The sequence below is a fragment of the Meriones unguiculatus genome, chromosome 16 (assembly GCF_030254825.1).
Source record: "Meriones unguiculatus strain TT.TT164.6M chromosome 16, Bangor_MerUng_6.1, whole genome shotgun sequence".
Taxonomy (NCBI): Eukaryota; Metazoa; Chordata; class Mammalia; order Rodentia; family Muridae; genus Meriones; species Meriones unguiculatus.
The window spans coordinates 4538984-4815855 of NC_083363.1; the positions used below are offsets into that span (position 1 = coordinate 4538984).

The 276872-nt window shown below is 51.3% G+C and overlaps 9 protein-coding genes, 2 long non-coding RNA genes and 1 pseudogene across 18 annotated transcripts; 7 read left to right on the forward strand and 5 right to left on the reverse strand.

Moving 5' to 3' along the window:
• Positions 1-5651: 5651 nt before the first annotated feature.
• Positions 5652-17829, forward strand: LOC132648410 (uncharacterized). Its single transcript, XM_060369985.1, has 4 exons — positions 5652-5721; positions 5783-6176; positions 6350-6520; positions 17679-17829. The coding sequence occupies exons 1-4, from the start codon at positions 5652-5654 to the stop codon at positions 17827-17829; spliced, it is 786 nt and encodes a 261-aa protein (XP_060225968.1).
• Armc12 (armadillo repeat containing 12) lies at positions 6533-31343 on the forward strand. Of its 2 annotated transcripts, XM_060369171.1 has the most exons (8): positions 6533-19168; positions 19280-19330; positions 20303-21970; positions 22821-22966; positions 23171-23305; positions 30327-30500; positions 30631-30702; positions 30953-31343. In XM_060369171.1, the coding sequence occupies exons 3-8, from the start codon at positions 21808-21810 to the stop codon at positions 31298-31300; spliced, it is 1038 nt and encodes a 345-aa protein (XP_060225154.1). In that variant the 5' UTR covers positions 6533-19168; positions 19280-19330; positions 20303-21807; the 3' UTR covers positions 31301-31343. The 2 variants fall into 2 exon arrangements, with proteins under 2 accessions (XP_060225154.1, XP_021485869.1); XM_021630194.2 differs by lacking the exons at positions 6533-19168; positions 19280-19330 and having other exon boundaries at positions 20303-22051.
• Positions 31344-38844: 7501 nt separating this feature from the next.
• Positions 38845-40939, forward strand: Clpsl2 (colipase like 2). Its single transcript, XM_021629517.1, has 3 exons — positions 38845-38934; positions 39840-39962; positions 40844-40939. The coding sequence occupies exons 1-3, from the start codon at positions 38845-38847 to the stop codon at positions 40937-40939; spliced, it is 309 nt and encodes a 102-aa protein (XP_021485192.1).
• Positions 40940-46452: 5513 nt separating this feature from the next.
• On the reverse strand, positions 46453-48310 carry Clps (colipase). Its single transcript, XM_021629495.2, has 3 exons — positions 48146-48310; positions 46914-47036; positions 46453-46684 (listed from the first exon to the last, which is right to left on the reverse strand). The coding sequence occupies exons 1-3, from the start codon at positions 48227-48229 to the stop codon at positions 46553-46555; spliced, it is 339 nt and encodes a 112-aa protein (XP_021485170.1). The 5' UTR covers positions 48230-48310; the 3' UTR covers positions 46453-46552.
• Positions 48311-57533: 9223 nt separating this feature from the next.
• Positions 57534-68111, reverse strand: LOC132648317 (uncharacterized). Its single transcript, XR_009586686.1, has 2 exons — positions 66230-68111; positions 57534-62993 (listed from the first exon to the last, which is right to left on the reverse strand). It is a non-coding gene; the product is annotated as an uncharacterized LOC132648317 (long non-coding RNA).
• Positions 68112-68178: 67 nt separating this feature from the next.
• On the forward strand, positions 68179-76332 carry Lhfpl5 (LHFPL tetraspan subfamily member 5). Of its 2 annotated transcripts, XM_021633477.2 has the most exons (4): positions 68184-68983; positions 72212-72448; positions 73980-74025; positions 74938-76332. In XM_021633477.2, exons 1-3 carry the CDS (start codon positions 68572-68574, stop codon positions 73988-73990), a joined length of 660 nt encoding a protein of 219 aa, XP_021489152.1. In that variant the 5' UTR covers positions 68184-68571; the 3' UTR covers positions 73991-74025; positions 74938-76332. The 2 variants fall into 2 exon arrangements, with proteins under 2 accessions (XP_060225156.1, XP_021489152.1); XM_060369173.1 differs by lacking the exon at positions 73980-74025 and having other exon boundaries at positions 68179-68983.
• A 2392-nt stretch (positions 76333-78724) lies between these two features.
• Srpk1 (SRSF protein kinase 1) lies at positions 78725-114930 on the reverse strand. The gene is made up of 16 exons (XM_021633434.2): positions 114774-114930; positions 114349-114409; positions 102628-102746; positions 101416-101524; positions 100641-100728; positions 98877-98964; positions 92524-92630; positions 91770-91935; positions 89943-89968; positions 89330-89543; positions 88574-88975; positions 88070-88170; positions 85271-85378; positions 84141-84210; positions 81943-82035; positions 78725-81006 (listed from the first exon to the last, which is right to left on the reverse strand). Exons 1-16 carry the CDS (start codon positions 114784-114786, stop codon positions 80822-80824), a joined length of 1950 nt encoding a protein of 649 aa, XP_021489109.1. The 5' UTR covers positions 114787-114930; the 3' UTR covers positions 78725-80821.
• On the forward strand, positions 113645-157562 carry LOC132648319 (uncharacterized). The gene is made up of 4 exons (XR_009586689.1): positions 113645-114055; positions 145582-145693; positions 151162-151190; positions 157433-157562. It is a non-coding gene; the product is annotated as an uncharacterized LOC132648319 (long non-coding RNA).
• On the reverse strand, positions 116872-181338 carry Slc26a8 (solute carrier family 26 member 8). 3 transcript variants are annotated; one of them, XR_009586687.1, is made up of 20 exons: positions 179975-181338; positions 175909-176104; positions 166496-166635; positions 162950-163066; positions 160475-160656; positions 156524-156688; positions 154627-154776; positions 151708-151790; positions 145314-145461; positions 143191-143268; positions 141235-141330; positions 140411-140517; positions 140261-140330; positions 139209-139301; positions 138989-139120; positions 136098-136472; positions 133395-133449; positions 133113-133297; positions 125819-128051; positions 116872-122853 (listed from the first exon to the last, which is right to left on the reverse strand). XR_009586687.1 is itself a non-coding variant. In XM_021633496.2 (20 exons), exons 2-20 carry the CDS (start codon positions 176088-176090, stop codon positions 127584-127586), a joined length of 2940 nt encoding a protein of 979 aa, XP_021489171.1. In that variant the 5' UTR covers positions 176091-176104; positions 179975-181338; the 3' UTR covers positions 124025-127583. The 3 variants fall into 3 exon arrangements, 1 of the variants encoding a protein (XP_021489171.1); XM_021633496.2 differs by lacking the exon at positions 116872-122853 and adding an exon at positions 144337-144450 and having other exon boundaries at positions 124025-128051; XR_009586688.1 differs by lacking the exons at positions 116872-122853; positions 133395-133449 and adding an exon at positions 144337-144450 and having other exon boundaries at positions 127912-128051.
• Positions 145510-147005, reverse strand: LOC132648318 (small ribosomal subunit protein eS19-like; annotated as a pseudogene).
• Positions 181339-181478: 140 nt separating the features above from the next.
• On the forward strand, positions 181479-236974 carry Mapk14 (mitogen-activated protein kinase 14). 4 transcript variants are annotated; one of them, XM_021633437.2, is made up of 13 exons: positions 181767-181900; positions 194138-194222; positions 202612-202741; positions 204726-204784; positions 213228-213339; positions 213979-214008; positions 214306-214353; positions 215706-215820; positions 216265-216336; positions 225756-225835; positions 230468-230546; positions 234036-234209; positions 234883-236974. In XM_021633437.2, the coding sequence occupies exons 3-13, from the start codon at positions 202727-202729 to the stop codon at positions 234948-234950; spliced, it is 852 nt and encodes a 283-aa protein (XP_021489112.1). In that variant the 5' UTR covers positions 181767-181900; positions 194138-194222; positions 202612-202726; the 3' UTR covers positions 234951-236974. The 4 variants fall into 4 exon arrangements, with proteins under 4 accessions (XP_021489113.1, XP_021489111.1, XP_021489110.1 ...); XM_021633436.2 differs by lacking the exons at positions 194138-194222; positions 225756-225835 and adding an exon at positions 229361-229440 and having other exon boundaries at positions 181487-181900; XM_021633435.2 differs by lacking the exon at positions 194138-194222 and having other exon boundaries at positions 181492-181900.
• Positions 236975-252959: 15985 nt separating this feature from the next.
• Mapk13 (mitogen-activated protein kinase 13) lies at positions 252960-261387 on the forward strand. Its single transcript, XM_021633482.2, has 12 exons — positions 252960-253164; positions 253605-253734; positions 254692-254750; positions 257269-257377; positions 257519-257548; positions 257951-257998; positions 258115-258229; positions 258313-258384; positions 259311-259390; positions 259542-259620; positions 259727-259903; positions 260050-261387. The coding sequence occupies exons 1-12, from the start codon at positions 253046-253048 to the stop codon at positions 260130-260132; spliced, it is 1101 nt and encodes a 366-aa protein (XP_021489157.1). The 5' UTR covers positions 252960-253045; the 3' UTR covers positions 260133-261387.
• The last annotated feature ends 15485 nt before the right edge of the window (positions 261388-276872 follow it).

The following is a 276872-nucleotide window of genomic DNA, read 5'->3' on the forward strand; positions in this document are numbered from 1 at the left end:
GCAGGGGAGGAGAGAGAGGGATACAAGAGAGGGAGGAGAGGGAAGGAGGGGAAAAGAGGAGGAGAGGAAGGAGTGGGGAGGAAAGGAGAGGAAAGAGGAAAGGAGGGGAGGGGAAGGGAAGGGAAGGAGAGGAGAGGGGAGTGGAGGAGGGGAGGGAAGTGAAGAGAAGAGGAGAGGAGAAAAAAGAAGAGGGGAGTGAAAGATGAGAAGGAACAAGGAAAAGAAAGGAGAGCTGGGAAGGGAAGGCATTAATCCAATGCTCTCTGCCTCTGTGTCTTGGGTTCTCAGCTCTTTGGGACTGGTCTGCCCTTGACCTGCACTTCCCAAGCTGCCAGAGTCCCAGCACTCCTGGGTGAATGATCGCTCCTAAACTCCACCCCCACACACACACACATCCTGTAGCAAGCCCAGGGTAGCCCTAGATAGACCCTTACTCCCCTAACTGTCGGAGGAGGAAGCAGGCTTAGGGTGGTGCCAAATCCGTGCCTTGGTGAAGAACCTGAGGGAGACAGAGCTTGCAGGGGTCAGGAACCACGACTCCAGGAGACGATGAGACAGAATTTCAGAGACTGGACTTCCTTGGCTAATTCAGGATGGATAAGCAGCGTTGCCCCTGACGCTTGGTAGACAAACAAAACAAATGACCTTACAGTCACAAGTTAAGATTGATGGGTTTTGAGGAGGGGTACCCTGGCTGTCTCACTCACAGTTCACAAAAGGCTACAACCTTGCGCTCACTGAAATCTACCAGCCTCCTGAGTGCTAGGATTCTTGGCCAGATACCTTCAGCCAGTCTGAGCCTCAGTTTCTGTCTCTACAAAACGGAGCTGCTAATTTTTTTCCTAATGTCCTGGAGAGCGATGCACTTAACTAGCCTTTTTTTTTTTTCAATGCGAGGAAACACCAAGCTCCTTCATGCCTTGGGGACTTCCGAGGTGCAGTTTCCTTTGTGGGGAGAGCTGCTGCTCCAGATGTCCACAGGGCCACCGGTTCCCTGCCTTTCCCTGCTGGGCCAGCACACCCTGACTCTCAGCCGCCTCCCTGCTCATTTCTCCGTGCACTTATGATCCCACATTATCTGCTAATTTGTTTCATTTGCCTGCTTGTTTATGGCTCTAACCACCCAGGATGTAAGTTTCTGGAGAGCGGAGCCAGCCCAGGGCAGCACCAGGAGTTTGCTAAGCGTCAGAGCTGGACTCTGAGCACTTTCAAATGAATGAACATCCAGGCTCGCAAACGACATTATATTTAAGTGACTGATGCTCCCACAGGCCTCCCTGAGCCAAAGGGTAGTAAATGTTCCTTAATAGAGGCCTGGAGAACACGCTGGGCCTGGCCCTCACCCAGCCCTGAAGCTCCCTGGGTACAGGCTGCAGGGAGGCTGCCTAAGCTTCCGGCTGCTCCAGGATAAAGGTCAGCCTTTTGCTGGAACACAAGGTACTGCATCGTCTGAGCCTGCCTGCCTGCCTCTGGCCTCATCCCCCTGGCCTCCTCAACCTGCACTCCGTGTCCAGCCAGACCAAACAGTGCCTGGTGGCTGCCGGAGAGCACAGGACTGCCTCACGCCCTGTGTCCCTTGTACCTGGAACAGTTTGCACTCTGCTGTGCCTAGCCAGCCCTCTGCAGACCTGAAGAAGAGGAACTTCCTCCAAAGAGCCCCAGCACAACCTTCTGCTCCAGCCACACCCAGGTCCCCAAGTTCCCAAGGCCTTAGGATGATATGGTTTTATGCATTTTCCAATTTATCCAGAGATCTTGGTGGAAACAACCAAACAGCATCATCCATGGGTCTAGGGCAGTGCTTCTCAACCTGTGGGTCCCGTCCCCTTTGGGGGTCAAAGGGCACTTCCATAGAGGTCACAGATCAGACACCCTGCATATCACTTATTTACACTACGATTCACAGCAGCAGCAGAATTACAGTTATGAAGTAGCAACAAAAACACTCTTATGGTTGGGGGGCGGTCATCGCAACTTGAGGAATTTGAAGCTGCAGCAATAGGAAGGTCGAGAGCCACTGCTCTGGGTAAGGCACAGTGCCAGTTGCACACAGCAGATGCTTAATAGACACACAGTTTTCAGTCTGGGTCCTAGGGCACGCGCTGGGTGTCTGGGAAGTGCCCCTTGAACTCGTGAGCCTCACACTGGCAGAAGCCCGGCGGACGGCAATCTGTGCTCGAGGACCAGGGAGAAATGAAGCTAGTTCTTGGGAAAGGAGACGGCAGCAAACCCGACGACAGGAGTTCCATCCAAGGGCCCGCATGGTGGGCAGAGAGAACCGACTCCCTCAAGCTGCCCTCGGTACGCCAATGCGCACTCTGGCTCTTCTGCGTGCAAGCGCATACACACACACACACACACAAATACATAAAATGTAATATTTTACAGAGTAACTACAGACAGGGCTCTATAAACAGAACTCTAAGTGAGCAAGGATGGGGAAGAAAAGAGGAAGGATAATGAACTTAGGGGAAGAAAAAGCCACCAGAACACGGTGTCCCCTAGAGAGCCACTGAGGACCGGAAGCCAGAAACCAGTACAGAGCAGCCACACACACGGGCTATTTGGTGTCTGCTCCATCCGCTTTGGTAGAAGAGAGTAGCGATATGGAGCTGTGACCCTCTCCTGCTCTCCTGGGGTGACTGGGACCTTTGAAAAGCCACACATCACCGGATATAGGACATCCTGGAAATGTCTTCATCTCCCAGCTGAGAAGAGCCCCGAGACAGGAAGCAAGACACCTTGACCTCGAGTTGGGGCACTTCAGCTGCCCCAACTCAGTTTCCCAGGCGGCAGGGTGGCTGCTAGTCCTCTTCAGAGGAGAGCCAGGCTTGTGCTGCGTTAGGACAGGCACGTGGGCCAATGCCCAGATTCTCCCAAAGCCCTACTGTGGACAGTGCTGAGGAAGGCCATGCTAAGGCTAGGTAGCATCACCCAGAAGATAGAGGCAGCAGGATCGAGAGCTCACAGTTATCCTCAGCTACACAGAAAATATAAGGCTAGCCTGGGCTAGGCCATATCAGGCCATTTGCCTCTGGGTAAGTAGCAATAGGCAGGCCAAATGCCCCAAGCTGGGGGCCATGACAGGCAAGCCTGACATTCCAAATCCACTGATGGTGTCGTGGGGACCTTGCAAATGGGTACATTTTAGCCTGTCCCACGGGCCAGTGTCATCAATTGTGTAATCCCCCTGCTTGGCAGGCTGAGACACAAGGCAAGATCGTGTCTAGACACATGAACCCTGCAGCACCAGTTTGCAGCTTTGACGGGGGACCGTGAGTCCCAGCAATGGAGCTGGGGTCAATCCCTGCCCTCTCCATGTCCCTCCTCTGCCTGTGCCCTGTGGCTGGTCGAGGACATCCCTCTCACACTGAAACAGTCAAGCTTTGGGTGTCAACCTCCCTTGTCCAGCTGGGTTCAGGGTTACTGTGGAAGTATTAGAAACAAGCACAGAAAAGAGAGAGAGAAGGAAAGGGGTCAACCTCAAACCCAGAGAAGCTGCAGGGGGTGGGGGAGAGACAGAGAGAGAGAATGAACTGCGGGCTTCCTGCACCCTTCTGCAGTTTTGCCTTCTCCCTCCTAGGTGAACTCACTCCACAGCCCGTGGGGCCTGGGGGCCGACTCTGTGAGCCAGGGGGACTTAGCAGGGAGGTGGGCAGATGAGAGCTGGTGCCAGACAGCAGGATGCCACTGCTGGAGAAAGGGTATAAATAAGAAACAGCCAGTGTAGGACTGGACAGAGGCCATTTGAAACACACGGTACATTCCGGCCCCAGTGTAACAAACTGTACCAGCCTTCCGAAGAGCTGGGAACGCTGCAGAGGGGCGGGAAAGAGGAGCTGCCTCCCCCTCTTCTCCCACAGCCCTGGCACCGCAGAGAAAGCCCCTGTCCATTTGGCAGCCACAGGAAGCCCTGCCATCCCCGCTCACACTCTGTACCCTGAGTTCCTCTCCCAGCTCCAGATGGGGGGAGAGAGGGGGGAGGTAGTGGGAGGAGTGCGGGAGAAGGGTGGGGCTGGGTGGAGGGGCAATGAGTGGGTACATGGGGCGGGGGTGGGTTGCCACCACAGCCCAGGTAGCATTGGGGGAGGTGGCGAGGACTCAGAGAGGGGTTCATAGAGTCACCGCATGTGAGAACGACACCGGAGGTACAGAGGAAGTGCCTTACCCAAGGTCACAGAGCCAGTTGTTCACGGGGTGGGACAGAGCTATCCAGAATTGGGCAGTGCTGGGCACTCTTGGGTGTAGGATGTGGGCGTGGCAGGCCAGGGAACAGGCAGTGCCCAAGGACTGAGGGTGGGGAGGCCACATTCAAGTCTACCCCACCATGCTTTGCTTGGCCTTGAGTGGGCGATGCTTGGGTGCCGTCCCCTTTCCAACCTTCCCCCCTCAAAAAAAAAAAAAACAAAACAAAAAAACTCCCCCTTAAGCAGTGGAGATAATACATGTGAAATATTTAGCATGAAGACTGTGTGGTTCGAATGTGAAATAAATGAGTCACCTCCACCCCTCCCCAGTTCCCCTACACACACGCGCGCACACACACACACACACACACACACACACACACAGAACTTCCTAGGAATAGTTTTCCACCTCACCCCCTTGTTCCTTGGAGGTCTCTAAGGCTGTTACACACTTTGGGTGCTTGCCCCTGCTGGTTTAGGCTGTCACTTAACCACACACTCCGTGTGTGCTTGTCTCTTCAACTGGCTTCCAAATGCCCAGGGGTATTTTGTTGACCTACAACGGCAGTGTCAGACTTGGCCTGTGAGGGATGAGTTGGGGTGGGGTAAATGAACAAGGCTTTAAAGAAAAAGCTTGCTTCCGGCTTCAAGGGCTTTCTAATCTGGTGAGTAAACAGAGAACTTCAACAGCGGACAGGCCCCAGGCTGCTGGGCTTTGGGGAGCTGCAGATGAACTTGGGTGTGGAGAGGGGAGGGGGTACAGGTTTAGCCCGGGCTTCCTAACTGGGGCAGGAGGGATGGGGAAGACAGAGGGCAGGCACCCTGACTGACACTGCACAGAAACGTGGAAGGGCTGGGACCTTAGAAAGGTGCCTCTGTGGGCTGCAGAGAGGACCCAACACGATTGCTGCTCTTGCAGGGGAGCTGAGTCTGGTTCCCAGTGCCCGCATCACCTGGCTGCACTACCTGTAACCCCAGCTCCTGGGGATCGGATACCCTCTTCTGGACTCCGCTGTGTGTGTGTGTATTCCTCTCTCTCTCTCTCTCACACACACACACATATACACACATTAAAAATAAAATATTAAAAAAAAAGAAGTATGTCTCACTTTTCATGACATCCTTAGCGGGACCACCCCAGAGCCGTCCACGCGTAGACGCTCACGCTCGGCACACAGTCCTCTCTTTGGAGAGGAGCCAGCCCTTGTCTTTGCGGGACCGGCTGAGAGAGATGACGGCTCTCAGTCACACACCAGTGTTCGGGGCTGGACACTAGGCAGAGCCTTTGGGGTCCTCTTGCGCCACCCTGCCCTCGCTCCACCACTCCCTCCTCTCAGCATCCTGCCAGGGGCTTCCCAAGCTTTCCAAAAAGGCCGGGCTTGGTTGCGGGCTCCGGGAATCCCTGGAGTCTCCAGGCTGCCCAAGTCTGTGACGGATCTGGGGGTGGGGGGCGGGGGCGGGGGGATGAGAAAGATGGAGGCTCCTCTTGGGGATCGCCTGAATTGGTCCCCTCGAAGCGGGCTCCGGCTGTCACGTGACCGCATTCCAGGTCTCCCAAGTCTGGGTCTGGCGTGTTTCCAACTATCCTCCCGCAGTCGCCGAAGCTGAGCGTCTGCGTGGAGGGGCGGGGAGGGGCTCTCAACACCTGCCCCGGCCGCGAGCTGCGCTCCCCCTCCACCAACCCGGGGGCAGGGGGCGCAGCCGGCCGGGGAGTCAGGAGAGGGGCGCGCGCACGCGTGTGTGTGCGTGTGTGTGTGCGCGCGTGTGTGCGTGCTCGGGGCTGCTGGGGCCCACCCTCCAGGGGTGCGTCCTGAGAGTCCCCCGCGGCCACGGGAGGCTGCGCCACAGCGCAAGCCGCGAGCACAAACAGGGCGAGGAGGCTGGTGTGAGCGCCTGGGCCCGCTGCCAGCGCGCCGGGGCTGGAACACAATGTCCCGGGCGAGAGCGGGCGGGCGGGCGCGAGCGAGAACAGCCTGACTCAGCAGCTGGGTAAGTGGGTGTGCTCACCCGCTCCCCAGATCAACCGCTCCTGTAGCCTGCGGTCAGCAGCCGGCTCCGCGCGGGGAGGGAGGGCGCGGCGCCCTGAGGCCTCCACGTGGTGGGCTCCAAGGCCCCCTGGTGCCCCCAAGAAGCCATCTCCGGACCCCCACCCCCACCCCCAGGCCGGAGCGCGGCAGGCTCAGCCCACCCGGAACCGGAGCCACCTCCTCACGGCATCCCCGTGTGCGGAGGACCGAGGAGAGGCAGGCCACAGCCCGGCTGGCCCCTCCGAGCCCCGCCCACGCTGGGTCACCTCTGGAGGTCTCCGAGTGCCTTGTGACTGTTAGTTACAGGTAACGCAATTTGCTCTGGGCTTGGGGGCGGGGAGGGGGGGATATGGGGACCAAGGAAGAGCATCCTAGAAGAATTGAGACGGAGTTCTGCCCTGTCCTCGGCTGACCCAGCCTGTTCAGTGTCTCTTCCTGTCTCCCCCCTTCCTTCTTTCAAAACCACTGGGGCCCCGAAGATTTCCTCTGGGGAGGGAGGGAGAAGCAGGTGGCGTGGTCCTCTGAAGCCTGAGACGCTGCCTTTTCTGTAGTCCCCACCCTCCCACCTGAAGCCACAGCAAAGGCCCACGAAGCCGGCCACCCAGCCACAAAATTCCTCCTTCGAGCTTGCTGACTCGTGTGGTCTGATGGGGCCATTAAGAGCATGGCCGCAGGCCAGAGCAGCGTGGTTCCTGGGGAGGAGGGGCCGATTAGTGCGCTCGGCCTCCTGGGGTGTCTTCAAGGTACCCCGAGGGACACCCTGTGCCTGGAGAGTGCCAGCGCAGGCAGGGAGGGGCTCTGTCCTCTTCTGGATTCCCGGAAAGGTTGGAAGGGTTCTGGCAGGCAGCACAGGCCTGGGTTCCAGGGCCTTCCAGGCTGACGTTTAGGGGAGGCACCCCAGGCTGCTGAGGTGCCCCACCTGGGCCCAGTGTCCCCCAGCCATCTGACTGCACCATCCACAAACTCTGTCGAAGGTGAGGAGATGGGTGCCAACCGGGGCCCAGGCCGGGGCCCTCCCTTCAACACAATCCACATCTCACACATAAGCTGACAACCTGCAGGTCTGCCGCTGATGCCCGTGTTTGCGGGCGTTGGTGAAACACACTCAGAAGGCAGTGAGCTGACTTTCCCATCTCCAGCTCTGCTTCTCGAGCAGACACTTGCCTTCCCGGGACCTGCAAGTGTCCGAGTTAAGTGACCATGTTCCCACCCCAAGTACATCCCCCCTGCCCGCCGAGGCCCAGCCCCCCAAACTCCCTACAGTGGCAGGCTAGCTTTTAGGGGGCTGTGGATTAACCATGGTCTTGCAGTACTAGGCAGGCAGTTTACCACTGAGCGAAATCTCTACCCGTTAGTTCATTCTAACTGCATTTATTTATAGGTTTTTGTTTTTTCCAGACAGGGTTTCTCTGTGTAGCTTCAGCTGTCCTGGACTCGCTTTGTAGACCAGGCTGGCTTGGAACTCACAGAGATCCTCCTGCCTCTGCCTTCCCTGAGTTCTGGGATTACAGGAGTACGCCACCACTGTTCCCAGCTGTTAGTTTTAACTTGAAAAATTAAATTACTGGGTGTTTGCAGCCTGTGCTGCCTCTTGCTCCTGAGCGTCAGCCGAGGGGTGGGGGGATGAGGAATGAGGTTCCCATACCAGGGCTCTTAGAGGGCAGGCCTCAGGCAAATCCTGCAGCCTGCCCCTGTCCTGGGTGGTAAAGTGCTCCTAAGAGTGCGCCCTCTTCTGGAGGGGTGAAAACCCCTCATGGTTCCAGGCCTGGCACTGTGGCATCCTTGAATCAGGCGCTCTCAGAAGTCCACTGAACTTCCCACTCTCAAGCTCCCCTTCCAGCGTCTGGTGTGAGAAACTGCTCACGACCTCAAAACAGATCTGCACTCCCAGAGTGCAGCCATAGGCGCTGTGCAGGCGGCAAGGGCGGCCTAGCTGGTTGACCTTCGGCTGGTTGACCTTTTGGAAGGTGCCAACCTGTGTGTTACCCATGCCAAACAATTATGCCAAAAGATATCCAGGTAACATGCCACATACCGGAAGAACACGCTTACGAGCCCACTATGAGGGGAAACATCTCATTCCCAAAAGATTTCCCCCCCCCTTCTTCCTGTCATCAGTAGTTCTGAATGTTAGATATTTTCCCCACAGGGTCAGAAGGTACCTAAGTATATGATCATGAGTGGGAAAACAGGGGACAGAATCAGGTTTTGGCATTGTCTCCATTTTCTTTTGTGTGTGACTTTGTTTTTTCGAGACAGAGTTTATGTTTAGCCTTGGCTGTCCTGGACTCTATTTGCCCTGGACTCAGAAAGATCTGCCTGCCTCTGCCTCTCCAAGTGCTGAAATTTACAGGCATGTTCCACTGCCTGGCTTTTGTGTGTGGATTTTTTTTTTTAATATAAATACAAGATGTAAAACATTAACGAAAGACAAAGTCTCAGTGAACGTATTTCAACAGTTCAACTTTTATAACAATTATAAATAAGCCTGTTAAGTTTCTGCACTGGGAGGCAGAGGCAGGCGGATCTCTGTGGGTTTGAGGCCAGCCTGGTCTACAGAGCACACCCAGGGCAGCTAGAGCTGTTACAGAGAGATCCTGTCTCAAAAAACAAAACAACCACCACAAAAGTTTCTGGATGAGAAAAACATTAAATTACTGAGCTCTGCATAGTGGCGCCCGCCTTTGATACCAGCACTCAAGAGGCAGAGGCAGGTGGATCTCTGAGTTCGAGGCCAGCCTGGTCTACAGAGGGAGAGTTCTCAGACAGGGCTACACAGAGAAACCCTGCCTCAAAAAATTCAAAACAACAACATTTAAATTACTGTATTTGTAAGTTGTGTGTGTGTGTGTGTACATGTGTACATGCCAGAGGGTACATGTGACAAAGAACAACTTTCAAAGTCTGTTCTCTTTCCCCCCGTGGGTCCAGGATCAAGCTTGGCGGCAAGTGTCTCTAATGCGGGGCCATCTCGCTTTGCTACTTTTGTTTTAAAATGTTTCTGTTGGGAGGCAGAGGAAGGTGGATCTCTGTGGGTTCCAGGCCAGCCTGGCCTACAAAGTGAGTCTAGGACAGCCAGAGCTATACAGAGAAACCCTCCATAAAATCTTTGGGGGGGGGGGGAGGAGTTACTATTTGTTCATTACTTTTTCCAGTCCTTTCTCTCCGGCTCTACAAATTCCTCCTTTGGCCCAGATGGTCATGACTCTAACCCGGGGTTTCCCTGGCTCTTACACACCCTCCTGGAATCATCTTTCCCAAACACCATTTACGGTATATGTTACCACTGTCCGGTATATGTTACCACTGTCCGCCAGGCACACTGGATACACTGGGCTGTGTGTGTTCCCAGGGCTGAGGCCTGGGTTCATTCCTGTCCTTTCCAGCCCACTGAGCACAGATCTGCCATACTCTAGGAGGACATCAGGCACTCCTAAGTGACCAAAACATCCATTTGATCCCTCTCCTCCTTCTTACTCTCTTTGCTGGTTTGGTCTCTCCATTCCCACGAGCCTAGTGCCTTCCTGGTGACCACCCAGGCCCTTTGTTTTTGTTTTTTGTTTGTTGAGATAGGGTTTCTCTGTGTAGCCCTGGCTGTCCCAGACTCACTTTGTAGACCAGGCTGGCCTTGAACTCACAGAGATCCGCTTGCCTCTGCCTCCCCGAGTGCTGGGATTACAGGCATGCGCCAGCTCCCCCAGCTAGGCCCTATTTATAAAACATTTATGTATGTGTTTAGTGAGTGGACGCCATGGCCAAAGGTGGCAGTCATGGAGCAGCTTGTGGGGGTCAATTCTCTCTTTGCCTTGTGGGTCCCCAGGTCATCAGGCTCAGCAGCAAGCACCGTTGCCCACTGAACCATCTTGCTGCCCATTTTTCATTGACCTCAGACCCTTCAGAGATTGGAGGAAGGAGAAGGTGACATCCAAGTTTCCTTCAGGGAGTTTGTGCTAAAGGGCAAACCCAGCAAACACAGGGCCGAGGAGCAAAGTGAGTGCCACCGTTGCTGTGGTCCCTGCTCCTGGGAGACAGAGCCACAGAGGCACGGAGGGGCTGTGGGTGTCACTAAGTTGGTACAGTGCTCGCCAAACATGTAAAGGCCCTGGCTTCCTCCATCCCCAGCAGCAGGAGGCACACACCAGTAACCCCAGCAGTTCAGGGGATCAGATGGGGAAGGTTATCCTTGGCTAAGTAGAGAGTTTGAGATTAGCCTGGGCTAGAGAGCCTGCTTTAAAAAAAAAAAAAAAAAAAAAAAAAAGAGTGTGTGTTGGTGGACACCTTTAATCCCAGCACAGCACCCAGGAGGCAGAGGCAGGTGGATCGTCCTGAGTTTGGGGCCACCCTGGTCTGCAAACAGGACAGCCAGAGCTATTACACAGAAAAAAGTCAGGCTAGTGCGGAGTCTCTGCTTTGGCATGCTCTGCACTAACAGTTTCTCACACACAACGATCCTGTCTTCACAGCCGCCTCCTGACCTACCTGGAAATGCACCTTCCACAGCAAGGCTCTGGCAAATCTCAGCCCTATTTTGATCCCTTTGAGCGGCCTCCAACCTTTCCTAGGTTCTATTGCTTAATTATGTCCTGTGTGTGTGTTCACCCCATTTCCCCAGAGGCTGTAAACTCCTTCGTGGCAAAGACGCGTGTCCTTTCTCTATCACTTACTTAGTCTAAGAGGGAAACCGGAGATGGACACCCAGACCCACAGGCTTGGGTCCCGTCCTGGTTCTAGCACTTGGCATTTGGGCTCAGGGTCCTCTCTGAGCCGCTCAGACTCCGGTCCTAAAGCTGTAAAAGGGGCTAAGAATACGAGGGGCAAAGGTCACAAAGACCTGAAACGCTGGGACCGAGCTGGTGAGCAGCACGGAACAGTTTGTCCTCTTTCCGTGAATGGCTGGGGCCTTCCATGAATTAGAGAACTAAGGCTTCCCCGATTAGCGCCTGTTCTGGGGTATCTGACAGTGAATAATTACATAGACGGCTCAGTGGATAAAGGCGCCGCCGCCGCCACCGCCTGACAGCAAGAACTGACGGCTACAAGCTGCCTGCCCTCCGGTCTCCGTAAGCACCCGAGTCTCCCCCCGAACACACACAAGTGTAATGGAGAACATTACGTCTATTCCAGGATCATATCCTGGGTGCAAGGCCCCTCGGCTCGGGTTTGTGACGACCTGTGAACCCGTGGGCTGGGAGAGAGCAAAAACAGTGCCCAAGAACGGTGCCCACCAGAAACCGCTGTCGAATCAGAAATCGAACACAAGGTGTCTCTCATTTTCTCCGACACCAAAGCGAGTCAAAAAAAAAAAAAAAAAAAAGCCAAAAACAGAAAGGCCCCACCCCGCCGAGCCCCCAGACCAGCCGCACCCTGTCCTGGAGCCCCAGTCTGCGTGCAGTCCCCGGAGTCCGCTTGTTTCCAGCCCCACCTCCTATTGCCTTGGAAACAGTGACGTTTGGGGGCGTGGCCTCTCTCCATCCTCTCCAACGGCTTGAGCCGCGCCTTAGCGCAACCTGGGGGGCAAGGGGGGAGATGATAAGGTTCAAGTTGTAGGATCCTCCTCCGCCCCTCGGAGGGAGAGAAGTGCGCGCGCGCCGGTCTGCGCCTTCCCGAGAGAGAGCGCGCGCAGCCTTTGCTCTCGGCAGTTCCGCTCAAGATCGCCGGAGTGCGGGTCTGGGTCCCGGGGAACCTCCCCTGGCGATCTAGCGGGGTCTGGAGACGTCAGCTTGGGTGTCTGGAGGCCCGCCGTGCCCTCCGTCCTCGACGCCGTCCGGGCAGCCCGTCCGGGCGCGGCCCCGCTCGTGCCGGGGCCCCCCAGGCTCTCTGCGCGCCCGGGGCGCGGGCGGGAAAGGGTTAAGCAAGGTGCCGGCGTAGGGCGCGGCGGGTGTGGAGGAGGGGAGCGGGGAGAAAGTGAGAGCGGGGGCGGGGGGGGGGGACCCGAGCGAAAGAACATCCTGTGCAGCCGCCGGATGAGGGGGGCGGGGGCGCGGGGGAGGCCGGGCGCCGCGCTCCGCCCCGCGCTCCTCCTCCGGGGCGCCGCCCGCTCCCGCGCTGCACGCGGCGGCCGCGGGTCCCTCCCCGCGCCGTCCCCTCGGCTCCAGCCCCCGGCTGCGGCCAGCGCGGGCGGTGTGGGCTCGGCTGGGAGGCGCGGGCGCCCCGGCCCTCTCCGCGGAGCACTGATGGGGAGCACGGTCCCCCGCGCACCGCCGGGGCTCGCACCTTCCCCGGCCACTCCTGCCGGCTGCCCCGCCGGGGCCTGCGCCGAGGGTGGAATCCGACAACCCTCCCGCTCCCGGGATTAGAACCCGGATCGGTGGCACCGCAGAGGGCTTCCCACTGGGTGGGGCGAGGCTCGACCCCGCCTCCCGGCTCCCAGTGGACGGGGCTCCGGAGAGAGGCCTCTCGGAAGTGAAGGTGGCCAAGCTTGGCTGCCCGAGTTCGAGCCCCAGGTCGCACGTGGGGCAAGGCGAGACCCACCCGTTCCCATAACTTGAGCTCTGGCCGCCATACCTGCGCCTGGGGACGCCTGTGTCCCCCAAGATAACTTAAAACGTGGGGGAGCCGGGTGTGGTGGCTTTAAACCCGGCAGAGGCAGGAAGATCGCTTGAGTTGAGGGCTCAGCTCCTGGAGTGCATAAACTGTCTCAAAAAACAAAACAAAACAAAACCCAAAGTTTTTAAAAAAGGGGCTGGGGTGGGGGGCGACAGGGACTGTCCCTCACCTGATGCAATCAGGAAAGGGCGGGGCCGGCTCACAGGTGCCTGGGGCTCCGGCCAGCTTTTTGCAGTCCTGGTTAGCCCTGGACTGCTCTGGAAGGAAGGATGACCTTGACCTTCCGATCCTCCTACCTCCGCCTCCTTAGAGTGTCAGGGTTACGGCAGCGCACCGGCGCCTGCTGTATACCAGGCCCCCGCGGATCCTGGGGCCCTAAGGGCACTGAAACACCCACGGCCCACGCTTGGGTGGAGAGAATGAGGAAGTGGCCTTGGGGGCAGCAGCTCGGGAACGTGGGCCCAGGGCGTGTGCCCGTGCCTTATCGCTCGGGGAGGCCCTGAGGAGGCCTGGGAGGGAGCCACGCCTGCGCTCCAACCACGTGGAGCCCCCGAGTGACCGGTCAAGGTGCGTTAGGCCACGTAAAGCGCAGGTTCGGTCTCCACGCTGGGGGTCCGGGTCCCTTTCCACCGGTAGTGGATGCGAAACACACAAATAGCATAGAACCAAGTGGCCGAACTGGCCCTGAGTCATGGCAGCGTGACCCGTGACCAGCGTCCGTGCTGGCGTCAGCTAGACCGACCTGCACTGACCACCTGGAGAACACCAACCCCGGAAGCTGAAGAGCTACCCCGCGCTGGGGGCTGGGGCAGGCTGCAAGGTGCCCTCGCCCGCCTGTGGTCCAGCCCCGAGTTCAGTTTGCAGCTCCCGATAAAGTTGACAGGACGCACCCTGTGATGCTAGCGTCCAGATGGCGCAGGGAAGGCTGGAAATGCAGGGCACCCTCAGCTACATGACCCGAGTTCGAGGCCAGCCTAGGCTAGCCTGCCTCGAAAGCTGGCTCAGCAGTTAAGAACACCGGTCTCCTACAGAGGACCCAGGTTCGAATCCAGTCACCCACATTGCACTACTCTCAACTGTAACTCCAGTCCCAGGGGTTCCGATGCCTTCTGCTGACCTCCACCGGGACCAGGTACTCACGTACCATGCGATCAAAATTTGAAAAACAAAAAAGGGAACTGGAGAGATGGCTCAGAGCTGCTCTTCCAAGGGTCCTGAGTTCAATTCCAGCAACCCCATGCATCTATAATGAGATCTGGTGCCCTCTTCTGGCCTGCCGGTGTACATGCAGATAGAGCACTGTGTACATAAAATAATCTTGAAAAAAAAACAAAACCAAGTTGCCAGGGAGATCACCCAGGCACGGGGGAGCAGAGGCCTCGTCCTAAGTCTCCGTCAGAATAAAGGAAGCCCTTCCTGCCTGGCTGGATGGCCTGACCTGTCATCCTCATTACTCCGGAGGCTGAGGGACTCATTGTGTCGCTTGGACACAATGCAGGCACAACACAGCTGCCCCCACCCAAAGCCAACAAGGCAGCTGATAAGGCCTGGTGCCTCAGCCCAAGGCCCAGGTTTGACTCAGAGCACCACAAGGGGAAAAAAGAACAGAGAAAGCCTGGTTGCCCCTCCCCGATCCTCCCCTCCACCCCACCCCCCAAAAAAAGAGCTGATGAAGATGTCACCCTGAGGATGACCATCCACTCCCGTCCGGAGGCAGAACCAGAAGCAGTGAGCTCCGGAAGTGTCAGGCCAGAGACTAGTCTATCGAGTTTTGTTTTTTTTTCCCTCCTAGACAAGGTTTCTCTGTGTAGCCCTGGCTGTCCTAGAGCTTGCTCTGTAGACCAGGCTGGCCTCGAACTCAGAGATCTGCCTGCCTCTGCCTCCCCAGCGCCGAGATTAAAGGCGTGTGCCACCACGGCCCGAGGGTCTTTAGTCTTGAAAGAGCAGGTGTGGGCTGTGGCTCCGTGGTTAAAGCACACTGAAGTACAACTCTCCGGAAGCCGGGTAAATGCCAGGTAAACATGCTCCCCTTTCGAATCCAGCCTCTGAGGGCAGACACGGCATCACCAGAGTAAGCTCGCCGGCTAATCTAGCCTTTCTTCTCGTGCTCTGGGTTTATTGAGAGACCCTACCTTAGTGAGGTGAAAGAGTTCAGCTGACACGCCCGGGAGGAAGAGAATTGCCTCCGTCAGATCGGCCAGTGGCCACGCCTGTGGAGCGTTTTCTTGATTGCTAACTGACGTAGGAGGCGCCATTCCTAGGCAGGTGGGGTGCGGCTGTATAAAAAGGTTAGCTGACCATGAGCTAGTTTAAAAAAAAAAATCCCGTGGTTTCTGCTTTCAGTTTCTGCCTTGATTTCCCTAAATGATGGACTCTGGCCTGAAAGTATAAGCCACACACAGACCGTCTCCTCCCCGAGCTGTTTGAAGGTTTTGTTTTATTTTCTTATTTGTTTTTCAAGACAGGGTTTCTCTGTGTAGCCTTGGCTGTCCTGGACTCACTCTGTAGACCAGGCTGGCCTGGAACTCGCAGCGATCCGTCTGCCTCGCCTCCCGAGCACTGGGATCACAGGCAGAAAACTAGGACAAAGAATGATCGTAGACCTCAACCTTGAGCCTCCCCGTGCGTGCACACTTGTGCTCTGACACTTGCTGGCCCCCACACACAGGCACCCCACACACATGCACACACACACTGGGCGACAGATGTGAACTTTTCGGAACCAGCTTGGTTGGGGTCAGAAAGCGAAGGAAGGCTGGATGAGACGGGGGGGGGGGAGGAGGGACACACACACACACACACACACACACACACGCAGCCTCAGGTCAGCCAAAGTGGGTGGCTGTGTTCCCGTCCCGAGCTGGTGGGAAGTGACTGGCCATTCCACAGCAGTGGAGTCTCCAAGGGCCTCTGCTGCCTTCCTTGCGTTCCTTGTTTCGTGGAGTCCCTGTGGCTCCCCGACTCAGGCCAGGCAGGTCTCCAGGACTGGCCCTGGTGGCTAGCGACAGGAGAGAGGACGGGAAGACAGTGGGCGCAGGAGTGTCCACTGGAGAGATGGCTCAGAGGTTAAGAGCACTGGCTCCTCTTCCAGAGGTCCCGAGTTCAGTTCCCAGCAACCACATGGCGCCTCACAACCATCTGTAGTGAGATCTGGCGCCCTCTTCTGGTGTGCAGGTGTACATGCAGACAGAAGACTGTATACATAAGCAAATAAATCTTTTAAAAAAATGGCAATACGGCAGAGGTCAACAAACAGGTATGGAAGCTGCTGGCGGGCTTCCCCTCAGCTCCCCTCAGGAAAGACACCCCAAGGCCCGAGCCTGGAAGTGGGCCTCTGCCCTCCTCTAGGGGAACATAGGGGTAGTGGCCCCAGCCACCCGCCTATAAACTCCATCCCGGCTCAGAGAAAAAGGCGCTGGAGAAATACGTGACTGTGATCAAGGTACATGGCACACGCGTGTGAAGATTTCTTAGTGGAACCCCTCGTTTGAACAATGTGTGTGTGCTAATTGCATGTATGTGTGCGGTGGCGCGCACCTTGGGTCCTGAGGGGCAGAGGCAGGCGGATCTCTCTGAGTTCGAGGCCAGCCTCGTCCACAGAGTGAGTTCCAGGACAGCCAGGGCTCCACAGAGAAACCCTGTCTCAGAAGACAGACAGACAAAAGCCAGGCACAAAAGCCAGGTCTGAGCGCTGGAGACCTGGGGACACAGGACCGCCTGGGCTTGCTAGGGACCTGCAGGAGCCAAGCTGGTGAGCCCCAGCTTCTGTGAGAGCTCCTGCCTCGGGTAAGTATGATGGGGAGGGGCCCCGAGGGCGGCCCGGCCGTTAGGCGTGCACGCTGCCCGCGCAGGGGTCCCGAGTTCAGTTCCCAGCACCCACACCTGCCATCACAGTAGGTGATGAGACGCGGAGGCGGCTCCGGGCCGCGCACCCACGCGTCCACAGATGCGCACGCTCTCGCGGCAGGGTGAAGGGGCGGAGGGAAAAGCGCACCCGCGCCCAGACTCCACCCCGAGCCCGAGCAACGGACCCCACCAGCCTCTGAGCCGGCCGGAAAGCCGGCCAGCCCCTGCGTGGGAGCCCCCGCCGGCCCCCGCGAGCAGGCCCGGGTAGGCGTGTGCGCGCCGTCCGGGCCCGGGTAGGCGCTCCCGGAGCCGGAGCGCCCCCTGGTGGTGCCGCGCGCTCGCCACCGCCCGTCCGCGCCCCGCTAGGCGCTCCCGGAGCCGGAGCGCCCCCTGGTGGCGCGAGGAGCCGCGCGCGCTCGCCACCGCTCAGCGCCCCGTCGCCAGCCTCTGGTCGCTGCAAACGCTTCCCTGAGTGGGAGGAAGGGACCGGTAAGGATCTGGCACCCCTGTGGTGCCCTTGGCGGCAGAGGCGCCCCCAGACGTGGTCTTTAAAGTTGCGCCTGGCCCTGTTCACCCGGCCCCGTCCCACCATCCTGGGAGCTGCAAACCCTGCAGCTCCTTCCGCCCGGTTGGGCTGTCAAGACCCTCCTGTCCTCGTCACTTCGGAGTTGCCCAAATTTCTTTGTGTCTTCGATCAAAATTGGCTTGAGTATTCAGTACTGGGAGGCAGAGGCAGGTGGACGTCCTCCCCTCCAACCCCTCCATCCTCACAGAAACCCCAGTGGAACCTACTGCTTGGTTCAGGATCCCTCACTTGTCAGTTCAGCAGCAGCTCCCCTTCGCCCCGTGGTACCCAACCCCTCCATTCTCCTCTCCACCGTCCCCCCCAGACACCGCCCCCCTTGACCCACAGACAGAAAACGTCTCCATCTTTACTCAGACTAAGCAGACGCTCACAACGCACATGCTTCTCTGTAAATCGATGGGACCATCCTAACCCAGGGGTTCAGGACACCCCACGTTTATTTGGCCAGGCTCTGGCCTCTTACCCACTCTCTTTGTCTCTTCCCAGATCCAAGCCTTTACAACGCAGAGGTGATCCTCTCCTTCTTAGTCCACCCCTGAAGATTGGCCAGGCCGACACCTCTACCGCATTAAACCTTCTGTCCAGCTGGGGTCATAGGCTCTGGCCCTCCGAGGTCTGGCCCTTCTCAGGCTGCTGATCTGGGATTAGCCATCATTCCAACTCACAGGGCCGTTATCCTAGATAGAAGACACTTAATTCGGTCGCTCGCAGTGCCCACCACCAAGGAAAACATTCTGCCTGTCCTAGGGCTGGCTAGCTTCTTACCTTCCTGGATTCCTTCTTGCTCCCTTCTTGCCTGGCCCCTGTATGAAGCAGCCCTTGGCCCCTCACACAGACCCCTTCCTGTACCCATTAGGATCCATCTTGTACACTTCCTTAGGCCCTCCTCCAGACCCCGGCCTGACACCTTCCAGACTTAATTCACCCCCTTCTTTCACCACATTCTAGAAAAGGAGGGTCATGCCCTTGGGGTCCTGGGTCACCAGCTAGGATCTTCCCTTGCTCTGATGCATGCTTTTTAAACAGTGGCCTTTCCTACCAGAGGGCAAGCCCCTGGCCTGGGAGCTCTGGCCGCCACTGAACTTACATACAAAACACAAAGGGTTTGGGCCACCCTCTACAGGCGTCCCTTTTCACCACGTGTAACGCCCCCTAACATACAGGGCCTCCAACATGACCCGGGGTTCTCTCTCTTTCTGGTAGCACTAGCAGACAATGCTGTGCGTGCCTTCCAGCCAGGCCCACATCCCAGCATTTCACACTGACTCAGGTCACTGACTGTCTCTCCAGCCCATCTGTTTCTGCCGGAGGCCTCCGCTGCCCAGCGCGTCAACCAGAGCCTGCCCCGTCTCGTCGGCAGCTTCTTCCCTCCACCTGCTCCCAACATTCCTTCCTCCTTGCCCACTCAGTGAGGAGCCTTTCTCTGGCTCCTGGGGCCTGCTCAGTTCTCCGGAGCCTCCCGCGTGAGAAACTCTCCAGTCATTAAAAGACGTGCTCCTCCCCCTCTCCTGGAACCCTCCCTACCTCCTCCCTCCCCCGCCCCCAGGCGCTGCCTGCTAAGCCACACAGGGTCCTTAGGCCCTTCTTGGCCCCTTGCCCGTCCTGTCCCTCCGCTCTGTCCTGAAATCTCCCAGCTTCCCCTGGCCTCCTCTGTCTCTCAGCCCCCACTTGGAGCTTACAGAAATTCCCTCCAGCCGGGCCTGCGACCCTTCCTCTCTTCTGCCAAGGACTCAGATCTTCTTAAAGCCCTGCTCTGCCATCACCGACAGGTTGGCCTCGGTCAGACGGCCAGAACCCGCAAGCTCGGTTCCTCAGTGACGGCCACTTCCGTCACTGCCCAACCAAAACTGTTCCGAAGAATTTGCTCTTTCATATTCTAACTAAGGGCCCGTAGATGGGAGCCAGGGGTCCCTGGTAAACCGAACCACAGCATTCATCACAGCTCCCCATCACACACAACTTCTCTCAACCTCCAGGTGAAAAGACAGGGTAGAGGGATTGGCCCAACGCTCCACAGAGGTCCTTACGCCCCTAATATCACCCTGCTTTAGATGATACTGATCCCGCCTCCCCTTCTCTTGATTCAGACCACTGCGTAGCAGCTGCTGAATGCCTGGCCGCTTTGGAGAATGTTGGTTGTGAGTCCTTCCCGGGTCAAACTCCTCACCACCGTTCCTGGCCTCGCCCATCCTCTTACTAGATCCTTTCACTTTGCAACTTGTTCATTGCTCTAAGCCAAATCCCTCCACCACCCTCAATCTCCCCCCTCCCCCGTCTCTCCTTTGGCATCACACAGGGCCTTAACTCCCCAGGAAGACCCTCGGTGGACCCACGGCAGCCCGCAGACTGTCACAATTCCTAACCCTTAGCGCTCCTACCCAGCCCCGCTGTCCAAACGTTCACAGTACCTCCATTACTCACGGCACGCAAGATTAGCCCTGCCCAGCACTGGGTGGTCTGGGACCTGTGTCCTGGTGTTCCTTTTCCCAAACCAAGGGTGGTATCTGCTGAGGAACCCTTGCCAATTCCCGACACCAGGCTTACAGTGGCACAGCGCGATAAATGAGCAATCCAGGTCAGAGCCTTCCTAGGAGTCCTGGGCCTAGCCTCCGGCCTCACCCACCACTGGACTGGCAGGGCTGGCTAGACATCCCTAGGTGTTTATCATCGGTTTTCCTCTCGGTTTCTCCGGATCGCCAGTGGGTGGGTGGCTCGGACCATCCTTCCCCTCCTAGGCCAAGCAGACTCACTGGCCTCAGCGACATTAAAAAATTGGCAAGGATTCGATTCACTGACCGCAGAGAGAGGCATTCTTCGTCAATTCCTTGGGGGTGGGGGGAAATGCTGCTTCTGTGTTGACCAGCCGGGCAGAGTGCAGGGCAGGATCCACAACTCCAGACAGGTCTCCAAAGATGGCAGAAACGGCCCGCTGCCCCTCGCCGGTGGGTCACTGACAGAACAGGAGGGAACAGATGCCCTTCCCATCCCCTCTCCTCCTCCTCCTCTTAACCCTGCTAATCGAACCCCGCCTCGCCACCTTCTTGCCTAGATAACTTCAGCAACAGACTGAAAAGGTTTCTGACCAGACTTTTAATCCGTCACTGTTACAGGAGTACCAGCCCCTCGCTGTGAAGGCGAGGCCTGCTGCACTCAACTGCGCCCTGATGGCGAAAATCAAACTTCCCCAAGGACCTCCACACCCCAACTCAGCAGGGAGCAGGCTGATGACAACATCGCCCGCTTTCCAGCCCCCCCATTGTAGGACTACAGGGTGATGGAGGATAAAAGGGCAAAGGAAAGTAACACCTTGACTCAAACGTGACCCCCAGACCAGGGCCAAGGAAGGACTACCTGGACCACACTTGACCCCAAGGCCAAGGCCAGGGACAAGAAACAGAATCCTACCAACCCCCAAGCTTGCCACAAAAACCCTGCCAATCCCTGAGCGCACCACAGAAACCCACCGGTCCTCACCCTGGAAAGCTCTGACTGCCCCCTGCCCCCCAAGAAATCCTATATCAGCCCCGCCTTTTGCTCAGTCCCCTGCTGCTGCTCAGCCCCAGAGATGACACGTCCTGAGTTTCCCCCGCCCAGACAGATGGTACAAGTGAGGTTTGCTGTAAGGTGAGGCTTTGTGGTATCCCTTGGTTCCCTATTGCCAAGGGCACCTCACAGTTCACAGTGTAGCCCCTCCTGAAGCAGGGTGGCCCGCTTTCCCTGAGGGAAACCTGGCCTGGCACAGCAGAACTGTTACACTGTAGCCGGGAAGGCACCCTCTCCCGGAGCAGAACCGTTACACTAGCAGGGGAAACATTCCCCTGCCGCAGTGCAGCTGAGCACAGCCATAACGCTTCAGCTAGGAAAAGCCTTTCCCTTTCACACCTGGAGTGCGCCCTGGAGGTAGAGGCAGGAGGGCCAACCGAGGTTGTTCTTAAGACAGTAAGACGGAAGCCGGCCTAAGTGGTAGCTTACCTCAGAGACTAAATAAGAGGCGGAGAGAGGGCTCAGTGGTAAAGAGCACTTGCTGCTCTTCCGGAGGCCTCAGGTCTGCTCGCTGGATCTCACGCCCGGCAGCTGGCGATTGTCGGTACCTACAGCTCTAGCTCCGTGGGGACCCATGCGCACGTGCGTGACACACCTAATTCACACCTCATTTAAAGAGCCGGGAGTGGTGGCACCCCCCTTTAACTCCAGCAAGGGGGAGGCAGAGGCAGGCAGATTTCCGAGTCCCAGGCCAGTCCGGGTTACATGGTGAGACCCTGCTAATAAATAAAGAAGTGATGCCGATAGAAAGCTTTGCCGTGATGGGACCACGGGCTTGCCCGTGTAGGGCAGGTGCTGCTTCTGAGCCCCACTCCAGCCCTCCCTACCTTATACCCCCAGCCTCCGGCTTCCTCTTGGCAGCCTCCCAAAGCCGAATCTTCTCTGCTTCGGAGCACTCTGGGCCTGTTTCCCCAAGGGCCATCCTTGACCCCAGCATCCCCAAGTTCCCTTTGTTGCCTAGTTCCAATTCTAGCGCCCTGGTTCTCGGCCCTGCCAGGGTTCTGGTTCTGGAATGTTCTCCCCAGGAGCCCCGGGCCTAGCTCCCACCTAAACACAAGACAGCACTGAAGACATGGGAAAGACCTTTCCCCGGTGCCTGCAGCAACTGGACTTCCGCAAGAGCATTGTGGGCCTAGTCACAGGCGCCGGGGCCCTCTACCTGCTGTACAAGGCCGTCAGGGCGGGCATAAAATGTACACCGCCCCTCTGCTCCAATTCGCCCATCTGCATCGCCCGTGAGTGCCCAGGCCCTGGGGAGAGGGGGCTGCCCCAGGGGGCCCCCGCTCCCCAGGCCTCCTCCGGGGGAGGCCCCAAAGGCGTCTCCTTCAAGCGCCTCCCTCTCTTCATTTCTCTTCTCCGGTCTGCTTCAGTTTCCCTCCCCCGCCCGGCAGCTGAGGCGAGACCCTGCTGTAAAAGTCTGGGTGTTCCTGGGGAGCAGATTTCACGGAACAGGCCCCAGGGGTCACCCGCTTTGTCTCTTTCTGTTCTGTATATTGAAAATGGAAATCAAAAGCTTTATTTATCCCACTCTTACCCACTGGAGACACTGAGGGGAAGAAAAGTTGACAGACCTTTTGCTCTTAAGATTCCAGCTAGGGGGACTGGAGAGATGGCTCAGGGGTTAAGAGCCTTGCCTGCTTTTCTCAAGGACCTGGGTTCAATTCCCAGCACCCATATGGCAGCTCACAGCTGTCTGTAATCCCAAGGGATCTGACACCTTCACACTAATGCACATAAAATAAAGTTAAATAAATAAAAAAAATTAAAAAATTAAAAAAAAAAAAAGAGTCCAACTAGTTGGTGGGATAGTTTAAATGTTTGGGTTTTTTTTTTGCGTTTGGCTGTTTTGCCTGTGAACACTTTTGGGCACTGCCTGCATGCCATCAGGAAAAGGGTCACCTCTTTGAGGCTGTTGGTTGCCAACTGCCAGGGCATCCGCTGAGAACAAAGCGCTACCTGTTACTGCTGTCTGCCGGGAAGGCTGTACTTGCCCAGCCCCACTCCCCAGCCCCTTGCTGTCCTCAGGCTGTGAGTCGAGGTCTCCTAACCCGCGGGCTGGGGGGCGGGGGTGGGGTCGCTGTCTAGGCCTGGCCATCGAGCGAGAGCGCCACGGGCGGGACTCTGGCGAGATCCGAAGACTTCTCAATTCTCTAGAGTGCAAACATGATGAGTACGTCAAGAGCATGATCCTGCACAGCATCACCCGCTGTGTGTACTTGCTGGAGACTGAGGTGAGGAGGGGCGAGGTGGGGCCCCTCCCTTCCGGGCTTGCTCCCCTCCTCTGCAGCCCCAGGCAGCAGCTCAGCCCCAGCCACCGTCCCTCTGACTGGTGGCGGCTTGTGTGTGTGTGTGTGTGTGTCAGAGACTGGGCGGTGGGGACCAGGGGCCCCGGACACCCGCTCCTCCTGTCTCCCACCTCTCCTCACACACTCTAGGCCTCCGCTTGCACTACGGAAGACATCTGCTTGGTGGGTGACATGCTGGACGACGCGGACAACAGTGTCAAGATCCAAGCTCTGAATGCACTGAAAGCTTTCTCTGGCATCAGGAAATTCAGGCTCAAAATCCAGGTAAGCCCTGCCCCGGCCGATCGGCGGGGTGCTCCCAGGGTCCGCAGAGCTGGGCTGGGCCCTTTCCTCTGCTCGGTTGAGTGGTGCTGTCAGGGAAGTCTGTTTCAACCTGAGTGTGACCCAGACCTGAGTGAGGAGTCGGCGGTCAGCTTCCCCACAGGCTGCAGTGGTCTCCCCACGCCCGGATAAGCCCCTCAGAGCCTCAGGCACCAGCACATATGCCACAGCTGGAGGTAACGGTGTAACTCACAAGACCTGTCATTTCAACACCAGCTGTCCTTTGACTTGTGACAGGCGGGTTATGAAACTGGGGTGACCGCACCTTGAGGGGGCCCCGAAATGACACAGGGGTCACAGTTCCGAACCAGACAGACAAAAGAGAGGAGAAATAGACCAAGGGCCAGAGGAAAGATGGGGGTTTGTCCCCCGTGCAGGCCAAACCCTCACTGCTCAGGGTTTCACTGACAAGCCCCCGTGTAGGGGGGGGTCATTCCGGTGACCACCAGCTCTGCTCCCTCCTGTCTGTGGAGCTTGGAGGGGGGCTGGAGATTTCTGTCCCCTAGTCATCCTTTTCCAGTGACCTAAGGGCTCACAGCCGTGAGGGTGTGGTGACAGAAAGCATTCAGTGTTAAAAGAGCAGCTGGCTCAGTTGGTGGAGTCCGGCCTCTCAGGCAAGAGCCCCAGGGTTGCGGCACACACCTGTACCCGCAGCATTTTGGAGGTAGAGGCAGGAGAGTTGAAGGCCATCCTGGGGACTGTGGCCTGAAGCCAGCCTTGTCTCAGAAAAAAAAAAAAAAAGTAAATTGTAAAATATAAGGTCTTTGACCCCAAATTGCCTTCTAGCAAAATGCCTCTTTCTCACCAGCTAAAAATAGCTGAGGGCCAGGAGACTAAAAGTGCTGATCTGAGTTTGATTTCCAGAAACCACAGTGGGTGGAGAGAACTGACTCCCAAGTCATACACACACTATCAGACTTTTAAGCAGTACAAAGCTCAGAATTTAAATCATACGCCCACACACATGCACACTATTGGTTATTTACATATTCATGTTTTGTGGGTTTCTTTGTTTTTGTTTTTTAGTTTGTGTTTTGTTTTTTGAGACAGGGTTTCTCTGTGTAGCCCTGGCTGTCCTGGGCTCACTTGGTAGACCAGGCCGGCCTTGAACTCACAGAGATCCGCCTGCCTCTGCCTCCCCAAGTGCTGTCATTACAGGTGTGTACCACCCAGCCTGGCTCTTTTTTTGGGGTTTTCAAGACAGGGTTTCTCTGTGTAGCCCTAGATGTCCTGGAACTCACTATGTAGACCAGGCTGGCCTTGAACTCAGAGGTCTGCCTGCCTCTTCCTCACAAGTGCTGGGATTAAAGGTGTGGGCCATCACCACCTAACTTAAAACATATATGTTCTATATGTATGAGGTAGAAAAAAATCCAGGGACAAGATGGCTCAGTGGTTGGGTTTTGAGCCCAACAACCCGATTTCAATTTTCAGGGCCCCACATGGTGGAAGGAGAGGACGACCCCCCACAAGGTGTCCTCTGACCTCCACGTGTGTGCATGGGTGCAGCACCTCCCTCATACAGCAGGAAAAAAAGTTCCTAAATGTGGCCAGCCCCAAGCTGAGCAACGGCATGGCCATTATGGCACCTCCCCCACCCCACCCTCCCCTCCAGAAGGGTTGAGGCCTCACATTTGATGCTGGAGGAGCAGATACCCCTGCATTTGCGCATTTTGCGAGGCAAGGCGGCCAGATGGGTAAACTGAGGGTTGTTGTGTTTGAAGTTCTGTGTGCACAGGGATGTGGCATCTCCGATGACATCTGACAGCTTAGGGGAGAAGGTTACGCCGGCTTCTTCAGGCGGCTTCATTCCACTGTGATGAGAGTAGCATGGCAGAGTACCTCAGCTTCTGGTGGTGAATTTGTGGCCTGGCTGTACTCAGCACAGATGACCGTGAAGCATAGAGAGAATCAGGACCATGGGACAGATAGAGCCTTTAGATCCCACTCATAGTGAACCACTTTAGCTGGCTAGGTCCCACCCCGAAGGGTGCTGGATCCCACTGTGGAGAACTTTAGTTTTAAAGATTATGTGTATGTGTGTGTATCTGTGTGTATGTGCACATAAGTGCAGGGACCTTGGGGGCCTGCAGAGGGAGACACATTCCTTTGGAGCTGTAAAGCAACCTCACATAGATGCTGGGAACTAAACTTGAGTCTCCTCCCAGAACAGCAAGAGCTCTTAACCTCTGAGGCACCTCTCCACCCACTACACTTCATATTCTAACTATAAAATTACTACCCTGGCTCCAAAGATTCACAGTCACCTCCTCATGCGAAATGAATGCCTTTAGAGTGAGCACCCCGTTCTGAAAGGGAGGAGAGGGGTGGCGGGAACAGTGCTGGAGAAAGAAAGGTGTAGGGACCAAGCCTGGTGAAAGCCTAGCAGGGCAGACATTAAATCCTGTAGCTCCACATTTGGTGGTTGAAGCCATGGCGGCATGGAGTGTCAAGGGCTTGCTTGTGGAATCCCGCCCCTAAGGTCTTGCACTTGCAACCTGCCTCTCTCTCGGGCCAGCTCTGCTATCTTTACACCACAGCTTTCCTAGGTAGACATCCCACATTCTTGCCATCTCTTCTCTTGGAGTTCCATTGCCACTTAGTTTTCACCCTTGCAGCCTTATGATTGACCCTCTTGGGGGCTCCGGAAGGGAACACAACTCTGTAAGAGTCGTCTGGTTTCTTGGGCTTTTCACTGGAGTCTCCGTGGAAGCGTTCACGGCTCCGTATTCATTCACGCATTCCTGCAACACCAGCCCACAGTTTACAATGCCAAGCTTTGCTGCCACAAGAGTCAACTGCACCACAGCTACAGCGGCCTTTGAGTTGCCAAGGCTGCTGGACACTTTTCTGGGTGGCCCTTTGAGAGCAGAGCAAGTCTTGCCAGTGGATCTGTAGTGTGTGTGTGTCAGATGTTCAGAAGTCACCTTTTTCTCTCGGCTCATGCAAAGGGTTTGCCTGTTCTATCATGGTGTTAATCTCTTTAACAGTTACAGCCACGTGCCCTGTAACTTTAAATGCACTCCTTCTATGCGCACAGACGGCATGTGTTCAGGTCCTCTGGCTCTGCTCTTTGCTCCCAGTTTTCACTGAGTCTGGCTAAAGGTGGTTAACAGTAACCATGCCACAATGCCACAGGAGCTGCACCAAAGACTGTCTTAAAAATTGTTCCACCAAATCACACCCACTGCCTTTAAGATTCAACCTCACTCACTACTTTAGGACACAGGAGGAACCTAGACGGACACTTTAACAAACATGGACGAGCTGTGGCCTAATTCCTAGCTGGGTTCTTGCTCCTCACCTGAAGCCTCATGGACACAGTCTGTGCTGCTTGGTGGCTACCAGCGGTCTCTATCCTAAAACGACCCCAAGAATGACCGATCAGACTCCACTTCCAGGGCTCTAGGGAGTTTCTGGTCTGTATCTCCAAGGTTTTCCAAATTCCTCCTTCAGACAACTTCTGAAGGCCTAAGAACCACACTGCCAGGCCTTTAGCAACAACCCCACTCCTGGTACCAATTCCCATGCTAGTTAACTGTGGGGCATTACTACCACAGGCTTGACAGAAACCCCCTACAGGAGGAAATAGTTATTTTGGCTCACAGTTTCAGTTCATCACAGTGGGGAGGCATGACAGCAGCTTGGCCCAAGGCAGAAGGAGCCTATGGTCTAGAGGGTACATTTCCCAGCAGGCCGGGAAGCAGAGAAAGACGCAGGAACCAGAAGGGACGATTCTAACCTTCAAAGGCCCGCCTCTCACAACCCATTTCTACCAGCTAAGCCCCACCTCTCAACTATTCTACAGCCTCCCAAAATAGTGTCACCATCTGGGAACAACGATCCAAAACATGAGCTGGGGAGGGGGGAAGCATTTTGGCTTCAAACCATACATATGTGGCTTTTATTCTTCCGTACTTTGCTTTCACTCCCCAAACATTGAAAAGTCTAAGATTCATCTTTCCTTGGCCGCGTTGTTTGTGTCTTTTGATAGTGGGCGATATGTACTGTTTTGTGAGTACCATTGCTAGACATTTGCCTCTGCCCTGGTGTTTCTTGCACCTCCACATGCAAAGGGTACACTGTGCCCAACCTCCTTGCAGCCCCGTCTTCCAGGAGAGCCAGGGCTAGGGAGTGAGGCTCCATAGCAATAGAGAGGAAGACAGAGACAGGGAGAGGGGAGAGGAAGTCCACGTTGGGGTCGCAGTGTTCTGAAGGCTGTGATTTTTTGTTCCCTCTATACCACATCAAACGTGTGCTCTTTAAAGGAGGAAATAGGACCTGGGGTTTGGTAGAGTGCTTGCCTGGCCTGTGTGAAGCCCGGCTCCATCCCAAGCACTGCATAAACTAGGTGCCTGTGAGCCTAGCGCTCAGGAGGTAGGGACAGCAAAGAGGTCAGGGAGTTAAGGTCACCTTCAGCTAATATAAAATTGGAGCCATTCTGGTAATTAGCTCAATGGTTTCTTAAAGCATTATGGCTGGGCAGTGGTGGCACACGCCTTTAATTCCAGCACTTGGGAGGCAGAGGCAGGCGGATCTTTATGAGTTTGAGGCTAGCCTGGTCTACAGAGCAAGTTCTAATGCAGCCAGGGCTACACAGAGAAACCCTGTCTTGAAAAACAAAACAAAACAAAGCTTAAAACATACATTAAATATACATTTCAACTGGTAGTTGCACTCCTGGGCTTTTCTCCCAGAGAAATGTAAACTTATAGCTACATAGAAACTGCGCACAGTTACTCACAGTGGCCTTATTTCAAATTGGCTCAAACTAAAGTTACCAAAAGGCTTTTTAATGGGCAGATGCTTAAATCCATTCAAAGGAATCCTCCTCAGCAACCAAGAGGAGTGACACATATGACGTGGGGTAGATCTCAGTGGGATTACAGTGGACGAGAAGCTGCCAACCTCAGTAGGTGACACAAAGAGTAATCTCTAGTAATCTCCCTTATACGACATTCTCAAAAAAGTGTCCAGTTGGAAGACAGATCAGCACCCGCCAGGGTCAGGAAAGCAGGTGGCAGGGACTATAAAGGGTCCCACAAGAGTCATCACTGGCCCCGTTCTGATGTGATGACGGAACCACTGATGACGGCGGCCACGGAAAAGCTCTGTGATAAGACTCGGGCCTGGACTCTCACACTGCAAGCCGCCCTCTCTAGGCTCTACTGTGCTAGGCTTGGGTGAGGTGCGTCTGTCGAGGGGGTGACAAGGGGACTTCCTACTGGGTTTTCTCTGCAGCTTCCCGTGAACTTATAACTATATAAACAAAACAGTTTACTTATCTAACATTTTATTCTAAACTTATACAATGTTGCAAACATATGTGATTTCTTTCTTTCCTTCCTTCCTTCTTTTCCTTTCTTTCTTTCAGTTTTTCAAGATAGGGTTTCTCTGTGTAGCCCTGGCTGTCCTAGAACTAGCCCTGTAGACCGGGCCAGCCTCACACTCAGAGATCTGCTTGTCTCTGCCTCCTGAGTGCTGGATTCAAGGCATGCACCACCTTGCTATTTTTCTCCATTATTTTTAAATCTTAAGTTTACAGTTTATTTTTAATTTATTAATTGTTCATAATTACTTAAAAATAAAAGACGCAGTGCCGGAGAGAGGGCTCAGTGTCTAAGAGCAATGGCTGCTCTCCCGGAGGACTCGGGTTCAATTCCTAGCTCACATCTGTAACTCCAGCCCGAGGATCCAAGGACTTCTGGCCCCTGGGTACGAGGCACACGGTACTCAGACACACGTGCTTCAACTCCTACACACATAAGTTTAAAAAAGGAAAAAAGGAAAAGCACGTTACATGTGACAGTCTCGTGGAGAAAGGAAAGAAAGATGGAGGGGAAGGAAACTTTTGTGCCGGGCATGTGGAGGTGACATTTAAGCAGTCTTGGAGGATGCAGGCAGGTGAGCTCTGGCAGGTGGAAAGGCATTCTCAGCAGAGGGAACGGCCTGTGCAAGCCTCCTGAGGCAGGTGAGCCCCGCACCACCAAAGTGGAAGACAGGACGTGAGGGCTGAAGGTCAGGGGACAGGAGTAGAGCCAATGGGTGTTCTGAAGGAAGCTGCAGGGGTCGTGGAATGGGCAGGATGCTGAGGCAGAAACTTGGGTGAGAGACGATGAAGGCCTGAAAGACGAGGATGGAAATGCGCACGGGCGGAAGGAAGGTAATTTGGTTCTGTGCAGGAAGTTTTTGTTTGTTTGTTTGTTTGTTTGTTTCTTTTACAAATGCTAAATGTTTTTTTTACTTACTGTGTGTGGGTATGTGTGCACGTACATGCCATGGCACACTCGTGGAGGTCAGAGGGCACCCTGCAGAGGTCATTTCCTCCTCCTACCACATGGGACATGGGACCTGGGGATCAAATTCAGCGTGTCAGTCTTGACAGTACCTTCACCTGCTGGGCCGTCTCTCCAGCACTTTTACTGGATTAAGAATGTGTGTGTGTGTGTGTGTGTGTAGACAACTTTGCAGAACTGGTTCTCTCTTTCCACTGTTGTGTGCTCCCAGGGCTTGAACTCAGGTCGACAGGCGACAGGCTTGGGCCTGCAAGCACTTTATCCCACTAGCCCCTTTTTTGTTAGGTCTGAAGATACAACCAAAAAGATTGCCTGAGAGATGGGAAAGGAAAGGAGGGGAAGGAAGGGAGGGAGGGAGGGAGAGGGAAAGAGAGAAGAAGGGAGGAAAGGGACAAAAAAAAAATTGGAAAATGCTGCACATTGGGGCTTGGAGGGAATGTGACCCCACTGGCGAGGATCAAGGAAGCAGGTTTGGGGTAGGGAGGAAGGGGGATTAGCTGGATGACCTTCCCGAGGGGGTGAAGCCGAGGCATGAGGGGTGGGGGTGGCTAGCCGAGGCACCGGGTGCTTCCAGCTCAAGGGAGCAGGATTGTCTCCTGGGTCCTGGGTGGGGTCCCTGAAGGGCCACATGAGGTCACCAAATGAGAGCAGGCCCGTCTGCCCCCCAGGAACACTCCATCAAGGTGCTGGAGCTGCTCTCCACCATCTGGGACACGGAGCTGCACATAGCCGGCCTTCGACTCCTCAACAACCTCCCGCTCCCGGACTACGTCCACCCACAGCTGCGGCGCGTGATGCCCGCCCTGATGGAGATCATGCAAGCGGACTATATCCTGGCACAGGTGCCTGCCCCGCGGGGCCGCGGCTCCGCCCCCACCAGTCCTGGAGCAGCCGCGAGGGGGAAGGGCGGAGGTTCAAGCCGCCCCGCTGAGGCCCAGACCCACCGGCCCTCTCCTGCTCTTCCTTCTTCAGGTACAAGCCGTCCGCTTACTGAGTTACCTGGCACAGAAGAACGACCTTCTCTACGACATCCTCAACTGTCAGGTGAGGACAGGGGGAGGGGGGCTGACGGGAGGCCGGCGGATGGAGGTTTTAGAGAAGACTGGGTTCACCAGGTAGACTGTGTGTCTGCGCATCGCGTGTGCGCGGTGCCTGTGCGGGCCAGCAGAGGGCGCCAGATCTCCCCCGCAAACCACCGCGCAGATGCAGCCCATCCCAGCCTGGTCCCTCTGCGAGAGCAGTGAGAGCTCTTGGCCGGCTCTCTCACCCCCACCCCCACCACCCCCGCCCGCAGGTACATCCCAACTTCCTGAGCCTGTTCCAGTCCACCCAGCCGGGAAGCCTGCTGTTCGAGGTGCTGGTGTTCGCCGAGCGCCTGAGCGAGGGCCGGAACTCCACCCACTACCGCGCGGTGAAGTGGCATTACCACGAGCAGTCCCTGCACGAGGCCCTCTTCGGGGACGAGTCGAGGCTGGCGGACCGGCTGCTGTCCCTGGTCATACACCCCGAGGAGGAGGTGCAGATCCAGGCCTGCAAGGTCATCGTGAGCCTGCAGTGTCCGCAGGACGTGGGCTGCCGGCCGTCCAGCTGCCGGCCGTCTCCCTGCCGGCCCAGCCAGTCCTACTTTCAGAACGGGGAGTGACGAGAACGAGAAACCAATAAATGCATACGGGAGGGAAGCGTGAGGCTTCTGAGAGCGCGTCTGTCCCTGCCCTCCCAGGGCCTGGGCAGAGGCGCTGTTCGTCAGGGCCTCGGCCTAGGCCAGGGCACAGCACGGGCACATCTCCCCAAACACCCCACTTTCGTGTTTGGGAGACTGACCCCCCTCCTTCTGTTGCTGTTCTTCAAACCTGCTTTTCTTTTTCCAGTTTTTTTTGTTTTTTTTTTGTGTGTGTGTGGTGTGCGCGCATGTATGCACGCATGCTTTCATGGGGTGGGGGTGGGGCGTGTGCCCGCCTGTGCGCGTGGAGGCCGGAGCTCCGCGGCAGGTTCGCCTTGGTTCGCTGAGGTGGGGCTGGCTGAGGCTGTCTGTGGCGGGGATGCCATCTCTGCCCTCCGCGGCTGCTGAAAGGACAGGCGGCCGCCCTGCCCGCCCGCCTGGCATTCGGGTGGGTCCTGAGGATGCCACCTCTGTCCTGCTTGCACCGGCAAGTGCTTTGACCTCCGGGACGCCTTTAAAACCGGAACGTGGAGCCCAGCCTTTCCCGGGAGGGCACAGGTGCCTCGGTGTGTGCCCGGTGTGTGCCCGGTGTGTGTGTGCCTTTTAACGCAGCCAGAGCGGAAGGTGGCTGTGCTCCGCCATGCTGGTGCTCCAGAGCAAGCCTGGTCTTCCGCAAGGGCATTCAGTGCCGTCACCGTCACCGTCACCTGCCGAGCCATCCCTCGGTGGTGGCTTAAGACTCTTCCCGGCCCCTCCTGTTGGGAAGGGTGTGGGCTGCTAGGGGCGGGTCCTTGCGGGAGGAGCCGGTGTGGGCGCTGTGGGTGCCTCGCCTCTTTCTGACCTCCTGGTTGGGGGTGTGCCTCTTGGCACGTGTGCTCCTGCCTGGGACGTGCCTCGGTCTCCCTCACCAGAGCTAAGTCGGTGGGGATTGCCTGGCTTCCTCTGCATCTAGAACCTTCGAAACATGGGCTCAAGCCAGGGATGGTGGTGCGTGGCTTTAACCCCAGCACAGGCAGGGAGGTACATCTATCACACAGATGCATAGACACACGTGTGTGTATGTGTGTACATGCATGTACATATACATGCGTGTATGTAAACGTATAATATATGTGTACATGTGTGCATGTATATAATATACATATTTCACGCCACACATGCGCACTCATCCTGTCCCGTCCCTCTGGAGAACCTTAATGCAAGGCCCTACAATCGAGGCACTTTGACTTTTTTTATTTTGTGTATGCTTGCAAACGTGTGCGCGCACACGCCACAGCACGTCTGTGGAGGTCAGAGGACACCTTGCGGGAGGAGATTCCGTTCTCTCCTTCGACCGGGTGGAGCCCAGGATTGAACTCGCGTTGTCAGGCTAGGCAGCAAGCCCCTTTGCCTGGCGGAAGGACCCAGCCGTGGCCCCCTTCCACGCTTCCTCCTCAAGCATCCATCCCAAGGGTGCTGGGGTCCTTCCGCCGGCCAGGGCTTGAGAGGAGCGTGTGCTGTGACCATGAAGGTGACCTGGGCCGGCAAGAGGGTTCAGCAAAGGAGGCCTCACACGCGTGCTCCACGCCAGTTGGCCACAGTGGGGCAGCAGAGGAAGAGCTGAAAATGTCTGAGACCACATCACGGGACAGAGAATGACAGACTAGGTAAGAGAGAATGCTGGAGTCGGGGTGTCGGGTTCAAATCCTGGCCCTGCCATTTGCTAGCCCTGGGACCTAGGGCGAGGTGGTTGAACCCTGTTTGTCAAAGGACTAGAAAAGCAGGCTTAGGGGCCTGTTGGGATTATGACGACGTTAGTGAGGTTGTGCTGTGTGGTGGTCAGGGAGAAGACACAGATGGTCACTTCTCTGGGGTGACAGCCCCTAGGAGACACCCTGAGAACAAAACCCAACAACTGCCTGTGATCCCAGCACTCGGGAGGCAGAGGCAGGTGGACCTCTGTGAGTTCGAGGCCAGCCTGGTCTACAAAGTGAGTTCAGGACAGCCAGGGCTACACAGAGAAACCCTGTCTCGAAATCATGTATTATCTCGGGAACTTGGGGGTGTCACGGTTGGCACCTCTGGTTCCATCAAACTAAGGGTGGCCCAGCTGTGCCCAGGACTGGTAGATCCCCTTCCAAGGGGCCCACCCTCTCTGTAGGAGGCTGATGGCGAGTGCTCAGGCCACAGCATCCGGCTTCCCCAGAGAAAGCCCCCTAGACTCTGAACAAGCGTGAACACTGTAGATTCTGAAGCCCAAAGCAGAGAAAGTGTGTCCGGGACTTGTGAGAGGGCTTAGTGGGTGGAGGTGCCTGCTGCCAAGCCTGAGGATCTGAGTTCGATACTCGGCCCCCACGTGGCAGGAGAGAACCAATTCCTGCAAGCTGCCCTCTGACCTCCACGCGTGTGCCGAGGCAGGAGCGTGGCTCCTGACCCACACGGAGACATTTAATAAATGTGGTTTTTCTGGGAAGAGCATTGTGTTTTGCTTGTTTCAGAGTGTGTTTCTCCCTGAGGATTTGGGTTTTTAGCATCTTTGAGAAGAAACATTGTCCGTGCAAGGCCGGTTGCCGGCCGGCGTCACCCTGACGCTCAGGAGGGTGCAGTACATCAAGTCTGAGGTCTGGGGAGAACCCAGGCTGTTGACGTGAGGCCAGAGGACCCGGTCCGGGTCAGTCCCCGGAGCCAACGTGAAAGCCACAGGGTGGACGTGCTCAGGGTGGCTCTGTGAGCGGCCGGGCCCTGCCAACGTGGACACCCAGCCAAAAGAGAGCAGAGGAAAGCCCGGGGCACCAGATGGGAGAGCGCAAGCCAGAGGGGCAAGGGCAGCCAGGGGCAGCGGGCTGCCGAGAGGCGGGGGCCAGCCTGCAGAACAGCAGGCCGGGAGCCGGAGCAGGCCTCTGCGCGGTGGAGGAGCAAGAGGCTGGGGTGGGCAGCCGCAGGTCTGTCTGCCAGGGCCCCACCCCACCCCTGTACAACCCAGGGGAATATTTTTATCAGCTGTTTTGTAGGTGAGAAACTTCAGTAGCTTTAGAAACATTTGAAGGAAAAAAAATAAAAAAAGCTGGGTGGTGGCGCAGGCCTTTATTCCCAGCACTCGGGAGGCAGAGGCAGGCAGATCTCTGTGAGTTTGAGGTCAGCCTGGTCTACAGAATAAGTTCCAGGACAGCCAGGGTGACACAGAGAAACCCTGTCTCCAAAACCAACAACAATGAAAAAAAAATGTAAAATGGGAGGGTAGGGAACCCCACCTCATCCATCTTTAAGTATAAAGGATTATTTTGGTTTTTCAAGACAGGGTTTCTCTGTGTCGCCTTGGCTGTCCTGGAACTCACTTTGTAGACCAGGCTGGCCTCGAACTCACAGAGCTCCGCCTGCCTCCGCTCCTGAGCGCTGGGGTTAAAGGTGGGCGCCGCGGTGACTTGTGCCGATGATTTTCTATGAGGTAAAATCATGGGGTCGGCTCAGTGGTGAAGAGCAATAACCCAGGTTCAGTTCCCGGCACCCCAGGGCAGCTCACAAATGAGCACAGTTCAGAAAACCAGCAACCTCTTCTGACCTCTGATGGGCGCAAGGCGCACACGCGAGAACACATACATGCCGGCAAGGCGCACGATGGCATGAGGAACGACCACCAAACCCCAGGCACAGGTGTGTGTGCCTGGAGACACAGGCACAGCGGGACATAGTGGGCTCGCCGGCCCACCAGGCTCTCACGCAGCTCTCAGGCAAGTAAGAGACCCTGTCTCAACACAACGGTTTCAGCTTTCTAAGAAGTGCACAGTGCCCAAGGACACCGCCCGAGGTGGTCCTCCCGCCTCCACAGATCCGCACGCACGATTTGTCCCCTCTCACACTCACAAATAGAAATCGTAAAATCAAGATGAAAGAGAGACCACAGAAAGACACGTGGACACTCTGGGGGTTGCTGGGGTGCTAACAGGATCGTGGGCGGACCCCAAAGCGGCGCCGAGGGAGGTCTTCACCGCGCATGGAGAGAGCCAGGTAGCCTAGCCCCACCCAGTTCCGTTCCCAGCTGACACACTCTGACCCCTGCCCAGGCCCAGGCCAAGAGGGGTTAGGGCAGAACTGCATCCGACTGGCAAGAGGCGCGGAAGGTGGCTGGACTCTCAGATGACCGCACAGTGACCCTCCCGGCCCCACTCTGAGGAAGCAGTCAGCAGGTCTGATGCTGTTTCCTCCCCGGCAAGCTGATCTCATGAACATGACAGCCATTGTGCTCAGAGGACCGCAGGCCCCAGCTTCCGGGGGTGTGGCTCAACCTGGCTTAAGGGAGGGCAGAGGCTGCTGTAGAACCTTCCGGAAGTGGGTATTTTGTCCCTGCCTTGTCTGCAGCCAGCTCGGCCTCTCACTGCCCTCCTAGAGCTTGGGGGAGCACACCAACTTCGGGGACTCTGGGCGGATTCCATCATCCACTGCTGTGTAAATGACTTCTTCAGATTGGATCCTCAGGCTAGAATTGCGTGACCAGTCCTTTGGGGCCTCAACACCCTCCGAGCGGGGAGGGAGTCACTTAAGAATCCCCGGAATAAGCTGGAGCGCTGCAGCCCACCCCTGTGATCCCAGCACTCAGGGAGGCAGAGGCAGGCGGAGCTCTGAGAGTTCGAGGCCAGCCTGGTCTACAAAGAGAGTCCAGGACAGCCAGGGCTACACAGGGAAACCCTGACTTGAAAACAAACAAAGGAATTCCAGGGAAGTCCCACGATTGGCTGGAAAGACCAGGGGCGCGGTACAGTGGTGGAACCGTTGGTGTCCACAAGGGGGCAGTGGAAACCAGCTGCTGGGTCACTCCTAGAGTTCCAGGCCAGCCTGGGTACAGAGTGGAACTCTATCTCAGAACAAGACTAAAGAACCAAAAATCTGTCCCCTGTGGTAAATTGGACATAGAGGCCCTTGCCTGTAATCCTGGCTCCTGGAAGGCAGAGGCAAGAGGATCAGGAGTTCAAGGCCCATGAGAGCCTGCCTCAGAGACACTGAAAGATGGCTGTTGGGAAGGCTCAGCGGTTAAAGGTGCTTGCAGCCAAGACTGGTGGCCGGAGTTCAGTCCCTAGCACCTAAACGGCAGGAGAGCAAGGCTCCATTGTCCTCTTTGATCCCATGGTCTCACTGTGGGATGTGTCTTCCTCCCATTAAAACAAAAACCCCAAACAAACAAACAAACAAACAAACCCTTCATCCCAGCCTGAGCACAGAGGTTACACAGAACCCCCTTGGCCCTCCTGAGGAACGCCCCTGCCTGGCGACGTACCTGGCTACTAGGTAGGACTGTCCACCCCGTCTTCCAGGCTGACATGCAGGGGCTGAAGCCAGCGGGTCTGGGGAACTGCTTTGTCTGCTTACGGGGCTCCCTCCTGGTTGCTCCCACGGAGAGCTGACGTGGGCCAGCAGGTCCTGCGGGAGACGGGAGGGCACCACCGAGTGTCCCAGTCCTGCCCGTCACAGGGATGTGTCTAGGGGTAGCGGGGGCGGCTGGAAGTTGGCACCAGCTGTCCTCACAGACCAGTCCAACCAGCCTCAGCCTGTACCCAGAGGAGACACCTCAGCTGGGCTCGGGTGAAACAGGCTCTCCTGTATAAGGGGAATGAGTGACATCAACCTTGGGGAAGTGGGTGGGGGTTTGGGGGTGAGTGTCCGTCGCTGGCTGGGGTGGGATGCTTCATTGGCATGAAGAGGAATTCCAGGCGCTAGCTGGACATAAGGAAACTGGTCTCAGTCTGGACCCTGGCCACCAGGCTACGTGGCTACCTCAAAGGTGGCAGCGGTGGCGGTGGCTGTGGTAACGCCATGTGCACGGGGCACACGGGTCCAGAACAGGGAGGGACAGTCCTCATTCCTGCCGGTCTCAGGATGACATGTTTCAGGGTCTGGACATGTCTCAACCTCACTCTTGCTCCAGGCCAGCTTCGCTGGTGGCACTGCCCACTTACCCCCACACCCCGCCCCACGGCCTTTCACATTCTCACTTTGCACATTCTCACTTCTCACGGGCTTTGCTCTGTTCGTCCCTGCCCGGAACCCCCCTGGTTCTCCGGCTAAACCCCACGTCCCCAGTAAAGGCAAGCAAGGTGTCCCATCAGCCTCCTGAAGGAACCCTTGGCTGCCCTGGGCATTCTGGGTAGGATCTTGCCACTGTCTTCTCTTTCCTTCCGAGTGTTCTGGCCCTGGTTCCTCTCGGAGCTTGGTGGCTCTGCCTCCCACTTCCAACTCAGAACTCTTAAGATGGTCCATTGTAGACCAGGCTAGACTCAAACTAACCTTCTCTGGAATGCTGGGATTACCGGTTGCGGCACCCTCTCAGCTTGTGTGGTAATAGGGATCAAACCCCCAGCTTTGTGGATGCTGGATGACCCATCCCCATTCCCTGGTGTTTGTTTGTTGTTTATTTACTTTCTTGTTTGTTTAGTTGGTTTGGGTTTTGGATTTTTTGATACAGGATTTCTCTTTGTAGCCTTGGCTGTCCTGGAACTTGCTCTGTAGACTAAGCTGGCCCCAAAGTCAGATCTGTCTGCCTCTGCTGACCTGCCTTGTTTCATTTTTTTAAAAACATGTAGCTCAGGCTGATTCCAAACTCACTGGTAGCCAAGACAGACCTTGAAACCCTAACCTGCCTGCCTCCACCTCCCCAGTGCTGGGACTACAGCTGTGGCCCACACGCTTGGTTTCCAAGGTGTTTTTAGAAAATAAAAAGGCTGGGCGTGGTGGCTCACACCTTTGTTCCCAGCAGTCAGGAGGCAGAGGCAGGTGGGTCTCTGAGTTTGAGGCCAGCCTGGTCTACAGAGTGAGTTGCAGGACAGCCAGGGCTACACAGAGAAACCCTGTCTGGAAAAACCAAAACCAAACAAACAAAATATAAACATTTACATGTATGAATGTTTTGCCTGTCCATTTGTCTGTGGACCATGTGTGTGCCAGGTGCTGTTGGAAGTCAGAGAAGGCACTGTCACCCCCAGAACAGGAGTTACAGACTGCTGTGAGCCACTGTGTGGGTGCTGGGACCCAAACCCAGGTCCTCTCCAAGGTCTCACCTGCTGAGCCATCTCTCCAGCCATGCATACCCCTTAGGTAACTTTTTTAAAAATAATTTATTTTTATTTTCTGTGCATTGCCTGCATGTATGTCTGTGTGAGGGTGTCAGATCCCCTGGAACTGGAGTTACAGATAGTTGTGAGCTGCCATGTGGGTGCTGGGAATTGAACCCGGGTCCTCTTGAAGAGCAGCCAGTGCTCTTAACCATTGAGCCGTCTCTCCAGCCCCAACACTTTAAAGGAAGTTTTCTTTACAGTTTGTGTTTGGAAGTGGCCCGTATAAGGCCCCACATCACAAAGGCCTGGCTGGTCCAGGGCCTTCTCCTCCCTCCATCCCCTCAGGGGCTGCCAAGGCCTAAGCTGGGGCTTAGCAGTCCTCACCCCACATCGGCTGAGCAGGACAACCTGTGACCATCGGGCCCACGCTGGCTGGCTACCACCCCCACGGTGACAGGGACTTGTTCTCCAGCAGTGTTGAGGAAGCTTGCGGCCGCCCAGGCCATGGCCTTCACTCAGGCCTTGGTCACCATGCTGGCATTGTTTGCCTGGACCCTGCCACCGAGCCTCAACGAAAGCTCAAACCATAAAAAGGTGAGCAGCGTCCCTGGCTCCCCTGTGCTGACAGCTTGGGGAGCCCCCTTCACTGAGGAGCCAGGCCCTGGCTGGAGGTGCGGGAGGACCCCCATGTACTTCACCTTTCCTGGACTGGAGACCAGCATCCCTGGCCCAGGCCCCATCTGCTGAGAGCCCACCCCCTGGGCTCCCCCTTCCCTCCCTCTCACCTTTCTTCCTTCCCTCCTCCCTCTTCTCTCCTTCCTTCCTTTCTTCCTCCTCTCCCTCCTTTTTTCCTTCCTTCCCTCCTTCTTTCTTCCTTCTCTCCCTCCCTTCTTCCTTCTCTCCCTCCTTTCCTTCCTTCCTTCCCTCCCTTCCTCTTTCTTCCCTCTTTCCTCCCCTCCTTCCTTCCTTTTCTTCTTTCCTTTTTTCTTTCTTCCCTCCCTCTTTCCTTTCTTCTCTCCCTCCCTCCTTTCCTTCCTCCTTTTTTCCTTCCTTCTCCCTTCCTTCCCTCCTTCATTCCCTCCCTCCCTCCTTCCTTTCTTTCCTCCCAAGTCTGTTTGAATGAGGTCAGAGGCATCTCAACGGAGTCCATTTTCTCCTATCTTTACTCAGTCCTGGGACTGAACTCAGGTAACCCAGCTCACACAGCAAGCACCTTTGCTGGCTGAGCCATCTTGCCACCCCCTCTCCATTCCCACTAAGTAGTCAAATTGTGGCCTGGGAGCCATGAAGGGGAGGGGCAGGAAATGGAGTGCGGAGGGAACCAACTGATACACAGCTCCTGATTCTTTTGCTCAACCAAGTCCTGCTTCGGGGAGCGGGGCACAGGGGTGGGGTCAGAAGAGACTGTCTCCTGGCTTCTCTTCCTGGACCCCTGGGTGCCAAGACCTCCTTCATCCTTCCATAGACAAGAGCCGGTGACCAAGGGGTTATTTCCACAGGCGAACGGAGACAAATGTGCCCACCACATCCAGTGCACAAGTGACTGTTGTCTCATCGACCTGGAGAGAAAAGGGGCCTTCTGCTCCTCCAAGTCCCGAGTGGGCGCGCCGTGCCTGCCCCAGGTGAGACAAGCAGGGAACGTGGGCCCCCGCCTCCTGGGGTGCCCTTCCCCCGCTACCAACCTCTCCTTATTCAGCCATCTCTCTTCTAAGCCGTATCCCCACATTCTGGGCCCAGCAAAACCTCATCCCTGGCTTAGCCACATAGTAGAAGCTCAACAGAAGCTTGGTGAATGAGGATCTTTTCCTTGCCGTCCCTGATGTGAGGATGGGAGAAGACACCCTTCCCCGTCCTAATGTTCATCTCCCTGTCACCATGTCCTAGTTGCCTGGGAGGCCTGTGAGGCCAGCGGGACCTCAGCTACCCAGTGAGATCCAAGCTTGCATCCTGGCTCCCCGACCTCCGACCCTTAGGACTGCCCTGCCCTTTGGTTTCCTTATCCATGAGGCGGCTGGGGAAGGTTCGCAGGGCTCACTCAGGTGGCTGTTGTCAACTAGAAGATGCAAAGGCACAGAATGTCTTGTTCCCACTCGAGGGCCCTGGGCACAGAGTCTTCTAGGAAGGAGATATTCCCACCTGGCCAACTGCCAGGGCCCCAGTGTGGCCTGGGTTATATCAACAAGAAGCAGCCAGCCAGGGGGCTGGAGAGACGGCTCCCCACAAAGAGCACCTGCTCTCTCGGAGGGTGGGACCCGGTTCCCAGCCCCCACACGGCGGCTCCAGGTGATCTAACAGGCATGCAGGCAGAACCGCTGAAGTAAAATAAATAAATAAATAAGAGAAACCGTGGCAGCTACTATTATCGGCCCCCTGGATGGACGAGGAAACTGACTGGCACAGTCTGCGTCATAGGGTGTGGAACCTCGGGCTAGGACATCTCCCACCACTATCCCCACTCCTGCCCCATCCCCGAGAGAGGTGTGATGCCCTTTCCCTCCCACAGACCAAGAGGAGCCTGAACATCATGTGTCCCTGCCGCATGGGCTTGAGCTGCCATTCCAAGGACTCCATGTGCCCCCGCCGGTGCCAGATGATCTAGAGGAGATCACTGCTGCTGTTCAGCCCTCCCCCACCCCTGGGTGTCTCTCTTCCCGGGTGCCACCCCCTTCCTCCGCCCTAGCATTAAAGTCACTTCCTGGCTCTGGTGTCTGTCTGCCCTTTGTGGGGAAGGCAAAAGGGGAGACTGAGGCACAAAGGGCTCTCTCCCCCCACCCCAGGCTTTGTTTTTGCCTAAAGCCTTGGTGGGACTCAGGTTGGGAGGGATAGAGAGATGGAAAGATAGAGGGATGGAGGGATAGAGAGATGGAGAGGTGGAGGAGGGATGAAGAGATGGAGGAGGGATGGAAGGATAGAGGGATAGAGAGATGGAGGAGGGAAGGATAAAGGGATGGAGAGAGGGAGGAGGGAAGGATAAAGGGATGGAGAGAGGGAGGGAGGGAGAGAGAGGGATGGAGGGATACAAGGATGAGAGATGGAAGGATGGAGAGATGGAGGGATGGAGGAGGGGTAGAAGGATAGAGGGATGGAGTGAGAGATGCAGGGATAGAGAGATGGAGGGATGGGGAGTTTCATGGGAAGGAGCAGGGTGGGAAAATGAGGCTGGGGAGCACAGAGCAGATGAATCGTTTGTGGGGGGAACAGAAGGGTTGAGGTCACCGGGAGTGTGTTCAAACCTGTAGGGATGTATAGATGCAAGAATGTGGGCTAACAGGATGGCTCAGCTGGGGAAGGCACTTGCTGCCTAATGACCTGGGTTCTTTCTCCAGGTGCCACATGGTGGGAGAGAGGGACTCCTAAAAGTTGTCCTCTGACATTCACATGTGAAGCACAGCATGTGTGCATGTATATGTGGGTGTTTCACACACAAAATCGATTTTAAAAATTCAACACAAGAATGTCAGGCTAACTGGCTGTGGTTAGCACACACCTTTAATTGCAGCATTTGGGAGACAGAGGCAAGTGGATCTCTGTGAGTTCAAGGCCAGCCTGGTCTACAGAGTGGGTTCCAGGACAGCCAGGGCTGTCAGAGAAACCCTGTCTCAAAGACAAACAAACAAAACAAAAAAAGAACGTGAGGCTGGAGAGATGGCTCAGTAGTTAACAGAGCTTCCTGCTCCTCTAGCGACCAGTTCCTAGCACCCACGCTGAGTGGGGTCACAAGGGCCAGTAACTCCAAAGCCATGAGTCTGCTAGCCCAATAGGTAAATAAATATAATAAAGAGCAAAGAGTTACTAAGATGAAATATCTTCCCTTCTTCTCCAGCAGGGGAGTGTGGGAGTAGCCTGGACCATGCCACACCTTCAGCCAGATAGCTGGCTTAATAAATAAGCATTTTTTTAATTTTATGAGACAGGGCCTCACTATGTCATCCTAGCTATTAGCTATGTAGGCCAGGCTGGTCTTGAACTCACAGAGCTCCACCAGGCTCTGCCTTCTGAGTTCAGGCATTAAAGGCATGGGCCAACTCCTTGGCCACTCTCAGGTACTTTCATGACTTGTAGCTGAGCACACTGTGTTCTATCCTGGGCTCAAAGACTTTTCAAACGCCCATTTCTTTCTTCCCTCTCTCTTTCAGTCAATCAATGCATTAACTTGTGTGTGAACCCATGTGTCAGACCTGCCTTCCACCAGCCTGGCTGTGATGATGGCTCGTTTCCCTGCCTGTCGCTCTGCGGCCATCACTAGCTACAGACATACAGGCTTCTCTGCCCCGGGACATTGAAATGCCAATAGGTGACTCCCCTGTGGGCGTCAGAGCCGTGCACTAACGTCCACGTGCATAAGCCAGATGCAGCGGGAAGGCCGAGGCAGAGGGTTGCGTCACGTTGCAGGCCAGCCTAGGCTAGAAAGGCCTCCTTCTTAAAATGACGCCGTTACTCCCTTAGCTTTTCTTCCATCTGTCCACATTCACTACTCACTCCGGAGATGCTCACTCGACTCTTCCAGACACTAGGGGGCGTCCCGTCGCTGTCTGCGAGCACTCCACGCTGGAACCCGTAGACCTGCGAGGCTTCTGAGCGTAGCTGGCACCATCAGCAGCGGAAGGCTGTCTTCACCATCCGTGGGCACCTAGAAAGCGCTTGATTGTCCAGTCCTCTCCCGCCGCTGTGGCCCTGGGAACTATGGGAGATCCGGATTTTCAAGTCACCGCATGGAGGATAGCCTTGGACTCGGCCAACACCGAGCAAGCGAAAACCCACCTTTCCTGGGCCTGGTGGTGCACGCCTGTAATCCCAGCACTCAGGAGGCTGGGCTCAAACTGGTGCTGAGTTCCCGACCCCCCTGTCTCAGCTTTCTGAGTGCTGGGATCACGCAGCCAGGGGAGTTGAGCTGGGGTTTCTTCTCCTAGGGCCGGAGGCTTCCTCTGGCACTGAAATGAATGCCTGCCTCTCCGGGGCCTCCGGTGTTCCCGGGACATGGACTTCCTACAGCGAAACAAGAATTCTGTCCCCGGGACGGGACGGGGATGGGATGGGAAGGAGCTAAAACATTTATCCCCTGCTTGTAAATAAGGTCCTGACAATGAGCCAAAGCCCCGTTCCACCAAAGCTCATTGTGTACTTACAGCGCAGGAGCGAGGGGCGAGGAGCTCCCGACAGGAGCATGGGTGACCCCAATTCCCCCACCCCGGCTGCCAAGGTGCCGCCCCTCCTAATCTACTCCACCCTCTCCCTGAGACCGCTCCCCGCCCCCCTCCAGGCCTCATGCAATCAGGGCAGAATTGCATACAGTTGGCTGTGAGCCCTGGCTGGGACTATCAGAGGTGCTATCGCTATCGCAGCAGGTGCTGTCGCAGCGTGCTGTCACGTGACCTGCCCTGTCCAGCCTCCCTTGAGTGAACTTCAGCCCTGTGCAGCTGAACTCCTGGAGGTGGCGGTTTGGCTGGGAGGAGAGACGGGCACAACGCATGCACCCGTTGCTGTGCCTCCCGGCTTGTCTGTGGTTAGCCCAGGACCGTTCCTCCCGGACTTTGATCACATGGTACAGCCTCTCCGGCTGGCAGGAGAAAGCCGAAAGTGGCCTAACAGGAAAGCTGGGGCTAGGACGTCTCCTCGGGTCTGGCCTACGTCTGGCCTACGGCCGTCACAGAAACCAGGGTACGCAGCCCCTCCCCTGAGCTCACGGGGCTCGGCACACTTTGTTGAGCACACGCTGGGTACGACTCACTTTTCTCCACATTAGGGAGGCTGAGAGCCTCTGCACAGGCACCACAACTGGATCAGACCAACCCTAGCTGCAAAGGAGGCTGGGTGGCCCCGGCTGACAAGCCGTGATCCTGCTCCCAGAGCCGGGCTTGCTGCTGCTCAGGTAGCACGGGCTCCAGGATGGAGGAAGGAGGACAAAGGCCCAGCGGAAGCAGCTTTCGGTACCCGGCGGCAGCTCAGCCGCAGAGGCAACAGTCACGCTGAGCCTCGAGAGAGAGCCAGGCAGGCGTTAGCCTCTCCAGACTGACCGCAGTGGTGTCTTACACTCTTCAGGGCGTGAGGGAAGTATCTTTGGTGTCCAGGCGTGTGAAGGGAGTTGGTCTCCGCAGAAGCGGAGGTCTGTGGCTGTCTGAGCAAGCCTGGGTTCACACAGACCACAGACATGCCCGGGCTGGCAAGGAGGCTCAGCAGGGGCTCACCTCCAAGCCTGACCAGGGTTTGATCCCTAGGACCCTCTCATGGCAGGGTCCTTGAAGCTGACCTCTGACCTCTGACCTCCGAACATTCGTATGTTCTTCTTCCCCAGCAAAACAAATGAGTAAGTGCCGGGCATTTAGTCCCAACAACTCAGGAGCAGAGGCACACTGATCTCTATGAGTTCTAGGCCGGCCAGGGCTACACAGTGAGACCCTGTCTCAAAGCTAATACAGATCCCCATGTTGCGGTGACCCCCAAGCACACGATTGTTTGTAACTTTGCTACCGTTATGAATCACAACGTAAGCATCTGATAGGCAGGACATCCAGTATGCGACCCTGTGAAACTGTCCTTCGACCCCCAAAAAGGGTCTCAACAGGGGTGGAGAACCACTGGACTAGAGGTTCTTAGCAAAGACGAAGAGAAGGTGGCAAGGACAGCTCATCCTCCTGCTCCCTGCTTCAGAATCTGGTGAAGAGGGGTAATGGCTAGGAGGGGCCCCAACCCGAAGACTCAGGCCAGCACTTCCTGTCTCTGGGCTTTTGGGGTGCTGAGGCATAGGTGGCCCGTGTAATGAGCCTGTAATGACTTGGAGACCGTTGGGCCAGAAGAGCCCGTGCGTTTTGACACCCACGCCTTGCGTGACTTCTCCCCAGCATCTCAGCTCAGGGGTCAGCTAGCTTCTCCTTCAGCCTTCCTGCTTCCTCATTAGCTTGTGGTTTTTTTTTTTTTATCACATTTATTTATTTAGCTCTTTTCATTCATTTACTCATTCGTTCATGTGTGTATGTGGTTTTTTGTTTTTGTTTTTACATATGTGTTCTATCTGTAGATCACCTGCAGGTCAGAAGAGGGCAGCAGATTCCAGTACAGATGGCTGTGAGCAGCTATGTGGTTGCTGGGAATTGAACTCAGAACCTCTGGAAGAGCAGACAGTGCTCTTAACCACTGAGCCATCTCTCCAGCCCTTGTGTGTGCATTTGTGTGAATGAGTATATGTGTGTGAGTGTATAAATGAATATGTATAAGTATGAATATGTATGACTGTATGAATATGTATGAGTGTATGAATATGTGTGTGTGTGTGGCCTCATGTCACAGGTGTGGTTGTCAGAGGATTTTTCTTCTAACATGTATGTCCCTAGGAACAAACTCAACTTGGCTTCCTTACCTACTGGGTCAGCCCACTGGCCCTAACTAATATTTGATGGCTCCCCAGAGAACACAAATATATATATAATTTTTTTTGAGATATGGTTTTACTGCCCTGGCTGTCCTAGAACTCACTGTAGACCAGGCTGGCTTCAGGGTCCGCCTGCCTCTGCTTCCAGAGTGCTGGGATTAAAGGCTTCCGATACCACCCGGCTGAATTCATTATCTTTATGAAGTAGAGATGATGACTCCTTCCTCTCAGGGTCACTGGAGCGGGCTTCCTCGAAAGGGTTAGCCCACTGCAGTTGTCAGTGGTCTGACCCGTGAGCACATGAGTGGGGTCACCTCGCTGTCACACTGCAAGGGGGCCCCGAGAGGAGGGAGAGCCAGGACCGTGGAACAGGGGACTGTCTGTGACCCCCACCCTGGGCCTGTGCTGTCTGCACCTGCCTGTCTGTCCCCGGGCGCTCAGGCCTGGGGCCTGCCTATTCACCAGGCTGCCCTGGCTCGACCTCCCCCTCCCCCTGGCCTGTGGGACCCTGCCCCGGTAGACAGGCTTTGTGAGGGTTCTTCTTTTTTTTTTTTTTTTAATAATTTATTTAATTTTCATTTTATGTGCATTAGTGTGAAGGTGTCAGATCCCTTGGAATTTGTGTTACGGACAGTTGTGAGCTGCCATGTGGGTGCTGGGAATTGAACCCGGGTCCTTTGGAAGAGCAGACAGTGCTCTTAACCATGAGGGTTCTTCTTGCACAGCAAGGACAAGCAGAGGCGGGCAAGGTTGCGGGAGGGCTTTAATTGCCAACAGCTGGCTCAGGAGGGATGGGGGGGAAGGGAAGGGAGAAGTGCCCCCCTGGGCCCCGCTTCTGGCGCCGTCTCACTGCTTGGAGCGCCCGGTGTCAAGGCAGATGCCGTAGTTGGTGTTGGTGATGGCGCCAATGATGCTCCTGTCACCCTCACAGGTCAGGCCCCGCTCACAGGGACACCGGTAGTAAATCCCATACAGTGTCTGCAGAGACGGAGACAGCAGAGTCACAGAGGGCTCGGAGTCTCGGTGAGCCTGAGCTGCCCGCCCGCCTGGCACCCGAGCACCCGTCCCTCAGCAGGGGGCCTCCTCCAACAGCCTTCCCCACTTGCTGGCTCAAAGGAGCCTCTACTTACCCACCTGTGAAATGTGAACAGCCCCCTCCACACCCAGGGCCCCCCCCCGCCATCCCCAGGCCTTCCGGGGCTCGAACCTTTGGGGAGCACTCGCTGTTTTCCCAGGCCTTGTGTGTGCACCGGGCAATGCCCAGGATCGTGTCGTGTTGGCAGCATTTGCTCTTGCACTGCATGCTGTTTAAGCAGATCTCGCCGTCATCCTGTAGGGACGACCCGTCAGCCTGACCCCTTGCCCCACGCCCCCGGACCTTACCCCACCCCAGCACAGTGAGGTGTGTGTAAAGGGGGCCGCTGTGCTCCCCTCGAGGTCAGGAGGTAGATAGAGGGTGGCAGAGAAGCTGTCCTGGGCTGCAGCTCCTGGCTGCTCCCTGCTGACCCTGACTGGCCACTGGCACCTTGGTGCCCTGCTGCCCTGCGCAGGTGGCCCCCAAAGCAGGGTCTCCCGAATTCCCTTCCTTCCTTTCAGGCAGGCCTGAAATTATGTGGCCCAGGCTGGCCTCGACCTTTGACCCTCTGCCTCAGCCTCCCCAGTGGTGGAATCACAGACAGGCATTGCCATGCCCGGCTTCCCCCGCTGCTTTGAGGAGCCATCTCTACACAGCACCCCACAGTTACTGGGCACGGAGGTACCAGCCTTTAATGCTGGCACTAGACAGGCAGAGGCAGGTGCCTTTCTCTGAGTCTAAGGTAGCCTAGCCTGTTCTACAAAGCAAGCTCCAGGAAAACCATGGCTACACAATGAAATCCTGTCTCAAGCAAACAGAAGACGCTCCCCTTGCCCAACAGACATCTCCACAGATTTCTGGGCTGTCCCGGATTAGCCCTTCTCCCAAGCCTGCCCCCGGGCTGCTGGCCATGCAAGGCCTTGCTCCACTGAGGCATGGTGGGAAGGCGGCATGGGTCCCTGCTTCCCCTGCCTTTGAGCTCTGCAGCTCGGGTAGGCACCTGGTTCTCTGCTGTCCTCTGAGGTCTAACCGCACGTTCCCCGGGCGCTTAGAGCTGTGCCGGGCACATGGAAAGTTATCATTGGACTGTAGAGGCCAGGATCGTTGTCACGATGTTTCTTAGAAGGCTGTCCATTTTGAGCCACGTGACCTTCCCATCCAGCGGCCCTGACAAGCCCTGGGGTTCTTCTGGCTTTGGAGAGAGCATCCTCCCAGCCCCTCTTGGGGTGACGGCCTGGGGAAAGCCGTTATGGATTCGGACACAGCTGAGAACCCAAGGGGCGACAGCCTAGCCGAGCAGAAGCCGAGCGGAAGCCGAGCTTACAGAACCCCAAGACGCCGAGGGCTCCCCAGAGACCCCTTACCAGGTTGACGAAGAGACCCCGGGGGCCAGGAGCGGCATAGGCCGCCGCAAGGAGGGCTGCGAGCAGAAGGGCGAGGGCCTTCATGGCGGCTGGTGCAGCTGGTGAGGGTGGCAGCTGGCAGTTCAGACGGCAGAAGGCAAGGGCCTGCCGAGCCGGTGGGCCTTTAAAGGGGCCCTATCTCCGAGGGCCCCTCCTTCTGCACCCCGTAGGCCTGGCCACAAACAGGCACAGATGTGGGCTGCCTGCTGGGGGAGGGTCCCGATAAGATGGCTGGCAGATCTGGTAATGGCAATGGCGGGTGTGTGTGTGTGTGTGTGTGTGTGTGTGTGTGTGGTATTAGCATGGTGTAGTTAAGACCACAGACTCTGGGGCTAAGTTGCTCACTGGTAGAATACTTGCAAGGCTCTGGCCTTGATGCCCAGCGGCACAAATAAGGAAGAAGAAAAAAAGTAGGGTAACCAGGGTTATCAACCGGGTGAGTTAGGTGGCCTAACCGCTCTGGCGCAGCCTTCTGATCTGTCAGCCAGGAGAGATTTCAAGAGCGGGGAGGGTCAAATGAACCTGAACCTTTATGCCTTCTGCCTGTGTTCACGTGAAACTACTCAAACAACACACGGCCATATGCACGGCGGGCCGGATCCAGCTGTTACCTGAGAGCTCTTGGGGGTGGGGGGGACTCAGGCAAGGCTGGGGTGACACAGGAGGGGAACCTACAGTACGTGTGTCACCTGCTATGGCCCCCACCCAAGCTCAGGTGTGAGGTCTAGGAGTTGGGGGTCTCAGCTTCTCACCCCTCTGCTCTCCTTCTGCCCACGCCGCTCGTGGGGGATTCCCGGGCCAGCCCTGGCTGGGGCGTGCATGTTTTCTGGTGAGCCACCCTGTGCCCTGTCCCCGGGAGCTGCCTCAGCCCTGCAGGGCCCCTCAGTGACCTCGCTTAGTATCTGCAAGCTCAGCTTCGAAGCTGCACCCTGCCCGGCAGAGTGATGCCACCCCACCCTCCACCCCAGCACCCCACACCCTCTACCCCAGCATTCCTCCACCCCAGCATCCCCCCACCCTGCACCCCAGCACCCCCACCCTGCACCCCAGCACCCCCACCCTCCACCCCAGCACCCCCACCCTCCACCCCAGCACCCTCCACCCCAGCAACCCCCAACCTCCACCCCAGCACCCCCACCCTGCACCCCAGCATCCCCCCACCCTCCACCCAGCACCCCCACCCTCCACCCCAGCACCCTCCACCCCAGCAACCCCCAACCTCCACCCCAGCACCCCCCACCCTGCACCCCAACATCCCTCCACTCTAGCATTCCCCCTCCACCCCAGCACCACTCCATCCTCCACCCCAGCACCCCCACCCTCCACCCCAGCACCCCCACCCTCCACCCCAGCACCCCCACCCTGCACCCCAGCATCCCCCCACCCTCCACCCCAGCACCCTCCACCCCAACATCCCTCCACCCCAGCATCCCCCCTCCATCCTCCACCCCAGCACCCCCACCCTCCACCCCAGCACCCCTTTGTGAGACTCCCAGCCGCCCTGCCCCTCCCCAAGGTCGTGTGTGAGCAGCAGGACTCCCCTACCTCTGGCTGGGAATGAGGAGGTCTCGAGCCTGGCGGTGCAAGCTGGGAAGGGTCCAGCTGCCTCAGTGTGCTCAGGTGTGCAAACAGAGAGGCCTTCCCCGAAGGTCCGCTTGGCACTGCCGCCACCCCAGCACCCCCAGCCCAGGAGGCGGAAAGCTGCCCCTGGGGCCCCGGGCTGGGCACAGCTTTGATCTTGACCAACTTGGCTTCAGGTATCAGCCCTTGAGGGTGCCGTGACCTTGGGAGTCCTGCAAACTCCACAAGCCCCGGAGCCTGCATTCTTGGGGCCAGAGGGCACGAGAGGGGCAGAGGGGCTCGTGTTCGAAGCCGCCTCCCCCTTATCCCTGGCTCAGCCAGCTGCCTTGGGTCCCCAGACCCTGATGGAGGAGTGACAAGGAGGCCCTCAGGGCCCTTTCCTCAAGTCTGGCCCGGCAGCTGCGGAAACGCCCGTGGACTCTGAATCAGGTCAGTCCAACTTCAGCTGCTCACGGGCAACTTCCCACGTGTGAAGTTCGGACCGCTGCAGACACAGAGCGTGGCCGAGAGAGCTTCGACACTTCTGTGTTCCCCGAGGCTCACCAATCAAAGCCTTTAAAAACCACTAAAGCCCAGGAGGCAGAGGCAGGCGCATCTCCGAGTGTGAGGCCAGCCTGCTCTACAGAAAGAGCTCCAGGATAGCCAGGGCTACACAGAGAAACCCTGTCTCAGAAAACACCCCCAAAAACAAACAAAACAAAAACCTAAATCCTTCAGGTTTCCTTGATCTAGGGAGAGTTTTATTCTGAATTTTCTTCTGAATATTTCTGAAAATTTCTTCCTGAACAGAGTTCGCACAGTCATCGGGTCAGTCTCCTAGGCTGCTCGGTGTTGGTGAGGAAAAATCACAGCACAGGCAAGCAGATGTGGCGAGCATGCCTGCCATCCGAGCATTCAGGAGGGCAGACGCTCTCCTTCTCTGAGGACGGGATCTGAGGGTAGCAGGGGCTGCATGAAACTCTTAAGAACAGAAACAAACAAGAAAGGACCTGGGCCGTGTGATTTGTTGACCTGGCCAAGAAGAAACAAAACTAGCTGATCCTGCTGCCAGTCAGGACTGGCTATCCCACAAGAAAACTCCAGAGGGGACGCAGGGGCCTGCTGGAGTGCTAGCATCATTCTCAAAGAATAAGGTCAAAGCTGGGGGGTGGGGTGGGGGTGGCACATGCCTTTAGTCCCAGCACGCAGGAGGCAGAGAAGAAGGCCTGGGCCTGTGAGTTCAAGGCTAGCCTGGGCTACAGAGTGAGTTCCAGGACAGCCAGGGCTACATAGAGAGACCCTGTCTCAAAAAAAAAAAAAAAATCCTCAATATATATAACATATATTATAACACATAGTAAATAAAACACATGTATACGTCTGCTTCCAGTGTCTGGGCCCCAAGGATCAAGCTTGGGTCCTCAGGCTTTGTGGCACACGGCCATGTCACAAGCCCAGTGGTCCTAAGTGGTATTTTTATTTTATTTTTGGGAATTTTGAAAAGGTGTGTGTGTGTGTGTGTGCGCACACACACACACATGCACTTTCGTGGCTTACACAAGTACCCAGAAGCCAGCACGCTTTGGAACTGGAGCCACCACGTGGGTGCTGAGATTTGAACCTGTGTTCCTGCGCAAGAACAGCCAGTGTTCTCGGCCGCTGAGTCATTGCTCCAGCTCTCTCTAATTTCCTTCTAACTGTAAAAAGCACACTTTGTACATAGCCATGTAGCACGTTAGGTAACATCCTAAGAGCGAGCTGATACCATTTTAAGGGGGGGAGGAAAAATTTTTTTCAAGTTAGGAAACTACTTCTCGGAAACAATTCTTTTTAAAAAGATCACTTTTTCTAAGTGGGGGTCGGTGTAACAATTTTATTCAGTGACCAGTCCCGTCTAATTTCTAGCACACTAATGGTCAAGACCAGCTTCCCTCAAAGCTCTGCTTGGAGGAGAAGCTCAGCCCGGGTTTAGGGAAAGTAAAAATAGTTCCCGAGGCTTCCATATGCAAAGCGCTGACTCACAGATCCATACAGAAAAGGGAAGAGCGGGATGATGCCTGTCCTTGCCTGTCCTTTCACCTGCTTTCCAGCCTGACTTTCCTCTTTTCTTTATTTTTACTTTTGACAGGGTCTCACCTGAGGCTGAATTTGATACGTCAGCTTGGCCTCCAAGTCAGAGGTCGGCCCAGCTGTGTCTCCTGAGCGCAGGGATTGAACGCATGTGCTGCCACGCCCAGCTTCCATCCTAAAACTCAGTCTGAGCTAGTGAGAACACGCGGAAAAAATGTATTTAGCCGTGAGTTTAAGATTGAGCTGGGCATAAATAAGAGCATGCCTTTAGTCCTTGCACTCAGGAGGCAGAGGCGGAGAATCTCCGAGTTTGAGGTCAGCCTGGTCTACAGGACAAGTCTTAGGATAGCCAGGGCTACACGGAGAACTCCTGTCTCAAAAAAACAAAAAACTTGAGTCTTATATAGCAAAAGCGAACTCAAGATTCTTCCTGATTCTGTCTTAGGCTTGAGTGGGGTCCTACCTGAGGGGCCTCAGGCACACCAGGCTTTGAACCCTTCATGGGTGTCCACGCTTTGCCTTCTTCAGGATCTGCCTCTCACTGTAGTGTGAATTGTTTTGTGTTCCTGGCCCTTTAAAGGGTTCCCAGTTCCTAGTCAGCTGGCTCTTTGGGGATTCCTAGCCTTTACAGCTGCTTGACCCTATGACCTTCAGGGTGGGTTGCCTCTTGGATTTCTGGGAACAGGAGAGGAATATAAAAAGCCAGCAGAGGCTGAGAGAGACTGAGTGGGGTTAGAGAAGAGAAGGCAGTTGAGCCAGAGAAGACATTGTTAGAAGAACCTACAAAGTAGAAAGAAAGACACAGAGAGAGAAAGACAGAAAGGAAGAGAAAGAAAGAAAGAAAGAAAGAAAGAAAGAAAGAAAGAAAGAAAGAAAGAAAGGAAGGAAGAAAGGAAGAAAGGAAGAAAGGAAGAAAGGAAGAAAGAAGAAAGAAGGAAAGGACAACCTCCTCCACAGCACCAGCTATGTTTTAATGTGCCGCGTTCCAGCTGATCTGAGGCGTGTGGGCTGCCTAACCTTGCTTGACAATTTGACCTTCCGAGGAGGAGGGGGCTTCCATTGAAGAACTGCCTCCACCAGAATGCCCTGGGACCATTTCTGTGGGACGTTTTCTTAATTGATGAGTGATGTAAAAGAGCTCAACCCTTGGGCTGGAGAGATGGTTCAGCAGTTACGAGCACTGGCTACTCTTCTAAATCAGACCTGGGTTCAATCCCCAGCACCCACGCACCCACACGGCAGTTCACAACTGTCAGTGAGTCCAGTTCCAGGGGATCTGACACCCTCACACAGACATGCATGGAACACCAAATAAAAAAAAATATTTTTTAATAAAAAAAAAAAAAAAACAATGTTAAAAAAAAAAAAAAACCCAACCCAGTGTGGATGGTACCATCCCTGGGCAGGGAAGCATGGCAGTGTAAGGAAGGCATCTGAGGGCTGGGGAGATGGCTCAGAGGTTGAGAGCACTCGTGGTGAGTGCAGAGGACCCGGGTTCAGTTCCCAGCAGGTGCAGTTTCTAGTATATAAGTAGTGGCCCACAACCATCCCTACTCCAGTTCTGGGGGATCCGATGACCTCTTCTGACCTGCGCGCACACACACACACACACACACACACACACACAGACCCAAATGCAAGCAAAACACTCATGCACATGAAAAACATTGAAAGAAGATACCTGAACGCGAGCCTGGGAGCAAGCAGCACGCAGTGCTGCTCCACGGCTTCAGTGTCAAGCTCCCCTTGGTGCTGGACTACAGCCCGGGAGATGAAAGGATGCCCCTCCCCCCCATAAGCTGCCCTTGGTTGCGATGCTTATCGAAGCAGCAGAAAGAACACTGGGACATCGTAGGAGGAAGTCCAGGAAGGCAGAGGGCAAATGGCAAGAGTCACGCATAGGGAAGGAAGGTTGGATCAGCCTTCAAGAGGCACCAGCAGCCAGGGCCTGGCTTCCCATGATGTGAAGGCTTCGGGTACACACACACACACACACACACACACACACACACACAGGCACACATGTTCCCCACAGCTGTACTCCTGCTCCCACAGAGCATGAAATACCCTTGTTTCCACAGCACATCCCTGGGGCCTGAGCCATACAGCCATCTCAAAGGGGCTTATGGTCCTGGATCTGGATCGGGTCAGATGTGACAGCCAGGGGCTCATCAGAGGCAGGGAATCCTCCTGTGATTCAAGTTCAAACCCCCAGATAGACAAAACACGCCCTCCATCACTAAGCTCCACCCGGGCCTTCCTTCTTCTATCAAACAATAATTAATTTTTAAATTCTGAGCTGGGAGCGATGGTACATGCCGGTAACCCCAGCACTTAAGGTCCATCCTTGGCTATGTAGTGAGTTCAAGATTAGCCTGGGCTGCAGTGAGACCCTGTCTCAGAAAAAAAAAAAAAAAAAAAAAGCAAATACATAATAAAAAGAGAAAAAAATCATAACTGAAAACACACAAGAGTAGAGCACGGGGTCAGGTATTTAGATTCAACCCCGCAAAGCTGTGTTATCCATGTCTGGTCCACCCTGGGCTAAAGGAAAGGCACATTGTGCTGGGGGGGTGGGGGCAGAGGCAGGAAGAGCATGAGTTCAAGGCCAGCTTGTGCTATGACTTAAAAAAAAAAAAAAAAAAAAAAAAGGAGGAAAGAAAGGAAGGAAGGAGGGAAGGGGGCTGGTGAGCTGGCTCAGTGGGTAAAGGCACGTCCTGTCAACTCTGATGACCTGAGTTCAACGCCCAGGACCAACAATGGTGAAAATGGGAAAACAAACATGGCGGAGTTGTTCTCTGACCTTCACCCGCATTGCAATCTGTGCCCCCCCCACAAACATTTAAAATCACCATCATTTCACTTCGTCACAAGCGCGCACACACTTTTTCCTTCCAAGAATTAGTGTGGAAGCTGGTCATGGCAGCCTGTGTCTGTAATGGCAGCATTCTGGAGGCTGAGGCAGGAGGATTATGAGTTCTAAACCGGCCTGGGCTATGAGGCAAGACTGTTTCAAAACAAAAGGCTGGGTGCGGTGCCTCAGGCCTGCAGTGTTAGCGTTCTGGAGGCCGAGGCAGGGGGATTGCTCTAAGTTCAAGGCCGACCTGAGCTAGTAGGAAACCCTGTCTCAAGAAAAGAGGAAGGGGGGGTGCTGAGGAGACCGCTCCGTGGGGCAAGTGCTCGCTGCACTAAGGTGAGGCTCCGGGTTCGATACCCGACCTCACCTCAGAGAAGACCCCTGCGGTCGGCTCCAGGCCTCCACGTGCACACACGTCCTCACAAGCGCACACACCCGCGCCAGAAGTGAGCTTTGGGGCTGAGCCTCTCCCTAAGGCCCCTGCTCTCGGTGCCAGCCGCTCCTGACATTCCCGCAGGCCCCGGCCCCTCCCCTGGCCGCGTTCCTGCTCCATCTGTTCAGCCCTATCGAGGTATTTGCTCGCTACGGATTCCTTCGATGAGAGATGCAGTTTAAACAAGTAAGAGCCGCGCCGAGGAAGCGGCCTCTTTTCAGCTTGCCCTCCCCGCCCCTCCCCGGCCCCTTTCCTAGCCTCCAGCCAAGACCGGGACGGGCGGAGCGCAGACTCCGTGGCCCCCGGCGCTGGCCGGAGTGCTGCTGCCATTGTGTTTATAATATCACTCTGCGTGTGGGTTCTTCGCCTGCCCGCGTGTCCGCGCACCGCGTGGCTGGGCGCCCGAGGGCCTTGGAGACCACGGAGGGCGGGGACGTCAGCTCCCGTTGAGACGGACGCTAACCGACTGGCCTGAGCTGCTCTGCGGGCGCCCGGAATCGAACCCGCGCCCTCGGAAACGACGGCCGGCGCTCTTCACGGATGCGGCTGCTCACAGCTGCCCCACCCGTCCCCTGGTCCTCCGTGGCGCAGAGGCTCTGCAGGCCCCCGCCACGCTCGCCTGATGACCCCGCCGCGCGGGGGTTACGAGGCCAGCGAGCCACCCTGTGGGACGGCGAAGAGCTCGCGGAGCGCCCCCTGGCGGCTGCGGGTCCCCGCGGAGCTCACGGCCCGCTCTGCTCCGCCCACCAGCCCGGCCCCGCCCGCCAGCCCGGCTCCACCCACCAGCCCGGCCCCGCCCGCCAGCGCGGCTCCGCCCACCAGCCCGACCCCGCCCGCCAGCCCGGCTCCGCCCACCAGCCCGGCCCCACCCATCAGCCCGGCCCCGCCCGCCAGCGCGGCTCCGCCCACCAGCCCGGCCCCGCCCGCCAGCCCAGCCCCGCCCGCCAGCGCGGCTCCGCCCACCAGCCCGGCCCCGCCCGCCAGCCCGGCTCCGGAGCGACTGAGGCTGTTAACCTCAGTGGAGCCAGCCTGACCGCCTGCAGCGGAGCCCCGCATGGCGGGCAGGACTGGGGATGGGGGGTGGGAGATGGGGGGCGCGGCGGGGCAGGCACGAGAGGCGGCAGGCCACCCGGGCAGGGGAAGCGAGGTGGCGGCTGCGGAGGCAGCATTGGCGGCAGGCGGCGGGGTGGAACTTTATCTGCTGGGTCAAAGGCAGAAGTCCTTAGATTGAGGTTTTATGGTTAGGAGGAGTTTAGTAGGAGAACAGGAGGAACAGAGAGGAGGTTTAGAGCGAAGGAGAGAGAAAGCTTCAATATAAGGAACCTCCTTCCGTTTATCAGAATGGTTAAGAAGATCCCATAAATAGTGGGATTTAACGTGCCATTAATCCGCCAATTTGGACCCTTACCTAAAGAGTATGTAGGCCAGGTTCTATTACAGAGGCGTATGAGTTTGGAAGTTTTTAACTGGGATTGTAAACTCAGAGTCTTAAAGTTTTCTAGAAGACATCCCAGTGGAGAAGCTGAGGGAATAGACAGCGTAGTCTGGGCGTTCCCCATCGGGAGGCGAGAGAGACGTGGCCTTTAATGGCGTCCCAGAAAAAGGTGAGTCTCTAACAGGAGGGGTCCTTCTAATCCAATATCTCGTCAGATTTTGGCCAGGGACCGGGGCACAGAAGCCGAGAGAACACGGTTCTGCCTAGCTAGGGCTTTCTGCAAGAGCAGGTAGAGAGGAACTGCGTGTAGAAAGCTCTCCCAGGGGAAACTGAGGCCCTAATAGAGGTGGGGTGTAGCAATAGGGATCAACCGCAGTCAGTAAAGAGCGTGGTTGGGGATTCCGCCGCTTCAAAGAGCAGTGGGGAGGTGCCGGACTCTCATCCGTCACTCTCCCCTTGCCCAGAGAAACGTTTATGCTGACCAAAAGGGAAACTCACCAATCCAGCCAGTGCTGGATGCCTCCGTAGCAATCTGGCAGCCGGAAAGTGGAGATCTCGGGCGGATTTGGAGAAAAATAGGTCTCCAGAAGCCCCGGCGGGGTGCCGGCACTCCCCGCCCGGTGTGTCCACTGGAGGGGACCTATCCCGGCCAAAACGCACCAATGTTAGGAAATGTGTGCCTGTGCGCTTGTGCAGGTTACACGGCGGGTTCACAAATCACACCACGAGATCGGTTCCACGTGGGAGGTTTATTAGGGGAAGGGGGTTGCAGAGAGATGAGGCGGAAGAGAAAGAGAAAGAGGGAGAGAGAGAGCAAGAGAGAAAGGGGGGGCTCCAGAAGTTCTCTTATAGGGTGACCCAGGGCATGCGCAGGTAGTTCCAGGTGGTCAGCAGGTGGTCTGGGTGTCTGCCGGGGCCCGCCGGGCAGAGTCGCACGGTTCTTGAGTCGGGAATGAGGATTAAAATTAATAAAATAAACACACAGCACACAGGAAACTTTTTAAAGGTCCAGACTCGACAGCCACAGCAAAAGGCAGACTGCTGCAGCAAGCAGTGCCAGCAGCCAGTCTCAAGACTCTGCCTGCCTCCTCTGCCTCCAGCCTTCTGACCACTTTATTATTTGAGTACTTTTTGCCAGTAAAGCATCTCAGAACAATAGGTTAATTTGCACAAGGAGCCTGAGGAAGAGGTGTGACCCTCACAAGCTATCCCACCTATTATCACAAACAAAAGGAGATGGACTTGCAAGTTCTCCTCTGCCATTAGTAAAGGCCTGCTAAAAGCCATCTCTCTGCCGAGATTTAAATATCAAAGCAAGCCGCTGAGTCACGGCTCCCAACATGTCCCCCTTTTTTATATTTTTAAAATTGGCCATAACTTAATAGTTATGGAGCAGAAGATTGTGCCTGTCTTAGGTTGTTTCTCTCGAAAGGTATATATTTTTTATTCATATCCCCATTTTTGGGTCAATATTTGTACATGAATTTTCATACACCCCAGAGAAAACTTACCCGTCTTTGACTACCAACCTCTGCTAGGGTGGACACTGTGATATGATCTTGTGCAGATCAGCTCAGCTTTGACACACCAAAAGGCCTTCAGGCAGATTTTAGTTATCACTGATAGGAGCATGTCTCCTAACACAAGCCAAGTCCAAAGTAACACTCCAAAAGTGACTAGCAGGTGACTCCCTGTGTAAATTACCAAGTCTGAGAAACATTTAGAGGAACCATAGTAAAAGGCTGTCGAGCAAACAGAACCATTTGAAAGCTTACCATCTCAAAGCAGCAAAACAAAAGGAGAATTTACATAGGCAGTTACAGGCCCCCCCAAGAGTTCCTGAAGCAAGTCTGTTTTGCTCTGCTGAAAACCAGAGCCAGATTAAAGTTTCACAGTTAGTTCTCTTTTGATTTTGTTGAGGTTTGTCCTTATTAACAAAACAGTCAAGTCCAGTTTATTATATAAGAGGTTTCTCTGTATGACGTCTTCTCCCAGGAGCAGAATGAAGCAAGAGCGGGGTCAGGAGCTCAGGTATAATGCAGCTTTTCAGTCTAGGTCAGGGCAGAGTTTATGGTTGTCTGCCGCGGGAACAACTTCTTTCTGGGGAACAACTGCAAACCTTACCAGCCTCTCTGGGATCCACCTGGCTCCCTCTGCGTCCTGTGGAAAAACACAAACATGCCCTCTTCCCCATATTAATACAGGGTCGGGGCCCTGCCATAATCCAGTAATTGGATCTTTCCATTTTACTTGGGCAAAATTATCTTTGGTATTAGGATGCCACAATCGATCAGCCGCAGAACAGCTTTGTGTATCCACATTCAAAAAATTTAAAGAGAGCATGATTAATATTTGGAGATATGACTCCCCCCCTTTTTTATTTTTTGCAATTGGTTCTTAAGAGATCCATGGGCTCGTTTTATAATATTTTGGCCCTGGAAATTACATGGAATCCCCGTTTTATGACTTATGTTAATGGAAGTTATACCAATTGCAGCAAAACACTTTAAGCAATGACTTATAACATGTTTGATGGCTTTCCCTGTTAAGGGAGTTGCCATGATAAATCCTGAAAAAGTGTCAATTGTTACATGAACATATTTTAGTTTCCCAAATTCTGAGACATGAGTTACATCCATTTGCCACAAATGATTGGGAGTCAAACCTCTAGGATTGACAGCATAATGAGGTACATTAAAATGTTCAGGGCAAGGGGAACATGATCTTACAAATTTGTCTAGTGGCTTCTCTGGTAATATTAAATTGTTTTTTGTTGTTTTTTTTAAGCTCTTGCTATTTTGATGATGTAATGTATGAGAATTTTGAGCCAATTCTTGTTGAGTTAATCCAACCAAACGTGTGGCTAGATCTGCTAAATCATTTCCTAAAGTTAAAGGTCCAGGAAGCCCTGAATGAGCTCTAATATGCCCTATGTAACAAGGCTGCACATGGCTCCAAATACTTTGTTGAATCTCTCTAAATAGATCTTGTATTTGTTTATTAGCTGTATTAACATATGTTACAGTCTCTAGGACTTGTAAAGCTTTAGCTATATAATGGCTATCAGTATACAAGTTGAAAGAGGTAGAAGCCAAATTTTTAAAGACTGCAGCAACAGCTCGTAATTCTACAACTTGAGCTGAGGTTGGCAATGTTTGCAAAACAAAAGTTTGTCCCTCTAGTACATAAGCAGCTTTTCCATTTGAAGATCCATCAGTGAATATTGTTGAGGTAATGGCTTTTGTTTAATTATTTTAGGAAATACAAAAGTGTGCTCACTGGCAAATTGAAGTAATTTATCTTTTGGATAATGATTATCAATACGTCTTAAATAATGAGCAAAAGCTATCGCCCAACAATCTACATTTTGAAATCACCAATCTACTTGCTGTTTGGTAAAAGGGACTCCAATTAAGGAGGGCTCTCTACCAAAATATTTACGAGATTTTGTGCGAGCCATTTTAACTAAACTAGCCACTGCTTCATAATATGGTGTCAGAACTTGAACAGAAGACACAGGCAGGTGCAACCATAATAATAGTCCTTCTTGCCACATTACAGCAGTTGGAGTATGAACAGTAGCCAAAATATATTCACCCCATTCTTTTGAATAATCAATATATTGAACATGCTGCTTTTCAATAGCTAATTCTATCTTTTGCAAAGCATCACGAGCTTCTTTGGTAAGTTCCCTTTTTGACAAAGGATTAGCCTCTCCTTTGAAAATGTCAAAAAGTGGTTTTAGTTCTCCTGTTGTTAATTTTAAATAGGGTCTTAGCCAATTTACACTGTAACAAACAAAGCCCAGTTGGTTATTTTAGTTGATGTTTCAATAAATTGGCGGACCCTTACCAGAAAGAGCTGACAAATACCTTTCAGCCAGAGAGCTTTGAATTTTAGCTGTTATTAACCTAATTATTTGGATGAGTACTATTGTCTGTAATGTAGTACCCCAATCCTTGGCCTTTTCCCCCATTTTCTCCTTTCTTTCTAACAGGTCTCAAGTCTGCTTGGCAAGCACTGTTAGCATTCTCATAAGCCAATTGTTTCACTAATAACAATCCAGACTTTTCATCACTTATAAGTCTGTTTGCTGCTTGCATTAATCTTGCCACAAAATCTTGAAATAACTCATCAGGTCCCTGACAGATTTTAGACAAATCCTCCACCTGTCTACCTGCTTGTGGAAGCTTATTCCAGGCCCTCCGGGCAGCAGTATTGACCTGAGCATAAACAGCCACATCAAAATCCAATTGCTGTCCTATTTCCCTGTAGATTCCTTCTCCAGCAAGCATGTAATAAGTTATAGGAATTTGCTGAGCTTGATTAAGTTTAGCTGTAGCTTGACAATGCTCTGCAAAATCTGACTTCCATAATAAATTATCTCCTCCTGATAATTTATAATTGCTAACTGTTTCCAGTCCCCTGGGCAAAGAGCCTCAGTAGACATGGATTCCAGCAGAGACAGGGTGAAAGGTGCTGTAGGTCCATATTGGGAGCATGCAGATTTTAGTTCTCTTATCTGTTTAAAAGGTATAGGAGCATGGACTCTCACCATATTACCATGTCCATCGGGTTGCTCCAGAACTGGAAAACTATAAAACTCAGATACGTCTTCTCCATTCTGCCTGGCTTCTTGTAAAGAAGCCTGTAAAGCAGATACAGATGTTCCTACAGTGGACAAAAGGAAAGGTCCCCTTGCCTTCTGGGCCATTGAAACTGTAGCATTCCCAGGAGGAGGGCCTAAGCCTTCATCCAATGATGGGATTGGAGTATGAGATTGAGTCTCATTTTCCTTAGTAATTAATTCTCTAATTTTTCTGTTTATTTCCTCCAAACCATACTCCAGTCTTTTATAATTTCTTTTTGCCAAGGCTTATGCTTTTTAACATGCATAGCCTGAATTGGAGGGTATCTCTCAGAATAGTACTGATCTTGTTCTTCCTCCAACTCTGCAACCTCATTAGGTTGCAAGTCTTCCTCAAAGTCTCCTTCTGGCAAGAAATTATTGTCATCAGAAGGGCAATACAACTCCTCTGTAGGAGCTGATGGTATAATATAATTTTCTCTTGAAGCCTGTCATCTTTCTAACCTCCTTCTCTCTGAGCCTGAAAGTTTAGCTTTCTCAGTTTCCTGCTGCTTGTACAGACTACCTTTAATTAAGTTCCACAAAGAAAACACTAGGCTAATACCTTGTCCCATTTTTATTCTGGGATTTACTCACTGCACCCCTTCTACTTAATGCGAGCTCGCGAACCAAACACAGCGGTGTCCTTCACTGAATCCCTGTATCTCAAGTCCCACGTCCGGGCGCCAATCTGCCGGAGCCAGCCGGGCAGAGTCGCACGGTTCTTGAGTTGGGAGTGAGGATTAAAATTAATAAAATAAACACACAGCACACAGGAAACTTTTTAAAGGTCCAGACTCGACAGCCACAGCAAAAGGCAGACTGCTGCAGCAAGCAGTGCCAGCAGCCAGTCTCAAGACTCTGCCTCCTCCTCTGCCTCCAGCCTTCTGACCACTTTATTTTTTGAGTAGTTACTTTTTGCCAGCAAAACATCTCAGAACAATAGGTTAATTTGCACAAGGAGCCTGAGGAAGAGGTGTGACCCTCACAAGCTATCCCACCTGTTATCACAAACAAAAGGAGATGGACTTGCAAGTTCTCCTCTGCCATTAGTAAAGGCCTCCTAAAAGCCATCTCTCTGCCGAGATTTAAATATCAAAGCAGGCCGCTGAGTCACGGCTCCAGACAGGTGTCTTCACAAATGCCTGATAACCGGTTTGTCAGGTCCCTTGGGGCTGGCCGTAGAGGTGCCTGCTTACTGATCCCAACACTCCTCATGTCGGATGTTGACTTTTCAAACCCTGCCATCGGGGGAGGCAGCCCTGTCCATGAATCTTTGTAAAAGGCTGCCTCAGTGAACTGCTTGCTTTAACTAATCTGGCCACTATGACTTGGGCCAGGGGGTTTTCTCCTCACACCTGTAGGATTACCCAATGCCCTCGCCCTACAAAGACCCCCCTCACAATCTGCCCCTCCCACGTTGTACAAACTGCAGTTTTGTTTCCTTTCTCTGTGGCTTAGCCTCCTGGGTCATACAGGTGACTCCTGCCCTTCACGCTGCTTTCACTGGTCTGGCTTCCGAGAGCCCTGAATGTTCCAGCGTTTTACACACTTGTGGGGCTTTGTGCTCAGGATTGGTCGCGGGGTGCTGAGCGCATTCTCTACCACTTGTCGAAACCTGCTTCAACTCTCTGGCCCCTCTGTGGAGACCTACTTCAGTTCTCGGCATAGCTGTGGCTCCTCTGTTAGCACCTGCTTTCGCCCTTAGCGTATCAGACGCCATTTTGCCCCCAAGTCTCCGTTTTGATCATAAGGTGAAATTAAGTTCAAGTTCTCAAGCCTGCTGCCGGAGACCAGGATACGATTCAGTAGCTCAACACTTGCTGCCTAGAATAAAGCAACAGGCGATAAACGCACTGAGAGACCAAAAGATAAGCAGCGATTGTTAACGCTATGTAGAGTAGGCGCGGTATAGCAGTAAGTTCCCTGAGGGGAGAGCTACCTCGCTGCATTCTTTCCCGCCTTCCCGGTGCCGGGTGGGTATGTGACTCTGCTCACAATCTGCCTTCCCGCCTTCCCTGTTCTGGGTACGTGACTTAACTACGGCTTTGTTCAAACCACCCAATCAGAGCCCTGTAACTGCTTCTCGCTTCTGTAACCGCGCCTCCTGCTCCCGAGCCCTATAAAAACCCGTCACCCCAACCGAGAGGCGCGCAAGTCCTCCGATAGGCTTGGTCGCCCCGGGTACCCGTGTATCAAAATAAACCTCTTGCGGCTTGCATCCGAAGGCTGGTCTCGCTGTTCCTTGGGAAGCGGGGTCTCCCCGTCTAGATAGGCTCTTGGGAGTCTTTCACGCACATTCTGCCGGAGTTACATCCTGTGTCCCCCAAAAGCCCCCCAAAGCTCCCCTACCCCAAATCCCAGCCAATCAGCTTAAAGCGCTTTGTCTAGCTACCAAGATAAAACACAGTTCACTGAGATCAAAATCGACTGTGTTTAGCCAGTCAAAATGATATAATGCTGCTCCCCACCCCCCACCCCCATTTCCTACACCTGGCTGTCACCTGGTTACGGTTTTTTGTACAAAAACCTGCCTTAGAAACAGACCCGAGTCATAGTCTGGCTCCTGAGTCCAGATTACGGCCCTGACCGTTCAGTCTTTGTTCAGCGTTCAATAAACTTCCGTCAGTCTGAGTCGGAGTGGCCGGTGGGCGGCTCTTCCTGAACCCATACCACCCTGACCCCAAGTCGGTCTTTGCTTGCTGGCTCACTCTGTAGCCCAGGCTGGCCTCAAACTCACGGGGATCTTCTTCAGTGTCCCCAGAGCTGGGATGACTGACTGGTGTGCGGTGCCACAACTCAGCTCCCAGGTCGGTCTTTTTCTCCACCCCTGAGCGGTAGCCCAGTGCACAGCAGGACTGCAGAGACATGTGGCATTTGGACTCTTTCTCACAGTTTGAAGCAGTTTTGGCTAGTTTTGTGTCAACCTGACACAAACTGTAGTCGCAAGCGAGGAGGGAGCCTCAACTGAGAAAAATGCCTCCATAACATTGGGCTGTGGGCAGGCCTACAGGGATGTATTTTTTTTCAAGACAGGCTTTCTCTGCGTCGCCTTGGCTGTCCTGGACCTGCTTTGTAGACCAGGCTGGCCTCAAACTCCACAGCTATTTGCCTATCTCTGCCTCCCAAGTGCTGGGATTACAGGCCTGTGCCACTGCACCTGGCTTAGGGGTATTTTCTCAATTAGAGATTGGTTGGAGCAGGTCCAGCCCACTGTGGGTGGGGCCATCCCTGGGCTGGTGGTCTCGGTTCTATAGGAAAGCAGGCCGAAGAAGGGTGGGCAAGTAGCCAGCAAGCAGCACCCTCCATGGCCTCTGCCTCAGCTCCTGCCTCCAGCTCCTGCCCTGCTTGAGTTCCTGTCCTGACTTCCTTCAGTGATGGACAGTGCCGTGGAGGTGTCAGCTGAATGAACCCCTCCCCCCCAAGTTGCTTTTGGCCATGGTGTTTCATCCCAGCAAGAGTAATCCTAACTAAGACAACGTGGGAAGGTTTCTGCGTAAACACAAATGTTCATTTCTCTGGCCCAGACATGTAGGTCTCAGATGTCCGGGCCACACACACATGCCCATTTCAGTGTGTAAGAAGCTCAGTTTTCCCAAGTGGCCGAACTGATACACAACCTACCAGCAGCGTGTCAGTTTACTTTTTTTTCTAGGCTTGCTTTCACTAGTATCTCTATATTTTGGGGCCCGGAGAGAGGGCTCAGCAGGTAAGAGCATTGGCTCTTCTTACAGAGGATTCGATCCCCAGATTGGCGATCAAACTGCCAGAAACCCCAGTCCCATGGGATCCAAGGCCTCCCTTTGGCTCCAAGGGCAGGAGGCACATAAGGCAAAATTTCCATGCACACAAAACAAAAACATAATAAAAAAAATATCAAAAAATTAACACCTCCACAGCCAAGTGTGGTACATGCCTACAGTCCTAGTGCAAATGAGGCAGAGGCAGGGGGGTCAGGAAGTCATGGTCATCCTTAGTTACAAAGGGAGTTTCTGTTCCCGAGACCCTGTCTCTAAGGTGGTGAGAGATCCAGGAAGTGCCTAAACTGACTGCCAGCCTGCACACACACACACACACACACACACACGAACATACGATGCACGCATTGGTCTTGAGTTCTGGGAGTCACACAGGGGCATGAGATTGGCTGGGCTGAGAGCCAGTGAGGGCTGCATCCACTCAGCCTTGGTGGGTCTGTCATGAGTGCTTGTGAGCAGGGGGTGATGGTGAGCTAGGGTGCTGAAGAAGGCCAGCCAGCGGCCTCTGCAGGCCCAGTCCCCAGGACCACACTGAACTAGGACCGCGTCCTCTCCAGCCCATCTCCATCTCATGGCTTCCGCTGCTTCCCAACCTCTAACTAATTTTCTAAACTGACAACATCCCCCCTTGTGGACCACTGAGCCGCACCCCAGATCCTGACTCTGTTTGGTGGCTCTAACATTCGCAGTGGCATCATGCCCTGTGTGTCCCCGTAAGAATACTTGCCACTGGGCTCGGGGTGTACTCAAAGCATGTGGATCCCCTTAGTCAAAGTTTCTGAAAGGGGTTAGTGGGAGTGAGTATGGTGCAAAAACACACTGGCTGGGGGCTGGAGAGATGCTTCAGCTGTTAAGAGCGCCGGCTGCTCTTCCAGAGAACCCCGGTCCCATTCTCAGCACCTTCATGGCAGCTCATAACCATCTGTAATTCCAGTTCTGGAGTCACAGACATATATGCAGGCAAAACACTCACATACATACACACACACACACACAAAGGCAGAGTCTTTAAAAGGCATTGTATGATAGGAGGCAGAAGCAGGTGGATCTCTGAATACGAGGCAAATCTGGTCCACAGAGTGAGTTCCAGGACAGCCAGGGCTACACAGAGAATCCCTGTCTCAAAAACAAACAAACAGAAAAAAAAAAAACAAAACATGGTATGCATAGATGAAATTCTTAGGCTGATTAAAAACATATTTTATAGATTTCTTAAATATTTCTGTGAAGCCCCTCTTCCTGAGTCACTGTGCATAGGTTCCAGGTTAGAGTGTGTGGAATCCCAGCCCTTCTGAAGCCTCCTACCTTTGGGGAAATCTCGAGTTCCGTCTGGGTAGGGCCACCGTCCGCCCTCAGCAAGAGGGGTGCCCAGCCATCTGCGTCCACAGAGAGGCAACCTTGCCAGATGTCCGCCTACCTAGTAAGTGCTGTCTCCCACTTCAGTGGTCCAAATCAAACCTCCATACTTTAGTGAGGTCTCCTGTAACCAAGGCTGGCCTTGAACATGGAGCAATCCTCCTACCTCTGCTGTGGTTAAGGTATGAGTAGCCATGCCCCACTTAAAGTCCGGTTGTTTTCACTTTTTTCCTTTTCTTTCTTTCCTTTTTTCTTGTTGTTGGTTGGTTGTGTAAGAAGGAGCCAAACTGAAGCCATTTTGAATAAAACTTCCATTCTGAAGAGGGGTCAACTAAAGTCTAACACCCCAACCCACCTCCCTGGTGACTGACATCCCACTTGCCAGAAAGAGACGGGCCTGTGAACTAGCTTCCTGGTTGGCAGGCCGAGTCACAAATGCCCGGCAAATGGCCCCAATGCCAGGCAAGTGGCCCCACCACAGTTCAGTAACCAACCAATGGGACCAGGGTCAGTGGATCACAAAGACAGGCTCTCTTTTTTAATGCTTTTCCAAGACAGGGTTTCTCTGTGTAATCTTGGCTGTCCTGGACTCCCTTTATAGACCGGGCTGGCCTTGAACTCACAACACTCTCCTGCCTCAGCCTCCCTGAGTGCTGGGATCATAGGTGTGTGCCACCACGTCCAGCTTGAAAGATTTGTTCTTAAGGAAGTCTCCTATCTGTAAATCCTTATTGCTGGGAAAACTTAACTATAATTTGGCACAGATGCTTGTGGATTTCCGGCTTAAAATTCTTTGTAGCATCCTGACTCAGGGTTTAGGTTCCACTTCTGAGTCTGTTCTGCGGCCCTGCTCCATCAGTAGTTGCCCGAGTCCAGTGCGTTTTTGTCATCGTCTTACGAATGTTGGAATATGCAGCGAGCTCCTGAATCTGCTCTGGTCCTTCCCTGGTCAGTTTGTGCTGCCTGGTTCAATGAAGATCTTGATTTGCTGGGCGCTTGCTTGCTTGCATTGTTTTGGATTTTTGGACTCCAACAATTGATTGGATTTATTTTGAGACAGGGTCTCACTATGTAGCTCTGGCTGTCCTGGAACTCACTCTGGAGACCGGGCTGGCCTCATAGAGCTCTGCCTGCCCCTGCCTCCAGAGTGCTGGGATTAAAGGCGAGCACCACCACCGACTTTAAAGCCCACCATGCCATTAACGCCCAGTTTTGAAATATGTCTATGATTTCTGCGCGAATGATGCGTGCCTCTGGGTGAGCATACCTAGGGGTGAGGTCAGTCCTCGCCTTCCGGCTGTTTGAGGCAGGCATCTTGTAAGCTGCTTCATAAGCCAGTCTGGATGGCTTGCAAACTGCTGCAGTCCCGTTTCCACCTTCCATCTTGGTTTTCCCGGGGTCTGGGGATTTGCGCTTAGGCCCTAAAGCATGCATGGCAAGCTTCTCCTTGAACGCCTGATCCTCCTGTCTCCACTTTCCTGAGTGCAGAGATTACAGGTGTGAGCCACCACACCCAGCAGGGAAAAAAAAAAAAAAGTTTTTAAAGGAGATCTGCAGCAAAAATAGAAACTAGAAGAGAGAGGCGGAGAGGCGCAAGCGCTGTTGCGGCTTGGGAAGGCTGGAGGGGATGCATTTCGCTGTTCTTCATAGTTCCGGGGATTCTCGCGCTAGCTGAGCTTCACGGTCCTTGCAGTCAGGACCATCTCTAGCCTCCACCCTGGCCTTGGCAGTCTTCCGGCTGGAAAACGGAGCAGAAACCCTAGCCGAAACCTGCAGCCTCCGAGTGGAGCGGCGGGGTGGTGCTGCCGGTGGGAGGTGAGGCCGCCGGCCCCGCCCCGCAAGCCCCGCCCCTCGCCGGCTCCGCCCCTCCAGGCTCTACGCGCGCCAGCCCCGCCTCTCGCAGGCCCCGCCCCCGAGCCCTGGCGCTGGCCGCGGTGCTGAAACGCGCGCTCCGCGGAGCCGGCCGGCCGGGCGGGGCCTGCGAGGGGGAGCGGGAGGGGCGGGCAGGGCGGCGGCGCAGGCCCAGACCCCGGCTGACCTAGAGGAGGAGGCAGACCTGAGCGCCTGCTGCTGTGGGCCACACAGGCTCCCCGGAAGCGTCTCCTGCCAAGCCGAGGCTGACCTTGGCCTGCTGCACTCCCAGCCACCCCCGGGGCATGCCCCCGGCGCGCCCCGACCTCAGGTCGCTCCTCACACCAGACTGAGGACTGACCCACGGCCCAGCGCTGCTCCCTAGGGCTGTAGCCCCGCGACCAGCCAGTGCACCCCCGTCCTAGCCCTGGGCCTTCGCCATGGTGAAGTTGCTGCCGGCCCAAGAGGCCGCCAAGATCTACCACACCAACTACGTGCGCAACTCACGCGCCGTGGGGGTGATGTGGGGTACGCTCACCATCTGCTTCTCGGTGCTGGTCATGGCCCTCTTCATCCAGCCCTACTGGATAGGCGACAGTGTGAGCACGCCGCAGGCCGGCTACTTTGGCCTCTTCTCCTACTGCGTGGGCAACGTGCTGTCCTCGGAACTCATCTGCAAGGGGGGCCCTCTGGACTTCTCCTCCATCCCCTCCAGAGCCTTCAAGACCGCCATGTTCTTCGTGGCCTTGGCCATGTTCCTCATCATTGGCTCCATCATCTGCTTCAGCCTGTTCTTCATCTGTAACACAGCCACCGTCTATAAGATCTGCGCCTGGATGCAGCTGGCGGCAGGTGCGCGGGGCTGGCGGGAGGGAGGACGGGCCGAACCCGCCGCACAGCTGCGGCTCCCATTCCCGCAGGGGCTCTGGGCCTCCTACCCGATGTCCCACAGACGATGGGGAGTACAACTGGGCATGGCTCACACCTACGGTCCCAGTGCCTGGGAGATAGAGACCAGAGGATTGCTGTGAGTTCCGGGCCAGCCCCGGCTACAGTGTGAGACTCTTGTCTTGAGGAGGAAAATCTGAGAATCTAAAAAAGGATGAGGCAGGGACTACAAGATGGCTCAGCTGGTAAAGGTGCTTGCCACCAATTCTGACATCCTGAGTTCAACCTCCAGGACCCACATAATATGAAGAACAGATTCCTCTGACCTTTATATATGGCCTGTGTTCATGAGCATGGACACCAGGGTCCAAACTGCTTCGTCCCCTCATGCTGCAGAACCACTGAGCCAGAGAGGAGTGAGTTGGGGAGGGCCGCCTAGCTCTCGGTAGCAGCAATCAGATGTACCAACCCCCAGACCACCACAGCACAGGCACGCTGCTCCCAGAGGGAGGCAGAAGGCTGTTGCCATGCGGCCTAGGACGATGGTGAGGACAGTTCCTAGATCTCTGCCCCTCACTCCCTTCCTGCCTCCTTCCTGCTCTCCCGGAAGAAGAGTCCGGGATTTTGGGGTGCCGCTGTTACGCTGGTTGTGACCCCCCTCTTTGACTGTGGACTGAAGGTCCTTGTCCCGGGAGGCGGACTCTGTGTTGGGTCAGGAAGTAGGCCGCTGTTTTGTGAGGTGGTTGCGCAAAGGCTGCCTGGGGCCCTTTCACACTGTCAGGTAGGCAGCTCCTGTGGGGGCCCAAGGCAGACATCTCCTGCCTGTCTTCCTGCTCCAGGCTCAGGTGTCTGTCTTGGTTCTTGGGCCAGTTCATCTTGTTCTCCATTGACGCTCAGAAAGAGATGGCCTACCACCCGTCAGCAGCCTGCACTCTCTTAGTCCCCGACCACACACAGATATCCATCCACAGTGGTGGGACTGGAGACTGGAGTTAAACTGTCTGGTCATCTTTGGTTAAAGCTGGGTTACCTTGACGGGGGTCAGAGGGTGGCCCATGAAACAGGAGTCTGAACCTCAGGCACGCAGAGCTGGAGGGAACCCCAGCTGTAGATGAGGAATTAGACTGGCAGAGAGGGCTAGAACTGGCCAAGGCTGGCATACCAGGCCCTGGCAGAATTAAGAGCCACCCCCCACCAAGCCAGGAACAGCTGTAACCCCAGCACTCTGGGAAGCAGAGTTCAAGGCCAGGCTGGTGTACAAAGTGAGTTCAGGACAGCCAAGGACAGTCCAGGACAGAGAAAGCCTGTCTTGAAAAAAAAAAAGTTTTCCCCAAATTAGATGCATTCTAAGACCGTTTTTATTGAGACTCCCATTTTATAAGCATGATTCACAAAATACCTCATTCTCTGGTGAAGCCTGACCACAACCCAGCAGTGGGTTTTCCTGCATTTGCAAAGTCCTGGTGCAGACTCGTTGCTGGGCAACTAGCAAGTGAAGGTGGACCTGATTCCCAGTGTGACAGCCAGGCCTCACCTGGCCTGGGCACCTCTCCACCCCCATCGCCAAGCCTCAGTGGGCAGTAGGGGGAACAGTCCATGGCGGTCCTATCGGGAAGGGGTGTGAGGTGGGTACGCTTGCCAGCTGGCCTCCTAGTGCGGGGCTACGGGATGCGGAGAGGCAGCACCCTTTCCCAGGGCTGTCTGCCCCCCATCGGCATCTTTCAACAGGTGTGCCTGCTGAGCAGGCAGCGGGGGGATCACGGGGCCATCTGAGCCGGTCGCTAACTGGGTCACAGAGCTGAAATGCTGATAGCAGAGGTGGCTAGCTGCCATCCCATGAAGCATTTATGTGCAGTGAGGACAATGGCGGTGTCACGTTCTGCTCGGTGCCGGCAAGGGCAGTGCTGAAGAGGTGTGCCCCGGAGCCGGCACCTGGGGGATACTTCTGTTAGCTCAAGTTTTTCCACAAAGCCAGAGGACTGTGTAACGGGAGAGCAGAACTGATGATCCAGCTGAGACGGGGGCAGGGAGGCCTTTAAATGCCAGTGGAGCTTGGGGTGTAGGCTGAGCCTGGGCTCTGCTGTTTTCCCTGAATCTTGGTAACTTCCTGTCTTAGTGAATTTGGGTTACTATGACAAAGTCCCATCAGTGCCTTAAACAACGGGCATGGCTCTGGAGGCTGGATGACTGAGGTCAGGCGTTGGTACAGTGTGGTTCCGGCGAGGGCCATCTTCCGGCCTCAGGCTACTGACTTCTGGCTCTGCCCACACAGGATGGAAAAGGCAGGAGGTCTCTCTGGGGTCCCTTTGCTAAGGGTGCTAATCCCATGTATGAGGGCTTCGTCTCATGATCTGTTTACTTCCCCAAGCCTCCCCTTCTGATGCCATCACTCTGAGGGTTAACGTTTCAACATCCTGGTGTGGGGGATTCAGATCCTCCACCCGTCACCCATGATCTGTAGGGTATGGTACCCCGTCCCTTGTGGGTCCGGCGAGGATGCAAAGATGTGATGTCTGAAAAACATGTTGCAAGTGCTTGGCAAACGTGGGACCCACAGGCAGGGGTGCTGAGGAATGAGGGCCTGCAAGTGGGTGGCCCGAGGCACGGCCGCTCCCTCTCTGCCCTCTCAAGTCACAAGGGCCCTGCTTGCACTTGGCTGTTTTCACTGTCATGATTGCAGAGGGAAAGAGCATGGGACATTCTGGAAGCGAGTGAGACAGCAGGGATGGGGCTGGCCCCCGTGCATCTCCGTTCAAAGGCCCTGAGTTGTAAGGTGTGCTGTGGAGAGGCGAGGTTCTGCTGCTCAAAACGCCGCCTGCCTCACCGTTACGCTTATTTCAGAGACGAGGCGCAAGCGTCTCTCAGAAGGCATGCATCTTGGGTGGGATCAGGTGCTGAAGGGCTCTGGAGCCCGACTAGGCAGGGCCTTGCGAGTCTGGGGCGAGACCGGGAGGAGGACAGAGGGCCGCCTGCCGTGGGGCAGAACCACGCTGGTGGATGCCGGCTCCCAGCGCTCTGGCTTTGTGGGTCTCAGCTTTTCCACTTGGATTTTACCTGGGCAGAAAGAGCTGCCCCTTCTGTTTCCCAAGGCTAACCCAAAGACCAGGGAGCTGACGAGAGCAGTTCAGGGTGTGTGGGTGGCAGCCGGGGGCACGCCCAGCCTGACGCCCTGGTCCCCTCTTGTCTCCTTAGCCACGGGCCTGATGATTGGATGCCTGGTCTACCCGGACGGTTGGGACTCCAGCGAGGTGCGGCGCATGTGTGGTGAGCAGACCGGTAAATACACGCTGGGTCACTGCACCATCCGCTGGGCCTTCATGCTGGCGATCCTCAGCATCGGGGACGCCCTCATCCTCTCCTTCTTGGCGTTTGTGCTGGGCTACCGGCAGGACAAGCTCCTGCCCGATGACTACACGGCAGATGGGAAAGGTACCCGTCTTCTCCCACTGGGCTATCCTTGCCTGGGGCTGTGGGTGGAGGGGTGGGTGGGGTGGGTGCCTCTAGGTCCCTTGAGCTGAGACAGGACCAGACACCATGGTGGTCCCTCCCAGAGAAAGGCCGTAAGCGGAGGGTTGAAAGCTGGCAGGCTATCCGGAAGAGACCGAGAGCAGAAATGTATAACTGGGGGAGACAGAAGGAGGTTCTCCCAGTCCCCCTCTCCCCCAGGAGGCCCTGAGGCTGGGTTTGGTCATGGCAGGGGCGGGGCTGGCAGGTGGGAAGAGATGCTGAGGCAGGCTAGGCGGGGCGGCCCTGAAGGCATGATGGTGCTGAATGGACAGCTTTTCCCAGGCTCCCTTTTGAGTCTGTCCAGCTCTGTTTGCCACCAGCCAGCTACTGCTGACACCTGGGGCCCACATGGATTCCTGGCTTCCTGTGTCAGAATAGGTTTCCGTGTTTGACTCCACTAGCTGACTACTTCTTTTGAGCCTCCATTTCTTTCTTTCTTCTTTCCTTCTCTTTCTTTCTTTTCTTTTTTTTCTCTTTCTTTCCTTCCTTCCTTCTTTCTCTCTTCTTCTTCTTCTTCTCTCTCTCATCTCCTGACCTTTTGAGACAGGGTTTCTTTGTGTAGCTCTGGCTGTCCCCAAAGCACTTCATAGACCAGGCTGACCTTGAACTCACAGAGATCTGCCTGCTTCTGCCTCCCTGGTGTTGGGATCAAAGGTGTGCGCCACCACTGCCTGGCTTATTTCCCCTTTATTTTCATTTTGTATGAATGGATGTTTGTATGAATGGATGTATGTCTGTGCGTGACATGCATGCAGTGTATGGAGCCCAAAAGAGGGTTGTCTGATCCTTTGGGGCTGGAGCTGAGTTGTGAGCTGCCAGGGGGTGCTGGGAATGGAACCTGGGTCCTCTAGAGCAGCCTTAACTGCCTTAACTGCCGAGCCATCCTTTTAGGTCTCAGACTTCAAATTCTGCATCCAAGCCTAAAAGCAATCAAGTTCTCTGCTTCCAATGAGTAGGTTTCATATAAATTATATTGACAAAGGAGAGGTTTGGGGAGGGCTGGGTAACACGCAGAAAACGCAAATGTCACTCAATGAGACAGTCCTGCCTTTCCTCTCCAAGAGCCTTTCCTTTTCTGTCACCTCTTGGCCCAACAAGTAACAGCTCCAATGCCACTTTAGGCGCCACAGCTACAGGGCGCAAGTGTAAACAGAAATCACAGTCTGGGGAGGAAGGCAATCTCCCGACTTAGAATTACCACCGAAAATGCCACTGTCCTCCTAAAAGCCTACAAGGGGCTGCTCAGAAAGAGGAATCTGAGTGGGGTGGTGGTGGCTCACACCTTTAATCCTAGCCAGCCTGGTCTACAGAGAGAGAGTTCAGGGACAGCCAGGGCTTCACAGAAAAGCCCTGTTTCAAAAACAAAACAAGAGGAATCTGCTGAGCAGTTTGCGCATGGATCTCCTGCAGATAGGCTCGGATGTGGGATGTGAACACTGTTCTCTTTCTGCAGAGGAAGTGTGAAGCAACTGAGGGCTGATGAGCAATTCTTCCGGCAGGTGAGTCTGCAAGGGCTGACGGACGCTTCGTGGAGGGGGCGGCCAACAGGGCCCATCTGTTTGGGATCTTTGACCTGCAGGGGCCAGTAAGAGCAAACTTAGGTCTTGAGATGTAAAATCACCAGGATGTAAAATGGAGATGTAAAAATCTCAAGTTGGTGGAGCCTGGCAAACAGAAAATGGTTGTCGGGAAGACATCATCATGTTTTGGGCTCTTAGTTTCAAAAGAATGTTAAGTGATTTGTAAGAAACATTCTAGAGATCCTCATACAACAGGAAATGGGCCTCACAGAAAAAAAAGCAACATTCAATAAGGCTAATCTGACGGAAATAACAGAATCGCCGGGCGGTGGCAGCGCACACCTTTGATCCCGCCGCCTCTCCGGAGTCCACCGTTAACGTCAGCAGCTCGGGTGCTGTTTTCTAAAGGCACCCTGGTTGGCTGTGGACACTTGGGGCCACCACTGGAGCTTTCGCTATTTCTGAGTGGAATCACCGAATCAGAGGGCTACACTCTGCCCACCCACGTCCACATGTTCACTGTGGTGCTGGTCAAGCAGGAATTCACGGGGGGGTTAGCACACACCTTTAACCCCAGCACTTGAGAGCCAGAGGCCAATGGCTCTCTGGGTTTGAGGCCAGCGGGGGTTATACAGAGAAACCCTGTCTTAAAAAGCAAACAAACAAAAAATTATTTATGTAAATTTACATGATTATCTTGTGTGTGTGCGTGCATGTGTGTGTGAGAGGGAGACGCCTTCCACCATTTGGGTCCCGGTATTGAACTTGGGTTTTCAGGCTTGGCAGCAAGCACTTTTACCACTGAGACCTCCTGCTGGGCCCTGCATTTTTAAATTGGTTTTTAAGATGTCATTTTATAATCTAGAAGTCTTTTGTCTTTTCATTTTTCAGGCATTATTTCCCTGGCAAGGAAAGCTATGACTTGGATCCTCCAGAGATGAAATCTTTCCCTCCATTTCCTGTTCTCAGCTCGTCCAGGTCTGGGGCCCAGAGTCTCAGCATGGGCAGGATCCCTGTCTCCTGCTGTCCTCGGACAACCGTGCGTGGTTGGCAGCCACTACGGAACTGCAGAGAGCCACATAACGACATTCGGGCTGAGGGCCACGAGGGTGCATACCTGAGACCAGGTTCCGCTCCTAGCTAGCCAGCCCCTCCAACAAGCCACTTCATCTTTGGCCTCTCTGCTTGGGAGCCTGAGCCTTGCAACTCTGGCCCATAGCGAAGAAGTGGCTGGAAGCTGGGCTCAGCAGGGGCCCTTGGCGTCTCCCTTGTTTTCGTGTTGCTTCTCAGAGGAGGGTGAGGGAAGGAGACCCAGCATAGTTGAATTTCACGTCTCATGGGAACCCAAACTCACACTTCCCACAGTGCCCCATCCCGGAGCTGGCTCCAGAAATTTGCCGTTGATAGGAAAGCAAAATTTCACACAACTATGTAGCATTTTTACGAGAAACGTGGGATTTGACATATCAGGTGGGTCATCTTCTGCTGGCCTCAGATTAGGTGACAGTTCACGGCCACACTACTCCGTTAATTTCCTTCAGGGAATGAACCTGAGAAACAGGATCTGGGCTCCTCCCATTTAGGACAGGTGCCTGACGGTACCACCAGGGTGCTGAGGAGCTAGGATGAGCATCTCAGTGTCCTGCTGGTGATGGAGGGCTGGGAAGGCAGCTCAGGGGATACAGTGCCCACCTAGCATGTACGCAGCAGGTGCCACTGTCCTCAGCGCTGGGGGAAAATGACAGAGAAACTACTGTAAAGGGATTTGATCTTGTCACGTGGTCCACAGCAGCTGGTCTATAGCAACGACCTCACTAGTGAAGGTTTTCAGCTCGTGACCAGGCCCTTGTACAGCGGAAGCCTCCTGATGACAGCTGGGCACCTGGGCAGCACAGCACCCTCCCTCCCTGTGTGCACCATCCACGGTGGACTCCTGGAGGGCCAGGTTGCCAGGAGCCGCTCCACCCTCCGGTTCTTTGCACTGATGACGACTGTGGTGATCCAAAGAAGCTCCGGGGCTGTGCTGGGAACCTCTCTGGGGCAGAGACAGTGGGTTTCACCAGAACAGTCGGGTTTAAACGTGGCTAGTTTGAGAGAGAACTTAAGCCCGCCAATGCCCCAGAGAATCACATTTGCTCTATCTTAAAGGAGACAGACAGCAACCTCACCAACGATGATTCTGGTTCTGCTTGCAGCTCTTTTCAAGTGGCTTCACCTTTAAATCCCCCCACGCCTCTGACACCATTCTTTTTTGAAAATGTGCGGAATAAAAATCAGTGAAACGTACACCTGCCCTACCCTGTTGTTCTATACCTTTCGTAGTGGCCTCGGGCTGGGGAATGAACAGGCTGTGATGCCCACATTGTCCAGCCAATTAGCTCTGAGCAGACAGGCAGAGGAAGGACTGGGAAGGAGGGTGTAGGTTTGGCTCAGCATGCACAAGGCTCTGGATCGGGATCCTCAACACTAACAGACAGGGTGGTATGGACCTATAAGCCCAGCGTTTGCTAGAGGCAGGACAATTAGAAGTTCAAGGCCATCTCTGACCACATAGCAGGTATGAGGCCATTGTACACTACCCGAGACCCTGTCTCAAAAATCAAACAAAACGCCCTTAGCAAGAAAAACCAGATGTGGTGAAGTCCCACAATCACTGAGGCTGAAGATCTTGAGGCTATCCAGGGGCGAGGGGTATACACACTATGTGTCATAAAATAAAAACTCATCATTTCTGGATGAACTGTAGACTTGGAAAGAAAACTCCGGCACTCTCCACAGCGCTTCCAGTCCCTCACTGGTGTGGGCCCTCGCCCCAGAAGCCAGGGTCTTAGCAGGACACTGACCTGGTTTCTGTGGGTCATGCACCTCAGCGAAGCTGCTGGCAGGATCTTCATAGCCTGCTGTACCTGGGCGCTCAGTTCTTCGCTGGCCACCATCCTTCTCCATAGGCCACTCGGGTAGCTTGCTTCCTCAGAAGGGTCCAAAGCCAAACAAGCCAGTGCTGGAGGGTCACAGACAAAAGCTAGGCGTCTTCCTAACCCAGTCCCCAGAGACTGGTCAACTGACCCTCCTATCTACCCCACTGTACTGACAAAACCACAAAATATTGGGACGTGGGAGTTTTTAGGGCTTTTTGTGTTGTCTGCATGTGTGAATGAATGTACATATACACACCAGAAGGCTATGGTCTGCTGCTTTTTTTCAATAACTCTTCATATTTATTCATTCAAATATTAGTTTCTTTATATAGGCTCTCCCTAAATGGCTCTGACTTCCTGTAACTTGCTATGGAGACCAGGCTAGAATGGCTGTCTCTACCTCTCCAGCACGGAAACACTTACCTGTTAACATGCCCACGCTTTTGAGTGCTGGAGATCCAAACTCATTAGGGTCATCTTCCCAGGCCTGGGGCTCCTTTCAAAGTTCCATCTTGCTGCTACTTTCTGCTGAAATGGGCATTTGGTGCAACCCTCCGCCGGAGCCCTGTGACAGGCTCGCTTCTGAGCATAATCCTTTGGTTTGTTGCATCTCACAGTCCACTTTCTAGTGAACACTATCAGAACACAGAAGTCTCACTGTGCAGCCCAGGCTAGCATCAAACTTGGCAATCCTCCTGCCTCAGCTTCCTGAGGGCTGGCACTAAAGGTGCTTTGCTATGCCCACCTATGGGGTCTTTAAATACAGCACACCAAACACTGTAGTTCGTGGGCATCCAAAAAAGGACTTCTCACTAACACTAAAAAACACCACAAATTAAAATCTGGGCAACTACATGGAGCAAACAACAAAACTCCATTTACTTTACTCTAAAACAAGTCTTCACCATTCAAAAGAAAGCGGTCCAGAGCCCACACGATAGCTCCGGGTTACAGTGCTTGCCTTGCAAGCCTGAGGCACTTGGTTCAGTCATGGAAGCCATGGTACAAGGGGAGAACCAATCCCCCAAGCTGCCTCCTAGGCCCCTACGTAGACACATAAATTAAAGAAACCAGGCGCTGCGGCCCACACCTGCAATCCCAGCACTCCGAAGGCAGAGGCAGGTGGATCTTTAAAAGGAGAGTCTAAAAGGAGAGTGCAGATGGCTAAGGATACATAGAGCAACCGTCTCAAAAGCAGAGAAAAAAAAAAAAAAAGTAAAATCCAAGTAGGGACAGGAGTGGTGGTGTGTCCTTGGGAGGCAGAGGCCTGGATTACATAGTAAGTTCCAGGTCGCCTAGACAAAGAGTGAGGCCCTGTCTCAAATCTCTCCACACCGCCAAAGAGAAACCTGAGCTTAAGGAAGTAATAAAAAATGTAAATGGTCCATAAAACTGCTATGAAAGAACGCATGCACACGCATGATGGACACTGGGCACACTCCTGTTGCTTGCTGTGGTGAACGGGTCTCACTGCACTGGGGCTCCAGACTCAGCTAAAAAGGGCTGGCCAGCAAGCCCCAGGGATCACGCTCTGCTTTTGATTTGTAATGCCCATGCCTGTCTCTTTCCTTGTGGGGCTACCAATCGCTGAGCCCCTCCTGAATGTGGGACATAACTTTCTTATCACTTTCCAAAATGCATGTTAACTCCGCAACTAAGGGTCAGAAGCAAAATTACAAACCCCACAAAAGGGTGGGGGCCCATGTGACATTCAGTCAACTGCTCGGGCAACAAAGAAACGACTTCCGGAAACAAGCAGGTTATTAAATACTCTGTTTATTGATCTGCATTTGTGAGGACACAAACAATGCACTCAGTAGAAAGAATATAAAACATATCAGGGCTTTATTCTTAACCAAGAGCCAACAGCAGTCCTTGAGCGAGACCTGGCCTCCACAGCACCTGCTGTGCTCAGCCAAGCTCAGGAGCCCGTGGGCAGACAGCTCCTGCCACCGCCCCTTCATGGCTCACAAGTCCTCTGGCTCCCTAAGTGGTAGGGGAAAGCCCTTATTTGGTGGGACTTGTTTCCAGAATGACGTTCCAGGTTCTCCCCCCATTTAAAATTTCCTGTGATATCAATGATTAAAATAGGTCTGCTGTTGGCTTGTGTTTCTTGGTCATGTCACCTTAATGTCACTAGGATTCCTGTAATCCCACAACTGATTTGCTGAGAAGCAGTTTCAGGTAGGTCTGCTATTGCTTGAGATGTCAGTACAGTTGACAACCCAGACAGGAGTAAACTGCCGTAGGATTGATTTCCCTGCCGTTATGTGATGTCATCTGCTCTCTTTATTCTTGATAGGTGCATAGATAGCCTGACTTAAACTCTTTCTACAGGAACACGTCTGGTTCCAGGAGTAACCAATCAAGAGCCAATGAATGGCTGGCCAGTTCCTCAGGTGAAGCTGCTTGCTGGTGAGCCAATCATGAGGGTGACTCTCCAGTCTTCCACACAGCAGGAGGCAGTGAGCGGTCACGCTTGCTAGGGGAGCCTTGGCTTGCATCTCCGTGGCTTCTCCCAGTTCAGTTAGAAACTGAGCTGCTCCCAGAGACTGCTGCAGTCAAGACCCACTTGGTCCTTGCTAAACTAGCAAGCAGCCATCATGTGACCCCAATCCTGTCCTTCTGATGCTTGTTTCACCCAAGGAACATGTAATGTTTAGGTAATCAAGTCTATGAGAGGCCGAGCCTAAAAAAAAAAAAAAAATTCACAAAGCCTTTTTGCATTAAGAAGAAAAAGCCTCAAGTACATTTCAATCATCTCAAAATTGTACTTAAAAACTTACATTATACAAGGAAATAGCAGCATCGGATGGCTAATGTCAAAACCAACAGGAAAAAAGAACGAGGTTCGTGCCATCCTCCCCCGCCCCTTGGTTCTTCACCCAGGATTCAAGAAAGACCCCGAGCTTCTGAGAAATGGAACAGCAAAGCCACATGGAGAAACTGAGTCAAGACCAGAACTCTAAGCAAGGAAAAGCTGTGGATGGAAGCAGAGAGCTGTCCAGCAAGGACTTGGAATGTGGGAACACTCCCCAGATGGGACAGCTCTGAAACCTACGGTCCGTCTCCCGCCTGGATCACCCCAATGCTCTAGTTACAACAGTCCATTCAAGCTGAGCAAGCAAAGTGGCAGGAGGGTGTTCAAACGGGACTTAGGGCAACAGAAGACACAGAAAAGAACTATCCGCACACCACCTGAAGCTCCAGGAACCGTCACCGGTTCTGTCTGTCCACATTAAAAACCAGACTCCAGCTTCCAGGACCACAGTGGTCAGAGGCCTCGAGGTATCCAACAGTGCTCTCAACATGCTAAACTGGTACCCACATCGGTTGCTCATCGAAAAAACATAGCGTAAAAGTCGCAGGAAAAAATGTGACCATAGAAAACACAGAAAGAATCCAGGAAGATGCTGCAGCCTGGACGCAGCACGTTTAATGTCTCTGCTGCTCACAGAATTCACACCCTTCCCTCCTCAACCTTGTGCTGGCCGTGGACACGCACAGAAAATACGACTCTTAGAGTCAGAGAATAAAGAGGATGGACTCACAGGTCTTCACAGCTCTTCTCAAAAAAGGGCGCCGACACTGAATGAAAAGGGCAGGGCAGAGGGTGAGGCTGTTCATACTTTTAGTCTTTGGCAGAGCCCAACCAAGGCCAAATTCACCTAGGATGCCCAATGGCTGTGGGATTTCCACAGGATCAAGGAAGCAAACCCAAATGAACATGATGGAATAAGGGGGAAAAAAAATCAGAAACCCTTGAAGAAAGAGCTTCCCCTGAAAAGGGAGGAGGGTAAGTCAGAGGGAAGGGCGAGAGGGTCAGTGAGATGAGCTCTGCTGCAGTGGCAGGAGGGTTAGGGATTCAGCCAAGGGTGCCGGAGACACTCGGCAGCGGTGGCTCTCTTCTCAGGGACGAGCTCCAACATGGGCAGCAGAAAGGCTGTGAAGCCAGCAGCTTCCTCCTCAGGCCACTCGTACTTTTCCACCAGGACCTCCAGAAGACCCCACGGCTTCAGCTTGGTGATGTGCTTCAGGTCACCTGCGGGAAGACACGACAGGCTCACAGTCCACACGGCCTCACGTGTGCTCAGGGCTGTTACCCACAACCAGCCCAGCCCGCTTCTACAGCTCAACAGTCCAGCAAACGCTGCTTCAAAATGAGGCACTGATCTAAAATGATAAGCTAACAGCGTGACATACACACACAAAAATGCCAACAACAACAAAAAAATCAAAAAAATCTAGGAACTTTGTGTCAGTGTCACTGAACGGCTCTTTGGAATCGACCTTTTCCCCGACAACAAATGATGCCCAGATCACGCCAGCCTTTGTGCGCCAGGCAGCCTCCTGCCCCTTCAACCCTGAAGCGACAGTTTTCAGACTGTTTCTGTCAATTGCTCAATCTAAGGCCATGGGAAAGACCTCTCAAGCAGCTGGGACGAGGGGCCTCTGCCCTGCCTGTACTGATACCCTTAAAGGCTTATTAACAGCTTTCCCAGGCAGATGCTAAGAACCTCCACATGAGGACATTTGCTACCAAACTCGATGCACACTGTGATTGGACAACTCTTCCTTAGCACTCTTTAGCAGCTGGAAGGGCAAGGGCATATGGCCGAATAAACACCAGACCAGGCAGCTCTTAGATCCTTTGAGATTCACCTTTTATTTCAGTTTCATCTTCGATATGTAAGAAACACAGAATCAAAGCAATTTTAAGTAGGGGTAGGGACACACACCTCCAACCCAGCAGGAGGATTTAAGTTCCAAGTCAGCCTGGAAGGCATAGGAAGAGACCACCCCAAGCAAGCTCAACACTGGCTGTGCTGAGCTTCTGCGCAGACCACTCAGCACCTGCTCCGCCGCACTGAGTATTTAGAATGTGCTCGCTCAGCTTTCTGCAGATCTAGAGAAGGACCCAGATGGACTTAGCGTGTCATTGCAGACATCTGTACCCCTTGACTGTTAACAGATTTACCTTTTTTGGTGAAAAACTCCTTGGAGTATTTCCCTGCCACGATGAGCTTGCGAGGCACCTTCCCCAGGAGTTCTATGATCAAGGCGATGTGGTCTGCACACAGGGAGTTCAGAGAAGGAACACAGAACGGCATCACAATCGGGCTCTAAAGGGGTGGCGCACACCCCACCTTGCAGGCACCGCAGGCTTGCCCTCTGTCCTAGGAGAGGAGATGAACTGCCTGTCTAACGCAGGGCTCACTCCACAGACAGAGACCCGGCACCGCGGCAGGCAGCCCAGAGTGAGGCCCAGAGTCACCCTTGGTGCCGAAGCCTGCTTCCTCCACTTGTGCCGGGGCTTGTCTAGCTCTGAGACCAAGAAGTCCTGTGACCAGGGTCCTGGAATTCTGCCTATCAGCCCCACAGCACATGCCAGGTGGGCTGAGAAGGGAGGCTGAGACCAAGGACCAAGGTAAAGCAGTGAACGAGGCTTTCCCTAAATAGCTTTTCAAGGGCTAGTTGGAAAAGGACAACAAACCAGCGTGTCCAAGGGAGACCGGGAAGACCGCCAACGCTCTTGGCCAATGGCAAGCTTCCGGTGTTCGGTGCTTACCTACACTACAGCTTTACTTGAGGCCAAAATCTGAGCCCAGTGGGTTCTCAGGCAGAGGAAACCCCACATCAGCATTTCCAGACCAGCACAAGTGCTAAAGAGATCACACACACTGAAAAGCCAAGGTGCAGAGAACAGCAGGGCTTTAAGGCCAGCCTGACTGAGTACTGACTGGGGAGGGCCTCTCACATATACTTTAATTTTCAGTTTGGCAGCTGAAGGTCCTACTTCACATTACTCTAGGCACTGTGTGCAGCCTGTAGATCACTCTTTCATCGAGTCTAGTCAAGTAAAGATAAAATACATAAAAGAGATAGAGTAGGGCACCTGAAAGCTCCAACCATCTAGAGCCCGGGGTTCTCCACCTTCCGAATGCCGCAAACCCTTTAATAAAGTTCATCATGCTGCAGTGACCCCAACCATAAAATTATCTCCACTGTTACTTCATTTCACTAACTGTAATTCTGCTGCTGTTATGGATCATACTGTAAATATCGGATATACAGAATATTTCTCGTCACCTTACCTTCTAACAAAAGTTGTGTGGTGTGATACACACAGAGGAAACAGAGCCTGACTGTAGAGAGCAAAACAAGCAGGCTCTTGACCTGCCATTTGCTCACCAGTAGCTGCAGTCTCAGCAAGCTAATGTTAATGTTAAAGCCTGTTAATGTTCACAGGGAGCTGTGCTGCACAGCAGAGCAGAGCGCAGTCCTGGCTCTTCACAGACTGCCTCCCAAAATCTTTTTATTCACCTAGGAATCTGTGGGTATCAGGCTGGCAAAATCAGATGCACCTAACTGTCTTCCCAATGGCCTTAGATGGAGTAATTGACAGCGTGTGCTTTTCCCCACAGGGCCAAATTCAAATCTGCTTTATTTTGACTTAAAATGGAATTCTATACAACTTAAAAGAAAATAAACATAGCTTTTATTTGTAGAAAAGGAAATGCTGATATTATACACGGAAGATCTGCCTCCAAGTAATGTTGCAGATTAAATTACTGGACTTTCAATCTGAGGTGGGTAAAAAGTCATTGACTTCTGAAGGAAGACAAGCAAGGACAAACATCTCACAAATGTTAACCAACCATGGACTGCCAGAGCTCTTTAGTGTCTTTCTCTTTCCCCATCTTGTTTCTTAGGCTGGCCTCAAACTCAGTGTACAGATGAGACTGACCCTGAAGTCTAGAGCCTTCTGCCACCTCCCCAGCGCCGGCACTGCAGGCATGTGCCATCCACCCCAGTTGAAGTGGTGCTGGCGGCTGGGCTCAGGCCTCAGGCCTCATGCATGCTGGTCACGGAACTGAGCCACCATCTTTACTGTCTTTTCTTAGATGTTTTCTCCACCTGACCCCTAATACAGAATGTCTTACTCACTTTTAAACTTTGCGAGAAAGGATCTCAGTGTGTAGCCAAGGCTGGCCAAGACCCTGTGACTTCCTGTCTCTGCTTCCTTAGTGCTAGGAAGACATCACCGTCCCACTCATCAGCTCCAATTCTCCTGTTTCGGGGCCCTCACACACCCACACAGTAACAAAGGCCTCTGGTACCAACAAATGATGCTAATTACAGTGGAAAGCACAGCTGTGGGGAGGGGGGACTCACCTTCATCTCGTGTGTAATCCTCCCCTGAATGAGGCTCAAATAAATAGTCACCCGTGGCTAATTCAAAGGCCTAAGAAAAACAGACAGTGCATGAAAGCATCAGAGAAACAGAATGCGTGTCAAAGCCTATTGATACCTGATTCCAAATCTAGACAAACATTTGAAAAACACCTAAGATGAAAAAGCTGAAGGACAGCTATGGATCAATAACATGTGGGAAGAAAAAAAACAAAAACAAAAACAAAAAAACCCCATTATCAATTAGTACTGACATTGGGCTATCCCACTGGGTAAAAACAACCAAAGAACACTAAAGCAAAAACAAAAAAAGGAAAAAATGGACCACAAAAGCAGAGTGGATGGCGTCTTGACAGCAGGCTCACAGCAGCTGGCAGCGCGGTCTGCATTCCCACAGACATGGAGGACCGAGAATGTCCCGCAGCATTGACCTGCACTTCACTCATCTGTGCGACTGTGCTGACAACCCTCAAGAGCTGTCTTTCTTTCCCATCATGTATGGCTCAGGGTTTGGACTCAGGCTATCAGGGGCAGAGCCAGCCCATGGGCCTAGAATTACCAATGTTCCAGCCACCAGAAATCGTGTCTGAGATGACACATCCACTAATGACTCAGATTTCATCATGACACTCTGTGCCCCGGAAGTACGTACCTCAAAGACAGACACTGCTCTCCTCTAGCCACGCTGAGTCTCCTCTGTGGCCAGCCAAGGGCGCAGCGGCTGTTATATCACCACTCGTGACAAGAGCAACTCTCCTGTGCTAACATCTCAAGTCACCTAGAAATGCTAACTACACTCAGATTACACTCAACCCCGACATCTGCCTATTTTCCAGACAATCTCGACTAGCGATTCTTGGCAATCCTGTCTTAGCAGACATGGCCAATCTTCTCTGTAAGCCTTAATCCTCTTCGCTTACTGGAGAACTTTGTTATTGAGGGACTAATGAAGCAGTGACAAAGACAACCGAGGACCAGTTGAACTGCAGAGGACACAGCTTTCAGCACTCGCCGGCACCCCACCCCACCCCTGGCTGCTGTCACGCCCAAGTGAGCACCTGTGCCCCTCTGCTGCAGAGCTGCACTTAGCGCACGGCGCGAGTAGGACTCACCATGCACGCGGTGCTCCAGATGTCAGCCGGCGTGTTGTAGCCGGATCCCAGCAGGACCTCCAAAGACCGATACTGCCGTGTCTGGATATCCTCGGTGAAATGCTTGTGCTGAGAAATTCAATGAGTGGAGAGCCTTAACAGTCATGTATTTTAAGACGGAACAATGAAGAGTCGCTTAATAATGGAGACTAAAGTTCTCTGAAAAACTTCCAGGAAGCTTCCTTCACAATTCTCACCTGACAATTCAGCCTTACTGTCATTCCAAATAACTTGAAAATTGATGAGCCTTAATTTTGTTTAGATGGAATAATAACTTTATCAAGAAATCAAAATGAGGGGCTGGAGAGATGGCTCACAGGTCAAGAGCACTGTCTGCTCTTCCAGAGGTCCTGAGTTCAATTCCCAGCAACCAAATGTGGCTCACAACCATCTATACTGGGATCTGATATCGTCTTCTGGCCTGCAGGTGCGCATGCAGACAGAGCACTAATATATGTAAAATAAATACATTTTAAAACAAAAATCATTACAAAAAAGAACTAAAACCAGTGTGACGGCATATGCCTTTAATCCCAGCGCGGCAAAGCAGACACACAGGTGTGCTCGACAGTCTACATAGTGGGTCCCACGTCAGCCAGACTACAGAGACTGTGGTTCAAAAAGCAACGCCTGTCATCCCAGCACTCAGAAAGGGAGGGGCAGGTGGATCTCTGAGCTCCAGGCCAGCCTGGTCTACAGAGCGAGTCCAGGACAGCCAGGGCTACACAGAGAAACCCTGTCTCCAAAAACAAAACAAAGAACCCCAAACCACGCAAACAAACAATATGTAAGTACACAGTGGGGCCAGCAAGTCTGGCTGCCGCCAGCAAGCCTGAAGCTCTACGGCGGAACTCGCTCTACGGCGGAACTCTGGGACTCACACTGCACAGAGAGAACTGTCTCCTGTGAACTGTTCTCTGACCTCCACGTGAGCTGCGATACACAGGTGCACACACGCACACTTCCATAGGATCAAAGCTAAAAAAAATGAACAGACTTAGCTGGGTGGTGGCGGGGCGCGGCTGTGGTCCCAGCATTTACGAGGCAGAGGCAGGCAGAGCTCTGTGAGCTCGAGACCAGCCTGGTCTACAAAGTGAGTTCCGGGACAGCCAGAGAAACCCCGTCTTGAAAAACAAACAAAACCACCACCAACCAAAAATACTCCAAACAAACTCAAGTGATGTTAAACATGTGGACTGAGTACAGAAACAAGGGCTGCAGGCCTGCGGGAAAGCACAGGGATGAGGCAGCGTGGTCCAGGCTCTGAGGCCTGGCACAGGACTCGGGATCAGAGGGAGGAGCATCAGCAGAGCATGCAAGCACTCCCGGGGAAGACAAACAGCTACGGGCACTTCCACCTGCATTAACCTGGCTTGAACATCCTAATTCCTCTACCACGTTTCTAGGTCTAATCTGGCCTTGTCTCGATCTACCCAAAGAGCTTCTTACTGACTATGGTCTTCAACGCCAGTATTTCCTTCTTTTTTGGTTTTGAGACAGGGTTTCTCGGGGTAGACCAGAATGATCTCTAATTCAGAGATCCACCTGCCTCCGCCTCCCGAGTGCTGGAAGTGAGGTGCACAGCACCACTGCTGGGCTGTGCTGGGACTTGCGCTTTCAGGAGCGCCGGCTCTGCTCAGCACCAGGCTGTTGTAGGACTGGGGTTATCACTCTCTCCTACCACACCGGCTTGAGCCCCAGTGCTGCCTGAAATTAGAGTGATACCTGCAAAGCAATCGCTGCCAAAGGGCAGGAGGGCAGGAAACACAAAACACTTTTACTTATGCATACAAGACCTTGTCACAGGCGTCAAAATGTAGCCAAGCAGACCTGCAGTTAAAACCAAAGCTGCGCTGTCTCTAAACCGCACACGGTGCAACCGACACACAGAGGACAAGCTGGCAAGCAGGCCCAGACCTAACAGCAACACAAGAAACCCAAGCTGTTTGGAAGTCATATAAAATCCATTCTTGAACGCAGGCACTGGCAAATTGAAGAAATGACTGAAAAGTGAGAGCTGAGAAGGGCGCATCTATGTGGGACAGCTGTCATGAGCGCACACGCCAGTATGTGTGCTGAGTGTGAAAAGCAGACAGACGAAAGGAGGCACACAGAGCTAGGGAAACAGCTAAGGTCAGCCTGCATGTGACCCCCAGCACCTCTGTGGATGATGGAGGGACAGCACTCTAGGGGATCACAGGCAGGACATGCTAAAGAACAGCTAGGCTCAGGTTCAGTGAGAGACCCTGTGTTAAAGGAAGGCTGCCCAGAAGAGAAAGGAAGAAACGAAGAGGCAGGTATGGCAGTACACGTTTGTAACTCTAATAGTTGGGAAGCTGAGGCAGGAGGATGACCTTAAGTTAGAGGGCAGCTGCATATAGAGAACTCAAGGCCAGCCTGGTCTACATTAAGACCTTATCTTAAAATTTCTAATTCATGGCTGGAGGGGCGGTGCGGTGTCCGAGCACCTTTAAAGCCAGCACATCTGCGCTCAAGGCCAGATTTCTGAGTTCTGCTCTAGAGTGAGTCCAGGACAACCAAGATACAGAGAAACCCTGTCTCAAAAACATCCTAACATGTGCCAGGCGGTAGGCACACACCTTTAGTCCCAGCTTACGTGGGGGCAGAGGCAGGCAATCTAAGTCTGAAACCAGTCGGGTACAAGAAAAAGAAAACACTCGCTTAACCGGGTATACACTATGCCAGATTGCCCTTCGCCCCCTCACTTCAGAACACAGCACCACAGGAAGTGTGACTTACCACCCAGCAGGCGTTCCCCAGGTCAGCGATCTTCACCTTCAGTTTTTCTGCATTTTTTGGCTCAAGGGGATTAATAAGAAAATTTCCAGCAGTGAATTTTCCTACAGACAACAGCCATTATCAGTAAAAGAGTTTAATGAGCACATGATACCCTAACGGAAACAAAGATCCCAGAGGTGAGGCTCATTTAGACAAGCAGCCCCCACGCCACCGATAACAAAGCTTTTAAGACTCAGGTTCCTAGAGTGCAAAGCCCCTGCAGAAGGTGTTTAAAGTTAGCCACAGACTTACACTTAACTTGGACAAGTGCTACCAGGAGCCATAGCTCAGGGGTACTGTTCTTGCCCAGAGTAGACAAGGTCTGCCCACTGCACCCACCACTGTAAGGCCAAACACACCTCTCCCCACCAAAAACCCAAACCCGCTGTACAAAAGCCGAGACAAAAACCTAGGAAGGCAAGGCCCGTTGCGCTGGCGAGAGCCGAGGCAGCGTGTGTGTGGTACCTTTGTTGCCCAGGGGCCCGTTGTGCTCTTGCTCATCCCCAGAAGGCGTCCCTGCACAAATGCTCTCCTGAAGCTGACTGATGTCCTGCTCGCTGAGCTTCACCGGGGACGACTGGCACACCATGGTCTCCGACACCTCAGAGGTCACAGGCGTGCAAGAGTCTGTCTCTTGAGATGCACTGCTGTCTTCATTTGGGGAGTTTAGGGACCCAGGTTCCTGCTTCAAAGTGTGGGCATCACAGTCATTAGCATTCTGCACATCCTCCTGATGCCTCAACGTCTCAGCATTACTGTTTTCAGTGTAATCAGTGATTCCGATGACGCCATTGCAATTAACTTGTGCTACACCGTCCTCCACATCACACGTGAGTGTCTGGTCCTGGCCAGCGGAACTTGATTCTTCTGAGGAACAAGGAGAGAAAGATGCATATGTGTCTGTGCCAGTCAACAACAGTAATTCTCACAAGTTAAGACATTGTCTAGGTCTCATACTGAGTGGCATGAAAACAAGACTAAGAGCCCTCTAACGCCTACTGGAAGGACAAACATCTCCTCCTTACCCAAAGTCTATCTCAACTTCTGAGGAGAAAGCAACAAGTTACACTCTCCTATCCGCCTGCCTGCAGTATGATCAGACCTGACTCGTACAGGACACCCCCAGAGATGATCCGCATACACGAAAGCAAACATCACATAACAATAGTAAACCAATGCTCAAGTGTGCCACAAAGTCATTGCCGCAGTGCTCTGTTATACCAAGTTTCTCTTGGGTCATTTTATTAGGTGGGTTCTCTGTCAAGGGTCTTTCAACAGGACTCTCTGATTCTTCTTGCTTGTTAGGTCTTTTTTGCCCAGGGCCCGACTCTTTCTCCATCTCCTCAATTTCCTGCATTCGCTTCTCTAGTAATTCTGCCTGGCGCCTCTGCTTCTTCTTCAATTTCTTCTTCTTATTCTTTGACATTTTGTCAGCCTGGGCGGAGATTACAAACAGATAAAGCCTTCAGGTGGCTAATCCATTACCCCTGGTTGGAGACAACTGTTAACTTTAATTATTTCCTAATTAACTTCCACTCTTTCTCTAGTATTTCATTAACGTAAAATCTGCAGATTGTCTATGAAACTGAATAAAAAGGACATTAACAAGAGGTCTTTGTCTTCTGGTCTGTAGGGCTGGTTACTCAAGACACCTCTGTTACAGAAGCCTCATCAGGACAAACTTGCTGAAGACATGATGGAATTACTGGAGAAAAAAAAAAATCACAGAAGTGCAGGCCATAGTCTTTTTCTTTCGCTATGACCATGCCCACCACACCCATGCCCAGCACCCTGACCAGGGGTAAACAGAAAAGCACTGTGTGCTCATACTTACTGGCTTAGGTTGCGGAGCAGTACTGACTGAAAAGAAGAGAGACGAACAGGTAAGAGTCTTGGCACGGACAGGCAAGAAGGCAGGGTTAGAAAAGACATTGCCAGATAGAGCGGTGCTCCCTCACACAGCCTACATTCTCTAAGCAACACTGCAGGAAGCTGCATTATTTTAAAAGAAAAAAAATCAATATAGACAAAGTAGTAAAAAAAAAAAAAATTTTAAATAGGGTCTCACTATGTATGTAGACCTGGCTAGCCTTGAATTTAAAATGTACACAAGGGTAGCCTCAAACTCATAGGTTCACTTGCCTCTGTCTGCTAAAATTAAATCAACAGCACACACCATCTTGTCCAGCTTAGCCTAAGTTTCTTTTTGTTTTTAAAAACAGGGTTTCTCTGTGCGGCACCCACGATTCCCCTTGGCACGTGCCAGTTAACGTCTTTTAATAAGAAAGAAAGCAGCACAGTTCTTGTGTGTGTGCATGTGTGCCAGGCAGCCCTGGAGCCAGCTCAGTTTTCACCTTCATATGGGCTCTAGGACCCGACGATGCTCGCCAGGTCTGCATGGCCATTGGCCGGCTCTCCTGTCAAGTCTAACGTGATCTAGGTGACAGAGAGCTAGTACTCGCCACCTGGCATGTTATAGGCAGCAGCTTAGCTCACTGAGATGTCTCATCTTCCCTCCAAAAGTATTTGTGGCTGTGGCTTAAAGTGAGATATAGAAGTCATCCTCTTCATTTTACAAAACTGAACCCTATTCAACAACTTTCTCCTTCTCGTCTGTTCTTCCTTTCAAGAAAAGAGTGTCAAGAAACTTCTTCAAATACAAAGTAAACTAAAATTAAAATCTGCACCACCTATGGAAAAGCAGCCCCAACCAGCATTACCACCACTGGGCACGGCACTGAGGCGCTCTACCGTCTGCACCAACGGGAAGTCTAACTCCCACGATTCCTGTCTAAGGGCAACAGGAGCAAGTAACGCAGCCAAAGTCTCCTCATTGATGAAGACAAACCAGGAGCTCTCCCTGGCCATGCTGGTCAATGAGCATGCGCGAGAACCAAGAGGCGAATACAGGGAGCAACCAGTGTCACAGTTACAATCTAGGCACGGGGCACCAGAGACAGAAGGCTCAGGCATTAAAATTTAGCCTGGGCTACTGTATAAGTCATCATCCTGGCTGGAGAGATGACTCAGAGGTTAAGAGCACTGGCTGCTCTTCCAAATGTCCTGAGTTCAATTCCCAGCAAACACATGGTGGCTCACAACCATCTATAGTGAGATCTGGTGCCCTCTGCTGGTGCACAGGCACACATGGAGGCAGAATGCTGTATAAATAATAAATAGATAAATCTTCAAAAGAAAAGATGAGTCTTCCTAAAAAATTAAAATGTGGGTCACTGTTTTGGCATGTGAAGGCGCTTGCTCTAGTCCTAACTACCTGGATCTGGCATGTGAAGGCGCTTGCTCTAGTCCTAACTACCTGGATCTGACCCTCAAGACCCACACGGTAGAGAGAACTGACTCCCCCTAGTTGTCCTAACAGCTATATGCATAAAAGCTGGCCTGACAGATTCAACAAAAAATTTAAAAGCCCATCAAATAAACACTTTAAAACAGCAAGTCAGCCACTTACTATGTAGTATTATTTTTATCCAAAAAACAACCACTCATTCCCTCCCCATCTGGAACAGGCACTCATCCCCTCCCCATCCAGAACACTGCTAAGTCTCTTGAACATTGCCAGTCTTTCTAGAATGTCTGTCTGCCAGTGAGTGACTGTTCCACTGTCTGTCTTCCTGAGGTCCTGACTCAAGCCCCCATGTACCTGCAGACCCAGAAGGTGGGGGCGCCCCAGATCGCTGCCATTCTGTCGCTTCTGCAGCCAGCCTCCGAATGTACTGGTCATTCACTGACAACAAGATGTTCTCTGGTTTGATGTCAGTGTGGATGATCCGGCACTTGGTGTGTAAGTAATCCAGACCTTGTAGCACCTGAATGGAAATAAATACTCTTAAATACAGAATCACAGCACACTTTAAAAAGAGACGGCTCAGTGGTTGCGAGCACTGGCTGTTCTTCCAGAAGACCCAGGTTCAGTTCCCAGAACCCACACAGCATAGCTCACAACCATCTAACTCCAGTCCCATGGAATGCAGCACCCTCTTCTGCTACATGTGATACAGCCATGCAGACAACCCGCCTCCCCACAAAGCACAATGCCCAGCTTTTAAGTCTGGGGTCAGGAATCCAAATGGGCCTTCACACTCAACGTGCATTTCACTTCATTTCCTGGCCCTAATCATTAGTTTCTAAAGTTTTGTTATGAACAGGAAACACCTGACATTTTTATATAAAAAGATACCATAAGCCAGATGTAATGGAGAAAGCATTTACTCCCAGCACCCAGAAGCAGACAGGCCTCAGTTTTGGGGCCTGTCTATAGTCAGGTGCTTCTCAGAAAAGCGAGCACTCTCACAGAGGCGGGCTGGGGAGGGAGGTGTCCCACACGGCAGTGAGCACTCTCACAGAGGCGGGGTGGGGAGGGAGGTGTCCCACACGGCAGTGACCAACATACATACTTGCTGGATGATTTTTTTGACACAAGGCAGCGGAAGCCCCTGGTAGTTGGACTTGATGATCCACTTGAGCAGATGATGCCCCAAAACTTCGAACACCATGCAGATGTCTGGGGGCCACTTAAGGAAGCAAACGAGGCCCAAGAAAGCAGGGAAATGAGGGTCCACCACAAGGAGAGCATCCAGGTATTTTCCTCTGCAGCCAAAAAGCTACTTTAACATGTGAAGCCGTCAGTGACAACACACAGCAGGAAACTGTGAGGAAGGCCGGTCAGGACTGAGAGGGAGCACATGAACACTCGGTCACAGTGCCAGGCTGGAGTGTCATCAGTTCAGGCTTCCTGCAGAATACTCCCATTTTTGCAGCCCCAAAGTAAAGAACACACTCCTCTTTGGAAACAGCGACAACGTGCGAAACTTATCTGGAAAAGCTAACATGTTTTTCTTTGTCTGCAGTGGTGTGGAACACACCTAGCATTCTGGGAAACAAGTGCATCGCCCTGGGCCACCCCACCCCACTGCATTTAGAAAGAGAAGCCCACTTGCTTGAGACGACCGCAGCCCTAATGCTCAGCACGCGCTCAGCGCTCTCCTCACGTCACGCTGCACAAGCCCCGCGGCCTCACGGTCCTATGGCCACGCTGCTGCTGACCACCCCAGTTCCTCAGACTTGAAAGCCAAGCTTTCCTTTTGGTGCTGAAAGGAAGCCTAGCTGGACAGGAAGCATCTTGCTGTTGCTGACAGGACTATGTGGCCTAGACTGCCTTAAACCGGGATGGGTGGAGAAGCACCATTCTGAGGGATGTTGTAAGTTAACACACTACTTTCAGATGATAGTTAACATGAATATAGAGTTCAAGGAGGGGCAGAAGAAAAAGCTTCCTAGAAAAAGCCAAAGCCAAGTAATCCATATGCATGGAGTGAGAACAGAAACACATCATCCCCATTTCCAAGAACCAATGAACACTAAAAGCTCCTGAAAACCTGCAGGTAAGCTAACAGGCCAGTGAGAAACCACCTCCGCCAGGCATACGGAGCAGGTCCCTTTCCCAGCAGCGCAGTGCCTCACACCTTTCCACTAGAGATAGCACGATTTACGCACAGCTCAGTAACCCGAGAGAACCAGACAGACAAACCACAGGATGAACAAGCAGCCTTTACTAAGCAACCTCAGTCAACATACAGAGAAGGCTCTATCTGCACAATTCACACAGACACGGACAGAAGGCAGTGGGCACTGCGCACCAAGGGCGGAAGTCCACGAGGAAAGTCTTGCACTCTCCAGGCAGACTTGGAGTTGTGAATTTAGGGAGTCCCAGCCAGCAACAACTCCAAGAACAAGGTACCAAAGGGACAGCTAGAGCACCATAGTGGACTTGCTGCCCCCTTTCCCTTCCAAGAACTCGATGCGCTCAGCCCTTGAGTGAAGAACAGGCAGCAGCACCTGGAAGCGTTAGAGGGATGTCTTTGTGCACCGTGACAAGGCTTTCCTTGTACTGTTCGCATGCAGATCTGATCACAGGCTGAACTTTGACTTTGAAGCATGTCTCAACGTTTTGTAAAACATCACCTTGGTTTTAATGAAAAGCGGGTGGCCAGCAAGCTGAGACAGGATCAGGGAGCAGGACTTCCAGGACAGGGAGGTTCCAGAGAGAGGATGCCAGGGAATGAAGAAGCAGGTGGCAGGATGAGACTAGGAAGGACAGTTAACGGGCCACAAGGCTGGGATGTGGGCCAGGCTAGTAGTGTTGGGTTAAAATCACTCAGAATCTGCCCAGCTTAGAGCCATAAGCCGATCCTAAACATACAAGTGCCTGTTACTCAGGAGCTGGGCGGGCATACAAAGTCCTTACTGGTACAGAGAAGGATCAGCATGTAGGGCAGTAACCAGCCTCTGCTCAAGAGCTAAAACACTGTTCCCACAGAGAGACTTATTTACAAGGTTCTAGAAGAATATTCAAGAGGCCACTCCTGGGCCAACCACTGTTTGGCCCAATCATGGAAGCAAATCTTGAAGGGATAAAACTATCCGGCAGGTAACACAACTGCATGCACACTAGAATAAGTTCCAAAGATTTATAGTCAAGTCACTAACGTGGAGCACAAACTAGGAAACGAAGATGCAGGAAAACACTTATAACCCCAGAGCAGCCACCACTCGCCAAAGCCCAAGCTGCATCTGCCGCAGACTGCAGAGAAAGTGTGACCGGCAGACAGGGAGGCAGCGGAGCTGGCAATGCCGGCACACGGAAGTCCTTGTTATAGCCTCAGCCCTGCCTGTAACCCTAGCAGTCAGGAGGAGGATCAGAAATGTCAGTGTCACCTCTTGGGTTGAAGGCCAGCCTAGTACGTGTATGTGAGTACACAGAGCACTGCTCAAAAAGAGAATCAGAGAAAAAGGTGATGAGAGCAGAACTCTGGGCTGTAAGAACAAGTCTCAGTGATTTAACAGACTGCCCCCGGGGGGTAAAGGCGTCAGCTGTCAAGATTCAGAGCACGCTCTTGCCAAGAGCTGGGAAGAAAAGGCGAGACTGTCTAGAAATGAGGCTCAGATGAAGACAGAGTGCGAGGCCAGGGCTCACCTGCTTTGAGAGCTGAGCACAGCACCACACAAGCCCAGCTCAAGGTGAGGGGGATGTACAGCCTGAGGTCTGACCGAGAGGATACAACCACAAGAGGACAAGGGTCAAGCAGAGGTCAGGCGTCTCAGTGCAGTGAGATGCAGTGGATCTGTGTCTGAGTCACTGGGTGTCACTGACAGGTCACTTGAGCCCTTTTCAAGAAACAGAAGATGAATTACGACAATAAACAGAAGGAAAAACCGTTACCTCACTGTCAGATGAGAGCTCTCAAACCTGCTCCAGTAAATTGTATGTGATATAAGGGATGGTGGATAAAAGGCTGGGGATGACAGCTGCTCCTCAGAGGGCCCTTGCCTGCACGGAAGAGAGGAAAACAGTTCCAGCCCTCGGGCAGAGGAAGCACAGCAAAACCAGGCAGACAGAGCAGCTCCACCTGCGTGGAGAAATGCAGCTGACAGTGGTCTCAACTTGCCTGGCCCCACAGGCTCAGTCAGGGGGAACTAGGAGGTGTGACCTCAGTGGAGGATGAGCATCACCAGGAGAGGGCTCTGAGGCTTCTACAGTCCGCCCCAGGCAGTGAGTGTCAGCTCTTGGCTCTTCTCCAGCAGCATGGGGCTGTGACACATACTCCCCCCAACTGACTAAGCCTCTCAACTGTCAGCAAGCCCCCAGGGACTGAATGCTCTGCCGTGGCTGTGGTGCCGCTGCACCTTGGCCAACGTGGGTAGCAGATAAAGCACAGTCACCTAATGCAGGTGGCATCGCTAGAAAGGCATGTAATGGTTTGCACCACCAAGCACACGCCTCATGGGGAGCTGAAATTTTATCACACACAAATACTGGTTGGTGCTGGGCAATTATCAAATGAGGGGTTGTGCTTGGAAGGCACTAAGGCGTCGACAGGGGAAGAATGATTGTCTAGGTCACTGGTCATGGTTAATTCTATGCAAAAATTATAATTTACTCATGCGTCTTGTTTCTACTTGCAAGTTGTTTCATTTTCCTTTACTAACTTGTGGTGGGCTGACAGTGTGTGAGCCAGGTGGGTGGTGGCAGGCTTTGGGGGCTGGCCCTTGAAGTTAACTGGCTCTGCGCGCAGGCAGACAGCAGTGCCACCCAGTCACACTCTGCTGAGGACATGTTCTGAAACATGGGACTCACATTTACAAGCCCTTGTCTTTTATTCATTTAAAACAAAACAAAACAAAAAAACTAGGACAGGTCAATCTTAGGCTTTCTGGCTGAGTTAGGTACAACTATGTGTAGCAAGCCACGTGAGTCATTAACGAGGTGAGGTGCTACTTGGCACCCCACTAGGGTCACGGTGGGTGGCGGGGTGCTGGCTGGCAGGTGGTCATATGCTGGCACCTCTGATCATTACTGGAATCATTTGGGGAAGGGACAAAGGAAGTAAAGGAAGCATGACCAGGCTCGAGAGACGGCTCAAGGGCCATCCGGCTGCTCTTCCAGAGGACCAGACTAAATCCCAGCACCACATGGCAGCTCACTGCTGTCTATAATGCCATGATCTCAGAGAGAAACATAACGAACAAATAAATAAAATAAATGACTAAACAGTATGACCAAGCAAAGGGAAAGCCGGTACAGTGGTGCACACCTTCCACAAACGGAGCCAATTTCCTTGAATCTATACAGCGAGTGTCAGACCAGCAAGGGCTACACAGTGAGAAACACAGCTTGACTAGTTCTGATTTTGTGTTACAGTTGAAGCAGATGCCTTTTAATGTTCGAATAGCTTTATAGCCAGGCCCAGTGGTGCACGCCTATAATCCCAGCACTTAGGAGACAGAGGCAGGCGGATCTCTGTGAGTCTACAAAGTGAGTCCAGGACAGCCAACTCTACAAAGAGAAACCCTGTCTCAAAAAAGCCTTATAACCTACCTTTTCTAATCAGGTTAAATCCAAAAGATTTGTAGCTGTATTTTTACTTATTGTTAGTGTCTTTGAATGGTAATATCAGGAAAAAAAAATCCTGAAAGACTAAAAGTTTTAATTGTGTCAAGGGAGTTTGAACTGTATAGTAAAAATACTGCTTTGTGTCTTCCTGATGACTCAGTGACTTAGGCCTAGAAGTCCAATCCCTTGTTCCCATATGGTGAGTTATCTTTTGATCCCACCAAGCATGCCATGACATATATGACTTTGCACGTACAATAAATAGAATGTAATGTTATTAGGCTGAACTCTGTGGGCAGAGGGCGGCAGCCACCTGCTAATTTCAGATGGGTGGGTGCAATGCTGTCATGACTGCTTAAAACTGAGAAATGGGCTGGAGAGGGCTGGGGAGACGGCTCAGTAGTTAAGAGTGTCTCAGGCTGTTTCTCCAGAACCTGGATCGAGCCCACAAGGTGCCTCAGAACCCTCTGTATCTCTGGTCTCCACGGGCCTACACTATGCAGACATACAATTAGGCAAGACACTCACACACATTAAAAAGGAGGTGCACAGGCATGGGGGCCACCAACACACAGACGGCATTCCCTCCAAGCGGATGCTGAGCGAACATTCCACCTTCTCACCACAGCACAGTTCTAGGTCCACCATGAGTGCAGCTGGCTGTAGCTCACCGCATGTACCTACCCATCAAGAAAATTCTAGATTCTTCCAACTCTAAAACCTAAACTTTGATAGAGTTGTTTTAAATCACTTAAGACAGGATGTGAACAATCGCTCCACCTAAATTTTTAAGTATTTATCTTAATATATGTGTGTGTGTGTGTGTGTGTGTGTTCACCACACGTGTGCAGTACCCAAGGAGAGCAGAAGAGAGTAGCAGATCCCCTGGAGCTAGAGTTGTACATGGTGGCTTAGATCATGTGGGTGCTGGGAACTGAACCTGGATTTTCCTGAGGAGCAGGGAGGGGAGTAGTTCTTGACCTCTGACCCTTCTCGATCCTCCACTTGAGTTCTAAACATAACAGACATAACCAGTTTACAGTCCCTTTACTACTAAGGCCTGAGGAATAATACATAAAAATATAGCTTACAATTTTATATAACCATTATTTCTCACGAAAAAAATTACCTGCTGGCCAGACATGATGGGTCACCTCTGTGACCCCAACCCTCAGGAGGCAAAAGGAGGGGGATTTCCATTTGAGACTCGCTTGGACTACGCAGTGAATTCAAAGTCAGCCTGGGCTACATGGTAAGTCCTTGTCTTTTATTTATTTAAAACAAAACAAAACAAAAAAAGTACTCCCCTTCAAGTTTCTGTACCCATCTATAAAAATTGTAAGATCTTTGTTCAGTAGCTACTTAGTATTTTCAGATTTTGATTTTCTTAAAGGGTGAATGACTGAAATGATATTCTGAAGGACACAGAACACAGACACAACCTACAGCTATGTCCAGAAGCACACAATAAAGAAAACGTTTTTATTACTGTTTACCTAGAACAAAAACACAGGGGCTGGCTGCACAGAGCTGCCATCTCTCTCTGATAATAAATTATTTCATAGTAATTGAGAGTAGTTCTTGGGCCGCTACGATGGCTCGGTGTGTCTACGTGCTGATCAAGCCTAATGATCTGAGCTCCTTCCCCATAACTGAACACGTGTGCACACACACCCAATAAAAACCAAGGGCTGGGAGCCGGGTTAGTTCCCACGTGGCATCCCCCAGCTGTCTGTAACATGTCCACGTTATCTGATGCCCCTTCTGCACTGCGCTCTCAGGGTGCACATACACACTGACATGGCTTAAAAAATTGTAAAATTAAAAAGGAGAAATAACCAAGTCCTTAAAGGATACGTGTTCCATTAACGCCTGATATTTTAAAGTCATCTAGCAGCTGAACAACCATTTCTCCATTTGGATCATTCGGGTCTGAATTGCGAACCTGTGTTGGAGAGAACAATATTTAGCACAAGTGAAGCAATGCAGTTGTCAGTCAACAGGGAGGAATGGCTGCCAGAGCCTCCTCCCGCACTGCCATTACCCCAAGTCACCACAAAAAGGAAAAGAAACCTTTGAGTAAGATAAGCTTGTGTTTCCAAGTATAAAGGCAATCAATTTGTTTTTGTTCTAGTATTTGTAGTTTTTTTGTTTGTTTGTTGAGAAAGGGTTTCTGTGTGGCTTTGGCTGTCCTGAACTCCATTTGTAGAGCACAGAGGTCCACCTGCCTCTCCCTCCCTGAGTGCTGGGATCACAAGCGTGTGCCACCAAGACCTGCTTTGTTCTAGTATTTGTTCTAGGCCAGCAGTTTTCAACCTATGGGTCTCCGCTTCTTTGGCAAACCCTTATCTCCAAAAATATTTACATTACAATCCATAACAGTAGCAAAAGTTAGCTATAAAGTAGCAACAAAAATAATGTTATGGGGGCTGGAGGGATTGCTCAGTGTTTAAGAGCAGAGGATGGAGTTCAATTCCCAGCAACCACACGGTGGCTCACAACCATCTATAGTGAGATCTGGTGCCCTCTTCTGGCCTGCAGGTGCACATGCAGATACAGCACTCATACATAAAACAAATCATCTTTAAAAAAAAAATTATGGTTGGGGGCCACCACAACACAAGGAGCAGTACTCAAGGGCTGCAGCAGTAAGGAGGTTAAGAATACTGCTCTACGCTGCGTCTCTTTAGACAGTCTCACTATGCAGTCTTGGCTGGCTTCGAACTCAAAGAACTCCACATACTTCTGCCTCCCAAGTGCCGGGGCTAAAGGTGTGCACCACCACACCAGGCAGGCTACGGCTTTCCAACATAGAGCAGCTGTCGCTAACTTCCATAACTCTTGTGTTGGCCAGAGCATGAGACATTCCCGCATGCTGTGTGGCCGAACGTGCTCAAGGAAGTGTCCTTACTGAAATGGCGATGTGCGCATGCTGTGTGGCTGAACGTGCTCAAGGAAGTGTCCTTACTGAAATGGCGATGTGCGCATGCTGTGTGGCTGAACGTGCTCAAGGAGGTGTCCTTACTGAAATGGCGATGTGCGCATGCTGTGTGGCTGAACGTGCTCAAGGAAGTGTCCTTACTGAAATGGCGATGTGCGCATGCTGTGTGGCTGAACGTGCTCAAGGAGGTGTCCTTACTGAAATGGCGATGTGCGCATGCTGTGTGGCTGAACGTGCTCAAGGAAGTGTCCTTACTGAAATGGCGATGTGCGCATGCTGTGTGGCTGAACGTGCTCAAGGAGGTGTCCTCACTGAAATGGCGATGTGCGCATGCTGTGTGGCTGAACGTGCTCAAGGAGGTGTCCTTACTGAAATGGCGATGTGCGCATGCTGTGTGGCTGAACGTGCTCAAGGAGGTGTCCTCACTGAAATGGCGATGTGCGCATGCTGTGTGGCTGAACGTGCTCAAGGAGGTGTCCTCACTGAAATGGCGATGTGCGCATGCTTGTGCGGCCAATCTGATCACTACTCTGTCAACCCTGCGGCATGCGGCGACACACCAACACCTTGATCTCTCTCTGTGGCTCTAAGGGGCCCGCGTCTGCAGTAACCCCGGTCTACGTGACGCCGAGATCCAACGCCTGGTCCCAGCCCACACCCACACGTGAGCTCACACGCACCGACTTCAGCAGCCGGATCTCATCCAGAGCTGTTTCTGTGTAATGTTCGGCACTTTTAACCACTTTCATTGCCACAAACTTCTTTCCCCTAAAAAAGACAATTCAGACAAAATTATCCGACCTTGACCTTTATGGTTAAGACTTAGTGCTGGGGGGGGGGGAGATGGAGAGTCCTTGCTACCCTGTGGTCAGATGGAGCCACTTCCAGAGGATACTGTGCCCCTGGGAGTGGCATAAACCAGCCAGACTGAGCTGGCAGAGCCTGTGCCAGGTAAACTCAAGCGCTGAACATCTTTGAATTAAATGCCCACCTTCTCATCAGGCTTTACACTACACGGTCAAGAAAATGCTATGGTGTGATAATTTTGCCTTCGTCTGTCTAATTATCTGGAAAGTTAACTCTAGCGCAAAGACAATTGCGAATTTATTATATACAGTTAAATGTCCGTACAGCCTCACACCTGGCAGTTCCATGCCCTTTACTGACACCATTTCCTCAGTCCCTTGCCCCTGGGGTGGAGAGGAGACATAACTGTTAGCAACATGAAGGCAGAGGGCCTCTTCAGTGGTACAGCACTGGGAAGCCGATTACGCCTCTGTTAGAAAGTCACGCCATTACGAAACCACTATGTGTGATTAGCATATAAACAGTAATTACTAAAAAAAGAAATTTAAAAAGGTGGTCAGCCTAAAGACAGACCTGGACCACCTCCTGGAAGTGAGACAAAAACATTAAGGTTTACCCAATTCCTTCCCCAGGGCCGTTTCAACTTACTGAATATCCCATGATAACCACACTGTTGAAAAGTGTCCCCAGCCCAACTTCCGGATCACATGGTACCGCCCGTTAAATAGATCTCCAATTTTCACAAGATGATAACCTCCTGGAAGAAATGGGGAGAGACGAATGGTGATGTAATCAGAGAAAGCGCACTTCCTGCATCCTCTCTGAGAGCATTTACACTACAGTCTTTAAGAGGAATTCAGCAGGAGACCCTTCATTCAGTGTGACTCAGCATGAGGAATAATGGGGAGATTTAAGCCGAGCACGTGATCCTCTAAGCCTGCGCTCACAGACCCTCACAGTACTGGCCCCTCCAAACCCAACAGACGCACTGTCAAAACCAACCAATCTACCGCACCTGTCACCTCAAAATAGTAACAATAATCAATCCTACGGCAGTCAGAGCCATTCTCTCCACACGGGTCATCAGCCAGCCACACAAATGAGACCCAGCCCCAAGAAGAGAAAGGAAAAAGGAAACAGAGAGAGGCTGCCTCAGTGCACAGATGATGTATGTCAACACATGTTAGTGGGGGGGGGGAACTTCTCCTAGATAGCAGAGCAAATCCTCTACAACGTCTATCCTGCGGTCCCTGGGAAGTCTTTACCAAAAACAGGAAGACAGCTAATGGCCCAGTTACACTCATATTAGCAGCCATCACCAGGAAAAAAAGGATAACGGTATTAAAATAAAAAAAAAAAATTCTATCCAGAACAGCCAGGCCTGCTGTACAACACACCTATTCCCCACACCTCTGAGAAGTTCACAGGTAAATAGGTACTGTCACCTTCAAAGAGGAAAAAACGACTTGCCCTTTCTTTTAATTTATTTTTATTTATTTATTTTTGGAGGCAGGATCTCTCTACATAGCCCTGGCTGTTCTGAATCTCACTCTATAGACCAGGCTGGTCTTGAACTCACAAAGATCCACCTGCCTCTGCCTCCCAAATGCTGTGATTGAAGGTGTCACCTGCCTATCCTGGAAAAAAGCTATTTTAAAGGGGCTGAGTACAAGAGGCAGCTGTCTAGTAACTTCAAGCCCTGGTGTGACCCTAGCCAACAAGGTTAAAAACTTAGTGTAACCACTGTGAGCAAATGCCATTTCCTGCACGCTGCAAAAGGGCAGAGCGAGCAGGCAGCACCAAGGCTGCTGGTGGTGACAGCACTAGGCGAGGGGCCGCCCCGGCGACTCACAAGCACACCTTTGCAGTAGTCATTGGGGTCTTCTTGCTCATCGTCGTCAGACCCCAGTATCTCCTCCTCCTGCTCTGGGATGTCGCTCTCGGACTGGGGTGCAGAACCTCGGTGCTGAGTTTCAGGCCTAGGAAATGACATAACATGTTCAATCCTTATGAACAAGAGGACCTTAAGAAATGTCACCACCAAGCCCCACGCCCAACATCACCAGAGGCAGACAGTAGTTAGTATGCCCATGATGACTAAGAGCCGAGAAACACACCAAAGGATCACTACCCAGACTCAATCGCTGAGAAAGCCACTCTGCACTTTTTATCAGTGATGTCTGAAAATAGGAGCTAAATTGGTATCTTCTCAAATCCTCATTTTAGCTTTATACTTGACTATCAGTCTAGGGAGCCTCTGGAGAGCTGGCTTACAGGAATCACCAAAGCCCAGGGGCTGGGTGCTCTGTGACCTTATCTTACTACGCCCTCGGCCCTTTTGTGAACTGGGGACTGTTCAGCTTGGGAAATTTGCGTGTATTTCTTTGGGAGTTCACCTCTGAGCGGGGTGACTGTCTGAAGCACGCACCATCAACTACACTCTCTCTGGTTTTCGGGCTTCTGCTTCCTTGAGTTGTCTTCCTAAGAGTTCCCGTCTCTCATCTCACAGGCTCCTTCACCGTTTCCACGATGCCCCAGCCTCCGCTCGTTTCCTATTTCTAGCAACTCTTGCACTGCCTTAAACTCTAAAGTCACTCAAGATTTTTAATAGTGCCTCCACATGACACCAAAGAACGCCCACAATTAAGAACAGCGTTTCTCATAAAAAGACAAAACCAAAGCAGAAAGAGAAACCAAGGAAATAGACACATTTAATATTAGATTCTCAAAATCAATTAGATCCCCAAAGTGAAAAGATGACAAGACTGGAGAACTCATGACCAAGAGAGGTGGCATACTGGACCAGCATTATACCTCAGTGCAGAGCTCCCCACAGCAAGCTGGGAAGGGGCAGGGATATTGGAGCTTAACAAAGCTGAAGAAATTCTGCAGGAGGACTTTCTCTCATGATCACTAGACAGTAAGAGTTCCTCCTAGAACAAAGGAGGAGAACTGCAACTTTTGTTTTTACACTGCAGCACACTGAGTACTTGAGATTCATGTTGAAAGCAAGGCTATCTCAGTCTGATTAAGAACTCAGAGTATGTAATAAATACGGAAACAGCACACCAGTACAACCCCTAACTAACACTGAAATGCTCGACAGTAAACACTGAGAGCGCTATGCCTTTAAAGAAGACAAACGGTGAGCTGGAGAGAAGGCTCAGTCCACTCATTCGGAGTCCAGGTCCAGCTGCCAGCACCCGCACGGCAGCTCGCAACCACCTGCAGCTCCCTGCCAGGGATCAGATACTGTCTTCTGACCTCTGCTGTTACCGGACACACTGGGCACACTCACAGCCGCTGAGGCACATGTCCTCGTAAGATACAACATGCCAACATGCATTTAAAAAATTGTATTCAGTGTGTGTGTGTGTGTATGTGTGGTGTGACACTACTTTGCCTGCACCATCCATGTGTGCCTGGTAACGCAGGCCCAGAAAGACCCCTGCCTTCCCTGGACCTGGGAACTGTAACGGCATCCTCTGCAGATTTCCAGCCTCAGCTTCCCTTCTGCTACAGGATCACCAGTCAATTTCATGTTCAAATGTTCTGTACACACGTATGTTGAACAACGACCAACAACACAACGTTCAAGGCATTCCTTGTTCTGTCTTTCTTAATCCAGACAGGCTGTCCTGGAGCTCACAGAGCTCCGCCCGCCTTCGCCTCCCCTGTGCGGGAGTAAAGGCGTGCCCACCACTGCCCTGATAAAGCAGGCACATCTTGGACCTCCACATGTGTGCACAGGAGTTTCCACAACCACACACACATGCTGGTAATGAAGCTTAAAAACAACAGCAGAAAGCCAGGCGTGGTGGCGCACGCCTATAATCCTAGCAGTCGGGAGCAGGTGGACCTCTGTGAGTTCAAGATCAGCCTGGCCCACAAAGCGAATCCTGGCTACAGAGAAACCTCTTCTCAAAAAACCAACAAAACCAAACAAAAACAGCAGCAACAACAAAAATCATTCCACATTCTTATTACTTCAAAGCCAACAAGCACAGTGAATAAAACAGTTTGCTTTGGGCAGTGGAGGGGACAGCAGGGTAACAAGCCTGGTCAGGAAGAGCTGAACACTTTACTAATTCAGCATAATTCCCAGCTAAATACTTACCCTAATATCCACAAATAAATATAGTTTCTGTCAAAGAAACTTCTTTTTGCAACAGTTGGAGACCATTATGGAAAACCATAACCAATCAAGCCTCGAGAACTAATGATGGCCAACGGAGGTGCGTCTGCAGCACCCAAGGCTCCTAAGGCTCAGGGACTGTGCAGAAGAGGACGGCGTACTCGGTGAGGCCGGGTCTCCTAAAACCAAGTCTCATCAACACAGCTGCCTACAAGGCCTGAACAAGGACGGCACAGGGAAGGGGGGACCCTGCAGGGGCCCGGCCCTGCGTGAGAACAGCAGGCAACTAAGGAATGCTGAGAACTCTTCTCCGCTGAAGAGCCCAAACTGCCAGTCCTGAAATCCCGCACATACAAGCACCGTTGTGTACGTGTAACAAAGAAAGGCCATGAACCTGAGAGAGGAATGTGGGATTGTTCATGGAGAAAGGGGGAAATATTTCAATTTCCAAAACCAAAAATTAACATTTCAAAAAGAATGAGACATGTACATGCTTTAACGCCAAGTAAAATTAAAGGGGGGGGAGGGCTCTAACGCTAAAGAGAGATGAAAAAGCCCAACAGTATATAGGTAAAATAAAATCCAGAGCATGCTAATTTAATTTATTTTGGGTATAGTTCCCCAACTGTACACTTCCAAGCTGAATACTAAGGAGCCATGAACTCAGTGTATCTAGTGCTGGTATTTACATGTAGTGGAGGATGCTAAAGAAAACTCGGACTGAAAACACCACACACTATAGATACTGTTTAAAGGCAGTGGGTCTGACTCCCAGGCCTGCTGAAAGGGCCTAGAGACAATGGAGCCCAGTCTCTAAATTACTAAAGCGTCTTTGGAGATCTGGGAGATTTCCATCTGGGAAAAAAAAGCATGTGGTGACCTTGGGTAGCCAGCAGCAAAAACTCAAAGGCTAAAGAAAGAGGACTGAATTTAAGGCTTCAACGCTTTCATTCTGGGTGCAAATAAAGACGCTGTCAGGGTGTGGCGTGCCCATGCGCCATGCCCTCTCAGTGCAAACTCTGGGCTCAGTCTTGTCCATTCCTGCAGTGATGACGGTGTCGCTGTCCTTAAAGGCTAACACCATTCTGCTCCAGTTGTTGGCTGCCGGTGCTCAGCCAGGACCTCTGCAAAGTTTTAAATGGTTCAACAAAAGAAGTTACCACATAGTCAACTTTACTCATACAGACACAAAACAGGAAACCACACAAATGATCACAGTGAATCAGGGCAACTTCTAAGAAGAAAAAAATAATTTATTTAATTTTTATTTATGTGCATGCATGTAGAAGTGTCAGATCACCTAGAACAGGAGTTACAGACAGCTGTGAGCTGCCATGTGGGCGCAGGGAATTGAACCTGAGTCCTCCGGAAGAGCAGCCAGTGCTTTTAACCACTGAGGCATCTCTCCAGCCCCCAGGGCAACTTTTTTAAAGGCCAATGTGACCACCCTCGGGGTCACTGTTTACTAAAGAAGGCAAACACAAAACACACTACATGTGGTCATAGAACTGGTGGCTGAGAGGGAAGGTTCCCAAGTTTGAGGGAACTTCTGGAGCTTCTGTGCCTTGATCAGGTGTTTCCATAGAAGTACGCCAACAAAAACTCCTGAAATTTAGACCTCAAATACAGACACACACGTGCACCTATCTACGCTTACATTTAGAGGGGGAACCATCAGCAATGAGTGAAAGAAAAATTGTGCGCACTGGTATTCAGAGAAACTTAAATGCTGAGATGCTACTTTTCGCACATCAGCACTTTTATTGTGCGCATGCCAACACAGTGGAGACTGGAGACACCCATGGCAGGCGTGTGAGGTCGGAGAGCAGCGTTCAGGAGTTGCTCCTCTCCTGCAGGCCCACAGGCATGGCAGCAAGTGCCTTCACCCGCTGAGCTGTCTCCTCGGCCAACATTGTTTTTCCCTGTAAAGGGCTCCTGGACAGCTGGCCATGCTTAGTAAGATTTGGATTAATTAATACTGCATTGGAGCTTTACTAGCTGTTTTAATGGTCTTATTGCTGATATGAGGTAAGCTTCAACTCTCGGGGACTCAATGGAGAGTGTGGAAACGTAAATGAGAAAACTCATGAATTAATGTTTGTTTTCTAAACAGTCACATTTTCCATTAAGACTGAACTGCCAATGTAAAATGCATAGAAGCTGGCCTTTTCCAGAGGCTCACTACCTGCTGGACAGCCATGAAATCACTGTTGGTGATCTACCTGCTGCAGTCTAGGCTCACAGGAAGCATGCACCGACCCCAGCTACACTCTATATAAGAGGACCCTTAATAAATCACAAATACCCGACAGCCTTTACACTCAACTGAGGATCAGCCACAGTGGCCACTGCCCACTGTGAGAATGTCTTACAGCCTGACTTCTTTGCTGAGCAATCCTATCTCTCTGTGCTCCACTGTTTAGGTCTGTGCAGGTCAGCTTTGCCACAGGCATTCTCCAGTTCCTCTCATTCTGCTCTTTCTTCAACACCTGGCATCTTGCCGTGCCCTCTCCACTCCCAGATCTAACTCTCAAGAGGGAAGGCCTGACATTGCTGGCGGTCACATGACCAGACCAGGCCTTTCCTCTTCAGCTGCCCCACATCACTCTCTTATTGAGATGGTCTCACGAGGTGCCCTGGCTGGTCTGAGAACCTCAAATTGCTCCTGCATTCTCAAGTGTGAGGCCCATCGTTCCTCGATCCAAGTCCCTCTTGCCTCTGCCCCCAAGTAGCTTCCCAACCACACTTGAGTTGAGCACTGTATTTTAGAAAGACTGTGTGGTGACAAGGTCTGTTAGAGAGCAGCAGCTGGAAGCAGATGCAGGAGCGGCACACCGCTTCCGTGTCACAGGCCTGGTCTCGGGGCCCAGAAGACTCAGACCTGGTCCCAATTTATCAGAACTCCATGACTCTGAGTAAAGTCCACTTACGAAGTTCCTTGTTGAGCTGAGGCTGTGACTCAGTACAGTGCTGGCTTAGCATGTACAAAGTCCTGGATTCCATGCCCAACACCACATAAAACCAGGCACGAGGTTACATGTAATTTTCAGGGCTAGCCTGGAATACATGAGGCCATGTCAAAACACAAACAACAGAAAGTTCTCCAGCACAGTCAACATCTATAAAAACAGGGGCAGAAATAATACCAGTTTCACTAACTCATGAAAAACGACAATTCAAGTACAAGTATGGTTTGAACACAGCCTCTAGCAATATGGCAGGAAACAGGAGAATCCACAGATCATCGTCCACTCGCTCTGATGGTGTGTGCACTGCACTGCAGCTCGGAACAGTCAAGAGCATGCCTCACCGTGTGCACATCTTCCCACAGAGAAACCAAGACGCCCTCATGTATGTGAAGCTGCCCCTCTCATCTCCTGAGCTCTCCCATGGAGGCCCCTCTCTCCACCAGAGACCCATGCTCTTGCAGGGTGATGGCTGAGAAGAAGAAAGCTGAGTGGGGGAGGGAAGAGCACGCTCACTATTTTAATAGCATTGTGACATTTAAGCAAGGAAGTGCCGAGTTTTAACCTGAATAATTCAAAATGGAGGTTGAAGCGGACATGCAGGCCGCGGAGCGGACTGGGAGTACGCTTTGGAGTTCAGAAATGATTCCCTAAGATTTCAAAAGACAGGCAGGCTACGAGCTGGGGGGTAACTCAGTGGGCAGAAGCACAGGCTGCTTCTGCTGAGAACCTGGGTTTGGTTCCCAGCACCCTCGGTCACCCATAACCACCTGTACCTCCAATCCCAGGGGGCCTGACCCCTCTCTTCTGGCCTCCAAGGGTGCATGCACACGGTGCACAGATAGAGAGCAGGCAGGACACTCACACACATAAACTAACAAGAGGAGGAGGAGAAATTCTCACCTGGAGACTTTACAGCATAAAAATAAACGAACAGCCTTTCAAGATACACGCAGACATTAAATACAAGCAGCAACCCCTGACCCTTATGCCAGACTCGTATGTGTGTGCGTATGTACCAACGGAACACTGCCAAGTGAACTGGGACAATAGTTTGATACAAGTGCAGCACTGAGAAATGTCACAAGAAGCCCCCGGTACAGGAGCTCAGTGGCACTCCCGCTCAGCGCCGGGCAGGCTTCCAGGCCCAGTGCCCTCCGGCCCTTGCCATCTACAGACCTGAGTATCCGTACATTTCACGCAGCATTGGGAGCAGGTGGGTGGTAACGCTAAAAAAATAATAAAAATAAAAAAGTCCAGATTCCAGCTGGTCACCTTTCTGTGCCTCCCTTTGAACAGGAGATGGTCTTATTTACTTTATCATTTTAACAGGTTGGGGGCTTGAGGTAATTTGGCAAGCCTGAATCTCATGTAGAAACACCCATGTAAGCAAAATGTGCTAACATATAAACCTGTTAAGGAAGAAAATATTTCTGACAGGGGTTCTTGACATGCCTTTTTTTGTTGTTATTTTAGTTTTAAGACGGGGTTTCTCTGTGTAGCCTTGGCTGTCCTGGAATGGCTTTGTAAACCGGGCTGGCCTCGAACTCACAGAGATCCTCCCTCCTCTGCTGCACCCAGCTTGAGATGCCATTTTAAAAGCACATACTTAAATTTAATAAATTCATACAATTAAAATTACAAGTTAACAGGCTGGACAGATGGCTCAGAGGTTAAGAGCACTGTCTGTTCTTCCAAACGTCCTGAGTTCAATTCCCAGCAACCACATAGTGGCTCACAACCATCTATAATGAGATCTGGTGCCCTCTTCTGGCGTTCAGGTATACACGCAGACAGAATACTGTATAGATAATAAATCTTTTTAAAAAACACACACACTCAAATAAAAATTACAAGTTAACACTGAAATTTTCAGAAGTAAAAATAATTAGCCATATGGAAAAAGAATCACTTTGTTAAAAACACTTGAAATCCAAAATTGTCTTTAAGAAAAAAGAGAAATATAAATATTCCACATGACAAAGGATAGATCATTTACAAACACCTCTTAAGAATAAGAAAAGTGGCAGCACATGCCTTTAGCCCCAGCACTCTGGGAGGCAGAGGCCAGCCTAGTCTCCCGAGCAAGTTCCAGGAAAGCCAGGTCTACACAGAGAAACCCTACCTTGAAAAACAAAACAAAAAGAACAAGAAAAGCAGGCTGAAGAGACGGCTCAGCAGTTGAAAGCACTGCTTGCTCTTGTTAGACCAAGGGTTCAGTTCCCAGTACCCACACGGTGGTTCACAACCACCGTAACTAGTTTCAGGGGATCCAACAACCTCTGGTCTCTAAAAGCACACACATATATGTAAACAATTAAAAGAAAAAAAAAACAACTTGCTAGGTATGGTATGGAACACCTTTAATCCCAGTACTCAGGAGGCAGAGGCAGGTGGATCTGTGTTCTAGGCCAGCCTGGTCTACAGAGCAAGTTCCAGAACGGCCAGGGCTACACAGAGAAACCCTGTTGTCTAGAGAAAAAAAGAAAACAAAAGTTTGTTTGTTAACAGGCATTAAACTAGGGTAATTACTGAATCATTCAAGAGGCTACTCCGGGCATCTCAACGTGGAACCGTAGCTAAACCTGATGAAGACGGCCAGCCACAAAAACCACAGGAAGGGAGGGCGCACACTCAACGGCACAGGGAACATGCGCACTGGCTCTACCTTCTACTAGACAGGGTTAGGAACTCTATGCAGTCTTCTCTTACACATTTTCAATGTAACAATGTTACGCCTATGGAAAACAGATAAAAATAAGTATCTCCCTTCCAGCTTAGAGTATAGAATGAGCCCAAGCATTTCCCCAGTTCAGTCACACAAGCGGGTCTGCACATAAGTTACTGGACTGCAAGCACAGTGAAAACTGCAGTCCCAACTCCCCCCAGGCTAACCAACGAGATGGGTGCGAAGCGCACTTCAGTGCGGGGCTCCACACCATCTAAAAGCCAGGAGCTGCTGTGGCCCGCAAGCCCTGTTGCACACGCCGGAACCCAAAGGCACGCAGGGAGAAAGTGCATCGCGCACCCCCAAGTAACACAGGGGCCGCAGGCGGCCACTGAGCACCAGGTTGACCCTCAAGCCTCCTCCGCTCAGGCTCTACCCTTTTTTTGTTTTTTTTGAGACAGGGTTCCTCTGTGTAGCCTTGACTGTTGTGGACTTGCTCTGGACCAGGCACTCACAGCAATCCACCTGCCTCTGCAAGGCACTGCACCCCGCTAGGCTCTACCTCCTTTGTCTCTACTGTACCAAGGAACCGCCATCTAGACACGTGGCTACAGGGCACGCCCAGCCCAGGGCCAGGTTTGCAGATCTCGAAAGAGGCACTCTGCACATGGCCTATAGAGGGAAAGTGACCACCACACAACTACTTCATGTGAGAATGAACGGAAAATGCCTAGTTTCTATTAGGGCATGGTATGCACACCTTCAGCCTTGGCACAGAAGCAGGCCTGAGTTTAAGGATAACCTGGTCTATGCAGTGAGCTCCAGGACACCAGGCCTATAGAGAGACCCTATGTCTACCCCCACCCCCCAAAAAGAGAAAAGGAAGAATATAAAAAAGTAGGGCAGAGAAGGAACTGTTCTTTTGGAATAAGACAAGTTCACCTTCCCTTAATCTTTCGGCACAAAACCCCAAGGACCAGAAGGGAGTGTGCTCTGGAGGCAGAGGCATTGCCCTGGCAGCAGGCTCCAAGTGCCCGGGCAACCCCCAGCCTCCGACGATGCATTTCTTCGGTGCCTGTACTTTGGGGCACTAGCTAGGTGTGTTATTCGTGGCTGTACTACAGGGGAGCCCTTGAGAAGGCTGTAAGCCTGTATCGTGAGCTGACTGTACTGTTCAGTCGCGACCACTTTTCACTAAGGCTGAGCTGCCCAAATAGAGGTAAGACTAACTTTGTCCAAGGTCTGCCTGCAATCAGAACTCACAGAAACTATGGCAGGCCTTCCCAACAACTTCCTGGCAGCTTCAAGCTTGCCTGAAAAATAGAAGAGTTGTCAGGAATGCAGTCAGGAACAGATCAAGTCACCTGGGTCAGGTGGAGCTCTGACAGGATCTAACCAAATTTACTCGATAGTTCAACTACTTGAAAAGAGGCGGAGCAACAAAAGGAGGCAAAACAACTTCCAGGTCCTCAGTCACAGACGGGTGAGAACAGATAGGAGGAGGGCACCTGCAGGAGCGGGCACTAGACCAGCACGACACAGAGGAGGGACATCTGCTTTGGAAAACAGGTCTATGCAGCCAGGGGAGCTGGCTCCAGGCCCCAAGACCAGCCCCTGGAACCTACACGGGCACAGGGAAAGCCAACTACTGGAAGTTGCCTTCTGACCCATCCATTCACAGGCATGTGTGTGCACTCACGCACACACACAATGCACGTGCAACCGAGACAACATGAAATGTTGAAAGTCTGGTAAGAATCCACACACCTGACTCACCCTAATATTAAAGTAAAATTCCATGTCTCCCACAGGACAGATGGCCTGAGAGAAAACTTCTTAAAAAAAATATATATATATATATATATGAGTGATTATATATATATAATAATATATTGTATTATATATATATATATATATATATATATATATATATATATGAGTGATTAGCCAGCCGGGCAAGATGGCACAAGACTGGTAATCCTACCATTGTGGGGGCTGAGGCAGGAGGATCACTTCTTCAAGTTCAGACCAGCTTAGGCTACACAGTGAGACTCTGTCTCAAAACCCTTTTTGAGTGTGATGGTGCAGGCTTTGTGCAGGCTTTATCCCGGCTCTCCAGATGCAGAGGCAGGCAGACCTCTGGTGGACAAAGCAAGTTCCAGGATGGCCAGGGCTACACAGAGGAAAACCAAAAATAAAATGGGGGGAACTCTTCTAAGTGATTAATAAAATCATCTTGCCGGGCACGGTAGCACACGCCTATAACCCCTGCACTCGAGGAGGCAGAGGCAGACGGATCTCTGTGGGTTCAAGGCCAGCCTGGTCTACAAATCCAGTTCAGGACAGCCAGGGCTACACAAAGAAAACAAAAGTAAAATAAAATCATTCCCTCCTTCCGTCAGAAACCATGTCATAAAACATTCACATGGCCAGTGTGGGATTGAGAACTAGTCCCAGTCAGTCCCTAAATGGCTGAATGACACAAGAACCCGAGCGCTGTCATACTGCCCACACCTTGGTCAAGTGCTTAGTTGCAAAATAAAAAAATTTTTAAATTCCTAAGACACACAATAGAAAATGGAGCAATAGGTGAAGTCACCTGCCACTCTGGCCCTACTCAGCGAAGTCACTGCATGCCCTCCCTAACCATTAGGGAGCCTCCAAAAACAACACCCAACCCACTCGGATCTGGGCCTGCCATTCAGCACGGCGACCCGGGAAGCCCTGCCGTGCGTTACATCAGCGCAGATCCAGCTGGATGGAGCACAGCACCAAACACAACACAAATGGAAACCTCCAGAGAACAATGCATCTCAAGCCGAGCTCCAGGCAGAGAACTTTGTAAGACCACCGGGAGGACCTTTTGCAACTAAATGTTAGTACAAGATCGTTTTTAAAGCTAACCTCTAAGCTCGCTTGCCTGGCGAGGTGGCGCATGACTTTAAGCCACTGCCGAGTCAGAGCCATGCGAATCTCTCTGAGTTCCAGCCCAGCCGGGTCTACACAGCAAGTTCCAGGTCAGCCAAGGCTATACAGTGAGACCCTGTCTCAAAAAAAAAAAAAAAAAAAACAAAAAAAAAAACTAGGCTTACTTAACGAAGCCCTCCACCCCGGCGCGTTTCTATTAGGCTGTGCCCCCTTTCTTTGCACGCACACTCCCCCCCCACCACTATTACACATCAGATCGGACAACGTGGCAGTAGATCCACCGAGGCAGAATCACCCAGGCGTGACCCAGTCCATTCGGCTGAGGACCTGGCGGGCACCCCCGCCGGCAGCGCAGGACGCGGTCAGCCCGCTCGCCCGGAAGACCGCGATGCGCCTCGCCAGACTCGGCAAGTAGATTAACCCGGCCCGGGGAAGGCGCGGTGACCGCCCTCCTCTCCCCAAGTTGGCAGCGCCGAGAGCAAACAGGGAGAACTCATTCAACGACTCCCTGACGGCCTAGCGTGCAGACAGACGTGGGAGGCGAGCCACGACGCCGCGGAGCAAGGCAGAGCAGAGTTCACAGACGGCCAGGTAATCATTACCAGCTCCGGCCGCCGGCCCGCACCCGGGCTTCCTGCTTGGAGTCGGGGGGTCGGGCCGGGCAGGGTCCCGGCCTTCCCAGCAGGCCCGGGGAGCCGCTAACCAGCCGGGCCCGGCACCCCAGCGCCCTTCCACATGGCTCCCGGGGGGCGAAACGTGCAGCAGCAGCAGCCGCCCAGAAGCCATGCGGCTGGGGGGGTGGGGGTCGCCGCCCGGAGCCCGTGCGCGTCCGAGGTGGTTCCCGGGGAGACGCAGAGGGCGGGATGTTGGGGTGCGGGACTCACTTCCTCTGGGCTTTGTCCTTCTTGGCCTTGGTCCTTTTCTTTCGGGCCTGGAGCGCGAGCACTGCGGGAGAGAGGGATGGATGAGGGGCCGGTGGAGGAGGGAGGCGGGGAGCGGCGCGAGAGCGCGGGGCGGCGGGGCCTGCGGATGCCGGCTGAGCGCGGGGCCGGCCGCCCGGGATGCACGGCGGCCGCCGGGCCCGGCGCGCCCGCAGGGGCTCGGGCCGGCCATGAGGCCTCGCCGCCCCGGCCCCGGGGGCTGCGGAGCGAGGGGCGGGGACGCCGGGCGCCCGAGGACGCGGCGGCCCAGGGGCGAGCGGCGAGGGCGACGCCGCCTCAGGGGGCCGCGACAGCCGCTGGGACGGGCGCCCGGCGCCCACCCCGGGGCTGCCGTCGCTCCTCGTGGCGGAGGCCGCCCCGCCGCTCACCTTTCCGCTCCATGGCGAGACCGGTAACCGCCAGGCGCCTGCGCACTCGAGTGACGGCGACTCGGGCTCCCGCCGCGGCCCAAATCCCAGCTCTCCCTCCAGGCGCGCGCAGGCCCCGCCTCCGGGCCCGCCCGGCCACGCCCCGCACGGCGCCGCGCGCCTGCGCACTGCGCACGGAGCCTACCACCTGCCCCGGGGGGTGCGGGAGAGCCGTGCAGGTGACCGGCGAATGCGGGACGGCGTCGTGGCTCCTACGGGGTCGGCTTGTGGTGGCCCGGCCGTAGCGCACAGGGCGTTGAGGAAAACCTAACCTCCTGAGAAAGGTCAGAGCCCCGCAGTCGGCTGGGATCTGCCTCAGTTTCCCCGCCTGCAAAACGGATTGACAGAACACGTCCCAGCTCCTTCCTGAGCTGTTGTAAGGGCCAATTAAGACACTAAAGAAAATGGGAATTTATAGTGGTGCGTGGACCCGTACAGAACAAAGGCTGGAGGGAGGAAGCATGTGCCACTGTCGTCTTTTAAAAATAAAACCTGGGCCGGCAGCCCACGCCTTTAATCCCAGCACTCCAGAAGCTGGTGCATCTCTGCGAGTTCGAGGCCACGTGGGTGTAGATAGCAAGTTCTGGGTTAGCCAGGGTTATATAATGAGCCCCTGACTCAAAATAAAGCAGTAAAATCTGGGCCGGTAAGATGGCTCAGAGGGTAAAGGTTCCCATCTCCAAGCTTGACGACCCGAGCCCCACCGCGGATGGAAAGGACCAATTCCCACACCCTTTTGTCGCTGACCTGCCCACAGGAGCCATAGGGCATGCAACAACCCCTCCCCTCCCCGTAATTAAATAAAAAGAACAAAAATTAAAAAAAAAAAGCAAAAACTGAATTTTCTCAAAAAGTTGGAAGTTGAAAAGAAAGCTTTAAGGAGGGGGTGAATGAAAATTCTGTTTTCTCATTTTACCACTTTATCTTTTCAGTCCATCATAGGATTTACAGGGTGTTTCCACACTTTTCTAAGATCTTATTTGATATTGGTGTCAACCGCAGACGAAGGTGGTTATTATCCCCATTACACAAAGATTGAAACTGGAGAAGGATGTACGCGCAGAATCTCGGTGTCCAAGCCCAGGTTTTCAGGCATCAAAACCCTTAGAGTAAAGTAGGAGCAGCACGTATTTATTGCTGAGATGGGCGGGAGAGTGGCGCCTGGGGCTCTCCGGACCCCAATATTTCTTCCAGAGCATAGGCTGTGGATATTTCTATAGAGATTTACTTACAGGCACTGGATCTTTTTTTTTTTTATCATGATTTTTCAAAACCATGCTCAGGCCTCAGCTTGCCAACCTCGGTGGTCAAGTTGACCCCTGCACATTTTAAAGATAGCAGGAGGATGTTCTGAGAAAGGTGGCACACGGTGACGTTGTCCTTGTCCTCGTGCAGACATCAGAGAGTACACTTACTCAGAATATGGCTACAAAGTCACTAGGTAGGCCAGGGTTATTGTGCTGTTCCAGCAACCGGACTGCTGCAAGCCCCCTGCGTCCTCAGCTATAGAGCAAGTTCCAAGCCAGTCTGGGCTACAGAGTGAGACCATGTTTCAAGATGAACAGATGAAGGAGAGATGGTGAGGAACAGTGTTCGTGCAGAGGCCTGCAGTTGGGTTCTCAGCACCCACTTCCTGTGGCTCCCAATTAGCTGTAACTCCAGCTCCAGGGGATCTGGCACATGACTTCTGTAGGCGACTGCACTCTCATACACAAACACACTATATATGTGTGAATATATATTTAAATACATATGTATACACATACACACATATAAGTAAATCTTAAAAAAAAAAAAAAAAACAAAACCAGGCCAAGTGTGGTAGCACATGCCTTTAGGCCCAGCACTCATGAGGCAAAAGCAAGAAGGCCTCTGGGAGTTCAAGGTCAGCCTGGTCTACATAGTGACTTCCAGGACAGCCAGGACTATAAAGAGAGACCCTGACTCAAAAAAAAAAAAAAAAAAAAAAAAAAAAAAAACAAAACCAAAAAACAAAAAACCCAAACCCTTCTGCCATCAATGAATTCTGTTGTCGACTGAAGCCTTTTCATGTGGCATATGTCTACCTTCCAGCTGGACAGGGTAGGGCATCAAAACCCTGCTCTACAAGAAGTGGAACTCCCATTCGGGAGATAGCTCAGTGGGTAGAGCACTCACCTGGCATTTGGAGCCCCAGAACCCATAAATGTGTTGGGCAGGGGCAGTGGCCTGCTGGAGACAAAGGACCCCGGAGGAAGTTGGCTAGCTAGCTAAGGTGGCAAGCTCCCGTTCAGTGAGAGCCTCCATAAAGGGGAGGAGACAACCTCAGGCCTCCCCATGCCCAGGCACACGCACGCATGCACCACTCACAACTGTGCTTACACACATAGGGACACATAATACTTCTATGCAGACTGCACACACATTTACATGCAAGCAGAATAAGTAGGAGGATGGAGGGAAGGAGGGAAGGCAGACATGTAGTCAACTGGTTGGGAAAGGAAGATGAGAGCACAGATCAAGCCTGGGGGCCCTGGACGCGACCTCGTGAGCCAAGTAGGTGAATCAGTCCAACCCGGCTGTTGATGTGGGTGCTGGGAAGGGTGTAGGATTTTCATAGGTGGAGAAGGAGATAGCAAGCATTCCCAAAAGAAAAATCAATTGAGCAAAAATGTCCAGGCTGGAAACTTGTGGGTGGAGACTGGGGCCAAGAATGACAGCAGGTACGGGAGAGGTGGGGCTGGAAAGGTGGGTGTGCCTGATTGGAAATTCAGATCACCTGTGTCGGCTCCGGCTCCACAGAACCTGAACGGTGGCATTTCTGGGTTGATTGTGAAAGAGGCCAGCCCTTGTTAGCCAAAGAAAACTGCTTTCTGCTTTAAACTTGAGACTCGGAGGATAACAGGGCCAGAAAAGACCTGATGTCCTAGAGTCTGAGACTAGCCCAGGGAACCCCTTTGGGGAGCCGATCACGTCCTGAGTGAATGTGAGTTGTAGGCATACCAAGGACCACGTTGTCCCCGTGTTACAGCCTGAGACTGCTCCCCTGCAGAGACCTCCTTCGAGGCGAGCTAACCTACCTGTCCTTGTGCTGTGCGGAACCAACACTCTGAGTTTTCAATTGCGTGGTGGGTGCCCTCTGCCACTGTGGACACTGCTCACCTGATCCCGGTTTTTTCAGTGTGCCTGTCTTCATTCCTTCATCATCCCGGTCAGGTTTCCAGGACCAACTAGCCCTCCCCCCTCCCCCAGCAGTTTAGTAAAGTGATGACCAGGGGGCTGGAGAGGTGGCTCGGAGGTTAAGCGTGCTGGCTGCTCTTGCAGAGAACCAGACTTTGATTCCCACATGGCAGCTGACACCACCAGTTCTAGGAGCTGACACCTGGCCTCCTCAGGCCTGTGTGTGTGTGTGTGTGTGTGTTGCTGCCCATTGCTTCTTGCTGACCACATGCTCAACAACTCAGCTGAGAATCTCTTCCAGCGGCCACATAAAATTCACTGAACTGATTTCCCAGAATTGGTCATCTGTCTATCTTTTCCCCCTCATGTGTTTTTTTTTCCTTCTTGTTCCATAGGCGTTATTAGGGTCTCCACACTTTTTCTAAGGTCTCTATGAATCTTCATGTAAGTTTGTACCTTCGCCTCCTATCCTAGAAAAAGCTACTTCCAGTACTGCTTTTCTTTTGTTTTGTTTTGATTTGTTTTGGTTTTTCAAGACAGGGTTTCTCTGTGCAGCCCTGGCTGTCCTGGATTTCACTCTGTAGATGAGGCTGGCCTTTGAAGTCAGAGATCCACCTGCCTCAGCCTCCCGAGTGCTGGGATTAAAGGTGATCGAGTCCACCCACCTGACTTCTGCTTCTTAATTTATATTTGTAAACTGTGTAAACCATGTAACTATCAGACCTTCCCGTGCTCGTTGCTGTCAGTTCAGAAAAAGGTTGTCTTTTCTGGACTTTAACTTTCTGGAAATTATTTAATAGTAGTAATTATTGGGGCTGAGGACATGTCTCAGTGGCTACAGCAAGCAGATGCTCTGGGTTACATAAAACTGAGGTGGTACACTCCTGTAAGTTCAGCCCTGGGAAAGCAGGAACAAGATGATCAGAAGTTCAAGGTTGTCCTTTGCCACATAGCCAGTTCAAGGCTAGCCTCTGCTACTTGGGACCCTGTCTCAAAGAGTGGTGTGCTGTTCTTCTTCTTTTTTTTTTTTTTTGGCATTCATTGCCTCTTGGATACACATGCCTCCTCCCCCAGCTGTTTTTCTGCAAATCTTTTTTAAAATGGAATTATTCAGGCAGCAAAAGCCATCATATTTTTGGCTGCTCATGGGCGGTGTCAGAATTTAATTTCTGGAAAAAAAAAATCCCATTCCTCTACAAGTAACATACTTGTAAAGACTGTTCTTGTAGTCTTCCCCCAACACTTCTGAGGCAGTTTCTAAATCTGATCACTTAAGCCTGCACAACCGGAACATACTTTTTTTGTGTCCTCAAGTCTCACAGTCACTGTCCTTTCATTGTTACTGGTCTTTTGAGATACGGTTCTGCTACAAAGTCCAGGCTGTCCTCAAACTCCAGGCAATCCTCCTGCCTCTGCTTCCTGAGTACTAAGTGCCTGCCACCGCACCCAGCTACATTCTTTATCTTTTTTTGTTTGCTTGTTTCAGCTTTTGTTTTCTTTTTTGACACAGGAGTTGACTTACTAGCCTTGGTTGGCCTTTATCTTGAGGCCGACAACATGTTACACTAAATACAAACTAATTCCAAAGTGGCAAGTCCCCTGTGGTTTGCCTTCATCCTGCTGGAGGATATAAACAACAAAGAAACTGAAGCTGTAAGCAGAAAATGCTTTCTGGATAGGAAAATCCCACAGTTTACATAGATGGAGATACTTTGTGACCTTGAGGGACAGGAAAGGAGCCATTCTCCAGAACACTGAGAGAGTCTGTTACTTTTCTGGAGTCAGTAGAACAAGCTACGGCCATGGCATCAAAGCAGAAACTCAGGAAGCTAGAGGCTTGGGATGCGGATGCTGGCGGGATTGGCTTCTCCCGAGGGCTGGAAGGAGACTCCCTCAGCTCCTTTCCTTCCCTTGTAGGTGGCCATGTCCTCCTTGTGTCTCAGTCCATCGCAAAGCTGTTAAAAGGGGGGGAGGGGGCGTGGTAACGAAAGCCCCAGCAGCAGTGAAGATACTATAGACAGGCTCTTGCACACAGAGAGCCCTGGGTTTGGTCCCCACAAACCTGGTGTGCTGGCGCATGCCTGTGATCCCAGCACTTGGAGGAAGAGGTGGGAGGACCACAGTTTAAGGTCATTCTCAGCTACGTAGCATACTTGAGGTCAACTTGGACTACGTGAAATCCTGTGCGTGGGTGTGGGTGTGGAGAGACAGAGAGAGGCGACAGACAGAGACGGGGATTGCGCCCCTCCCTGTGGCCATCGGGTTACTGACACAAAGGTCTACGAGGAATTGTAATTCCCCAGGAATCTCACGCTGGGAGAGGGACAAGCCTGACGCCTGTAGAGGGGGAACTTGTCTCCCAGGAAGACGTTTTCACAGGATTCTGACAAGCGGCAGGCCACCTCGCAGGAGAGACTGGCGCCCGGACAGCCCTGGGTCAGCGATGGGCGGGGCCACACCACACTGACCGGGACTGCGTAGCTGGGCATGGCCGGGGACCTCCATTAAAGCCAAACCTCGCATCAGGACCCCAGAGAAGACCGGCAGGTCACAGGCCTCTTCCTTTCTCACCGCAGGGTGCGCGCACTAGATTCTAAATCTCCTTCCGCAGCTTTCCGCTGACTTAGCTCTTTGGTTGGCTATTGAGGATGGGTGGCCGAGCCGGGCTGGCTCGTTGGGGATGCTCTGCTCACACAACTGCAGCCACGGCGGCAGCTGGGCCCTCTGAGAAGCACAAGGGAAGCAAGCGCCCGGTGTCTTTCCCCTCTCAGGCTCCCGCTGCCGGAACCCACCTCAAGTCAGAAGGGGGCGGCGGCATATCCTCTTAGGACAGGCTCCAGGCAGCCTCCCAGGCCTAGCAGGGTGAAGGGGAGCAGAGAGCGGAGACTAGCCGGTCCAGCCTGTCCAGGAGGTGGCTACACCCATAGCAGCTCTGGAGTCTCCCTGGCAGGTGAGCCTGAGGAGCTCAGAGCACACAAGCTGCCTGGACCTTTCTGCTCTGTCTCAGAGGAGGATGAGCCTGGGCGAAGGGCTGGAGGGAAGGCGGAGATGGAGGGACGTTGGTGGGTGGGCTGGGAATAGAGGAACAGGAGAAACAGGCAGGGGGAAGCAGGTGAGAGGCAGCAGAGGGCATGGCCCAGAGACCTGAGCTGACCGCGCCCAGCTCTGAGGTTTTGTCTGTTTTCTGGTTAGGGATGACGCCTGCCGGCCTCACTCTGCGTGAAGAAGGCACGGGCAGAACGCAGCTCTGACAGGACCCGGGGTGTCAGTTCTTTGAGGTCCGAGACTGTTGTCTTTTTGACCCAGGTCCCAGAGTCACAGTTCTGTCAGCCTCAGAGTGGGCTGCAGACAATGGAGGTGGACTTTGCCCTACACTTTGTTAGCCAGCACCAAGCTGTGTTCAAGCCAGTTATCGTAAATGGGGTTTTGGCTAATTGGGGTGTTACTAATTGAGAGGCTGAGGCAAGAAGGTTGCAAGTTCAAGGCCAGCCTGCCCAACTTTGAGAGCCCCCGTCTCAGAATAAAAAGTGGGGGCTATAAAAGGGGCTGGCAGCAAGGCAGGCTCTGTGGCGAAGCACACGCCTGGGGAGCTGGAGCCTCTGTCTCCAGCACAAGTTCCAGGAGCAATGGGCCTCACTGGTGGCAGGCGTTGCCTGGTAATCTGTAGAGTGGGTGTTTGAAAGGCCATCACTGGGCTGACAAGATAGACCAGCGGGTAAAGGTGGGTGCTGCCAACTTGTGACCCGGGAACCCATATGGTGGCAGGAGAGAACCATCCCACAGATTGTTCTCTGAGTCCCACTCACAGAGTGTGGTTTGTATGCCCTCAATAAATCTATCCATCTATCCATCCATCTATCTATTCATCTGTCCATCCATCCATCCATCCATCTATCTATCTATCTATCTATCTATCTATCTATCTATCTCTATTTTTGGTTTTCTGAGACAGGGTTTCTCTGTGTGGCCTTGACTTCTCTGGACTCACTTTGTAGACCAGGCTGGCCTCAAATTCACAGAAATCTGCCCGCCTCTGCTTCCTGAGTTCTGGGATTAAAGGTGTGTGCCACTTTGACCAACATATATATATTTTATATTATATATAAGTATGTATTTTTATATACAAACCGTCCTTCTTAAAATGTTTGTCCGTGTCCCCGTGTCTACTCAGAGAGGAGCGTGTAAGAGTCAGTAGTCTTCCTCTACCAGGTAGGTCCTGGGGATTGAACTCAGATCTTCGGGCTTGGCAGCAGGCTTCTTCACCTCTGAGCCATCTCATGAGCCCCCACCCCAGGTCTTTTAGCACTCTGTCTGTATAATGCCCGCCAGCTGACAGCTCCAAGAGACCCTCGTTGAATCACGCAGTGAATCCATGACTGGAAGCCACTGGACTCGCAAACAGCGCGGACCCCGACATTGAGCCTTGTGCTCCTGAGCTGAGCTGCCTTGTCTTTCCCGCCATCCGTGGAGTGACAGCTCTGCAGCAGCCAGGTGCCTTTGCTCACTCACAGGAGGCCTTCAGTGAGCGCTGGGGAGACAGGAGGAGGTGTGCTGCCTGTGTACGCTGGGGCCACAGGCATCTAGGTACTGATTTGGGGTGCGGGACGGTCCAGTCAGGAACACGCTTGCCTTGCAAGCACAAGGCTCTGTGTTGAGTCCCATCCCCAGAAATCATGGGGTTTTGTTTGTTTTATTTTTTTTTTTTTAAGGTTGAAGAGATACCTCGGTAGGTAAGAGTGCTGACTGCTCTTCCAGGAGAGCTGGGTTTCACTCCTGGTGCCCTCACTTCTGCTCAGGGAATCCAGTGTCCGTCCCTGGCCTCCATGGGTCCCAGGCACGCATGTGGTGCAGAGTGCATAGCCTTATATGCAGCCAAAAGACCCTGCTGGTAAAATGTTCTTGTGGAATGTACACAATTTACCCTTGTTCATTCACATGCTGATTTCTCTACAACCCCCACCCACCCCCCGGCTGGTTTCAGTCCCGACATTGCTTTAGGTTTATTCTAAGCATCACCTGTCTCCTCAAGTTTGTGTAAACACGCCACCATTTGTTCTCTGTGTTGTCAATAAGACAACCAGCCACAATGCTGAGCAATGGAGAGGACAGGGTGGGACATCTTGGTCCGGACGGGAGGGGAAAGAAGTGAGTGGGAGAAGAGATCCAAGAGGAGAGGACCAGGAAAACATCAGGAGAGATGAACCAGACCTAAGATATGACTAAAAGCAAGTATAATGTGGGAAATCTGAATGGGAGGAAGCTATGCGGGCTTGGAGGTTTAGAATGGAGTAACTATTGCCCAGCATTGTGCTCTAGGTTAATTAAATAAATCCTAGTCTCTGTGTGGTGATTAGGGTACACAGCTCGTTTAGGAATAACCACTGCTTAACTAAAAGATAAATCAATATTAAATATTAATAACCAACAACAAGACCCATATACATAGGAGGAGGAGGAGAGGAAGGACAGCCAGCTCTTGGGATGAAGAGAGAGATGGATTCTGGGGCCCACCTGCCAGCCAGCCTCTGCTGCTTAATGAGTTCCAGGCCAGTGAGAACAAGAAGGGAGGAAGGCAACTATGTCCAGGGCTAGCAAAGGTATCTTCTCCCAAAGGGAGGGGCCTCACAGGATGAGGCTTTCAGAGTGGGAGGCCAACCAGGGTGTGAATCCTTATGGTGACATTTGGGCACAGTCCCGTCTGAGACTCTTCCTCTGGATAAAGGTAGAGTCACCCCGTCTCACAGACAGGCAGTGGGCAATGCGCAGACACCGCGTCTGTACAGTCTACCCCATCCTATGCAAACAGGGTCGTGTCTTTAGTCCCAACCCTCCCCTTCCCCTTCGATGACACAACTCTTCCCTCTTCGCCGCCTAGAAAGTTACATTTTGGACTCACCTTGAACCCCGGCTGTGGCAGACACTAAAACAGTTGATCAAGTGGCAGAATTAAGAGGCCTCAGGGAGAACTCAGGGGTGTTTGCTCCTTGGAAGAAGGCTGGGGATTAGCCACACACCTTCAGCTTTAGAAGGTGTTTGGTCCAGAGCTTGGCGTGTGTATAGGGTCAGTGAGTAAGGGTCGCTGTTTTGGAGTGGGAGGGGGGTGTTTTCAGACTTTCTGGTGTGTGTCCTGCCCGTCCATCCTCCCCGATTCTCTCTCCCATTCTCACCGACACTTGTCAGGGCATCTGTCAGCCTAGTTCCTGTGTGCCACCCTGTCCCTCCCCTAGATCTCCTCCAGAGACAGGGTTCATCCTGGGAAACCCCGCACAACTACAAGACAGCAGCACTGGCCCAGACATCAGTGAGGACGTGTGATGTCACAGCTGAACCAACAGCAGAAGGGCAGGTGCAGACTGAGGAGTCCTGAGAGGCTGGCGAGGGCGAGGGGATGGCGAGGGCGAGGGGATGGCACAGCTTTCGCTGCCCCCCTGACAGTTCGGGTTCACTAACCGAGTGATGGAGAAAAGGATTGTGGGAAAAAACTTCAGATCTGGGAGCTGTAGAGGGGCTGGGGGTGGGAGCATCAGGGCCAGAAGGGACCCTGGGTGGCTCTCCTCGGCCTCTGTGAGAGCTGTGCGTGGGATGGGATACTTGATTTTAATTATATGTCTGTGTGTCTGCATCTACGTGTATATATGTGCACACGTCTTGTTCTTTTTGAGGCGGGGTCTCTCATTAGCCTGGAACTCTCAGGTAGGCCAGACAGTCCAGAGGTCCCCAGGAATCCTCCCACCTCTGTCTCCCAGCACTGGGATCACAAATGTGAGCCACCGTACTCGGCCTTTTTTTTTTTTTTTTGTCAACATGGGTTCTGGGATTCAAACTCAGGTCCCTGAGATTGTGACCCAGCCACCATCTCCCCGGGCATGCATCACAGTTTGTAATCGTTGCCTGTTCTCTTCATCCTTTATCTTCAGTTCCAGGGGACAGTACCTAGCACACAGGACGGGGTCAGCGTGTGGAGAAAACGTGACAAAGGAATGAATCTCCAGCTTGTCTGAGGGAGGGGGACACGGGTTCCTGTGGTGCCAGCTTGGTCCTCATGTAAAGACAGAGTGGACCCTTTGAAACATCAGTTTCTCAGCCGGGCAGTGGTGGCACACGCCTGTAATCCCAGCACTTGGGAGGCAGAGGCAGGTGGATCTCTGTGAGTTCGAGGCCAGCCTGGTTTACAAAGTGAGTCCAGGACAGCCACGGCTACACAGAGAAACCCTGTCTCGAAAAACATAACAAAACAAAATCCCCAAACCAAACCAAACAAAAACAAGGTTCTCCACCTTCCTGGTACCATGATCCTTTAATCCAGGTCCTCCTGCTGTGTTGACCACAAGCATGAGATCATGTCCTTGCTTCATAATTACCTAACTGTAATTTTGCTACTGTTATGAATCACGTAACTATCTGATACGTGACCCTGTGAGAGGGTCATCCAGTCCCCAGCAGGGACTGGAGCCTTCCCAGGAGTGAGCTGTTACAAAGCCAACGCCTCCATCACTGTTCTCTGACATCTTTCTGGAGCTGTGGCTCTCCTGCCCACACAAGCTCCACCTCACGCGGCGTTGTGCGTGAGCAGGCCTTCGCCAGACCCTCGCCAGAAAGCAGGGCAAAGGAACTGCCCAATCTCAGGACTCTGACCTCTAAAACCACGAGCTAAAAACATCTCCAGGAAACCTGCAGCGACGTAAAACCAACAGACAACCCACCTCCTCATAATGATTATTTTGGGGCAGGTTCTCTGTATGAGATAGGATCCTCTGGAGCAGAATTGATAGAACACACATGCACGTGCTCACACGCACACAAGCATGCAAGCATGCAAGCAAAGAACACATATTAGACTGGCTTACCTGACAGGGGCCAGGTTGGCCAACAGTGGCTGTGTATCTTACTGTAACTGGTTAGTCCGTGAGATGACACCTCTCGGTGGTCAGCAGTTCCTAGAGTCTGCCCATATTGGAAGGCCAAGGACACTGGAGTCTGAGGGCAGCAGAGGACGGTGGGACAGCGCACAGGCTGGCTCAGACGGCAACATTCTCGGCCTCTGGGTTGTCCACTGGAAGCTTCTGCCCACTCCGGGGAGGTCCTGCCCTCGGAGGGGTCCTCTCTGGGAAGGCCCCGGAGGAGGCATGTTTCCTGGATTCTCTCAAGGTGACAATCAACACTGTGTCGCCAGGTGCAACAGATGGCCAGCAAGCACTTGTGCAACGAGAGAACACGTTATCCATGACTGGGGCTGTGTGTGTGTATGTGTGTGTACAAGTGCGTGTGGGCACATGCGTGGAGGGCAGAGGAAGGCACCGGCTATCTGTCCTCTACTCAGTCTCTCCCGAGTCTGGAGCGTGGCATGTTTTGGCTGGTCTGGTGGCCTAGTCTAAGGAGTGGCAGCCATCTTCCCGCTCCTGTCACCCCCACCCTCCAGGGCTGCTGGGGACCTGAACTCAGGCCTTCGTGCTAGCTCTCTCCTGAGCCACCTCCGTAGCCCCCAGGCAGCTTTCACCTGACAAGCGAGGCTAAGAACCCAAGCAGGAGGAGTCCTGTTCATTGACCGGAAGGAAAATGTAAGGTTTGGTGTATCTGTGGCCACAGGCCTTTTGTGATCCTTTTCTAGGCTTAACTTATTACCAGACAGTTTTAATGGAGAAACAAGGAAACTTTAAGTGGATCTGAATAAGACTAGGATGACTTTTCCTAGCCCACGGGGTTTGTCGGTGATAAATTCTTATCTATTTTTTCTCAATGTGTATGTGTGCTTGCTCATCTGTATGTACAGCACATGCATGTAGTGCCATTGGGGAGGGCTGGAGTTACACCCACGTGTGAGCCGCCACCCATTGTGGGTGCTGGGAACTGAAACCCAGGTCCTCTGCAAAAGCAATCAGTGCTCTAAACCGCTGAGCCGGCTCTTCCATCCATCACACATTTTAAGTTAAGTCTGGCCCACCAGAAGGTCTGGCTCCACGTTGGCTTGGAAGACCTGTAAGAAAGAACAGCTGTCGATGGAGCCAACGATGTCACCATTCACTTGTGTTGGTGCCACTGAACGACAGGGAAGACTGAGGGTGAAAGTGCCCTCTGGGCAGCGTCCGCGCTCTGGCCCTGAAGCCTGGCTCACCTCTGGCCTGGCTGCACCCAGAGGCTGAGAAAAGCTCGAATGTCAGCTCCAAGTGCTAACCAGTTTCCATTTGCTGGCTGCCTTCTGGAGGCCCTCTCATCCAACATTTCCTCAGGGTTTCGGGGTACAGAGAAAAGCAGGAGAGCTCTCAATGTTAAGTGGAGTCACATACTTTATTCCAGCCTCATTTCTTTGGAGAAAGGGAAACAGATGAGAAGGGGAAGTTAGATACAATCTATACAGTTCCCAGAGGCCTGGAGTATGTGCAGGGAAGCCTTCACTGGAAATCTGCTGAAGGTCAAATCTGGGAAGCCTGGAGACAGAGCTCAGAGACAACTGTCCCCAGATGTGACCCCAGAATCCAGAGGAGGAAGTTCAGCAGGAGGTGGGTCACAGACTGAAGGCTGGTGCCCGGTCTAGATCTCCTGTGGAGTGATGCCCTACGGGCAGGAAGGATTTGCTATCTATTTCCACTTCACCTACCACGCGTCCTCTTTGCCTTAGGAGTTCGGATGAGTACGTGGCTGTTTCTTCTCTACTGAGCGAGTGTGAGGAGGAGCCCGAGACTGGGAGCCTGAAGACCCAAAGCGATAAGCACTCAAGTAGTTCCGCCAGGGGCTGGAAGCCCTTGTCCTGGTCTTAGGCTGGGGCCTCTTCCCTCTCCCTAAATCTGGCTCTGGCTCCGTCTCCTCTATATCAAGCTCTGTCTGGGCATCTGTCTCAAACTCTGACTCCAGCTCAGGCTTGGTTTGCACCTCAGACTCTATTTCGGATTCAGGGTCTAGCTCTGACTCCAGGTCCAGGTCCAGGTTGAGAGCCATCCCACTGCTCTGCCCCGAAGTCAGCATGGGGTCCAGGTCAAAGTCCAAGTCATCCTGAAGGGGCTTACGGGTCTTGCCGTAGTTGGGATTCACATGCTGAGAACCGTCCATGGCGCTGCTACCCGCCTTATGTCTCAGATTGCCGTTCTGCAACATACATCACACACGAAGGGGTTAAAACCTGCCAACAAATTTCATTTCCAAGGAGTCAAGGAATTTCAGAACACAACAGGTTTTCAGCTCCTAGATCTACGTCAGCTCTGCCCTGGTTTCCTAGCTCTCCACTGCTCACTGGGTTCAGTCAACCCCTAATTTCTGCTCTTTCTGGCTTTTCAAGCTTGACTGGATTTCATAAGTCAGCTTCTCTTTTTGACCTCAGTTGCCAACTCCCAAAATGATCCTGACATCTAAGGGCCTGTAGGTTATGTGGTGTGTGCAGCCCAGCCTCTCACTCACTGCCTTCCTTAGCATCGTTCTAGCTGGGCGGCCTCCCGTGACTCTAGTCTTACTGATACCAGGATCTGCCTAACTACCACTCTTCTTTCTTTCTTTCTTTCTTTCTTTCTTTCTTTCTTTCTTTCTTTCTTTCTTTCTTTCTTCCTTTCTTCTTTTTCTTTTATTTATTTGTTTTTATTTTTATTTTTTTTTGAGACAAGGTTTCTCTGTATGGCTTTGGCTGTCCTTGACTCACTTTGTAGACCAGGCTGGCCTTGAACTCACAGAGATCCACCTTCCTCTGCTTCCTCGAGTGCTGGGATTACAGAAGTGGGCCACGACACCTGGCTCTACTCATTTTTCTTAAGCCGTTCCTTCTGCCTGCCTCCTTCGTTTCCATCTTGTCCACATATATTTATACATTCTTTCAAGACAGGGTTTCTCTGTGTAGCCCTGGCTGTTCTGGACTTGCTTTGTAGACCTGGCTGGCCTCAACTCACAGAGACCTGCCTGCCTCTGCCTCCCTGAGGGCTGGTATTATAGGCGTGTGCCACTGCACCTGGCTTTTGCCCACACACACGTGTTCTTCTTACAGATGCAAATCAAAGATGGCTGGCCACTGCTACCTAGCTGCCCTCTCATGCTGACACACCTTTCCCTAGCTAGACCCTAAGCTCCCTGGTGTAGGACAGAGCCTGGGTCTGGGTGTCCCCAGGGTCTGTCACACAGCAGGTGCCCCAGGACACGAACTCACACAGCACAACGGTCTGCACTGCTCACTCCTTTCCCCTTCTGAAGTAGCTTTGCTTCTTCCTTCCCAGCTTGTTATTTTGTGGTGCCTTTTGCTGCCTGCTCTGTCTCTGCTGGTTTTTTAAATGTCCCAGGCCTTGATCTTCGGGCCCTTTTCTTTTCTGCCTATACTGTCCCTATAGGTCATTTGATATAGGCCCCTAATTTTTGTGGCCACCTGTGTGGTACTGACACTTGGGCTCTAAGCATCCTCTGATGTGCAGGCCCATCCCCCTCCCACCATGGGTTCTTTGCCCTCCCACCATGGGTTCTTTGCCCGGATGCCTGTGGGTAATAAAACCCGCTCTTCCTCTAGCCTCCTCCTCCTTAAATGTTGGACTGGAGGAAGGGCACTTTCAATGCCAACTCTTTTTTTCTCTTTTTAAATTTTATTTTATTTTATGTGCATTGTTGTTTTGCCTGCATGTATGTTATAGACAGTTGTGAGCTGCCATGTGCGTGTGCTGGGATTTGAACCTGGGTCCTCTGGAAGAGCAGACAGTACTCTTAACTGCTGAGCCACCTCTGCAGTTCCTCAGGGCCAACTCTTGAGGTAAGTCCTGAAAGGAGCATCAGGTGAGCAGCATGGCGCTTGTTAAAGAACATGGGGAGCCGCAGCAGCTGCCAGCCCTGGAGCGGACAGGCCACAGGTTTCTCCGCTAACCCAGGAACAAGGCGAGACCTATCGCCCCTGCTCGCCTGGTCCTGAGGACTGATTTAAGCAACAGGACATAATATGAAAGTAAGAAGTGTAACGTGTCCCTGGCATGAACTCAGTGGTGGGCTCTCTGATCACCTCCCCCTGGAGGGTGCAGCCCTGCCAGGCCACAGAGGAAGACCATGCAGCTGGCTCTGATGAGACCTGATAGGCTAGGGTCAGAGAGAAAGGCAGGAAGAGCTCCCCTATCGGTGGACCAGGGAAAGGGCATAGGGGGAGAAGGAGGAGGGAGGGTTGGGCTGGGAGGAGACGAGGGGGGGGCCACAGCCAGGGTACAGTGTGAATATATTGTAATAAGTTACATTTTTAAAAATTAAAAAATAATTATAACCTAGGAAACAGTAGATGAGTGTTATTTTTCGTGAATTAAAAAACTATTACATGTAGTTGGGCACAGTGGATACCGGGAGAAGCAGGCGGACCTCTGTGAGTTCCAGGCCAGCCTGGTCTACAAAGCAAGTCCAGGACAGCCAGGGCTACACAGAGAAACCCTGTCTCCAAAAAAATAAAATGAATTAACTAATAAAAATAAAAAGTCCCAAACAAGAAAAAATGCAAAAACATTACATTTATTTTTGAATGTACATACTTATGGATGTGTGTGTACTTGTATGTGGGGGGCACTTGTGTGAGGGGGCACTTGTGTGGAAGCCAGCTCTCGCTCCACTGTGTGGGTCCTGGGGCTGGAACCCTGGCTGACAGGCTTGGTGGGTGGCTTTGCCTGCTGAGCCTTCTAGACATCCTTGTAATTTTTTTTTTTTTTTTATGAAGAAAACCCAAGAGAACTAAAAGTGAACCCTCTCATGACCAGTAGAACAAGTCACAAAGTTGGTCAAGCAACTTGTAAAATCTGGTGCTTTCTTCTGCCTGCCCACTGGAGCATCTACTGCAGGTAAAATCTCTTACTGTTGTTATTAGTTTGAGATTGGCAAGGAGCGTCCTGCTTTGCTGTCCTGGTTGATATCAAACTTGTGAGTTTAAGTGCTCCCCCTGCCTCAGCTCCTTGAGTAGCTGGGAACTGTCATGTGCTCCTCCTGCCTCAGCTTCAAGCGGGTGGGTTGTAAGTATGAACCCTCAAGCCCAGACAGTGAAGACGTCTTTTGAAAAGCAATTCACAACAGCAACAACTAAAATGTGGACAGACGGTTCAGCAGTCAACAGCTCTACCTCTTCCAGACAGACCTGAGTTGGTTCTCACACCCACATCAGGTAGCTTACCATCCCTGTAACTCTAGCTCCAGGGATCTTAAGTCCCCTCTCGGCCTCTGCAATCCCTCCCCCGCCCTTGCCCCTGCCACGTAGAGACACTTAGACACAGACACACACATAAACACATAAACAGAAACAAAAATCCAGGGTTTAGAGCAGTTAGGATCATGTCCTACACTTCCAGAGGGATGTGAGTTCAATTCCCAGAACCCACATGAGGTAGCTAACTAACAACTGTAACTCCTGACATAAGATATAACTCCTGATCCATGCGATCCAGAGACGGTCTCTGTGGGCACTGCGCTCAAGTGCGCATCCCCACACACGGGCCACACACACAGACACATAACTGAACATGACAACATTCAACTTAAAAGAAACAGTATTTTAAAAATAAATCACACACACACACACAGCAGGTGAAGCATAACGTATCTGGATTTGTCTTGGGAGAGACTGATGCCCCCCCGTGACTGGCATGTTAAAAGCCCACGTCCCTGGAGAGAAAGAATGGAAAGTGGAAAGATACACATCTCAACTTCCTCTGTATTTTAGGGTAATTCTCAAGGAAACCTTGACAGGGAGTTTGCCTGTTTGAGGGCAGAACAGAGCCTGAAGAATGCTGGTAATAACGAGTTAGGAAACTGTGAACTAGAGCTGTGATGTCACAGACTTCTCAACCGAATGTTCAAATGCGTTATGAGTCACACTGATCAAAACAGTGTGGTACTCACAGCAACAAGGCAACAAAACCCGAAGCTTCAAGCCTCTTCATAAAATACTCTGTGAAAACAGTTTCTCAAGCCGGGGAGAGGGGAGGCTTACTCAACAGAGGTGAGCAGTGCTAAGATTTGTGTGGCCCTCAAGACTGATTTTGAAATTCAGCACCCACTGTAGTGGGAATGAGAGGAGGGGCCTTTGAGGAAGCAATTAAGTCATCAGGATTGTTTGACCCTCAAAAACAAAACATAACAAAAACAAAGCCTCTGCTTGAGCCAGGCAGAGGTGGCACGCCTTTAAGACCAGCACTTGGGAAGCAGAGGAAGGTGGGTATCTGTGGGTTTGAGGCCAGCCTCCTCCCCTAACAGTGGATTTAGGGAGGGGCATGCATGCAGAAAGGGGAGGGAGGGTGGGATCGGGAGGGAAGAAGGGAGGGGCTTATGGGGGGATACAAAATGAATAAAGTGTAATTAATGAAAGTTAAATAAAAAAATTAAAAAAAATTTGAGTCCAGAAGACATCCAGAGCTACACAGCTTCCCTGTCTCGGGGGAAAAAAAGAAAAAGTGAGAAAACTGTTCTGGAAAAATAAGAGGTACATAACCTGTAACACATCTCAGTAAAGCCAGGCAAAGAGGGGGAGAGGAGGAGGAGGGAGACGAAGAAGACCTGTGTTCTCTAAGTCTCCAAACAGTTTAGAAACACTTAATAACATGGTAGCACTTTTCTTGTCATTAAAATGCAAACCATATTAAAAAAATCATAGGTCAAATAAGAGTTGACGGAAAACTAATTCCTGACCATTAGAGAGCACTAAGGTGCCTGTCTGCGTTTTCATTTCTTGCTGACTCTGATCTGGGAAGCCTGAAACCTATTCAGGTCTTTACTTAGGGTTTAAACTGCTGATGTGTTTGTCTTCCTCTTTTGCATCTGGTCATGATGAATGAGTCCTTCATTACTCACAATGTAAACAATCACCCAAGTCCTGGGAGGCAGGCGCATCTCCTGGCTCCTCAGACTTAGGACTCCCCCCCGGAGACGGTGGTTGGAGGCACTAGAGTCTGTCTATGGGAGGTGTTCAGATAGCTAGCACGTGGTGTGACACTATCCCCGGCGGCGCTGTGCATGGACTCCTGAGGCCTCTGCTGGGCTGGGGCTGGGTCCTGGATGGGACTCCCAGAGGTTGTGGCAGTGGGGGCCCTCGGCAGCTCAGGTCTCTGCCACTGAACAGTTGGCCCCAGAACATGCTCAGCGCCTCACATTCCGGCACATTCCTGCAGATCAAATACCCCTGTCTCCCCACTTCTCCCTCAGCCCTGAGGTTCCACCTCACCCAACCTTGTCCGATTCTGAGTAGGTTTCCTGTATCACTGTCTCAGTTGCGTCTATGCTTAACTCCGAGGGCTCAGGCAGCTTCCTTGACAAGGCAAACAGCACGGCATCATGGAGGCTGAGGAAGAGTTGGGACTTTGTGATGCCTTCATCAAAGAAATTATTCTTCTCGAATGACTTGACCACAGAGGCTACAAACCAAACCCAGACACAATGCTGTCAGTACCTGGAAGCAGAACCCATAGGGTACAAGATATACAACCACTCACAGGGCGAAGGGTAACTCACTGTGACACCCTGAAATGAGCACCAAAATGTTGGCATTGTAGAAAGCATTGCACATCTGCAGGGAGAGAAAGAGAGGCAGAGTGTGCGGTCAGAGTGTGCATGCCCCCAGCGGCCCCCAACCAGCTGGAGTCTAAGTCCTCAATAGACACTCACTTGGTAGCCAATCTGTACCTTTTCCTGCCAGGCCTATAAGCAATGGGTGAGTGGGCTTCTGAGTGCCAGGGCTGGGGACGCAAAAACCAACCAGAGCCTCCCATGGTGGGTGGGGAGTGATGGGCAAGACTGTTTAGAATCCCAAGCAGGGAGACTGTCCCCAGGAAAAGGCTGCGTACACAAGGAAGCCTTAGGGGAGGCGAGCACTGATGCTCCTGGGAACATTCTAGAGAGGCGTGACCAAGGGCTAGATCCTCCTTGTGAAAAAGACATGTTTTCATTAATGTGCATGTGTGAGTCTGTGTGTCTGCACTGTGTGCCTGGTGCCCGGAGAGGCCAGACAGCATTACCTCTCCTGGAACTGGAGGTACTGACAGCGGTGAGCTGCCATGTGGGTGCCGGGAACTGAACCTGGGTCCTCTGGAGAGGCAGCCAGGGCTCGTAACTGCTGAGCTGACTCTCCAGCCCCATGTTTTTTATCTTACGGTAAGTGGAACACAATAATCTTCTCCAATAAGGAGCTGTAGGGCAAAGGATCCTGGCTTGTCTCCGGATCAGAAAGCCATCTGTGTAGGCCAGGTATAGATAGCACAATACGGGGTGCCTCTGTAAGAACGGGGGGCAAGAGAGGGGTGCTGAGCACTGTCCTACGGAGCAGCTAGGAAGAGGCAGGAAAAGCCAGATGCCAGAAGTTCTGTTAGCAAGTCTTGAACTCTTCAACATGGGGGCTGTCCTTGGGGCTGCTGGGAGAGCTGAAGGCAAAGGTGTGAGTGTGTGTACTCAGCTTGGCCCTGCACGTAGCATTCAATAATGTGGGCTGAGTAACTGTAAAGTGACAACTACAGTATAAGACCGGGAGAAGGCAACCCAGCCCAGCACAGTGGCTGGAGATGCCAAGATCTGAAAGGAGAAGCATCAGATACATTTGAATCTAAACTGGGGGTGAGGGCAGGACATGGTGGAGCACACATTCGCCCCGGGACTTGGAAGACAGAGACAGGCAGCACTTGGAATTCAGAAGCAGGGGGATCTCTGAGTTCCAGGGAAGCCTCGTCTACAGAGCATGTTCCAAGATGGCCAGGGCCACTCTCGGAAGACAAAAATAAATCAATATTTTAAATTTATTTTTATTTTACATGCATTGGTGTTTAGCCTGCATCTATGTCTGTGTGAGGGTGTCAGCTCTTGGAGTTACAGAAAGTTGTGGGCTACCATGTGGGTGCTGGAAAAGCAATCAGTGCTCTTTAACCCCTGAGCCATCTCTCCAGCCCAATACATTTAATTAAATAAATAAAACAGATCAGGCTAGCCTATATCTCACTGTGTGGCTACCTTGAGCCACCTCCAAGCACTGAGATTCTAGATGTGCCTCAGTGGTGCTGGGGATGGAACCCGGAGCTGCATGCATGCTGGGTAACTTTTCTAGGCCGTGCATCTTAGAAACAAGGGTCAGGTGGACAGCAACAGCAAAGCCATACATAGAGAGCCCACCTCTCTGCACAGCCAGTGAGAGCTTTTCCTGCTCAGAAAAGCTTCTACAGCCTCAGCTCAAAGAGGAGCCCAACTCCCTGCCAAGAGGAGCCTACTCATTCAAGAGTATGAAGGCTTCAGAAAACAGAATCCAAGTCAGAAGAGGTTGTGCCCATCCAGGGAGCAGGGCAGGTCCACGAGAGCTGGGAGGGAGCAGCATGCGTGCTTAACCTGGGGCCGCTGGGAACAGGGGTGGACGGAGAAGTAGCTGAAAGGAAAAGGCACTACACAGCAAAGCCGGCTCTGTGACCACACAGCTCTGCTGTCTGCTGGCAGAGGAAGCAGACTTGTCAGAGACCCCAGGAATACTAGCAACAAAGAAGAGAGTGGGAGGTGTGGAGACCCTGCTCATGTCCCACAGGCAGGGCCAGACTTGAGGTATCATTTTCTGTTACTCTTCCAGGTGGAGCACTGGAAACCAGTGCCTGGACCGGAGCAGCTGACTGGTCAGCAAAATCTTAGTGAGCATTTCTTTTTCTGTAGTGCATCATCACTGAAAAGGTCCGTAGCTGTCCTGGAGTTCCACAGTGGGTAGGACACAGATACTGTCCTCACTGATATCAAGAACCTCCCACCTCCTCCCCCCCCCACCCCCCCCACCCCCCCACCCCAGTTTCTTGAGAAATGATGAATGATTCAGGCCTAGGGAACTGTTGTAATTCAACAAGCCAGAGTTGGCTTATTTCCTTTCTGGTTTTTTGTTTTGTTTTAGTTTTAGTTTTTGGTTTACCGAGACAGGGTTTCTCTGTGTAGCCTTGGCTGTCCTGAACTCACTCTGTAACTAGACTGGCCTCAAACTCAGAGATCTGCCTGCCTGTGCCTCCTAACTGCTAGGATTAGAGGCATGTGCCACTGCCACTGGCCACTTCCTCCATGTTTTGATTGACTTTAAACCACCTTCATTGTCCTCATCTCTAGTAAGGGCAACTCCCTGACTCACAGAATTAGACTGGGGTGGGGGTGAAGGCGTGGGTCGTAGGATGGGAGCCGAGCCTTGCACCCTGCCTCCTTGGTCCTTACCTGCCTTAACACAACCGAAGCCCGAGTATCCACATAGTGCACCATGGAAAAGTCCAGAATGATGGTGTGGATACTCATCTGCAGAGCCGTGTCTGAGTAAGGCAGGATGACGGATTTGCTCTGTGCTAAGCTCTCCGTGGTCTCAGGCGGCGGTAGTGAATTGTTTCTTGAGGGGTTGTTGGACACCCAGGTTTTCTCCATGTCGTCGTAGTTCTGCCCCAGATTTCTCTGTGATGTGGAAGACACTGTGTAGGGGACAGGGTCTTCAGAGGTGCTCGGGCTTGACTCTGCGTTGCCCAGGTAGGAGCAGCGGATCAGGTTAGTGGAGGAATAGCCCCGCTCCTGTTTGTTTTCATACCGCTCTGTGTAGACAATCTGGGACAACAGAGGAAAGTGGGACTTGATGAGACTCACTCAGGACTGAAGGCCTTGCAAACACACTCTGGCCCTCTAGCTCCCATCTCTTCTCCAAAGCTTTACCCCATCACACATCTTTATTTATTTATTTATCTACTTATTTGTTTGGGTTTTTGAGGTAGGGTTTCTTTGTGTAGTCCTGGCTGTCCTGGAATTTGCTCTGTAGACCAGGCTGGCCGTGAACTCCACCTGCCTCTGCCTCCTGAGTGCTGGGATCAAAGACATGTGCCACCATGCCTGGCTTATCACACATTTTTAAACGTGGTTGTCCCACTATCACTTCAAGCTCACAATCAAAGCTATATTGTAGGTTCTCACCCTCACTGGTCCACAGTATCTTCTTCCCAACTGTTTGTGTCCATTAGTCTGTGAGCCAGACTTGAAATCACCTTTAGTTTATTCATTTCCATTGTTCTTGGGTCCCAATGAGTCTCTGACATTTATTACAACTTCCCATAAAGTACTTTCTTTTTTTTATATGTATGTATGTACATATATTTGTATGTATGTACGAGTATGCACTGTTCAGTATATATAATCAAGCCACATACATCACATTTTTACAGAAGGCAAAACAGGGTGACAGATACTCTAGAACTGCAGTTATAGGCAGTTGAGCCAACTTATATGGGTGCTGGAAACCGAACCTGGGTCCTCGGGAAGAGCAGTGCGTGCTGTCAACAACCGAGCCATTTCCTCAGGCCTCTAACTTGCTCTCTACCAGGCTTTCCTCTGCACTCTCTTGCATGCATGCAGCTGTCTTCCCTCCAGCCTTAGGAACGGAGTGGCTGGTTCTTGAGAAGCCTGTCTTTATCTCTGACTGCCTTCCATCTCCTAAGAGCGGCTGGTGTAGCATATGGACGGAACCACAGGCTCGGAGTGCCCACGTCGTGCAAGGCTAGTGTGGCCTGCGCATATGGAGCGTGATGACTGATTCACGATCGCCTCCTTCTTCTTCACCCTCCACTGTGTCCTGCCTGGCTGAGGACACCAGTCCCGTGCTCCTGAAAGCCTCACACTCAGTTCTGCCTCAAGGTCCTTGCCAGGTCTAGGGTATGGAGAACCCTCTATCTTCCAAGCCAATGGCAACCTGAGTGACCCTCAGCAGCACAGACCCATTTGCCATGCCTCTGGCTTTCTGGGTTCATGCTGCTCTCTCTGTCCAAAGTCTTATAAGCTGTTAGAAGCCAGACATATGGTTCAGAAGACGGCATACTTGTACTGTTTTGTAGGTCACTATTCCTAATAAATTTCAGGTTGGGCTGGAGACGGCTCAGCAGTTAAGAGCACCTGCTGCTCTTGCAGAAGACCAGAGTTGAGTTCTCGGCATTCATTTCAGGAGGCTCACAATCATCTGTAACTCCAGTTCCAGGGATTTGATGCTCTTCTGACCTGTGTCAGTATCTGCATACACACACACACACACACACACACACACACCAAATACACACATGCATATATATACACATATATGCACATACATATATAAACACATACAAACATATACACACAGATGTGTATATACATAAATAAAAAAATAAAAAATTTCAAATTGTACTATTATTTACCATCTAGAAACAAAAAGATTTAAATTATAACATGTTTGGATTATACAGATGTCAAAAATGTTTATAATTGAAAATATAAATTATATTTATGTCACATTAATGGAGAGTTGCCTCCCCAATTTGATTGAAACCCCATGAACTGCTTCAAAACACTCTTATATAATTTGGGGGTTGAACAAGCAAGCAGAACAAGCTTAGCTCTGGACTGATAAACCTTAAAGCCATTCAGCATGGTACAGTAATTCTAGGATTTGGGATATGAAACAGGATGATTACTCTGAGCTTGAGGCCAGCCTGAACTACAGAGCAACACCCTGTCTCAAACAATAAGTTGGTAGAGTCAAGCCTTCAAGGTCAGAAAGGCATGGGGTGTGTGGCTTCAATCCTAGCCCTGAGAGGAGGAAGCAGGTGGATCTCTGTGAACTCAAGGCTGGCTTGGTTTACATATTGCGTTCCAGGCCAGCTAGAGCTACACAGTGAGACCCTACCAAAAAAAATATATACGCACACACATACAGCACAAAAATGTGTTCGTCATATATATACTATCAAATCCATGCCACAGCCTCGCCTCTCCAACCCCTCCTCTATTCCCCCATCATTCCCAACTCACACAGCTCTCTTTCCTTATCTAGAGTCTATTTAGTGCTGTATGTACTTGCGCATGTGTTCGGGTGGACTGCTTCTCCTTAAAGGGGATGCCTAGTTCACTTTCAAAGAAAGCGGGGGGAAGCCAGAAAGTGGCGGTGCACACTTTAATCCCAGCATTTAAAAGGCAGGGGCAGGCAGATCTCTGAGACCAGCCCGGTCTACACATGAGTCTTGGGAACAAACCAACACACAAACAAATAAAAACAGAGAGAAAAAGGAAGAGGGGAGAAGACTCGGGGCGGGAGAGCGGCTCACCCTGCTCTCCGGCACCAGCTCTTCACAGTCGCAGAAACACCTACATATTTTGTGTTCCGAGACACTGGTTTCACTTTCATGAAACAGAGTGAAAATTTCTTCTTCTTTAAGAGGCGTCTTTACCATATTGACCTGGGAGACAGAAGAAGGGTTTCACACAGAGGACAGATGGTGGGAGACCCAAGGGCAGGAGGGGTGCCTGGTGGCGGTGGGCGCTCACCTCTTTTAACAGCTTGTGCTTTAGGGCATACACATTGACGAAGGTGACGGAGTTGCAACACTGCAAGATCTTCACCCCAGGGATGAACACCACCTGCAGGACATGGTAAGGCTGAGCACAAGGCCTCTGCTCTTTTGGGGAGGAAGAACCACACAGCAAGGTTTTGTTGTTTTCCAAGACAGGGCCCTGGCCTGGAACTCTCTCTGTAGGCCAGGCTGACCTCAAACTCACAGAGGTCCACCCTCCTCTGCCTCCCACGTGCTGGGATTAAAGGCGTGCAGGGCTGCCACCACAGGCAGGAACACAGGTTTAATGTTCTTCAAGAAGGTCTGGCCTCTGTGTTAAGAGCTAGAAAATTCTATTCCCATCTCATTCCCAGCATTTTCTCTCTGTGTCTCTGTCTGTCTCACTCTCTTTCTGTCTCTGTCTCCAGGGTCTCACTATGTAGCTCTTGCTAGCTTGGAATTAGAGTTGGATATACGTGAGTTCAGGATCAGGCTGGCCTTGAACTCAGAGATCCACAGATACCTGCTTGTCTCTGCCTCCAGAGTACTGAGGTTAAAGGTGAACAAGCAGCACACCTGGCGCCCCAGCTCTGCTCTGCTGCATTCTTCCATTTCTTTTTATCTACCTTCTTCTCCCTGAAGTCACAGTGAGAGGGTAGAAGGCCCTCTGCTGGCTGCAGGAGCGTAAGGACACTCACCACCTGTCCCTTGGAGGCTCGTGTCCCTCGCACCCTTGATGAGGGACTGGGGCTGAGCTGGCTGCTTCTCTGCAGCCCCCTCCTCCTATGCCTGTGTGTACTGTGTGTGTTTGCATGTGTGTGGGCACAGAGGTGTGTCTGAGGCGCCTGCACGGAGGCCAGAGTTAAGTTCAAGCGTCATCTTCAACTGCTGTCCACTGCAATCCAGAGCCCTATGATCTGATGTCTGGGATGTCCTCTCTCTGCCTCCCAAGTACTGAGATTCCGGTGGGTTCTGAGGGACTGAATTCCTCGCACACGCTCTGGCTTTCTCCCCTGAACCTCTCCCCACCCCTCGCTGGCTTCTTACCTCCCGGTATTCGTTGACGCTCCTATAGATGTTGGTGTTGGGGATCTGACCCAAGACGAGGAGCTTCGTTCTGGAGGAAAATGTACTTGTCTTAGGACCCCGTGCCCTTGCCTTGCCATGGCTGTCCTCCACCTATCAGAGGTTGAGTACCTGTGCGAACGAACAGTGATGACGAAGAAAGCAAAGACGAGTGAAATAAGTAGTCCAAGGTCTAGTCCCAGGAAAATTGCAGAGAAGAATGTCACCATCCAAATGACCTTGTGGGAAAGGGTTAGAATGGGAAGGAGACTGTGAAAATGAGCAAAATGGAGATGTGCCAGGCCCATCTCAGACAACTTGGCCCTAGATGCTGCCTAGATGTTCTCTGTGGATTCCTGATCACCTCTCCCTTCATCTCTTTCTCATAATATCAGTATCCCCATGTACAAAATGGAGACAACGTTATCTGCCTTGTTGGATGGTAGGATGGGTTGGTACAAGAGTTCACTGCATGATAGTTAAATGTTTGTAATAGTTATTGTTACTCTTTACTCTGTTCTTAAGTTTTGTTTTAGTGTGTGTGCATTCATGCTGGTGTGGTGGCCACATTTGTGTGCATGATGAGTGTACGTGTGTGTGCCTGCATGTGGAGGCCAAAGGAACCATACACTTTTCGAGACCAGGATTCACATTAGCCTGGAGCTCCCCTTAGGCTAAGCTGGTGGCCAGCAAGCCACAAGAATCCCCTTCTTCTGCTTTTCCAGCCCTGGAATTCTAAGTTTGAGCCACAACACCAGCTTTTGATGTGCGCTCTGGGGTCTTAGGTGGCAAGTGCCTCCTGACCAAGCCCTTGCCTGGCTCTTTAGAGGTGCTCAGGGATGCTGCTCTGCACTCAGTGCTCTGCAGCTCAGCTCTGGCTGCTTCTGTGTCCCCTGCAGCCCCGACTCCATCTATCCCCCCATTCCTCCGCCTCCCCCCCAGGCGACTGTACTCACACAGTCATACTGGTCCTGCCTCCACAGACCGGGTAAGTGGTAAATGGTCTCAAGGTAGGGCACCACATTGCTCAGGATGATTCCTGCCAGCACGGCCTGTGGGAGAAAGAGAAACCGTCTCGTTCTCACAAAGGAACCACAGAAGCTAGCCTTGCCTCTAGAAATGTTACCTGGGCTTTTTAGTATGAACAGCACACCCAAGCTCTGACTCACGGTTCAAATCAGAACCCTTTCCATTCTCCTCTATTCTTCCAATGTGTTAGGTCAAACAGGCCAGGCCAAGCCAAGGTCAGCACTGACTGACTCAGCCAGCTGAGAAAGCACAGTGAGGACAACACAGACACAGCAGGTCAGCAGAAGAGGGAACAGCACAAAGTTAGTTATGGCTTCTTCCCACCAGTCCTATCTATCTGTCTGTTTGTCTTGGTTTTTGTTTGTTTGTTTGTTTTGTTTTGCTTTGTTTTTCGAGACAAGGTTTTCCTGTATGGCCCTGGCTGTTCTGGGCTCCCTGTGTAGACCAGGCTGGTTTCACAGTCAGATATCCACCGGCCTCTGCCTGCCAGGTGCTGGGACCACCTGGCTGAACTGTTTTTCTTTTGACCCAAGGCAAGGAATATCTACAGGAGACAAAGCCCATCATAAAGCCATGTACAGCAAAGCTGTGTCCTTTCTGAATACTAAGGTAAAATATTCATTTCATTAAAAATTAATTACAGTCCTACATAATTCCATTTTTTAGAAACTTTTTTTTTTTTTTTTTTTTTTTTATACAAGGTGTCTCTATGCAGCCCTGGCTACCCTGGAACTCACTATTTAGATGAGGCTGGCTTGCAGTCCTCCTCCCTCTCCACACTGGGTGCTAGAATTGTCAGCATGACTAGTCACCATGCCTAGTCTGTAGAATTTCCATCATCAAAGAGGCAGCCCCTGCTAGCATTCTGGTATGTTCTGTATATTTGGGGCATGAACCTATGTTATTGCTTAGAATCGCTTGGTTACAGCTGTAATAAGCGCACATAATATGGCTAAGGGTCAGGTCATGTCTCAGACAAAGAAGAGATACATTCAAGCAGAGACACATCCAGCTGAACACAAAGTCAATGCCAACCCGCAGGCCTGCTCTTCTAATGCCGTGAATAATTAAGAGGCTGGGGGCAGCAATGGAGGGACAAAGTTCAGATGCACGAGGCCCAAACAACAAATGGCACCGATACACATTGAGCGTTTTGAGCGAGTTGTGTGGGTTCCCACAACTGAATCTGCTCTTGCCATTCCTCAATGAATTCCACACCTAAAACTGAACTTAGAGCTTGATGACAGCAATTGTGTTTCTTGACCACTCTCCATGAACATGACATGAGCCTGTTCTACATGAATATGCGCGTGTTATGTAGACTCGTGTTTAATGTCCAGCCTTGTGAGGGAGACACGGCTGTGTGCTGTGTCTGTGGCTTGGTTCATGAGTGCTGAGGGTGGTTGTACCTGTGCGTGCACACAGAGGACAGAGGATGCCCTCGAGTGTCCTGCCTCACCCGCCGCCCTCCAGCACTGGGTTGCAGGTGCATGCAGCCACACTGGCTGTTACATGGTGCTGGATATTCAAACTCAGGCCCCATGCTTACATAGCAAGCACCCTTCCCCACTGCACCATCCCCTGCTTCCAAGACGTCATTATTTAAGAAAAAAGGCTGGAGCCTCCCCTGGGAACCACACAAAGGCAATTCTCTGCAGCTCGACCAAGAGCCCATCTTTCTTTTACGATTTATTTCTCTTTATGTGGATGAGTGTTTGCCTGCATGTATGTATGTGCACCGTATGCATGTGATCCCCTGGAACTGGAGTTATAGAAAGTTGTGAGCCGTCATATGGGTGCTGGGCTCTCCCGTGGACAGCAGCCAGTGCCCTTAGGCACCTAGTGGTCCCTCCCGCCCCCAGACTCCTTGTCTCCTGACTTACATTGGGCAGATTGTGGAAGAAGTTTCCTATCTTCACCATCAGGAGCAGCATCACACCTGCGCCTACCAGAGATGCAAACTGAGGAGACAGAGCTGGTTCAAGAGAAACCGTCAGGAATGCGTTGGTCCCTGTCTGAAACTGAGGCCTTCTGTTTTCTGGGAAGCATGCCCCCCCCCTTTTTTTTTTCTAAAAAAGAACTGGGTCTTCAGCATACCTTTTAGGATCTTACTGACATATTTGACACATAGTAGGTACTTCAAACGTGTCTTATGAATGCTGTCTGGGAAGTTTCAGTTTTCCCTGGAGTCCTTACTGTCACAGCTAGGAACTATGAATCTCCCTAGATATGGCTTGTTTTTCTTAGCGTTCAAAACTTTAGCCACCTCCTCACACAACGCAAAACTCCAACCTCAAGCACCTCACTGACAGCCCCAAGTTCCACCCATTCAACTTCCTGTATAAATGAATGTCCCATCTACTCCCGTGTTGCTGGGAGCTTTGACACCTTCCTGTCTTTAGGGGTGTTTCATCTTTTCTTTGTTTTGTATTTGAGATAGGATCTCATGATGTAGCCCTGGCTGTCCTAGAACTCAGTGTGTAGACCAGGCTGGCCTTGAACTCACAGAGATTTGCCTGCCTCTGCTTCCCTAGTGCTGGGATGAAAGGCGTGCGCTATCATAGCTGGTGCCTTTCATCTTTTTAAGGGCTGTTGTTATTTTATGTGGATGACTACCTTCCTGCATGCATGTATGTGCACCATGTCATGCCTGGTGCCTGAGGAGCACAGAGAGGGCACTGGATCTTCCAGAACTGGAATTACAGACAGTTGTGAGCCACCTGATAAGGCTCGGAATCAAACCCAGGTCCTCTGTAAGAGCAGCAAGTGCTCTTGACCAATGCACCACTTCCCCAGCACCACCCTGGGGCTGGAGAGGAGTGGGTGCTGGGATTACAGGCTGTGCCCCATCCCGTAACCTTTACAGACAAAATCTGAGCAAAAATCAAGGCGAGCATGAAATCCAAACTCTTCCCAGACATTCCCCTTGAGATCAGCCCAGATGAAGCCCTTCTGTGGACAGACATGTGGCAGATGGCATCTCTTTCCTTATGTGGACACACCAGGGGTAGGCTTCCTTCTCAACACACCTGCTGTCTTCCTCCAGATTTGTCTTGGATAATAGTCCTGGCCAAAGCACCCGTAAACACATAAGATCTGAAAAAGGAGCTGACCACGTTGCAAATGCCGATGGCTATTAAATCCTGTGGAGAATCAGCAGAGCTTTTGAGTCCACTTTTTGTTGAGGAATCTGATTTTGAGCTAAAGGTTCACTATTTTGTGAGGTCATGTTAGGGTCCTTACACCCTCCCAACAACACCTGACTGTAGCCTTGGGGAGCACACAGGGAGGGCCAGTCTGATTTTCTAGATCAAGTTGTGTCTCTGCCCTTACTTCTGATCATAAGGGAAATGTCTTCTGAAAGACAAAGTAGTAATGACTGATTCTTGCCTTTTTCTCACGACTCCTGGAGCTGAGTGCTAGCCTTCTCCCCACTCCACACTAATCTAAGTGTCTGGCTAGGACACCGTTTGCTTCTGTGTCCCTCCTGAGTTCTAGGGAAAGGACCACTCTCGGAGTAGTTGGATATTTTTTAATGACAGGTACAAGCAGTCTGGTGTGTATGCCATCCCATGGCACCTGTGCCCCTGCATGTGCCTGGCTTCTAAGGCCAGAGGGAAGAGGAAGAGGAACTCTGCTCCCTCATCACTGTTTTAAGACAGGGTCTCATGTAGCCCAGGCTGGCTTCACTGGCCACATAGCTAAGGCTGGCCTTGAACTCCTGATCCTGCTTGCTTTCTGAGCGCTCGGATAACAAACATGCACCACCCCACCTGGTTCACTCCTTTGCCTCTCTGTACCATATCCACTGTAGGGGAACAATACTTGTACAAATTCAAGAAGGTTCACAGTTACACATTCTCCACCTCTCAGTAACCTTATGTGGTTACGGTCCAAATTATGGTTCAAATAACTGGTTAAAGAGGAACAGAACCTTGAGGTTGGTGGAAGGCCCACAACAGAGAACAGTCATGCTGGAGAACAAGACCACGTAAGGCCCCCTCACCTGGTTGGAATTGACTCTGTAGTTATGGAATCTGGCAATCTTCTTGCCCAGAGATATGAGCAGAAAGGCACTCACTAGCGATAGAGAAATGGCTTGTGAAATGATATTGTGAAGAATGCCAAACTCTGGAGTCTCAGGGAGCACAAAGCTGCAATGGAAGAGTGGAATTACTGCTGGGTGGCAAGATCCCGCTGCGCTTCTCCCATTCTGTCCCTATGCCGGCAGACCCCATGCTCCCTCCTCCACTTTTTTCTTTTTTTAAACGCAGCAATGGAGGCAGCAGCTTGCCAGAACAGCCGAGGAACAGAGCCAAGTTACAAAGCCCGTCAAGATAACCTCCTTGCTGGCCCTCTGCTCCTAGTTCCCACCTTGCAGGACGGGTGAGTGACGGGTGTGTGGAGGGGATGTTTCTACTGAGGACCTTCTGGGGTGTGTGCTGCAGGCTGGCGCTGCACCAAGATGCTTTAGAGTTAAAGTGCTCCTCAAGCCCCTTCCCATCACACCCTCAGCACAGCGCACCACTCACTGCCCTTCATCCAGGCACCCACAAATCCCACCCATACCTTCTTTCCCAAAGATTTTTGGTTTGTTTTATTATCTCTTTGAATTGGAACCTCGGGGAGTGCAGGCTAGTCTGGAGTCCCTGGTCCCCTCTCTCTTCCCTCCCCAGGGCTGCAGTTACAGCTGTGCACCATCATACCTGGATCACTGAACTGCAAATTTTATTTATTTATTTTTATGAAAGAGGCAATATATTACCCTCACGTCCTATGTTCTCATGCTTCCTGTTGGCAGCTGCCACCTGTCTGGCGACCCCGTCCACCTCTCTCTGTCCCTGAGGTGTTAGCTTGTGGCCCCCATCTTGGTCCATTTTCAGCCCCTCCAGGGCTTGGAGGACCAGCAGGCCACACTCTGGAGCCTCTGCTGAAGCGGCTGGGCCTCACGCCGTTTCTCTGCTGTCCTCCATAGATCTTGCTATAGAGCTAACCCCTGGGGGCAGCCCGAGTGGAGAACCAGTTCTCACCAAGGGGGGCAAGCTCTTTAGTCTGGCCAGCTTGACTGTGTCCACCCATTCGGGACTTTCAGCCTCCCGGACTTTCTGAGGAAGGCTGCCAGAGCTCTGAGGAAGTCCTGCTGGTTAACATCTTTTACAGTAACTCCAGGCCTCATGCAGTCTATGGGCTGCCAGCCAGGGGACAGAGCAAACTTTACACTTTAAAAAATAAATTTTCTGCCGGGTGGTGGTGGCGGCACATGCCTTTAATCCCAACACTTGGAAGGCAGAGGCAAATGGATCTCTGTGAGTTCAAGGCCAGCCTGGTCTACAAAGTGAGTCTGGGTCACCCAGGGCTCTGTTACACAGAAAAACAAACAAACAAACAAAAACAAACCAAAAAACCAAAACGAACCAAACAAACAAAAAATAAAACAAAACAAAAAAAACCATTTTCTGGTATGTTAACAAGATAATAAAATAGTGGTATAAATAACTTTATACCAATGTATTTGGTAATTCAGAATAAATGGGCAAATACTTTGAATGACTCAAATTAGCCAAGTGTTCTCCAGGAGAGACAGAGAACCCAGTGCACACACAGTGATCACACACGGTGATGGTGACGGGAACTGTCAACGTGAAGAATCCGGAGTCCCCAGGGACATGAGCCTGGGGACATCTGGCCATGTCTGGGACTTGTCCTCATTGCACTGGTTGGGGTGCTGCTCCCTGGCTGGAACCTGGAGAGTAGAGAGAGGGCGCTGGGCACCTCATGCACCTCCCCTGCTTCCTGCTATGCAACGCTGTGGCCAGCTGCTTCAAGTTCCTGCAGCACGACCTGTCCAGCACGACAGGCTGGACCCCTGCAGCAGACGCTCGAGTAAGCCCTTCTCCCTTAAGTTGCTTTCGTCAGAGAGTGTTTTATCATAAGGAAGTGGTCAAGACAGTAACAGCTTTGTTTGACCACACCCAAGCTGGGCTTGAGCTTTTGCCTGTAATAAGCCCAGAACCTGGGAGGTGGAGTCAGGAGGGCTGGCTCAACGCCAGACTTCAAACTTAGGCTACCTAAGACCCTACTTCAAAATCAAACTAAATAAAAAGAAAAAAAATTAAAAAAAAAAAGCACACTAAAACCAGAATTATAGTTAGGAGCCTTCCCACGGTGAAACCTTTAGGCCTGCATAGCTTCACTGGTGGATTCTACCAAGTACAAAAGGAAGAAATCAGGCTAATTTTATAGAACCTTCTAGAAGCTGAAGACATTATAAGGAATGGACAACCCCAGGCCAATCTTTCTCCCGAATATAGTGGGAGAAATCTGACCGGTGTATAAAATGATGGTGTGACAGAACCACAAGGGCTTCCTTCGGACACAACTGGCTTGCCCTTCAAGCGTCACGACAGAAGGAGACAAAAAAGGAAGAGAAATCCTGATGGCTGGGGAGGGAGCGTGTATATATGTGCATACATATACATCTTACATGTAAGCTACCTTATATATAACTTCATGCTGACACAAGCCTTTAAGCCTAATTTAGCATGGCTGTGCTCCATCTTTCATTTCTCTGTCTAACTTTGTAGGTCTGGTAAAAACTGCCTTCTAAATCTTTCAGATATTGTTTGTTCTTTGCAATTCTTATTTTTTGAACCTCACTCCCATAGCCATCAACCATGTGTACCCGTGTGTGCTTATGTGTATGTGTGTGTGTGTGTGTGTAGTGTGTACGCGTGTCTGTTTGCAAGAGTATATGCTTGTGTGTATAGTTGTGTATGTGTGTGTGTTTGTGTGTATGTTTATGTATATGTATGTGTTGTGTGTATGTATGTGTATATTTGTGTATATGTGTATATATGTGTATCTGTGTATACTGTATATGATGTATATCTGTATATGTATGGTGGGTGTGTGTCCAAAATGCTTACTGTTTTTATTATGTTTTACCATTTAATCAAATAGACAAATACATATGGCTGCATATTTGAATTCATCGTCACAAACAATATAGAGACCCACAGTGAGACCAAGTGTGTCCTAACACATTTGGAAAAGCTATTTTGGGGTAGACTTTCTGCAGAGCAAATAATAGCTTATCTAATTAAAATTTCCTTTAGATCACGCTTAAAGCCCACTTTTCCTGTTATGTCCTTTTATGAAATTGGGTAAGAATTTGACTATTCCAAAGGGATATAGAATAAATATAGTTCATTATCCAAACTTCAACAATAGAAACCATTATTTTTCCCTCCTACTTGTCACTCAATTCTTAACAGAAAATCAGGATTAAAAAGAATACACACACACACACACACACACACACACACAGTAGCTGGGCACTCTAGGAGGCAAAGGCAGGTAAATCTCTGAGTTTGAGGCCAGACTGTTCTACAGAGCAAGTTTCAGGACAGCCAGAGCTGCATGAAGAAACCCTGTGTCAAACAACAAACAACAAACAAAGAGTTGAAAACCTAGTGGCCAGAATTAACACCCTGGCACCCACAGTGAAAGGAGAAAACTGATCCCCAAAAGTTGTCCTCTGACCTCTACCTCCATGGTGTGGAACATCTATGCCCAAACATCCCCAAAATAATAATGATGTAAAATTAAAAATATAACAAAGGAAGCCGGGCGCTGTGGCTCTCGCTTATAATCCCAGCACTCAAGGAGGCAGAGGCAGGCGGACCTTGATGAGTTCAAGGCCAGCCTGGTCTACAAAGTAAGTTCAGGACAGCCAGGGCTACACAGAGAGACTCTGTCTCAAAACAAACAAACAAAGAATGCAGAAGCTGGTGGCGGGGCACATCTGTAATCTCAGCACTTGGGATGCGCATGCTGGAGGAGCGGGAAATCAAGACTGCGCTGGACTGCCTGCACCACAAAAGCAAAAAAGCCACCACAGGCAATAAAACAGAAGACACCGCCAGGAACTGTGGGCATGGCTGCACTGTAGTTGGTGCCCAGTTTGACCAGTTCCTGGCAGACATGGATAAATACAAGAAGGGGCTCAAATAAAGAACATTCAAAGCAATGTTCTCTCTATGAGCCCTTGAATCTCATGGTGGAAGATAAGCGGAAGTTGGGCTGTGTGCATTGGAAGCCGTCAGGAATAGGAACCAGGCCAAGAGCTGGCTCAGCAGGCCATGCTCACTGACGCTCTCCCCCGAGCCTGATGAGCCGAGTCTAAGGAGAGAAGCACCTCCTGCAGGCTCCTCTGACATGCTCTTCCACGAACCTGTTTCCCTCTTCCCCAGAAATCTACAAAAAAATGTTTAAAAAGAAGGCAAGTTGGGGCTGGAGAGAGAGTTCCGTGGTTGAGGGCACTGGCTGCTCTTCCAGAAGACCCAGGCTCAATTCCCAGCACCCACATGGCAGCTCACAACTGTCTGTATCCAGTTCCAGGGGCTCTGGCACCTTCACACAGACAACAGTAAAAACACCATAACATAACATAATAAACAAACAAACAAACAAATAAAGTTGCCAGGTTCGGTGGTGCACACTTTTAATCTCAGCACTCAGAAGGCGGAGGCAGGTGGATCTCTGTGTCTCAGGTCAGCCTGGTCTACAGAGTGAGTTCCAGGATAGCCAGGGGTGTTACACAAAGAAACCCTTTCTCCAAAAAAAACAAACACAATGAACAAAAGGTTATCATCACAGATTTTGGAATTATCCAGAAACGAGTTCAGGTGATAGCTGTGCCACTACCTGGATGTCTCATGCCTTATTTCCTCAACAAGACAGTATCTTCTTCTACTACTGTGCAAGCAGATGAAGTCCATTCCCTGACTGTTCCTATCACCTGCCTTTACCTTGTGCTTCCTCCACATGGTCTACAGATGGTGTCTGACTGTTGAATCTCTACTGTTGAATAGGATTTCAAACGCATTTGGCCATCACTGCATTTCGCAGGGACCTGTCAGGACATGGTTATATCAGACGGCCCACCTGTCACTATCCTGGAGCTCAGCCAATGCTCCCAAGGCTTTGGGCCTCCCCTTCGTGCCATGTGGAGTCATAAGCAGTGTTCAAAAGCCTGCCTGGGGGTCAAGACACTGCGGTCTGGTTCTTCCTGATCCAAGTCAAGGATGGTAACGGTCCAAGGGCAGCAAGAGTCTGCCCTGTGCTGCCCATGCAACAGATGAAACCAAATGCAGGGCTGCCAGCTTCTTCAAAGATAACCCGCCCAATTAAGAGGAGAACGTTGCTCAGAGCCGCCAGCTCTTCAAAGAAGAGAACGTTGCTCAGTGGCAGAGCGCCTGCTTACCCTGTGTGAGACCCCAGCTTCAATCCCAGCACAACTTAAACAAGAGAAGGAAGGAGAGGAAGGGGAGAGCGGCTGCGACCCACATTCAAGCAGGTGACAGTGAAGCAGCAGTCCCTCCTGAACATGGAGCCTGTTCCCTCTCAGAGCACAAACAGTGATCTCTCCTACCACCCTTTTGCCGTTGTTTTATTTTTCTGGGGGGAGGCAGGGTGGGTAGTAGTCTCATGCAGGCCAAGGCTAGCCTTTAACTCCTGAAGTCCCAATCCACCTGCCTCCACTACACGCCTGGCTTTCTTGTTCTACTCCTGAAAGTTAACCAGACAAGTGTAGGGCTCTGTGATACCCAAAATGCCTACAGAAAAAGAATACAGTTTCTTTGGTGTCTGGCATTCACCTGACAAGTGCTCTCTCTCTCTCTCTCTCTCTCTCTCTCTCTCTCTCTCTCTCACCCTGGCTGTCCTGGACTTACTCTGTAGACCACGCTGGCCTCAAACTCACTGAGATCCGCCAGCTTCTACCTCACAAGTGCTGGGACTAAAGGCATTCGTAACACACCAGGCTCAATGTTTTGCTTTGTTTTTGTTGACAGGCTCTCTAGGATGAGAAAAGTGACCAGAGGTAAGTACGGAACAAACGAGGCACTGCGCTGGCCCGCTTCTTCACCGATGCTTGTGTTCTGCACTTGATCTTACACAAAAGGCTGAGAATGTCTTTGTGCCCTAAGAGATCTTAGCAGTAGCTGGATAGTGCTAGAAAAGACCATGAGGCAGGCTGTGTAGAGAAGCGCTGAGAGAGGGCTCCTGAAAAGGGAACAACTGGTCATGGAGGCACATGCATGTCACCCTAGCACTTGGAGGCTGACGCAAGAAGATTGTGAGTTTGAGGCCACCCTGGGCTATATAGCAAGACCCTGTCACAAAAACATAAAGAAAAAGCAATCTTGAAAACTGGAATGATGCACATGCCTTTAATCCCAGCACTTGGGAGGCAGAGGCAGGTGGACATCTGAGTTCGAGGACAGCCTGGTCTACAGCCTGAGTTCCAGAACAGCTAGGGCTACACAGAGAAACCCTGTTTCAAAAAACCAAAACCAAAGCCAAAACCAATAGCAAAGAAGAAAAGTGGAATGACTGACCTGTAAGGAATCATGTTAATCAACACCTTGCTGTTTTCCGTAGCCATGCTTATCTTGTTTGTAAGTACAGTGAAGCCGAGAATCTGTCGGTCGTTAAAGCAGAAGCATATAATTAATACGGCGCATTGCTTCCAGAACGAGGTGCTCAGAGGCCCCAGCACAACAGTCAATGAAATGTGGTCTAGGCTGACTCATGATTGTCAAGAGAGGCAATCTGTTTCGGTCCTCCAAGCTCCTTTGGCATTGGAAGCAGAGCAGTAGCAGCCCGGGTCTCTAACTCATGGACGGCCACAGGGAGACAGCTACCAGAGCTCCGGGTTCAGGGAGTCTCCATCTCAGAAGAACACGGGGTGGGCCACAGAGATGCTCATGGAACAGGGCACCTGCTTGTTCTTCCAGGGCAGTCAAGTTCAGCTCCAGCACCCGCACAGGGGCTCAGAACCATCTGTGACTGCTGCTCCAGGGGACCCAGCATCCTCTTCTGGCCTCTGAAGGCCCCTACATTTACATGTACATACCATGACATACACACATATGAGGAGAAGGCAATTAAAAGAAAAGTCAAGACTGTCTCTGACATGAACTCAGTGGCTGGCTCTTTGACCCCCGGACCCCACCCAAGGGAGTAGCAGCCTTGCTAGGCCACAGAGGAGGACATTGCAGCCAGTCCTGATGAGACCTGATAAGCTAGGGTCAGATGCAAGGAGAGGAGGTCCTCCCCATCAGTGGACTTGGAGATGGGCAGGGGAGATGAGAGACGGTGGGTGGGATTGGGAGGGAACGAGGGAGGGGGCTGCAGCTGGGATACAAAGTAATTAGTATTACTTTGTATTTACTAATTAGTAGTAAAAAATAAAAAATAAAAAAAAAGAAAAGAAAAGTCAAGGTAGAAAGCAACAGAGGAAGAAACATGATGTCAACCTCTGGCCTCTACATGTGCTCACATGGGAGCTCTAACTTCATGTGCACACACACACACACACACACACACTATTTAAAATAATAAACATTTTGGTAGAGATCATTTGTACAACCTGGTGGCTACAGTTAATAAGAGACTTGTAAATTGGGAAAGCAATTAGACCTTAAATGTTCTCACAGTGAAAGATGATCGCTGGTTGTGTGGTTCTGTGTCTGTGGCTGGTTGTGGGGTTCTGTGTCTGTAATAACAGAACTTGTGGGTAGGTTGAGAGTTGGAGGCCAGCTTGAGCTGTCCAGTAAGATCCTGTTTCAAAACTAAAGCAAAACAGAGGAGCAGAAATGGTATTCCTGTGCAGTGACAGAAATGTTTGACTGAACATAACTATGACATGCCAAACATCTCCTCTTGCAAACAAATATATAAAATCCCAATGTCAAGTATGCCTGACAAAACCTCAAAGTTTTCAAAAATGAAAACACAAACCACATGACTGACTTAGCAGCTGCAAACACTTGCTGGGCGCTAGCCTGACAACCTGAGTTTGATCCCTGGACCCACGGTGGAAGACGGGGTCAACCCCACCAAACTGTTCTCTGATCTTCACACGTGTGGGACTTACATGCTTGCATGTGTGGCATACACATACAAATAATAAATGAAACTAAAAAATATAATGAAAACAAAAGCATTTCATAGCACATGGCTGAAGCTCCAGCACTTGAAAAGCTGGGGCAAGAGGACTGTCAGGAATTTGAGGCCAGTCTGGGCTATATGGTGAGAATCTATCTTAAAATACCAGAGAGAGAGACAGAGACAGAGACAGAGACAGAGACAGAGACAGACAGACACAAACACAGAGAATTTTTTTTTTAAATAGCATACATTTAAAACTGTATTCAGGGAAGAGGGCTCAGTGGTTAAGAGGTCTTGTGGAGGCCAAAGAGATGACTCAGTGGTTGAGAACACTGTCTGTTCTTCCAGAGGACCTGATTTCAATTCCTGGCAACTACATGGTGGCACACAACCATCTCTACTGGGATCTGGTGCCCTCTTCTGGCGCGCAGGTGTACATGCAGATAGAGCACTCATACATAAAATAAGTAAATAAATCTTAAAAAAAAAGTCTTGCAGAGGACCGGGTTCAGTTCCCAGCACCCACACGGCAGCTCACAAGCATCTGTAGCTGCAGTTCCAGAAGATCCAGCCCTCTTTTCTGAATCCTCAGGCACTAGGCACGCTTGTGGTGCCTTACGCACATGCTGTAAGGCACCCAGGCACATAAAGTAAAAATAAGTAACTTAAGAAAAAAAGACTTTTGTTTTTTTATTTATTATTTCTAAAGTATTCTGCCTGCATGCCAGAAGAGGGCACCAGATCTCATTACAGATGGTTGTGAGCCACCACGTGGTTGCATGGGGATTGAACTCAGGACCTTTGGAAGAACAGCCAGTGTTCTTAATCTCTGAGCCATCTCTCCAGCCCAAAATAAGAACAACTTTTAAACACAACAAAACCAAAAGCCCTCTAACAGCTTTGCCCTCATTCACTATGCTCTTTTACAATTCCCATCTGTGTTGTGTGCCTGCCCTGGGCGTAAGAATGTCCGTGGAGCCAGGAAAGGCAGGGAACCTGGTTCTGGCAGTGGAGTTGGGTTCGGAGCCTCCAGAGGGTGGTCCCGGGAACTGAACTCAGATACTCTTCGAGCAGACACTACTCCCTCCCCGATCTCCCACTGCCGACAAGCTTTCTACACACAGCCCTGGCTGTCCTAGAACTCGCTCTATAAATCAGGCTGGCCTCAAACTCGAGGTCTGCCTGCCTCTGCCTTCCAAATGATAGGATTAAAGGTGCAGCAAATACTCTCAACCACTCCCTGCTCTTGATTCTTGTTTTATAGTGTTTTCTTTGCCTTCCTGGGTTGCTTGTTTTAGGCTTTGTTCTGTTTTTTAAACACGTATTTACGGTGACTCATGGGATCGGGCCTCCAAGACGCCTACCAGAAACAGCTCCATGGGGAACTCGATGGGGTAGCGGTTGAAGGAGATGCGGATGCACTTGTTGACCCTCAGGGCCACCACGGCGGTCAGGAACAACAGAATGCTGGTGGAGTTCGCTTTGGGGAGAGAGATGCAGTAGTTGATTATGTTCTGAAAGAAGAAAACGTTGCAGAGGCTTCCTTAGGAACATCGCAGCTGCTCAGATCCAGGACAGGACATTCTTCTTCGATGGAAGAGCAAAAAGAGGAGGTGCTTGGCCCAAGTGCAGCACAACTGGGCTCCACTGGAACACTGTGAGGGGCAGGTGCGAGGGCACAGGTGTGAGGGCTCCGTGCTGGGACCTAACCTTCGGTCTCACTCACACATGCTCTTCCACTGAGCTACTCCCCCGTCCTCTTCCTAGCTCTCCTTTGGAGACGAGCTCCCATCAAGGTGCCTCCAAAAAGGGGAGATTTCAAGTCTGAGCCATCAGACTTGGCTGAATATGCTTTTCTGTTTTGCTTTTTTTTTTTTTTTAATTTAGTAGATACTTTTTTTTTTAAGATTTATTTATTTTGTATATAGTGCTCTATCTGCATGTATGCCTGTATACCAGAAGAGGGCACCAGACCTCATCATAGATGGTCATGAGCCATGTGGTGGCTGGGAATTGAACTCAGGTCCTCGGGGAGAGCAGACAGTGCTCTTGACCATGGAGCAGTCTTTCCAGCCTGAGAAGTAGATGCTTTAAAAGGCATAATGCTGGATAAGGAGAAAATATACTTTATATGTTTCATTGTAAGAGAAAGGACCTGGGCCTGGAGAGATGGCTCAGAGGTAAAAGGCACTGGCTGTTCTTCCAGAGGACCTGAGTTCAATTCACAGCACCCATGTGATGGCTCACAACAATCTATAACAAGATTTGGTGCCCTCTTCTGGCATGCAAGCAGAATACTGTATAAATAAATAAATAATTAATTAAGATTAAAAAAAAAAAGAGGAAGGACATCAGAATCTCTTATGGGGATTGGAGGCTGAAACAGGGTCTCCTGGTGTAGTCCTGGTCAGCTTGGAACTCGCTATATATAAAGAAGGTGACCTCAGAATTACAGAGATTTGCCTGCCTCTGCCTCTGCCTCCTGTGTGTAACCGCTCTTTTTATTAATCTGTAGGCTGTTATTTTTCAGTTCACGCATGCTCTTCAGTTGAATTTGTTTTCATCTTTGCAGTCAGGGCACTTACACCCTTGTGTATTTAGCATACAAGTCTAATAGGTGGCAGCACGTGGTAGGGAGAATTATGAAATAGTAACTTTATGACCAAAGTAAACTTTTTTTTAACATTCAGTTACTTAGCGCAGGTATGTCTGAGTGTGTGCAGAAGCACAACATTAGGGAGTCTACTCTTCCCTTCTAGCAGGCGGGCTACAGGGATGTGGCTTAGCCCAACACACTCGCTCGCTGACGGCCGTCTTCACCAGCTGAGCCGCATCATTGGCCCCACTGCCAATTCTTTTTTGTTTTGTTTCTGGAGACAGGGTTTCCCTGTGTAGCCCTGGCAGTCCTGGAACTCACTCTGTAGACCAGGCTGGCCTCCAACTCAGAGATCCACCTGCCTGCCTCCCTACTCCTCCAGTGCTGGTCTTAAAGGCATGTGCCATCACTCCTGCTCCATGGCCACATTTTAATGTAGACCATCTAGTTTAGAAGGTTAAACTGAAGCGGTTATTACGGCTGAGCACATGCTCCAACTGGCTTCTGCACTTGACCAAGACCCTAAATCTACAGGAGACGCGGAGCTACGTCTGGGCCCTCTTATCCTTTAGGGACAGGCAGAAGTCTGTTCACTTGGGCCAACTTTTGGCCAACTTTGGACCAGAGAAGGGGTGTGAACTCTGGGGGATCTTGGGGTTACTCACATAGAAGAAGGAGATGGGACCAGCGTGAAAACTGATCATAATCCCAAAGATGCATGTCAACTGGGCCAGTATGATGTGCAGGGCCACAGCAGCCAGGTAGGCGCTGATCGCTGCCTCAGGAAGATACGTGGTCACAAAGCCCATGCCCAGCACACCCATTGACAGCTGTGGGAGGAGGGGAAGAAAAAAAAACACAAAGGCAGATGGGTCGTTATGTTGGCCAGCTGTATGTCACCTTGACACAGGCTAGAGTCATTGGAGAGAAGGGAACCTCAATTGAGAAATTACTCCACAAGATTGGCTGCAGGCAGGCCTGTGGGGCATTTTCTCTCTCTTTTTTTTTTTTTACTTTTTAATCTTTATTTTTATTAATTACACTTTATTCACTTTGTATCCCCCCATAATCCCCTCCCAATCCCATCCTCTCACCCCCTTCTTCACACTTGCCCCTCCCCAAGTCCACTGATAGGGGAGGTCCTCCTCTCCTTCCTTCTGATCTTAGTCTATCATATCAGGAGTGGCTGCATTGTCATCTTCTGTGCCCTGGTAAGGCTGCTCCCCCCTCAGGGAGAGGTGATCAAAGAGCAGGCTAATCAGATTATGTCAGAGGCAGTGTCTCTTCCCATTACTATGTAACCCACTTGGACACTAAACTGCCATGGGCTACATCTGTGCAGGAGTTCTAGGTTATCTCCATGCATGGTACTTGGTTGGAGTATGGGTCTCTGGGAAGACCCCTGTGTTCAAATTTCTGGTTCTGGGGCATTTTCTTAACTAGTGGTTGATGGGTGAGGTCCCAGATGGTAGGCTGGTGGTCCTGGGTTCTATAAGAAGCAGGCTGAGCAAGCCATGAGGAGCAAGCCAGTAAGTGACACCCTCCATGGCCTCTGCCTCTGCTTCTGCCCCCAGGTTCCTGCCCTGCTTGAGTTCCTGCTCTCACTTTGATAATGAACTGTTACATGGAAAGGTGAGTGAAATAAGCCCTTTCCTCCCCAAAGTTGCATTTCTCTGTGTAGCCCTGGCTGTCCTGGAACTCACCCTGTAGACCAGGCTGGTCTCAAACTCCGAGATCCACCTGCCTCTGCCTCCCCAGTTTGTCATGGGATGTCATCACAGAAGTATCACCCTAAGAGAGTCATCAAGCCAGCAGCAGCACTGCCTGCACTCCCCAGCAGCCCCATGGCCTCTGCTCAAAAGATTCCCGACCAAAAATCAGGGCCACCGTGGAGAACTCCCAGGTTCTCTTTCCCCAGTGAAATGGGTTCCCTGGGTGCTGACTCCCAACATGCACCCCCTCACACTCCTCCTCTCTCTTCCAGAACACTGGCAGCTGCTGGGCTCTTCACTCTGCCCTCTGGATGGATGTGGAGGGAGCAGCACAGAAGGCCGAAGGGGACAAAGTTCACCTTTCCGAAGGCCTTGGGCCAGAGCCCCTGTCGTCTCCGTGGGGAACGCACTTGTTCACGGAGGAACAGACAACCAGGAGGAGCACTGTGGTGTGGTACACACACCTGCAGCTCCAGCACTTAGGCGTGGAGGCGGGAGGGTCAGGGGATGGCCACCGGGAGTGTAGGAGCAGCCCACGCTGTGTGAGACCCTGTCCCACAACAAGCAAGCATGCAAACAAACCCAAGCACCACAGTGAACTTCCTGGCCTTGTGACTGCCGTGTTTTAAGAATGATTCAATAACTGCCAGGCAGTGGTGGCTCACACCCTTGATCCCAGAACCTGTTGACCACTGCACATACCCAAGGACACACAGGAAAATCATACCACTGAGTCATCTTTCCAGTCCAAGGCTCCATTTCCTGTAATTTTTTTAAAGGACACATTTAATTTTTACTTATGTGTATGTGTCTGTATGTCCACGGGCCCGGGCATATAGTGGCCTGCGGGACCAGAAGGGGTCGGATCCCCTGGAGACGCATGTGGTCGTGAGCTGCCCTGTGGAGCTTCTGTGAGAGCAGCCAGGGCTCTCACAGCTGAGCCGTGTATCAGCCTCCAGCCAGCCTCTAGCTCGATTTCCTTTTGATGTGTCTCTGCGTCTCTGTGCATGTGCAGTTGCATGCAGGTGCCTGTGGGGGCCAGCAGAGGGCACCGGATCCCATGTGAACGGTGTTACAGGCAAGAGTGAACCTGACACGGCCCAGGTCCTCCGCCAGAGCAAGATGCACTCCTAACTGGCGAATCGTATCTCCAGCCCCAGCTTTCGGTGACCTGTTTCCCTCTCTCTCACTACTGTTCACAGTGCTCCTGTGTACACAGAAGCAGGCCCATCTGGTTGTGGTTCCTGGCCGGCTGCCCCACTGGTGCTCATGCACAAGCCCCTCTCTTCCACTGGAGTTTCCAAAAAGAAATCTGCTGTTGTTTGAGGTGCTTTCCCTTTGTGGAAAGTGCTTTGTTCTGGGGCTTGGTGGACATTTTCTCCCCTTTGCCTTTAGTTTTCAGAAGTTCATAATTTCTCTCCATGTGGATTTCTACTGTTTTTCCTACTTAAGAGTTTTTTTCAGCCTGTTAAATTTGCACACTAAAGTATACAAATGTGGGGTGTATATAGTAACCATTTTATAAAAACCTCAACTATGTCCTCATTCATTCATTCATTCATTCAGATAGTCTCATTATGTGTCCCAGGGTGGCCTCAAACTCCTGGGTTCAGGTTACCCTCCTGTCTTGGTCTCCCAGATAGCTAGGACCAGAGGCATACGGCACTCGGAGAGAGATGTTCCAGTGCCAGTCCACCCCCTGTAGAGTAATCACCTCCCTAACGCTTACAATGTGACGGGCTCTTGCTGAGGTAATCCTCCCCAGAGCATGGGGAACACGCTATTCCCACTTGATACACAGACGAGCTGAGGTTCACTGTGGTGTAAGCATTTCCAAAGCAGCCAGCCCACAGGTGTCGGTGCCGTCCACAGGGGCAGCTTGGCGTCTGTGGGCTCCTAGGAGAGCTTGGCTGATGAAAGGCAGCCTCGGGGACCAGCCAGAGCATGGGCCAGTTCAGGGGGCAGAGACGGAAGCTTGGAACAATGGGCTGTGTATGTTGTGTGGTGGTCAGCTCGCAGAGGGTATCCGTGTCAGCACCAAGCACACGTGGAGGCTCTGGTGAGCCACTGTGTTACTGTCCTTCAGCTGCGGTTCTTATTCTGGTCACCGCAGAATCCAATGCCACCCCAGGCTCTCTGACAATTTTCAGGCCCACATTTAGCTTGTGAGACCAGAAGTCTTTCACCTTCTTGTCCAAGGATTAGAAAAAGTGGTATCTAGATCTGTCTACAGGTATATATCTACGTATAGATATCTAGACATATAATTTTTTTCCCTCAGTGTAGCCCTGGCTGTCCTGGAACTCATCCTGTAGGCCAGGCTGGCCTCAGACTCACAGAGATCCACCTGCCTCAGCCTCCCAAGTGCTGGGATTAAAGGTGTGTAACACACCTGGCTTGAAAAAGTGGTTTTGGAAAGGGAAAGATCAGGAATGGGCTCCAGGCCCCCAGACTACCCTCTTTCTCACAGGAAGAAAGGCTGGCGAGTCCTACTCACAGTGGTATTCTAAGTCAGTGTGGACAGTTTCTAAGGGCACGGAACCACATGAGCTCCAGGAGCGGCTCCTAACAACTGCTGTGTCGGTTCCCGCACTGCTACGGCCAAATGCCAAGCAAGACCGGAGGGCGGCGGCAGGAGCGTGCAAATGGCACTCCTTGCTTACTCACATCCCAAAAAACAGCAAGCGGGGCAGAAAGGAAATGGGACTGGCTTATAAAAACCTCCAGGCCTGCCTCTGGAAGCCCACTTCCTCCATGGGGCTCTCTGTCTTGCAAAGGTTCCACAGCCTTCAAAACAGCACCCCAGCCGGGACCATGTGGCCACTCACAGTTGTCTTCAGGGGAACATTTCACATTCAAACCACAACAGACCTGTTTCTTTAAGAATTCAGACTCAGCTCCTACCTGAATAATTCCAGTCAGGAAGGTTGTGGTTGCCACCACGCTTAAGGAGTTATTATAGTTTACGTAGAAGTTGGGATTAGAAAAGTCATCCTTGACAAAACTTCCCATGATCAGGTGACCATTGTTGAATGGTTTCTCCTTCAGGACATTGATCATCAGAGCACTCATAAGGAAAAAGGGACCTGCGAAAGAAGTTTGGGGAACAGATTTCAAGTTTAGGAATGCCAAATTATTCTTATTATTTAGCGATTACCATTGAGAAGGGAGAAAGAGCAGGGAGGAGAATTGGGGCCTCACAGAGTTCAGAGCTGGGAGTTCAGGTGTTTCATCTCTGTGGGCATGGAAGCTGGGACTCTCCGACAGACTGACTGGAAATCTCTGTCAGGCGTAGCCCCTGTGCCTGGCACTGGGGGGCAGAGACAGGTGGAGCTATACGGATTCAAAGCCAGCCTGGTCTACATGGCGAGTTCCAGGCCAGCTACATAATGATCTACATAGTGAGACCCAGTCCAAAAAAGGGAAAAAACTCAAAGCAGAGAGAGGAGGGACGGTGTCATCAGAGTAACAGGAAGTGTCATCAAAATACCAGGAAGAAAATAACATCTACTGCTTCTCCAGGCTTAGCCAAATGCAAGGCGAGACAAAACTGCCTTCAAGTGGTGTTTTATCGTGGGAACAAAGGTAAAACCCACCTTTGATGCTCTAATCCACATCTCAACAGTACCTGAACATGACTGCGAGCTGCCTTAGGAATTCAGGAATATGGGAGCAAAACTGTTTTTTTCAGGTTCAAATGGAAACCCAACATGTAGCATGTCTGAGTCGAGCATGGGAAGATGCCCTTGCTGAAGCAGAGCAATACTTGTGTCTGGCTAGAGGTTGGGGTGGTAGCCAGGCTGCGGGCAGCACTGGCAAGGACACTGGACAGGACCCGAAGACTCGGTGGTCACCTCAGTGAAGGGGGCAGTGGGGAGCCTTTCCACAAAGCTTGTGATTTGACTTCCACACAGGTGCACCTACACTGCAAAGATCTTCTGATGACATGAGCTTAACTACTCTGCTCACTTTGAAGTTCTTGGGTGGACTTCTGACCTTGGGATGCATCTACCCCGTGGACCTGAGGGTTTGCATTACTATGGCACTCTTCTTATTGCGGGTTAATAAAGCTGGCAACTTATATTTTAAATCATGGAGTTTCATTATTATGGATCCAGGGGATAGATTGATCTATTCTAGCATTATTAATGAAAATCACCATGGACTTAATTTTTTTTCAGATTTATTAATTTGTTTCATGTGTATGATGGGTGTCTTGCTTGCATGTATGTCTGTATACTAAATGTGTACCTGGTTCCTATGGAAGTCAGAAGATAGCAGCAGTTCCCTTGGAACTGGAGTTATAGATCATTTGGTTTTTTGGAGACAGGGCTTCTGTGTAGCCTTGGCTGTCCTAGAACTCACTTTTAGACCAGGCTGTCCTTGAACTCACAGAGATCCACCTGCCTCTGTCTCCCAAGTGCTGGGATTAAAGATGTGCCCCACCATGTCCAGGGCAGCCAGTATTCTTAACCACTGAGCCATCTCACCAGCCCCACGGTTTGATTTTTAGAAGTACTCAAAGCTGAAGATTATCTTAAGTCTCTAAAAACACTTCAGCCTTGGCCTTCTGAACACTGCTAGAACTGCAGGGTTATGGAGAGAGACAGAGAAAGCCTGTGCACTTTGCACTGTGGGACAGATGTGGAGTTTGGAGGCCAAAGGTGAGGACGTTACACTTCGATCTCAAACACCCTATGTTGAAGCCCTAGTGTTCATGCTGCTGGCAGGAAATGAAGTATGTCCTTGAAGACATGCCCTTGAGGATAGCTTGTCCCCTGCCCATGTGTGTGTGCATGTATGTGTATGCATGCATCATGCATACATGTGCACGTGTGTGAACTCATGTACACATGAGTTAATATGTGTGTATGCATGAATGTGTTTGTGAATGTGTCTGTGTGTGTGCACGTGTGTCTTGCAGGTGTACCTGTGTGTGTTCATGTGTATGTGTGTACGTGCATAACTATATGTGCATACATACATGGATGTGTCTGTGTGTTCGTGTCTCTGCACATGTGTGTATGCACATGTATCTCTGTGTTTAAGTGTGATATATACATATGTTTCTATGTGTGTCTGTATGCACCTATATATGCATGCGTGTGGGTGTGTACATGTTTCTTGGCTGCCACGGGTGAGCTGCTGTGCTCCACCATGTACTTGAGATTATGATGCTCAGCTCTGAGACAGGCACAGAAACAATGGAACCAAGTGATGGACTGAGACCTCACCAACCGTGAGCCAATGGAAGCTGCTCCTCGGTGAAGCTCGTGTTCCCCATGTTCCCAGGGACTTCCTTTTGGTGACTGAGAGCTGACTGGTGCTGACTACTAAGTAACAAGTAAATAGCTCCTGTGGCCCCAGCACCGAACTCACCAATGGACATTTGATGACATGATCCAAGTATTACATAAATAACTGACGAGCAGAAGGCAGAGTAAGTGACGTTGAGGGGAGGAACCAGCTGCCTCGTCAGCAAACTCAGTGTCAGGCCTGAAAAGAAGAATAATTCAATTAAGCAGAGACAGTTTGGCTTTAAGAGTTACCTTAAATAGAAACTGCTAAGAATGAGGAGATCATGTGTGTAGAGTCATATAGTAGCCAGGCTGGCTTCAAGCTCACTGTGTATCTGAGACTGACTTTGAACCTCCTGAGTGCTGGGATGACAGGTATGAGCCATTGTGCCAGCTTTGGAGTGCTGGAGACTGACCCCGGGGGCTTGTGAACACTGGCGGCACTTTACCAACTGAGCTACACGCCTCGCCCTCCACCTCAGCTCTGTGTCGACAAGCACGGGAGGAGCACAACGCGGTGGCAGGTGCTCTGGCTCCAGCATCCTAGTGCTCATTCCTGTGGGGACCCGGAAGGCCTGGGGGCTGGACAGACGGCTAAGCAGTACCAGGCACTTGCTCCTCTTCCAGAGGACCTGGCTTTGGCTTCCAGAACCAGCGTTTTGAAGCAGACGGCCACCTCTAATTCCAGTTCCAGGGGATTGGATGCCTCTGGCCTCTGAGGCGCCCGCACTAATATGTGCATACCTACACACAGACACATATACACACACACAGACACACAGACACACAGACAGAGACACACACAGACACACAGACAGAGACACACACACACACAGACACAGACACAGATACACACACACAGACACAGACACAGATACACACAGACACACACACAGACACACAGACAGACAGACACACACACAGACACAGACACACACACAGACACACACACAGAGACACACACACAGACACACACACACAGACACACACACAGACACACACACAGACACAGATACACACAGACACACACACAGACACAGACACACACACAGACACACACACACACACACACACACACAGACACACACACACACACACACACGTGAAAGAAAAAGAAAAAAGGCAGCTCTGGGAATCCTTCAGGCCAAAAACAGAGCTGGAGAGCCAAGAATTCACTTGCCTTCAGGTCGCCAGATAAAGTCTGTTTTCTCCATGCTAACCACCCCAACCTCTCTTCTCAGTGTTTCTATACAAGGCTTTAAAAACACTACTATGGCTGAGCATAGTGGAGCACACCTTTAAGCCCAGCCCTGGGGAGGCAGACGGATCTCTGTGAGTGTAAGGCCAGTCTGGTCTATACAGTGAGTTCCAGGTCTCTATGTGGACAGATCTGGTCTAAAGCAAAACCAACAACAAACATTCAAACAACAAAAACCAACCAAAATACTTACTTATTATTATGGGGGGGGGGGGGTCTGCATGTGTGCACATGCACAAGGGTGCCACACGATGTGGGGGGGCTTGGAGTTGGTTTTCTCCTTCCATCTCCCTGTGGGTTCTGAGGGCTGAGCTGAGGGCATCAGGCTGGCAAACTCAGGCAGCAAGCACTCTGCCACTCTACCAGCTGACCTACATCCTCAGACCCCACTTTTTGTTTGTTGTTCGACTTTTTGAGACAGGGTTTCTCTGTGTAGCCCTGGCTGTCCTGGACTCACTTTTTGTAGACCAGGCTGGCCTCGAACTCACAGCCATTCACCACCTTCTGCCTCCCTGAGTGTTGGGATTAAAGGCGTGCACAACCACACTCAGCTCCCACTATTCTCTTAATCAAGGTTCTATAGATTGCAAAAAGTAGAAATTATGTTTAAAGTACCTTATGCTAAATAGGAAAGTGTTTATGAGGGCATGAAGGACAGTTGAACTTAATCAGAAACTAGAATAGAACTAAAAAGGCATCAGGATCTGAGGTGATCATTTCCCTCATTCTTGTTGTCTCCCAGACTTCACAAGGTTCTGTTCCAGGACAGGACTAAGCTGTGGATGCATAGTCTTGTGTACATCTCCTAGTTCACAGGCATACCGATTCCTCAAGAATGCATATCCCTCATGAAAACCCCTGGATTTACTAGATACTGGCAAACTGTTTGCCAGATAGGCGTTCAGGGAGGATTGGGGGTTGGGGTAAGCACAGTGACTGAGCACTTCCCAGCATGCCCAGGGCCCTGAGTTCAACCTCCCTCCAGCATGTGAGAAGCATCAACTAGTTTGAGCCAAGGAGTAATGAAGCCAGCCTCTTCACTGTGGACACATTTGGTCTTTGGTTGACCCTCTAGCCAGCTTGCCTGGAGACAAGATAACGGTAGAACTGGAGTGCTGCCAGGAGGAACTGCTCATGGTAAGAACAAGCCCTGTTAGCACATCCATCTGCAGAGAGTCAGAGGGATGCCCTGGCTTTGGGCTTCTCTCAACACAGGGGCTCCCCATACTTGGTTTGTCATTTGTGGGGGTTCTGGAAACACTGAAAAGTCTTAAAAGAGAAAACTGAAACGTCTTTAAAGATATAGCTTACACAAAACAGTTATGGAACACTTAATAAATTTAATATTCTCTCTCTGCTAAAAAATACAAAAAAAAAAAAAAAAAAAAAAAAGTGGGGCTGGACCAAGATGTCTCAGGGCATAAAGTCAAGCCTGAAGACCTGAACTTGATTTCCAGGACCTGTGTCATGGTGGAAGGTGAGAACAGACTCCCTCAAGCCATCCTCTGATCTCTACAAACACAGAATAAATAAACAAACAAACATAAAAGCTAATTAATTAATAAGTTAATTAATAGTAAGAAAAAAATAGTTGTACCTGGTAGCACACACCTTTAATCCCAGCACTTGGGAGGCAGAGACAGGTAGATCTCTGATATAGAGGCCAGCTTACATTATGACACTGTCTCAAAAGTAGATCTCTGATATAGAGGCCAGCTTACATTATGACACTGTCTCAAAAGTAGATCTCTGATATAGAGGCCAGCTTACATTATGACACTGTCTCAAAAGCAAACGAAGGACTTCTTGGTTCCTATGTGGAATCAGTATTTTGTTTGTTTCTCAAATAAGCTCTCAAGAGGAGGAGCCTGGCCTAGAAGGCCCATCTTCCCGATCCCACCTTTCAAGCACCGAGGCTGCGGGTGTTCCCCACTGCTCCTGGACAGAGGGAAGCTTTCTACAACCCAGTGTGCAACCACCCGTGTGACCTTGTGGTCTTGCATCTGAACTGGGAAGTGGATGACAACTGTGGCTGTGTCACCTGCTGTCTCTGTTCCCCAGCTGAGCTCCTGTGTTTCCTAAGGAAAACTAATGCCTCCTGAGCTCCACTGTCATCATGAGTAGTGAAACCACTGGCGGGGCGTGGAAGTCAAAGATATGACCAGGAGTGGGGCTTGCAGGTTCCATGGGAACTGTTCACGGGTCTCACTGAAACCACCTGGAGGCTTAGAAACCTGGACGTGAAGAACTGGTGACAGCGAGAACGCCTCTCCTCTGTTCCCCTTCTGCTCATCTGGCAGAAGTGCTTGCTCCTGCAGGTGACTGAGGTCCAGATCAGCTTTGGGTGAGCTGCTTGGGATCTGCCCTTACCTTGGGGAACCTGAATAAGACCAACACTTAATCCAGCAAGTAAGTCTCCAAGAAGCCAGTCCTTGAATCGATACAAACACATCCACTCCAGGAAGGGAAAGACTGTAAGCATGCATCGTAGGAATTTGTGCCATGAGCATCTGGGAGGAAAAAGAACAGAGACGCAATTAGGTTCACTAGAGAGATTCCCCTGGCCAACTAAAGGCACGGGTGTCACCCTCGGCCCCTAACAGCACAAGTGACTTTTTAACAAGTTGGACCAAAATGTTCTTGCTATAGGACTGATAATCCTATACATTTCAGGGTGTTTAACATCCCTGGCTTCTACCCACTAGAGGCTGGTAGTCTATCCTCCCCCCGGGTTAGAGGACCACGGATACCTCTAGACCTTGAGAAATACCCCAGGGAACAAAACCACCAGCAAGAACCTGCAAGGTGTGTCTGGCAAGAACCGAGACTCACATGTCCAGTGTGCAGTTAGTTCTGTGTTTTTATTGGCTGTTGCGAGAGAGTCACACTTACTAACTTCTAGCAGAGAATGAACTAGTTGTTTCCCTGTCTCTTCATAAGAACAGTGTTTTGGGGGCTAGGGAGTTGGATCCGGCGTTCAGGGCACTTGTTCTTCCAGAGGATCCGAGTTCCGTTCCCAGCACCTACATGGTAGCTCACAACCATCTGTGACTCCAACCCCAGGGTATCCAATTCTTCTGGCCTCTGCTGTCACTGCACACACATGGTACACATACCTACTTGCAGTGAAAACACCCATACACATTAAAAAAACAAATGTTTTTGTAAACAGCCACACACATTAAAAAAACACAGACGTTTTTGTTGTTGGAGGGTGAACACCTTAGTTTGCGTATTTATTTACTTGTGTATGTGAGTGTGTATGCTTGTGTGTATGTGGGCAAACACGGAGGAGGTCAGATGGCCACTCTCAGGAGTCAGTCCTCTCAGGGGTTCACGAACGGCAAGCTAGGCAAGCGCTCTGTTTGGTAGCAGGTGTCTTCGCCCTGGGAGCCGTCATGCTGCAGCTAACATCCCACCCCATTCTCACACACTTATCTACCCAAACGCCACATTTCCCCGGGCTGTCCAGACAGTTACAGAAGTGGAGTTTTGCACTTGAAGAGTTAGCTGTACAGAGAAAAGACTGCAGATTTTAAAGGCCGTGTTATCTGTGGGTCTTTACTGGGCACAGTTCTGTTTCCCAGGAGGCACCTGGGCTGTGTTTGGAGGTGCTTTTGGTCCTCACGACTGGCACCCAGTGGCAGAGGCCAGGAATACAGCTCAACAGTCTACAGGTGACAGAACAGCTCTCACCAGAAGGAAGCTTGGGAGTGAGGGGCTGGCGCGTGGCTCAGCTGGCATGCTTGCCTGGCGCGCAGGAGGCCTTGGTAAATCTCCAGCACCGCGTACGTACTGCGGGTGCTGTGTGTGCGCACCTACAGTCTCAGCACTCAAGAGGGGGAGGGCAGGAGCGCGAGCTCAAGATCACGGGACACACAGTGACTTTGCTGCTAACCTGGACAACATAACCTACCTTAAAAGCTGGCTGGCGGTGGTGGCGCACGCCTGTAATCCCAGCACCGGGGAGGCAGAGGCAGGTGATCTCTGTGAGTTCGAGGCCAGCCTGGTCTGCAGAACTAGTTCCAGGACAGCCAGGGCTACACACAGAAACCCTGTCTCCAAAAACAAAACAAACAAACAAACAAAACTATCTAAAAAAAATCAGCAAGTAAGTGCTGCCAGGTATGATTGTACATTTTCATTCCACCAATCAGCGGGCAGAGGCCGGCGGACTCTGTGAGTTCAAGGCCAGACTGGTCTACAAAGGGCCACAGAGTGAGAGCCTGTGTCAAAACATCAAAACACCAAGCAAGCAACCAACAAACCAACAAAACCCAGCACCACCACCACCAAAACAGAAACAAACTTATACTAAAAAATGTTAGTGTGAAAAGCTGAGCAAAGTGACACAGGCCTGTGGGCCCGGCTACTGATGCTGAAGCAGGAGGCTCACTTGAGCCATGAAGCAGCCTGGACAGCAGAACAACACCCTATGTCAGTATTGCTGAGAGGAAGTAACCCTGAGGTCATCCAGGCCAGTGCCGCGACCCTTTAATACGGTTCCTCACAGGGTAAGTATGTTTCCCGTGGTCTTAGGTGGGCCCCGGGAAGAGGTCATTCAACCCCAAAGCAGCTATGGATTGAGAACCACTGATCCAGGGGGAGACTACAATCTACTGCTGAGTGAAACCAGCTTCACTTTAAATTGCCTTTTGCCAATCGCAGTTTGGCATGGACTGGCAGCAGACGGAAGATTGTTTTCACAGATTGTTGGGTTAGATGGCACATTTAATTATAACAACAACTATAACTCTAGCATGTGCACCTCTAAAGTATGTGCTCAGAAACAGTCACTTCATGTATTTAAACTTTTTTTAGATCTATTTTTATGTGTGTGAGGTTTTTTTTGCCTGTATGTGTGTATGTATGTGTACCATGTGCAGGCAGTGACCAAGGATTTCAGAAGATAGCTTCGGATACCCTGGAACTGGAGTTAGGAATGGTTATGAACCACCATGTGGGTGCTGGGAATTGAACCTGGGTCCTCAGCAAAAGCAGCTAGTGCTCATAACCACTGAGGCACCTGTTCAGCCCTGATCCCATGTATTCTGTCTGACCATAAGCATCTCTAAGATACACAAGGCCATGTAAGTACGAGTGATTTCTCCAAGGTCACACACACACACACACACACACACACACGACTGGAGCTGAGGCAGGAAGCCAAGTCTTCTGATACCTAGCTCAGTGTTCTGGCCTCCTGCTGACAGATGTTCCCTTCTGCTCAGAGGTCAAGTATGGAGGCCACTGGTGTGGAAGGAATGCTGAGCTGCTATTTTCATGAGAGTTGCTGGCTTTGAGGTAGGCATACAATCATAATTACAGAACAAGTCTTGATATTCCTGCCTCAAGCCCAGAGCATGGCACTGGGACAATCTGTCTCCTCACCTGATGCTGTGTCCCCTCCTCAATTATTTGCCTCGGGACCACTAACCCTGTGTAGGGTCATCGATGGTCTTTGGCATCGGGGAAAATCAAAGTGGACATGGAATGATGGGGTCTGAGCTGCACAAGAAGGGAGTCAGAGCAATAGGAAACTGGAGCTGATGGGAGAAATGGGAAGGCATTTGGAGAGAAATTCTGATTTAATGAAGGTATCTTAAGCGAGAAATGTGGGCTACGGGCATGGCTCAGTATGAGGATGTGAGTCTGAATTCCCAGGACCACTGTAAAAGCCAGGTCCACAGTGTAAGAGCCGGCAATCTTCATGACCTCAGGGACATGGGCAGTGGAGGCAGGCTCCTCAGAGGCTGACCAGCCAGCACGCCTGGCATATGCAGTGGAAAACAACAAGACAAGATCTCTAATCAAGCGGAAGGTAAGGGCCTGCACCAAGTTGTTCTCTGACTTTACACACACGCACACACCCACTCAGAAATGTATGAAGCATGTTGTCATGCATCTACATCCCCAGCACTTGGGAGAGAGAGAATCAGAAGGTTGGTTGTTCAAGGTCATCTTTGGCTACATATTATATCTAAGGATAGGCTGAGCTACACGAGACCATGTCTCAAACACACTAAGGGGTGAGGGACATAGGAGTTGGTAATAAAGCTCAGGGGCACGTGACATAAAAGAGGATATAGGTAGTTGCTAATCAAGGGGAGGAAAACCAGGAGAGAGATAAGATGCTTTTCTGCAGAAAGGAAGAGATGGAGTTAAAAGATTATTTTATTCCCCAAAAATGTTCCTCAAAACCAGAAACTAATCTAGTGTTTACTATTTCCTAGACATTAAAAAAAATCCTTTAAATCCTCCTAATTAGATCTGAGGCAGGTTCCATCGTTACTCCCATTGCTCAGGGGAGAGACAGGCGCAGGAGGGATAGGTAAGGCATCTACAGTCACACGGCTGGAAAAGAGCAGAGATCGGCTTCTAGAGCAAGCATCCTAGAACCAGAAAGACATGGTCACCACCCTGCTGGCCTAGACTTCCGATTCAGAAAAGGCTGGCCTGTGCTTTAGCAGTGGGAATATGAAGAGAAGAGGAGAGAAGCTTAGAGTCAGATCATCTATAAACCCCACTGGAGGGGCTGGAAAGACAGTGCAGGGGCGACGAGCACGTAGCGCTCTCGCAGAGGACCAGAGTCAAGTTCCCAGTTCCCTTCTCAGGTGGCTCCGGCTCCAGGGATCTTCTCCCTCACGGGCACCTCCACAAGCATGGCATACAGGCACACAGACACCGATACATAAATAAAGGTTGGCCTTGAACTCACAGAGATCCACCGGCATTGCCTCCTCAGGCCTATGCTACCACCCTCAGACCTTAGATACAAAAAAGTCAATAAAACAACATCCACAGGAATCAGAATCTGTCTGATTTAAGTGTCTACATGGAGCGATGGAGCAGGCAGAGGCCAGAGGTTGATATAATCCCAGTAAGAATTGTTTACAAGGCTAAACTTATGAAGAGACAATCATGTTGTCTTAATGTGATTCTGGAGATGGAACCCATGGCCTTGCACCTGCTCTGGTGAGAAAGCCCCTTTTGCTACCCGAGGCAGACGAAGTCACCCGACTGCAGGGAAGGGTCTAATGAAGGGAGTGAACTTCTGAAGCGGTGGTGTCAGGACCTGGCTATCAGCAGCTGCAGGCCAGATGGTGGCAGAGTGTGGGGGTGGGAGGGCAGATAAGGCCGGATATGGGGGAGGACAACTGAAATGATAAGAGTTACCATCATGAGGTACGTTACACAGGATTCCTAATCTGGGGTTAATGGACCCTGGAGGTCTAAGGCAGAATGTGAGGTGAATGAATTCAGGGGCAAGGAGTTAGGGTACCTTTTCACACTGACTTCGGGCCAAAGTCTCAGATGTCCATCAGGTGCGCTTTTTTGTTTGTTTGCTTTACAATATCTAGCTCTGTACCTTCCTGGCATTGTATGTGGTTTAGTGAGACCCCAGACTCAGGGCAGTCCTTCTGCTTCAGCCTCCATGGTGTTACAGGCATGTGCCACCATGACTGGCTCCTTCAATTAGGAACATTAATTATAAACTGAAGTAGAAGCCAGAACTGGACACTGTAACCAGAATGGTACTACTGCTATAGATAAATATTATTTACATTCATTACTTTCTTGAAACTAGACCTGTGTGCGTGTGTGTGTGTGTGTGTGTGTGCGCGCACACGTGTGTTGGGGTGGTGGGTTGAGACAGGATTTCTCTGTGTAACCCTGGCTGTGCTGGAACTCCTTTTGTAGACCAGGCTGGCCTCTAACTCAGAGATCCAACTGCCTCTGCCTCTCCAGTGATGGGATTAAAAGCATGCACCATTACCACCTGGCTCATTAGATGGTAATATAACTGTTTCTACTTATAATTTTATCTGTTTATATAGTTTGAAATTATTGGGCAGGGAGATGACTTAAGCAGTAAAGAGTTTGTGCTGCTCTTACAGAGAACCTGAGTTTAGCTCCCGGCATCTGCAGCAGTAGCTCGCAACCACCTGTGATTACGGCTCCAGTGAATCTCATACCTCTGGCCTCTGTAGGCACCCAGACTCTCACGCACGTACCCATACAATTAAAAATAAAGCTAAGCATGACAGCACATGACTTATGTCTCATAACTCAGGAGGCAGAGGCAGAAGGATCTCTGAATTCGAAGCCAGCCTGGTCTACAGAGTGATTTCCAGGACAGCCAGAGCTACACAGAGAGAGCCTGTCTTGAAAAACCGAAATAAATAAAGAAATAAATAAATACTATTCTTGCTGAAACCTTTAATAGGGAGGTATCAATTCTCTTTAACAGACCATGTGGCTAAAGTGGTGTATTCATATATTAAAGAACACAGTTGAGCCTTAACACAAGGTACTACATTTAAATTAAAAATAGATCAAAGACTTAAATTTAAGAGTGAAAACTAATAGGCCCAGTGGCTCAGGCCTGTTAATCCAAGCCACTTGGGATCTGAGGCAGGAAGATCACAAGTTCAAAGCTAGCCTATTCTACAGAGTGAGTTCAAGACCAGCCTGGGCAACTTACCAAGACCCTGTTTCAAAATAAAAAAAAAAAGAGAGAGAGAGAGTTAGATGTAGCTCAGTGCAACATCACTTACCTTGTGAGTATGAGGCCCCAGGTTCAACCTCAAGCAGACAGAGAGAGAAAATAAGAAAATAAAGAGCTAAACTATAAAATTCTCAGACTGAAGCACAAACTGAATTTTTATCAAAGTAAAGACTCAGCAGGATCTGGGACATGGCTCACCAGTTAAGAGCACTGGCTGCTCTTCCTGAGGTTCAGAGTTTGGTTCCCAGCACCCACATGAGAGCTCACAGTCGTCTGTAATTGTAGCTCTGGGGATCTGATACTTCTGAACTCCACAGGCACCTGCACTCACACATACAGACACACCTACACAAAGTTAAAAACAATAAAAATAAATAGAGGAGAATGAAAGCTAAAATATTTATAAAGCATGTTTCAGATAGGAAATGAACATCCTGAATAATCAAAGAAATCACAACTCAACAGTAGAGAAAAATGACCTGATGTTGGAAAGAGTAAAAGAAATGAAGACATCTTTTCCTAAAGATATAAGAGTAGTTAATAAAAACAAGGAAAACTTGCTCGTATCTTTAGTCACAAGAAAATACAGGACAAAAACAAAACAACACAATAAGATACTCCTTCAGACCTGCTAAGATGGCGATGATTCAAAAGATGAAAAATACCTAGGTAGTGATGGCACATGCCTTTAAGCACTTGAGAAGCAGAGGCAGGTGGATCTCTGTGAGTTGGAGGCCCGACTGATCTACATTGTGAGTTCCTGGGCAGCCAGAGCCACACAGAAAAACCCTGACTTGCAAAAACAAAAACAAAAGCAAACAAACAAAAACCCAAACAACTTAGTGATGTAAAGTGTGCCTGTAATGACTGTATTTAGGAGGCTGCGGCAGGAGGATGGTGAGTTTAAGGCTTGCGGGGACTAATAGGAAGACTCTATCTCAAAGAAAAAAACAAGAAGAAACACTGAGGGCAGGGAGCCAGCTCACCTGGCAGAGCACCTGCTGCACAAAACATGAGGACAGCAGTCAGATCCTCAGCGTGCGGGGAGCCAGAGCCAAGCAATGCAGCTTCGAGTCTGCAGCTGGGGAGGTGGAGACCCAAGGGTTTTGCAGCTTCACTCTGCCTGGCTCATTCAAGAGCATCAGATTCAGATTCAGCGAGAGACCCTGCCTCAAAACATAAGGTGGGGCGTGACAGAGGAAGAAGCCTGACATCGGCCTCCGGCCTCTACATGTCTGTGCACATGAAAGTGAACACCCACACAGACACCTCCACACTCACAGCTGCCCATAGAACTGACACACATCCTGGGAATTCTACCCTTAGGCAGGGTCCTGGGAGAACTAAAAACAGGGATTGAAACAGATCTGTGCCAGTGTTCACAGCAACATTATTCTCGGAGGCCAAAAGATGGAAACAACCCGAGTGTTCGTTAACAAATGGATGAATAGACAAAGTTTACATAAACACTTTTGATTATTACTCAGCCATAGAAAAAAGGAAGTGTGCTGACACTTGTTACAAGGAGGATGAGCTTTGAAAGTATGGCGTTAAATGAAACAAGCCAGACACAGAAAGACAAACGTTGCATGGTCCTGCTTGAATCAGGCCAGATTCATAGCTCAGTCCAGAAGAGGCAGACTCACAGAGACAGAAGCAGGGGTAGGGTGAGAGGTGGGGGCCATTGCTTAATGACTAGGGTTTCTGTTTGAGGTGATAAAAAAGTTTTGCAAACCAACTGTGGTAGTAGTTGCATAATAGCAATTACGCCATGAAAACCCACACTTAGAAATGGTCAAAACAGCCAGCTTGATAACATACATACTTTACTACAATAAAAACAACAACAACAACAACAAAACCCAGCACAGGGACACAGCTAAGTGACAAGAGTGCCTGCCTAGCATATGTCAAACTGTGGGTTCAATCCCCAGTACCGAGCTGGGAGTGGCAATGTACACCTGGACACTTAGTACTTGGGAGGTGGAGGCTGGAGGATTAGGACTTTAAGGCTAGACTGAGCATGAACATAGTTAGCACGAGGCCAGGATTGGCTATATGAGACCCCATCGCAAACAAACAAACAAAGAAACAAAAAAGGATAAAGATATAATTCTGAAAAGAGGTCCCTTCACTCTGTCGCTTTCAGGAGGTTCGTGCACAGAGCGCCTTGCTAGTCAGGGTGGGAGTTAGGGCTGGTATGTCGTCATCTCTGTTGGTGGCCGAGATGTGGACAGCAAAAGGATCTCTGCTGCCACTGCTTCGTCCACCAGAACTTCTAACCAACAGCAGCTGGTGTTTCATGACAGCTATCTGGCGTGGAGAGGAAAGGATGATTGCTTCTTAGGGTCAGTTCTCCTCCCCACCATGCGGGTCCCAGGGATGGAACTCGGGTCCTCAGGCTTTACAGCAAGCTCTTTTACCCACTGAGCCATTTCGGCTGCTGAACAACGTGTGTTTTAAGCATCATCCCCAAATACTATGGGGACACTTGAGGTCTTTATGACTATTAGTAACTATCGAGCCCTTGGCGTGAGAGCCCCTCCCACAGGCCTGGACCTAGCTCTTGTGGGGCTGAGTTAGCACCAGGAGGGCAGGCACTTATTGATTTATTTATCTATTTATTTATACAGGGTTATTATTTATTTATTTACTGAGACAGGGTCTCTCTGTCCCAGTGGAGCCCTGGCTGTCCTGGAAGTCACTGTAGACCAGGCTGGCCTTGAACTCACAGAGATCCACCTGCCTCTGCTTCTGCCTCCACAGTGCTGGGATTAAAGGCGTGTGCCACCAAGACTTGGTGAGAGAGGGTTTTAGAGAGCTAGGCACTTCTCAGTCATTTACGACACGGCAGGGCATCCTCACCATGACACCAGCACCCACACTATTTGTACACACTGGCTATTGTAACCATGAGCCTAATGAGCTTGGTCACTGAGAAGTCCCTCAGCCCTGAGTCTCTTGTTATAGTGACATGCCAGAAGGAAAGGCAACGGACCATGCCCAGGAAATTTGTTGTCAGAGGACGCTGTAAGACAAGCACAGACACACACACAGACATATAGACACAGAGATACAAACACAGACAGAGACACAAGAGACATACACAGAGAGACCTACACACAGCCAACAACAACAAGTCACACAATAAATGGCAGGGTCTGGACAGGAGGAATTCAGAGAAGGAAGGCAGAAGGATATAGGTGGGCAGCAGGAGTCGTTAGCTCTCTCTCCTGCCTGGCTAGGTGGCCACTGCGAGGCTGGGTACACGCACCGACACTGGACATGGTGCTTGAAAGTGGTGATGCTGATGTCCAAGTTTCCGGTAGAAGGGGCCTTCCTCTTGTGTTCCTGCTGGAAATTCTCCTCATTGTACACGTTTCGCTTGACATCATACGCAAAGGGGATTTGCCTGTACCTGCTGCCCAGACTCTGGATGCTCCTCTCTGTTTGCATTGTTCCTGGATAAGCTGGAAAAACAGTAGACAAAAACAGATATTGCTGGGCAGCAGTGGGCATGCCTGTAAGCCAGCACTCAGGGCAGAGGCAGGAGGATCTCTGAGTTGGTGGCCAGCCTGGTCTACACAGAGAAACCATGTCTCAACCAAAACCAAACCAAACCAAAACAAAGAAAGCAAACAAACATGCATGAGGGCTGGCAGGATGGCTCGGTGGTGAAGGGTGCCTGTGGCAAGCCTGATGACACACTGTCTCACACAGAGGACTCCTGCAGGTTGTCCTCTGACTTTACACCCAATACGCAGCAACACATGGCACTTCAACACCAAATAAATCAATGTTACAAAAAATGTTTAGGGCTGGGGGTAATAGCATATGCTTATTAACCCCAGCACCTGGTAGGCAGATTTCTGTGCATTTGAGGCCAGCCTGGTCTACGTAGCAAGTTCCAGGCCAATCAGCCAGGACTACATAGAGACCCTGTCTCAAAAGGTAAACAAGGTAAACAAATTTTTAGAAATTTGTCATAAGTGCTTTTCTTGATTAAAAAAAAAAAAAAGACATTTTTAGTGTGTGTGTGTGTGGGTGTGTGTGTGTGTGTGGGTGTGGGTGTATGTCTTTATGTGGGCGTGTTGTGAGTACAGGTGCTCTCCAAGGCTGGAAATGGGAGTCGGAGCTACCGAATAAGGTCACTGGGAAGCAAACTCTCTCAGGTCCTTTGCAGGAGCAGTACACACCTTTATCAGCTGAGCCATCTCTCCAGCACCCTTGCCTGTTTTCAGGAGGGTCTCTTGTAGTCCAGGTTGGCCTCAAACTCATGTACCCAAGGATCCACCAGCCTCCACATCCAGAGTAGTGGACGTGCATGCATGCATGGTCTACTATACATGTTTTGTTTGTTCCTCTCCCCCCTTCCCCAGAGACATGGTTTTTCCGTATAACAGTCCTGGCTCTCTGCAACGCTCTTTGTAGACCAGGCTGGCCTATGCCTCCTGAGTGCTGGGATTAAAGGTGTGGGCCACCATGCCAGGTTTGTATTTTTCTTAATATAGACACTTTCCTTTTTTTTTCTTTTTTAAAAAGATGTATTAATGTATTACTTATACAGTATTCTGCTTGCATGTGTGCCTACACACCAGAAGAGGGCAACAGATTTCATTATAGATGGTTAATAGTCACTGTGTAGTTGCTGGGAACTGAACTCAGGACCTTTGGAGGAACAGCCAGTGCTCTTAACCTCTGAGCCATCTCTCCAGCCCAGGATGGACACTTTCTATGTTGCTCAGTCTATTTTTGAGTGGTGAGTTTGCAGCTGTCTCCTTGGCGAAGAAGCCCTTTGAGCCCTGGAAACCGCAGGCGTATGACACTGTGCCCGCCCTTCAGTCTATTTTAAACATTAGTCACATATAATGATGCTACATTTGCATAGCAGTTTTACAGGACCATTTCTCTGTGTTATACAATTTTACCCTCAAGACCATTCTCGGACTTGTTGTTCAAAGGACATGTTATTCTCATTTTCCAAATGGCCAAAAGAGGCCAAGTCTGGTGGCCTGGACTGTAATCCCAGCACTGCAGACCCAGCTGGATTTAGCCAAAATAGAAGAGTTCAGAGATTGGAAGGGGGAAGGAACACCCATGCCAGGCTCTGCATGGGGAGATGCCCGTATCCTCCTGGTGACCATCGGAATGGTCTTCTCTGACAGGAGTAAGGAGCTCCTCAGTACACCACAATGATTCAATGACGGCTCAAGTTCAGGACCTGTCTCCCCATTTGTGAAACAGATTCACGTCTTACAACTATATGACCTAGAGGGACACTGAGGATCCCAGCCTGGAGAGTGGAAAAGAATTCCGTGAGAAACTGAGGTGAGACCCAGTTCAAGTGTTGGGGGAGAACAGCGATTTCAGACAATATTGGACACAGCTAGAGATGATATAAGGGAAATAATTCTGAATCATGTCAGTATTAACCTGGGGTGGGGGTTTAAAAGTGTTCCTGGAGGAGGATTGGTGAAACGGCCCTGCAGGTTAAGCCACCTGCCACCAAGCCTGACCTGCTGAGTTTGATCCCTGGGACCCACGTGATAAAAGGAGATAACTGATCCCACACGTTGTCCTCTGACCTGCACACCCCAGTGTGGCCTTCATCTGTGAGCACACAGGAAATAAACAAACTTTTAAAACACCCAAAACAATTCCTAGAGGGAGCTGGGTGTGGCAGCAGGCCTTTAATCTCTGCACTTGGGACACAGGGACAGGAGGACCAGGGGTTCAAGACTAGCCTCTGTTACATAGCAAGCTTGTGGTCAGACTGGGCTGTATGAGATTTTACTTCAAAATAAACAAACAAAACCACAAACCAAATAAAAACCATTTCCTGAATCTGAAGCTCTGGGGCAGCACAAAAGGGTGTTTAGAAGCTGGGTGAGCTTGGTGTGGTGGCACACACCTTTGATCCCAGTGCTCTAGAGACAGAGGCAGGGGATCTCTGTGAGTTTCAGGCCAGCCTGGTCTACAGAGTGAGTTCCAGGATAACCACAGCAGACCCTGTCTAGAAACAGAAAGAAAGAGGCAGTAACAGAACTGGGTGACCCTGACAGAGAAACAGCTGAGGTAATTTTTTTTGTTGCGTTTTATTTTTGTTTTGGGGACAGGATTTCATGCAATGTAGCTGGCTTTGAACTTCCCGTCCTCCTGCCCCATGTATCCAAGGTTGGATTAAGGGGGGAATGCCATGATACAGGCCTCAATTCTTTCTTTCTTCTTCCTGTGCTGGGAAGCCAGCTGGGGGCCTCACCTGTGGGGGGATGGGAGGCTGCCCTACCCTGAGCTGCACCCCCAGCCTCTAATCACATTTAATCAGTCTTTCACTGCCCAACTTACAACACTGTTAAAACACAAGCACCTTAACCAACCTCTTCCACTGCTATCTAGCCATCTAGCCATCCATCATCTTTTCATCCATCCATCCACTCACTGATTCATTTAAATATCTATTTGGAATATTTTAAATGCAAAAAAAAAATACCCTGATTTATAAATTTTTGACCCAATGAACATGAAACCATGAAAATTAGTTAAGGGGCAAGAGTATCTATTATCTGATGTCGTCATGGTTCATGTTTCCTACACTCATAAGGCAAATTCACTTCCAAAATTTAAAAAAAAAAAAAAAAAAGCACTTGAAATTCCCAACCCAAACTGCTCACTGCTTGTGCCTCGGTTTTGATGGGGAAAGTATGGGGGTACCGCTAAGTGTCAGCAAAGAGAACTGTCTTCTGGTCGCAGGCGATCCTTGAAGGTGACCACGGGTCACATAAACACGGACACCTTCCCTTAAGGCCATACAGTGTGCTGCCAAGGGGTTGTGTTGACGAGATGCTCATTACTGGCCTGACCAGAGAAGACTCCATGGGAGGACCCAGCATAATCCATAAATAGGGATTTGACCGTAAAACACACGTGGAGGAGAGGGGGTGGAGCGCTGGGTTCAGCCAGAGAGAACAAAGTGAACAAAACAGTGAGGTTTGAAAGCAAAAGGAGCCCTGTGCTGAGGTCTGATGAGGACACAAGTGGGGTGTAAGTGCGGCGAGGCCCACAGATTTGTCTCCCCAGCACAGGCAGCACGGGGGAGCCACTTTTGAAAGGATCCAGTCTGCAAATCCCACCTTGTCTCTTGTCATTGCTGCCTTTCTTGTAGGAGAGAGAAGTTCCGGGGACCACCGCCATTCATTCCTTCATTCACCAGCTCGTTTCGCAAATAATTAAAAAGAGTGCCTGGGAGCTTCCTGGCCCTGCAGGTGACCCAAGCAACCACACCCTACGAGCCGGCTCTTGGCACTGGGGCGGCAGCCAGTGCGCTCCCGACCAAGGCTCACCTGGGGTCAGACGCTGGGGTCAGACTTGGCTCCAGCCTGGCTGGCGGCGGCGCTGCGGACGCGGAGGCCGGCAGTTCCGGAGCTGCCGTTGCTGCAGAACCCGCCGGCGTTCCGGCTGTGCGGGTGACAGGCCAGGAAGGTGGGGATGGCATCCGGGGCGAGAAGGGATGCCTGGCTGCCTTCCACATACCGGGGCTGCGGGAACCCTCTCGATCTTGTAGAAATAGTCACGAGAATAAGAGGTCCCTTTTCCCCTGCTCAGTTTTGACAATCGTAGGTACGGGCTGATGCAGGTAGGTATGGGCTGAACTTTCCCCCATTCACATTTACTATCTTTCTTCCTCTAGGTGGACTTTTCTCTTAGAAGCTAGAACCAGGGCCTAATAAAGGTCAACGGACTTGCCTAAATACGAGGCTGCCAGAATGTCACCTTGTTTCCCCATACTCCCAGAGGCATAAATGAAATCTGTAAAATTTTCTGTATTTTAACTCTTTCAATGCTCCAAAATTTCCTCTAAATTTCTAAATTCTGGATAGCTCTCAAGGGTCGGAGTCAGTCTCAAACCCGAATAATGGGTTTTGGGGTGTCCTGGATGCGCTCTCATAACAGACCAAGCTGGCTTCCTAACTACTAACTACATAGCAGAGGCTGGTCTTGAACTCCTGGTCTTTCCAAGTGCTGGAATTACAGGCTGTACAAATAAATATATCCACTATAATATGATAATATATGAGAAGACTTCCCTGAAAAGGAGTGACCTACCTGCATTTTGTATGTATGTGTGTGCCCTTATGTGTATTATTACATAGTGCCCTTTCCCTTCCAGTACTGGCTACCGAACCCAGGGCCCTGCAAATACCAAGCAGGTCCCCAGCCTGGAAGTGCACATTCCTGAAATCTACTTCCGACCTTGTCCATCGGACTGCCTGTGGGTCCCTGGAAACTCCTTCTGATACTCCCAGGGTGGTCTTCTGCTTGAGAAAATTGAATAGCTGCTGGGGCCGCCGGGAGGGAAAGCCTCGGCTTGGAGGCAGGGTTCATGTTTGCCTCACGGGGCCGGTTTCCTCCGCAGCCCGGCGAGTGAGCCCTGTGTCCTTGAGCGGATGGGGAAATGCAACAGCTTTCTGGACAGGGCCTGTCTGTTCTTGCAAGTGTTTCTTGGAAATTGCCGGCTCCAGTGAGCAGGTGGCTCGGAGTTCAAAGATCTTTTGGCTTTCTTCCCGGACGCTGTCGCAGCGGCTTTCCGCCATGGCGCCAGGCATTCGCCCGTCCGACCACAAAGAGGCGCGCGCGGCGTGCGCTGCAGCCTCCTCCTCCCCCGCGCCCGGGAGACCAGCGCCCGAGAGTTCCGGCCTCGGCCCCGCAAGCTGTGCCTGTCTTCTCGCGAGAACTGCCGCGATCCACCCCCCCCCCGCCTCCGCCCGGGCCCCCGCCCCACGGGCAGGTTCCATATTGGGTAAGATCTCGGCTCGCGGAGCATTGCCTCCGGGAGCTGTTCTCGCGAGAGTTCCGCGGGAGGCTCCCGGCCGCTGCCTGCGGGACCGCGGCCACAGGAGCCCGAGCGGGCGCTGGAGCGCGAGCGGGAGTGGTGCGGCGTCGGCCCGGGGAAAGCGGCTGCAGGGGCGCGGCGGCGGGAGCAGCCTCGAGCCGCGCGGTCGTGGGAGCCGCCGCGGCCGACGGGGGCCGCGCGCCTGGGCTCGCAGCCTCCACACCTGCGCGGGCGGCGGGCGCCGCGGACAGCGGGCGGCTGCAGGCGGGGGCCCCCTCCCCAGCTCGGCCACCTCCTCGCCCCGCGGCCGCCGCTGGAAGATGTCTCAGGAGAGGCCCACGTTCTACCGGCAGGAGCTGAACAAGACCATCTGGGAGGTGCCCGAGCGCTACCAGAACCTGTCCCCGGTGGGCTCGGGCGCCTACGGCTCGGTGTGGTGAGTTGTCGCCGGGGCCTCGGGTTGGGGGACGCGGTGGAGCAAGCAGGGTTGGCCCTTGCAGGCTCGAGGACCGGGCCTGTCCCCACAGCTCAGCGATGCGCCCAGCGGCAGGAATTCTCCTCCGGGTGCGTGTGGGGGTGCGTGGCGGCGGGGGGGCGCAGTTGGAGCAGTGCGAGTCCTGCACCCCTCACTCTCTGCACACGCGGGTGGGTGGTGAAGCGAGTGCAGGAGCGGGTCAGCCGCGGCCTCGGTGCGACGGTGCTCCACCCTGCGCGCCCTCCCTGCTTGGAAGATCGTCTCTCCTGGGGGTCCGCCTGCAGCCGTGCAGCCGGTGGACCCTGGCCCCGGTGCCGCCACTCAGGTCGCAGGAGCCCTGCCCTGGGGAGCAGGCGAGCTGGGCGGAGCTCCTGCGAGGAGCAGGAGGGCAGAGCCTGACCCGGGGGCTGCGGTCACCTGAAGGAAGCTTGCAAGAAAAAGCGCTCCCTTCCCGGAATTTTCTTTCCTTTTTTTTTCTTTCTTTTCTTTTCTTTTTTTTTTTTTTTTTTTTTGTTTGTTTGTTTGTTTGTTTTAACCCCTTCCATTTTTGCAAGCCTCCATCGTTAAAAAAAAAAAAAAATCCTGGTTTCAGAAACACTCTTTTGGAATTCGCACTTGAATTAGCAGCGCCCCGAAGAGCTTAAAATACCGACTTTCTCTCGGGGTGCCCGGTGCCAGCTTGCGTGGTGTGTTTCCGATTCGTTTGAAAGCGTATTTCCTTTCTGGGGAGGGAGGGGGGCAGCTCCTGCAAGGACGCCCCAGCTTGTCGCTTGGGCACATACCGCTGCTCATTTCAGTATTGTTTGACAGAACAGTTTCTCCCCGCGGAGCCAGAGGGATTCTGGTCTGTTGGGCGCCCCTCGAGATCAAAAAGGTAAAACTAGTGGTCAGAGGTGTAAATAGTTTTTAATTGAAAAAAATTCTTGGGAGTGTGTCTCTTTTTTTAAGTCCTGTAGATTTGCAGGGAGTTTTGTCAGCTTTTAAGCGCCAAGGTCAGAGGTTCCGGGTGAGTTTCCTGGAGAGGATACCTTGCCGCTTTCGTTAACAACATGGTGTTTTGTTGTGGTTGTTGTCGTTTGAGGCAGGGTCTCGCTATGTATCTCCCACACTGGACCACTCTCCAGACCAGAGCCTGGCCTGAAACTCACAGATCTTGTCTGCCAGAGTTGAGAATAAAGGCTTTTGCTACCCGTGCAGGGCCCTGGGAACTGGTTTTAAATTCAATCCATACCATAAAATTTCCACTCCAAAAATGTTTTAGGAACTTTCAAGGATTCATATAGTATCTTTTAGACTTGGTATCATTTTAGGGCTCCTGATCTGAAAGTAAGTACTATGCATTCATGTTTTCCCAGGGAGTCTGTGAAATGGTGTTTGTTTTGTCTTGTAACAAATTCCAGGCTTCTGGATGTGTTAATCTTTAAGTATGAGTCCTGTGTTACTTAGAGTCACATCGAGAATTTCCTGTTTGGTAGAATCTTCTGGGTAATTGAGATTGTGCAATCGTGTCCAGCAACAGAGCTTATTGCTTTGCTAGTTCAAGCTGTAGTTCCTTTGCAGATGGTAACATTGACATCTCTCTCCCATGTTTACAGTCTGGCAGTTTACATTTTAAAGGCAAAGGCAATCATTTACATATCCCATGTATTTGTGATTGGTTTATAATGTCATTGTTTCTCTTACACTTAATAGCTCCTTAAGTGCCTCCATTTTTCCACTCCTAATTGTTACTGTGTCAGGCTTTGTTTCCATTTGAATGCTCAGGGAGTGGTGCAACAGAAGAGCTTCACTGTAGGGCTTCTGGGAAGATGAACTTGCACGGTTTCCTGTGGACAGTGGTGCCCGGGCAGAAGAGCCAGGTTTACAGTGAAGTGCCATTAGACCAACACCACTTCCTCCAGTGCTGTTCTTTTCTGTGAAATGGAACCGAGCACAAGCTCATAAGTACTTCTTCCAAACCCGTGATGTAACTCAGTGGCAGCCCTAGCCTTGCCTGTGGGAAATCCTGCATTTCGTCCCCAGCAATGCACATACGCACGCGCGCCCATACCTGTGCACAGCACACAGCAGTTCAGAGACCTGTGAATAACGTTTAGAAAGGTACAGCTGAAAGCCTGTTTGTTCTCCAGCCCCGTTTTCTCTTTAGTCAGTGACAGCCTTGCTCGTCTTTCCAGAGAGGCAGCGTTTCTACCATAGAGATAATTGACATTGTGTGTGGGACTGAGCGAATGTCACCTCCAACACCTCGAGTTAGATTTACAGGTGTTACCTCGCTCAGGTTCTGTGGAATTGTGCTTTCAGTTAGCAGCTTTTTAGGGACTGAAACACCTTTTGAATTTTTTGTTTGATTTTTGTTTGTTTGTTTGTTTTTTAATTTCTTTTTTAATCCACTTTGAAGCCTGTGTTCCTTTTCTTTACTTTCATCCTCTGAGCCAGTTGGATGTTGGAGAATAATGAGTGCATTTGAGTGCAAATAATTGAGGGGAATTTAGACAAGCCTTAAGAAGAGAGAAGGCAGTCTTATTGGTGACACTGCATTATGTTGGTGAGGGTTAGACTTGTAATGACACAAAATTTTTTGTATGGCTTATTGAGCTGGACCTGCGGTCTCTTCAAAAAAGGAATCTCTGAATGGGACATGAGACACTTAGATATGTTTGCTTGTTTTTTAAGTTAAAGCCTTTTTTATCTTAATTTGCAGGATGTAGTCAACAATAGCAAAAAGCAAACTGTTGTGTTACTAACCATGAATCAAGGATGACTGAGAGCCAGACTAGAAATTTGAGAATTGGTATGGTTTTATAAATGTCTTTCTTTTTAAAAGAGCAAAGGGAAGGAAACCAAGTCTCCAAGTCTTAAGAAACTTTATTCATTGCCTGTAAAGGGAAATGAAGCAAAATTGTTTAAGGCCACATTGTTGCAAAGCATTGATTTTGTGGTTTGGGACATAGTCAACTTAAGGAAATACAAATGGGAACTTGAGTGTCTTTTTTTGTAGGGACAGGGGTTTCTCCAGCCCCTTGTGGGTACACTTAGGCACCATGCATTGGGAGTGAAAATGAAGAATTCCTTATGGAACATGCGCAGCCATTCAGTTCAGTCTGTTGCTTACCACCAAGTAGTGGCTAGGTTCCTGAGACCCAGTACCTTGTCACCAGCCTTATAGAAGAGTGAGAGCCAGCACCTTGTCACCGGCTTTGTAGAAGAGTGGATGAGTTTAATGGCTGCCTTGTATGGGTTGCTTACTGTGTTGTAGGCATGGTGGTACACAGTTTATTATCGGCGTGTAAGCATGCAACAAAGCTTGTAGCTAAAGATGGTAGTGTCTTCTAAGAAACGAAGCCTGATTTAATGTACTGTGTAGGACAAGATTATAAACAAAACAAAAATGAGGTGGTTTTTGTTTTTGTTTTCGTTTTTTAGTATTAGGCATTCACCATTAATTTTATTTTAATGAGCCAGAGTAAAAACACTCCGTGATTAGGTGTGAATGGATGGCTTTCTTGACCCTTGACCTTTGAGAAGACTGTGTGCTTTACTATTAGCTGTAGTAATAGCTCCTCTCTTCCTCCTTCCCTTCCTGTCTTTCGTCCTGCTCTCCTTTCTTCAAGGCAGCCTTCTGGCCTTCAACTCTTTTTTTTTTTTTTTAATTATATATACAGTGTTCTGCCTGCATGTCCACCTGCACACCAGAAGAGACCAGACCAGACCTCATTATGGATGGTTGTGAGCCACCATGTGGTTGCTGGGAACTGAACTCAGGACCTCTGGAAGAACAGCCAGTGCTCCTAACCTCTGAGCCATCTCTCCAGCCCTGTCCTTGACCTCTTGATCCACTTGCCTGAGGCTCTCTAGTGCTATGGTCACTGGAGTGTCAGCTTTTAGCCGACCTATTTTCAGTTCACTGTCTTCATACTAAAAGTAGACTAGTTAGCTGGGTATTAGCAGTCTTAGTAAGAAACATTTAAATACAGTACATAACTCCCAGCCACAAGTCTGAGGACAGCCTAGCCTGCAGAGTGAACCTCCAGAAAAACAATAAACAAAACTGCCCACAAAACGTGATTACTGGTAAGCAGGCGTGTGTATGTGTGTGTTTAGATTTATTTATTTTTGTTTGATTGTATAGCTGTCTACCACAGTGTGCTTGGTGCCTCTGGAGGCCAGAAGGAGGCCTTGGATCTCCTGGAACTGAGTTACAGATGGTTGTGAGGCACCACGTAGGTTCTGGGAACAAAACCCAGGTCATGGAGAGCAGCCAGTGCTCATAACCATTGCGCCTCCCTCCAGCCCCAGTTACTGGCCAGGGTTGTATGGCTAGTGGAGAAAGCCTGCTTTGAGGATCCGGCCGAGCTAGCTTAGTGCTCTGTCTTACCGAATTCCATTTCCCGTGCAGCTTATCACTGGACCCCAGGCCTCGCATCTGCCACCTTCAGTTTTTAATATCAAGGAGCATTCTCCTTTTGATATCTCTTCAGCTCAACCTCAGACGTGGTCTGTGTTGGCTCTCCTTCTTCAGGCAGTGTTGGGAATTGTGCTGCAGGCTTCAGGCTGTAATGTAGAGGAGTTCTCTGGACTCACTCCCTTCAGTATTAACTGGCATTTTAATGTGATTCTTTAGTTTATTATTTTCATTTAAAGCATTGTCAGTTACTCCATTTCTAGCTCCCTGGAGGCCGATTTTACTTCTCTCCTCCTTTTGCATTGTTAGTGATTGAGCCAGGGTCTGCGCATGCTAAGCACGTGATCCACTGAGCTGCACTCTGGCCTCCAGGCTGGCATTTTAGCCTAGTTCTGTGGACGAGCTGGGCTTCTTTAAAGGAGTGACACCTGTCAGAGCTGTTTTGGTGCTGGGTCTGGGGCTCCAGCACTTCAGGATCCTCTTCTTGTCGGTGTGGCCTGCTGAAGTTGCGTGTGACAGCCCCTCTCTTTTAGCCCTGTGATTACAAGACAGAGGTCTCTGCAGTGTCACTGTGCAGCTAATCTAAACTTACCTCATTAAGTCATGTACTCCCTTAGAATTGATAAACTGAAAATGAAGTTAAAGCCCAGATGAAACCTTTTCCTGAAAAACTAGGTGGTTCAAGTAGGTGACTTCTGGATTTTATGAATACCATCCATTCGGAGTTTATCAGTGTGTATTTATGGAGGGTTAAGACCAGCCCTGTGAGTGTTGTGTAAGCACAGTATATAAAAGTGAAATAACTAAGCCTCACTGGCTAGGCCTTTGAAAATATGTCAGATTTTTATTCTTGTGAAATTTGATATAAAGCTGATTTGTTGCTATTGGAAAGGGTCCAGTTGCTGTGGTATCAGTGCACCTCGAATAATATGCCTGACCTCAAACACAGGGCTTTCTGCTCAGTCTTGTCATGGACATGTGAATTGTGTGCATGGTTTTTGAGGAAACAATTAAACTTTCTTTAAATTTGAACTTTTAAAAAAAGTTTCCGTTGTAGAAGATTGAGCTGTACTCCTATAAGCTAAGCATGTTTGTGGTGAGGACTAAGCAGTTTTCCAGTATGCAAGCCTTTAAGACTGTGTTATAGGGAAGGAAAGATGGTGCTCTGTAAAATACGCACTTTAGAGGCTGTTCCTGGGTTCTGGGCTTGCTACCCTCCCAGGCCGAGAAGACAGGAGTGGTACAGGTAAGCCTGTGACAGTCCCTAAGCTCTGTTCTCGGGGAACTGGATAGGTTCTGATGATGTGAGGGGTGGGAAAGGTGTGGATTGTAGGCCCCGCCACTGTGTGTTACGCGTTGACTTCAGTGTGTGGGGTGCTATTCAGTGAGGTCCAGGGTGTGGGGTGCTAAAAAAGTACAGACAAGTTCATCCTTCCGAAGCTCTAAGTCCTGTCAATAGTGTCCCTCCCTCCCTCCCTCACCTCCCTCCCTCCCTCCCTCCCTCCCTCCCTCCCTCCCTCCCTCCCTCCCAGTACTGAGGAACCTAGGTCCTTCCTTGCACATGCCAGGCAAGCATCTGCAGTTTACCATCCTGTGTTGAACTTTTAAGCAAGAGTGTGGTTGGTGGTGGAAGTGACAGTTGAAGGGAGACTAAGCTAACCAGGGTAGTGGGCTGAGGAGTAAGAACTGTGTGTATTAAAGGGTTAACAAGAGACCTTGTGCTGTAAGAGCATCATAGCTGGAGTCAGTGAATCTGGGGAACAGTCAGAGGGGGAGGGGGCTTGCAGCCAGGAGGGATCCCTGTAAGGTCGTATTTTCCTTTTTAAGGAGCAACTGTTATCCTGAGAAAGGAAGCTGAGGTTGGTTATACACAGGGGAGAGCTGGGATTTAGCTCTCTAGCTCTGCATTTCTATTCCTTACCTGATAGAGGTATTTCCTGTTTGTGGTTTAGGATAGCACAAGAGAGGAATCATTGCAGAGTCCTGACCTTTGCCCGAAGCACTCATCCCACAAGTCCAAGAGTGCCAGAGCCAGAAGTTTTGTTGAGCTCTGGAAATTCAGGGTACTCCGTTCCAGCTCTCTAAATAACACGGGCTTGCTTCAGCTTCTTTGTTGAAGGGTTTTATTGCCAAAAGGAAGGGAGCAATGAGACTGGCTGTTGAGTTCAGCTGAAAAAGGAAGATGACCTGGCAGGTTGAGTGTTTTCTAATGTCGTTGGCTTCAAGGCTTTTTCTTAATACTGGGTCATAGTTTAAGTCGCTTTTATCTTCCTCATGATATCCTAGTGTTTAAGATCCCGTTTATTTTGTTCTTTGGCCGTGTGTCTGTTTTCCATTCCTTTGTGTTTCCCTCGTCATGTTACCGGGCACCGATGTATTCTATTCGGCTGTTAGCTTGAATAGATGTAACAGATAGGTGTCTACAGATACCTAGTAGCCGCTCTGCTCTGTCCTGTTCTGGCTGCCTTCTTGTGAGTCCCCCCCCCCCTTTTTTTTTCTTCGAAGCTGTCCCTCTTTACTGTTTTATCATCTGGTGGCAGAATGTAAGTTCCTGCAAACACAGATTCCCATGGCAACATAACAGAAAGGTAATAGAAGAAATGTTTATTCTGTCTAGACCTGCTGTCTGACTAACCGTAGACCCTGAGCATGTTTGCTCCTGTTGCATTGAAAAATGTGGCTGCAGATTTTTTTCTTTTTCTTTTTGTTTTTCGAGACAGGGTTTCTCTGTGTAGCCTTGCCTGTCTTGGACTGGCTCTGTAGACCAGGCTGGCCTCGAACTCACAGAGATCCGTTTGCCTCTGCCTCCCAAGTGCTGGGATTACAGGCATGTGTCACTCAAATCCTCCTCCTCTTAGCCATTAGAGGTGTTGCCACTGTGCTTGTGACATAAAGGAAGTTGCATGTGTGCCCTGCTGGTCCACCCCAGAGTACGTAATGCTTGTGTTCCCAAAGCTCACAGCTCACAGCGAATAGCACACAACCATACCTAAAACAACAGTTGCCTCTTTGTTGTCAGAAATTCTTTAATTTAGTGTTGTTAGTGCGCGGCATTGTGAATAAAGACCGGAAGAGCAGGGGTACTGGGGAGATGACAGAGCATTTGCAGTGAAAGTGTGAGGACTTGACTTAGACTCCTCACACCGTGTAAAAGCTGGCACAGCACACATATGATCTCAGTGCTGGGCGGCAGAGGCAGGAGGATGCATGGATAGCCTGGTCAAGTTGGTGAGCTCCAGATTAAGTGAAAAAGCCTTCCTCAAAACAAGGGGGAAGACACCTAAGGTCTGACCTGCACACATACACAAGCAGGAAGAGAGCCAGGTTGCTTCCGAAGTCTTTGTAGCTTTTCTTTAGATAGGTCAGTATCTATTGTCATCTAAAGGCTACCTTTATATTTCTAAAGACTCTTCTGCCTCTCTCTCTATCTCTCTCTCACAAGTGACATCTTAGTAGCTTGTCACATCTAGGGCAGCTTGATGCCAGGGTATGTATTGGAAATCTGTGTCAGAGAACCCTTTCCATCTGGTGATTCAGATCTGGAAAGGATGACATCAGCTTGTGCCCACAAGAGGTCAAAAAACAAAACAAACCTCTTTTGATGTGTGAAGGCTCTGGGAGGCTGTTTTAGTAAAAGAGGGTGTGAGAGTAGTTGGTCTAGACCCTGGCCCTTTGCTCCGTGTCTGCTTGGAGCATTGTCATGTGCTCATAATTATGCCTTTACTCTTTCCTGTAACACTCAGCTTGGGGTGTCTGGCTTGTGCAAGTATTGAGTTCATCTTGTATTACTTCATTCCTGTAGCAGATCTAATTTAATGCCCAGAAATATTTTTTTTTATTCTTAGTATTCTCAGTAGCTGACTCCCCCTCCCCCCTTTACCGTCCTCCCTTAAGCCTTTTATTTAGGGCTTTTTCTAGCTTGAAAAAGCTGTTTGTTTTCTTTTCATTCTACCAGTTGCCAATGAAGATTTTAGTTCTCTTTCTCATCTGTAAAAAACAACAAAAGAACAAAAACAAGCAAAAAAACCCTCAACCCCATAATAATCATTATGTGAAATACTGATACAGACATCTTGTATTGATACATTTCTGTCATTCCCTGATAGTGTGTATATGTATAAATGTTCTTACATGCATGTATGTGTTTACATGTGTTTAGAGATCAGAGGTTGACCTCAGTTATTGTCTTATTTATTTTTTGACAGTCTCTCTCATTGAATCTGGGGCTAATGGATTGGTTAGACTAGCTAGCCAGCAATTCCCAGGGATCTTTCCTGTTTGTAGGCACATAGCATCATGCCTGTTTTTGTTGTTTTCTTTTGTTTTAATGTTGGTACTGGGCATCTAATTCAGGTCTTCATATTTGCTGGTGTAACTAACTCTCCTGACTGAGCCATCTCCCCAGCTTGTCATCTCTTGTTTGATGCTAGAGTTTGGCTTGCTTAGGTTTCTGATTCCTTGTGTCTTTTAAGTGCATTATGCTTGGACGGTGCCTTTTGGAATGAGCTATCTGAATGTTAAATGATTCTGATACAAGACACAAGGTTTAAAACATCACAGCTAAGAATGTGATCTGGGGGCTGGAGAGATGGCTCTGTGGTTAAGAGCACTGGCTGTTCTTGGAGAGGACCTGGGTTTAATTCCTATAAGCACATGGCAGCTCACAGCTGTCTCTAATTCCAGTTCCAGGGATCCACCACTCTCACACGGGCGTACGTGCAACACTGGAAAAAATCTGTTAACTTCTTTGCATCCTCAAACTCCGTTTACACCCCAAAATGGTGTAACATAGGGTCCTTCTGGGCAGGGGCTGATGCTTTGTTGTGGGTCTTACTGGGTATTGTATATTTAACAGCAGTGTTACTTCCTAATATGAAGATTTATAGCAATTTTCCATTGTGACAGCCAGTCTTTATATACACGATGGTTCTAGTGAGAACTTTCTGGGCAGCTGTGTGCATATTTAGAGTAATTGGTCTTGAGTGAAAACCAGAGGCTAATTGAACCCTTGACCTGTCAGCAGAGAGGAATGCTATCTGTTCTTCGGGGCTTCTTCCTTAACATGACTTGCTAATTCCAGGAGAGCATGACAGAACACTGACAAGGCCCCAAGCTTGATGGTTAGGAAAGCTTGCGCAGAATGTGTGTTCTTGGTCACGCGGATAATTGTATGGTGCTGTGAAGAAACAATGTCTGTGAATGAATTTTGTTTTCCTTTTGTCATGACTCCACTTAGGGTTTCTAAATGTTTCTGGAAAGAAAAACTTATTCAGAACAGTAGCATCAAGTCCAAATCTGAAGGGAGCGTTTTCCCAGCATCTCTGCTGTCTCTGCGCCTCTCTCTCCTGTATTCTTTTAGTAGTTAGCTTTTTCAGAGTTCTAAAAATATGATGCTCGGGCCAGCCAGGGCAATATAGTCAGACTCCATCTCAGATTAAACAAAAATGTCAGGAAAGCAAGAGAACCTCAGGCAGACTCAGAAACAAGAAGCAGGGGTGTTTGGTCGACAGTCGATGCGCAGACCAGCGTGGCTTCAGGTTCCTGGTAGTCCGGATTACAAGCACGCACAACTACTCCGTAATTGCAGATAATTCGATTTCAAATTTCAAGAATGTCTTGCTGAAGGTGTAATTCAGTGGTGGAATACTTAGCTAGAAGGCACAAGCGCTCTAGGTTCCCGCAGCGCGAGGAAAAGGAAAGGAAAAAGAAGTACTTAGGTGGCTGGGGCTCTGTTGGGCCGGGTGTGGTGGCGCAGATGGTCTTCGTCGCACTCAGGAGACTACAGTGGGATGACTGAGTTTGAGGCCAGCACGCTCCTCCTCGCGAAAGCCCTCTCTCAAAACTAAAAACATCTAATCTTGCAAATTCTGAGTAGATCGAAATGTAGAAATTTCTGTAGTACCCTACTTTCCCTGATAACTTTTTATTTTTGTTTTTTAATGGTTTATTTGTTTTTATTTTCTGTGCATTGGTGTTTTGTCTGCATGTATATCTGGGTGAGGGTGTCAGATCCCCTGGAACTGGAGTTGAAGACAGTTGTAAGCTTTCATGTGGGTGCTGGGAATTGAACCTGGGTCCTCTGAACAAGCAGCCGTGTTATTAAGCACTGAGCCGTCTCTCCATCCCCTCCGAGATAACTTTTTTGCACGTTTCTTGATACTTTTGCAGGATGTAGCCCTGGCTTTCTTGGGGTGGACTCCCATTATGTATTAGTACCTTGGCCTGACATACATGTGAAGTTGACGTTTACGGGCTGTTGGTGGTTCAGATGCTGCTCTTGCACCTGGGTGTGGCTCCTAATGCCCACATCAGCCCCCCCCCACCAGAGCAGCCGTGGGCTCTGGCGTCTGACACACCCACACTCATGTATGCACACACCCACACACAGACACATATGCACAAAATAAAAACAAATCTTTAAAAAAATTAATCTCATCATTAGCACTGATAAATGAAAAGTGGTGGAAATTACAGTAGGGCATGAACCAGTTATCTGAACATTTGGAAATCTGAAATATGTGTGCGTGTTCTCTTCCTGTTGCTTTGATAAAGTACCCTGACAAAAGTAAGGCAAAGGAGAACAGTTTCTCTTGGCTTACAGTTGAAGAATACAGTCCTTTGTGGTGAGGGAGTCAAGGCAGCAGGAGCTTCATGCAGCTGCTCACAGCCCACAGCCCACAGCCCACAGCCCACCACACTCAGGAAGCAGAGAGCAATGAGGTCGCGCTGCCAGTGAGCTCCCTTTCCCTATTGCTGCGCCCAGGGTCCCAGACAGGGAGAGGCTGGGCATTCCCTGCCCGGTCCGTGTAATCAAGAGAATCCCTTAGTCGTGCCCAGAGGCCCGGGTGACCAGCAGTACCCACATTGTGCACAGTAACCACAGCAACTCACACTTACATTGTTGCTTCGGATTTCCTGGCGTGAAGAACCTTTGTTGATCCCATCAGATAGCAGTCCAGGCCCAGCAGCATGTGAAATAGGCACACGGTGTGGACACAGACACACAAGTGTGGCATTGCGGTCACGTGTTTAGAATGGTTTCCTGGAGGGAAGGGCATTGAGAGTTGTTTGAGAGCTGAGTGCACTCTTCACTGGGGAGCGTGAAGCGGAATGAATGGGAAAATATCATGTAAGTGAACAGATGTGAAGAGGACCAGCCTGACCAGCTGTGGCTCTCACTGTAGTCCAGTCACTCGCGGAACGTTAAAGGTACAGATGTAGGTCCTGGCCTCAGAGGTCAAGGCGCGGCTCTGTAGCTGGACTGAGGTAATTGCTTTCCCGAATAGCCGGCCTGTGTTCCTGAGGAGCAGAACTTTATAGGCGGCAGAGCGTTACCGTGCACGTACCGTAGAAAGGAACAGTGTAAATCTGTCTGAAGCGTGGGCCGGGACTGGCTGGAGGAAGGAAAGTGCTGCTTTGCCGCAGTGGGCAGCAGTTTGCCGAGAGACACCGGTGTCTTTCTCACTCCTCAGCCTTTCTGCTTTTGAGGTCACAAGTGATCTGATTTTGGTATGTGTTTATTTTTGTTTTATGTTTATGACTAGATGCCAAGGATAAAGAATAAGCCGCAGCTTCTGCTGTGTCTCACAGCTGGAGTAGGAAAGAAGCATGCAAAGGAAGGGTGGTCTTGAGCTCAGCCTCTGAAAGGTTGGCTGGCTGTGATAGTCCCCGGGTTCCATCGAAGAGTTGATGAATACATATACACTTCTAAATTGTAGAAACTGCAGGTATCCATAGATCAAGGCTTTCAAGGACACTCGATTATATTTTAATAATCTTCTCTTTTTACTGTTCAGAGATATGGTCAACTTCCAATGTGAGAGAAAGATCTAAAAATATTGAAAGTTTACGACATGGAAAGTCCCATGCTGGAAACTGCAGGTACAGACCTATTTTATAGTTGGATGTTCATTTCAGCTCTGAGTATGTGAAACTACCTTCTGGGGCCCGAGAAGGTGGCTCAGTTGTTGAGTTCATACTGTTCTTGCAGCGGATCCAAGTTCTGTTTCCAGCAGCCGTGTGGGGAAGCTTACAGCTAGCTGCTGTGACTCCAGCTCCACAGATCCCGTGCCCCCCGCAGGCATGGCACTCAAGTACAAGCCCCCGCACACCACAGATTAAAAATAACGTCTTTTTTTAATAACCTGCTTTTTACAGTTTATTAGGCACACTCAGCACCCTTAGCGTCATTTGAGCCTCTTGACAACGTTTCAGGCTAGGCAGGCTGGTGACACCAGTTTTATTACTTGGAAAACAGGTGTGTGAAAGCTTTGGCATCACCTGCTAGTCAGTACCACGACCAAAGCTAGAACTCATCTTTCTGTTCTGTTTTGTTTTTCGAGACAGGGTTTTTTCTCTGTGTAGCCCTGGCTGTCCTAGACTTGATTTGTAGACCAGGCCGGCCTGGAACTCAGTGATCCACCTGACTCTGCCTCCCAAGTGCTGGGATTACAGGTATGTGCCACTGTACCCGGTCTAGAACTCATCTTTTGACCACTGGTTTGTTCTTTGTATTGTATGGTATACAATTAAATTTGCTAAGTGGAATTTTCTAGCTCAGAGTATCTTTAAAAAAGATATTCTTTTTTAAAAAAATGATTTATTTTATTATGTACATTGGTGTTTTGCCTGCAAACCTTTGTGAAGCTGTCAGATCTCCTTTAACTGAGTTACAGATAGTTGTGAGCTGCTGTGTGGGTGCTGAGAATTGAACCCAGGTCCTCTGGAATTGTTGTCCTGCCTTAGCAACAGAATACACTGTGTGTATGTGAGCACATGGCTTACTGGGACAGACACTGCTGCTGGGCATTGGGAGAGTATCTGACTGCTTGTCCACAGCCTGGGGAGGCTCATGTCACAATTCCAAGTGCTTGGCTGCTGATGCTTATAACCTGCTCACTGTCTGAAAGGTGTACCAGAGCCAGAGTTGGAGACCATCTGTAGTCTGCTTTAAGAATCAAGATCTCCTGTTGAGAGGCATTGCTTAGTTCCCCTCCCCTCTTCTCAGGACCGTACTTGGCAGCTCAGTTTTCTTAGAATGGCAGAAATGAGTGTGACTGCAGTGTCGTACTTTTGTCTGGGGTCACTGCTGTAGGAGTAGGCAAGTCCACAGGCTGTGGCCCACAGGCTGCATTGCAGGCCGTGTGCATCTCAGGGTAGCTGTGAATTCCATCCAACACGTTTGTAGATGACACCGCCTACCACGTGCTGGAAGGTTGGACAGCCCTGCTCCAGAGCATACTTTCTCAACTCTGACACACTTTGGCATCTTCATAGTCCCTGGCTGGCGTGTCTGCTGTCGGAGGCTCACCAAGTAGCATGCTGGACACCACCTGCTAGGTGACAGAAACATTTTGCTCTAAGACTTGGTTCAGAAAGTCCAGTGTTGACTCAGATGCCCTCTGGGGGACAAAGTGATCCTTTTTTTTTAAAACCTCTAGAGGAAGCCTGCAAAACAGTCCTGTGAAGAGGCTTAGATGGCAAGCACACAGTCATGAGGATCCTTGGAAGAGGATCCTTCAGCTTCAGTCAGATAAAAAAGTGACTTCTGGGGCTGGAGGGATGGTTCAGCAATTACGAGCACTGGCTGCCTTTGCAGAGGACCTGAGTTTGATTCCCAGTCCCCACATGGTGGCTCACACCCATCTGTAACTCTGGTTCCAAGGGGTGACATCCTCTTCTGCCTCCTGTATGCCCATGAGACATACATGTAGGGTAAACACTCACTCAAGAAAATTCAAAGACAATTAGAGACTTGCTGTTTGTCCGCATCTTCACTGAGGCTTTCTGGGAGACAGTGAGTCAGAGCCACCTTGCTGAATTGCTTCCCAGTCCTTGACCCACAACAATAGGAGATAATAAATCCTGTTTAAAGCTCCAGCTTTGGGGTGATTTGTTCCTCAGCACTAGATAATACCCCAAGTCTTATCATAAAATGTCCTGGTGTATAAGGTAGGAAGTTCTATGCTGACGGACATTAGCCTGTTCAGCCATAGTTAGGTTTGTAGCTTAGATTGGCAGTATAGATAAGGAGTCTGGGTACTATTGCTGTGAAAGCCTTTTCCATGTTAGCAGCCAGAGCATAGTAACTTTGGTATAACACCATTAGTCTGGCATTTCAGATTTGTTTGAAATGAGTTAATTATGATTACTTAAAGAAATATTTGCTATTAAAATGTTGAAACAGCAAAATGGAGAGGTGTTTCTGGTGATGCACTGTAATGAGGCTTTTGTAAAACAGCCCCTTTAAAGAGAAGGCACAGTGGGCGGGCATAACAAGCTCAAAATGCAGCGTATGCCTCTGTGGAATGTCCTGTGAAGCCCTGATGGGGCTGGAGTGACAGACGAAGAACCTTTACATTTGACTGAGCTAGAGGAGCCTCATCCTTGTGGCTGTTGGCGGAGATCTCCACTCTGTCTAGATCTGAGCACAGAGCTACCTCTAAGTCTACCTCTAGGTTAAGGACTCTCAACAGAGGGGACATTTTGTCCCCCTAGAAACCACATTTTTAAAAAAAGGGGCCCCGTCATGGTGACATGAACTTGTAATCTGAGCACTGGGGTGGCACAGACTGACAGATCTTGGGCTGGCCTCCCAGTTCAGCCCACTTGCTAAGTTCTGGGCAGTGAGAGTCCCTTTTTCAACATGCTTTCTCAACGTTGACGAGCAGGGCAGTGCGAAAACAGTATGTGGCATGCTGCTTAGATTCCTTCCCTCTGAGCTTTCGGGTTGCTTTTCAGATGATTTAAGGTTTTTCTAGGAGCTTCTGCTTTAAAAAAAATCATAATTTAGAGCGAAACACACAATTTCTGTTCTTTCCAAATACTGCTTTGATAGGGAAAGGAAAAGCATTTTAGTGGCTAGAGCTGGGACATGAACAGCCTTTGCTGGAGGGTTATTAACCCCTGAGAACAGAGTCTGAGTAATTCCTGCTTGTTTCTGAAATGTAAGGTGTACTTGAATTGGGAGTGCGTCCTCTGTGGTAAAAATCGGTGTGTTCTAAGGAAAGCATGTGATGAGCGGAGATGCCGTCAGCTGTTCCAGTATGTGTGTGCATGGCCATCTCTTGTGACTCCATAGTGAGAGTATCGCAAAAGGCAGATTTGAAAATTATTTGGTAAAGTGAAAATGATTGTGATTTAGGAATGTAGGTTCCAGATTTACATATGGGTGATTACACCATGTAAGTATCATTACAAGGAACTGTAATTGCTACCAAGTAGTAGTTTCAGATACCACTCAGTGACAGCAGCACCGTGATTGATGTTTCTGCTCTACTGAAGGCCTCTTTGAGAGAGGGAAGATTGTTCTTTAAGAAGAAATCAGACAATAGAAACGCACAGTTCAAAAATGTTAGCAGTCTGGGACACATTAGCTATTTCTTCTGTTTGAACAGTTTCCCTGTGATAGGATCCGTGCCTGCTTCTGGAACTTGTTCTCTTGCCTTCAGTACATGAAGGGATGTGGAATCTTGTCATTGCTCCATCCGTAGCCCAAACTGGCCTCTACCGTGTTCCACCTGTCTCTGCCTTCCAAGCACTAGGATTGTAGGCATGAACCACTACCCCCAACTTGAGAGAGAGAGAGAGCGCGCTCCTGTGGAGGTCACGTATGCAAAGTTGACATAAGACAGACACCCATCCTGCATGCCAGGAATGAAGCTGAGCCCTTTGTACCACGATGATGAGGGAGACAGATGCACTAATTGCCCTCAAGATGCCCAGGGCGAGTGGTAACAGCAGACGTTATGAATGTTTGATATTTGAGTTTTACAAAATTAGGGTTTTGCTGAACCTGTCATAAAAACTAGTACCCTAGATTAGATACACACATTATCTTTATTTTATATTAGGTTGATAGAATTTAATTAACTTCCTCAAGAGTATACAGTTATTAAGTGGCAGAGGTAGTATTAAGACGCAGATAGTCTACCCCCAGAGCCCAGCCCTTGTTTAACTACCTGGTGGGTGGTAAGTAATCATATTAATCATTGTGATTATTGGGGGCTGTAGGGTCCTGGCACAGCATCTGTCCTCCACCAACCAGCTAGTGGAGTCAGAGGGTAGAACACGCACCTCTGCCCTGGAGCCGGCAGCAGAACAGCCTGGGTGGATGATCACGCTGGACAGCTGTCCTGCTTTTCCAGCTGAGCTGAACATGGACGTGCAGTCAGGCCTGCTCGCCTTCCCTACCCCCACAGTCCCATCCCGAGTAGAGGACAGAGCTGCAGAGGCTGCAAGAGGCAGGACACTCAGGGTGGAAGTTAAAGCACACCATGGCCATTTCCTCCCTTTCAGACCAGTTTAGAGAACCGGGTTTAAAGAGTGGTAAGGATTTACACACACTGGAAGGTTCGTGGAGACAGAAGGAGCATACAAGGTGAGGGCTGACGGGGAGTGTCTGCCTCAGACCGGGTTAGCAACATCTCTGAGGGAGTGACTAAACCAGTACTTGAAGAATGAAGGCTTAGTCGTGGGGCGGGTTGGGAGCAGGGTAAGGGAACTGGGAGCAGGCTGTGCACATAGTTGAAGGAACTGAAAGAAGCCAGTGAGCTCAGAGGCCTGGGGGGGGGGGGGCATGGTCGTGATGGGAAGCGCATCATGCTGGGGGGCCACTGACTGGCTGAGCACTGTGACCCGCTGGACTCCTGAGCCCTACAGACCATGGCAGGAAACTTGCGTTTCATTCTGTGTGCCCAGAGAATTCCTTGAGTTTATAAAGAGTCATGGTGTGTTTATTTTGAAATACTGTGTGTGAGAGAGAGATGTTTTTAAGTGTGGAGATTGGAGGACATCAGGCATGGTGTCCTTTACCTGCACCTTTACCTGCCAAGCAAGTATGACACTCAGGTATCTGGCTGGAGCAATTGGACGGCCAATTGGTACCTGGTGTGACAGCAACAGGAGAACAGTTGAGCCTGTTTTCAGCTTGCTAAGTTCTCGATGCTAATGTTTCTTTCCCTGGGACGGCGCGGTGGGTGGCCGCTTATAGAAGAGGTTCCAAATAAGGATGGGCTTTGAGGGTTTTACATTTGCAGATGGCATCTAACTTTGTGATTTTTCTCATCCCTGTGATCAAGACAGGAGCAATTTCAAGCAGCAAAGGTTTTCTGCTCTTCATTTCACAGGGTTCATTCAGTCTGTGGTTGCCTGGGCCCACACACCTGAGCAGAACATTATGGAGGGAGTCTGGTTTGGGTGGCTCTTTACTGCTTGGCAGGCAGGAATGGCACAGAAAAGATCAAACGCCCAACCCTAACTACTCCTTCCAGCTAAGTTCCTCCTCCTCAGGAAAAGTACAAAACCTTTTATGTTTGTGCAGTGTGGGCAGTACATAGGGATGCTCGTGTGTGTGTGTGTGTGTGTGTGTGTGTGTGTGTGTGTGTCACTGAACACGGTGACACATCTGTGGTTGCAGTGTTCAGGAGTTAGAGGCAGAGGATCTTCAGCAGCCAGAGAGACAGCTCAGAGGTTAAGAGCCCTGGCTGATCTTCCAGAGGTCCTGAGTTCAATTCCCAGCAACCACATGGTGGTTCACAACCATCTATAGTGAGATCTGGTGCCCTCTGCTGGCCTGCCGGTGTACAGGCAGACAGAACACTGTATACGTAATAAATAAATAAATCTTTAAAAAAATACTATCTTCAGCTATAGAGAGAGTCTAAGGCCTAGACTAAATAAGAACTGCCTAACAACAACAAAAGGAGACAAAGTGGTGCCACTAGCTGAGAATCATGTTGAGGACACGCACCCATGGAGGACATTTCATGTTGAGCTGTAGCATGGATAGAGATCATCAGGAGGAGAACATGCAAGGTGGCCCAGGCCTCTTCCCCGAACATCTCCATTACCAGGGGCTCCGTAGATGCAGAGAAAGTCCTAGAAGGTCTGCAGAAATACCCACTGACAGGAGGAGGGAGATGTGGTAACCATGCGAAATGCTAATCCAGAGAAGTAGTCATTGGACTTGCTTATAGAGAAGAGCACATCCAGCAGGATGGATTCAAGGAGGAGTGGGAGCTGAGAACAAGCTGTGCTTCTCAGGAGCTGTACGAATCACCCGAGATCCTGCCGCAACGCAGGCCCGACTGTGGGGCCAGCAGCCGCCTTCCCAGTAAACAGCAGAGCTGTAGCTTAGGAGCTCCTGTTCCAGTGCATGGAAATACAAATTACTGGCCTCTCTTTAGTTTCTGATTTGCAGCTCTTAGGATGGTATCCAGTTTTCTTATAAATCTTCAGGTGAGGCTGACATGAATGGTTCCCATACCTTGAGAATTTGGAGAGTCTTAAGCTTTGAAGAACTTTTAAACTATGGTGGAGAGTCACCAAAGCAAGTTAATGAAGATGGGAAATTTCTAGAGCATATTCTTAAATGAGTGGCCCAGAAGAGGGATGGGTGTATGACTCAGTGGCAGGGTGCTTGGCTACCAGCCACCTCTCCCTCCTTCCCTCTCTCTCCCCCCCTTCCCCTCTCTCTTCCTCTCTTTCCTCTTCCTCTTCCTCATGCATGTAAATAAGATGAGCCAGTAATACAGGGGAGAAGATGGGTACAGAGGAAGGTTGCTGAGGAGATGCGAGACAGCTCCAAAGCACTGTTAGTTGGGATTTGATCAGAGGAGATGTCTTAGAGCAAGAGAGTCTGTGGAGAGCATTGGCCAAGGGAAACTGGGGCACAGGTCCACAAGAAGAGGTGGAGCTCCCTGTGGTAGCTTCTGTTCTCTCAAGGAAAGGAGTTTGGAAGTTTGAGAGGCAAAAATACCAAGTCATTTTACAGTAGAAAATGACCTTGTTAAGAAAAGTAGCACTATTTTAAAGCATATTTGAAATTACATTCAGAAGTGAAATTTTTCAAGCAGTCTGGTTATACATTCTATTTTTTTGTTTGTTTGTTTGTTTGTTTTCTTTCCCCGACCACGGTGAGCCACGGGTGATTAAGTGGCTGGTGTTACCCAAGGTTAGATTTTTATCTAGGATACAGGAGCAGTCATCACTGTTGAGCAGTTAGGGCACTGTGTCAGACAGAAGAGTGCTGGAGAGACTGTGATGGTGGGGTCAGCAGCTGAGCTGCAGACAAGGTGGAGCGAGCTGAAGCAAGCTGAGAGGCTGGAGGGCTGCAGGAAGAGAGGGTGCTGGAGAGAGATGATCCGAAGGTGGCTGCCTGAGGTGGAGTTTCCTGAGAGGTCAGCAAACAGGACGTTGGATGTGCCCTCTGCTTGGTTGACACGGTTGCCAAGAATGTTGTCAAAGCTGGGAGTGGAGAGATGCTTTCTGATAGGGCAGACTTGTGGTGGGTGATGGAAAATTCTAGTCAGTAGATCATAGCTGCAGAGCTGATGGGTTTTCAGGATTGTTAGCGGGGGCTTTTGGAAAACAAATGGGCGGTAGTAATTGCAGATCCGCACTACAGGGAGGTGTGTGTGCAAGAGCGCCCTCTGATGGCAGCACTGTGAGAAATGCCGGTGTAGCTTACATCCACAGGGTAGAAAAGGCTCAGACTGGAACAAATCAAAGTGATGGTTAAAGAGTGGGGATCCATGTAGGTTTGGGGATGAAAAGAGGACTCCTGGAGTAAGGACAGACTAGTGAGGGCAACTTGAGCATGGCATCTGAGCTAGCACAACGATGCTGTTCATCCCATCTGGGTCTCATTCTCTGGTCTTTGTGCTCATCATTGTAGTATTTGTTCATCACTCTTCCCCATGCCTGAGGACTTTCTGCTGTACCTTTGTGCAGGGCCCAAGACTTTGAAAGTTCTCCTGGAAGCAGGGCGGTTTGAGGCCTTTACTTTGACAGCCCTGTAGTAACAAGGTGACAGAGAGGCCTGTGAACAGGGTACATACAGAGATTATCAGTGTGTTGCTCCGTTGGAGAGGCGGCTGCCTGGGTTCATGAAGTGTTAGTGCTAGCCACAACCATTTTGCAGTTGCTGTTACCTGATGACTGCTTTCCGGCAAGAACTACGAGCTGAGGAGTTGTGCCAGGGACTTTGCCTAGGCTTTGGAGAGTTGAAAATGCTACTCTGCGCCTCCCTGGAGAGTACTTGCAAACCGTAGACTAAAAGGGCAGAAAGCAGCATGGAGGGTAAATACGAGCCTTCTCTGGGCGGTGCATGATGAATCATTAGTCTTCATCTTGGATTTTAGTTTCTGTTTTTCTTTGTGTGTCTTGCCTCACATTTCACTTGTAAGTGAAGTAGCCTTGGAAGTATTAAAACTAGTATTTGGAGCACTTTTAACAGTTTTCTTTTTGTCGTTCTCCCTTCCCACATTAGTGCTGCTTTTGATACAAAGACGGGGCATCGTGTGGCTGTTAAGAAGCTGTCGAGGCCATTTCAGTCCATTATTCATGCCAAAAGAACCTACAGGGAGCTGCGCCTGCTGAAGCACATGAAGCACGAGAACGTAAGCCGCCTCTTCTCTCGGGTGCGCCGCCGCATCTGTGTGCCCACTGCGCGCGAGCACAGCGCACTGTCAGAGTTCATGCCGCCCGAGTCAGGTCTTGTGTGAGGACAGTGATGCTGCCTCTTCGCAGCTAGAGCTTCACTTCAGGATCTGGAGAAGCATTTGACTAATTAATTAATTGATTGATTTGTGTCTTATTTATTGGTTGGTTGATTGGTTGGTTTATTGGTTTTGGGTGTGTGTTTGCCTGCTGGAGTGTATGTGTGTTGTAGGGTGCAGTGCCCTTGGAGGCCAGAAGATGTCAGACTCCCTGGAACTGGACTCACAGGTGCTTGTGAGCCACAGTGTGGGTGCTGAAGCCCACACCTGGCTGCTCTGCGGGAGTAGCCGGTGTTCTTCACTGCTGAGGCATTTCTCCAGCAGCGAGACACCTCCTGATGCTTTTCTGTTTATTATTTCTTTACTTTGTGTCTGTGTCTGTGTGCACACATGTAAGTGGATGTCAAAAGACAGCTTGTGGGGACAGGCCCACAGTCGTCGGTAGCTACAGTCCCAAGGAATCTGATATACTTTTCTGGCCTCAGCTAGCACTGTGCACATACGGTGCACAGACATAACATGCAGGCAGAACACCCGTACACATAAAAAGATTAAAAAATACCAAAACTGCCAGGTGGTGGTGGCATACACCTGTAATCCCAGCACTCAGGGAGGCAGAGGCAGCTGGATCTCTGTGAGTTCAAGGCCAGCCTGGTCTACAAATGGAGTCCAGGACAACCAGGACTACACAGAGAAACCCTGTACTGAACTGAACTCAGGTTCCCTGGAAGGATGGCTGAGCCGCCTCTCTGACCCCAGAATACAGGGTTTGGGTTTGCATATGCTGTTGCACGTGCGGACTGCCTAGTATCACTGCGGCTTTTTATGTTAAGATGCTCAGGTTCTAGCGTAGATGCTCCCTGCACTTAGGTATCAGTGTTTTGGTTTTTTGTTTTTGTTTTGTTTTCTGAGACAGGGTTTCTCTGTATAGCCCTGGCTGTCCTGGAATTGACTGACACACAGAGAGCCCCCTGCCTCCCTGATGTTGGGATTTAAAGCTTGGGATGCCGTGCCTGACTTGGTTTTTATTTTTAAGTGTTGGTTGCTTGGTTGGAGACAGGGTCCCCCTATGTAGCCCTGGCTGAGTTGAAATTAATGAGCTACTCTCCAGCCAGTTGGGTTTTGTTTTGGTTTTGTTTTTGATCCAGGCTTTCTCTGTGTAGCCTTGTCTGGACTCATTTTGTAGACCAGTCTGGCCGCGAATTCAGAGCTCCACTTGCCTCTGCCTCCCAAGTTGTGAGATTAAAGGTGTGCGCCACCAAGCCTGGCTGAATTTTTAAACAAAGCAGGCACAGGGTTGAATGTCTCAGTTTTCTTTTCTACTGACATGTTTGAAGGGAAAAAAAAAACAGGACTCACACTTAATATAGATGTCTCACCTTTTGGTCTGTCTGTTTTATGCAGGGAGAACCAAGACTTGGGGCTCCGCTGCTGTGAGCACTGGCTGCTCTAGCAGAGGACCTGAGTTTAGTTCCCGGCACCCACACTGGGTGGCTCAAAACTGTAGTTTTGTAGTTTGACACTCCAGGGGATCCAGTGTCTCCCTCTGGCCTCCACAGTTACACTCACACTACATAAGGCGGGAACTAAGAGATCAAGGGTTTTCATGCTTAAGTATTGTGATAAACCAGGTGTTGAGACACTAGTGTGAATCCCACATTTGGGGGCAGAGGCAGGACGATCAAGAGTCCAAGTTAGCCTGAGCCGTATGAGATGCTGTCTTTACACCCGCAGCCCCCGTATCGAAATGTTAGCGAGTGTAAAACAGACACGGGCTGAGAAGGAGGTCGGGAACGAAGCCCGTGTGCGGCTGGACTCGGGCGCCTCTGCCTGAGCCGTAGGAGGCCTTGCTTCCCCACCCGCTGACCCTTATGTGTTGTTGCAGGTGATTGGGCTGTTGGATGTGTTCACACCCGCAAGGTCGCTGGAGGAGTTCAACGATGTGTGAGTGACTCTTTCGCCTTCGCAACCTCAGCGAGAGGATAGGGATGAGCAGCCCACAGTACTGCTCAGAGTAGTCTCTATCCACCTCTTCTGGGCTCCTGGGGGACGGAGCCATAACCTGAAGATTATGTAGGTAGCATTTTAACATGTTTACCATTCCAGGCACAGTGATGAGTCCTTAGAAAAGTTCCACAGGGGGAGAGTATAGGGAATTTGACTATACGTTTTTTCCTAAAATGCCAGTCACATAGGCGTTTCCCTCCTTGATCCCTCATGGATGGGGAGGCGATGCTGAGGCCACATGCTGGTACTTGAAATACTGAGTTTTTGTACGGAGCCGATGGCAGGCCCTACATGTTGGAATAGACTTCTTCTGATCTGCTGCCTCCTGGAAAGCAGAGCCTGGAAGTCCCAGGAGCCAGAAGTAGAGGGTCAGGAGAGAGGAGGTGGGGAGGTGGGGAGGCGGGGAGGCGCTGATACGTAGATGTGTTGTTAGTGAGCCAGTCAGCACTGGGAGCACCTGGGCTGGAGACGAGCAGGATACAGGAAGTTCTACCTGTAAGTCCTGGGAAGTGCCGGATGTAGAGCGTGCCTCAGATGGGGCCACTCTTCTGATCGCTCAAAGGCTTGCCCCGTTGCTCACTCATGCCCTCCCAGGCTGAGTGGCACACAGGTGACAGCCAGACGGACTCCAGCAGGCGCCCTGTGTGCGCCCAGCCTCCCACGCCGTAGCTTTCCTAGTATCCGATTAACATCCTGTATTACCACCTTGACAGCATCTAGGATCGGGGCCTCTGAGCTTGCCTTGGGGGATTGATTGTCTTGACTGTTACTTGGTGTGTGAAGAGCCATATAAACTGGCTGGGACTATTCCTTGGGCAGGATATCTGGGCTGTGTAGGACAGAAAAGCAAGCTGATGAGTCATCTGATTCTTCTCTGCCTCCTTGCTGGCACAGTGGAGGCAGCTGTCTCGGGCTCCTGTTTCTGTGACTGCTGTGATGACCTGTACACTGAAACTGTGACCCGAGTACAACCTTCTCCCTTAACTAGTGCTTTTTTCAGGGTGTTTATCAAAAGGAACAGCCCTCACCCCACTCCAGAGACACACTGTGCTGTAAGAGAAGAAACGTGTAAAGCATGTTCATTGTAAAAGCCAAACAGAATTGTAGGTAGTTATTGCTCTTCCGTAGCTTTCTGTATTAGTCAGCTTTCTTTCTCTGTGACAACGTAACTGAAGAAATTACCTTATGTAAAGAGAAAAAGGGTTCTTTCGCCTTCTGGTTGTAAAGGTTCCAGGTCGTAGTCAGGTGGGCCCGTGGCTTTTAGGCCTCTGGTAGAGGGGCCAGGTAGCGGTGGTTGGGAGTGTTAGTATAAAAGAAACCACTAGGGAAAGGCAAGCGGAGCAGGAGCACCTAATTCTTTGCTTGCTGGTGCTGTTGGCAGGAAGCAAAAGGAAGGAGATCCAGGACTCCACAGTTTTCAAAGCCTCGTCCCTAATGACCTAAGCTTTGCACTTAGAGGTTTCACTGTTCCGAGAGCACCCCTTGGAAAGGAAGCCGTTGACACAGGTTGTGTGGGGTCGTCACTCACCGTCCATAGTGTCAACTTCACAGGTGACCCTTCCAGTGCAGCCAGCTTCTCTCCGCTCTTTGTTTGGGCTATGCGTCAGCACCATTTACTCTTTTCCCACAAAACAAGCAGGCAAACACATTTGGCTCCTGTATTATGTTTGTAGAAAAGGGATAAAACAGTGAGAAATGAGTGCTGAAGGTGGAACAGGAGAGGAGAGGCAGCAGCAGGTTCCCCCCAGCCGAACCTGGTGAGAACACACGCGGCAGGAGGACAGGCAGTTTGCCCCGTGTAGGAGCCTGACCCTGCAAGTGAGGGTTTTGGAGCAAGCAGGAAGAGCCTGCAGTAAGAGCAGCAGGCCGCGTCAACCAGAACAGGCGCTGCACACACAGCTGAGCGTAGGCACGGAGCCCTGCTGCGGGCTGTGCTTGGAAAGAGGATGTGGTGTGATCAAATGAGGAACAAGTGCTACTGCGGTGTTTCTGTGAGTTACTCTGAAAAACATTGGAGCTGTGTCTGAGTTTTAACCTAAGATTTCTGGTGAGAATAGACTTTGACAGAAAAAAATTTTTTTGTGGACCAGCAAGTGTTGTATTTTGGTTTAATTGAGCATCCTGCAATGAAAAATGGACTTTTTTTTCCTACACTGAAAAGGCCTTCATGAAGGCCAATGTCTATTTGAAGGTGTAAGTTGTTTTGTTTTGTCTTTCAAAGCAGGGTTTCTCTGTGTAGCCCTGGCTGTCCTGGATTCACTCTGTCGATCAGGTTGGCCCTGAGCTCAGAGGTCTGCTGGGACTAAGTGTGCACCAGCACTGTCCCGTGGCCTCCCGGCATTCTTAACCAAGCTGCCTAACCTAAGTGGGCAGGGGAGGTGTGAGGAGAAGTTGCCTCAGTTTTCAGGAGAACTGACCTGTCGCGGGTTAAGTGGAAACAAGTCAAGTCGCTTTCTGTTTTACAGCCTTTTTTTTTTTTTTTTCTTACTTTTCTCCTTTCTTTTCTTTTTTGTTTCATTCATTTATTCGAGACAGGGTTTCACTCTGTATTCCTGGCCAACCTGGAGTTCACAGAGATCTGCCTGACTCTGCATCTTTACTCTTTATTTATTAGTTTATTTTTGTGATGGTATTTCATGTATCCCAGGGTGGCTTCAAGTTTACTCTAACCAAGAATCACCTTGAACTCCAGATTCTCCTGCCTCTCCTCCCCATGTCGGGATAACAGGCATGATCCACCATACCTAGCTTATGCAGTGCTGGGCAGACAGCTGTGGGCTTCCTGATGGCAGGTAAGGGCTGTACCTCCACTAGCTTAGCCACACCCAGCCCTCTGCTTGTTCTTGAGGAGACACGGGGGTCTTGCATTCTACTGTGATCTGGAAGGTGCAGGGTACTCAGCAGCCCTCATTCTGCTGAAAGCAGCGAGCAGCTGATCGCCAGGCTGGCCTTGTACCTGAGGAAAGGGCAGTCCCTAGTGAGTTTGCACAGGCTGGGTGACTTACCTAGAGCTAAGGCGTCAAGTCAGTGAACACTTCTGGGTTTGCATTTACTGATTTTATTCAGGGTTTGGATATCTGCCTCTGCCAGACACAGTTCTCACCCTTGAGGAAGATACCAGGCATGCATAGTCTCTAGTCATTGAGCTGACATTATTGATGCGACAAAAGGAAATTTAAATGACCGCATCTTGTGCAGTGTGGTAGTTAGCAGAAGCCAAGCGTGACCTGGCTCTGTGTACTCTCTGACCTCGTGTAACTCACTTCCCACCTCTGTCTCTCTGTCCTGTTTCTTTTCCTAATACAGACAGCCTCTGCCTGCTCTCCTCTCGTAGCACTTGCTGATTGGCTTTTGTTTCCCTTCAGTCCCGTACGAGAGTCTTCGGATAAGATGAGCTCGCCCTGGCTGAGCTGGGGTACTGAGGCACTGCCTGTTCCTTACTCTGTGTGGTTCTTTGCAAATGTTGTCACCACAAAGTTCTGTTTTCCTTTTTGCCTTGTAAGCTCTGTTAAAGTGTTGTGCTTTCCTTCTTTCTTGAGTTGTTAGCATTTAGAGCAGTAGCAGACCTGCCTGCAGGTATTATTTGTGGAAGAAATGAGTGTAGAAATGTAGAGATCAGTCCACATAGCAAGTTCTGGGACTGCCAGGGCTACGTAGATCCTGTCTCAACAAAACAAACATGGCCTACTCAGGTGACTGGAACCTGCATAGTCTGTGGTGTTAGCTGGGATTATGGTAGCATCGCACAGCTCACAGAGGGCTTGAGCGTAAAGGTTGTCACCCGACACGGCACTGATCGTCAAGTGAGGAAACAGATTGAAGCCTTCGTTGTCTATGAACCTGAACAAGACTTCCTCCTCCTGGGAGCACTGGTTGTCATTTCCTCTTACATGTCCAAGGTCATGACCAGTACCTGTGTTCTATACAAGACACCAAAAGTAAAACTGTCCCAAGTTGCTTGAGGTCCCCTTGCTCCGATCAGCTCCATCGTGGCGTTTCACCTGCCGTCCCCTCATCTGGACTGAACGCCACTGCTGCGTCCTGCCAGCCCGACCCTGCACACGGGGTGGCCGCCCTCCTGCTGTCCTTGTGGACTTGTGGGGGCGGTAGTGGTTGGACGGCATGCTTGGCACTGTGCATCTCCTCCACCCTGGGCGGTGTGTCAGAATAGTGAGTCTAGGCTGGGTGCCAGTAACAGAGAGGATACCTAGTAATCTGTGCTTCATAGGAGAATGGTGTGTTATGAAGTAAGCTGGTTAGACCCCAGCTTGGCTAGTGGGTGGTTCTTCTGTCCCTCCCTATTGAGCACTCTGGTCTCTGTGTCCATGCCAGATAAGAGCCTGAGCATGCACATTTCCTGTAAGACACTCCAGTACCCTGTCTTATCAGTACTGCTCTGAGTTGTCCTAAGTCGTCCATCTTAGTGCCCTTGTGGGCCAGACACCGCTCTGGATGCTTGAGGTCCACTTATCCCTGAGGTTCCAGTGTAAGCCCGAGGAGTGACCTGGCTTCAGATAGAATGGTAAAGGATAGGCCTTCTTGAGGGCGTGGAATTTCTGCAAAATTTCAAGGAAGAAGGCAATGAAGAGGGCTCAGGGTAAAGGCATTTGCTTTATATCCTGACCTGGCCTCAATCCCCAGAGCTCTCATACAGGTAGAGAGGACAGGGTCCATGAAGCTGTCCGCTAATACATTACTAATAAATAATAGCATATTTTTTAGTTGGAAAGGAGATCAATCCATAGTTATCAAGGAGAAACACGACCCAGGCAGAGTGCAAAGGTCCTGAGGCAGAAGACTACATGCTGTGTCAGAGCTAGAGCAGGAAACGCAGTGTGCAGCTCAGAGCCAATAAGAAAGTAGCCAGTGAGGTCAGAGGTTACTGAGGCAGGGACCGGAAGGAATCTGTGACTTCCTGTGGTGAGGACCGTTGGTGGCTGCTGCTGTTTAAGCCCAGTTTAAATCTGGAGAGGTGTTCTTCCTTTTCCTAATTGTTTTTGGATAGAGCCCACAGTGGTGGGCACAGCAGGTCATAATAAGAGGTTTTTGTTTAGAGCCTTCATTGTTTCATGTTTTCAGAAGGCATGGGATGGTGGGAATCTTGAGCATTGGTACCACCGAAGCAGGACTTAGTAAAGGAGGCGCTGGAACAGAGCACAGTCTAGAAAATCACCAATCCTGAGTCCCACCTTGTGCTCATCCAGTGTGTCTCGCTGACTTGTCTCACTGGGGACATGTGAGAGACTTAATTTTAGAGGACACCACTGTCTCAAGCAAGAAGCAAGATTGGAATCGGGTCGTAAAGTTGCCTTTTTGGCCTTCAGCTTATAATCTCAATGTTGTAAAGATGAGGTATTAGATAGCTTTCCAACTGCAGTGCGCTCCAGCCTTCCTTAATTTATTTTAAGAATTTACTGTTTGGTCCAGTGATAACGTCAAGCGTGTCTTCGCAGATGTCATTACGTACCCTTGCCAGCATCCATTACTGTAGAGACGTACGGCTCTCCAGTGGTGACCCTTTGGATTGTCCATTTTGCTTTTACGGTACTGGTGCGGGATAGGAAAGGTACTGAGTTACACAGGGGCAGTGTATTCTAACCGTTCAGTGTGCCTGTGTGTTCATAATATGTGTTTGGTAGCAGATGCATGTGTCCTCTGATGCATACACGGAGGTCAGAAGACAACTTTGGGGGGTGGTTCTTCCCATTCACCTGGGTCCTAGGGATTGAGTCATCTCAGTAGCCCTACTCAGTGCTCTCATGTTTATCAGATTATATGCCAGTTGGGGGTTAAAAATCTACAGTTCCTGGAGCAGGTGTTGTGTTGCGTGCCTCTACTCCCAGCACTCTGGAGGGTGAGGTAGAATGTGCAGTTTACAGCCAGCCCAGGTCAACACTGAGGCCCTGTCTCAGAAGCTCCAGACTGGGTGTACCTCAGTTTAAGACTGTTTGCCTCAGTAGGGTGCAGTACCGCACACCTTTAATCCCCGCACTCAGAGAGTCAGAGGCGGGCAGATCTCTGTGAGTTCGAGGCCAGCCTGGTCTACAAAGCAAGTCCAGGATAGCCAAGGCTACACCCTGTCTCAAAACAAACAAACAAAAAAAGAGTGTGTGCTTCAAACGCACAAGATACCAAAAATAAATGACTGGGTTGAGGCGGGGATAGTGTTCTGTTCTTGAGTCTTTCTTCATTAAAGGAAATTATCTAGGGATAAGGTGCCCTTGGTTGTTGTGACATCTGTAAACTGTTATGTGTGCACATAAGTGAACGTTCGTGCCACAGCGTGCATATGGAGGCCAGAGGACAGCTTGCAGGGGTCAGTTCTCTGCTTCCACAGTGTGGGTCCGGAGCGTGGCCCGAAGGTCATCGCACCCGGCAGCTGCCTTTGATCATATGCTTTTGGGGCTTGGAACCTCACTCAAATCAAACTACCTTGATGAAAACACTTCAAAGAGTCTAATTTACTCTTTGTTTTTGTGGATGGGGTTTCTCCGTGTAGCCCTGGTGTCATAGAACTTCACTCTGTAGACCAGGCTGACCTCAGGCTCAGAGATCCACCTGCTTCTGCCCCGGAGTTCAGGGATCAAAAGCGTGCGCCGTCAACACCTGACTATTCTTTATTTTGTAAGAATTATTTTAATTGCTGATAGAGGATGAGTGCATGCGCGCGCACATGCGTACAGTGCCCACAGGAGCTAGAAAAAGACATTGGGTCCTCTGGAGCTGAAATTACGGGCAGTTGTGAGCCACTAACATGGGTTCTGGAAACTGAATTGAGGGCCACTGGAGAGCAGAAGCAGTTTCACTGCTGAGCCATTTTTCCAGCCTCTTCATTTACTCTTTAGATTGCATGTAGAGCTCACTTTTCTTTAAAGCAGTATAAACACACAATTTTTAGGAAGACGGCTAAAATCTCACTTTAGAGTCACAACTAGGCCAAATCTTCATGTAACAGGTCTTCCATGTAACAGGAGCAGCACCTGCCCTCCCTTACGGGCTCTGCCTGCAGCTACACTCTGCTCTTGGTGGTCGCGCACGGTGTGCTGCAGGAACCATGGCTGCGGCGAGCCTGCTGGACCTGAACACAGTCACTCCTCACCACGTAAAAACAGGGTTAATAATACCACAGCTGTGGGAAGCGCTGGACTGCCTTGTCCTGCTTCTTTAAACTCAGCAAGGTTATCCCCAACAAACTACAGCTTTTTGCTAGCCATTCCTGAAAAAATATTACACTCTGAAAATCTAAGGACATGGCTATTTTAAGACATACAGCCTAGAAGATTTAAATGAGGTAAGAAGATGAGGGGCTTGCAAGCACACTGTCTTGTATTATGGGCATACAATTAGTTATGCTGTGTATTTCCTGCAAAATAAGAAAACTGAAAGGGGCTGGGGCTGTGGGTCAAGAGCACCTGCCTGGCATTCCTGAGGCCCTGGACTTGATCTCCAGCCTGTTTTGTTGCTGTGAAGAGACACCAGGACCATGGCAACTTACTGAGGAAAGCTTTTAATTGGGAGCTTGCTTACAGTTTTAGAGGTTTCATTGATTAACATGGGGGTGCTGAGCCTAATTTGGGCTTTGGAAACCTATACAGCCCCCTCCCTTACAAGTCAACACCTCTTAGCCTAGTGGGGTTATTACTGCTGTGACGAAGCACCATAACCAAAAGCAGGTTGGGGAGGGAAGGGCTCATTTCACTCCCAGTGGAGGCAGAAGATGAAGCAGAGGCCTCGGAGGGTGCTGCTCACTGGCTTGACCCCTGTGGCCTGCTCAGCCTGCGTTCTTCTAGAACCCAGAATGACCAGCTCGGGGACGGTACCACCCGTGGTGAGCTGTGCCTCCCAATCAACCAGCAATTAAGACAATGTGCTGCAGGCGGATCTTATGGAGGCATTGTCTCAGCTGAGGCTCCCCCTCTCCTGATGACTGAAGCTGTGTCAAATTGACATAAAACTAGGGAGTAAACCCAATCCTTCCCAGACAGTTCCGGTAACTTTGGACCAAACATTCAAATATATGAACCTGTGGGGACCATTCTCATTCAGACTACCATAGTGGCACAGGCCATCACCCTTGCATTCAGGAAGCAGAAGCAGGAATCAGAAACTCAGGGTCATCTTTGCCTAAGCATGGAGTGGCCTGGGCTGCGCAAGACTGTCTTAGGAAAGGCAAGACAAAGAGAAAGGAACCAACCTACATGTGCATCTTTCTGGTCCCCCATGCTTGCCGTTTTCTCCTCACTGCAGCTTTCTTTATGGAACCTAGGAAAGGACGTAGCACGTAGGAATAGGTCTAAAGGTGGTGAGACGAGCTTGCAGGGACAAAGCTGAGGTTTGGGCTGTCGTGGCGGGGTGTAACTCTCCCCGTCCCCGTCTCTAGGTACCTGGTGACTCACCTCATGGGGGCAGACCTGAACAACATCGTGAAGTGCCAGAAGCTCACGGATGACCACGTGCAGTTCCTCATATACCAGATCCTCCGTGGGCTGAAGGTAGGTTCTGGGCGCGAGTTCTCCTTTCCTTCTAGTAAGGACTCAGAACTGTCTTATGAAAAATGTAGAGTGACGGACTCAGCTGACCCTGCCGCTCTTGTATTTCTCAGGCCACACTTTACTACAAAGCAAATGTTGTATCGTCCTTTCCCTTGACTCTTTAGTCTGAACATTCGGGGGAGGTGTAGCCACGTTGAAAAGTTAGCATCCTGATCAGTGCGGTACTAAGGTTTTAAAATGCTCCTCCAGCCTAGGCTGGCCTTTTTGTCCCCACCCCAGACTTGAGAGGCAGAGAAAGGAGGGCAGTGTGGGCTGTAACGAGTGTCAGGCCATCCAGGGTTGAGCAGTGAGATGGGGCTGAGGTTTCTCCATGGAAGCTAATTGAATTGTGGGACGGGCAGTAAGCTGCTTTAGAGCTAAACCACCTTTGATATTAGCACACAGAACTCTCACTGTGGTCATCGGCAAGAAAGAAGACAGGTTGACAACTCCAGGAGGGGGAGGGGGATTATAGTGAGTGTAACGACCCACTGTGAGCGAGAGCCAGGCTCATGGGCTGAGGGAGCCCAGCCGGCTCTAAGATGTGGCTCTGAGAAGCTGAAGATGCCTTCATTCAACTGACTTTCTTCTTTTTTGCAGTATATACACTCAGCTGACATAATTCACAGGGTACGTATGTGCCTTAGGTGGTAATTACTTGGGAAGTGTGGGCGGCCTCTTTCAGAGATCTCAGCCTTGGCCTGTAGCTATTGAACTAGTGACTAGCTGAAACCTTGCTGTCTGTAGTCGGGTAGAGGAGCACTTGCTGTGTTGCCTGCTCGAGGTTGATTTGGCTCGGAGACTGACTATAGCTTGGAGGTCTGCCCATCTCTCTGAGGCCTTCCATGGGTCTGCACCCTCAGCACGCGCAGGCAGGCACTCGAGGGCATCATCAGGTTGATCCTGTTCTCTCTGCTTCTCTCCTAGGACCTAAAGCCCAGCAACCTAGCTGTGAACGAAGACTGTGAGCTGAAGGTAAAAGAGAGAGACGGAACTGTCTGCTTCCCCTTGAGCATTCCTGAGCTGGCCAGCCAGACTTAGAGAAAATGATTTATAAGCCATGACTTTGTATCTGAAAAGGCATTTGTCCTTAGGGAATATCAGTCTGTTGGACCAGGCTAAGCATGCTGTTTAAATGACCTTGGAAGTAGATTTTGGTATCTTGTTTTCATTCCTTAAAGAAAGTTAAATTCGAGATATAGCGTGTTAATTGTAATAAAGGGGTATTGTAGCCTAAATGTCAATTATGCATTTCTGGAACACTCATTGTTAAATTGCTTTCTAAACTCAGAATGATCCAAATAAGGTCATTAAGTGAATTAGCCATCTGTAAAAGTAAGTCAGTAACATTACATTTTTAAAAATGAATTTTGAAAAAACATGCAGGTGGCTGGAGAGATGGCTCCTTTCTCAGCACCCGCATGGTGGCCACAACCTTCGGAATCTAGAGGATCTGATGCTCAGTTTTTTCCCCGTGGATGCTGTATACTCTTGGTGCACAGATAGACATGCAGGCAAAACACCCATACACATACCATTAAAAGTGAAAAAACAAAAACCAGTGGAATACATGATTTTAAACTTACGTCTTTGTAGGGTTTCAACGTCCATGTTACTACAGTTCTGACATAGTAATCTCCATAGCTTAAAAAGGGTCCAAGTGTCCCTCCTAGTAACCTCACCCCTCATCCTTCACCCTGATGCAGGCAGCCGTCGATGATTTGTGACACTGGATTAATGTTGTGTAGTATTTTCTAAAAGTGGAATCGCGTGACCCTGTGTTATATTTTTCTTCTGTGCGCTGTGCTTCGGTGTTCTCATTCTGCTGCTCAGCTGTATTCTGTTTCACAAGTGAACAGCACCTGTAACCCGTCTCCCTGTTAGAACACTTGCCACTGTTCTAGTTTGGGATCTAAACTGTCTTGGACATCCCTGTGCAGACCTGTGTGGCCGTGTTTCTGTTCTGGAGTAAATTCCTGGTGGGGGACTATGTGCTTTGCTGGCAGCTTTGTTTTTATTTTTACTTTATTTTATTTGGTTTTTCAAGACAGGGTTTCTCTTTGTAACAGAGCCCTGGCTGGCCTGGATTTTGTAGACCAGGCTGGCCTCGAACTCACAGATACCCGCCTGCTTCTTCCTCAGCCTCCACCTCCGCCTCCTCAGTGCTGGGATCAAAGGTGTGCACCACCACTCCCGGCTGCTGGCAGCTTTGTTTTTAAAGTTGTTGGAGTGCGTTGGCCTTGCATTCTAAAGGAAGACCCTGTTTTCTTTGTCATGAGGTGGCAGGACTTGCTGCCCATGTGCTTGATCTCTGCTCTCACCCGCAGATCCTGGATTTTGGGCTGGCTCGGCACACCGATGATGAGATGACAGGCTACGTGGCTACCAGGTGGTACCGGGCTCCTGAGATCATGCTCAACTGGATGCACTACAACCAGACAGGTGCTGCTCCGGTCGCCTGTCCAGGCCTGACCCACACACGGGAGGGGGGCTCTTCAGCATGGCGTTCAGATGCTGGCAATCGGGGCCTTCCTTCTTAAGGTTTCTGTGTCATTCTCCCTGTACCTCTACCAGAGGAGAGTGGACTCGAATCTTAACACCCCAGTGTTTCCTGGGAGGATCTGTGACTTTACCAGTAAAAAAGTTTTTCCCCATAGTGAGTTGCTTATTCTGCTTATTTTAACTATATTCTGATTTGTATGACCTATGGAGCCCTTCATTGTGTGACAGTTTTAATAAGCTTATTTATTTCTATAAAAAAGTGACTGTTGAACCTTTGGGTATCTTAAATGTTTATTCAAATCATTCACTCCCAATTAGAATCCAGTTTGTGGTCGTGACTGAATAGAAACCATGCCTATGCTTGTGTTCTCATTACTGTTCTAGTGGATATTTGGTCCGTGGGCTGCATCATGGCTGAGCTGTTGACCGGAAGAACGTTGTTTCCTGGTACAGACCGTATCCTTTAACACGTTTGGCCCTGGTTCTCATCTGTGTCCGGCTTTCTCGGATGTGCGTTTCCCTTACTTACCTGTGGGGAAGACTCAGTTCTTTGCTGTTCAGGCACTGCTTTTGAGGTCTGACTTCTTGTTGAAAAGCTCACCTTGCCAAGAAAAAGCGTTGGGGGTTGGGAAAACAACCCCACCCCCAAGCTTAAAACTCACCTGTCGTCTTTTGCAGCGAGTCCTTTGTTAATGAGTTTACTCTCCTTGAGCAGGCCCTTGGCAAGCATGCAGGTGTCTTGCTCTCACATTGGCTTATGTACTTACACGGGCTTCAGGCCCCAGTACGGACACGCCTGCTGACTCCTGTCCCGTGTGCTGCTTACAGCCAACGGTAGAAGTGAGAGGAGAGAGGCCCCATTGTGCTTGTGTTTCTGGGTAGAACAGCCCATTTGAGTCCCGTCCTTACCACCATTTGGGCTGCTGGCACCAAACACCTTTCCAGTCTGCTGGGTGCTGTTCCATGGCTTAGCAGTAATACCATCAAATACAGTGTGTGGGAACTTGCGGCAGCTCTGCTTGGGGAGGGTGTTTAGGCAGAATGTTAAAACAGGTGTTTAAAAATCAGTCTTCAGAGGCTGGAGAGATGGCTCAATGGTTAAGAGCACTGCCTGCTCTTCCAAAGGACCTGGGTTCAATTCCCGGCACACATGGCAGCTCACAACTGTCTATAATGCCAATTCCAAGAAATACGGAACCTTCACACTAATGCACATAAAATTAAATAAATGATCTTTTAAAAATATTTAATTAATAAGTTATTAGTTAATAATTTATTATTTATTAATGAATAAATAATTTTTAAAAATCAGTCTTCAGGAGGGGCTTTTGCAAAACCTGTGTAGCCTGCAAATGGTTTTGGTTGCGCTCATAGAAATACCACAGCAACTCATGCTTCATCATCTGCCTTCAGGATTGGCTCTTGCCGAACACACCTTGAGACTGTAAGCTCTCTGTCTTTCTCCAGTGACTGATGCCAGGGTGTCTGTCCTGACAGTTTTCTGCTAGACAGGGTCTTTCATGAAGTGAAACCTCTGCTTTGCAGGTAATGCTGTCTGCTCCTCTGCGTGTTGCTGGACCTGGGCCCAGTCTCCCTGTGCAGCTCACTGTTCCTCTCTGCTTGAGGCTCTCACCACCTGGAACGTCTCCCTTCCCTTGAGAGTTTGCTCTACTGTATTACAGTCCACACTTGAGATTAGGGAGGGTTTGTGGCGTCCTCATGCTGTCCTCTGGGCCTATCCTGAAGCTGCCCTCGGTTCTCTTCCCTTCCTTGTGGTGTCTCTCCAGCTGCATAGACACACATACCTTCATAGACAGACAGACAGACAGAAACGTCTGTAGGGAAGCTTCTCCGTCCCTTGCTTTTGTAGTCTGGGTATTCACAGTTAATGGCCTAGGCCCTGGAACTTAGATTCTAGCTTTTTAAATTTTGGACTATGTGGCTTTGATCAAGTTTTCCAACCCCCGTTTCTCTGTTTCCTTAACTATAAGATGGCATTAGTGTACAGCTGAGAGGGTGGTTGTGAGAATTTACTGAGACCAGAGTCACCAGGAAGTGCTTGCATCATCCTTACCAATAGCTGTGTCGGCCATTTGTCATGGGCACAGATAACTGAGAGATTTATTTCGGCTCATGGGTTTAAAAGTTTTAGTCCATGGTAGCGGGAGCTTGTGGCAGAGGAGCTTGTTCACGTCCTGGTGGCCAGGAAGCAGGAGAAAGAGCAATAGAGAAGGCGGGGGAGAGGAAAGCAGACACGAACAAAATACCATTCTAGGACACATTGCCAGTAACCTGCTTCCTCCCACCGGGCCCCACCTCCTGATGTTCCCAGCACAAAGAATAGTATCACAAGCTGGGGATCAGACCTTGAATAGGAGACAGTTGAGGGCCGTACTGTTAACACCCCGTCCCTAGCCGCCGAAGGCCACAGTCGGCATATAGTGCAGAGTGTGTTCAGCCCCTGTTCAAGAGTCCGGACACTCCTGAGGCCCTGAGACTCAAGGCAGACTCTTAGCTGCTAGCCCCGTTAAAACCGGAAAACAAATGATGTACTTCCAGTGGCCAGTGTCATAAACACTCCCATCCAAAAGGAAGGATGGACCAGACCAAAGCAAGGGGAAGGTCAGCATTAACATTCCATAGTCCCACATCCATCTTCGAAGGCTCGGGATGATAGCAGCTGAGCTCCGAAGGGCTTAAGCAGCCCGGCTCCTGTGACCATGCTGGGTGCAGCCGCATGGCCTCTATGGCTCACTGCCTGGAACGCCGTCAGAGTCCCCGCTCTGGGTACTCACGTCTGCGGCCTCTTGCATCATCAGCCTCACCCTTACAGCTTCATGAGTCACGCTCTCAGGCCACTCACAGCGAATCCATGGTGTGCATTGCCCAGCTTCCCTTGGAAATCTGGTGGGTGCCTCTTCCGCCCCTTAGTGCTTGAGTTCTGCATGCCTCATAAAACCACTATGTCAGTGACACCAAGGTCTGCTGCCAACTTGGGCAGTAGCTGGTCTTTATGGACCGTGGCTGCAGTGACCTGAGTAGCTGAGCACTGTGACGGAGTCCTGGGAAGACCACTTCCTAACTGGTCCTTAGTGGGGAAGGGGTCTGGGGGTGCCTCCTCTCTAGGGGTGTTTCTGGCAAGTTTATACTTTACATCCTGGGCCTAGCATGGTTAGGGGTCTCTGCAGTTTCCAGTGTCTCTGGTGTCTTTCCTATCTTCTCTGTAAATTCTTTCTGTTACTGGTCGTAGGCATTTGTTTTGTTTTTGTGTGTGTGTGTGTGTGTGTGAGAGAGAGAGACAGTCTTACTTTGTAGTCCATGCTGACCTAGAACCCACTGTGTATCTTAGGACAGCCTCAGCCTCAAAATCCTCCTCTTGCCTTGGCCTCCTGAATACCAATGACTAAGCCTCCTTGCTTGTTTTTTTTTGTTTGTTTGTTTTGTTTTTATTTGTCTTGTTTTTAAATTTCATTTTTATTTTATGTGCATTAGTGTGAAGGTGTAAGATCCCTTGGAATTGGCGTTACTGACAGTTGTGAGCTGCTATGTGGGCGCTGGGACTTGAACCCAGGTCTTTTGGAAGAGCTGACAGTGCTCTTAACCACTGAACCATCTCTCCAGCCCTCCATGCTTGTTTTTATGCTGTGCCGGGCCTGAACCCAGGGCTTTCTGCATGCCAGGCAAGCACTGTACCAGCTGAGTCACATCTGTAGCCAGTGATGTCTCTCAGTATTCTGCCAGGCTGGTGTTTTGAGTAAAACTAGGAGTTAACCACTTGAGTTTACTTTTTGTTTCTCTTTCTTTCTTTTTTTAATTTGGTTTTTTGATACAGGGTTTTGCCTTGTCTGTCCTAGACTCACTTTGTAGACTTTGTAGACCAGGCTGGCCTTGAATTCACTGAGATCTGCCTGCCTCTGCCTCCCAGGGTGCTGGGATTACAGCTGTGTGCCACCACACCTAGTTACCCGAGTTTAATTTTAACTGGGTGAACCTGAGAGAGTTAGTTTAGCGAACCTCTTCCATTTTAAGGTCCTGATGAGTCAGGAAGTTGTCTTCGCTGTCCTGTTCTCTGGTTTCTGGAACTCCTTTCAAAGTCTGGTGAGCATGCTGAGCCCGCACCAGCCAGCCTGAGAGCCCTGAGGCTCTGGCCTGTGTGGTTTGTAGCAGGCCACTGCTGAGACAGGCTGCAGCTGCTCCTCACTGGGTTTACATGTGTCTCACCTTTAGTCGTCGTGCCTTTGAACTGGTAGTCTTAGCTTGTAGCTGAGAACTGCCCAGTCTGTCTTTTTGAGGCGTTGTAGATGCGTGAAGTGTAGCTGCCAACACTTCAGATGTGTGTACTTTTCCTGTCTATGGCTCATAGTCATGGCCTTGTGTGGTTAATGCAACCTGATGACTGATTTCAGTTTTCTGGGAAAGTAATGCAAAACTCACTGCTTTTACTTCTGCTGTGATAAAGTTTCCATTAAAAAGTTAACCTTCTCAACAATTTTATTACAGCCTAACAGCATTAATTACATTCATGATGTTGGACAGTCATTGCCACTAACTATGCTTATGGCTTAGAGAAAACCCTTCCATTGGCTTGATAAGAGTGTTTATAGTAATTGTGTGAAGACTGAAGCTCTTCTCTAGAAGGCTGTACATGTCAAGAAGTGAGTTAAGCTGACAGAACTCTATCAAAAGAGGGAGACTGCAGACTGCATCTCCAAGGAACTTACTCCAGATGCCAACAGTTTGGAAATGTCTGAGTCACTTAGGTGTTGGGACCACTGGCACCAGCACTTCAACTGAAGAATAGTTGTGCAGCCTTTTCTTGGGTGGCTCCAGTATCGACAGTACGTTTTTCTACCAGAGAGCACAGTCTTGGCTTGTTATTTTCCATTCCTGTGTAGTTGAATAAATTTCCTTCGTGCATAGAAGACACGGTACTCTTTTAACCTCTGAGCCATCTCTCTAGTCCTAACATGGTACTCTCAAGATGTGAACTGTGGTCTGGAGAGACAGCTCAGCAGTTAAGAACATGGCTGCTCTTCTAAGGGACTCATTCTCAAATCCCAGCACCTGTATGATGGTTCACAGTCAGCTCCTTCTCCAGCCGGAGATCCACTCCCTTCTTTTGGTCTCTGGGCATCTTTTGGTCTCTGGGCAGCAGGCACACACTGATACACATAAAAACAGTCTGATGGCCCTGGGTCTGTTCCTAGAGGATGACGTAGAGTATGTGTGGCTGAGCAAACACTAGCTGCCCCCCGTATCACAGCTGCCTGTTGCTTTCCATTGTTGGTCTCCTGTACTTTCCTCGTGGTTTGTTTTCTGTTTGTTTTCTTTTCTTAAACCAAGGGAGGCTTGTGTGTGCTAGGCAGACACTGCACCGCTGAGCGGCAGCTCCAGAGTCGTCCTCATTTTGGAAAGCTGCCTCAGTGGCTAAGAGCTGCAGAAAGCCAGAGTTGAGTTTCTGGCATGCCAGGCGTTTCCCAGCTGCCAACACTTCAGATCCTCTGGCCTGACTGCACACACAGACACAAATACATGAATTAAAAAAAAAATGTTTGATGGAGCTGGAGAGATGGCTCAGGGGTTAAGAGCGCTGTCTGTTCTTCCAGAGGTTCTGAGTTCAGTTCCCAGCAACCACATGGTGGCTCACGACCATCTGTAGTGAGATCTGGTGCCCTCTTCTGGCATGCAGATGACCTATAGATAGAGCATTCATATATGTAAAATAAAGAATTCTTCAATCAAACAAACAAAACCGTTTGATGCCAGGGTTGGTGTCACACGCCTCCAGGCCCAGCATTTGGGAGGCAGAGGCGGGCAGGTGTTAGTTTGAAGCCAGCCTGCCCTACAGAGTGAGTCCAGGCTAGCTGACGCTCACAGTAAAACCTGTCTCAAACAAAGAAAAAGCAAGTATCCTAGTAAATGTTGAGGAAGAAAAGCATTTTATGAGATTGTTGTTTGCCCTCTGTTCTCGAGAACATATCCTCTTAGAAAACAGACTTTGTTTGTCCATACACCTTAAGAAATGTTTATGTGTATGCCAGTGAAGGGCCCAGGTGTGGCGCACTGGTGAGGTGCTGCCTGACGGGCATGAAGCCCTGTGGTGGGCCAACACTTCATAAGTGGACGGCCAAGGCAGGAGTTCAAAGTCACCCTCAGCATGGGTACATAGAATTAAATGTTATCTTGTCACCAGAATGACCTCCTCCCCCTCCCCAGCCACCCAAGATTTGTTCAGCCAGGCAAGGGGGCACAAACCTTTGATCCCAGCACTTGGGAGGCTGTGAGTTTGTGGTCCTCCTCAGTTACATTAATTAATTAGAATTTCTGTGAGTTTGAGGTCCTCCTCAGTTACATTAATTATCTGATTATCCATTATCTTTTCCCCTTAGCTGTTTATTCTGCTTTTGGTTTCTGTTACAGAGAACTAGTTTTTTGTCTGGGGCCTACATTGTCTTTTTATTAATATTTTTGTAGAAAGACTCTGGGAGTTTATGTTAAAGTTTGCAAATGTTATCCTACTTGAAACACGTTTTAAACTGACAGCAGACATACCTTCTAGTGTGGGGGAAGAAGAGCCACACCAGTTGTGAAGGCTAGCTCACAGTGGGAGTGGCAGGCTGCAGTGAGCTTCGTGGCTCTGCGGCATAGCTGGGCGGAAGCTTTTTGGTAGCTGGTACTGCTAGGATTTCCAGGGTGTGGAGCTGTGTGTGTGTGTGTGTGTGTGTGTAGAGAGAGAGAGAAAGAGAGAGAGATGTGCTTTTGCCTCCCTTCATGCAACAGCTTTCAGCTACTAGGGTTTTTCTTTGTAGCATGTTGACTGCTTTCCACACTGGGTGCCCTGCTTCTGTGTTCAGTAGTCTTCTTCACTACTCTGCGTAGAATGTGTTCTTCTGGGTTTTGAGGATAGGTCAGAAGGGGACAGTGAGTCAAGTCTCCATGCCAGCCAGCGTTTGCCAGGCTGCAGAGCTGGAGAGAGGCAGCCACCTGGCCTCAGAACCAGAGTGATCAGACTGAACCAGCAGGAGTGACAGGAGTGACTTGGGCAGAAGGCACTGTTGCAAAAACAGGATGGAGTGAGTAACAGAAACATAAGCATAAATAAGTCACTGGGGAGAAAAGTCAAGCATGAAGTAAAATTCGAGATAAATAATTGCTGTGCGTGTGCCTGTAACCCCAGTACCTGGGAGTGAGGAGAGGAGACTCAGGAGTTCCAGGTCACCTCAGCTACATAGGTGGGTAGAGGCCAGTCTCAAAAAAAAAAAAAAAAAAAACATGTCCACAAAGACTTGAACACAACCTAGAAGGGTCAGTAGGAAGAGAAAAAGTTTAATATAGGGAACGCAGAGGCTGTTCTTAACTTGCGTAAAGAGGCTTAGAATTGCCTGGGATCTTTCTGTGAGTTGAAGCTTTGAGCCCATTCAATTATGGTAGTTTGAGGCAGGCAGGAAAAAAGTTTGGCAACAGATGACAGAGGGGCTTGGACGTGAGGCTGAGTTGCTGGTTGCGATTTTCAGATTGCTTACCCCTGCAGACCAGGGGGAACGGTGAGGAAGTGCCCTGCCTGCTGAGGGGGAGTGAGCGTGCTCTTCAGGCAGCTTGCGTGAAGTGAAGGCAGTCGGGAAAACAGCCCAGACTGTTCCTTCCCCAAACGGCAAATGAACTTTACCTTTCTTCAGGACATCAGTAATTGCACCTGGGTAAGAAGCCTGTCCTTACCCTGGAGAGATGGCTCAGAGGTTAAGACCACTGGCTGCTCTTCCAGAGGTCCTGAGTTCAATTCCCAGCAACCACGTGGTGGCTCACAACCATCTCTAATGAGATTTTATGCCCTCTGCTGGCGTGCAGGTGTACATGCAGGCAGAGCACTGCATATATAATAAACAAAACCTTAAAAAAAAAAAGAAGCCTATACTTACCCACTTGATTGAGGCACACACTGTAAATCCACCTGTTGGAGGGTTGAACGAGCCTCATTTTTCTACTGTTACACACATCTTGCAGAAGCTGCTCAAATCAGCTGTTCCTAGGAGTAGAAACGTGAATGGAGCTAGGCGTATGTAACTTGATTAACTTCCGTCTGCCAGGAAGATCCTCAGCAGTCTCCAATAGCGCGCTGCCAATCCCACAGTCTGGGTCAGCGTCCACCCAACCCCACCTTCTGCCCCCATGGCAAAACCAGCCCTACACTTCACTTCAGGGCACCTCCTGTTTACGTTTTCTTTTTAAACTACTCTGATTTCAGAACTACCTTATGTGGGTGGGCTTGCCTCTGGTTTACTCCATCTTCTATAGGAGTTATTGGATCATCTTTTCTTACAGGGCCACCTCTGTTTTCTATAGGGTACAGTTATTGGGTCATCTTTTCTTACAGGGCCAGATTAGTGGCTGTTGCAGGCTTCGTGAACTGTGGGCTGTAGCCAGTGTAAGCACAAGAACACACAGCCTTGTGGCATCCAGGAAAACTCCATGCATAAAGCAGGCAGGAGGCTGCACCTTGTCGCCCTTCTAGAATTTTCTACTTTCTTCCTTCTAGAATTTTTAAGGCAGGATGCCATCTTATTGCATAAGTAGTTCCTGTGACTAGGCAACTATGGCAAAGTATGCTTTTTTTTTTTTTTTTTTTGCCTCTATATGTGCAAGCTATGTTCATTTGCTTTATCTGCTCTTTAAACGTTGTGTGTCCCTTTTATGTGCCAGGTGATAATCTAGAGATTACTGACAGGGTCCAGCATGATGGCATACACCTGTCATCCCAGCACTTGGGAGAATGAAGCAGAAGGATTGTAAGATCAAAGCCAGCCTGCACAATAAACAGAGCTACTCCCCAGCCAGGGATGCAAGCGGGGACAGGTGCGCTGCTGCCCTTGTCGACCTGTGCGTTGTTGAAGGCACAAGGCAAGCACACAGACCAAACGCTGCTCAGAGAGAGGAAGGGGTGTTCTAGAGAGCGAGGGGAGGTTGGGGCGAGGGACTTGAGTTTGACACGTGGAGAAAGGCTCTAATCCTGCAAAGCTGATGCTCTCCTCCCGACCTCATCATCAGCTTCGGTGTGGAAAGGCTATTCAGATGTCATTTTATAAGATTTTTTCTCTGACTAAAGGCAGTGGGAGTAAATGGCGTGTTTGCGCTTCTAGTGGGCACATGCTCATTTGTTCTGCGCAGACAGCGTCAGTGTCCTTTACGCTTAAAGCCTCTAGTGTTGAAGCCTGGCACACTTGTGTTCCTGTGTTAAGCTTGAACTGTGGCGTACACTACAGTGGGGCAGTGCCCTCTGCCGGCTGGCTGTCCCCTCCCATGCCCTGCCTCCTAGATGTGGGAGGAGAGTTCTCCAGAGGGCACACTCACGTGGGCAGGCTTCGGGAGGAGAGCGGGCCTCCCAGCTGACACATTCCAGGCTCGCTCGGTCAGGCCTTAGGGGAATAGTCACATAGACGGTGCAGAGCTGCACACTCCGCCGCTGGTGTTCCTGTGGGCCTCTGCCTGCCAGCGCTCTCTGCTCAGCCGGCTCCTGGTGCCATGGTGGAGGCTGAGGCGGAAGCAGAGGCCGGCCCCGTGCGCTGAGTGTCGTGGCTCGTTGTCCTCTGCCATCTAAGACCCAGCCACAGTGGCTTGACTTCCTGCTGTACGACATTGACAGGTGTGCATGTGCGTGTGTTGGTCAGCATCTTCAGCTGCTGTATGGGAGGAGCATGTCCTGTTGGAAGTGACCGCCCTGAAGAAGCCTTCCACTTAGATTCTTTGACCACATTGGCATTGGTTAGGGGTTTTAATTTTCATTATTGGGATGTTCTGTTGTTTTATTTTGTTCATTATTGTTTTGTTTTGTTTTTCACTTTTGTTTTGTCCCGACATTTTCCTTTATAGTCCACCATTAGATATTGATCAGTTGAAGCTCATTTTAAGACTCGTTGGAACCCCCGGGGCTGAGCTTCTGAAGAAAATCTCCTCAGAGTCTGTGAGTTGACGCTTTGATTGTGATTACTACCCTCCGGGGCCTCTGCCACTGCCTTCCGTCACTCTGCACTCTGACTTTGGAATGTTTGTAAGCACGTGTGCTCTGTGTGTGACTTCTGGGGTATGCGGGTGTGTGCGGTGTTTGCACACATGAGCCTGCATGTACATGCTTGCATGCATGAGTGTGTTTTATTCTGTCTTTATCTGGGTGTGGACTAAAGATCATGGGAACCCCTCTGGGGCAATTGTATGCTAATAAAACAGAGTTGAGATTCCAGTTATTCCGAGACATTAATGGGCAGTTGTGTGTCTGTTCCTGAGCCCTGACTTCTCTCTGAAGCAGCCCACCTGCTCAAGAGCTCATCTCACGTCTGCTGGGCGTCTAATCTCCGGATACTTGTGGGCTGGTCCGAATATCTCTGCAGGGTAAAATGTGTCTTGCCTGAAAGTTACCTCTTGACTGCCCTAGAGGGGCCCTTCTGTGTGAGGTGTCTCCCAGGGACCGCCTCTCCCCACTCAGACCACACAGAGCAGCTTCCTCCACTCCCAGCAGTCTACAGATGGCTCTGAGCTCCTCCAGGAACCTTGGTCAATACAGAGACTAGCATAAGGGCCACTTGGAACTCGTGCTTTCTCCGTGGAGGCTGGAAGAAGGTGACTGGTTTACTTTAGCCATGACTTCTGTTTTTGTTTTTGTTTTTTGCTGTTGGTCACTTTCTGGGGCCAGAAACTTGGAGGAAACCAGAAACTTGGAGGAAACGAAGGAAACCCCTCTTTCCTCTATTTCCCCACTGGGGAATAAATAGAAGATCCAAGCCCGGCTGTGCCCTCTCCGGTTCCCCTCCCACCACTTCCCCATAGAAAGGCCCTTTGCCCAACTGGGAAGGCAGTCGTGTAGCTGGAGGCAGGCAGCAACTCGTGAGTTTGTTGTTCATCATCTCTCCTGCAAAATCAAGACTCAGCATCTGGTGTGTGGCTGTGCGTAAAGGCCCCTGGAGCTCAGAACGGCTTCTATTCTGAGGGGTGTAAAAGTGTGCGCTGGGCCTGTTTTGTTGTGTTTCGTTTACTCATTTAAGATAAGGAAGCAAAAAAACAAAAGCTGTGACTTGCCTGAGTCATGCTTGAGTCACTGGGCAGAGGCAGCGGATCCTAGATGCCCTGGTGATGCAAGCTAATCGTTGCACACAGTTGCGCATTATTTTGAAAGTCATCGTCAGGAGTATTGACCACAACTGAAGAGCTGCTTTTGACATTCAGAAGCTGGGGTGGAGAGCCAAAGCCATGAGGGGTGTTCAGGAAGGACGGGCTTTAGGTTTTGCATTAGTGTGTTACAAAGAAGGGCTGGTAAAGCCAGGGGTGGTGGAACTCCATTAATCCCAGCACCTGGGAGGCAGAGGCAAGCGGATCTCTGTGAGTTCAAGGCCAGCCTGGTCTACAGAGCAAGTTCCAGGTCAGCCGGGGTTACACAGAGAAACTGTCTCGAAAAACAAAAAAAAAAAAAGAAAGGCTGTTAAGAGGGCGTGGGGCAGGGTGGAGTTTGGGAAGGAGTTCAGCTGGCTAGTGAATAGGGCCTGGTTATTCCTGTCAGCAGCACCTGACTTGTGTTGCTTACTGTAGGTTCTGAAACACGCATGTGAGATAGGTGATATGTACCCATCACCAACCCATCATTTCTGTTCAAGAACCAGTGCTGGATTCGTGGCCTAACACTGAGATGTCTTTATCTCAACATGAAATGAGCACATCACACATTTCATCAGTTCTAGTACAGCATTGGGCAGAATAAAGTCAGGTACCAAACTAAACGACCTCTCAGTAATGCTTGATTAAGTGTAGTGGTGAGAAAGGAACTTTGGCCCTGCGGAGTTGTCACGAGTAGTAAAGGTAGTCCAAATGCTTAAAAAGCACAGGGAAGGTTGATTAATGTTGGCGACACCACCCCACACTCAAAAGTGCAAGATGCCAGGTGTAAAGCTGCAGGCATGTAACCTAGCTGCAGAGCAACTTTGAGGGCAGGCTGGGCTAATCTGTAAAGCACTGTTTCCAAAAGAAAAAAATGTTGCTCAGTTACATCAGCAAGGCCGAGGGTCTACTCCCCAGAACCCATAGGAGTAGGAAACACATAATGCCTAAACAAAGGCCTGACCCCGAGATGGGAGGGGCATCTGCTCAGCCGTTTGACAGAAGCAGACAGAATCAGATCTGGCTTTGTGTACGAAAGCTAACTGAATCCTGCTACGGCTATTTGGCCCCGTAGCCCTGTTTGTTCTTTTCTTGGCATGCAGACTATTGTTCAGTATACCATTGCTTGAAGGGGAGGTCTTGGAGTGTGTGGTGGAAGGAGCCAGCCCATGTTTGGGCCCAGGTAGAGGAAGGGCAGCTGCATTAGCAGTAATCTGTGCGTCGATCAGTTCAGTGCACTAGGGGGCTACCGTGGAAGGAAGGGGAAGACACAGGCTTGGCTTGTTTGTTAAACATGAGGTCCCCGCTGAAGGATGGCTTGATACTTAGCAGAGTAGAAAGGAAGTTCATTAAATCCTGTTAAGATTTAAAATACTATCCTCACTTCTACTTTGGGAGGAAGAGTGTGATAAACCAGCCATGAGTTCTTACATTTCAGAAGCTGTAGCCTGTAACTGGTGATTGATGGCATGGTTAAGGGAAGTTTAGAGTAGACCTATCATGTGCAGAAGGACACTGAGATGGCTCAGCAGCCAAGGTCCTGAGTTCATTCCTAGAACCCACACAGTGGAAAGGGAGAATTGACTCCTACAACCTGGAGGTTTTGTCCAGTCAGATAAACACAGCGTTTTGAACTTTGTGTTCATTGAAGTTAATGTGCTCACTCATTACAGGTATGGGGTGATGGTGGCATGCCCTGTCTGACACTGTCAGCCAGCCAGCCTGTGGCTTCTGTTTTGCCTTTGCTCTCAACCTTCTAATGTACCCTTCTTCATCTCCCTGTGTGTTTGTGTCATGCATTTTAAGTGTACCACTGCCAGTGTCTTTGAGATTGGCATAAGAAGCACCCACACTCCCGCTCACAGCTTGTAGGCACGTGACTCCTCGAGTCTGTGCCCAGTACTCAGCCTCTTCCTCAGTACATCTATTGGATGTGTTCTTTTTCTAGAGTTTGCTCACAGTTGTCCCCATCTTCTATTTTTGCCACTGGCAAACAGGTTTTGGCCATTAGCACTTGCAAACAGTGCCTGGACGGAAGAGTCTGTGGCTGGCATCCTAGATCAAGGACCAGTCTGCTTTCAGAGAGCCCCAACTGTTTAACGTTTAACGCTGAGGAAGAGTTAGTTTTCAAGTGTGCATGGCCGCTCACCAGCTACATACTAATAGCTCCTGCCATTCTCCGAAGAATGTGGTAACACGCAGCCTTAGGCTCTGGCCTGGTGTAGTTGGGAAACGAGAGTTGTTTTGTTTGGGGATGGCTTCTTGGCTTAAAAACAAACAAAAAACGACCACTGGAGTTGATTTTTGCACTGTGTTTAACAATGCCCTTGACTAGGCATCTAAGATATTAACCAGCTTCAGCAGATAATGCGTCTGACGGGGACACCCCCTGCTTATCTCATTAACAGGATGCCAAGCCATGAGGTGAGAACCAACAGCATGTTCAGGAAGGTCTAACTGAGAGGCCACCTTCTCGTTGGAGTGTCTGTATAGCAGGCAGTTTCTAACGTCACCAAATGCTTGCATGTGCCCCAAGGGCTGCTAAAGCCAGTGGCTGACGGTACGCTAGTGGGATGAAGTGTCACACAGGCTGTGAGGCAACAGTACAACGTTGGCTTGTGAGGAGGAAGCCAGGCTCCTTCGGTGTTCGGTTTTCCGAGTCTGTACTTGAGGCACCCTGTGTGTCTTTGTGGGTGTGTGTAGTTAGGGCGCATTGCAGCTTCGTCACAGGTTCATTAGCGAGCTTTGCTTTCTTGTCCACTTTTAGTGACAAAGGGTTGCATGCAAGCACACACTATAGAGTGCCTGGTACCTTACGCTAATTGGCATGCTGTGTTTTTGTTTTTGTTTTTTTTTTAAGAAGACAAATAATTCATAATAAATATGAGCACTCAGGTGGAATTGAGGTCTTGACCAGCTCCTGACCTTTTAACCTAACTTCAGTTCATAACCAAAGGTGAATGGGTATTTCTAGTCACATGCCCTTAGTGTTTTAGGACAACAGGCCAGCAAACAGACAAATCCCTCACGGCAGCATCACTCTTGTTGTGTGTACTGAAGGATGGCTTCTCTGGGCGAGATGGGTCTTCCTACCTCTCTTCCATTCCTTCCTCCGGTCTCCAGGGTTAAGCAGGAAGGAATTACAGCTGTGGCTATTAGAGAGCCTGCTGCAGTACCAGCCCCTCTGCACAGCTTACCTGCTTAGGAAGGCAGTCCTGGAAGCACTTCTTAGAAGTCTCCGTTCTGTTTTCACGCTTTTGACGCTTTGCTGGGAAAGCTAATAAAAGAGGAGGTGATCGGTCACCACTCTCAGAAACAAAGCTGTGGGGAGACGGCAGGTCTGAAATGAACGTCTCAGGCAGGATCTTACTGGAATGGGGTGGGCCTCAGCTTAGCCGCTGCCGCTGCTAACTACCAAACACAGACATTCTAAAAGTCCTTGTTTCCACAGGCAAGAAACTACATTCAGTCTCTGGCCCAGATGCCGAAGATGAACTTCGCAAATGTATTTATTGGTGCCAATCCCCTGGGTAAGTTGATCATGCCCTCGTTTTATGACATAAATTAGGGATTTGAAGTTTTGTTCTTTTGACTAAACAGAGTCCCTTTAAGTAACTTTTGAGTCTTAATAAATGTGGCTGTTATTGTCTGTACTGTCACATTTAAAGAAAAATCATACGGTGGACGTGTATATGTGCTCACAGAATATGGTGATGGAAAGGACAAGTGGAGCGAAGAACAGAAAACAGGATTATGGGGTCTTGGGTAGAAGGAAGGAGGCCTAGAAGCACGCCATGACCCTCGCAGCTACTGGTGGTAGCTGATGCTACACAGGCACGGATGCACGCTTAGGGCCAGCAGTGGGTGCTGTTGTCCTCCACGCTCACAGCCTCTTCCCCCCTTTCCTCTCCTCTCTGCCCTTCAGGGGTATACCTAGCTGCCCTTGCAGCATTAATTGCCATTAATTGACTTTGGGGATAGCTCGTTGCCTTCCTGCCCCCGTGACCTCCAGGAGCCCCTGGCAAACGGAAGTGACAGTGGGAGCCAACTATGTGTTTTGCCATCGAGGGGGCTAATGCGTGCTCCGGATGGTTCCGGGACGTGTGCTGGGGCTCCAGGGCCTCCCGCTGAGACAGTGGGGTGGGTGGCGGCAGATGCCGAAGGGTCAGGCCGCCGTCTCCCTGCCTGGGAAGGGGCAGGCAGCTGTGCAGCTGGTGCCTGCCTCCCTCTCAGTCCCTGCATATAAATGTTACTAGGGCTGTGTGTAAAGCTCGCCGCACGGAAGTCTGTAGAACTCTCTCCGAGAGTTCCAGAAGCCACGTACCAGAATTAGTTTATTCTTTGAAGGGCTGGTGGCCATGGCTGTGGCTTCAAAAGCTGGGGGACAAAAGCTTCCTTCATAGCCACGGGGCAGAGGAGTGGCTGTGGTGATCCCTGTGGCTGGAGAGATGCATACACCCCTCCTTGAGTCCAGCCTAATAAGCTACACCTGCGCAGGTGCGCAAGCACTGAGGGGTTGGGTTGGGTTTGTGGCCCCCTTGGCATGCGCACTGGGCTTGCTGTGATGTACTCGAGCTGTGACGTTCAGGAAAGGGTCTGTGAGGTCTGTGGTCTGTGAGCTCTCCGTGATCTTGAGGCAGATGGAGTGCTGACCTAGATATTTTAGCAAACACTTCATTTAGGGTTCCTAAACGCTCCACCTCCCTTCCAACCCCCAACACCGGGTAGGAGGGAAAGAAGGTTAGTGGGGACGGGGGTGGAGTTCTCTCTGCTACTTCCAGCTGGATAGGGTCAAAAGATCCTTTCCGGGGCAATACCAGTATCAGTCGTCCGGAAATCCAGAAGCCCGGGTGACCCGCAAACAGCACACGCAGCAGCAGGACGAACCCACAGCAAGCAGCCCTCCCTCCTCCAAGCAGCCACGCCTCCTTCCTCTGGGCTGTCACGTTACCCCTCAGAGTCCTCAGAATTCAGCCAATTCCACCAGGCAAAGACCATGGCTCTGCACGAGACACTTAATAGGAGTGGACAACTAAAACCCTGAACTTGGAATTTTAACACAAACATGTTCACATACTGTAAGCCAAAACCTCCACAGTAATGGAGAATGATTCACCTCAGCGTACCCACATTCAGACGGGGCAGCGCCTACTGCTTGACTCCCTCTCATTAGGCTGCACAGGATTTGCTTCTGCCTGTGATTTCGGTTACACGTGTCCTGATAGACACCCCCATTGAAACGCTGGAAACAACTGGCGTCCAGACTGCTGGGAAGTGAAAGGAGACTGTGGCCCATGTGGTGTTCAGCCCGGCTTGCTCGCATCCAAACGTGCCTGGCAGCCCGTTGCCAAGTGCTGATGTCAGAGGGAACTGGCCGTCCCCAGCGTGCTAGCTGGGCCGCACACCAGTGATATAAATATTAACAGCCCTGTTGGAGTCACTGGCTCCGTGTCACTGCCAGTCTCAGAACACAACTGAGACTCTCACATTGCCCTCTGATCTTAGTGTGCCTAGTTTTGCGTGCTGTGGTCCTTGAGAAGTCTTTCCTGCTTCTGACCTTGTTCTTCATGGAAGTGATTTGGTCCTGAGGCTGGAACTCTTTACCCTGGGGCGGGCACCCACCCATTCGTGCTCGGTGTAGTCAGTGGATTTGTAGAACATGAGAAGGAGCTGGATCCAGCAGCCCCCCAGCGCTTCAGTGTTGCTGGCGACAGACAGGTAGCCTGTCACCTGCTGGGACTGCGGATGTGCTCCGTGCCCAGTGTATGCGGCGCTGGCTTTGGAGTCAAAAGGCCTAGAGCACGCTTGGGAAGCTATGCCAGCTCCATGCAAGCCCCCATCCCCGAGATCTAGGATGTAGGCTCGTGACTGAGCTGTGTGTGCAGTTTCCCCTGGGCCCCCGAAGCCGGTACTCCTGGCCAGAGTCAGGCTGCAGAGTGCTGGCCACGCAGATGAGCAGAGTACATCACCTCTTCAGGAAGTTGTCGTCGTCATCACCGTCATCCTCCTCCTCCTCCCCTCCCCCACAGCCCTCCACACTGAAGAGCACTGAAGAGTTTGAGTCTGTACACCAACATAGTGGTTTGCAACTGTCTGTAACTCCAGTTCCAGGGAATCTAATGCCCCCTCCTGGTCTTTTTGGCCAGCAGGCGTGTGCTGTAGTGCAGACATACGTGCAGGCCAGTACTTGTACATACAAAATCCAAAAGAAAGGACCTGTGGGGTCTGGAAAGCCTTTCTGTTTTATGTGGTAGCTGCTCAGGCTGCCGTTGCCCGCCCAGGCGGAACGTCCTCGTCAGACAGAATCACACGGGTCTGCTCCAGCACACAGGACTGTCCATACAATACTCACCTGGGGAGAAGGCGAAAGCCGGGAAGACGCCTCTCGCCTCTAGCTCTGTTAGCAGTGGAGTGGGTGACTGTAGTGCCCCGCCAGTTCAGAGCATCACGTGACATGTTCTTGCCCAGGATGTCTACTTCATTCTTACCAAGGATTTAGACTTACAGCTGCTGTGGAGGGGCACGCCAGTGTTCAGGAGGCAGAGGCAGATGGATCTCTGTGAGTTCCAGGACAGCCAAGGCTACACAGAAATTCGGTCTCAAAAAACTTGAAAAAGAAAAGAAAAAAAGATTTAGATCTAATATCTGTTTCTTGGTAAACCTGAAGAAGAGAGGAAAATGGGAGTAAGGGCACAGCGTAGCACAAGGAAGAGTAGACGCCTCTAATGATGGCGTCCTCAGCACCTGGAGTGTCCTCAGATGAAAACCAAGGCAGATGGGGAAAGGAAGGCTGGAGGAAGGGAGGAGGGCTTTTTGTTGTTTGTTTATTGTTCTAGGTTTCAACCCAGGACCTCAGTAATGCTCCCAACATGTGCCAGCTACATTCCCACACGTAAGACGCCTGCCTGCATGCAGAAGCCAGTACTGTAAGGGATGCTTTGCTTGGCTCTGAGAGGAGCTTGGAGCTTGCACAGTGCTGGGGCTAATGTCATGTGTCTTCCTCCTCTCCGGTGTGCCAGCTGTGGACCTTCTGGAGAAGATGCTCGTTCTGGACTCGGATAAGAGGATCACGGCAGCGCAGGCTCTTGCACACGCCTACTTTGCGCAGTACCACGACCCCGATGACGAGCCTGTGGCCGACCCTTACGACCAGTCCTTTGAGAGCAGGGACCTCCTTATAGATGAGTGGAAGAGTAAGTTGAGAGGAAGGGCTAGCCTGGGCTCGGGACCTTGCTTTCCATTTATTCTTGGCTGGGTTGGTTGGTTGAGCCAGGATTTTTCTTTGTGTAGCCCTGGCCGTCCTGGAACTCTGTAGATCAGGTTGGCCTCAAATTCAGAGATCCACCTGCCTCTGCCCCCTAGTGCTGGGGCTAAAGGCGTGTGCTACCAAGCCTGGATTACTTAACCCTTTTTAACAGTGCTAGCGGGTCTCTGTGCATGCCCGAGGACAGTGCACAGCCTTCACACTGATGAGCGCTTTTGGGGTTTTGAACTTACCATGGGCGTCTCTTTGGGATAAATCGGGTCCTGTACAGTTGGTAGACGTGAGGTGAGGGTTCTCTCTAGCTTACCTTTGGCCTGGCTAGAGGCTGCCAGGAATGGAGTCACACGGTCCTTTCCACAGTCCGGCCCCAGAGCCAGGGCTGCCTCGGGGCAGTGCGGAGGGCAGTGCTGTTCCAGGCCACACGCAGGGGCGCAGCAGAGCAGTTCTCTCGAGTCCTTGAACTGACGCTGCGCCGCTGCCGGTCACGAGCAAGTAGCAAGGCGATGGAAGCAGCTCGCCAAGCCGTGCAGAAAGGAGGGAGGAGCCGAGTGTGTGCCGCAGACAGCGTCCCGGGTCTCATGCCTCTCCCTTCCCTATCCTAGGCCTGACCTACGATGAAGTCATCAGCTTTGTGCCTCCGCCCCTTGACCAAGAAGAAATGGAGTCGTGAGCAGCCAGTTTCTGTTCTGTCACTCCCACTTCACTGTGAGGGGAAGGCCTTTTCATGGGAACTCTCCAAATATCATTCAAGTGCCTCTTGTTGAAAGATTCCTTCATGGTGGAAGGGGGTGCATGTGTGCGCATAGTATTTGTGTGTGTGTGTGTCTGTCTGTCTGTCCGTCTTTGTGGAAGTCATGGCAATGATGTCATGAGTTGGGACTGCTCCTTGGCAACCTCTGCCTGTGCACTCAGTCTCGGCAGGCCAGTGGGAACTGCCAGATCGTCAGGGAGGTGTTAAGTGCAAAGGAAGAAATTAATTTACCCTGTTCCTACTCACACTTCTGCCACTTTGGCTCCTCCTGTGACGGAGAGAGGCTGCTTCCGGTCTGAGGCCGTCCCTCAGCCATGCGTAAAGCCGAAGAGAACCAGCTGGCTCCTGGGCTCTAGCCTGCAGTTGGCTTGCTTCATGCCCTCAGAACTGAACCTGACAGGTGTGTTCAAAGCTGTCAGTCTGTTTGTGCCTTAAAAGGAGAGAGGGGTGTGTAGTTAGAGAATCACAGCTGCTGATGTTCTGAGCCAGGCAAGTACACGTGGCCATTGGTGAGCTGGAAGAAAGCAGGCAGCCTTCAGGAGGGCCGTGTGCGTGTGTGTGCATGCCTGTGTGTGCGGCCACCTTCCTCCACTTGAGGAGCAGCCAGCTTCTGTGCTTACCCTTCACCTCTGCAGAGGCGCCTGTGGCCGGCGCGGGTCCCTGCGGGCAGTAGCTCCCTGTGCTCGTCACGTCTCGTAGAGGGCAGCCGTGTTTGCATGCTGTGCCCTTGAAGCTTGCACAGCCCCTGTCCTGTTCTCTTCTGGAAGCTCTGGGCCAGGTTGAGGAGATTGCTGGCAGCTCTCGCCCACGCTGCCTCCGAGGATGCTGTGGGCACGCTGCTGCTCCTCGCTCAGCGCTTTGTGTTGAGCACAGCTGGTCCTCTGGGTGCTCATGGTGCAGGAGAACAAGACAGGCGGAGCACCGGGCTCTTGCCAGCTGACTGTCACCAAGTCGGGGACACAGTCTCCTAGGAATGCCCCAGCTCTGGAAATCACGTTGTTCTTCTCATTCATGGTAACCAGCCAAGAGATGCTGAAAACTGAAGCAAGAAACAAACGCTCGCAAAGCCAAGAACTCCTTTCACTATCTTTCTCAAATACAGTTGTTAGAAAAAAAACCAAGTAGTCAAGGTGCCTTTCCTCGGAAGGGCCCCCGGCAGCTGACACCGGCTGATTGCAGGCTCGGTGTTGATTTGGGGAGAAGTCAATTTTGTCTTGGAATTTTGTGTTGTAGGAATCCTTAGAGAATGTGATTCCTTCTGATGGGGAGAAAGGGCAAATTATTTTAATATTTTGTATTTTCACCTTTATAAAGATGAATCCTCAGGGGTGAAGAACTGTTTGCATAATTTTCTGAATTTCGGGCACTTTGTGCTATATGAGGACCCATATATTTAAGCCTTTTGTGCAGTAAGAAAGTGTAAAGCCAATTCCAGTGTTGGACATGACAGGTCTTGTATTTAGGTCAAGCTGTCTCTGTTCTCGGTCAGTGCAGGGAACATGCACGCTCCGGGGAGCTCCGGGGACCAGGGTAGGACCCTGGGTCATCTGGGGCCCAGGAGGAGGCAGACCAGCCAGGCCTTGCTGCCCCAGCATGCAGTTCAGCTCCACACCATCCCAGCAAGATGGATTTTAGTAGCCATGCCTGGTTACGAATGTGAGTGATTCCCAACAAAATTCTGCTCTGGTTATTTTATGGAAGATGTCTGCACACGTGACCATGCTTTAGGAGGCCGCGCTCCGATGCCTGGACTCGCAGCTGGCGCTGGCGGGCGCCCCTGGCATCCACAGCACAGTGCTGCCACCTCCCAGCTTCTCTGTCGGAGGACAAGGGAATGAGGAAACTGCTGTTTATCTGTATTCATGAACTTGGCTATAATCTGGTATGCCATAGGATGTCAAGACAATACCACTGGTTAAAATAAAGCCTATTTTTCAAATGTAGTTTGTTTCTCAAGTTTATTGTGTTCCTCTTCTTGATTGTGGGGTGTTTTTTATCTTTTGGTCATGCGTGTCCTGGCATACATTTCTGGCAGACCTTTATAAAGCTGCCTCGTTGCCCTTGTGGTAGAGTCAGGTCTTTGCCGTGGGTGAGTTAACATGCAGAGAGCAAAACCTGTACAGGCTGCACATTTTCACATCATTGAAAAGGTCAAAAGAATAAACATTTTACAGTTTGAATCGCAGTGTCCAAAAATAAAGTCTAATCGGAGAGTACCTACAGCGATTGTTACAAGTCTCCTGGCTGCCTTCTTGCCACAGTGACGGTTGACGTAGCTGGGGAAAGAGCACGGGGTCCAGCCAGCTGTCTGCTTAACCTTCAGCCCCTCGGGGTTTGCTGAGCACTTCTATAAAGTGAAGTTGCTTTCTAATGAAACATTCTAAGACTATATGATACAATCTTAAACATTGCCAGAAAGAAGTCTGGGTGTGTGCTGGATTGGAGCACGTGTGTGTCTGGCTCTGCTGTCTTCACAGCCTTAGAAAACTTCCTTCCAAACCAGTGAGCTGCATCATGGGATTAAAAGGCTTAGGGTCTCCCCGGCACCCAGGGAGAAGCACAAGTGCAACTGGGCTTTTGTCTCTGGCCGCCTGCTGGGGATACCGTCTGTCATCAAGGCCGCACAGGTGCAGGCTCCATTCCTCTGCTCTGCCCTCCCCCCCCCCCCCGCCCCCGAGTAAGCGAAGGGCTTCAGCAGGTGTGGGTAGCTCTGGGACAGCTGGCCCAGCAAGATGGCTTAGGCCACAAGGAGAGCAGCTTAGCACCAAGCCTGACAACCTGAATTGAGTCCTAGGGATTCACACACTGGGAGGGAGAGTGAGCTCAAGTTGTCCTTTGCCCACTACACTTGGACAGAACTTTTAAATGTAGTAAGAATCAGACCTGGACACAGCTCTGCTGAAGTTAGGAGCCCAGAAACTAAATGAACGCACCTAAGATGGTGACAAGAGCCAACTCTTTTGTGTGTGTAGCCCTGGCTGTCCTGGAGCTCTGTAGACCAGCCTGGCCTCGAGCTCAGAGATCGCCTGCCTCTCTCTCCCAAGTGCTGCTCTTAAAGGCATGCGCCACCATGGCCCAGCTAACAAAACTGTTCTTAATTTCCAACCTATGATCACAGAAAAAGAATGATCCCAGTGTCCCATTGTCAAATGGAACATTTAGTGTCTTTCAATGTTCCCATTTGAATTTTGCACCATTGCAGAGGAAACTCTATAGAAGCCGAAGAGTGGGTTAGGGAGGTGGCCCTGGTGGCCATGCAAGCCAGAAACACCTGGTTCAATCCGCAGACCCTCATACGGGTACTAGGTATGCGCACCTGCAGTCCAGAGCTGTGGGTCTAGAGACACAGATCTCTGGGGCTCACTGGCCAGCCAGCATAATCTACTTCAGGACAGTAAGCCTACCTCAAAAGAAGGTGGGGCCCAGACGGTGGCTCAGCGATCAAGCACACCGGCTGCTCTTGCAGAGGACCCAGGTTCAATGCCCAGCACCACCTCCATGGCAGCTCACAACTGTCCGTAGCTCCGGTTCCAGGCAGTCTGATGGCCACTTCTGGCCTCTGCAGGCACCAGGCACACATGTGCACAGACATACTTGCAGACAAAACACTCATACACATTAAGTAAAAATTAAAAAGAAGGTGCCTGGTGCCTAAAGAATGGCACCCCCGGCTTCCACGTGTGTGCACGCCTGCCCACAGACAGACAAACAGAACATGGAAACCCCTGATTGCCTCTCAACCTACGGACACACCGGAAGCACCCACCTCCGCCTCCCTTACTGTTGACTGACCCTAACTTCCCGTTTTTTAAATAAGTTCACTCGAGATTGTGGTTTTCTGGGTTGTGTCTCGACTTTGCTGAGTCCACCATCACCTGCAAGACGAGACAGCTGCGATGAATCTGCTGGGTGTTTGTGTCCTACCATAGACTAGCAAGAGGTCCATGAGCCTGCAGTCAGGGTTGCCATCCTGCTGGCTTCCCCGTCTTCGCTGTCTGCAAAGTGGGAGGACTCGGTTAACACGTAATAACAGAACAGGAGTGGGGCTTCCTTTGTAATCCAAGTGTGTTTTAATACGGACACACCCTCTGCAGTCCTTACCAGTGCACAGACCGAAGGGGGTAAATACGCCATTCCGTGTAATAGAAGGGACCGCAGACAACCTAGGAGGCCATCTGTGCAGCGGGGCCCCTCACGGACTCCTGGGTGGCCATGCAAGGTGCATGATGGGAAACAAAGCAGTGACAGCCTACAGTCCATGTCCTGTCCCTCACTGGTAGATGGTAAAGGTTGAGGCGCCCTTACCCAGAATGCCTGGGGGCAGGCATGTTTTGGGTGTTAGCACCTTTGGGTGTCCTGACTCAGAAACCTCATGATCTAAGACTCGCCGAGTGGCAAACACAGTGGGGGCATCCCGGGCTTTCAATCCGGGAGAGACACGCTCTGCCCGACTGTGGCCAAGACGACCCGAGAAGGTTAAACACTGAAAGCTCAGCTGCGTCCCTGGCTTTGGTCTGGGTTTTAATCGGTGAAGATCTGTCCGAATCCACCTGGCCTGGGGATCTGCTCCCCACAGCCCTTTCTGTGCAGCCCACTTGTCGCTCCCTGCTGCAGGAGCCTTACCCCGGAGGAGGGGAGGACGATGTGCCTTCGCCCCCACAGCCAGTGTTCTGAGGGATCGGAAGCAAGATTTTCCAACTTGGCCACTGATGACATCTCAGCCAGATAATCCTTAGTCATAGAACCGTCCCAATGCAAGCCACCATGCGGTACCCAGCCCTGACTCCACCCACAGATGCCCTCTGCACCCATGCCTCCTTTCCCAGCTTGTCACAGCCACAGCTGCCTCTAGGTGTTACCAGACAGCTGGCGATGTCATCCGGGTGTAAAGTAACCTGAAGTCTTACAGGAGTTCCTTGCCTCTGCTCTTGAGAATACAGTGGAAGTCAACCTTTTTTTTTTTTCCAAAAATTTATTTTATGTATACAAGTGTCCTATCTGCATGTGTGGCTACAGGCCAGAAGAGGGCACCAGATCACATTACAGATGGTTGTGAGCCACCAGGTGGTTGCTGGGAATTGAACTCAGGACCTCTGGAAGAACAGCCAGTGCCCTGAACCACTGAGCCACCCTTCCAGCCCCAGAAATCAACCTCTTACAGCCTGCTGTAACTTAGGTAGTATGTTTGTCCCAGAAGTCAGGTACCTTCAAGTAAAAGAAAGTCCCTAGCTGGACCTACTGGTGCACGCCTTTAATCCCAGGACTTGGAAGACAGAGGCAGGCATATCAGAGTTCAAGGCCAGCCTCTTCTATAAAGTGAGTTACGGGACAGCCAGAGCTGCAGGGGGAGACCTTGTCTTGAATGGATGGCTGATGAATGAATGATGAATGAATGAATGAATGAATGGCCCTTTTAAAGACTCCACGAGTGCCTCGAGAAAAAGAAGTCAGACATTTCAGAAGGAAGTCCTCAGGCGTGCTTCAGCCTGTAGTCCCAGGCACCCTCAGCGCTCAGGAAGAGGCGGGAGGCTCTGAAGTAGGAGACCCCGTCTCAACCATCCTCCCTCCTGGGCCTGACTCAGAAGTTAAGGGTGCTCACTGCTCATTCTGTTCCCGGCGTCCGCGTGGTGGCTCGCAGCTGCCTGTAACTCCAGCTCCACGGGATCCAGTGCCGCTGGTCTCTGGTGTCCAAGGGCGCCTGTACTCGCGTGCACACACGCACACCCTGAGAGTCACATGTGTACGCGTACTCATAAACACATCCTTTTAAAAAAGTCAGATCTTCGCTTCAGATCTCTCCCCCACTCTGATGTGGGAGAAGCCAGTTGTGCGCAGTAACTACCATCCCTAGAGCAAAGCCTCCCGGTACCCACTGCTGGCAAGGCAGCTTTGGACAGCTCCCTGACTCCCTGCTGCCGGGCACTGGGCTTTTCCCGGGAAGCGCGCGGGGCCTTTGTTCCCTTCCTCCCCGTGTGGCCTGAGCCTGTTGAGCTGGCTCTCCCGGCCCAGCTTCGGCGTTGGTGGTCCTCTGCCGCTGTGACACCCAGACCCGGTTCCTCCCGGCCATTGCTCAGGCGTGACGAGTGACAGAGCCTCCGAGGAAGGCTTGTCACCGATGACAATGCTGATGGCCGTGACAGCACTGTGCGAGCAGTGTCCCCACCTACTGGTGCAGGACGGAGTGGCTGGTCTGCTCATAAACCCACCCTGCTCTCGGCATCACCAGTCCACAGGCTTCCACCGTGCTCCGCGCTCAGTCCCCGGGTTTCTGCAAACCGTCAGAGATTCTGAAACGGGGCAGCCGGATGGCCTTCACTGGTTGTTAAGATGGATGTTTATGGGACTGGAGAGATGGCTCGGCTGTTAAGAACACTTTACTGCTCTTCCAGAGGTCCTGAGTTCAATTCCCAGCAGCCAGATGGGAATTATGGCTCACCAACATCCATAATGAGATCCGATTCCCTCTTCTAGCCTGCAGGTGTACACACACACACACAAAATACATGAATAAATCAATCTCTAAAGCAGATGTGTTTTTATTAAGCTGCACGTAGTGGTGCTTCGCCCCAGCACCTGGGAGGCAGATGAAGGTGGGTCTGAGTTCGAGGCCAGGCTGCAGCCTGGTCTCCAGAGTGAGTTCCAGGACAGTCAGGGCTACACGGGGAAATCCTATATAATATGTATATATTCTCGGTAGTTTTACTTACTTACATATGTGTGTGCCGTCTGAATGTATGCACACGTGTGTGGAGGCGGGGGGAGGGGGGAAGAGGCAAGTGTTGGGTCCCCTGGGGCTGGGGTTACAAGCCGTTGTGAACTGCCTGACGTGGGTGCTGGGAACCGAGCTTGGGTCCTCTAGAAGAACAGCTGGTGCTCTTAACTGCTGAGCCCATCTCTCCAGACCCCTTCAAAGAGAAATTTCTTCTCTAAACGTTTTTCATTTCACAGCAAAACAGTCTTTATAGTGTTGCAGTATATAACAGTGTTAAAAGGAAATAGCCCCTTTCCCTCCCCTTCTCCCTCCCTCCCCCACACACTCCCCCTTTCCCCTTCCCCTCCCTTTCTGCTCCCAATAAACATGCATTTACAGGCTAGAGAGATGACTCCGGGGTAAAGAGCACTGTCTGCTCTTCCAAAGGTCCCGAGTTCAATTCCCAGCAACCACGCGGTGGTTCACAGCTATGTATAGTGAGATCTGGCGCCCTCTCTGGTGAGTGGGCACAGATGCAGGCAGAATGCTATGTAAATAATAAATGTCTAAAAATAAAACAAACCTGCATATATATTTAAAAAAAATAAAATAAAATATAATGGTTAATAATACTTTGGCCTGGCGCAGCTTGGTGTTACACGCTCTTAATCCCAGCACTCGGGAGGTAGAAGCAGGTGGATCTCTGAGCATTCGAGGCCAGAATGCTGGTCTGCAGAGTGAGTCCAGGGCAGCCAGGGCTACACAGAGAACCGGATCTCGAAAGAAATAAAAAAAAAAAAAAAAAAAAAAAAGGTTTGGCTTGGGGGCTGGAGAGCTGGCTCAATGGTTAAGAGCACTTGTTGCTCTTCCAGAGACCCAGGTTCAATTCCCAGCACCCACATGGCAGCTCACAACCATCTGTAACTCCAGTTCCAGGGCTCTGACACCTTCCTTCACATAGATATACATGCAGAAAAAACACAAGATGAACATGAAATAAAAATAAATAAAGCATTATTAAAAAAAAAAAAGAAGAAGGCCTCTGAAAGGAAAGTTCTGGCCAGGCGTGACGGAGCACAGCGACAGAGACAGATCTCTGTGTGTTTTAGTCCAGCCCGATCTAAATAGCAAGTTCTAGGCCAGCCAGGGCTGCACAATGAGATGAGACCTTGCACCCCCCAAAAAAATAAATAAATGAAATAAGAAATTAACTAATTAATTAAAATAAAGCAAAGTCTGGGACTGGGGAGGTGAAAGTCTCCTCATGCAAGGACAAGGACGTGAGTTCAATCCCCGGCTCCCACGCGAAGAAGCCAGCTGTGGCGACCTGTGCTTGTCATTGCGGCTCTGGAGCCTGCCACCCAAAGGTCCCTCGAGCCCGCAGCCACCAGCCCAATCAAGTCCCCAGTCCCAGTGAGACCCAGCCTCAAATGGACAAGGTACGTGCCTCAGTGTGGAAGAGTGCAGCTGCTCTTCCAGAGAACACGGCTTCTGTCCCCCACGCCCACGGAGCCACCACGACAATCCCCAACTTCCATTTTAGGGCCCCAACAATGCCCTCCTGGCACCCCCACAGGCACCAGGCATTCTTGTAGTGCACAGATAAACTCACAGGCGTAAATACACCCATACACATTGAGAGAGAGAGAGAGAGAGAGAGAGAGAGAGAGAGAGAAGAATCTAAAAAGAAAAGGCCAGGCGATGGAGGCGCACACCTTTGATGCCAGCACCCAGGAGGCAGAGGCAGGCGGATCTCTGAGTTCCAGGACAGCCTGGGCTCCCCAGAAACACGCTGACTCAAAACCAAACCAAACCAAACAAACAAACAAAACACCCTCCACAAGCTGTCGAGGGACGCAGCAGGGCCAGGCACCTGCCTGCAAGGCTGAGAACCTGAGTTTGACTCCCGGGACCCCCAGGCTAGAAGAGAACCGGCTCTTGAAAGCTGTCCCTTACGAGTGTACACACGTGCTCTGGCTTGTGTGCATCCCACGCCACAGCATAAATAACTAAATGTAATTAAAAAAAAACAAACCTGTAGGTCAGTTCATAAATGCATGAGTGTCAGTAAACTTCTGAGCGGCTGCTTCCCCCCTGTGGGCTCCGGTCATTTCCAGAGGCAAAAATGTAAGTGGGGAAGGAAATGAAACCCAGAAACCACATGGGGAAATACTGATGAGTTGTGTTTGTTGTTTGTTTGTTTGTTTGTTTGTTTGGGCTTGTTGTTGTTGTTGTTGTTCTTTTTTTTTATGACAGGGTTTCTCTGTGTGGCCCTGCTGTCCTGGACTCACTTTGTAAACCAGGCTGGCCTCGAACTCACAGAAATCTGCCTGCCTGTGGCTCCCTGAGTGCTGGGATCAAAGGTGTGTGCCCCACGCCCTGCTGACAGGTGAGTTTGCTGATAGTGGACCTACAGGAGGCTGCTTGCCACCAGGAGCCACGCCTGCCGTCCTGCCCCAGGGTGACTGTCCACCAGGAGCCACGCCTGCCGTCCCGCCCCAGTGTGACTGTCCTCCAGGAGCCACGCCTGCTGTCCCGCCCCAGTGTGACTGTCCTCCAGGAGCCACGCCTGCTGTCCCGCCCCAGTGTGACTGTCCTCCAGGAGCCACGCCTGCCGTCCTGCCTCAGTGTGACTGTCCTGGAGTGTACCAACAGGAAGGTGCTGTCCCCTCTGGGGGCTCCGGACACATCATCGCAGCGGTTGGGAGGCTAACGAAGGAGGATCAGGCGTTCGGGGCCAGCCTGGCCGACACAGACAAGATGTGAAACATGCACACAGAGTGGTCAGGGCGGAAGAAACGGCTCAGTGGATGAGGGAGCTAGCTGCCAAGCCTGACAACAACTGACTGAAGCCCAGAAGAACCCACATGGTGGAAAGAGGGCGGGCTCCCAAGAGCCTGTCCTCTGAACACCCCCACACACTAAGAAAAATTCTTTGCCCCCTCTGATCTGTGCCGGGACTATGGCAGTGTCTGCAAACCATAAACTATCACCCTCGGGGTGACCCTAGCATAGACGGGAGGGTGGGAGCTGCCGACTGGGCTAAACGTCTGAGCCAGTGTGCAGTGATGGCCCAGGAGCCAGGAACTCCATAAGGCAGCTCTCACAATCCAGAGAAAAAACGGGACCAGCAAGATGGCTCAGTGAGTGGAGGCGATTGCTGCTCAGCCTGAGGAGTGGGTTCAATCCCTGGGCCCCACAGGGCAGGGCGGAAGGCAGGAACACGCTCCTTCCTGCAGGCCGCTGAAGGGCAGACGCTGCTGAGGACACGCTCTGTCACACCTGTTCCCACACCCTCAGGGTCTCCACCGGCACCAGCCAACTCTGAGTGAAGAGCTCAGACACAAAGAGCCACTTCCGCCCTCCAAAAACCTACAACGCAGGCTAAAAACCTACCTTTTTAAAGGTCATTCTTTTTTATTGACCCCCCGACCCCCAGGAGTCGGAGGACAGACAAGCTACGCGCAGGCTCTAGAGGCCACGCCAGGAAGCTGTTTGAGCCAGACTGGGGGAGCCCAGGGCGCCCCAGCCTCAGCAAAGCCAAGGAAGGACAGTGCAGACAGGCGGGAGCAGCAGGTGTGGCGACAGCCAAGGAGCGGCTCCGCGCGGAGCGAGGAGGAGGTGGAGGGCGCGCGCCGGGGACTCTGGGACAGGCAAGGCCTCCTCCGTGAGGACGAGTGACCGTGGGGGCTCGCCCTGGGCGCCTGGGAAATGTGAGGTGGGTGTCACCAGTCAGGCTGGGCTAGGCTGCTCCCCAGGGCACCTCCGTCCGGGGGCCCAGAGCTTGGGGGGAGGGGGGAAGATGCTAAGAGGGAGGGGCTACCGCCTGTCAATCAAGATGCCATACATTTTTCTCCTCATTTTCGTCGACGTGTGTGTGTGTGTGTGTGTGTGTGTGTGTGTGTGTGTCTGTGTGTGTTGCTCGTACCAGGGCACCACGCGTGAAGGTCCAAAGCGCGGATGTGTGACGTCAGGATCCACCTCAGAGCTGGCTGAGATGCCTAGTCTCCGTCCCCTTCCTGCTTGCTCTAAAGGTCGCGCCCGGCTCCGGCGACCCGAAGCTGGAATCCAGAGGGCTGCCATGTCCACGTGACATTTCACGTGAGCCCAGGAGAGCCCAAGTCCATCCCCCACGCTTGGGTGTGATAACCACTGAGCCACCACCCCCCAACGCCTGTTGGCTGTTTTTTTTCCCCCCCGCCCAGCCTGCCTCAGTTTCACCAAGTAGTCCAGGCACTCGGGAGGCAGAGTCAGGTGGGTCTCTGTGAGTTCGAGGCCAGCCTGGTCTACAGAGTGAGTCCAGGACAGCCAAGGCTACACAGAGAAACCCTGTCTTGAAGAAACCAAAATAAATAAATAAATAATGAGCAAATGCCAGGACAGATCAGAGCCACTGTAGACTTCACCTCTGGACAGATTCCAAACACACACTCGCACTACTGCCTCCATCCAATCGTCTGGGTCTTCAAAGGGCACTTCCCCGCCTTCTGCCTTGAACCCAGAAAGCCAGAGTCACCTGCGGTCCTTCACGCACCGGGAACTTGGGTTCTCTCAAGGGCTGGAGAGCTGGCTCAGCAGGTAGGAGCCCTGGCTGCTCTTTTCCAAGGCGCTGGTTCAGTTCCCGGCACCTCAACCTCCTGTAACTCCAATTACACATGCTCTCCCTCCCCCTCCTGGTCTCTTCAGGTACTGCACACACGGTGGCGTACAAAACACCCACGTGCGTGAAAAAGAATTATTCACCGAGCAGCCACGGGGAAGAGGCAGGGTGCCTGGGACCAGCAGTGACAAGGACGGCGTTTAGACACCCGCAGTCACTGCCTAATGGTGAAGGCGAATATTTCACAGGGGACAAAGCTGGTAACGTTGACGATCGAGGTTAGACCTGGCTGAGAACACGTCTTCCCAGGCCTGGGCCTGCCCAGACGAGCCGAGCGGTCCTTACCGCCTTCGGCCACCAGGGGGCGCCACAGCCAAGCAGGCGGGTCGGTAAAGATCAGCGATTTCACATCATGGCTGATTGCTTGATTTCCATCTCTTCCCCCTCTGGAATGTTTTATTTCTGCACCCGGGTCAGCCCCACCGCAAAACAGACCCTCAAAAAATCTAGTGGGATTTCTTTTGTTTAAGGGCTTGTGTGTGCGCATGGATGTTTATACACGTGTGGCGGCCAGAAGTCAGCTCATCTCCACTTTTTTTTTTTGGAGGGGGGGTTCTCTGTGTAGCCCTGGCTGTCCTGGAACTCCGTAGAGCAGGCTGGGACACAGAGATCTGCCCGCCTCTGCCTCCTGAGCTCTGGGATCACGCTCGTGCGCCTCGGGCCCAGGCTCCACTTTATTTATTTTTTTTATGTATATGTGTAGGTCCCTCTTGTGCACGTATGGATGCCCTCGAAGGCTGGAAGGGGGCTGAGATCGCCGAGAGCTGTCTGGTGTGGGTGCTGAGGGTCGAACCCGGGTCCTCTACAAGGGCGGAAAGCGCTCCTGACCAGCCAGCCCTCTAGCCTGCTGGAGATAGGTTCACATCAGCCAGGTGGCGGTGGCTTTAATCCCAGCACTTGGGAAGCAGAAGCAGGGGGTCTCCGTGAGTTCCAGGCCAGCCTGGTCTACAGAGCGAGTTCCATGACAGCAAGGGCTACGCAGAGAAACCCTGTCTCCAAAAACCCTGTCTCCTAACAAACAAAATCCCCTTTATTTATGTCTGTCTGTGTCTGTCTGTCTGTGGGGAAGATGCACTTGAGAGTCCAGAGGACAACTTTTGGGAGTTGCTTTCGTCTCCCACTGTGCGGAGCCTTATTTCTCGACAGGGTCTCTCACGGGACCACAGAACTCCACAGAACTCCAGAGCCTGGCTACACTGGCAGGCCAGCAAGCCCCAGAGAAGCTCCGGTCCCTGCCTCCTCAGTGCTGGGGTCTCAGGTGGGCGCCTCCACTCCTGGCTTCTCTCTGCCGGAGCCAGGTCCTCACGCTTGCGTGTCACGCATATTGGTTGTGAGTTGGAGCTGTTAGGAGCCCGCTCAACATTGGGGCTGGACAGAACCTCAGCCACTGGCTACCCCCCGGGGTGGGGCGGGGGTGGGGTCGAGGCAGCTGATGGGTACTTACTGTGCACCAGGCACCAAGCTCAGCACCCCTCACAGCGTCTCTGTCGCTTTTAGTCTCTAGGGAGAGAGCTGGCTTCTGCCAACCGGTAATCACCTAACCTGGTCCAAACCTTAACCTGTCCTCAGAAGGTATATGCTCTCTCCCCCAAGGAGGGACCAGTTCAGCCTGTCCAGAGCAGCGAACGTCCTAACGGATTGGCTTGGCGTGAGAACCCAGTGTGTCCATGTGAGGTGGGGGTGGGGCGGGTGGATGGTGCTCTTCATTGGCGCACGTCCTAACGGATTGGCTTGGCGTGAGAACCCAGTGTGTCCATGTGAGGTGGGGGTGGGGCGGGTGGATGGTGCTCTTCATTGGCGCCAGAGGTGGCAGGCCTCCCCCCACGCCCCTGACCCTCAGCCGGGCGACTGGACAACACTCACCTTGTGCTGTGACAGGCTGTCTACGCGGAGAGTCCTGGGCTAGCCAGGACGACATGACGAGACCCCCCATCTTAAAAATAAACAAACAAATAAAGTAAAAAATAGGACATCTGCGTCCCCTGAGGACCTCACACCTCGGAGACACTGGAGCATCCGTGTTCGCTCCCACTCTATCCACAGCAGCCAGGACCCATCCTACAGTCCAGCCACGGATGAACGGTACAGAAAACGAGCTGCATACACACGGGGGAACTTCATGCAGCCACGGAGAGGGCCGGGGTCGTGACATTTGCAGGACGACAGACAGAGCTGGGGGCTGTTGCGCTAACAAGGAGGCGGACCCAGAAATACAAACACCACGCATTCCTCTAACCGAAGGCCCACAAGTTGTATGTGAGGTGTATGTGTCTGTGGGGGCTGGAGGAGGGGCGTGGAACTTCCGGAAAGGGGCTCCCGTGAGAGCGGAAGGAGAGATCTTAGGGAAACCGAGAGCAGAACGCCCTGACAGGAGAGCAGAAGGGCAGGAGGGGGAAGGGGGGCTACAAGACGGAGGGGGAAGGTGGGGATGAAGAGAAGACTCAACAAGCACTTACTATGCGTGACGTCAGGAAACCCACCACTCTTTACCCTAACATAAAGAGCCCAAGTAAAATTAAACACCGGCTGTTTCAAAGTGGGAAGAAACAGGGAGGCCAGGAGACCGCCTGCTGCGCAGGGCCTGAGGACCTGAGCCAGGCTGGGGGAAGGAGGGGCAGGGAGGTGCCAGGTCAAGGGTGCTGGCTCCCCCGGGGAGGAGTCAGGGTCCTCTTCTGACCCCCAAGGCCACTACGCACGTGTGGCATTCACACACACACACGCACGCACGCACGCACAGATACATAAATAAATGTCTCTTAAAAGCCGCCAGGTGCAGTGACTCACACCAATAATCTTAACCCAGTGGTGAGATCACCCAGAAGCCTGTGCGGCAGCCAGCCTGGAGCACAAGAGCAACAGAGGCAAGAGAGAGCCCACCTCAGCAAGGCGGAAGGAGACGACGAGGCCCCATGACTTGTCCTCTGCTCACACGTGCACACGCTACAATAATGAATACAGAAATTAAGAGTGGGGTGGAGGGACAGCCCAGCACTTAGAGGACCTGCTCTCGCAGAGGACGGGAGCGAGGGCCTCGGCATCCACCTTAGGCCGCTCTTGGCGTCTGTCACTCCAGATCTGGGGTCAGAGGTCCCCTTCTGGCCTCTGGGGGTACTCACACTCAGCACATACCCACATACGCATAATTTTTCAAAAGGGAGCAAGAGGGATGTCCTGGCGCTTGAGAGCACCAGCTGCCCTCACAGAGGACCTGAGTTTGGTTCCTGGCCTGCAGATGGTGGCTCCTCACTGCCTGTAACTCTGGGGATCCAAAGGTCTCTTCCGGCCTCCGTGGGCACCAGGCAAAACACTCACACACATCAAATAAAAAGAAATAAATCTCTTAAAAATGTTTAATGTATATTTAATATTTTCTTTTTGTTTTTTTTTTTTTTTGGTTTGTTTTGTTTTGTTTTTGAGACAGGGTTTCTCTGTGTAGCCTTGGCTGTCCTGGACTCGCTCTGTAGACCAGGCTGGCCTCCAACTCACAGAGAGCTGCCTGCCTCTGCCACCCTAAGAGCTGGGATCACAGGCCCAGCTTTAACATCTCTTCAAATGTGGGAGGGAAAGGCGCGCTTGTCCGGACGACCTCACAAGAAAGGGACTTCTGCCCGCTTGTATGTATCACCTGTTTTACAAGGACACTCAGGCTAAAAGTGTGCGAGGACTTTGCTCTGGAGTCACACAGAGGCAGTGCCAGGGCCGGGAAGTCAGGTGACGTTCTGCCTCCACAGCACTACAGAGAGCCAGTGCCTGAGGGGGACTGAGGTCCTTGGAGCTAGGGGCAAAGAGTCCAGCTACCCAGGATAAACTTGGTGACCCCGTCTCTCCTCCCCCCTCTTCCTAGTCCTCTTCCCCTCCCTCCTTCTCTCCCCTCCCTCTTCCTCTTCCAACCATCCTCTTCTCTTCCAGGTCCTCCTCCTGTTCTTTTCCTCCTCCCCTCCCTCCTCCTCTCCCCTCCCTCTTCCTCTCTTTGTAGTCTTTTTAGTCTTCCTCCCCTCCCATCCCTCTCTCCTCTTGGTCCTCCTTCCCTCCCTCCTCCTCTCTTTTTAGTCTTCCTCCCCTCCCACCCCTCTCTCCTCTTGGTCCTCCTTCTCTCCCTCCTCCTCTTTTCTAGGCCTCCTCCCCTCCCTCCTCCTCCCCCTCCTTCCCTAGTGACTCCCCTCACTGGATTGAAGGCAGTTCCCTCCAAGGCTGCCAGGCTGCTGAGTAAACCCAAGCCCAGCAAGGCCCAAGGTGAGGGTCATCGTCAGCTGAGTCTAAGGCTTGAGTCACTTCCTGACCCTTGCTCAAGAGGAGTCCAGAGTAGCCACCTGTGCTAGGGGGCAGCGCTCCTGGGTTACCTTTCTGGGCTCAGCTCTACCCACGGCAGAGACCCGAGCCCCTTTTCTTCTCTCAACCCAGAAGGATACCAGGAGTCGGAGGCCCTGGAATCTGGCTTCTAGAAACAGGGTTGCTTAAACCACAGAAACACCAACCCAAAGGGTCCCAAACTCCTACTGTGGGCACTTCCTTTGTCTTCGCTGGGCTCTCAGGACCAGCAAAAGGGGCGGGGAGGGAGTGGGCTGAGCTGAGGGAGCAGAGGGAGCCACATCCTTACAACCATCCCAGGCGCTTTGGAGACACCACTGAGCCTTGCTGCCAAGACCCTGGGCTCCCGGCTCCACCATGCCAGCCACTCGCCCAGCTCTGCCCTTCTCCAGCCTTGTGACCTTTGGCTAATTACTTACCTCCTCCGTGCCCCTGTGTCACCTCTCTGGTGAGGATGCTCAGCCTGACTCACCAGCCTTCTCTGCCCTGGAGGGGAATACGTAAGGCATGCCAATGGCAGGTTCATGGCAAGCCTGCATGTTTATCTCTCACTTTTACGCATTCTTTCATACGTCCCTGAGATGAATAAGACAGATGCGCCCAGCCACAGCACGTGTTAAGCATGTCTGTGGGGCTGTTCCCACAAAGGAAGTGCAGCCTGCGTGGGAGAATCAGCTGCGCAAAGTTTGGGGTCCCTGGACAGCTTGATGGGGTCACCCGGCCGGCTGGTGGCTCTCCTGTAAGCCTCCCTCCTCCGACAGCAGCAGGCTGGCTCCTTCCGCAGGGAAGCCAGGGAGCTGGTGTGGACACACCCAGGCGCGCACAAGCTCCAGAACTCCAGGACTGAGACGGAGAACCAAGTCTCCCCAGGATCACACAAAAGAGGGCCATTCGTGGCCTTAGAAAAATCAAACAAAAGCCTCTACCCAGGACTGGAAATTTACTGTGGGGCCAGAGGCAGGGGAATGTCTCTGAGTCAGAGACCAGCCTGGTCTACCTGGCAAGTTCCAGGCCAGCTAAGGCGCGAAGCGAGATCTTGTCTCACAAACCATCAACGACAGACTCCCCTGGGCGTTGAAATCTTTGTGGTCACCAGGGACTGTAGAATTAGCTGCTCTTGACTCTGGGTGTAAGACACCGAACCTTTCACGGAAAGGATAATTTGATGTCTGGATTTTGTTTCAGATTTTAAAACAGGGAGAATGAACCTTAGGATCTGGGAGTCGTGATTTTTTTTTTAGAAAGAAAAGAAGTGGGAGGGGCGCCACGGGAGCTCATTTAGAACCCCGTGAATTGCCACAACCTTCACTTTGCGGTGGTGGGTTTTTGTTTCTGTTCTCTTTGCGGGGAGGGGACCTGGGGGTGGTTGAGGCAGGGTTTCTCTGTGTAGCCTTGGCTGTCCTGGAACTCACTCTGTAGAACCAGGCTGGCCTCAAATTTAGAGATCCACCTGTCTCTGCCTCCTGAGTGCTGGAATTAAAGATTCGTGCCACCATGCCCCCCCCTTTTATTTTTTAACTATGTCTATGATGGCCAAACTGGGGCCTTCTTCAGGAGCGAGCAGTACAGGCTGTTCGCTGCTGAACAATCTCTGCATCTTTAAAGGAGTTTTGAGTCAGGCTCGTGCTGTGTAACCCATGCTGGCCTCTAACTTGTTTTGTAGCCAAGGGTGACACTGTTTCCTCTTCCTCCCTTCCTCCCTTCCTTTCTTCCTTCCTTCCTTCCTTCCTTCCTTCCTTTCTTTCTTTCTTTCTTTCCTTCTTTCCTTCTTTCCTTCCTTCCTCCCTCCCTCCCTTCCTTTCTTCCTAGTTCCTCATTCTCTCTGTCTCTATTCTTTCCCCACTCCTTCTCTCCCTCTCTTCCTTCTTTCTCAGGGTCTCACCCTTGAACTTACTATGTCCTGAACTGGATTCAGCAATTCTCCTGCTTCTGCCTCCCCTGTGTATAGAGTACAGACCAGGCCTCGCATCTGTGAGGTCTTACTTCTCCAACCATCAACTCCTCCCCACCACCAGCAGCCCCCGCCGCCGTCCTCCCCCCCCAGCCCCCGCCCCGCTGGCTCTTCCTGCAGGGCTGGAAGGGTCCAGGCGGCCTCACGGGCACCCCTTCCCGCTGGCCACCCCGCACCTGCGGCAGGTGGCTGGCGGGGCCCGCGGCCTCGGCCGGGGATGGGCGGGGCCCGGAGCGCGGACGGCGGGTGGGCGGGCCGGGGCGGGGACGCACCTGGGCGAGGCGGCAGGTGCACCGCCCCCCGGGGGGGAGGAGCGGGCGAGGGGCGGGAGGGAACCTCGGCGGGACACCCCGGCCCGGAGCCCGCGGGCAGCCACCGCAGCCGCTGCCACCACGGGGTGCGGGATGAGCCTCACCCGGAAGAGGGGCTTCTACAAGCAGGACATCAACAAGACGGCCTGGGAGCTCCCCAAGACCTACCTGGCGCCCGCGCACGTCGGCAGCGGGGCCTATGGCGCGGTGTGGTGAGACCCCGGGGACCCCGGGAGGCCGGGGAGTCGCGCGGGCCCCTCCTGGCAGCCTCCCCGGGCTCAGCCGGAGGCAGTGGGGCCCCCGGTGGGTTGAGTCGCCGCCCAGTCTGGCTCTCCGAGGCTGTAACTTTTAAGAGGGACCTCGGAGTTCGCGGGAGGGACGGCTCCCTGCGGTCGCGGAGGAGGCCCCAGAGGGGAACTTGCCAAACGGCAGAGCAGGGACTCCCGGCCTGCTCTGCCCCTTTCCGGGTGTCTCCCCCCAACCCCCCCCCCGACACGCACGCACTCTGCTGGCCCCCAAATTCCATGGCTCCAGCCAGCATGGCGAATACGCACGGAGCGGGGTGGCCTAGGACCGGGCAGGAGGGGCGGGGAGGGGCAGGAGTTGGGGCTCTTGCGCCGCCCCTCCCCCTCACCTGCCCGTGACCCCGCAGCTCGGCCACTGACAAGCGGACGGGGGAGAAGGTGGCCATCAAGAAGCTGAGCCGGCCCTTCCAGTCGGAGATCTTCGCCAAGCGAGCCTACCGCGAGCTCCTGCTGCTGAAGCACATGCACCATGAGAACGTAGGCTGCGGCAGGGGCGTGGACGTGTTGGGGATCCGAGGGCAGGGGGAAAGGCCCCCAGGAAGCGGCCTGCTGGGGTGCGGGGCCAGGGGACTCTCCCTTGCCCCACCCTCTGCCCAGCTCCTCGGTGCCAGGGCCTGCCCGGTCGTTTCCCAGAAAAAACAGCCTTATCTCGACTGGGAGGAGGAAGCAGGTGCAGAGGAGCTTTGGGATTGCCTCTGGGAGAACCCCCGTTCTGCTGCGCCTGGGCACTTGATTTAATGCTGTCTCCCTTCCGGGGCCCCAAGACTAACAGCAAATACTTCCTGAGTAATCAATGTAGGCCGGGGACGGCTGACTTATATAATCTTCTCGGTAACACATGCCAGCCGTGGCACAGATGAGGAAACTGAGGCACGGAAAGGTTTTGTTTTGTTTTCCCCCGGACTTATGCAGTTCATCAGCGGCGGAGCTGAGTTGTGGAAGTCAAGGCAGCCTGGGGCCTGACCATTTGACTGCCCTGTCTGATGGAAACAGCCAGTGACCCGGCTCTGGACCAGCTGGGAGGGCTGGGATCCATTTCAGATACTGATGAGACCTTGTAGGGCCAAGGTCTCTTCAGTGGCCTGCAGCTGTGAGCTGGAGGGGCTTGGCTCTGCTCTGAACCAGCTGGGGAGGGCAGATTGACAGACGTGGCTGGGCACGTGGCTGTCTGACAGGCTCAAGGCTGGCCCAGAGGTCCAGGGTCCCGAGGTCCTGGAGGCAGGAAGGCCTTTCATCCTCCACTCCTTTTCTCTCAAGATGTGTTAGCTGGGAGTGGGACCGTTCACCCCACACCCCAAATTTGGGAGCCGTGGGCTTACCTTGATCTCAGCCTGATTCTCCGTCGTTGTTCTTGCCATTGGGGCCACCTTCTGCCTCGGAGGGGGCCCCGGGTGGTGGTCGCAGCCCAGCCTCCATGGTGACCCCTTCCCCCAGGTCATCGGGCTCCTGGACGTCTTCACCCCGGCCTCTTCCCTTCGGAACTTCCATGATTTGTGAGTCGGGCTGGGTTTGGGGCATTGGCAGATCTACACGGCAGCTTGGGACTACTTTGGGGGAGGGTAGCTTCCAGCGTATGGGGGACAGGGGTTCCCCCTAGCGGTTCTCACAGGACGCCCTCTCTGGAATAGTGCCTCAGCTTTGGGTGGAAGGGACTGCGGGGAACCTGCCCCCTCCCCCCAGCTCCTGAACGGGTCAAGACCGCTGGCTCTCACAGGGTGTGCGCTACCTCTGCATCCCAATCCCTGGGCCCAGGTGTGACCCTGAACCTGACGATACCTAAGGGGGTTTTCCTAGCAGGAAGTGAAGCTCAAGCTGCTCTGGACAATCTGACTAAGGCAGTTTGGCTGTTATGAACAAGCAGAAAGTTTAGTTACCAAGTGTCAGGTTTTCTGGCCGGGGGCCTGGGCAAGGGCGACTGGGTGATGGTGAGAATTCAGGGTGTGAGTGGCGGCCGGAAGTGGCTTCTGTCAAGCTTCTCATCCTACCTCGGTGCCACGGAGGTTGAGGGAGAGCTTTTGTGTCTCGTGCTGCGTTTAGACAGGATCTCTGTTATATCACAGGCTGGCCCTCAACTACCTATGTAGCCAGGGATGACCCTGAACTTCTGATCCTAAGATTTCAAAAGTTGGCGCTGGTCACTGACTTCAGGGTTGTGTGCTCACTGGGCAAGCATGCTGCCAGCCGAGTCACACGCGCACCCCAGCCCCCCAGTCCTGGGGGTGTTGATCCCACCCGTCAGATTTGGGGGCCCCAGGCAGCAGCTATGAGAAAGGAGCAGGGAGCCCCTGGGAGAAGCCAGTGTTGAGGACCCCAACCACGCTACGGTGATGCAGTCAGTCTCTGTTACGGAGTGGGAGTCTGATGGCCGACCCGAGGCCACTCGGACTGTGCCGGCATCTGTTTGGACATGGTGGCTGGGGGAGGTTGGCACAGGCGACCCAGTCCCTACCTAGAAGCCACGGAGGAAGAACAGACCTCGAGGAAAGATAATGAACTCCACCTTCGGAGCATGTGAAACCGAAGGAGGGAAGAGCTTGGCTGTAGACCAGGTTAGACTCGCCTCCAGGGGAGATGGCTGAGGCCCAGGGCAGGTCAAACAGGACATGATGAGATGATGTTGGTCCAGAGTCCAGGCTTGCCGGAAGTTATGGAGGGTGAGCAGATGAAAACCAGAGAGAGAGGAGGGCTGCCAGGTGCGTGAGGGAGCTGGCATCCAGGAGAAGGACACTCGGCAAGAGCCCCTGTCACAGACGCCGTGGGTTGCCTGATGTGGGTGCTGGGAATTGAACCTGGGTTCTTTTGAAGAGCAACAAGTGCTCCCGACCGCTGAGTGGTCCCTACAGTCCCGAGCAAGAACCTAAAGAAGCAACGCACACAGCGCCTGCTGTAAGCCTGCAATCCCAGCTCTCAGGAGGCAGGGGAGCCCTGCGAGTTCCAGCCCGGGCAGGCCCACCTAATGGGACCCTGGCTCAAAACAAGAAAGTTGTGTGTTTTTGTGTGCGCGCACACGTGCTATGCACACACCTGTGTTCTGAACTTGGCTGTTACCGCCCTGAGTCACAGTCCTGACCTTGACCTGCCACAGGCCCCCTCTTCCTGCACTCTCTGAGGATTGCTTCCTGCTTCCTTCCTGGGAAGGCAGACACCTTGTAGTAAGCGGAACCAGAGCCCGCTGGGTGTCACCCACCCCCCCGCCCCAGCTGCTCTGCTGTGGGTATGGAGGAGGGCAGAGCTGGGGTACCTTTGTGGGAGCACAGACAAGTGGCTTTGCTGAGCATGCACCAATGCCAGCATCCACCGTGAGCTCTGCCAGCCAGGTTTGTGTGGCAGCGATGCCAGGAGCCCAGGCTGGGCGCTGCTGCTGCTGCTGCTTCTTCACGAATCTTCTTCCTTATTTGGGGTTATGTGTTCCTGTGTATGGAGCTGCAGAGGTGTGTAAAGGTACGTGTGCATTGATGTGTGTGGATCTGAGGTCAGAGATCAACCTCGGATGTTGTTCCTCGAGTCCTGTCTGCCTTGTTTGTGTGTGTGTGTGTGTGTGTGTGTGTGTGTATGTGTATGTATGTGCGCGCTTGCAGTCCCCCACAGGGGCCAGAACAGGGCATCAGCTCCTGGAACTGGAGTTACGGGTGGTTGTGAGTGTCCTGATAAGGAGGCCAGGATCTGAACCCGGGTCCTCTGAAAGAACAGCAAGTGTTCTTTTCGGCCGAGCCACCTCTCCAGCCCTGGTTTCTGTTGTTCTTGCTTGGTTTTTTTCAAGACAGGGTGGTGTTGTGTAGACAAGCCCGCTCTCATACTCACCGTGTAACCCAGGCTGGACCTTACATTCAGAGCCCGGCGTAGCCCTCCAGGTGTTGGGATGACAGGCATAAGCGCTCACACCCCACACTTCCTGCCCGGCGTCGTCTCCGCGGCGCCTGTCGTGCCCTCCTTCTGCCCCCTGTCCCCCATCCCGAGGTCACACTTGAGCCTCTCGGGAGGCTGGGAGCTAAAAGGCCCCCTGCCTTCCAGCTACCTGGTGATGCCCTTCATGCAGACGGACCTGCAGAAGCTCATGGGGATGGAGTTCAGTGAGGACAAGGTCCAGTACCTGGTATACCAGATGCTTAAAGGTCTAAAGGTAGGTGGGGGAGGGAGGCGGGGAGGGGGCGTGGCGAGGGTATGGAAGCTGCTGCCTTCACCACCCTTCTCTCTCTCTCTCTCTCTCTCTCCCTCTCTCTCTCTCTCTCCCTCTCTCTCTCTCTCTCTCCCTCCCCTTCAGTACATCCACTCTGCCGGTGTTGTCCACAGGGTGAGTGCGGTCTCCGCCAGGGTTCCGGGCTGTGGTGGGGGAGTAGGAACGGGGTGCTCTGCTGGCCAAGGAATTGGGAGCAGGGAGAGCCACGGTTCTAGGGAGCATGGGCCGGGGACCGTTCGGCCTCGAGGTGAGCACCGCAGAATGGCTGTGTTGCCCCCCCCATCTGGCACGTCAGGCTCTAACTGGTGGAAAAAGAATGTAGGAGTCCAATGTCGTCTTACACATGAGGAAACTGAGGCCTGGAGGGGAAGTTGAGCAGTGCATCAGCTGTTGCAGTGTATCATGGGAAATGGGTTTTGGGTGCGTGCGTGCGTGCGTGCGTGCGTGCGCCTTTGATCCGAGAGGACCTGCTGGCCCTGCTTCAACGTGATCCTCCCTCTCTGTCCTCCCTCCCAGGACCTGAAGCCGGGCAACCTGGCGGTGAACGAAGACTGTGAGCTGAAGGTGAGCGGGTCACAGCAGCTCCGCCACGGACGGGACGGGGAGGTGGGTGGAATTTGGGGTCCCTGGGAGCCCCTCTCCCCAGCCAGCTGGTTCTCCCTGTGTCCCTTGAGCCGTAGATCCTGGACTTCGGGCTGGCGCGGCATGCGGACCCCGAGATGACCGGGTACGTGGTGACCCGCTGGTACAGGGCCCCCGAGGTGATTCTCAGCTGGATGCATTACAACCAGACAGGTGAGTGGGCGGCTTCCCGGGGAGGCCCCGCCGACGTCCCCACAGACCGGCAAGCGTCCAGTAACACCCCTCCCTCCTGGCAGTGGACATCTGGTCCGTTGGCTGCATCATGGCGGAGATGCTGACCGGCAAGACGCTGTTCAAGGGAAAGGACTGTATCCTTTACTAGAAGCAGATCTGTCCGAGCACCCGTTCCCTCAGCAGCGGGATTGAAACGTGACCCGCAGCCAAACGGGACCCCTGAAGAATTATTTGTCTTATTTTGTTTTGCCCTTCAGACAGTAGCCCTGGCTGGCCTAGAACGTGCTAGAGCTGGTCTCTGCCTCCAGAGGGCTGGGATTTAAGGGGTGCATCGCCACCACACTTGACACTTCAGTGTACGGAGCCAAAGCTGACCTTGAACTGCTGCCTTCCCTTCGCGCCCGCCACCTCCCAAGTGCCTGGGTCACAGGCGCGTGGTGTCACCATGCTGGGACCAGAACCCAGGATTCCATGCTTGCTAAGCAACCCGTGGTCTCAAAGATTTATTTTTATTCATGTGTATGTGTGTGCAGGTACTACGGGAGGCCAGAATCCCTGGAGCTGGAGTTAGCAGGTTTATAAAAGGCACCAAACATGGGTGCCGGGAGCTGAACTCCCGTCCTCTGGAAAAGCAGCAAGTGCTCTCCAGCCCCCTAGAATGGTTTGAAAAACGCAGATAATCAAGTGATTAAAACAAAACAAATAAAAAAACGAGTCCTTCTGCCACATCCCCACCTCTGTTAGGAAATCAGTCTTGAGCAGATAGAAGCCTTCATGGGCCAGACAGGTGGAGAGATGGGGTGGCCCATGAAGAGGGGGCAGGGGAGGGTAACTTGGGGCGGTGTCTCGGAAAGGCCCACCCTCGGCTGCCTTCTCCTCATCTGGGCTGTCAGGAAATCCTCCAGGGACCTGCTCCAAATGTCCCAAGAGCTGTCGATGGTCAGGTAGGGCTGTAGCCAGGAGAATCTGCCAGGCTGGCTAGATAGAGCAAGACTAGAGGTGGGACAGGCAGGCCCAGAGCACTGCGGAGAGCAAGGCTGTGCCTTAACTGGCTGCCAAGACCTGGACCAGCTGACCCAGATTCTGAAGGTGACTGGGGTGCCGGGTGCTGAGTTTGTGCAGAAGCTGAAAGACAAGGCGGTGAGTGGCCTTGCCTGGCGCCTTCCCGTGGGGGTCCCTCTGCCCTGGCGGACCCTCTTGTCCTCATCCTGTCCTCATCCGACAGCCTTTCAGTCATGATGTCTCCCCTCAAGCCAGAGCCTGAAGAATCGTACGCTTTTCTGTCTCCTAGGCCAAATCCTACATCCAGTCTCTGCCCCAGAGCCCCAAGAAGGATTTCACCCAGCTCTTCCCACGTGCCAGCCCCCAGGGTGAGTCCTGACCCCCCCCCGCCTCAAACGCCAGAGTGCCTGCAGCCCACCCCCAGAGCCATCTGGGCGCAGGCCAGGAGCAGGGTTCACAGTCATGTCCCCGCAGCTGCGGACCTGCTGGACAGGATGCTGGAGCTGGACGTGGACAAGCGCCTGACCGCCGCCCAGGCACTCGCTCACCCCTTCTTTGAGCCCTTCCGGGACCCCGAGGAGGAGACAGAGGCCCAGCAGCCACTTGATGATTCCTTAGAACACGAGAAGCTCACTGTGGATGAGTGGAAACGTAAGGGATGCTCCCATCCTCCCCCAGCCGCCCTCCTTTGCGGCCTGAGGTGGCACAGCTGTGCCCAGGCGCAGCCCGTCTCCTGTGGGGGCTCTACTGTCAGGGTGGGCTCCCCCCACACACCCTAAAGCACACGCCTTCCACAGAACACATCTACAAAGAGATCCAGAACTTCAGCCCCATAGCCCGGAAGGACTCTCGCCGAAGAAGTGGCATGAAGCTGCAGTGACCGTCCGGCCCGGCCTCGGCGGGGCCCGGGAGGCCACGACAGGACCACACTCTGCCGCAGGACCACCACGTCACCGTCACTACTTACATCTCGGGGATTACGGGAATGTAGCCTTCTGAGCTGAGAGAACTCTCTTCTAGTGGCCTAGGGATCAGGCCCTGAGGGTGCAGAATTCCAACCTGCTGTTGGGGGGCTGGGGGGGGAGCTGTGATCACAGCAGGCTGTATTAAAACCAAAGTATGGGCCATCGCCTGGCTGTGGGGTCCTTTCCTTCCCAGAGGGCTGGGACTAAGGACTCACACACACATATGTACATATATATATGTAATTAGTGAAGGGGGGTGGGGGGGACAGTAGTCAGCTTGCTACAGATGGTGCAAAGGCAGTCGCTCCTGGGTCACTCTGTCCTCCGTCCCTTAGAGAGCCAGGGATGGAAGGCCACTGAGCCCCAGGGCTTTAGGTGGTGGGCTGGTACCGCCAAGGTGTTTTGGGTGCCTGATAAGCAATGGAAAACGTGAGAAGACAGGGGGGCTGGGAAATGAGTGTGGCAGCAGGCAGACCCCAGCTTTTCTTGGCTAAGGTGGTGAACCTCTGTCCCACAATGCTTTGTGCTGGGAAGATGCGTCTCATCGAGATGGCTTAATTCCTCCCTCTGCTCTGGTAGAACAAGTCCAGACACGCAGGGCACCGGGCAGCCTGGTCTGGGTTCCTGCCTGGGGTCTCTGACATCTGGCATCACACGTACCAAAGGAACTTGTCAAAATGCAGATTTCCAGGTCTGAACATGCCAACGACCCCTCACCCTGACCCCAGAGCGACTAAGCTGTATTAGCCCAAATGCAGACCCAGTAAGGGAGGGACCATATTGCAGTGGCATTTAGCATATCAGGCGGCCAAACTGGAACCCACTGCTGTCTGAGTTCCCCTTCCCTGGGCGGCCTGCCATGGGCCGTGCAGAAAAGAGCGCTGCTCTGTGTGGCTCCACTCCCCCAGAGGGTCAGGAGTCTCTTAGGGCTGTGAAGGGCTTCTGATGACATCAGGCATTTTTGTTAGAATCTGCCATTTGGAGCAAAGTGAATTGGTGAATGCAGGTTACCCACAATGCATCGGTGTTAGGCCACCCTGTGTAACCAGTGTACCATGTTCATGCAAAGCAGTAACCGGGGTGAGGGTGAGGGGCAATGTCTGTGGAGTCTCTATACTGTCTGTAAACATAAGACGCTCTGAAAATAAAGCTTATTTGAAAACAACAAAAACCAAAGCCTCAAAATCTGGCGTCAGATGCCTCAGGAGGGGAGGCGGGACTGGAACCCGTGGGGGCTTGGCACCAGGGTTTGGCTAAGCCTGCACACCAGGGCTGCCCGCCTACCCTCTGCGGCACTGACTCGGAGCCCTGTCGCTGCTTGTTGAGTTCAGGCTTTGTCCCCTCCCCATTTGAGCAACCCTGTTGTCACACCAGACGCTGGTGGGGACTGACTGGTGCCCAGCCCTCTGTCACCTTGACCTTAGAGTTGCAGGGCTGACTCAGGGGTCCTCACTTCAAATCCCTCCCTCTGAGCCTCCGTCTGGGCCCCAAGGAAGGGGTTCAGTCCTCTTACCTTGGCATTCGTGCCTCAGTCATTTCCTCAGATTTTACCAATGTCCCTGCTCCCATATTCCTTACGCCAGAGCGCCAAGCGAGGAGGCTCCGGCAAATCCTGAAGAAAATAGGTATTTCTTTTGAGACAAGGTCTTGTTTGTTTGTTTTTTGAGACAGGGTTTTTCTGTGTAGCCCTGGCTTTCCTGGACTCGATTTGTAGACCAGGCTGGCCTTGAACTCACAGAGATCCACCTGCCTCTGCCTCCCCGAGTGCTGGGATTACAGGGGTGCACTGCCATGTCCGTTGAGACAGGGTCTTTCTATGCAGCCCTGGTTGGCCTGGAACTTAATATGTAGCCCAGGTTAGCTTCAAACTCAGAGATCCTCCTGCCTCTGCCTCCTGAGTGCCCGGAGTGCAGGACTTCACCACACCCTGTAAGCAGAGTTCTATTTGATGTTTAATCCAGACCTGCCCACATACGCTTAGCCACAGGAACCCATTTTCTCCTGACAGTGCCACCCAGGCCTCTGCCCAGTGTGGGGGACCCACCCCCTTCCCCAGCAGAAGCCGTGTGTGCCTCGGTCTCCTCTTCCCTGCCACCGTGAGCCCTGCTGGGAACAGACGCCTGTGGGTGAGCGAGTGAAGACATGATTGATGTCCCTAAGTCCCGCAGACTGTTTCTCTGTTCAGCCAGTCCTGTGGTCAGACCACAGAGAGCACAGGGGAGATGCAGAAGGGGCAGCTCCAAGCTGCACCCCAGATTCCCCTCCAGAACAGCAGCCCCTCAAAACAAACAAAAAAACCCCTGCATCTCAAATCTAGGCTGTTTCTCCAGCAAACAGAGAGGTGATCTACAGTCCGGAGGGCCTGATGGCCTTGAAGATTAGCCACTGGGTCCCTCGTTGGCCAGCTGGAAGAGTGAAGTGGATGCTGACAGGCCCCGTGACCCTGAGCTTGGTGGGTGACCTGAGCTTTGTCCTGGGAGGACAGTGACTCAGAAAACAAGCCCAGAGACAAGAAACCCTTATTCAGAGCCGAGGACAGTCCCCTAACAACCATGCCCTTCCTCTCCTCTCTTCTCATCCCAGGCTAGACCTTGCTTGGCTTGCACTGGGTGGGTGGACGCTGGCTCTGTCTGCGGGGCAGCTGTGAGGAGGCCCTGGGCTGCTGTGTGGGAGTGAGAGCCCCAAGCCGGCGTGCACGGTGGCCACGGCGCAGAGCTGGAGCTGAGCTGAGAGGGGAAATGACACAACCGTCAGTCACCACAGAGAGATCCCAACAGCAACTGCGGTGCAGGAAGGAGGGCTTCCCCCAACACATGCACCTCCTGGCCTCTGTGCCCTTCCTGTCTGTGACAGTCCCTGGGGCTCACGCCTTCCACCCTTTCTCTGCTCCGCAGTGAGACTTTCCCCTTGAGAATTGTGTCTCCATCAGGCTCTGGATCAAGGAAGAAGCTGGGGACCCCCTCAACCTCAGCAGGCCGCTGAGGCTCAGTGCCACAAAGTAGAACAGGACACCCAGGGAGTTCGTGAGCCCCTGGATGGGGTCAGCCAGCAGATGCTTTCCATCTAGTGTCAACTGGGACAGCTCGCTGCAGGCTCCTGGCTCTTCCTTACGCCCTAAACCAACCTCCCTCCAGCTCACTGCTGTGATGCCAAGAGGGCAGGGCCATCGCCTCTCCCTGCGAGGGACGAGCGCTAACTCCTTGCTATAAGATCACAGCCAAGCTGTGCCCACTGAGCAGTGGAGGAACCGAGTCAAGGGGCCAGGACCTGTTCATATGATCTTCGCCACATACTCAGGGTCTGTGATTACTTCAGAATTGAAATGTTCCCTTCAGTTTTTAAAGGTTTAAGTTTTCAAGCCAGGCGGTGGTGGCACACAACGCTAATCCCAGCGCTCAGGAGGCAGAGGCAGGTGGGTCTCTGTCATTTTTAAGCCAGCCTGGTCTACAGAGTGAGCTCCAGGGTAGCCAAGGCTACTTGGGGAGAGACTTTCTCAAAGAACCAAATAAATTAGGAAATAAAATAAAATAAGCACATAGGAGCTGGAGGGCTCCTTGTTTGGCACTAAATTTTCCAGTGTGAATGTACTTGCACTTCAGGGTCATTGTACTTGTTGCTAGAACAACTGCCGTCTGCACAGCTGGTTGACAACAGTGCAGAGTCACCCTGGTCTCCATTCAACAATGGACTGTGTGTTTGTGAGAGAGAGAGACACAGAGAGAGACAGAGAGAGAGGTGGTATGTATGTGTGTTCCCTGTCTCTGTTCCCCAGTGCTGGGGTTACAGGCACATACAACCGTGCCTGACCTTTTATGTGGGTCTTAGGATTCGAACTCAGGTCCTCACACTTACATAGCAAATGCTCCTACTACAGAACCATCTCCCCAACCCTGTGGAACACTTCTGAGGTTGCAGACGCTTCTTTACACGATGCAGAAGGGACTTTCAAGGAAGAAGCAAACATTGGAGGCACTTGTCCTCTGTGACGGATGTATAGGCTGTGCGCCTCAGACAGCCTGGGTCGCGCTCATGTCACCAAAGGCCTAAGGCCTGGCTGGGCAGTGCCACTGTCTTTGAGGAGCCCCCCATGGCTCCAAAGCCTCTGAAGCAGGGGACTGTGGTAGGATACCTAAAGGTAATGGGAGTGAATGCTCCCTGGGTGGCAGAGACCGTGCAGAACACTGCGAGGGTTCATCGTGTCAACCTGCCTGGTCGTGGCATCACCTAGGAGACACACTGCTGGACGTGTCTGTCGGGTGTCCCCCTACAGGGCTAAGTGAAGAGGGAAGATCTGTCCTGATCCTGGGTAGCAGCCTCCCATGGGTGGGGCACAAGCAGGATCAAAAGCCAGCCAAGGGAGCCAGGTGGTGACGCACACCTTTAGACCCAGCACAAGGGAGGCAGAGGCAGGAGGATCGCTGTGAGTTCGAGGACAGCCTGGTCTGCAAGGAGAGTCCAGGACAGCCAGGGCTACACCGAGAAACTCTGTCTCGGCAAACGGAAACCAAAAAACAAACAAATAAAATAGCAAAAAACGAAACAAACAAAGAAAAGCCAAGGAGCAGAGCTGATCTCTCTCTGAGGGCCAGCACCCATCTCTCTGCTTCTGATGACAGTTTGGCCACCTACTTTCCGAACCACGGTTGATTACCGGCAGCCAAAATAAGCTACTTCCTGGCAAGTTGCTCTTGCCTGGCATTTCATCACAGCCATGAGAAAAGGTAACTGTGACATACGTGGCCTTGGGAAATGGTCACAGGCGGTTTAGGCCTGTTGAGTGTGGACCCAGTGGGCCCTTGTCCGGCTCCCTCTCAACGGTGTTTATTTCAAGCGCCCTCTCAAGCCTCTTGTCCAGGCACAGGCTGATCCCCGGGCTCTGCAAACAGAGAGAGGGACACAGCAAGCAGCGTCCTTGAGCACAGATAAAAGCAAGCCATTTTAGCTGCCGGAGACAGCACAGTGGTTAGGAGCACTGGCTGCTCTCCCAGGGGACCCGGATTTGGTCCTCAGAACCTGCATGAAGCTCAAATCATCTGCACCTCCAGTTCTGGGAAACAGATGCTCTCTTCAGGCCTCCGCAGGCACCGAGCGCTTCCGCACGGAAACACGTGCGGGCAAACACCCATACACATGAAGTCAAAATAAATGACGTAGTTTTAATAATTCTTTTTCGTTTTAAAACATTTTCTTCTGTGCCTGTATGGGTATGTATATATGTATTATATGTGTATGTATGCACGCATATACGTATGTATGTGTGTATGCTGCATGTGTGTGGGGACCCTCGGAAACCAGAACTGGGCACTGGATCCCCTGGAGCTGGAATTACAGGTAGTGGTGGGCCACCTGACGTGGGTGCCGGGATCTGAACCTGGGTCCTCTAGTAAGAACAACGAGACCTCAACTGCTGAGCCAACTCTCCAGCCCAAATGAAAGCTTTTCATTGTTTTGCTTTGTTTTTCGAGACAGGGTTTCTCTGTGTAGCCCTGGCTGTCCTGGACTCACTCTGTAGACCAGGCTGGCCTGGAACTCAGAGATCTGCCTGCCTCTGCCCCCGAGTGCTGGGATTACAGGCGTGGGCCACCACTGTTCGGGCCAACTCTGCTAGCTGTTTGTGAACCCCATCTGCTGTGCCCTTTGCTGGCTCTCGGGCCACTTCAGTCATCCCCGCTGGCCGTGGCCAACCCCTGCTTTGATGCTGCTTTGCCGTCTGACTGCTACTCTCTGTTCTTTTTTGCTGGCCACACACCTAATAAACTCACTCATTCCAGCCCAGAAGAACGGCTACTGCCGATCAGCTTCCGGATGGCCCAGGGTTTACCTGCAGGATCTCTGGTGACTGCTATACAGAGTGAACCCGGGGTTACGAGACCAGGGACCAGCTGAAGGCTGATAGAAAGCCTCGCCCCTTATAGGTGGTCGCTAGAACAGGGTGTAACAAAACCCGAAGCCACAGGCTCAATACCTTGGCTCTCTGTATCCCCTTGCCTCTAGCCTTCCTGCCAACAAGAGAGTTCACGGTTCAAGGTCACTAAATTCTCTCTAATCTCAGCCAGTTACTGTTCGAATGTAAGTTTCTTGGTGGTGGAGGGATGATGCGGCAGTTAAGAGCAGGGACTGACCTTGTGGAGGACCTGGGTTCGATTTCCTGTACCCGCTGTGTGATTTATAGCCATCTGTAAGCCCAGTTCCGGGGGACCCGACGCCCTCTCTCATCCTCTGCAGGCACCAGGCACTCACGCTGCACAGACACACGTGCAGGCAACATGCCCGTTCAGGAGAAATGACACAAAGCTAAGGTAAATTAAAAGGTTTCAAAAAACATCAGTAATCTGTGATTGCTGACATTTAAACACCTGACAGGAAAGTACAACTAAAAACATAAAACAATTCTTGTGAGCCTTGTCCAATTTAAGAGGGGGCGGTCTGGGGCTGGAGAGATGGCTCAGCGGTTAAGAGCGCCGGCTGCTCTTGCAGACCCGGGTTCGGTTCCTGGAACCTCCATGGCGGCTCACCGCTGTCTATAACTCTAATTCCGGGGACTCCAGTGCCCTCTTCTGAACTCTGAGGGCACCAGGTAAATACACAGTGCACACACATACATGCGCTCACAGGTACAAACACACAAATTACTATAAATGAGTCTAAAGTGGGGGGGGGGGGTACAGTCTGCCAGTATCAATAAATTACCGAGATTGCTCCGTCCAGGACTAAACCCTATTTCCCCGCAAGTGCTCAAAACGAGAAGCAAAGCAGGATCTACCCGGAAAATAATCCAGTTGAGGACTCTTCAAAACGGATGCCAAGAGTCAAGTTCAGATAAGCCGCTGAGTCAAGTGGTCAAGGCCTCTTGCGGGCTCTGCCAGCCCTCAGTGACCAGTCAGGCTTGGCCCTTCCATTGTCTGTTTATCTGCGTGACATTTCCTTCTCCTTCTCTTCACTTAGCCAGCTATCTCACACCCACCTCTTTTTTTTTCTTTCTCACTGTGTCCCTGGTCTAGCTCAGACTCACTGTGTAGACCAGGCTGGCCTGCCATGGCCTCCCGAGTGCTGGGGTTAAACCCCACTACTCCTGGCCCTTGCTTATCTTTTCATCCTAATATCTTAAAAGGTTTTGCCATGACATTTCTTCCTCGGGGATTTGGGACCCAGTTCACTGGGGACGTAAGCTGGCAACTCCTCTGCCTACTTCTAGATGAAAAGGGGCATCAGCCAGACAGATCTTTCCTTGGGGCTCATGCTAACGGAATGGATGGCATCCAGGGCCAGGGACAAGGGGCGATCCAGCCTTTGTATAAGGACATGACCAACTCCATGACAGGCTTCATTTTCTTGCTAGACAGAACAGGCCTCCTAAGAGTTACAGGGAAAAAAACAAACAAAACACACACACACACACACACACACAAAGGGCAAACAATCAGAAACAGCCAAGACATCTGGCCTGGGAAGATCAGGTTGCTTAATTACGGGTTTGAAAAGCAGCTAAGTCCTGACCAGAGTCAAGCAGCCTCCACAGGCACCAGCCCATCCCAATCGAGGTCAAGCAGCCACTGTAGGAATTCCACTCTCTGGCTTTAAAAGGGGCCCTTAACTCCCCTGAGGCCGCCGCCATGTTGGGAAGAGGGTGGCCTCAGCATGCTGGACTTCTGCAGAACGAACGCCCTTTGTTGCCTGCATGCTTCTCAAGTCTGGGGTCGTTCTTTCGGCGAATTCCGGACCCCAACAGTCAAAACTTGGCTTTCTGCAGTCAGCGTTACTGAGGTTTAGGAAGACATCCATGGAATCTGGAAGACGTCAATGGCAAACGAACAAAGATTAAAGACACAGAACATAATTACAACAGTAAGAGTGCTGTGGGGAGTGGTGCCCTCCAGCACCTGTCCTACCCTGAGTGATGAGTCTGTTGCTTTTCTGTTCCTGCTCTAACCTCCGTGGCTAAAACCACCTTGGGGAGGAAAGTGTTGATTGTTGGGGGAGGGTCTTGTGCACTCTGCTTTCAGATGCTGATCTCAGTATCCCGAGATTAGGTTACCGCCCTGCCACGGAAACTGTTATGTGTGTTGAACCGTCTCCTGAATCCACGTGATGTAAGGAATGCTCCTCTCTTATTCATGACTGGTCAATAAAGTTGCTGACAACTTGGGATGGGCAGAAGAAAGGCAGGCAGAGTGAAGGTCCCCAGTTTTGGGGTATGAGGAGGACCACAAGGAGAGGAGAAGGAGGAGGATAGAGATGGAGAGGAGACAGGACATCGCCATGGAGTAACCAAGAGCATATGGCCAAGAGCAGCCAACTCTGAGGACTGGCCTGATAGAGCAGAAGCAGCCCAGATGGAGGTGTTTGGGATTTTGTCAGGGAAGCAGACAATGTAGCTTACAGGGTTGATATCTGCCCAGCTCTAGTGCTTAAAGGCTTATTATAACTCTAACAAATTCCTGTGTCTTTTTGTAAAAGAGCTGGTTTATGAATAACTGCTTGCCATAATAAATTCCTATATTAATTCATTATACAGTTGATTTTATCTTACACTTCAAATCACCATCATGAAGGGAATTCAAAGCAGGAACTGAGGCAGACACCATGGGGAAATGTTACTCACTGGCTTGTTTTCCACAGCTACCTTTCTTATACTCAGAACCACCTGCCTAAGACTGGCACTGCCCACAATGGGCTGAGTCTCCCACATCAATCATTCAAGAAAATGTGGGGTGGCTCTGGTGAGATGGCTTCGTGGCTTAAGAGCCCTGGCTGCTCTTCCAGAGGACTTGGGTTCAGTTTCCAGCACCCACAAGGCAGCTCACAACTGTCTGTGACTTCAGTTCCGGAGAATCGGATGCCTTTTTCTGGGCTCTGTAGGTCCCAGACATACCTTCGGGTAAAACATCCATGTACATAAAATAAATAAATGTAAAATAATAATAATAATAATAACAAGTACAGACATGCTCAGATCCCAATCTGATGGAGGCCATACCTCATCCAAGGTTCCCTCTCATCTGTGTCAAGCTAACAAACACCAGCCAGGAACTCAACCGTGGTTTTCTTCTTTTTGCCAGCGACTGGCTTAGGAATGAGCACGTCATGGAGTCTAGACAGGAAGATCCTAAAGGAATTCTTCTAGAGGCTTCTAGGCTATGCCACCTCAGCCTTCAGACGCCTCACAGCCACCCTGGCAGCTGGGTGGAAGCAGGAACCTCACCTCCTCCTCTAGTCACGATGTCTGTGACACGGAGTGACTGAGGTCGTGGTCATCAGTGCCTTTGTGACTGAGGGAGGCAAGCCCGAGAGGAAGGCCGCCCAACAGAGAGATGGGAGAGCAACGTGAAGAACCGCTCGGATAGAACTGGTGGCTCAGCACTTAAGAACCTTGGCTGCTCCTGCTGAGGACCCGGGTTCGAGTCCCAGTACACACCTGGCGGCTCACAACAGCCTGTAACTCCACCCCCAGGGAAACCAGTTGCCCTCTTCTGGTCTCTGTTGGGTACACACACACACACACACACACACACGTATGTAAATGAAATAACCCTTAAAGAACCACCTTCCTGACAGCACCGAGCTCCCGCTCTTCTGTATTTCCAATTCACAATATTGTAGTTTAAAAGAGGGTTTTGTTTTTTATTTTGTTTTTTTGACATCTCTTTTTTAGAGTTTTGCCTGTGTGGGCATTTTGCTTGCATACATGTCTGAACCATTTGCATGCACTATCCCTGCAGGTGAGATGAGGCATTGGGTTCTCCAGAACCTGACTTACAACCCTGTTGTTGGGCCATCACGTGGGGGTTGGGAATCTCACTCAGGAAGAGTAGCCTGTACTCTCAGTCACTGAGCCTTCTAGGCAGCCCCTGCGAGGATTAAGTTTTAGTATTTTGAATTATGCGTACGTGTGAGCACATTTGTGTGTGAGCACAGCTGTCCCCCACCCCAGGCTCCCTCCCCCAACAGAGGCCAAGGGCCTTGAATCCCTCTGCAGCTGGAGTTACGGGCGGCTGTTAACTGACTGATGTGGGTGCTGGGAACCAAACTCCGGTCCTCCGGGAGAGCGGCAAGGTCTCCTAACTGCTGAGCCCTCTCTCCAGCCCCCAGTTTCTGCTTTCTTTTTTGCCTGCAGGGGGTCCCTTCCGCTTGGTCTGCCGGGCCCCGCTGGTCCAGTGATGTTCCTCGAATGGGTGGTCCCCAGGACCCCAATATGAGGTCAGTGGGAGGCCTCACCAGCCACTGCAGACCACAGCCAAGGTCCTGCCGTGGAAGCAAATCCAGGCCTCGCTGACTACAAGTGATTGTTTTTGTCAGGAGAGCCTGGTCTAGCCTTGCAGTAGGCCCCGGGTCCTGAAAATGAGGAATGAGCTCCTCAGGCCCCGTCCAGCGGACGACTGGCCGCAGAGCGCCGCAGGGGAGCCAGGTGAGGAGGGAGGAGAGCCGGGCTTCAGACCCGGGCAACACCTCGTGAATCTCGCGGGCGCTGGCATTCGGGGCGCATTAAGCCCTCTGAGTCACAAAGCAGTGACTGCACGGCAGCAGCTGCTTCTGTAATTAGAACAGATAGGCGTGGAGACAAAGGTGATGGACGGGGCCTGTCACCTTTCGTGATTAAGCCTAATGACTTACTCAGCAAACCAGTGAGCGCCCGGGGCTCCCATGCCAGGAAAGCCTATGAAGGACAAGGAGCAGTGTCCTCCCAGCTGGTCATTTTTAGTCTTTTTTATTTATTTTTGTTTTTATTTGCCTGTAGGTGTGCGGACCGTGTGCACTCAGTAGCCAGGCAGGGGTGAGGGAGTCCACCTTCTCCTGGAACTGAAGCGCCAAGTAGTTTTGAGGCACCCAGCGTAGTGGTGAGACCCGAACTCGGTTGCTGATTCAGTGACAATGCGGGGACCTTAGCCGACTCAGCTCAGATGCTATGGTTGTATGTTATGACGCCCAGTGGAAAAAGCTAACGGAACACGCCTGGGACCCTTCGAAGACAGAATTATCGAAAGCTAGATCGTTTCACACAGGATCTGCGGTGTGACCGTGTCAGGGAGGGTCCTGTGTGGACTGCCAGCATTGAGTGAGGAGGAGAATGAGACAGGTTGGGACTCTGGCCCTTACTCGTATGTCACTTTGGAGTTCGGGGTTAGACTTTGTTTAGAAGCCAGAACTCGGGAGGCAGAGGCAGGTGTATCTCTGAGTCCAGGCCAGCCTAGTCTAAAGAGCAAGTCCAGGACAGCAAGGGCTCCACAGAGAAACCTTGCCTCAAAAATTCAGAAAGAAGAAGGAGGAGGAGGAGAAATAGAAAAAGAAGAAGAAGAAGGAGAAGGAGAAGGGGAAGAGGAAGAGGAAGAGGAAGAGGAAGAAGAAGAAGAAGAAGAAGAAGAAGAAGAAGAAGAAGGAGAAGGAGAAGAAAAGAAGAAGAAGAAGAAGAAGAAAAAACTCAGTGTGTTCTGGGGGATATATTTCTCTTCACCCCTGCTGTGGCATGCCTGGATCAGGCTCCCTTCCTGTCTGTGGAGCTGGCATCTTCCCAAGCCTTGGGGTGGTGTTCAGATGTTCTGTCTCCCCAGAGCCTTCCTCCCGTCCAGAGCCAGCTAGCAGCTCTCGAGGCTCTCACATTCTGAAGCATGTTCAAGTTGGGTTGTTGTTTTTTTTTTTTTTCCTTTTCTTTTTCTTGTTTTTGTGATCTGCTCATGCCTTCAATCCCAGCACTCAGGAAGCAGAAGCAGGCAGATCTCTGTGAGTTTGAAGCCAGCCTGTTCTTCATTAGCAAGTTCAAGGCTAACCAGAGCTACGTAGTGAGACCTTGACTCCAAAAACAAAGCAATAACAAAATAAAATACTCAGGGTTCACTTATTTACTTATTTATTTATTTTTGCCAGAGGACAGCTTGCACCTTGGTCCTCTCCTTCCACGTGGCTCCTGTGGATGGAATTCAGATCTCCAGGCTTGGCAGCAAGAACAGCTAGTCACCGAACCACCTTCCTGCCCCCCCCCATGGCTTTATTGTTACGATATGAATCTTAAATCCCCCTAGTCTAAAAGCTCATCCCTTCCTCTTTTGAAGCATTTAGAGACAGAGCAGAACCTGACTAGCTCTTCAGTACTTACTGACCAGCCAGCTCCGGTGAACCTGATTGGTTAGTTCCCTGTTGCAGCCCAGGATGGCCTCAAACTTTCGCTTATCCTGTTTGAGCTTCCCAAATGCTAGGAAAGGTGTGAGCCTCTATGACTGAGCTCTTCAGTAACCCTTTACCACATCTAAATTTGGTTTGGTTGGACAAGCATTCTATTTATTTATTTTTTATTATTATTTTTTCTGTGTAGCCTTGGCTGTCCTGGACTCATTAGGCTGGCCTCAAACTCACAGAGATCTGCCTCCCTGAGTGCTGGAGTTACAGGCGTGTGCCACCACACCTAGCTTGAACAAGCATTATTTTTTGCTGTTGTTGTTTTTAATGTATTTAAGTTTATGTACATTGGTGTTTGACTGCATGTATGTCTGTGTGAGGGTGTCAGGGCCTCTGGAAGAGGAGTGACAGACAGTTGTGAGCTGCCATGTGGGTGCTGGGAATTGAACTTGGGTCCTTTGAGAGAGCAGCCAGTGCTCTTAACTACTGAGCCATCTCTCCAGCCCCTGGACAAGCATTCTTAAAAGATCTATTTTTGTTATTTTTAACTGTGTGTCTGGGTGTGGGGGTGTGGGGGTGTGTGTGCATGCCGGCAGGTGCTGGCAGAGACCGGAAGAGAGCCTCAGATCCCTCGGAGCGGGAGTTATGTACATGACAAGTTCTGGGACAGCCAGCGCTGCCTGTGAGTCAGTCGCAAAACCAAACAGAAGTCAAGCTTAAGGCTGACCTTCAAAGTCCTGGATTTGTCTCCTGGAACTCACCCCCTAGACCAGGCTGGCCTCCAAACTCACAGAGGTCTGCCTGCCTCTGCCCCTGGAGCGTGGGCACCGCAGGTGTTCGACCCCCCTCCCTGTAATGTCTTTTTATTTTTACAATGCCGAGGTTTGATAGTGAGGTTCTTCTGGCTCCCTGTTCTCCTGTAGAAGAGTGGCAGCGCATCCATTCATACTTAAGTTTGTCGGGAAGTCAAGTACGGTACACGTATGTTACAGGTTACACATTTTGTACATGTACCTCCTCTCTGGAGAGCCATGAAGTGCTCTTTTACAGTTTGTTTGTTTGTTTGTTTTTCGAGACAGGGTTTCTCTGTGTAGCCGTGGCTGCCCTGAACTTGCTTTGTAGACTAGGCTGGCCTCGAACTCACACAGAGACCTGCCTGCATATGTGTGTGTGCCACCACACCCAGCTAAAGATCTGCGTGTTTGTTTGTTTGTTTGTTTATTATGTATACAGTGTTCTGCCTGCTTGTGAGCCAGCAGGCCAGCAGAGGGCACCAGATCTCATGACAGGTGCAGTGTGGTTGCTGGGAACTGAAATCAGGACCTCTGGAAGAGCAGCCACACTGCTCTTAACCTCTGAGCACATACCTGTAATCCCAGCACTCGGGAGGCTAACGCTGGTGAGTTTGAGGCCAGCCTGCTCTACATGGAAATCCAGGCGATCTCAAAATAAACAAAACAGCAGCAGCAGCAACAAAAACAAATCAAACAGAAACTAGTTCAAGTTGGTTTTAAGAACAGCCAGACTTCTGCTAGCAACCCTGAAGCAGGAGGAACCCTTCTTTCCTCTAGTCCCTTTGTCGCAATGCCCACTCAACACCTCTCCTTAACATCCGCCCACACAGACTGGCCAGGACAATTTCCTAGAAATACCCTTCCTGTGACTGACTTGCTGTCACCAACCTAATGTGGACCCATACTGGACACTCAGTCGCTCTTCCTGTGTCTTCAGAATTCTCCGAGCCAAGTATTGACGGAAGGAACGTTTTATTAGAAACAATGTAACCGTTAGTCAAGGCCTATGCCTTTTCTTATCACGTGTGTTTTATCAGGCCAGGGCCGCAGCGCTGGACCCTTCAGAGGGCTCCTCCCACGGTAAGCTGGAGCCAGCAACCAAGCAGAAACAGGGACCGGGAGCTGCTGGGGGCAGAGGGCTTTCTTCTTCTGACTCTTACTTCAAAATAGTAGAACACTCTCCTGTTACGAGTAAGTTAGTTTCTGCTTTGACTCTTAAAAACAAGTGTCGGTGGGGTGGTGAGACGGCTCAGCGGGCAAAGGCACTTGCTACCGAGACCTGAAGGCCTGAGTGAGACCCTTTGAACTCACACCATAGGAGATAACTGACTCCCACAGGTTGCCCTCTGACCTCCACCCTAGGCATTGTGGTATGAGTGTGCCAAGTAAATAAATACAGTTAAAGAAAGAATTCAAAACACGAAGTGAAAATTGGAAGATGGTAGGGTCTAGAATGGATATTGAGGGAACGCACACAGGCTTAGCACAAGAATAAAAAGCATTTGTTTTCCCTCAAATCTGATCCTAGCCTCTAACATATGCGTTCATATGTAAACAAGTGTTAGTCAGCAGAAAGGAGAACCAGAAAGACCAAACCTTAGGTGATGGGGAAGGAGAAAATGGAGACAAAGGACACAGACAGGAGTCCTAAGGACGATACACAACTAAAAGTGTGTTGTTGTTTTTAAGCTTCAACTCTTTCAGGGATTTTTTTTTCCTTTTTCTTGTGGTAGAAAAATGTAAAATCCACAGCTTCAGAACAGCCGCTCTAGCTTCCGAGGGGCTCACTCTCAGTGAAAGTCGGGTCTGGGTAATTTTGGTGTGTTTTAAATTACAAGCTCTTCACAATAAAGCCTTTTGCCCTGTGTGGTTAAGGCAGGCTCTTGCTGTATAGCCATGGAATGCCCGGAACTTGTTCTGTAGACCAAGATGGCCTAGAACTCACAGAGATCTGCCTCCTGAGTGCTAGGAATTAAAGGTGTGTGTAGGTTTTTAATAAAACACCAACAAGTATTTAGAGTCAAAGGCAGAGACCTTGTTTTGTTAAACCTAATTGTAGTACTGTTTAATGGACAGGCCAGGGACTGATGAATTCAAACTCTTTAAAATAGCTGAAGATTAAAGTGAATTAAATTTAGTGCCTCTGGGATGTCTGATCCAAATTTGTTTTTAATGACATAATTGTTGCATGTTACATCTGAGATTACATCCCAGAGAGCTGGTTATGTGTAAGGCTATGCTACAGGAAGCTAATTTCCCATGTCAAAAAGAAAACAAGGGTGACTCCAATGTCACCGCTCTAAAAGAAGAGAGCCATGTTGAGTTAAGGTCTTATGAAAATGTCCAGGGAAGGCTGGCGACTGCACCCTCCGCTGCCCTGTGTCTTCGGTAGCGCAAACTGCGACATCTTCTCACCGTATTTGTTTGTTCATTTTAGAGGGAGAAGAAAAGCTCTCTCCCAATCATGCAAATGAGGTCACGCTAAAGAAACTTCAAGAACCTCGCTTAAGCGCACATCGTACAAACGTGCACAAAACTGTGGAAGGACAAAAGATAAAAAAGGAACCTCCTATGTAAATGTTTATTTCATACTGTAAATGAACGAGACACGAAATCCATAGTTCTGTTCCTCAGAAAATGTTTTAAACTAGAAGTAATTGCCACCTTCTCCTCCTCCAGGGCTTTCTCTTCCACAATTAATCTTTCCACACCTCCCCTCCGGTGATTATTCCCCTATGCTTTAACACACTTGACTAATTCACAGCATTTCAGCTTCAAACCTTTCCAAACAGTGCTGGGCTCAGCTCCGCAAGCCACGCCCTTTCCTTCTTAAAAATTGGTCTATTTTTTTTTTCTTCCAGTAGTTATTACCATCTATCAAGAAAACACCCCTGTAACGAAGAAAACGAACTTCCTTGCTCTTCTGAGCTTGTAAATTCCCAATTATTTACTTAGGATGCCGAACACCTACACTTCAAAGAACCGGACCCTAAGTTTACTCTCTGTCCCTTCTACCTAGTAGCCGCCGGGTCCTGGATCCCAGAGCCGAGCGAGCCCGAGGAGACGCTTTCAAAACATGCCATTCGTCCTCACGCTGGCCGGCAGCTTACCCACGCGTCCCTCGTAAGCACCACTGAGCCTCGGTGCTCCAGACCTCAGCCATGAGAGGTGAGCTCTGCCACGGATCGGTGCGGGCCGAGCGCGCGCGGGCGGCGGCGCGGGGCCAGGCAGCCTCCCCTCCCGTTGAGTTCTCCCTCCTTGGAACAAAAGCCAGCCGGAGCGCACCTCGGGGCGCGGGGCGGGCCCCCCGACGGGCAGGCGTCCCGGGCGGAGCCGCCGAGCGCCGGAGGCCAGGGCGGAGCGCTCCCCGCGCCCGGAGTGACACGCTGAATTACCAGACACGCTGCAGCCGACTGTCAAACTTTTATGTTGACTTTTTTTTTTTTAAAGCAGATGGAAAGAGTCAGGTCAGTGGCGGCCTCCCGCGCAACGAGAGGCTCACCTGGACGCACGACGGGCAGGCGCGGGGCTGCGCGGGCTGTCCGCCCCCGCCCCCGGGGGAGGGGAAGCGTGGACACCGCTAGACCTTTGTCCCGGGGGCCCGGGGAGGGACGGCTCGGTGGGGGGGGGGCGCGCCCACCTGCGCGGGTGGGCGCCACGCGCCGCGGGGACCTCCGTGGTCGTCGCCCCGACCTTTGTGTGCGCGCGCGTTGGGGGGACGCGGCCGGCGTGGCGGTGGGCGGGAGGGGACCC

Bases quoted from the DNA above. Each gene is read 5' to 3' on its own strand.
- LOC132648410 (XM_060369985.1), top strand. From the start codon at position 5,652: ATGAGAAAGATGGAGGCTCCTCTTGGGGATCGCCTGAATTGGTCCCCT. The intron at 6,177-6,349 runs GTAAGTGGGTGT...CCCCACCCCCAG, and splicing joins CAGCCTGACTCAGCAGCTGG to GCCGGAGCGCGGCAGGCTCA. The intron at 6,521-17,678 runs GTAACGCAATTT...GTCTCTTCCCAG, and splicing joins CTTGTGACTGTTAGTTACAG to ATCCAAGCCTTTACAACGCA.
- Clps (XM_021629495.2), bottom strand. From the start codon at position 48,229: ATGAAGGCCCTCGCCCTTCTGCTCGCAGCCCTCCTTGCGGCGGCCTAT. The intron at 47,037-48,145 runs GTAAGGGGTCTC...TCGTCCCTACAG, and splicing joins GGGGTCTCTTCGTCAACCTG to GATGACGGCGAGATCTGCTT. The intron at 46,685-46,913 runs GTTCGAGCCCCG...CCGTCTCTGCAG, and splicing joins ACAGCGAGTGCTCCCCAAAG to ACACTGTATGGGATTTACTA.
- Srpk1 (XM_021633434.2), bottom strand. The intron at 101,525-102,627 runs GTGTGCTTGTGA...CATTTCTTCCAG, and splicing joins CCCCAATGACTACTGCAAAG to GAGGTTATCATCTTGTGAAA. The intron at 98,965-100,640 runs GTGCGTGTGAGC...TCTCCAACACAG, and splicing joins AGATCCGGCTGCTGAAGTCG to GTTCGCAATTCAGACCCGAA.
- Mapk13 (XM_021633482.2), top strand. From the start codon at position 253,046: ATGAGCCTCACCCGGAAGAGGGGCTTCTACAAGCAGGACATCAACAAG. The intron at 253,165-253,604 runs GTGAGACCCCGG...GTGACCCCGCAG, and splicing joins GGGGCCTATGGCGCGGTGTG to CTCGGCCACTGACAAGCGGA. The intron at 254,751-257,268 runs GTGAGTCGGGCT...CCTGCCTTCCAG, and splicing joins CTTCGGAACTTCCATGATTT to CTACCTGGTGATGCCCTTCA.
- Lhfpl5 (XM_060369173.1), top strand. From the start codon at position 68,572: ATGGTGAAGTTGCTGCCGGCCCAAGAGGCCGCCAAGATCTACCACACC. The intron at 68,984-72,211 runs GTGCGCGGGGCT...TTGTCTCCTTAG, and splicing joins CTGGATGCAGCTGGCGGCAG to CCACGGGCCTGATGATTGGA. The intron at 72,449-74,937 runs GTACCCGTCTTC...TTCATTTTTCAG, and splicing joins CTACACGGCAGATGGGAAAG to GCATTATTTCCCTGGCAAGG.
- Mapk14 (XM_021633436.2), top strand. From the start codon at position 181,785: ATGTCTCAGGAGAGGCCCACGTTCTACCGGCAGGAGCTGAACAAGACC. The intron at 202,742-204,725 runs GTAAGCCGCCTC...GTGTTGTTGCAG, and splicing joins AGCACATGAAGCACGAGAAC to GTGATTGGGCTGTTGGATGT. The intron at 214,354-215,705 runs GTAAAAGAGAGA...TCTCACCCGCAG, and splicing joins ACGAAGACTGTGAGCTGAAG to ATCCTGGATTTTGGGCTGGC.
- Armc12 (XM_021630194.2), top strand. From the start codon at position 21,808: ATGGGAAAGACCTTTCCCCGGTGCCTGCAGCAACTGGACTTCCGCAAG. The intron at 22,967-23,170 runs GTGAGGAGGGGC...CACACACTCTAG, and splicing joins TGTACTTGCTGGAGACTGAG to GCCTCCGCTTGCACTACGGA. The intron at 23,306-30,326 runs GTAAGCCCTGCC...TCTGCCCCCCAG, and splicing joins AATTCAGGCTCAAAATCCAG to GAACACTCCATCAAGGTGCT.
- Clpsl2 (XM_021629517.1), top strand. From the start codon at position 38,845: ATGGCCTTCACTCAGGCCTTGGTCACCATGCTGGCATTGTTTGCCTGG. The intron at 38,935-39,839 runs GTGAGCAGCGTC...TTATTTCCACAG, and splicing joins AAAGCTCAAACCATAAAAAG to GCGAACGGAGACAAATGTGC. The intron at 39,963-40,843 runs GTGAGACAAGCA...TCCCTCCCACAG, and splicing joins GCGCGCCGTGCCTGCCCCAG to ACCAAGAGGAGCCTGAACAT.
- Slc26a8 (XM_021633496.2), bottom strand. From the start codon at position 176,090: ATGCAAACAGAGAGGAGCATCCAGAGTCTGGGCAGCAGGTACAGGCAA. The intron at 160,657-162,949 runs GTGAGTTCGGTG...CTTCTTTCGCAG, and splicing joins ATGTCATCAAATGTCCATTG to GTCCCTTTTTCCTTATGAGT. The intron at 133,450-136,097 runs GTAAGGACCAAG...CTCTCCCTGCAG, and splicing joins CTTCGGTTGTGTTAAGGCAG to ATGTGCAATGCTTTCTACAA.